This window comes from Xiphophorus hellerii, chromosome 6, assembly GCF_003331165.1.
Source record: "Xiphophorus hellerii strain 12219 chromosome 6, Xiphophorus_hellerii-4.1, whole genome shotgun sequence".
Taxonomy (NCBI): Eukaryota; Metazoa; Chordata; class Actinopteri; order Cyprinodontiformes; family Poeciliidae; genus Xiphophorus; species Xiphophorus hellerii.
In genome coordinates, this window is record NC_045677.1 from 23,772,102 (window position 1) to 23,994,846 (window position 222,745).

At 37.1% G+C, this 222,745-nt stretch overlaps 6 protein-coding genes, 2 long non-coding RNA genes and 32 other non-coding genes across 51 annotated transcripts; 38 read left to right on the forward strand and 2 right to left on the reverse strand.

The window, feature by feature from the left end:
- Positions 1-1,067: 1,067 nt before the first annotated feature.
- Positions 1,068-6,297, forward strand: slc25a24l (solute carrier family 25 member 24, like). Its single transcript, XM_032564971.1, has 10 exons — positions 1,068-1,370; positions 1,442-1,568; positions 2,272-2,359; positions 2,611-2,722; positions 2,810-2,968; positions 3,623-3,760; positions 3,832-3,942; positions 4,804-4,971; positions 5,047-5,185; positions 5,893-6,297. Exons 1-10 carry the CDS (start codon positions 1,248-1,250, stop codon positions 6,078-6,080), a joined length of 1,353 nt encoding a protein of 450 aa, XP_032420862.1. The 5' UTR covers positions 1,068-1,247; the 3' UTR covers positions 6,081-6,297.
- Positions 6,298-8,031: 1,734 nt separating this feature from the next.
- Positions 8,032-21,992, forward strand: fubp1 (far upstream element (FUSE) binding protein 1). 8 transcript variants are annotated; one of them, XR_004339576.1, is made up of 21 exons: positions 8,032-8,176; positions 8,585-8,708; positions 9,651-9,686; positions 9,767-9,803; positions 9,893-9,939; positions 10,019-10,090; positions 10,655-10,712; positions 10,802-10,964; positions 11,050-11,148; positions 11,790-11,888; positions 11,976-12,078; positions 13,065-13,304; positions 13,665-13,825; positions 13,924-14,075; positions 14,661-14,737; positions 15,376-15,432; positions 15,896-16,021; positions 16,250-16,324; positions 16,705-16,767; positions 18,774-20,868; positions 21,382-21,992. XR_004339576.1 is itself a non-coding variant. In XM_032564959.1 (21 exons), exons 1-21 carry the CDS (start codon positions 8,084-8,086, stop codon positions 19,195-19,197), a joined length of 2,055 nt encoding a protein of 684 aa, XP_032420850.1. In that variant the 5' UTR covers positions 8,032-8,083; the 3' UTR covers positions 19,198-21,992. The 8 variants fall into 8 exon arrangements, 7 of the variants coding, with proteins under 7 accessions (XP_032420850.1, XP_032420849.1, XP_032420851.1 ...); XM_032564959.1 differs by having other exon boundaries at positions 18,774-18,937; positions 19,189-21,992; XM_032564958.1 differs by having other exon boundaries at positions 18,774-21,992.
- A 2,856-nt stretch (positions 21,993-24,848) lies between these two features.
- miga1 (mitoguardin 1) lies at positions 24,849-39,741 on the reverse strand. 2 transcript variants are annotated; one of them, XM_032564965.1, is made up of 16 exons: positions 39,611-39,741; positions 38,161-38,323; positions 35,608-35,779; positions 34,766-34,890; positions 34,481-34,613; positions 33,271-33,410; positions 32,346-32,472; positions 31,248-31,348; positions 29,303-29,412; positions 27,566-27,638; positions 27,396-27,482; positions 27,210-27,308; positions 26,992-27,126; positions 26,855-26,908; positions 26,068-26,184; positions 24,849-25,390 (listed from the first exon to the last, which is right to left on the reverse strand). In XM_032564965.1, the coding sequence occupies exons 2-16, from the start codon at positions 38,257-38,259 to the stop codon at positions 25,172-25,174; spliced, it is 1,791 nt and encodes a 596-aa protein (XP_032420856.1). In that variant the 5' UTR covers positions 38,260-38,323; positions 39,611-39,741; the 3' UTR covers positions 24,849-25,171. The 2 variants fall into 2 exon arrangements, with proteins under 2 accessions (XP_032420856.1, XP_032420857.1); XM_032564966.1 differs by having other exon boundaries at positions 39,605-39,736.
- On the forward strand, positions 26,180-27,957 carry LOC116721332 (uncharacterized). The gene is made up of 2 exons (XR_004339578.1): positions 26,180-26,923; positions 27,005-27,957. It is a non-coding gene; the product is annotated as an uncharacterized LOC116721332 (long non-coding RNA).
- A 1,879-nt stretch (positions 39,742-41,620) lies between the features above and the next one.
- Positions 41,621-76,484, forward strand: usp33 (ubiquitin specific peptidase 33). 2 transcript variants are annotated; one of them, XM_032564955.1, is made up of 24 exons: positions 41,621-41,782; positions 48,533-48,631; positions 49,684-49,737; positions 50,646-50,708; positions 55,139-55,288; positions 55,455-55,563; positions 58,071-58,140; positions 59,252-59,365; positions 59,558-59,636; positions 62,443-62,884; positions 63,929-64,069; positions 64,228-64,343; positions 65,905-66,077; positions 66,163-66,233; positions 66,313-66,346; positions 66,438-66,483; positions 67,130-67,310; positions 67,402-67,528; positions 67,626-67,795; positions 70,826-70,907; positions 71,716-71,824; positions 72,371-72,473; positions 73,075-73,143; positions 75,323-75,480. In XM_032564955.1, the coding sequence occupies exons 2-24, from the start codon at positions 48,548-48,550 to the stop codon at positions 75,478-75,480; spliced, it is 2,745 nt and encodes a 914-aa protein (XP_032420846.1). In that variant the 5' UTR covers positions 41,621-41,782; positions 48,533-48,547. The 2 variants fall into 2 exon arrangements, with proteins under 2 accessions (XP_032420846.1, XP_032420847.1); XM_032564956.1 differs by lacking the exon at positions 41,621-41,782 and having other exon boundaries at positions 48,548-48,631; positions 75,323-76,484.
- Positions 76,485-76,585: 101 nt separating this feature from the next.
- Positions 76,586-107,179, forward strand: zzz3 (zinc finger, ZZ-type containing 3). 3 transcript variants are annotated; one of them, XM_032564950.1, is made up of 13 exons: positions 77,336-77,396; positions 84,265-84,577; positions 84,614-86,749; positions 92,367-92,505; positions 93,613-93,760; positions 93,844-93,956; positions 95,390-95,461; positions 97,684-97,785; positions 98,026-98,121; positions 100,459-100,608; positions 102,867-103,001; positions 104,505-104,605; positions 105,851-107,179. In XM_032564950.1, exons 1-13 carry the CDS (start codon positions 77,390-77,392, stop codon positions 105,993-105,995), a joined length of 3,657 nt encoding a protein of 1,218 aa, XP_032420841.1. In that variant the 5' UTR covers positions 77,336-77,389; the 3' UTR covers positions 105,996-107,179. The 3 variants fall into 3 exon arrangements, with proteins under 3 accessions (XP_032420842.1, XP_032420841.1, XP_032420840.1); XM_032564951.1 differs by lacking the exon at positions 77,336-77,396 and adding an exon at positions 76,586-76,717 and having other exon boundaries at positions 84,265-86,749; XM_032564949.1 differs by having other exon boundaries at positions 84,265-86,749.
- Positions 107,180-108,868: 1,689 nt separating this feature from the next.
- On the forward strand, positions 108,869-108,955 carry trnar-ccu (transfer RNA arginine (anticodon CCU)). Its single transcript is given in 2 exon segments — positions 108,869-108,905; positions 108,920-108,955. It is a non-coding gene; the product is annotated as a tRNA-Arg (tRNA).
- A 334-nt stretch (positions 108,956-109,289) lies between these two features.
- trnar-ucu (transfer RNA arginine (anticodon UCU)) lies at positions 109,290-109,376 on the forward strand. The gene is given in 2 exon segments: positions 109,290-109,326; positions 109,341-109,376. It is a non-coding gene; the product is annotated as a tRNA-Arg (tRNA).
- A 109-nt stretch (positions 109,377-109,485) lies between these two features.
- Positions 109,486-109,572, forward strand: trnar-ucu (transfer RNA arginine (anticodon UCU)). The gene is given in 2 exon segments: positions 109,486-109,522; positions 109,537-109,572. It is a non-coding gene; the product is annotated as a tRNA-Arg (tRNA).
- Positions 109,573-109,696: 124 nt separating this feature from the next.
- trnar-ucu (transfer RNA arginine (anticodon UCU)) lies at positions 109,697-109,783 on the forward strand. The gene is given in 2 exon segments: positions 109,697-109,733; positions 109,748-109,783. It is a non-coding gene; the product is annotated as a tRNA-Arg (tRNA).
- Positions 109,784-109,907: 124 nt separating this feature from the next.
- On the forward strand, positions 109,908-109,994 carry trnar-ccu (transfer RNA arginine (anticodon CCU)). The gene is given in 2 exon segments: positions 109,908-109,944; positions 109,959-109,994. It is a non-coding gene; the product is annotated as a tRNA-Arg (tRNA).
- A 105-nt stretch (positions 109,995-110,099) lies between these two features.
- Positions 110,100-110,186, forward strand: trnar-ccu (transfer RNA arginine (anticodon CCU)). Its single transcript is given in 2 exon segments — positions 110,100-110,136; positions 110,151-110,186. It is a non-coding gene; the product is annotated as a tRNA-Arg (tRNA).
- A 126-nt stretch (positions 110,187-110,312) lies between these two features.
- Positions 110,313-110,399, forward strand: trnar-ccu (transfer RNA arginine (anticodon CCU)). Its single transcript is given in 2 exon segments — positions 110,313-110,349; positions 110,364-110,399. It is a non-coding gene; the product is annotated as a tRNA-Arg (tRNA).
- A 124-nt stretch (positions 110,400-110,523) lies between these two features.
- On the forward strand, positions 110,524-110,610 carry trnar-ucu (transfer RNA arginine (anticodon UCU)). The gene is given in 2 exon segments: positions 110,524-110,560; positions 110,575-110,610. It is a non-coding gene; the product is annotated as a tRNA-Arg (tRNA).
- A 124-nt stretch (positions 110,611-110,734) lies between these two features.
- On the forward strand, positions 110,735-110,821 carry trnar-ccu (transfer RNA arginine (anticodon CCU)). The gene is given in 2 exon segments: positions 110,735-110,771; positions 110,786-110,821. It is a non-coding gene; the product is annotated as a tRNA-Arg (tRNA).
- A 124-nt stretch (positions 110,822-110,945) lies between these two features.
- Positions 110,946-111,032, forward strand: trnar-ccu (transfer RNA arginine (anticodon CCU)). The gene is given in 2 exon segments: positions 110,946-110,982; positions 110,997-111,032. It is a non-coding gene; the product is annotated as a tRNA-Arg (tRNA).
- Positions 111,033-111,158: 126 nt separating this feature from the next.
- Positions 111,159-111,245, forward strand: trnar-ucu (transfer RNA arginine (anticodon UCU)). Its single transcript is given in 2 exon segments — positions 111,159-111,195; positions 111,210-111,245. It is a non-coding gene; the product is annotated as a tRNA-Arg (tRNA).
- Positions 111,246-111,370: 125 nt separating this feature from the next.
- Positions 111,371-111,457, forward strand: trnar-ccu (transfer RNA arginine (anticodon CCU)). Its single transcript is given in 2 exon segments — positions 111,371-111,407; positions 111,422-111,457. It is a non-coding gene; the product is annotated as a tRNA-Arg (tRNA).
- Positions 111,458-111,581: 124 nt separating this feature from the next.
- Positions 111,582-111,668, forward strand: trnar-ucu (transfer RNA arginine (anticodon UCU)). The gene is given in 2 exon segments: positions 111,582-111,618; positions 111,633-111,668. It is a non-coding gene; the product is annotated as a tRNA-Arg (tRNA).
- Positions 111,669-111,792: 124 nt separating this feature from the next.
- trnar-ccu (transfer RNA arginine (anticodon CCU)) lies at positions 111,793-111,879 on the forward strand. The gene is given in 2 exon segments: positions 111,793-111,829; positions 111,844-111,879. It is a non-coding gene; the product is annotated as a tRNA-Arg (tRNA).
- Positions 111,880-112,002: 123 nt separating this feature from the next.
- Positions 112,003-112,089, forward strand: trnar-ucu (transfer RNA arginine (anticodon UCU)). Its single transcript is given in 2 exon segments — positions 112,003-112,039; positions 112,054-112,089. It is a non-coding gene; the product is annotated as a tRNA-Arg (tRNA).
- Positions 112,090-112,198: 109 nt separating this feature from the next.
- On the forward strand, positions 112,199-112,285 carry trnar-ucu (transfer RNA arginine (anticodon UCU)). Its single transcript is given in 2 exon segments — positions 112,199-112,235; positions 112,250-112,285. It is a non-coding gene; the product is annotated as a tRNA-Arg (tRNA).
- Positions 112,286-112,409: 124 nt separating this feature from the next.
- On the forward strand, positions 112,410-112,496 carry trnar-ucu (transfer RNA arginine (anticodon UCU)). The gene is given in 2 exon segments: positions 112,410-112,446; positions 112,461-112,496. It is a non-coding gene; the product is annotated as a tRNA-Arg (tRNA).
- A 125-nt stretch (positions 112,497-112,621) lies between these two features.
- trnar-ccu (transfer RNA arginine (anticodon CCU)) lies at positions 112,622-112,708 on the forward strand. The gene is given in 2 exon segments: positions 112,622-112,658; positions 112,673-112,708. It is a non-coding gene; the product is annotated as a tRNA-Arg (tRNA).
- A 129-nt stretch (positions 112,709-112,837) lies between these two features.
- On the forward strand, positions 112,838-112,924 carry trnar-ucu (transfer RNA arginine (anticodon UCU)). The gene is given in 2 exon segments: positions 112,838-112,874; positions 112,889-112,924. It is a non-coding gene; the product is annotated as a tRNA-Arg (tRNA).
- A 547-nt stretch (positions 112,925-113,471) lies between these two features.
- Positions 113,472-113,558, forward strand: trnar-ccu (transfer RNA arginine (anticodon CCU)). The gene is given in 2 exon segments: positions 113,472-113,508; positions 113,523-113,558. It is a non-coding gene; the product is annotated as a tRNA-Arg (tRNA).
- A 126-nt stretch (positions 113,559-113,684) lies between these two features.
- trnar-ccu (transfer RNA arginine (anticodon CCU)) lies at positions 113,685-113,771 on the forward strand. The gene is given in 2 exon segments: positions 113,685-113,721; positions 113,736-113,771. It is a non-coding gene; the product is annotated as a tRNA-Arg (tRNA).
- A 335-nt stretch (positions 113,772-114,106) lies between these two features.
- On the forward strand, positions 114,107-114,193 carry trnar-ccu (transfer RNA arginine (anticodon CCU)). Its single transcript is given in 2 exon segments — positions 114,107-114,143; positions 114,158-114,193. It is a non-coding gene; the product is annotated as a tRNA-Arg (tRNA).
- Positions 114,194-114,722: 529 nt separating this feature from the next.
- On the forward strand, positions 114,723-114,809 carry trnar-ccu (transfer RNA arginine (anticodon CCU)). Its single transcript is given in 2 exon segments — positions 114,723-114,759; positions 114,774-114,809. It is a non-coding gene; the product is annotated as a tRNA-Arg (tRNA).
- A 105-nt stretch (positions 114,810-114,914) lies between these two features.
- On the forward strand, positions 114,915-115,001 carry trnar-ucu (transfer RNA arginine (anticodon UCU)). Its single transcript is given in 2 exon segments — positions 114,915-114,951; positions 114,966-115,001. It is a non-coding gene; the product is annotated as a tRNA-Arg (tRNA).
- Positions 115,002-115,126: 125 nt separating this feature from the next.
- On the forward strand, positions 115,127-115,213 carry trnar-ccu (transfer RNA arginine (anticodon CCU)). The gene is given in 2 exon segments: positions 115,127-115,163; positions 115,178-115,213. It is a non-coding gene; the product is annotated as a tRNA-Arg (tRNA).
- Positions 115,214-115,342: 129 nt separating this feature from the next.
- trnar-ucu (transfer RNA arginine (anticodon UCU)) lies at positions 115,343-115,429 on the forward strand. The gene is given in 2 exon segments: positions 115,343-115,379; positions 115,394-115,429. It is a non-coding gene; the product is annotated as a tRNA-Arg (tRNA).
- Positions 115,430-115,976: 547 nt separating this feature from the next.
- Positions 115,977-116,063, forward strand: trnar-ccu (transfer RNA arginine (anticodon CCU)). The gene is given in 2 exon segments: positions 115,977-116,013; positions 116,028-116,063. It is a non-coding gene; the product is annotated as a tRNA-Arg (tRNA).
- A 126-nt stretch (positions 116,064-116,189) lies between these two features.
- trnar-ccu (transfer RNA arginine (anticodon CCU)) lies at positions 116,190-116,276 on the forward strand. The gene is given in 2 exon segments: positions 116,190-116,226; positions 116,241-116,276. It is a non-coding gene; the product is annotated as a tRNA-Arg (tRNA).
- Positions 116,277-116,611: 335 nt separating this feature from the next.
- Positions 116,612-116,698, forward strand: trnar-ccu (transfer RNA arginine (anticodon CCU)). Its single transcript is given in 2 exon segments — positions 116,612-116,648; positions 116,663-116,698. It is a non-coding gene; the product is annotated as a tRNA-Arg (tRNA).
- A 105-nt stretch (positions 116,699-116,803) lies between these two features.
- Positions 116,804-116,890, forward strand: trnar-ccu (transfer RNA arginine (anticodon CCU)). The gene is given in 2 exon segments: positions 116,804-116,840; positions 116,855-116,890. It is a non-coding gene; the product is annotated as a tRNA-Arg (tRNA).
- Positions 116,891-117,227: 337 nt separating this feature from the next.
- On the forward strand, positions 117,228-117,314 carry trnar-ccu (transfer RNA arginine (anticodon CCU)). Its single transcript is given in 2 exon segments — positions 117,228-117,264; positions 117,279-117,314. It is a non-coding gene; the product is annotated as a tRNA-Arg (tRNA).
- A 105-nt stretch (positions 117,315-117,419) lies between these two features.
- Positions 117,420-117,506, forward strand: trnar-ccu (transfer RNA arginine (anticodon CCU)). The gene is given in 2 exon segments: positions 117,420-117,456; positions 117,471-117,506. It is a non-coding gene; the product is annotated as a tRNA-Arg (tRNA).
- Positions 117,507-118,596: 1,090 nt separating this feature from the next.
- On the reverse strand, positions 118,597-221,679 carry ak5 (adenylate kinase 5). The gene is made up of 14 exons (XM_032564968.1): positions 221,273-221,679; positions 219,179-219,365; positions 214,201-214,368; positions 209,880-210,052; positions 203,488-203,601; positions 176,845-177,036; positions 166,044-166,134; positions 155,898-155,971; positions 144,330-144,369; positions 142,847-142,891; positions 133,137-133,300; positions 123,425-123,541; positions 122,988-123,170; positions 118,597-120,114 (listed from the first exon to the last, which is right to left on the reverse strand). The coding sequence occupies exons 1-14, from the start codon at positions 221,330-221,332 to the stop codon at positions 120,040-120,042; spliced, it is 1,683 nt and encodes a 560-aa protein (XP_032420859.1). The 5' UTR covers positions 221,333-221,679; the 3' UTR covers positions 118,597-120,039.
- Positions 123,548-126,827, forward strand: LOC116721335 (uncharacterized). Its single transcript, XR_004339581.1, has 2 exons — positions 123,548-124,037; positions 124,069-126,827. It is a non-coding gene; the product is annotated as an uncharacterized LOC116721335 (long non-coding RNA).
- Positions 221,680-222,745: the final 1,066 nt, after the last annotated feature.

Consider the following 222,745-nt stretch of genomic DNA (forward strand, 5'->3'; position numbering starts at 1 on the left):
CTGCAACGTAGACAACACACAGGACAAAAAACCATACAGATATTTAACAACCCCCCCCCCCCCCCAAAAAAAAACAGGAATATTTTGGAGAAACCAATAAATCTAACTGTCATGCTTTTGGACTGTAGGGGGAAGTAGGAGTACCCAGAGAGAATCAAAAAAATCACAAAGATAACATCCAAACTGCATGCAGAAAATCTATTATTACCATTAATGTCTTATACCGTATACACTGTAAAAACATAAATTTCCCAAGCATTTAGTAACCTACTTTAAGTTGTTACACAAACTTGAAGAAAAGCAGCCCAATTTTTACAACATCACAGTTCCAGAAGTGCTTGTGAATATTGGCTGAGTTAAAAGTTTTGTTTGACTTTTGAAACTCAGACGTTTCCAGTTTTTCTAGAAAATTTCTGATGCAAATCTCAAAATCTCTTTTTTTTTCCAAGAAAATGTTTGACTTCTGGAGTGCAAAAATGTTCTTGTTTTTCTAGAACATTTCTGAGGTTAATCTAAAACTTTCTGAATTTCTCTCAGCAAATTGACTTTTGGACTTCAGAAATTTCCATGGTTTTTCTAGAAATTTTTTTTTTTAGCTTAATCTCAAAATTTTGGAGTTTTCTTTTTTTAAATTTTGCTTTCTGAAGTTGTTAGATTTCCTTGATTTTTCTAGAATTTCAAAGTTTTTTCTAGAAAAATTTTTGGACTTTTGCAGTTCAGAAATTTTAACATTTAGTCTGGAAAATTTGTGAGATTAATTTAAAATTTATGAATTCTCAGATTAATCTAAAATTTTCTGATGTGGCAAATTTCTCCTTTTCATATCTGCAATGCCCTTAATATGTTGCTGTGGTATATATTTTTTTACTTTTAATTATTTTTTGTTATAAAATGTTGTAGAAATATTGCAGGTTCTGTACCATCAAACAAGTAAATCTAAACATGACTTGGCAAATATAAAATAAAAGTTAAGGTCGCTGTGTGTGAAGAGACAGAAAGGCCACAGTTGTGAAATCTGAAGGTCATGACGAACTCTGCTGCAGCTACAGCGCCCCCTGCTGGAGCTCAGTCTCCTCTCCTTCCCTGCATTGGCTCTTAGCTCGATGAGTCAGCAGAGGTGCCGCTCAATAATCTCTGATCAAAAAGCCATTTATGACCACGACTAAAACAGTCTGCGAATGAAGCACAGTCTGTTTCTGCATTTTATATTTTGACAGAGAAAAACAAGCATTTTTTGATGAAGCAACATGGACCGGTTCCGAGGATTGTTTGTGAAACTGGACCAGAACAAGGATGGGTTCATATCAATGGCAGAGCTCCATGAGGAGATGCGGAAGCATGGGATCATCTCAGGAGATGGAAAGGTCCAGGTAACGTGTCTTCAGGTGTGTAGAGTGTGCATGGAGATAAATTATCCATTTTAAGAGTTATTTCCTTGTAGAATATCATGGAGTCTTATGATAAAGATAAAGATGGGCTGCTGGATTATAAAGAGTTTCTCAGCTACATGATGGACAGAGAGAGGAAATGGAAAATTCACTTTCATGATCTTGACAAGAATAATTGCGGTGAGTCATATCTCCAATTGAAATTGTTTATTTAGGTGAATTCAATGCTTAGCATGGCATTTAATCAGCTTTTTAAAGACTTGTCTTTTCTGTTGGAATATAATAAACTTTCCTTTCTGGATTAAACATGTTTCATTTGCAGTAAAATATGTTTGTGAATGTCAAACAGGTAAACATAAGGTTGTGTTTATGGTGCACACACGGCAGCATAAAGTGATCTTTGCACTTATGCAGAAACTTCTGTCGTCACCTGAGGACTTGTAGGAAATACACTGCAAAAATACTAAATCTTACAATGTATTTTTGTCTAGTTTCTAGTTCAAGCATCTTACTACACTTAAAATATGACAAAACTAACTCATAAGTAATTTTAATAAGTTATAAGAGCTTGTTTAATGTCAATAATTCCTTGATATTGTTCCACTGGCAGATTATTTTACTCATAACATGGAAAAAATATCTTGTTATAAGTAAAATAATCTACTTTTTATATCAATATAAAGGAATTATTTACATAAAACAAGCTCCTATATCTTGCTGAAAAGTTACTTGTAAGTTAGTTTGGTCTTATTTCAAGTGTACTATGAAATTTGTACTAGATACTAGACAAAAATACTTGGTAAGATGTTGTGTTTTTGCAGTGTAAGGAGGACAAGTGGACTCAGTGTGTGTTTGTAACTCTCTGTATTTCTTCTTTGATCAGGAGTGATTGACCAGGAGGACATCATATGTTTGTTTAAGGAGTTAGGAGTGGTCATATCAAAGCCGAATGCAAAAAAAATTATTCAAATGTAAGATTTCTTCTGCCCACTATTTCCCTTAATGGATTAATCAGTTTGGTTAGTTAAATAAGGAACTATTGACGTAAAACAAACTCTTATATCTTGCTGAAGAGTTACTTGTAAGTTAGTTTTGTCTTATTTGAAGTCCACTAGAAACTAGACCAAAATACCGAAACATTTTGTGTTCTTGCAGTGTGGGAAAAAAATCTAACAGTAAATATGAACAGATGTGTTTCTGTTTCTCTGACTATCCTCACCAGGATGGACAAGGATAGGTCCATGACAGTTGACTGGGATGAATTCCTGCATTATATCATTCTAAACCCGGTGGACAACATCGGAGAGCTCGTTTCCTCGTGGAAACACAGTCTGGTAAAACCTTCAAACAGATTCTGGCATCAAAAACAAAACGTGTTTGAGGGAAATCCAGGGGAAATCTCTGTGTTGGTCTTTCTGCAGGTTTTCGATGTGGGCGAGAGCCGTGCGATGCCCATCGAGTTCCCAGACAACGTGTCTGGCTTTGGGGCTTGGAAAACGTTTGTTCTGTCAGCTGGTCTGGCAGATGCGGTTTCTCGAACTGCGACGGCGCCTATAGACCGACTGAAGACCCAACTTCAGGTCAAACATTTGTTTTGGAAGCTTTTGCAGCTTTGAAAACACTCCAACATTAACGTCTAAACCAAGGGTGTCCAAACTTTTTACTTACTTATCAATAAACTAATCATTGAATTCTTTAATTAAAAAGCAGTCAAGTTTGTTACCGGGAAGGGATGTGTAAATTATTCTAGATCAAAAACGTAACAAGAATTTTGCAGGCATGTCTTATTGTAAGAAGTTTAGCTAATTTTTTAGGTATCAATTGGGAAAAGAACCCAATTCAGTCAATTCTGATCAATAAAAACAGGATTTAAAAATGCTTGCTGTATTTAACCAAATTTAATAAATTAATTAAAAGCAGGTTTCAGTGCAGGAAAGTTTTCTTTTGAGTAAAAATCACTGTACAGATGTGGAAAAATCAAACCACTTAGTTATTTAAAGACAAATAATTGGTGATGTTGTCAACATTTTCTATTGTAAGATTAATTTAGTTTGTGATCATTTTTCAGATAGAAAGTCTCCATTTACAAATTTGTGTCATTCTTGAACTGAAGTCAGGGGCCACACACAATCAGCTCAGGGGCCACACTTTGGACACCTCTGGTCTAAACGTTGTAGTGACTTAAAAAGTTGAGTTTTTCTGTGTTACAGAAACCCTTCCGCTTTGCTCTGCAGGTCTTTGGGTCCAAGGCTTTTTCCCAAGGCTTTCAGGAGCTGAGAGAAGGAGGTTTGCGGTCGATGTGGCAAGGCAACGTTGTCAATGTGCTGAAAGGTACTCCGCAGTCCACACTGCAATGTCTTATCTATGCACAGGTGAGGCCCGTCTGAGCATCTGAATAAATCAGGAATGGCTTCTTGTTTCTAAGCTGCTCTGCTTCACCCAGATGAAAGTCTACACCCAAAACAGAAGCCAGGAGAATCTGACTGTGCAGCAGCGCTTCGGCTTGGGTTGCGTCTCTGGAACGGTGGCCCATGCTGCTTTCTATCCATTAGAGGTATCAGAGATTAGAGACAACTCCGAATGTTTTATTGTTTCTGTTTTGTTCGTTGGAAGGATGTTTATTTCATTGGCACCTGTGGAAAAGATGCGCAATTAGCTTTAAAATGAATTTATCTTGAATTAAAAAATAATTTGCGTACATTTATCCTGTACAAAAAAAAAAAAAAATCCCACATGAAAGGGGTCCAACTGTGAAAATTCACATTTTTCACCTATTTATGCTTCCATCTGGGTCTCTACTGTTTCTAAAAACAGAACAAGCGCTTAAAAAAACAATTAGCTGTTTTTGGCAACAAATTTATGTTTTTTGGTGTCTGGTTTTTAAAAAACCTCCCGATTAAGTCGCAATCAATGGGCACTGTGTTGTTACTTAGGAACCCAAGCAGAACTCCGGACCTGTTACGGAGCAACCCAAGCAGTTCCAGCAGGTTTGGTCGGCTGGTTTTAGCTCTGTACAATGGCTGCTGGAAAAGACAAGTGTTTTGTTGTTGACCCACTGTCTAGAGACCACTTGCTGGACTCTTGGTTGTGCAGGAAGCTCCACTTCTGCTTTTCAAAGCTGTATGGTTGTATAATTGCGAATCTGTTTACAGCTATTTTTACATAAGAGTGTAAGCAGCATCTTATTTGGATATAAAGTGACAAGACGCCCTAAAACAACTCATTCTGAAAGGAACTCAAAATAAGCAGAAGTGACTAGACTAAAAATCTAATTACCTAAGAATAATTTTGTGTAAAAAACGTGTTTTTTATAGACCAGAGATATCCTAAGCTGTTTGAAGAAGCATAATAGATCACCTTCAAATATTGGTGATTTTTTTTCTTGTACTCTCCACCTTCTCTATCCGCTCCACAGGTGTTGAAGGTGAGGCTGAACCTGCAGCAAACCGGCACGTATCATGGCGTTGTGGCGTGCGCCCGATCTATTTACAAACATGAGTCCATGTCGTCCTTTTACAGAGGCTTCAGGCCCAGCATCCTCTGCATGATCCCCTATGCAGGTGTGGAGTGTGCGGTTCATCAGGTGAGCCAAACTCAATCCCACAAAGATCAAACACATACATCCTGCTGAAATAAACTAATTTGCTTCTCACTGCAGTCTATCATGAGCTGGGCAAAAAGCAATCCAACCTACAGTAGCGACTCCAAGCTGTTTTTCTTCAGTTTTGTGGCTTTTGCTTCTGGGCAAATAAGCAGCTACCCGCTGGCGGTGATCCGGACACAGCAGCAAGCTCAGGGTAACCGCTGGCATCTCTGGCTGCGTTTCCATTACAAACGTGCGCAAAATGTTTGTTGATATTCCGCTAATGTGAAAAATAAAACAACAAGCAACTTCGCAACTGCGAAACATGAAACAAAATTACATGTGAAGAAGTTTGTCTTCTTCCTAATTTTTTTTGGTGGTTGGCAAAAAAAAAAGGGTCAGGTAATCATTACTGCCACCTACTGGTATGGAGTGTGGTTCACTCCAGAATGTGTCTATTGATTCTTGAGAATGTGTTCTTGCATTATTTATTTATTTATTAATATAAATAAATACATTTATTTAATATAAATTAAATAATTTATATTATTTAAAAATGGTCTCAAAACAACAATATTATCGTTTATCGTGATAACTTCTGGAACAATTTATCGGCCAGCAAAATTTGTTATCGCGACAAACCCAGTAGTAACATACGGTTGTTGATTAAGTGCAAAAACACTGTTTCCTTTGCAGTTTTGCGAAATACACTATTTTTGTTACAGCCGAAAAATCATCTCATCCTAGTACAAAACCTTTTTTTTTTTTTAAATAAAAGCAATCTTTTCTTTAAAACCGGCATATTTCCATTAAGCAAATTTCTTTTCAAATTTTAAGGTTAATGGAAATGCAGCTTCTGTAACACAACTATATTTTCTGAAAGCATGTGAACGTATGATCATACTTTGGTTTCTTTTCCAGCCTTCATCTCAGATTCGCATCCTGTCTCTGGCGTGTTATCAGGACTCACCCGGATATATGAAAGGAACGGATTTAGAGGATATTATAACGGCATGGGAGCCAGCTTCGTGAGAGCGATTCCATGCACGCTAATAAACTACAGCCTGACCAGGAAATTTGAAAATATGTTTTCTTCCATGGAATCTTGAGGAACTCAAACAATTGTTTTATTTTTATATTTCTGGTATGTTTTCTGAGTTTCAATGTACAACAGACTGGTTTCTGTTGATTAAGTTCAACTTTTAATATATCTGACCAAGAAAATAAAACCAGCATGAGGATTTGAAACCACTAAACCTGCTCAGGGCTGAAGCACGGTTGATCGAACACATATATTAACAGAAACTGTGATGATAAGTTCATTAAGGTCTGTTCTGAATGGAAATGTGCTCTGCTGGGGTTTGTTTAATAAAATTCTACCTTAAAGTGGGACACAGTCTTTGTTTACATATAGAGCTGGTTTATTTGAGTAACGTTTTGGAAAAAAATTACTTTTAAGATTTGTTTTACTACTCTATACTTTTTACTTTTACTTCAGTAATTTTATTATGAAGTATCACTCTTACTTGAGTAAAATGTCTGGATACTCTACCTTTTGTAAGGAACTTCACTGAATGCAGAACAAGCTTGTTTTAACCAAAACCTCACCAGACAAAGACCTGCAGTTTGCGTTAAAGTTTCATAAGTTTTATATTGAAAGAAACTGATTTGGAATTTTTTTTATTTTGTTTTGTAGCTATGATTTTTATCTGAATTATTTAAATTTTGGTCTTTAAAAGTTAAAAGTATAAATTCATACCAAAATTGCATTAGAGAGAGTAAAAATGAATCTGACTTTAATTTCAGAACTCTGAGATTAAACATGATTACTATAATATTATTACATTTTGTTTTAAAAACAATACACATGCGGTTTGAGTCGCAATTAATATTATTTTGATTTTAACTTCAGAATTCTGTTGATTAAGTTCAACTTTTAATATATCTGACCAAGAAAATAAAACCAGCATGAGGATTTGAAACCACTAAACCTGCTCAGGGCTGAAGCACGGTTGACCGAACACATATATTAACAGAAACTGTGATGATAAGTTCCTTAGGGTCTGACACAATACAATGACACATCATTATGATTTGTACGCAAAAGCTGAATGGCCTCCTTTAAGTGTACGGAGAAACAATCATTTAATGATCCTGATATATACTGTAAATCTCTACTCGGTCTAACCCCAGCATATTTATGCACTCTCCTAGAACTGTCAGTTCTCATTCTCTACGCTCCAATAACATTATTCTTCTGCATGTCCCACGCTTTCGAACTGAAAAGGGGAAGCATTCAGTGTGTTGGCCCCCACAGCTGGAATCAGTTGCAGTCTGAACTTAAGATGTCGGAAATGATTTCACTGGACTTATTTCGAGCAGTTCTTAAAGATAGGCAACAAGATTCTATGAAACAGTGTCATTGTTTTTAAATTGTTTTTATTGTTTTATACTTGTGCATATGTATTAATTGTTTTATCTTGTAACCAGGTTGCTATGTATTGCAAATTTTTTGCCCAGGTCCTTCTTGAAAATGAGATCTAGATCTCAACGGGGTTTACCTGGTTAAATAAATAAAGGAGCTAGAAAAATTCTGAGATTAAACATGGTTTTTAATTGTTTTCCAACTTACTTTGAAAACTATTAACATGAGTTTAAAGTCGAATTTCTGACTTTAATTCTAGAATTTTAACTTTAATCTAATCTAATCTAATGTAATTCCACCTTACATTTGAAACCATGCACTTGAGATTAAAGTCAGAGTTCTGACTTTGCCAGTCTTTCATCAAGATGGGAAACTTTTAGAAACCAGTCTCATTGAGAGAGATGAGTTGGGCTGGAGGAAAACAAAATTTCTGGAATATTTAAGAGATCTTTTAAGTTAAACTCAGGATTCTGAGATTAAAGTCAGATTTATTTCTAGTGCCCCAGATATTCTTTTAAATCTACTTTATCTGCAGACACGGGTTTTTCATTTGCCCCTTTCCTTTATTAATCTCGCGTTTCATTGTTCTTATCGCGAGACCAAGCCAGTTACCGCGAGTTCAGACGTCTGTCGGCAGTGAATGAGGCCCTCCATCTTGTGGCGCGGCAGAGGAGAACAGCAGCAGTGATGGCAGACTACAGCAGCGTGGCTCCACCGTCCTCTAACGCTGGTGGGGGGATGAACGATGCTTTTAAAGACGCTTTACAGCGAGCGAGACAGGTAAGAAGTACGATTTGGGCAAAAAATGGTACAAATATTATGAACTTCCTGGTGAAGTGACCGATTTTTGTTGACTTCCTACAGTTGGTAGCGCGACAGACTAAGCTAGGCTAGGCTAATTTAAGAGGATGACTAATGTTACGCCACTGCAAAAGTGAAAACAGGTATCTAAAACGATCACTGCTGCATAATTTGATAGGAAATAACAAAATTTCAATCAGTCTAATAAAATCAACCCCCTTTTAATGTACGATTGTATCAATAAGACATTTTAAGGGAAACTTAAAGCGGTCCTTTGTTGGTCCGACTTCCGGGCAGAAGTAGGCCGCAGGCCGCGTGCACCAACCACTACTTCTGGAGATGAAAGTACCCTAAAACTCCCGCTTTTCTTATGTTTTTGTCTTTCAGATCGCAGCCAAGATCGGCGGAGATGGCGTTGTGGCTCCACCAACGAACGAGTTTGGCTACGGAGGCCAGAAAAGGCCCCTGGAGGACGCTGGTGGGTATTTTCCCATGCCTAACCTGAATATCGGTCAGTGGCTCAAATCGATCTTAATGCAACTCTTCATGATTAATGCTTCCCTCTCTTTCTGTAGCCTCTACTGTGCATTGACCTCTTTTCAGCTGTCTGTAACCCAGCATTAATACTAACACAACCTACTAACCACTTTAGAAGTTGATTTTTCCCCCCCACGTTTTCAAATGAAGACTGTAACAGTTGCATGCTTCACCCCTTACTTTTGTCGTGAATATACAGAGCTGTTTTAGCAATGCCTAAATGTAATTTTTTTTAGTTGTTTAAAGAAATTTGTATAAAGAATGTAAATCTTGACTTTTAAGACAGTTTGTCTTGCAGTGTTACAATAACGTTAAAGTGAGTCCATGTATAAATGTCTTGGTGCCAACTCCTCTAACTAGATATTAGGTGTAATGCATGTAATGTTTATGTAAAGAAAGACATCTGTAACCAAGTTAGACCAAGTTTGAATTCAATTTTTAGACAGATATTTAACAGTAATTATCAAGAAGTTTATTAAATACACTATACAAACAAATGTATAAGAGGTTATATTTTAACGTTTATGAATAAATTATATACAGATTAACTTTTGATGTCATTACAGTTAATCAAACTGAACTTTTTATAAAAATGTAGTTCAAGAGTCTTTGTTTTTCATATTTTGTCAACAAAACTTTAAGATGTCCTAAAATGGCAGCTACAAGCTGTATGTTTTTAGATTGGCTTTATGAATTTATTGTATTTAGCCAAGAGTGTGCAAGACTTGTTACACAAGTTTAGTCGTAGTCTGAATGTTCTGCAGAAAGCAAAACCGGAAGTAAAATCTCATGTATCCTTAGCCTGTAAGGTTCTAACACATTTATAACATGTACAAGTTATTTCCAGGTTCAACAGCATCAATAAGTGTGTGTAAACAGATGTGATTATGTGGTTTATTTTGTGTTTTTATCACAGAACAACCAGAAACAAAGAAAGTAGCTACAAATGACGGTAAGTGTTTGTTGCTCTTTTCATGTCTTTTAAAAACTAGTTTAATTTCCCGTTAAATGGACTGTAACGTTTCCCCACAGCCTTCTCAGCCATGGGAGGGATGGGCGGCCCTCCAAGGTAAACTCAGCTCAAATTTACCAGGCAGATGTGTGGGTTCAGGCAGATGTGTGGGTTCTACACACTCATGGTTTTGTTTTCATTTCTAGATCAACATCAGAGGAATTCAAGGTTCCAGATGGAATGGTTGGATTTAGTAAGTCATTTTTTCTTGTGAGGTAAATTGCTATTTTTGTTCTTATTATGTGAAACTGAAATATTTCACTCTTATTTAGTTATTGGAAGAGGAGGTGAACAAATATCCCGCATCCAGCAGGAATCTGGGTGTAAAATACAGATTGCTCCTGGTAAGTCCGGTTTTCTGGCAATAAAATACTTTTTAAAAAACTACTATTGCATCTATACTTGGGTGTTGAAACTAGGGCTGAAATTATTATTTGTGATGAAACAGTTATTGAAATAGCTGCCAACTAATTTAGTAATCGATTAATTGGCAACTAGAGTATACCCACTCAAAAAAGACTTTGTTGAAAAAACTCCCAAATGTATTCAGAGCCGTAATTAAGCCGAAACTGTACAAAATATATACTCATTTTGCATTTAGAATAAAAAAACACACCTTTGTCTGTAAATGTTTTACCCAAAATCCCTGAAGTGGCCCAGTTTTAGCTTCACTCGGTTTTAATTCACTGAGTTTGAACCAGGTGAATAACATTTGCATTTTAAACAATAAAATGTTTTTCTTATGTTAAAAAGAAATTGACTAGTATATTATTTTTCAATTATTGTATTAAAAAAGACTCAAGTAGTTAAACTAATTTTTTAATCTAATTGATCGTTAGAATAATTGATTAATTAATAAATAAAATAGTTAGTTGCTGCCCTAGTTGAAATTTGTTTCTATCTTGTAGACAGTGGAGGGATGCCTGACAGGTCGGTGACATTAACGGGGGCACCAGAATCAATCCAGTAAGTATTAAAGAGAAACTTATTATAAATTTATAAAATGATACACATGATTACATCGTGAACATGTCGAATTAAATCCTTCCCTTCAGGGCCGCAAAGAGACTTCTTACTGAGATCGTGGAGAAGGGACGTCCGGCTCCTGCTTTCCACCACAACGACGGTCCGGGAATGACGGTCCAGGAAATTATGGTGCCTGCTTCCAAAGCTGGCCTCGTCATTGGGAAGGGAGGAGAGACCATCAAAAGCCTTCAGGTGTGTAATGGATACTGGATTGAAAAGCAGGAAGGTGTTAATTACTGGGAGAAACTCGACCTGATTGTGGTGCTGCAACATGCAGGAACGAGCCGGTGTGAAGATGGTCATGATCCAAGACGGACCTCAGAACACGGGTGCAGACAAGCCACTCCGCATTTCCGGAGACCCATTTAAAGTCCAGGTGAGTTTAATTGTGGTTTTTAAACTTCAGGATAAAGTTTTCTTGACCTGAGTGAAGTTGGTCTCTTTACGTTTTTCTAATCAAACAAAACTGGTGTCAAATGTATGTGCTACCGTTTTCATTTGTGCTGCTCACATTTTTAATAAAACTATAAAAGTTTCTGGAGGTCAAAGAAAATAAATCAGCCCCTCACATTTATGAAATCAAACAAATGCGGTGTCAGTCAACTGTGCTGTGTTTTTCTGCTAAAATTTCCATTTATGGTGCTTTTATTTTGAAGATATTAATGAAATTAACCCACATTATCCAAATCAAACTAAATCTATATTAAAAATTTGTGCTACATATATGTGAGAACATTTTAGCAGCAAATGTAGCATAGTTAATTGACACCAAATGTGTTTGATTAAAAAAAAAAAAGTGGGAGTCTTATTGCCTTTCTATGACCTCTGGAAACTCAAAATGATGAAATGATAGCAGCACAAACCAAAATCTCTGCTGCACAACTATTTGATGCCATTTTGTTTGAAATGAAGAAGGTTTTGTGGAACATCTTCATTCAGGTGTCTTCGTGATATGATTGTAATAAATCTGCATGTTTTTTGTCCAGATGTAGTGACATTTTATTCTCTGATTTTCAGCAAGCCAAAGAGATGGTGATGGAGCTGATCAGAGAGCAGGGCTTCAGGGAGCAGCGGGGCGAGTACGGGTCCAGGGTCGGAGGAGGAGACAGCTTAGATGTGAGTGTCTATTGTTACACTATTTGACTGTCAGCCAGCAACTTTTAATCCTGTGTTAAATTTTATTTATTTATTGCCACCACTTAGGTTCCAGTCCCGCGGTTTGCAGTTGGGATTGTCATCGGCAGAAATGGAGAGATGATAAAGAAAATACAGAACGACACAGGAGTCAGAATTCAGTTCAAACCAGGTGAGCTGGTTGAATGAATAACGAGCTGCTGTTTGGAGTTTGTTTGAAGTTGTTTTGGTCTATGATGAAAACTCATGCACCACGCTGACAAGCTGATGTATAACCCTAACCCAAACCAATCTGAGACCTAAACACAGATTAATGGTGAGTAGCTGCGTTTCCATTACAAACATGCGCAAAAACTTTGTCGATATTCCGCTAATGTCACAAAAACACAATTTTGCAATTGTGAGGTTTCAGTCAAATTAGAAACTCAATTAAAAATCACACGAAAGTTTGCTCACATAAGTCATTAAAAAACATGCCGTGCCATCGTCCTATAATTTTCTTCGTCTTTTCTGCCAGTAATAACATCTGGTCATTTATCATAACTGATGGGAAATGTATGTATGTCCATTCAGTTTTGTAAAATACAGCGCAAAAAACGGCTCATCAAAAAATTTGTTTTTTCCAAATTGACTAGTTTCCATTAGGGATGCATGAAGTTAATCAACATGCAATTAATAGTTTATTAGATTAAAATTGGTTCCAATCGATTAAAAATGTTTGCTTCAACCTTTTAGTGTTGTAATTTGGCTGCCATCCAACAGGGGGTGCCACTGGTCACCCTTAAGCCAGCCAGTTGATACAAAGATGGCGGGGCCATATCAGAACGGGAAAGAGAGACAGTCCAACAGAGTCCGATTTGGGATGCGAAACGGACTTTATGCGGTTCTGTATTCAGTATTCAATACAGCTGACACAAGATAATGTTAAAATGGCTTTTAAATTCAAACATTTAGCCCTTTGCTATAGAAAGACGGTTGGCCCTCTTGATAAAAGAGAAAACTCAGCTTTTTAAGAAAATGGCCGCGTAATCATTAGTCATTCGATATAAGGTCAATGGAAACGCAGCTACTGATGATGCGTTTAGTTGATGTGTTTAAACCATGTTGTTGACAGACTCAGTGCAGCTGCTGAAGCTAACGCCTGTACCTTTGTTCCAGATGACGGCACCACGCCTGACAGGATAGCACAGATCATGGGCCCTCCGGACCAGGCCCAGCATGCAGCAGAGATCATCTCGGACCTGCTGAGGAGCGTCCAGGCTGGAGGCCCTCCGGGGCACGGAGGGGGCAGGGGACGTGGTCGTGGGCAGGGCAACTGGAACATGGGGCCCCCTGGTGGCCTGCAGGAGTTCTCCTTTACAGTCCCAACCATGAAGACCGGGCTGATCATTGGAAAAGGTAATTAGTTCATCTTTTTTATTTGCTACATTTAATTGAAATAAGGGTTTGTACGGGTGCTTAAATCCTTAAATACTCAAACACTAGAAGGTGTTTGAAAAGTGTTTGATATTCTGTCTGCACTGCTGTGTAATAAAGTTGTAATAAAGTTGTAGGAGAAAAGACAGAAAATCAAATGATTTGAGCGGGAAGATTATTTACCTTAACTTACCTCGAAAATGTAGGAATTTTACTGTGGAAAAAGTGAACAAACTCTGAAAACTCCTGCTTTAACTAAAGTAAAATAAAACTTAAGTTCAAAATAGGTAAGTGTTGAAAACCAGAAAATTAAAATGTTGACTGTTTTTTGTCTTGATTCAGGGGGCGAGACGATCAAAGGCATCAGCCAGCAGTCAGGAGCCAGGATTGAGCTGCAGAGGAACCCTCCACCCAACGCCGACCCCAACATAAAGATGTTCACCGTCAGAGGAAACCCTCAGCAGATCGACTATGCCAGGCAGCTGGTGGAGGAGAAGATTGGGGTGAGATATTGGTTTTAGGGTTTATATAAAAACCTCCCTCTATCCATGAAGTTGCAGCTCATGTCTGACTTTTTCCCCCTCCTCCTTCCTTTCATCAGGGTCCAGTCACTCCGATGGGAGGCCCACATGGTCCCCCAGGTCCACATGGTGGGCCAGGTCCGCATGGTCCTCCGGGACCACCAGGACCCCCAGGCGCTCCAATGGGACCTTACAACCCTGGACCTTACAACCAAGGCCCTCCAGGACCACAGTAAGTTTGTTTAAAGGGGACATTTTATGCAAAATTGACTTTTTACACGTTTTTATATTTCAGTTTGGGTCTCGACTGCTGCTAAAAACAACCCAAGCGTTTGGAAAAAAAAAAAAAAAAAAAAGACACCCAGCCATTTTAGGTGTCTGGAAAAGGAGCCGTTTTAAAAAACCTCCTATTAAATCATAATTGACAGGCTCTGTGCCGTTACCTAGCAACCCAAGCTGAACCCCAGGATGTTTGGTCAGCTGGTTTTACTGTTGTACAATGGCTGCTGGAAAAGACAAGTCTTGTTATTGACTTACCACCCAGAAACTACTTGCGGCATTCTTTTTGGTTGTGTAGGAGGCTCCACTTATGCTTTTCAAAGGTGTATGGTTGTTTAATTGCACATCTGTTTGCAGCCATTTTCACGTGAGAGTGTAAATGTTGAGTTAGCAGACCTGACCAGAATGAAATCTTATTATCTAAGAATGATTTTGTATGGAAAAATGTACTAACCCAAATCCTAACATGAAGTATAATAGATCACCTTCAAGCTTCTGGTTAATGTGTTTTATTAAGTCATGTATGATTTCTCTTCAGTGGCCCTCCTGCTCCTTATCAGCCTCAAGGATGGGGGAACGGTTATCCTCACTGGCAGCAGGGCCAGCCGGATCCAAGTGAGTCACAGAAACCTTTACAAAGCAAAATTAAACAGTTACAGCTAACATTGTGTTTTTGTGTTATAATATAAAAATATCACTTTATTATATTTGGAAGGTTATTATATTTGATACTTTGGGATCAGAGTATTCTTGAATTTATACGGAGAAGATAAAAACACAAGCAGGCAGATTGGATAAACATTTTTTATTCTTGAGCAAACTTATGTGGATTAATTTTTAAATTATTTTAATAGATATATATTAATGCTATCTGTGCATCCCTGAAATTATACAAAGTCATATTTAAGTCTTTTAGGGCTGAAACAATTAATTGTGGTGAAAGAAATATTGAAATCAACTAATTTAGTAATTGATTAATCTTTAACTGGAGTAAACAAAAAAGGATATTTGTTGGAATAACTTTCAGAGCAATAATTATCCAAAACAGTACAAGATAATAAAAATGATCTTAAAATTAAAAAATTATCTTAAATCTGCATTTAAGATAAAAAAGAAAATCTTTGTAATTATGTTCTACACAGAACTTGTCATGTTGCAGTTTTAGCTTCATCTGGTTCAATTTCTATAAGAGAAAATCTATTAATCACTTTTTGCTGTCCAGTTATTAATCAATTAATTAAAATATTCAACAGATCTGCCTTGCACTGCATTGATAGATCAAGTAAGGAGGGCTGAACCTTTGTGTGACGGTAAATCATTTCAAATATCCAAAATAAATAAATAAAACAACAGAAAGTACAAATAAAATGAATTGTCGTTTAGAAACAGATACTTGGGACCAAAGCATCAGCGAAAAGAGAAAAACGATAAATCATGCAAATGGAAATTGTTTGTTTTGTTTTAATTTATCATGCGATTAATTTATTTACTTTGCGTTACGGGTCCAGTTGTTGGGAGTATTTTTTTTAGCTTTTGCTACAAATGAAGCAGCATACTCTAAAGTAATGATGCGCTACTTCTTTTCAGGAAATGTTTATTTTGTTATTTACTTGTTCCTTTGATGCATTTCTAATGTATAAAAAAGTTGAGGTGCATCAGTGAAAAATCTGCAGAATATGCCAATGTTTTTGAATTAGATTATTAGTTGCAGACCTAAAATCTTTTTGCCTGTCTAAATTCACCTAAATGTGACCAAACCCAATTTGTGCTCAGATAAAGCAGCAGCTGATGCCAACGCAGCAGCGTGGGCAGCGTACTACGCTCAGTACGGCCAGCAGCCCCAGGCCTCCATGACTCCAACCAGCGGGGCTCCAGGCACGGCTCAACCCAACGGTCAAGGTGAGCCCAGTGTCCGCCCAGCTCTACAGCAACATGCTTAGGTTCAGCTTAGTCGGATAGATATACTGGTGTATCTAACAGAACGCAGGCTGGATTGGCTTCACTTCGAAATAACCTCTTTCCCAGAGAGCGACAGAGTAGTTTTTCCTCCACCATCTCTAGGCTGACAGCGGGTGGAGAGGCCGCTGAGAAAGATTCACTAATTACAAGTACGGTTCTTTTTAACAGGTGACCCACAGGCTGCAGGTCAGAGTGGACAGACAGATTACACCAAGGCCTGGGAGGAATATTACAAGAAAATGGGTATATGATTGTAGTTTCAGTGTACACCTATTAACACCAGCCAGTCTAAACAGCCACTGGGCCTTGAATCCGCTTCTTTTTCAGGTCTGGGTTATTTTGTCGGGCTTGCTGGTTTTCAGTAAGCCTCCACCGCCTGTGCTGTTTAGACTGCAAGACTTTGAATTATCTGCAGGACTGAGCTGTTGACACAGAGTCGTTATTTTAGGGCTTTATCAGAGCTGATGCCAGAGATTTCCAACGTGTCATTATTTCCCCCCCCATTACTGAATTAAGTAATGAATGTTTGAATTGTGGCTAGAAATGTAGGATGTTTGTTTGTTCCCCTTTATTGTTTTGTACTTGTGTGTATTAACGCACTTTGTTTTTTCTGGTCGTTGCAGGTCAACAGAACCAGCCACCTCAGGACTACACAAAAGCCTGGGAGGAGTATTACAAGAAACAAGGTTGGTACTGAAGACATTACTATGATTTAGGGTGTTTTCACCGCAAACAGTACTTTTTTATTTTGTGTTTTAAATCAGAAAAGCTTGAAACGGCAGAATTGCTGTTAATCCAGATAATGACCGCAACATTCAGCCAGCATTACGATAAACTGATTTAGGTTGTTTCCCCACATGATAGTCCGTTAGATTCAGTTCGATTCGGGACCAAAGTTGTAACATTTGTTTCAGTTGGTGCGGTTCGCTTTTACGCCAAACTATTTACAAAAGCTGTTCCCCTCCTTGCCTGTGGTGGTGCTGCAGCAAGAACCACTGATGGAAATGACATGGAAATCTCAGAAGAAGACATCCTTCTTCATAAAATGTAACAGTGTCAGATTTTAGCAGGTGTAGGATTTGTCTTTTGTCGTCAAACTATGTTACACATGCATGTTTGTTTTGGTTGCATTTACCCAGAATTCCCTGTGCTGTAGTCCATTTCCTGCTTTTGTAGCAATCTCTGGTACGCTTGGCATTCACATATGCATTCGAATGACACCAAAGTTCACTTAAGCCACATTTTTGGTCCACATCCGCTTGATTGGGCATTCATACTTCCCCAAACGAACTGGACTTTCTAGTTAAACGAACTAGTTTGATTGAAGCGGACTAAACAGAGCTAATGTGAACACAGCCTTAACTTGTAGGGTTTATTTCCATATTTTCCAGATTATTTAAATCAAACTCCTCCTGCTGGTAAAAAGTAACAAAACCGTTTCAGATGTTTTAGGGTGGTTGGCTCTTCTAGCAGCTCTCTATCATAGAGATGCTGTAAAAACAACCACCCAATAGAAAAGTAGAAGGTTTCTGACCCGCAACCCAGAGATGTTGGTGGCGGGTTCGTTCCCCTTCTTACAGACTTTTCAACACTCTCACCCTCTAAGTGTATTTTTATCTCTTATTTTCCAAAGATTTCTGATATTACAACCACAAACTTCTCTATATTTCATCAAGATTTTATGTAATCCACCAAAATAAAGTTAAAATGGAAGGAAAGTTTGGCCCCCTTTACTCTGATGCCTCTACATAAAATGTAGTGCAAACGATTGCCATTAGAAGTAAGGAGGATGGTTGAAATCACAATCCTCAGGGTGACACACCTTCATACTGGAGGATTTATTTTTCTTCGGCAGGGTAAGGAGAGATGGTGGAGTTAAAAAAAAAAGGCAAAGTGAACATCTTAAAGGGGGAGTATTATGCATTTTCCAGGCCTATGATGCCATTTTACAGCACAGTCAAGTAGTTATGTTACTTTCAGTTATCAAAATGCTTGAAACGTCTTGTGGGCCTAGGTTTCTTTAAAAACTCATGCTCTTTCTTGAAACTCCTGACATGGTTCCTCTATTAACCCTTCAGTGTTTTCACTAGCGTTTCACTGAGTAGTTGTTTGTATAATAGGCTCAACAGATAAGCAGTTTCACCAGGTGTTTGCTAATTGCTGCTGGCTAGTCTGAAGGAGCTCAGTGGTGAAAAGGGCTGCTCTGTAATGTGGAAGTTTGGAAACTTTCATATCAATCAATATCAATTATTAGTTTGTTTTTTTTCTCAATAAAATATCTGAAAAATTGCCAACTGGTGGTGTAACTCTTTCTAATTTATCCAATTTTCACTCCATGCCATTGTTTTTTTTATTTTAAGTTGTTATGAGGCACAGTGAAGAAACCTCAAACTGCTGCTGTCAGTTACTTAACAGGTCGTTGCTAGGTAACCAAATAATGAGTGAGTTGCTAGGTAACCAGTGAGTGAGTCAGTTGATTCCACTAACTTTGCTTAGCTAGCTGTGAGAAGTGGAATGAATAAAGTCTTTCCTATGCCTACAACTCCCAGAATGCTGTGTGGTATGGAATATTCTATCAGATGCATTATCTATTGATTGATTGGTGTATATGTTATACACCATGTATATGTTATATATATATTTATTTCTATCGCTGGTTTTACTGATGGAGTGTTTGTTTTTGCTCCATCAGGTCAAGCTGCACCGCAGGCCGCTCCAGCGGCGGCGCCGGCGGCCGCTCAGCCTGGAGGCCAGCCGGACTACAGCGCCGCCTGGGCCGAATACTACCGTCAGCAGGCCGCCTACTACGGCACTGGAAACCCTCAGGCGATGGGTGCAGCGCCACAAGCCCCTCAGGTACACCGCGAATAAGAATCTGCTCTCTACGTTCACTGCAGCACTTCTCATTTGTACCTTAACTCCCCCCAGATTCCTTCCTCAGGTTTTTACAGGGCTCCAGTGAATGCAGCAGCAGCAAAAAACAGCCTAACCTCACTTTTTCTCTTTCCTCCCTACGCAGGTTTTTTAATCTTTTTATTTTGGGAAGCTGAGTCCACTGTTTCTGCTGTTAACATGCAATGTATCTTCTATGTATTTCTTCTGCACAGGGCCAGTAATGTGAAGTGGACATAAAGTAAATGCTACATTGTCGAAACAAAATCCTTTGTTAAATGTTTGGATGCAGACGCCTTGATGAAGATCTTAAATTTCCTTGGTTTGAAAGTGTTTCACATAGATGGCAGATTACCCGGCGAACACGTCCTCTTGGTTATTTTCTTGTTTTTGTTTTTTTTTTTGTTAGCTTTTTTTTTTTTCTCTGTTTTTCTTGTAAATGCTATGTTTTTAGTAAAGGTAATTATACATACAGTCATTCCAGCCCTGTATCTACATTAAATGTGGTTAGAACTGATGTTTATTAAACTGTAGACATTACCATGTAAATCATCTCAGTTTTAAGAAAAAAGAAAAAGAAAAAAATGCTATTGCCTGTTGTGTTTTTGCAATAAAACAAACTGAAACCTCCTGTGTTGGTAAGTTGGGGTGGTTCAAAACAAACATACATTAAAAAAAAGGGTTTAAATGATATTCTTTGTTTTGTATTACCTGTTTGAAACGTAGGCAATGTGTGGGTTTGTCCTATAAAAATTGACTTTGAAGTTGTGCTGTCCTGTCTCTCTCCAACTTGTCTATAAGGCTGAGAAACGCGATCCTGAATGATTCATTTGCTGATTAGAAATTGTTTCTTTTTTAATTTTTAAACATTGAAATTAATTGCTGACTGTAGCTGTAGATGCTCTTGAATTGACAGGTATGTGTGGTGTCGCTGTTGAGCTAGTTGTTGTTATGCACTACTGTTTTGCCCCTGATAGCCACTTCCTCTTCCACAGGAAAGTTTAGAAAAAAACAAAATAATGTGGTAAGCAGGTAATCTGAACACGTCCCTCAGAAAATGTGGTCTCAAGAAATGTTATATATTTTTAGTGTCATTTTTACTTTTCCTTTTTCCAGGACAGTCAGGTAAATTTGCCACTGTAACAAAAATGTGTTGAAGCTTCTATTTTTTTTTTTGTCTTGCCCAATCCCAATTTTGTATTTTTAACTTTCAATGAAGTTTATATATTATATAAAAACATTGCAAAGTGTTTATCCAATATAAAAGCATAGATGTTGTAGGGTGGCTAAGCAGCAGCTCCATCCATCAGTTGAGCCCTCCTGTAATGTAAGTACAAAACTAAGAAATGCACTTTTTTTATGCTTTCTAAACTGCTAAAAATGTAGATTTTGTGAGAAATTACCCCACTTTCCCTCTTTTTTTTATCTGGGTAAGTATGAAATGTTCTGAAAAGAGGCAAAAAGTTAAGTTTGATTCTTGTACCACATGTTTCTGAGACTTGTGACTTGCATAATTTAGATTTGTAGAACTGAAAGTATGACTTGTTTAGAATGTGTAGTGATGGATTTTCTGATATGAGGGTAGAAGTCTGGGTTTTGCGTTCTTTACATCTGACCTGTTGAGTGCTTTTGTTAGCTCATATTTATTATTTAACCAAAAAGAAATGCTGTTCAATGCCAGTACTTGTATAGAAAGTTCATAGCATGTCCCATTTAAGCATGTGGATGCTAGTTGTGGACGGATCAGTCCTGCCAGGCTGTTGAACTGAAGTCGGAACAATATTTGACTGCATTGTTCACTGATGGCAAACAGTGCAATATACATATATATATATATCTGATCTTTGCAGTGTCATTCCAGACCTTGCACCTTAGGTTCTGCCGCATTAACACAGGTAAGCGAAACCTAAGGGAACAAGTGTATTTTTGTCCTCTGAAAATGACGTGTACTCATGCAAAGAAATGCTTACCTGTGGTGTTAACATGCCTCAATGCGTTTATACTTAGTTGTAAAGAAATGTGCCTCATATTTACACCTGAGCGGTCCATTTTTTATTTTTTTAGCCCTTTTGATTCATGAACTGCATGATGAGTTATCACTTGTTTTGATGGTTGCCTTCCAAAAAAATAAGAAATGTTTGTCAATATGTGCTCCATATTTTCCTTCTGGTAAGTCTACTGTTTCTCACAGATACTTTTAGGTTGACACTGGGTTTTAATGAAATGCATGCTACGCTGTTGCCAGAAGTTAGCAATGTGCTCAAATGTCAGGTGGAATAATCGGTGAAATGCATTTTTATTATTATTTATTTGTTCTCTGAATTATTTTCTGTCGTGGTGTAAATCTGCCCTAAAGTGCAGTGCAAACCTTCTATTGAAACGTTGCTGCCTTCACTTCTTGCTCACAGTGTTGGAGGATGCTGCAGGCTTTAGGTCGTAAAATCAGGCCGTGTCGTAGTTTGTCTTCCCCCCCCTACCCCAAAAGGAGGAATCCTTTGAGTCAGTCCAGCTGCTGAACGTAGACCGTTCAAGAGCTCCAGTGATAAGGTAAAGCAGCAAACGCAATGAAATTTAAATTCTGTGATTGCAAATTGTTGCTCAGATTGATTTGATTTGTTTCTGCCAGCCTGGGTTGACTTTAACTCATTCATGATGCTATGGTGTGTTTAGAGGTTGTTTCTGAATGCCTTTATTTATAAATGTACCTCTTTTTTAAGTTTTAGAAAGTTGGATGAGAGCAGGAACTGAAACTTTAAATGACCCATACAGTGTTTTAGGCAGAAAAGTTGGAGGTTATCAGTTTTTATTTGTAGTAAATAAATAAATAAAAAGGTTTTTAATTGTTTTAGACTGAGATGCGATAAAGTGTTTGAACACAGGGGTTGTAGAGGACAAAACAAGAAGCATGCCTTAGAGGTAAAACAGGTTTTATGTGCTGTGTATATTACATTACTGGGTTGTCTTTTCAATTACCTTTAATATGTTGCCATGTTCACCAATAAAGTTGTTACAAACGGGATTTATCTACTTGAGTTTTAATTTTAAAATGGGAATTTGTTTGAATAAAAGAAAATTACTTTTTTTTTTTAAAGTCTTTATTCGCTTCATTTACACAAAATACAGTTTCTCCACAAATCTAACCTTAATCAGTCAACACCCCATTAATAAATTTCTATTAAGGTAATTTGGACAAATAAACAGGAAATATTTGACTTCTTGATCAAATTCCTGCAGACTGAAATAAAACATGAAGCTCAAATCCTTTGCAATGTTGCAAGTCAATCCAGTTTTTATTTTTTTTGTTTTAAACCTGTTTAAATGTGCAAAAAGTCTTTAAATTAATATTTTTTTGCAAATACTTGATTGCTGTAGAGAATTTTAATAAACTTTGTGAACATTCATGCTTCAAAATCGGGCTGTAAAAATTATGCGCACCGCAGTTTTTATGGGCCTTCTATCAGTTTTAAGCTCACGTTTGTCTTCACAAAGCAAAAACACAAAACCTTACCAAGTATTTTTGTCTAGTTTGTAATGCAAATATCTTAATACAACTGAAATAAGACAACTTAAAAGTAGCTTTACAACAAAAATGAATAATTCCTTAATATTGATTTAAAAAGCACTAAGTCCTCTGGCAGATTATTTTATTTACATGAGAAAAATGTCTTGCTGTAAGTAGATCAATCTGCCAATGGAACTGGAACTTTTTTGTCAATAATAAGGAATTATTGATTTTAAACAAGCTCCTATATATTTCTGAGACGTTAGTTGTAAGTTAGTTTTGTCTCATTTCATGAGTACTAAGATATTCACTCTAGAAACTAGACCAGGGGTCTACAACCTGTGGCTCCGGAGCCACAAATGGCTCTATGGATGATCTACAATGGCTCTTAACTCTGGCTAAAAATGATAATCAACTAATGTTTCTAAATACAAATGTTAATACCAAATGCCTGTTTAAGCAGTTTTTCATTTATTAAGTTGATTTTTCATGACAAAAAATACCAGTGATATTTTAAGTTGCATTTTATTTTGTAACATAGAACTGATGTTCCATTTTCATGTGCTTTATTCTTATTCTATTTTATTAATTTCCACAGAAAGAAAGATGTCAATCTTGTATATCTGTATTGTGAAACCAAAAATCATAACTAAAATGTGGATCTTTAAAGTTACAAATTTCCCAAAGTAAATAAAGAAAACCCAAAAAGTTATATTTACGGTTCTAACAAGTCCTAATTTGGTACACTGGAGGCAAATATGGCTCTTAGGATTGTAAAGGTTGCAGACCCCTAAACTAGACCAAAAATACTTTAAGATTTTACTTTTGCAGGGAATAAGGGAAGACAAAGTGCTGCCATATGTCTGGTCTTATGAATTATTAACACCCTAAGTGGCAAAAATTGTGTCACAATTATTTACATACACACATTGAAAGCTAAAGACTTTTTACACACATTTACCAGAAATTCCTTTACATTATGAATAATTTTGGCTTAAAGAAGCTGCTTCGTTACTCTACATACATGAGGTGTGGGATGTTTAAAGTCAGGTTTGTTAGAATAACATTTAATTTCCCCAAATAACGACTTACAGCAACTCTGAATACATTTCCAGGTGTTTCAGTGAAACTTCTCTGCACGCCACACTGTGAAAATACATTTAAGCCAACAGTGACGGATGATGAGTAATTGCTTTCATGTTAAGGCTTATTGTACTTGTATTAAAAAAGGAGTGGCACAAGTTGCTTAAAAGCTCACAGCTTCAAGTTAACACACGAAGGTTTTAGAGTTTCAGCGTCGGAAGGAAACGATTCCTTTTCAAGAGGCTCGCGTAAGCAGCAAATACGTCTAATATTATTGCATTGTTGGTGTTAAATAAATGTGATAAAGCCTACAATATGTTTTAAGCTCTTACAGACAACTGAAACATCTACAAAACAAACATTTTTGGCTTTCTACTGAAATAAATATGGCTATGTATCTCTTTAGTGTCAAATAAACCGCAATAAATATAACTTTATTTTACAAAGCGCAACATTTATCAGGTTAAAACTACACATTATTGCTAAGTGTAGCGGTGCACCGATAAATCAGACTGATTTCCTTGATTTTGGGAGATCAGTGATCGGCCGATACGTATATGAAGCTGATCTTATCGAAGGTTGCTGTTGCCAACTTTCTTTCTATATTTAGCAACATTACCCGAGTGAAGTTGCCTCCTGATCTTGTTCAAATCAAACAAAATCACCATCAAACTTTTGTGCTGCAACAACTTTCATTTGTGCCACTATCATTTTAAAGACCCCAATAAATGTTTCCAGAGGTCATCAAAGGTCAACCAGCCAGTCCACATTTACAAAATCAAACACATTTTTGTCAACTAACTGTGCTAATAAATTTTATATAGCAACGTTAATTTATAGAAATTTTGTTTGATCTCTGGTGGCTTTTGGAAACTTTCTTCTTTTTAATTCACCATCTTTTTTCATTGAATTTCACATATATAGTTTGACGTGTTGCATATTGACCAACAAAATGAGGAAAAAATAAAGTCTTACAAAAAAATAAGTTGGAAACTTTTTTTTTAATGCTATAAACAAAAAATATGCTGCAAAAACAGCCAAGTTGATTTAAAACATTTCATTTGATTTTATAAATGTAGACAGGCTGGTTGACCTTTCATAATCTCTGGCAACATTTATTAATATCTTCAAAATAATAGCACAAATAAAAAAAAATTGCTGCACAAACGTAGCTTAGTTGATTGCCACCACATTTTGTTTGATTTTGTAGATGTGGATTGGCTGGTAGACCTTTGATAATCGCTGGAAACATTAATGTCTTTAGAATGATAGCCGCACAAACGCAGTACAAACATTTGACACCAATTTTGTTTAATTTCAAGAAGGTGGAGGAGGAAAATTTCACTCAGATGCAACATTTCAGACCAAAAGAAAGTCTGTAGCGGTCCAATCGGGATCTTCAGGCAGAAAACTGCGATCGGTGCACCGCCAGCTAAGAGTCATATGGCACTGTGAACGTGGAGTAGGCCACATCAGACGACGACGAAGGCAGACCGATCCACAAAAGCAAACACTATGATTTCAGACGGTCCGTTTTACTCCTCATGGTTTGGAAAAGTCAGAGAAAATAACTTTCTTTGGTCCAACGGCTGGTGGATTGGGCGTGTGGCCGCTTACTGTACTTGTGCCTCCAGCAGCGCGCTGGGCACCAGCTGCACCGGCGGGCCGCTGCAGCTGCTGAGCGGCCGCAGGGCATCGGCTCCCAGGTAGGCCAGCAGCAGGTCGGAGCGGCGGTGGAGAAGGTGCAGCATGTCCTCCGCCAGCATCTCCATTGAGGAGTAACGAACTTTATCCAGGTCAAAGACGTCCTTCAGGAAGTGAAGCACCTGATCCTGCAGGAAAAACGAATGAAAATGAAACCCAAAGAAACCAGGTCAGGATTCAACGGCTGCTGCAGGATAACCAACGAGAACCTTAACTGAGATCATTTTAAACTTAAACTGGCAAATTACTAGAGTCGGATAGTAACTAGTTAGATTTAACTGAGCAACTTTTTTGAAAAAATTTACTTTTCTGAGTATTTTTACTACGCTGTACTTTGAGTAATTTCATTATGAAGTATCTCTACTCTTAGTTGAGTAAAATTTCTGGACTCTACCCACTGAATGAAAAACAAACATGTTTTAATCACAAATTCACCAGACAGACACAGACCTGCAGTTTTTGTTAAAGGTTCATAAGTTGCTGTGTTTTTTTTAAACAAACTGATTTGCAAACATTTTTAATTTGCCTATTTATGTTATTTTGTAATTATGTTATTTAAATTATTTTCATTTTAGTCTTTAAATGACCTAAATTTCCACTTAACTTTATACTTTGGTCGGTCTGAATCATTTTTAAATATAAAATGATTGATGTTTTACTCAGTTACTCAGAACTCAAGTAGCAATTAAATCAAGTTTTTTCCAAGAACTTTAATCTCCCGTAAGCCTTTGAAAGAAGAACTCATGATCTCTGTTTAAAAGTTCTGAATGAAATCAGATACCACAGATTAGTCTGATTTTCGGACCTTGAAGAAGCAGCAGAACTCGTGCAGGGAGCTCTTTGGGCCCAGGAAGCCCCAGGCCAGGACGGGGCTGATCTGTTCACACACGGCGTAGAAATGGGCAATGAAACCGTTGGACACCTGGAAAGGTGAAAATGTTCGCAACTAAGTATAATCCATTGAAATAACAGTTTTAGTATTGATGTGTTATGCATTAGGACACTGTTTTAAAACTAGCAGCCACCAAGGGGCGCTGTGGAGGATTCACAAGATGAGAAAAGGGAGGGAAGATGAGAAAAAAAAGCAAAAATAAAAAAATCTAAAATTTTCATCATATTTTTTGATTTCTGTTATTCAATTTTTTTTTAGATAAAATATAAGTTAATATAATTGATTCTCATTTTGTGATTACCAAAATGAGTAATCACAAATTAATCAAGCTAGCTTAGCAAGAAACTGGAAACTTTGCTGCTGTGGAGGAAACTGCTGCAAAAACCATGAGAACTGTGGGAATAAAATAAAATCTAATGTGATCAATATAAAATATTACATATTTTCAAATAATCAAGAGGAAATTGATTAAAATGTATATTATCTGGTAATAAAGTCATAATGTTTTGTCTGATAATATGTTTCAAATGGTATGAGACAGCATTTATGCTAAATGAATGAAGTAATTATTGAATAGTGAATAAAAAACATTCTAAAAGTTGATGCTTCTTTACATATTCTGTAGTATTGTCTGTAGGTTTTCAAAAGGGGCCATGAAATGGAAAAGTTTGGGAACCCATGCATTAGGAGACGGCTCTACCTTCATGTGCTGTCTCTTCTGTTTCAGTACTGACCAACAGCTTGACGCCACCGCCTGAGAAATAATAAGGTGATTCAACACAATGCCAGAAAGCAGTGGCGTAAAAATGTATTTACTTTACTGCAGTTTTTCCTCACCGTCTCTTTAAAGGAGCTGTTGAGCCAGCGGTTGTTGATCACGTTCTGGATTGAGATGGGAGGATTTTCCAGGTCCTCAAAGGAATCCATTAGGATGAAGTCCAGAACAACGTCGTAGAAGCTCAGATGCCTAACCTAGTGAGGAAGAGTGTGAAATATTAAACATACAAAGAAGAACTGTGGTACAACAATTTAATAATCTGGGTTTTCAAACAAACCCCTCGTGAAGCCAGTTCCAGCTCTGTGTCTTCCCAATGATCCGAATGCTCCAGGAAGACAATCAGCTCCTCAAACACTTCCTCAAATCGCTTTGGACTCTGGAAAAACAGAAAGTCGGCCATAACAGGAGAAAAACTCAACCATTAAATATAATTTAACACACAAAAGCCATGTTTCAGACCTACTTTTTGGGCTTTGACTATAATGGAAGACAAGATTTTCTTTCCAGTGTCAGCCAGAAACATCCTGGTAGCCCTGTCACTCAAAATGAGCTGAAGACAAAATACCGTTTTAATATATCTGATCAGTTTTCTGCAGATGAAACTGAGGTGATGATAATGAAGTTGGACTGTACCTCACATGCCTGCCGTACGCAGTGCAGCTTTGCCAGGAAATCCAAGTCACCAAGACATTCCAGTATCTCAGTTCTGAAAATTATTGAGAACAAAACTTCACCCAACACCAAAAACACTGAGAGCAGCTGAGATTTGTATGTACATAACAGTAACTTAATGCTGTTTTTCTGGTTCTGTAAGAGTTTAAGATTCTGTAAAAATATAAAATGGAAACTCATGAACACACAGTTTACTGCATTTTATAAACCCATTTACTTAAGGTTTGCACACTTCCCAATATCTCTGCATACCATCTTTATAATTTGATGTAGAAATGTTGTTATAGTGGTTGTACATGTGTTCTTGTGTCCCCCACATAATAAAATAAATTCCTAGTCTTTGTAACAAATAATTTGGCAATAAACTTAATTCTGATCCATTTCAAGGCAACTGGGACTACAAGCTCAACATTATTGAGCTGATTTTCTCTGAAAATTATTAAAATAATGCTTTTTCAAAAACAAAAAACAACAATATGATCAACTAACCAGAATATTAGGATTTTAATTTCTTTTTAAAAAAGCTATGTAAATCCAGGTTTAGGAGGAGAGATCTTTAAAAGCTTTGCATCGTCATGGCCTCTGCAACATTTTTCACAAAACACTATTAAATTTGACTTGAGGTGGTGAACTCTGAACATGAGTCCAGTTTTAATCAGATTGAACTTTAAACACAGAGGTGTGTCCGAATTCAGCACACAGAGATGCAACCAAGGCTTAAAGGGTCCTCCAAATGCGACCGAGAAATTCATTTAAATAATTAAAAAGGATTAAATAAGTACTAAAAAAAGCTAAGCTAGATTTTAAGCACCACTTTTACTAACTTGTGCAAGCTATATATGTCGAACTTGCACAAGGTTAAAGGCGGGAATAAATTTTACAGCCACTTCAGAGTCAACAAGGACCATGTTCTCTGATGTTTCTTTGAGTTTGGACTAGAGATTGATGTTATTGATTAATTAATTAATCTAAAATGGATTTGTTTTTACTAATTGACTAAATATTAATTGATATGTGACAATTTTCTTTAAAAAACGACTTTTCTCATAACATGAAGGGAAATTTTTTCATATGCTTAACTGAATAAAGGCGCACGTCATATTTGACCATTTTTTGTGCTAAATACTAACAGAATAAACAGATAATTGTTGTTTTCTCACATTATTACACTTAGTCAGCACTCAAAATCAACCGTGCTAAATGTCAGCATTTTACAATTTTTCCTCTGCGCCGCTTTCGTTGAAAATCAGAAGTTTTTGATTGATAAGTTGACGCTGCTTTCGTCATGCAGCTCGGCTGAATGAGCGCCATTAAGTTGAAATCTTTAGGAACTTATCTAGAGTTTGTATTTCAAAACAGAACCGCATAAAGAGCATTTTCAACCCACACGAACTCTGTTTGGACCGTTTCTCTTTCCTGTTAGCGAAGAGCCCTCCTCCATATGTTTCTCTTTACCAACGGCTCCGTTTAAGAAAGACCAGCGGCGCCCTCTGCTGGATGGCGGCTAAACTACAAGACTAAAATAATGTCTACAAGGACATTATTAGTTAATCGAATGGAACTAATTTTAATCTAATAAACCATTAATAGATAATTAGTAGTAAGTTGATTATTTTTTAGTTTTTCTCTGAAGTGCTGTAAAAGAACTACAACAGTCTCACGGATGTACCAAACAGGCTTTGGTATTAACTTTCTTACCGAAGAACCCTGCAGGAGATTTTGCCCTCCTCAGCCATCTGCAGCGCCTCCTCATAAAAAGGATGATGTCCGAGGGGAAAAGTGTTCCTCAGATCTCTGTGCTCCGACAGCTGAACCAAACACATGATCCCAGGTTAAATAAGTAGTATTTCAGTTTTACTTTTTTTTTTACTCTATGTGTGGTTTGTATAGTGAAAACAGAAGCTGAGCAGGACTTGTTTGAATATTGTGTGGCTGGATGTTATTCATTTAGTTTGTGTATGTGACCAGTTTCATTTCTATGTTAGTATTTGTAGACGTCAGGGTTTTCAAATCTTTTTCTAATATCCAGTTGGATTTGTAAGGCGTTCCAGCACAATAACATGTTTTCCATCAGTACATATGATCTCCAGTTTTGAGTAAATTTAAAGAAATGGACAATATGACCAAAATAAAATAAATGTAATTTATTTTTTCTAACTTAAATTCAATATTTTCCAGTAGTTCTTGAAACATTCTGGACATTTGAGTGTGAATGTGTCCAGAATAATGAGAGGACAGTCAAACTAGTTGGGGTTTATTATTTCCACAAATCTTAAAAACAACACTGAAGTTGGTCGAGGATGTAGAATAGAATAAAATTCAACTTTATTGTCATTGCACTGTCACAAGTACAAGCAACGAGATGTAGTTTGCATCTATCCAGAAGTGCTCTATGAGATATAAATATTTATTTACAGATGTACAAGACTATGTATGTATGGACTATAAGGGGTTATAGCAAGAGATATAGATATTGTGTATAAATATAAATATGGGAGCTATATGCACAGATTATACAGAATATACAAGAATGTTAGGGAATGGATTATAGATAAATAATGGTAATAATGATAATAATTTAGCAGTGTTAAACAGATTTTGTTGGGGTTTCTTGATTTTAAATCTGCTATGGATATACAGTACAGACCAAAAGTTTGGACACACCTTTTAATTCAATGAGTTTCCTTTATTTTCGTGACTATTGACATTGTAGATTCACACTGAAGGCATCAAAACTATGAATAACACATGTGGAAATATGCACTAAACAAAAAAGTGTAAAACAACTGAAAATACCCCTTATATTCTAGTTTCTTCAAAGTAGCAACCTTTTGCTGTGATTACTGCTTTGCACACACTCTGCATTTTCTTGATGAGCTTCAAGAGGTAGTCACCTGAAATGGTTTTCACTTCATAGGTGTGCCCTGTCAGGTTAATAAGTGGGATTTATTGCTTATAAATAGTCATGAAAATAAAGAAAACCCATTGAATTAGAAGGTGTGTCCAAACTTTTGGTCTGTACTGTATATGTATGTAAGCTGCATTAAATAAAGTAAATTTTCCACACTTAACTGAAGTTAAGTGACAGACATAACACATATATTATCTTGTGAATCATTTTTGCATCAAAATAGGATTAATTTTAAGAAACACAGGTTCAAAGATGGACTCAAACAGGGGAGATGAACAAACAAATCAGTTCAGTTTATTTTTGCACTTTGCAGGTCAAGATGACCAATAGTGCCGGATGCAAAGTTCAACCCCCTACAGAGAATTAAGGAGAGTTAATGAGTAAAGAAGATAAACCGAGTTCTGGTTACCTGCAGCTATTTGAGTCAACCTTAGACTTCAACACAAGGTTAAAGACGTTTCTACATGTTTACTGTTGCACCAAAGTCAAACTTTAATTTAAGTGTTGAGGTGCAAAAATAAAACCAAACTTTCTGATACCTGAAACGCCAAAAGTAAAAAATTGTAAGGATGAAATTTTGGTTTAATTGATCAAAAAAAAGCATGAAAATGTGCAATTACTTATGTTTTGGTAAAGAAAAAAGAAGAATTCAGTTAGTTGAATCAGGAATCTTAAGTCTTTACTTGAGATGATTCAGGAAGTCTCTAGAGAAAGGTTTGGTGTTTCTCCTACCTCAGCTGCCGACACGAAGGAGTCGTTGGAAGCGATGCTGATGCTGTCTCTGAGGCAGACGTCGTCCTGCTCCTCTCTGGCCAGAAGGTCCACCATTTGATCTGGGAGGCAGAATGAAAACATTCACAAACATTCGCCGAGTTTGTTCATAGAGTTTCCAAAAGCAGCAACGTGGGCGCTCTAAAGCTACGTAATGGAGTTTATCTATGTATAAACTCTGAAAATGAAAGGAAATATACCAAGAATAGAGGGGAGTTTTCAGCGATTGGCCAAAAAAATGGTCATACTTCATTTTGAATATGTCGTTGCTGGACTGAACTGATCAAAAAGTGAACAAAGTGATTCATTAAGTGATATGAATCGTGATATTCATTTGTGTAAATACACTAATTTACTTCATGATAGACATTTCTGTCAAAATCAAGCTTTAAATTCAAAATATCAACTAATTAGAGGAGGAATAGATGTACAAATAAACAGATGGAGGAACAAACAGTTGGACTGCTGGATGGATGGACAAATTATGGATAAACAAATGAATAGATGGATAAAGAAATGGAAGGATGGATGGATAAACAAACAGATTGATAAATAAATGGATAGATGAATAAACAGACGGATAGAGAATATAGGGAAATTAAATATTGTCTGGATTGAGGAAACACTGAACTGGGATGTTTTCCATTTTTTTATTGCATAAAAAGAAAGAAACCGAGTACAAACGAACCAACAGAACAAAAGGTAATGTGTGTCAAAATACTATCAGTTAGATCATATTGATTTAGTTGTTAATAGTCTGCCATAAAGGAGAGATAAGAATGCCATTTTGTCCCTCATTTTTCTCCAAAATCGATGTGTATACAGAGTGATGGAGAAAATAATCCCCTCTAATAGATGAAGATGACTGTTTAGGTTTAAAAACCCAGCTGTTGTTTTGGAGCCAACATTTTGTAAACTCATATTCTCTGGGATGAACTAGGATGTTTTGCAGTGCATATTTCAGAAATAATACCCCAGAGCTCAAACAACCTTTGGATTAGGTAGACCTGGATTATGTGCTGGCATAAAGAATTACATAAGAGCGCATGGGTGACTCACCTTGGCTGCTGCTGCTGCGGGACGAAGGCTCCGACATGCCGAGCACGCCCTCAAACTCCCCCTGCAGGCGGTAAGCCCGCTGCAGCAGAGACTTCAGTCTGTGGATAAACTCCGTGCTGATGACATCCTGAAAACAAACATGGCACAAACAGTCAATCTTTAACTCCATCATCATCATCATCATCAGTTCTCTATTAGACACAATGCATGACCTATTTTTTTATGTCCTCTGAATATATGTTTGATTATCAGCTTTAAAATCCATCCATTCATGCAGCCGCTTCTCTCAGGATATTTATTTAATTCCGTTCCAAAATAGGCCTGTCACAATAAGCAATAAATTAATTAATCACATGATTAACTGAAACGGGCTCAATAATTTCCACTTGCATAATTTATCATTTCTCTAGATGACAAAAGTCTTCAGTCTGGTGGTTTGATTTTGGTCTCCACAAGCAATATTTTTTTGAAGGACAATTTTGTTTACAGTGACTTTATAATTCATTTTACTTTTTGCTTATTTACTTGTTTTATTTATTCATTTTGGATTTTTACATGTCTTCCAGTTCCACTGTTAAATGTTCATTAGAATTTATCAAATGACTTGAAAATTGTCTATGTCTATGCTTTTATAAAACCTCCTTTTTAACACCTCTTGGATATTAGTTGAGCTTTTGAGACACTAGTCACCTACTCCCAGTTGTAAAAAAGGAAACTTGTTGCCACGGTTACGCATCATAACTGTTTGGAACTACAAAAGGAAAGGGAAAAAGAAAGACTTCCTGCAACAAAGCATCCAAAACCGGAAAGAATAATCGCCCAAACAGGAATAAAATGAAAACTGAAGAAAAGTCAAGAAAAAGAACAAATCAGAGCCAACATGACAGAGCTGCTCCAACATGCAGCCAACGAGTTCGTCTCTCACCTCCATGCTCTGCTCAGCGATTGCGTCTCCGGCTCCCGTTTTGACAGATTTGCAGCTCGCGTCGTCGTCGTCACCCTGTCTGCTCCTGAACGTCAGCGCTTCCTCCCAGTGCTGCAGCGCCTCCTCAAACAAATCCATGCCTGACAGAAAGACACGCACCGTGTTAATGTCTTAAAGCACAGCATTCCTCATTATAAATAAATAAATCAATTAATCGCATGATAAATTAAAACAAGCTCAATAATTTCCATTTGCATAATTTATCGTTTTTTTCTTTCTACGAAAAACTGGATGATAAAAGTCTTCAGTTTGGTGCTTTTGTCTCAACTATCTCCTTTTTCTTCATATTTAATTTTATTTGCTGTTTCTGTTTTGTTTATTTATTTTGGATATTCAAAATGTCTTCCAGTTCCAGTGTTACATATTTATTAGAATTTAAAATTTATTGATCTTTTAAAATTATGTTCTAGCATTTTTATACCATTACTAATCAATCAAGTTTATTTGTATAGCACGTTTCAGCAGCAAGAAAGTTTACATAATAAAAACACAAAGCTGTTATAAGGAAAACACCATGCAGTTGACAATTGCACAATTATTAAATTTTGATGAGTGCCATCACCAAACTCATACACTGGAAAAAATTGAGACCATTTAAAATGATCAGTTTCTCTGATTTTATTTTCTATAGGTCTATGTTTGAGTAAAATGAACATTGTTCTTTTATTTTATGAACTATTGACAACATGTCTCCAAAATTCCAAGCATAAATTTAGTTTTTATTTGCAGAAATGGTCAAAATAATGAAAAAGATGAAGGGCTTTCAGACCTCAAATAAAACAAGTTAATATTAATTTAGAAACAACAACACTAATGTTTTAACCCAGGAAGAGTTCAGAAATCAATATTTGGTGGAATAACCAGGAGGTTTTCAGTGGTGTTCAGTGCAGTGGGCTGTTAAGGTTTTCCAGAGATGTATGTTGGCCAATGTTTCATTTATTATGGTTCAAAAGCAACTATGAACAGGTGGGTTTATAGTCTTTATTATCGTATTTGAAAATTGTTTAAAAACAACAATACTATTGTTTATTTTAATAACTTCTGGGAGAATTTATCATGCAGAAACATTTGTTATTGTGACAGGCTTACTTCGGATTTTGTGCAGTTTTATCACGATTACAAAACCAATCAGGTTACAGGAAGTTCTCACCCATCAGGTAGAGATTTTCAGGTGTGGTAATAGACAGGTTGACGACGCTGCACACATCGGCGTCTGTCCCTCCATCCCAACCGATGGATTCGTTTGCACAGGTGCTGCTGCTGGACGAGTTCACACTTTTTACCTGCAGACACAAAACAGGAGGCTTCAAACTACTACATAAAGTAATGGGAAATATTGTTAGGAAAGAACATTTTACATTTAAAAATAGAAAATTTATTCTAACACTTCTGGTTTTGTAAGTTCATAGAAAATAGATAATGAGATTCGTTTTACCGAGGCAAGGCTCATCAGAGACCCGGACAGTTTTCTGTAATCTCTTGTGGTCAGAACCAGCCCAGATCCAGCTGAGCAGCTATTCTTGGAGCTGAAGGTGACACTGATGTTTTGGCTGGTGTTATCTAAGGAGATAAAGATTAAAAACGAGGATATAAGGTTCTAACACAGCAGGAAAACGTGCTTCTACACCAGGAAGGTCAAAAAAAGATACAAAAAGAAAAGTTTTAAGAGTCTGGAGAAGATTTGTTTAAAGTTCACACATTTCAGTTTGATTAAGTAATAGTGAGGTGGTAGTAAATTGAGAATATTTTATTTAAAACACTTTATTTACTCAGTTATTTTAGTTATTGATCATTCTGATAATCGATCATTTGGACAAAATTTTACAATAATTCATCAAGTTTTTCGTTCCTTTTTTAAATAGCAGAAACAGCATTTGTTTAGTGAACGCTTAAAAATATTATCTGCAGGGAAAAAATACTTCAACATCAACATGTGAAAAGCACAGCCTTTTCTGCTGATGTGTTGAGTATTTTTTGGATAAATCGATTGTATAGCAAATGGTGCTACATAGATTTTCTTTTAATCAAGTTAAGCTAAAACTCTGCAATTTGAGGAGTTTTGAGAAAAAACGATTTACAGACAAAGAGTTTTTCTTCTTCTTAAATACAAAATTAATACATTTTTTTCCAGTTTTGGCTTAGCTGCTGCTCTGAGTATATTGTTTTTTCAGCAAATTACCCTTTTTGAGTCTCTATATTACAGTTAACAATTAATTGATTACTAAAATTATTGGTTTCAGCTGTAGTCTGAATGTTAAGAGCGTCAGGAAATCTCACCATTTTCTGCGGCTGTCGGGGAGACGAACTCAAACTCAACCTGATCCCACTGAGGCGACTGGCCCTTCTTCCTGCCCTTCCTCCTTTGAAAGCGGCGAGCGAGGAAGAGGAGCGAGATGGTGCCAAAGGTTGTGGCGGCCACCAGTTTCTTGGTGCTGGTGCTGATGCTCACCTGGAGGACAGAAAATCCCAACGATTCAACACTTTTCTCCTAAAACGAAGTCTACACATTTTAGCTTCCAACCATGCTAATGTCTTCTTAGTTTATTCTACGAAGCATGGAGATTTTGTCCCAAAATCAAACGCTGCGTGCTAATATATCACATTAAAGTTGATTAAACTTCAAATGCACAGCAGAAAACTTGCTAAGCCCTTTGCTCTGGGTGTTAGGGCAGTCATCCAGCCGGCCAACATGTTTTTGATTTAAAATTGTTTTTAAAGTTGACAGGAAATTTGAAAATATTACTTGATAATTATGTGTTACTGGAAGACTGGAAGATTAATACCTAAACACCAACTATAAAGTATTAAAAAAGGCAATAATGAAAAAAACTAAGATAAAGTAACAATGCTAAGCCTGGTGGGGGCACAAGTAAAGTCTGGTGGCCCGCCAGGCTTATGATACACTGAGGGAAGCCCTGCAATGCAAAATTACACAATCTTACCAAGTAATTTTGGTCTACTTTCTAGTGCAAATATATTAGTATACTTGAAATAAGACAAAACTGACTTAGAAAAAACTTTTCAGCAAGAAATAGGAACTTGTTTTAAGTCAATATTACTTTAATTTTGGTGAAATTAATTAATTATTTTGATGAAAAAATAATTCTTGTTATAAGATAAATAATCTGCCAGTGGAACTAGAACTTTTTCATTAATATTAAGGAATTATTTAAAACAAGTTCTTATATGTTGCTGAAAAGTTATTTGTAAGTTAGTTTTGTCTTATTTCAAGTGTACTAAGATATTTGCACTAGAAACTAAACCAAAATTACTTGGTAAGATTTTGTGTTTTTGCAGTATGCAGATCGATTCTGTAACCTTTCTTTCAAACCAGTGGGCCACTGGAGCCTTTTTCTATCAGCTGAATCGTTTCTGATGTTAAATCCCACAGAATTGTGAAACTTTTATCACTTATGATAAGTGACTGATAATATTGTTGCACGCTGCAAACAATTTAAAAAAGAACCTGGGATTTAGTTTCAGTAAAACTGCAAAACTTCCTCAGAATGAGATGATTATGCACAAACGCTGCTGCTGAACATTACAAACGATAAAAGCTTTCAGAAAAAGCTCAAACATCAACAACATCCTTTAATATAACAACAAAGTAGCTTTATAGTTGCTGCTAGATATCAGGCGTCTTCCCACCAGGCAACCCTAATCATATCAGACAACCTTCAAGTCTCACATCAAACAAATGCTCACATCCTTTAGAGAAACACAGCAATATGTGGGTATCTAATGGAAAATACAGGACATTTCCTCCACCTAAGGACAAACAGAAGCAAATGTGAAAGTAAAACCATCTAAGCAGGAAAAACCCAGGAAGTTAGTTTGTTAAACTGCAGGATAACATTGGTAACACGGGACTTAATTTACACAATTTCTTGTCTACAGCAGGCAAAAGAAGAAACTGTTTTATATTTAAGATAAATATTGATTTTCAGTCCTATGCATCCAGTAAAATATGCTTTTCCATTTGCAAGAGAAAAGAAAAAATAAGTCACTTGCTGTTTATAATAAAAACTGTGAACTAATTTTTCTTTAAATCAAATTTTATTAAACATCTTGGACAACTTACTCTGCAGAGGTAGTAACTAATTACATTAAAATGAGTAACGTTTTGAGAAACAGTTAGCTTTACTATATCGTACTTTACACACTACTCTTAGTTGAGTAAAATGTCTGAAAACTCTACCCAGTGTGAGTAACTTCTCTGAATGAAATAAACATATTTTAACTGAAAATACATGAGACACAGAGACAAACTTACAGTTTATGTTGAAGTGAGACCTCTTGTTTGTACACAAGCTTTGTTGTTTAAATGTTATTTTCTATCTGTTGTGCCATTTATAGGTCAAAACGTTTCAGTAAACACTATATATTATCGCTGGATTTACTTGGATAAATATACATTTTCTACTGTCAGCATTAGTTTCACAAGTTTTATCTCGGAAATGTATTACTTCTTGCTTAATTTGTAATTAAGCAATTTATTAGTGTGTTTAATTTTAGTCTTTAAAATGCCTGACTAGTTTGCACATAACCTATTTTTTTCTCTCTGAAGCCACAGTAATAAAATATTAAATCAGATGTTCTGATCTGCTAATCAGTACTTACGTAGCCTTTTTACCAAATACTTTTTACTCTTACTTGATTAATTTCTTGGACAGTTACCTTTTTGAGTAAAAATATTTTGAAGTAGTGGCTACTCTTACTTGAGTACAGCGTTTGGCAGCTCTAAAAGTTGCCCCTTCTGTTTCCCTGATTGACAACAACTTATTTAAAGCCACATAAATCTTTATAAAATGGATAAAAACTCATGCTCACCTGTGTCAGGGAGCTGTAGACGGACAGCGGTAGGTCAACCATTCGCAAAGCTGCAGCCTTGAGAGACAACTGGGAGCTCGTCAGGGTCTCGTGTGTCATTTTGGCAGCGCTCTATCCATGACTTGGCAGCGGCTTGGCGCTCGCCGTTATTCCACCGGAGCGGCTGAGGACGACAGCAGAGGAGATTTAACCTCAAAGGGCTGAGGAGGGGATATAATGACGCCGTTATGTAAAGCCTCAGATGTTCAGTACGTGCAAATACCAAAAAAACCTTGAACCAACGGCAGCCCTGGTGTATACAGATATCACTCAATATTTTGAAAACCAATTTCCTTAAACAGGCTTTTGGACTTTATTTCTGTTAAAATATCTAGATAAAAATAAAAGACAGCAACATGTTCAGGACACTATGCCACATCCAGTTAGATGAAATTACTTTTTCTGTTCGTCGCAAGTTTAGCTGGATTGCCTCCTTCAGATTGCTGGGAAATTGTAATTACTTCTCTAGTGATTGAAAAATACTTTTACATATCTGTGCTTTGTAACATGAGGAATCAATAAGACAATATGTACTGGATTTTTAGAATCAAAGAGAAAAAACTTTTAAGAAAAAAAAAATTCACAAGATTTAGATCATTTGCTTTGGAAATCTGTATTGATCTTGATCTGTTTTTTAAAAACCAGAAATTTATTTATATAACTTTATTTATAATATTGGCTTGCACAGATATTCTTTTAAATAATAATGAATCATTTCATAACCTGATGAAATAATTCATTATCATCATTTTGTAATGTAAACTTACAAAATTATGTTATATTTTGTGATGTAAACTTAGCAATTTCATTATTTTTTACTTCGATTTTAACTTTTACTTCAATAACCAGCAAGCTCTGAAAAAAACGTGCCACTTGAAACGAACTATACTCTTTATTTAACATTACATACATTTAATAAATCCCTATATTTAGTTAAAAATATTGAAGTTTAATTATGCACATTTTTGTTAAGTGTTCTTACTATCACAAGTTTACCAAAAATAAATATAAACATTTTTATTAAAACACGTTTGGAAGGTGCTTAATATGAATACTGTCACTACTTTAACAAGAAAATAACAAATTACAGTAATTAAAAAGCAATGACATTCGCATTTGCGACATTCAAAACAACGAATATGCCACACGGTTCTTTTTAACCTTTTTTAAAATATATTTATGAAACTAAAGCTTGTTGGGTGACACTAATTCCGCAGCTAATAATGACATTAGCACATGGTTGAGAGATGATGGGAATGTACGGCCTGACAGCATAGCTAAAGGCTAACTTAGACAGCAGGCTGGCTAATTTAGTTAAATTAGCTAAAAACAAACAACCCCACGGATTAATTATCGGCCTATTTCCAGTATGAATGTTAAACGGTAAGAATAAAAGACATATCACCGGTACATTTTCAGGTTCTCTCACTGACTCCGCTCCAGCACCCGGTTGTTCGTCCACTCCTCCCGGTGACCTCGGTGGTTGTTAACTGACGAGTGAAGGACTCGAGCCTTGCTGCACGCGCTCAGCTCTCAACCAGCCTGGCCTTCAAAATAAAAGCACAACCTCAAGTCTGTGGTTATTTAGTGGTGTTTCTGCGCCCTCTTCTGGATTTGGACAGTATTGCAGTGCTTGATTCATATCTGTTTTAGTAAAGGGAAGTACTTCAAGCATTTCATTATACACATGAATATAATGATGAGTTGCTTACAATACAACGCCGCATAAAAAATAATTATAAAAATATAAAATAAATGCATAGTACAAAGTGCTTCTAAAGTGAAAATATGAGGTGTATACTTAAGAAGTGGTGTTGACAAAAATAATTTAAACGTGATCCAAACATAAAGTTTTTAAGAATACATTTTTTAAATTGCCTTCTCTGTTGTTAACAGAAGACATAAATATGACTTTTCCTCACTCTATTATTACTCCATTATTTTTTTTTATTTCACATTTTTTCCATTTTTGCATTGTCTGCAGATTTTGCTCATATTAACTATCTTTTTTCATTCTCAGTTCTTTCTTCTTTATATAAACTATTTTTGGTCCTGTGTTTCTTTTCTGGAATTGTCCATTAGCACATACAGAATTGCCTATAGCTTCATGTTTTCTTTTATAGATAAACACAGCAAATAGCCATATGAACTCTATTTTATGCCACAGATAAAGTAGCTACTCCTGCCTCAGGGCTTATCTGTTTCTCTCCTAAATGTTACCATTAACTTTGTTTATATTTTCTTATACATAGAAAGAACACCCTGTTGAATTTTATTTATTAAACAGAGTGGAAACAAAAGTCTAATTTTACTTAAGTAAAATTTCTACAAACTTGACACACTACGAGTAATTTTACTGAATGAAGAACAAACATGTTTTAACCAAAAAGGCACCTGAAACTCTTTTCATTTGTACACAAGCTTCATTGTTCTACTGCCATTTTCTATCTGCTTTGCTTTTTATGCCACTTGGAGGTAAAGTGAACATACAGTAAATGTTATCATTTGAAATACTTTTCCTTGCTCTAACATTCTAATATTCATAGATTGTAAGTAAGTTGTATGTTAAAAAATGTATTTGGAAAAATGTTGCTTCTTCCCTGAATTTGGACATTTTTAATTATGTGATTTGGATTCATTTTTTCATGTTAGTCCATAAAATCCCAGAATTTGAACATACCTATTTTTGTTTGATGATACGATTTTAAATATGAAATCAGATATTATGACTGGTGACTCAATACTTGAGTGCCCGTTTTACAAAATAGCTGAATTAATTAAACATGAGTAAAAATATATTGAAGTCATGCAACTCCTAAGCAAGTAAAATTTGGGGGTACTCCACCACCTCTGCCCATAACTGCTAAAAAAAAAGAAAAAAGAAAGAGAATAGCTCATTTAAAACTTTATCAAGTACATTGATGACGGTAAAGGAATATTCAGGGGAAATTTGGTTTGGTTGATATTCCAATTTTTTCACACTAGGTGGCACTTGGGTTGGGTTTGCTGCACAATATATTTAATTGTGTGAATACTCTTTACATGATACTGATTCTTAATCAAGAACTTATATATAATTTACTCTTATTGTAATTTATATTGTTTAATTATTTCTCTAAATTACATTTAGGTCATCGATGAGAGTATTTGTAAATGAGAATAATCATAGTACTTGATAATGCTGACTTGATAAAGGATAACACTACCGCTAAATTTGAAAAAAATGCAAACACACGAGACTGTACAGTAGGATAGGCAGGATTTGTTTTTTATTTTAGGTTTATTAAATAATTAATTTATTCATTTATTTAACGATTTATTTATGTATTTAACGCTTACTGCATTTCACACAACACCGGTGTTCCACTGAATCGTGTGACCATCGTATCCTGTGACGAAAAGGGGCGGGGACAGTTGTAACGTTAGCAACCACGCTGTGAGACGGGGAAGGGGGGAAGAGTTATCGTTTACAGTGAAGGATTGCCCTCTGAGAAAATGTCTCGAAATACAGACCAAATGTTCATCTGAGACGTCAAGAAGAGCTGAGTTTACTTGAGAAGCGGCGTGTCTTTATATCGAGCCGGTAAGGACCGCGGGTGGTTTTATTTTTGTTGATGGCAAAGACTCCTGTGTTGGTTCGTCACTGATCATCAGTAACCTTAGCTGGCTAATCAGTTAGCATGTCCGTAGCGAGATGGTTATCAGGGACGAAGCGTCACACGGAAACATTTCTGTTTGTGTTTCAGTGAGAGTACGTCTACGCCGTGTTTTAACGTTAATGGAGAAGCCATGGTTAAGTTGAAACCCAAATAACCGCTTTAAAATTGATCAGTCACTGCCAGCGGGCTAATGCTAACAGCGAAGTCAGCCTGTGACGCCTCGCCTGATTTTGACAGCTCACTCTGAGGAGCAGCGGACCAGGCCAAAACCACACACTTCTGCAATCTGATTTAAATCCAAAAACAAGTAACCCGTTTCCTTTTTTGATAACCACCGCATGAAGAGTCGATTTTTTCTTCTTCTTATAACATTAAATTCTTTAACTATTTCTTATTGGCTTCCAGGTAAACGACGCCGAGTCACGTTTTCTGCACAATGGTTTTTGTTAACCTGTTGTTGGTCTGCTCTTTTCTAACCCAAGATATTAATATATCTCGAGATATTGGCTTTTCCACCAATAGCACTTAATCATGCAATGAAAATGTTATTAAATTTTAGTCGAGCACGGGTTTCGTTTGCTATGCTTTGACTGTGTGAGCGCCCCACCCTGCATGTCAAAGCAGGATTAACACCCTCTGGGCCCCTTAGGCATCTCAGCACACGGGCCCCTCAGGGACCCTATTTTAATTAGAAGCTCTTTACATCATACATTACAAACGATAAAACCCAAATTTGGGGCAATTAAATGTATCTAAATGATGACTAATAGTTGGTAGAAATGAAAATCTTGTTGTTTATCCCCAAACTAACCTGCAAATAATGATAATTTGGCTGATTCTGAAGTTTCTTTATGAACTTTAACCTTAAATATTTGAAATATTTAAGTAGTTATGAATATTAGGAGCAGAGTATCTGTCTGTCTATATCCTTTTAGTAAAGTGCATTAATTTCTAAAACATCTTCTTATAACCTTATGGATCAGACACTGTCAATTTGAGTGTGTTACATGTTTTTATTTGGCAAATAAAACTGATCTTATATTAGTTCAAATGATTTATTTTGATTTACCAAACAAAATCCAATACCAATTTTTTTGTTTATTTTCTTAAAAATTAGTTTTAAAAACTGCTTTTAATTGATTGAGTATATTTTCTGACATTTCCTTAAAGCATTTTTTTACCCACCGCAATGAAACAATTAGCATAAAAAATAACAGTTTATTCAAAATCCAGTAATCATACTGTTTCAGTAATTTTTGATTAAACAAAACAAGGCTATACATCATAAGTATATAGGCGCACAAACGGAAATCCATAAGGATCAATAAATGTGTTTCATTAATAATATAATGCAAATATAAGTAAAGTGTATGATGAAACTTGCATGGCAATATTAATACTGCAGTAGCTTTTGAAATGTCTGACAGATCTGGGCAATTAAATTATTAATTTGATGAGAGAGAAGAAAAAGAAGCTCTGACAATGAGATGTTTGATCGCTTGGAGTTTTATGGAGAAATACAGAGAAAAACTGTTTTAATTTATAAATCTTATATGCGCTCCAAGCCTGGGTGCAGAATGTAGTAGTGGTGTGAAAAGGTATAATTTGAGATACGTGTGATGCATATTACCCAAAACATGTATAGAACACCCGTGATGTTAAACTGCTTGTTTGTTTGTAATGACACTGTCTGCACTGCAGAGTGAAACCAGCTTTCCAGGTGTGTTTCTTTTGTTGAGTTTATTGCTCTTAACCTTTCAGCCATGCTTCCAAAGTTCAGTGCAAGTTTAGACTGAAGGGTAAAGTGATCCAGAAATTAAGTTTTGCTTCACCACTTGTTAGTTTATTTGTATAAAAAGGAAGAGTCTGCATTTTGTAAACTATTCTCATAAGTCATTTTCATATTACTAATGAGCATATTGACTTGAACGTCATTATATTTATTACAAGTTTGTATTTACGATATTATCTCCCCGTTGAGATAAGCTATGCTTTCATGACTTCCTGTTTGCAAGAGAAGAACATTAATGTTCCCTTAATGCTGCGAATAACTCAAAAAGCCATCACCCTCCTAAATCACAACCATAAATGTATTAGAGGATTATAGCTTGTGTTTTATAGCATTTCGCTCAATAAACCTATCAGATGTTTTGTTAAAGAGCCGCCTTTAGTTTTAAATGATGCTTTGACGGTACAATATATTTTAAACATGTTAAGTAAATCGTAGCGCAGCTGACACTTTGCAGATGTGCTGCACAAAATATGGCTGCGTCTTTAGTTTGTTGCATTGCAAGTTTTCTAGTCTGCAGAGGTTACCTTTTCAATTTTTACCTCCATGTGTGTTTTATTTGTTAAGATTACACTACATGTAAATAGCTGAATAATGAATGATTTTCAGACTCTTGAAAAACAATAAATCAATTAATCGCATGATAAATTAACACAAGCTCACTTATTTCCATTTGCATGATTTATAATTTTTCTCCTTTGTCTCTCTCTTTCTAACAAAAACTCAATGACAAAACTCTCCAGTCTCAACTGGTTATTTTTTTGTTTTAGTTAATTTTGTCTACAGAGACTTCATAATTTAATTTATTTGCTGTTTCTGTTTTGTTTATTTGGGATATTTAAAATGTCTTCCAGTTCCTGGGTTAAATGATCATTACATTTTAAAGTTTATTCATCTTTGAGAATGTGTTCTTGCATTATTATGCCATTACCATTATATTACTTGAAAAATGGTTTCAGAACAACAATATTATCAATTATCGCAATAACTTCTAGGACAATTAATAGTCCAATAAAATTTCTTATTGTGAATTGATTTTATACAGTAAAGTAACTGTTTTTATCTTTTGTGCACATGCTTCTTTATTTGAGTGTTTCTGATTTATTCTCATTTCATTGCTCCTCTGTTTACTGTCCCTTTAAACTCTAACATCACTGCTTTATGTCACAACTTAATACAAGAACCATGATTTCTGCACACATGGAGACGATTGCCTGTTTAATGCAACTGTTCCTCAAACAAAACGTTTGATCTTCTCATCTCACATATTCTTTCTTTCTGTAGCTTTACAAATATTCATCTGTAGTGTTGTAAAGTTTTTGTAGAGGAGAAGAAATCCTGTGGAATGCTGCCTCTGTTTTTTTAATGTGTTGGTTTTGGATTTTTAGTTTTGGACAGTTTTTTGACCTGTAACCGTGGCAACGTGGCATAGTTTTTACATCTGCTAGCACCTAATTAGCATCTGAAAAGCTCAAATAGTCCCAGAGGAGTTGAAAAGGGGGCTTCGTGAATCTGGCTTTTTATCCACAAAACAAGACAGGAATTTAAAGAGGAGAAGAAAAAGCAAATGAGGTGGATTAGCAGTGCTTGCCAATGACTTATTGTATCATGCAGGACATGTTACCATGGAATATTGTCTCTCCTGCCTTGATATTGAGTTGTTAGCATGTCCTGCAGCAGCAATCTTCAGTCAGAGGCCTCTAGTTTGTTGGAAGACTGACTGCTACGATGAGTTACAGCAACATAAAGTATTATTTAATTGAATTGGAATAATTACATACTACTAAATAAACATGTAACCGTTTTAATCTGGACTACTGATCAACAAACAATAAGAAGATCAACAAACAATAAGAAGTTCTGATGAGCAAAATGAACATAAATCCTCACTGGAGGGGATGCAGTGGTGGCGCAGGGGCAAAGCACAACCCACGTATTGAGGCCTTAGGCTTCGTGGCGGTGGTCGCAGGTACGATTCCTGGCCTGGCGACATGTGCTGCATGTCTTCCCCCTCTCTGATTACCCAGTTTCCTGTCAAACTACTTTCAAATAAAGACCACTCGAGCCAACAAAACCTTAAAAAAATCCTCACTGGAATGAGTAAATAATTATTATTATTCAGATATTGTAGTTTGTTGTTAAAGTATTGAACTGTTTCACATTCTGTCACAGTTCAGCCACAAACTTCAATGTATTTAATTGTAATGCAAGTCTTTTGGGTCTGTCAACCAGCTTTGCACGTCTAGAGACTTTTATTAAAGGATTGCCCTGCACCATTGATCTTCCCGTCAACTCAGACCAGCTTCGCTGTCCCTTCACCATGATGCTGTTATTTCCGTGTTCCAAAGTGGGGATAGTATGTTAGTTTTTCTCACACACAGCATCTTGCATGTAGGCAAAGAAATTCAACTTTGGTCTCATCTCACTAGATCACAGTCTTTAGACATGTTTACTATAATACTTAGCATATACGTCTTACATCCTTATATTGGATTGTACCAAACTAAACTAGCGCTGCAAGTACTGATTACTTTAATAATTGATTATTTTGGCAATTAACTCTTTACTCTGACGATTAATCAATTATCCTCATGATTAATTGATTAATTGGATAGAGAAACTGCCACATTCTGCAGATTTTTCATTTAACCACTTAAGTATTTTTATACAACATTAGAAATACATTAAAAGTTTGTTTTTTAAATAAGAAAATAAACATTTCATTGCCTAAAATGCAATAACGTATCATTCCTTAAGTGAACGGTTGATTATTTGTAGCAAAGGATGCATCTGCAACTAAAAAATATTACTGACAAAGGAATGTTTGTTTTCTTTAACTTAATGGCAAACTATATGTTTTGTGCATTTTTTGATTAATTATTGCACTGAGCATGTTGGGGGTTTTTAGCAAATGGCCTGTTTTAAATCTATATACTCCAGTCAACGATTAATCGATTACTAAATTAGTTGACAATTATTTCAATAATCAATTCATCACAATTAATTGCAGCCCTAATTTAATGTAAAACAATCTACCATTTTCTTCTTCATAATTACACACTCTGCTTTATGTTGGTTTATCACATAAAATACATTAAAGTCTGTGGTTGTAATGTGATGAAATATAAATCGTTTAGCTTCAGAACCATGTTGCTTTGACTTTAACATTCCTTTTACTTTGAGTACAGCGTGTCTTATTGTCGGTGTTTCATTTATCTTTGTGATAACATTATAACCTCTCCCCTGTCACATGGCTGACAGTGATCAGGAACGTTGAGAAGGTATTTGCAGACTCCAGTCTCGCTGTTCCTGTTGCACCACTTCGGCTTGTAGTTTTGGATGCTTCAACAGCAAATAAGGTCTACTCCTGGAGTAGGAATATGATAAGATAAATTTCATATTACTAGGTGTGACCTGATGTTTTTTTTTTAATCGTTACTCAATATATCAGTGTGTTAAATGTTTTAGTACACACGGGCGTGGAAAAACTCGTCATGCATGGAGATGTCGGGTTGCAGTAAACCATGGGCGTAGGTTTGGGTATGGACGGTCGTGACATGTCACGACCAATATTCAAGGGATATAAAATAGTCCCGACCAATTTTTGCCATATTAATTAAAAAAACAAAAAAACATATGTATTTTTTTAACAAAAACAAAATAAATAAACGAAAATCTACATTGATTAGTTTAATATTTCAATATACTACGCAGTGGTAGCATTCATTTTAAAATTCACTGTTATGAACTATGACGACCCATGCCGCTGTTGGCTCAAAGAACGTGGATCTACGTTCTTTGATTAACTGCAACAGGCGGCGGCCAGCTGGCCACACGCGGAACGGAAGCTTGGTCCATGGTGCTGAAAGTGAACGCGTCTCCTTCTGAGTTTGACATTTATTATGAGTCTCCGAGACCATGTCGCCACCAAAAAAGAAAAGGACGACAGACATTAGAAGTTATTTCGCTACCTCGGCTGTAAGTACAGTGAGGGGACCCATAAGTTGGATATCTATCACGCAACGCATTTGTTGTAAAGTCCGGTGTTTAGTAAGGTCAGCACTGAATGTGAGGTAGAATAGGTCTGTTAATTATGTAATATTTTTTCACATAGGATGCTCAGACAGCAGAGCAAGGGGCAGAGCAGAACGATGGAGAGGTGGCTGGAGCTTCAGGGCTCCAGGTGAGGTGTTAGTTCTCAGATATGTAATATACTGTGAAATTATCTCAGTAAATATGGCATTTGAAGTGTTAGTCTTAAATTAAGTTAAGCTAGTGTGAATACAAACCAGGTTACGCTTTGTTTGCTCTATAGGAGGCAGTCAGTGTGAGTGCCAGTGACCAGGGAAGTCAAGGCAGCAGTGCCCTGGACATGGGGAGTGCGCCATACCAGCCTGATGTAAAATTCATTGCAGCACAGCAGCTGCCCAATAAAAGGTTGCTGTTTCAGGCCAAATGGTTTAGCCTCTTCCCATGGCTGCATTATAGCTTATGATCTTACTTGTAATGTTTGCTGAATTTTGAAAAGGAAAAAGTAAAGTGTTCTTGAACTGATCTGCTGAGTATGACTGTATCTGGTTGTATACACAAGATGTATGATCAAGTTATGGTTATGGTGGGGGGAGGGGGTTATTAAGCCAATGTGGTGCCGCCCCACCCCCACTGGTCAAAAATGGTGCGTGTGGGGGCGAGTGGGGTTGGTCAGTAAGTTGTAAGGTCCCACCAAAACTTAGACCAAACCTACGCCCTTGCAGTAAACTGATTAATGTTTCCTGTGTCGACTATCAGATGAAGGGTTTATGCGCAACCTTTTGAGAAAAACACAGGAAGTCACTGAACCTTTAAAGCTAATTTTACCAAACAGTGTTTTTCTTCTTGACTGCAGACTGGACAGTGAGGGATGCCGCCAGCGTCCAGCTGTGACTGCCCCCACCTGGACTGTGTGGGGGAAATTACCAAGGAGGAACTTATCCAGAAATCAAATGTGAGTAATTAAACTACTATAAACTGTAATTCATAGTTTTATTTCTGTTGTTTTGTTGTGCTAATTACTTAGCACAGTGGTGTCTACAGTCAGTCCTCAACGGGCCATGTACCGGTTCTCTTTCTGGTTCAGCACACCTGAGGCCCTGTTTACACGACAGCAATTTCTGAAAATGAAAGTTTTGTTGTGTTTGTTCTGTACATTTACATCAAACCACCGAATGTTTTCTCTGACAACGGCACAGTTTGAGAACGGGTTTCTGAAACGTACCGGTGTCCGTTGTCTTGAAAACAGAATAAATGGATATTTTGTCAGGGAATCCCTAGCTCATGCATAGTATGACGCAAAACATAGCTGCTTCCTACAATCCACAGAAGAAGAAGAAACTACTGACAATGCTGGTGTTACTACAGTTCGTGTTTCCCCATCAGATACGGTTCCCACAGCGTCTCTTCACCGCTCCGCACCGCCCAGGTGGCAAAATACACGTGTGCTTGTTCTGCGCACTTATCTAGAGAACTACGGACACCGTGAAAGCTCAAACAACGTGTTTCAGCGAAGTTATGCCACTTTTTCCCAACTGCACCCTAATCAGACGCACATAGTGCGTGTTTCCCCCACTATCTGGGGGAACGCTATCTGATGGAGAAACGCTAATCGACGTGCTTTCAAGTAGCACTTTTTTTTATTTTAAATACCGCACACTTAGTTTTAAAAAACCTAGCACCAACTAGTGGCGTGGCGAGGGCATTACACCTTTTGGATGTGTACCGTTACTGTGTAAACACAGATTGTAATTAGAATGTCTTCATGTGAATGTATTAACAGAAATGGAACAAAAATTCAAATTTTGTTGCATCATTGTCATGTAAACAGGATCTCAATCAGATCATGCTTCATTAGCATACCTCTGCAGAACTTTATGACATTCTATGAAGGTAGCTGCATCGTTTAAATCAGAGCAGAGGTGCATTTAAAACCAGCCAGGACACTAACTGTTGAGGACTGGAGCTGGACACCCATAACATAGCATCTTTACCTCTCATTTTTAGGGCCATTGTCAAGACTGTAAAGTTAGGGGACCAAACCTTTGGGCTTGTTTGGAGGTAAGGTGATGCCTGCTAGTAAACTGATTTGACTCTGTATACCGTGCCTTGCAAAAGAGTTCATCCCCCATGAAGATTTTTATGCTTCTGCGACGACTAACTTCAGTGTTTTTATTTAGATTGTATTAGGGCTGTAGATTATGATTATTTTAGTAATCGATTAATCTGACGATTAACTGATTAATCGTTTAAATAAAATGGTCGCATTCTGCAGATTTTTTAGTTAACCTCTTAGGTTTATTTTTCAATATTAGAAATGCATACGAAAATGCAAATCAACAAAATGATTTACTTTGTTTTTAAATTACAAAATAAAAATTTTATTGCCTAGAATGCAAAAATACAGCATTCCTTAAGTGTATGCTTGATAATTTGTAGCAAAGTTTGTACTGGAAGCTAAAAAAATACTTATAATGTCAACATATAAAAACCTCAACTTTTTTTGCTTGACTTAACATCAACACAGTGTATGACTGATCTGTTTATTATTATTTGATTTATAATTGAACAGCATCTCTAATGTATATATCAAAATGTATATCTTAGACCGAAGACTTTTATCATCCAGTTTTTGTTAGAAAGAAAGGACAGAGAAAACGATAAACCATGCAAATGGAAATTCTTGAGTTTGTTTTAATTTACTATGGAATTAATTGATTTATTCCTTATTGTGACAGGCTTAAACTTCCATTATTTTTACATTAGTGGAAAATGGTCTCAAAACGACAATATTATTGTTTATCACAATAATTTATGAGACAATTTATCGTCCAGTAGAATCTAAGAATGACTAAATGCTGAGAAGTTCTAAGTGTATGGATACTTTTGTAAGAAATTGTGAGTTTTCATAATTTAACTCTGTTTTTTTTACATTCTGCTGCATTCAACTTGGCGTTTTTCCTCTCTAGAACGGCTGTGCATATGTAGGCTGTGGAGAATCCCATGCTGACCACAGCACAGTCCATTCCCAGGTGAGAGATCTCCCAGCCTTTACGATGCATCTTAGCCAGAAAAAGATTCAAATCGAGACTATGGTGTTTAACTTGAAACTATTAAAAGAGGAGGATTGAGTGAGGAAGTAGAGGAGTTGCATGTTGAAGTCCCTGAAATACCACATCAGAGTCCCAGGAGCCATTACTTGCAATAAAACCACCTCCAGCACTGCATGTATTTTTAACCTCCTCTCCCTGTGATCACACACACACACACGCACACACACGCACACACACACACACACACACCCACACACGCACACACACACACCCACACACACACACACACATCCAGCACGTGCATCCTTTTAGCCCTTTGAAGTGCACTGAACTGACTCTCTGCCTAGATCTCCGCTTTCAGTTCGGTTTCAGCAGCGGATCATCCATTATTAATTTCCAATCCTCGGGGAAGTGGGGGAGATTCGCTAGCGCTCTCACCTCCATGGTTACAGTATCCACCACTCCTCTTTGCAGTCCTGCAGTTTACTCAGCCTCTTGTCTTCTTGATTGAAACTTTCCTCCCCAGAATATTGGGGTTAGGAGTAAAGGCCCATTTAAAAGGCAAACATGTAATTTGCTCTGCCTTGTTGTTTTTACATCACTGCAGTTAGACTGTGCAGGATTAAAATGGTATCTTCTTCTTTCTTTATTCGACGTCGTATTTAAAGCTTGTATGAAATGCGTTTTGTGTGCTGAATGCCCTGAAGGGAAAAATGGTTTAATCTTCTTCTCTTCGCCATTCATCCAGGAACCAGATCCTGTCTGGATCTAGCAGAGATTATTACTGAGATTACAGTTTGAAATTTACTCCTTATGCAGCTGAATTTGGAAGTCTTTTGTTTTATTTGTAAGGACGCTAGGGTTAAAGTATTTGTCCATCCATTGGTCAACCATCTAACTGGCCGCTCTATCCTTCAGTCTATCAACAATCCTGAGAGTTTTGGAAATCTGAGTGTAGAAAAGAGTGAACACTATTTGTAGAAAGGAACTCAAACAGTGGCTGCTTGTGTTATTAATATTTTATAGATGGGGTCAAGTCAAGTTTATTAGTATAACACATTTCAGCAACAAGGCAGTTTAAAGTGCTTTACATAATAAGAACATAATTTGGCCAACCAACTAAACAAAAAAAAAAACATTAAGTGGAACAATAAAGAGAAGAAACGAAAAGTTATAAACCAGACTAGAATTAATTTATTTTCTAATTGATCCTTGATTTAAAGAAACTCAGTGTTTCAACAGTTTAGCAGTTTTCTGGAAGTTTGTTCCAGATTTGTGGTGCTTAGAAGCTGAATGCTGCTTCTCCATGTTTGGTTCTGGTTCTGGGGATGCAGAGCAGAACCAGAATACCTGCGAGATCTGGAAGGTTGCTATGACAACAGCAGATTTTTAATGTATCATGGTGCTAAACCGTTCAGTAATTTATAAACTAACAGTATTTTAAAGTCTATTCTCTGAGCTACAGAGAGCCAGTGGAGGGACTTTAGAACTGGGGTGATGTGCTCCATCTTCCTGGTTTTAGTCAGAACGCCAGCAGCAGCGTTCTGGATCAGCTTAGGCAGACCTGTGGAACATTTTCCTTCATGTTGCAGTAATCGATGCGACTAAAGATAAACGCACGGATGAGTTTCTCTAGATCTTATTGAGACATTAGTCCTCTATTCCTGGAAATGTTCTTCAGGTGATAGAAGGCTGAATTTGTAAATGTCTTTATGTGGCTCTGAAGGTTCAGGTCTGAATCCATCACTACACCCAGAATTCAGGCCTGATCTCTATTTTCCAGCTGTAATAACTGAACCTGAGCGTTGACTCCAGATCGTTCCTTTTTAGGTCAAAAGATAACTTCAGTTTTGTTTCTATTCAGGTGGGAAAAGTTTTGGCACCTTCACACAGTGATTGAATCGGTTCAGAGTCTTCTGGTGATATTGTAATGTAGAGCTGTGTATCATCTGCACACTTATGAAATATAAACTTATTTCCTTTTATATTGTGAACTATTGGGAGCATATAGATATTGAACAAGAGGGTATCCTAGGATTGAGCCTTGGGGTACCCCACATGTGACTTCTATCCACTTTGATGAAAAGTTACATATTGAAACAAAGAAATCCCTATTATTTTTGTAAGACTCGAACCAGTTGAGTATAGACCAGAGAGTCACTAGTTGCTTTAATAATATGTCGTGGTCAACGGTGTCAAAAGCTGCACTGAGGTCCAACAGAACCAGCACTGTGGTTCTTCCACAGTCTATATTTATGGGGATATCATTGAACACTTTGACTAGAACGGTCTCTGTAACAGACTGAAAGATGTCAAAGCAATCGGTTATTGTTAGGAAAGTATTTAACTGTTGAAACGTTGCTTCTTCAATATCTCTGCTGATGAATATAAAGGGTCGTGAGAGCCGAAGGCTAAAGAGTTAACGAGGGAAAAGTTGTAGAAATATTTTGGTTTTTCTAATTGACAGCAATGTCAAAGCAGTTAACTGAAACACAAGGCATTATAAGGTTTGGTGAAGAGGCATATTTACAGCATTGTTATTCATGGATTGCCTTGTACATTTTCCTTCATGAATCTTTTAAATGGGTCGGGGGAGATTTGGATACCGTGTTCCATCTGGTGTGTCTCTTTTGCCAAATCGGTCCTGGCCCGCTGCGCAAAGGCTAATGGACTCCCTTATGAATAATACAGGATCTGCTGGTTGGCTGCTGCTCATGTTCAGTCAAACTGTTTCACTGCTGTTGTGTGTCAGGGCGGCAGTGGGTCAGCGGGTCTCAGACATTTTCCTCAACGGCACACAGCCGCCTCCACCTGTCATACCAGCAACCAGACACTAAAGACTCAGCCTGAATTTTGTTAAACCTTTTGTGTTAACGTCTGTGAATCCATTTGTCTTGATAAGTCAAAACGTCACACCCGTGTTCAAGTCCAAACATTTAAGCTATTTTTATATTCTCAATGAAAACAGGGCTTGAAAGCCATTTTAGGGTGAAACTTGTCATAAAAGAATAAAAGATGCAGATGAACAATTCTTGGATGGAAGACAGTTAGTCCAGTCATGTAGGATCGAATTCAGTCCAGATTAAATTACGGTTATTATTTTAGTAATCGATTATGTCTGCTGGTAAATATGATGAGAAATTGGATCTGCACATTCTGCTGATTTTTTATATTTTTTATTTAACCACATAAACCAGTTTTATACAATGTTACAAATATGTTAAAAGATGCAAATAATTTAATAAAATTTTTAGATAAGAAAATTGACAACTTATTACTTAAAATTCATTAACAGCATTCCTTTAGTGAACACTTGATCATTTATAGCAAAGGAAGCATCTGCAGCTAAAAAATACTTCTAGCATCAACATGTGAAAAGCTCAGTTCTGTCTGCTTGATTTAATATTAATACGGTGTAGAGCTAATCTGTTGCATATGTTTTGGATTAACCTATTAATAATTGGACAGCTTTGTTTTACAGAATTTGAACCAGGTGGAGCTAAAACTATTTCGCTTGAGGAGTTTTGTGTAGAATAAATGTATTTTTAAATTTTAATTCCGATATGTGTATATATATTTTGGACTATTTTGGCTTAATTACTACTCTCATTGTGTTTTTCTTTCGGCAAATTGCCTTTAAAAAAAAATCAGTTTAATCCAGTTAACAATTAATCAAATACTAAATTAGTTGAGTATCTCAAAAATCAATTAATCACGATTAATCTGATTAATCGTTTCAGCCCTACATTAAATTCAAACTACGGTAATCTCATTGCATAATGTGTTTCAGATCAAATGAAATATGAATTATGATTCAATCTAGCCAAAGTTAGTTGATCATTTAAAGCCAGTGTTTTGTGTTTGTATGCTTAAAATAAGAAACATATTAACTGATATTGGTCATATTTGTTACAACCAAAAACAGTTCTTCAACTAGAATACGTTCAGCTCAATTTGAATATCATTCTAAGGTTTAACCTTTGACTTCCAAGATAAATATCTTTGTCAGTGACTCCCTCTAGAGAAAACGCATATTAAACACAGAGCCACTTAAACAGGGATTGTTTCTATGAAAAGAAATACATTATAGTGCAAAAGATTTTACTGTTCTGAAATCATTCATCGTAATAAATGTTAATAGGATGTTCTGTTTTCCTCTGTGGACTGCACTGTGATAAATAGGCTTTGTGTCTCACCTGCAGTAAACTGCTGCATGAAACAAGGCCACCAGAGGAAAACCATCTAAAACTACACCAACCTCAAGCATTTCTGTGCATTTCCTTTATAGGGAATGTCATTTACTACAACTTTATAGTTTTATTTTAATTATTTGAGTTGGAACTCCTTCAGAATCACTGTTTGATTGTTTAGCAGGGATTATAATATTATTTTAATTGATTTTTGTGTAGGAGACGAGGCACAACCTGACGGTGAATCTGACGACGCTTCGAGTTTGGTGCTACGCTTGTGGCAAAGAGGTTTTCCTGGAGCGTAAATTAGGTCCTCACTCTCCAAACGCCATCGTCGAACCTCTTCCCTTACCGCAGAATGATGTTCAGGTACGAGCAGCCTTCACTTTTTCAACAAGGGTTAATGTTACAGAGCAGTTTGTATTGATTGCATGTGTTGCTGCACAAGATTCAGCGGTTGCAAAATGTTAAAATTGTGCTTATTTGTTTACTAAATAACATACAATGATTTTATCTGTGGACAATGTTGCTTTAGGATAACAGTAAGGCCCCTGGGAGCCCAAGTTCTCTGAAGCTGCCCTCTAATGTTGGTTACGAAGACTTGGACATGGAGACAGAAGAGGAGGACAACCTGCGGGCCAGAGGTGAGTTCACCAAATTGTGTTTTTATGTGAAAAAAACAAGGAAATGATTTAATAAAGTCTCATTCTTCTGTCTAGACAAGTGGTTTTAAGTAGAGATGCACAGGTCCAATATTGATATCCATATTGGTCCCAATATTGCAAAAAAAAAAAAAAAAAAAAATAATAATAATCTTGATCAGATATCGTGACAATGTTCCCAATATATAAGGGTGGATCTATTCAGTCTAATTCTGTGCTTTGTGCGCTGAGTGATGCTTTATTATTTGTTTTACGTTCTATCTAGATTTCCTATTTGCACTTCCTGAACCATTTGAAGGGATTGTTAGTTTATTTTCTACTTGTTTGATCAAAGTAGACAAAAACCTGTTGGTTTTGTCACTTTCAGTTTATTTATTTTACATTGGCTGTTATACTCATAATTGCTCTGGCTGATCATATCAAAGTTGTTTTTGCATGTTTGACCAAAATATTGGTGTATTATTTTTATTTTTTTAAGGATTTTTTGGCTCCTTTGGCCTTTATCCTACAGTCAATTAACAGGAAAGAGGGATTGTGGCGTCGAGGACTAAGGCGTCTGTATGAGTCGCCATTTTACCCCCTGCGCCACCGCTGCGCCCCCTGGTGGTTTATTTAAGTGTGCTGGTGGAGAGTTATCAAATAAATTTGTAATTCAATACATTAATGTCTGTGTTTAAAAATGAGAAGGGTTTTAAGTCATTTAAGCTCTGCTCTTCTGTATCGGCTGATAAATATCTGTGTTGGTATTCGAAGTGAAAATAGTGGATCGGTGCGTGCCTAGTTCCAAATTAATTTCTTCCTTCACTTTTTAATCCAAATTCAGATATAAACATGTCAAAAGCACTGACGTTAAAATCAGCAGTTAGGTTAGGTCAAAGGGTAGCCTGTAATTGGAAACGAAAGGAGATCTAATTTTCGTCTGACAACCTGAGCGAGAGTGTTGCCTCACCTCGTCTCAAGTCTTCCATCAGTTTTACCTCAGCAGAAATCCCACAGACAAGCAATAAAGGTTTGTGGATGAATTACTTACTGCTGTGAATATAAAACAGTCTCAGATTTTATTTCCATGTTCTACAGCGTTTCTGCCCAGCGACTGCAGCTAAAAATTTTAGTTCTACTCAACAGTGGATGTGCAGCAGCGTCCCTTAGCAGCTGCACATGTGGCTCAGAGCAGCAAAGCTGACAGCAGAATACACAGACTTGAATATATCTTGAATATGCAGACTTTACCTAACAGCATTCCTCACACTGCATCCTACACGGTTCTGCTGAGGAATAAGCTCTGATCACAATAAATATGTGGCGCAAATGAAATGATTTTGAGGTAGATTAGATGGAGTTTGGAGTTTTATCTTTTGATTGAGTTTGTCGTCTCGCCTAAAGGAATCAGCAAGGATTTTTGACATGCTGATGTTTTGAAATGAGGCAGGAAAAATGTCCATATATTTCCTAAAATTGTAACTTTTTGAGCAATATCTTTTGTTTCAAAGTAATTCCAGACATGGATCTAATGATATGAGTATTGTTTACAAATAAACACATTATGGTTTTTGCTAAAATATGCATTAATAAATGTGAACTGGAAATACAATGGAAACAATACCAATACAGTAAGATCCAAGAACTTCAATAATCTTATGTTTAAAATTATTTGTGACTGAGAATTGTTTAGTCACATTATGACACCAAAACATTGAGTGAATACACTGGGTTTCCTTCCACAAACTTTGCATAGTAATTTGCTGGAGTTCTGGTCCATTCCTCCTGATAGAACTCTGTACCTATGTGTCTTTAAAACACTTTTTTTTATAATTTGGCAAAATATAATGCAACTTATGGTGTTATGTTTTCTGTCTTATTTTATTATTTTATTGTATCCATTTTTGTAACTTGTCAAAAGACTGCAGATGCGATTTAGCTTCTGCTAATTGGAACAGTGGATCAAATTGTGACATGTATTTTGTGACATGTCTGAGTTGTACATTTAAATAAAGGTCATTATCAATAAATGCATTCATGTGATTCTATAGATCTTTCTGGGACATTGGTATTTTATTCTTGGAAATGTTCTTCAGCTGAAAGAAGGCTGATTTTGTAACTGTCTTTATGTGACTCAAAAGGTTCATGTCAGAGTTCATCACTACACCCAGATTTCAGACATGATTATTAGCTTAAAGGTGATATTATCACCTGGGCTTTTCTAACTTGCTTAAAGGCAGAGTAATCTTAGTTTGTGAAGTTTTTGAAAAAGTAATTCAAAAAAATCTAAAACTCCTAAATTACATAGAAGAGTAAAAGTTTAGTCCCCTGACTCCACCCTAAACGTGAAGAAAACTGTGAACGTTTTTACGTGCCTGCTATAAAACTTTAATCCCTGGAACCGAGTTGGTTTTGTGAACATTTCCACACTTCCTGTGAGCCACCACGCATTTCTAAAAATAATTCATGAGAAGCTTGTTCTAACTTCTGAGGTTTTCTGTGCTCTTCAGGTCTGACGGGGCTGAAGAACATTGGCAACACCTGCTACATGAACGCTGCCCTCCAAGCCCTTTCCAACTGGTGAGTCCCGTCCTCTGCGCCACATCAGCCTCTGAAATCGTCGCTTTCTGATGGTTTTTCTCAATCTTGCTGTCCTTTTATCACACTTTCAGCACTCTTTTTCTGTATCCATTTCTTTTTTTTTATTATGTTCCCGCTCGCTTCTTGCAGACGGTGAGAAATAACCACGACTGTGTTCATTTGGGAGATTGATGGCTGAGTGCGAGTTGGTGCACTGCACCATTTGAGAAGCCAGAAATGGCCTTTTGTAGTTCCCTGTGGGCTCCTGTGTTACACATCAGCTCCTGCTCTATTCACTTCTACATCTTTATTCTTTTCTATTGTTTCCTTTGACTCTTCTGAGATTCTCTTTGTTTAAGTGGCCATTTGGTTTGGGTAATTACAGCTCTGCAAAAAAAAATGAAGAGCCCACTGCAGTGAACCCCATTGAAAACCTCCTGGTTTTTCCACCAAATACGGATTTCTGAACTCCTCCTGAGATCGAACATTAGTATTGTTGTTTCTAACTGAATAGCAACTTGTTTTTATTGATGTCTGAAAGCTCTAAATCCTTTTCCTTATTTTGACCATTTTTCATTTTCTGCAAATAAATGCTAAATTTTTGCTTGGAATTTCAGAGACATGTTGTGAGTAGTTCATAGAATACAAGAACAAACATATACCTATTAAAAGTAAAATCAGAGAAACTGATCGTTTCCAAAGCTGTATGTTAACATTTTGACCCAAAGAAGAGGGTTAAAGTTATGTTTTAACAATGTAAAAGTCTGAGTCGCAAAGTCCCTGCTTTTACTATTTTGCAAATTCTTGTTCATCCTGTATCTGCTGAACGAAATCCCTTTGGCGTATTCTTTCGTTTGCTTTGATGTTCTTTAGCTCTCACTTACATGAAATGTCTTCCCCGCATGGGATAGTGACTGTAGGAATTTTTGATAACACTCTGCAAGTGAAATAAGGTTTTATTTATATTCATGTAAAAAATACAGAATAGAGCAAGTATGAAACAATTGCAGGGAACTAAACCACTGCAGAGCTCCCTTCAAATAAGAATCTATTTATCTTCTTGATAGTACGTGATAAATGAATTGATATTTATTCTTTCTTTTCACTGCAGCCCGCCTTTGACACAGTTTTTTCTTGAATGCGGTGGTTTGGTAAAAACGGACAAGAAGCCTGCTCTCTGTAAAAGCTACCAGAAGCTGGTGTCAGACCTGTGGCACAAGAACAGGTTGGACATTATCGTCTGTTTCTCCCCCTTTTAAACATGTTTTTACAAGCTACACTGAAAGAGCAGATGTCATTTTTAATACAACCTCACCACAATGTTCAGAGAAAACATTTTGGAGAAGCTGGAATATAAATTATTTGAGCATATCTCTGCTTTTCTTTTAAAGCTGACTGTTTTCCTTTCTCATTGCAGACCCTCCTACGTCGTTCCAACCAACTTGTTCCAGGGGATCAAAGCCATAAACCCGATGTTTAGAGGGTATTCTCAGCAGGTAGGACATACTTCATGATGAAACTGGTGTGCAACATACAGTCTCATACAAAACTTTTCCAAGTTTTACCACAAATATAAATTAATTTTTGGGGATTTTTGGTAATAAAGCTTTACAAAGTAGCAGATAGTTATGAAATTGAAGGCAGGTTATATATAGTGTTTAAAATAAAAAGGTAAAAATGTGAACTGTTTATAAAACACTTTATTTCCATGCAATGGATTATTCGAGTAAGACTAAGATATTTTTTAAATTATAGAATAGAATAGAATAGAATTCAACTTTATTGTCATTGCACTGTCACAAGTACAAGCAACGAGATGTAGTTTGCATCTATCCAGAAGTGCTCTACGAGATATAAATATTTATTTACAGATGTACAAGACTATGTATGTATGGACTATAAGGGGTTATAGCAAGAAATATACTGTAGATATTGTGTATAAATATAAATATGATATATTAGCAGAAAAAAGTCGCATTATTAATAGAAAAGCTTCGCTAGAGTTATCATGGTCTGTCGCGATCAGCTTGGTAAGTCTGTGTGGTTCATTAATAACAATAATAAAAAAATAAAATTCTAATTTAAAAATTTGATTCTTATCTTTTTTTGTCAAACCAATACCAAAGTATAACTTCTCAAAATGCTCAGTGTTTCTCATTTTGTGTTATTCTTTTGAGTTCTCATAAAATTGCTACTTTATTCTCCTATTATTTCGACTTTATTCTATTATTTCGACTTTATTCTCTCAATTAAAAAGAAAATCTCTTACCTTGGCCCTAATACTCCATTGTATTTAGTACTGCTTCACTCTGATGCCCCTAAATAAAATTCAGAAGTAACCAAATTAGTGAACAGTTAAAAAAATAACTAAAATTGCACATCCCCTTCAGCAGGAATTGTCTACTTTCAAGTTAATAACTCAGATTTATCATTCCTCTGCACCCAAATCCATACCTCAACGGACAATTACATGATTTGTGCTGATGCTATTTTTAAATGTAAAGCTGTGTCTTTTAGACACGCTAAGAATAATAATAAAAAAAAAATTAAACGAAAGCTCATCATGTCCTCAGCCAGTGTGTACAAGGATTTCACAGGCCTAATAAATCGTCTCTTTTCCTTCTGGCTTGCCAGAGTTTGTTTGGAAGAGTTAGGGGAGGAATATTCATTTGTCACGCCACGCTGAGCTGCAGGGCCTTGAATTTAGCATTGCTATGAATAAAGATAACATTCCAGCTCCTGGGAGAGGGAAGTTAATTTAGCTTGAAGGAGGCGATTGGATTTCTGAGGTTCGTTAAGTTTGATTACACGTTCAGTGGTGTTTGGTTTCGGATTTTGTGATCCAGAGTTGGCATGAACAAGGAGGAAAAGTGGCTTTAGTGTGTAATTTCAGAAGAGTGTCTCTGGGAAAGCTTCACTCTGTCGGCTATGAAGTAATGCTTTGGTGAGTTTTAACAGAGTGTGTGTGTTCTTAAAAATTCATGTACCTAAAATTAAGGTCTTAAATTCATCAAAATATGTATGATTGCCTTAAATACGTTAATCACAGGTCTTAAACGTTGTCTTGTCAGTACTGTTTAATCTTATGTTTTCTATGTTTTTTTTCTGTCACACAAAAGTCTTGAGTATTGTGACTAGAGGCAGTTGAGGCTACTGGTAACTATCTGCTTCTAAACCCATTCTAGCTAGCTGTTTCTTTTTTCTTTTACACCTGTCATGTGTTAGGAAACGTCTAAAATTTATTGCCAGTTGGCTGGACATCATTCGTTTTCGCCACTCCTGTTGCCAACCTGTATGATGATATGTGCATTTTGTTCAAAAAAGCTTGGAAAAACAAAGTTGCTGTCAAGACCCACAAACAAACCCCAGAAATGTTTTCACGTGGCGTGGCTAAAGGACACCAGGCGACATTTGACGCTGCTGCTACTGGTACTGATCTCAAAGCAGCATTTAGTGCGACACAAACTCTGAAGTGGAAGGTTTAGTGGACTTTAAAGGGGACGTATTATAAAACATGCAAAATTCACATTTTGCTTTTTTTTCTACTTTCATTTGGGTCTCTACTGCTTCTAAAAACAGCACATGAAAGCACCAATCAGACATATTTTGGCAATAAGTTAATGTTACTTAGTGTCTGAAAAATCAGCTGTTTCCTAATGTAATGTCTGAAATCAGCAGCCACAACCCTTCACCCAGCAACCCTAGTGAGCACATTTGGTCGGCTGGTTTTACCGCTGTATGTACCGTACAATGGCTCCTAGAAAAGATAAGTGCTTTTTATTTGTTAACTTATCATCCAGAAACAACTTGCTGCATTCTTGTTGGTTGTGCAAGAGGCTCCACTTCTGCTTTTCAAAGATGTATGGATGTATAAGTGTGCTTCTGTCTGCAGCCATTTTCATGTGGAGTGTAAACATTGCGTTTGGGGGAATGTGGCCAGCAGCAGCTTATTTGGATTTAAAGTGACAAGATGCCCTAAAACAGGTCAAAATAGGCTGAAGTGACCAGACTAAAATCTCATTATCTAAGAGCGATTTTTGGGAAATAAATGTAAAGAACATGTTTTGTACAGCCCATAAACTGTTCAAGGAAGCTTAATAGGTTGTCTTTAAACATGGAGGTCAAGTACTAGTCTTAGTAGGTCTTAAATTTAATTTGCATTGGTCTTAAAAAGTCTTAAATTTGATTGGTACCCAAAGGAACCCTGTGTAAGGTCTTATTTCTTTTGGTCAGAGTCAGGTGTCAGTTAAATGTATTACAAAGTTGACCGTCTTTTTGTTTTAATCTCTGCTGAACTATTAGGATTCCCAGGAATTTCTGCGCTGCTTGATGGATCAACTTCACGAGGAGCTGAAAGAGTCTGTGCCAGAGCCCTCCGACCTTTCCACCAGCATCGCCATGGACGACAGCCCCGAGGAGGACAACCACAGCCAGTCGGACAACGACTTCCAGTCCTGCGAGTCCTGCGGCAGCAGCGAGAGGGCCGACAATGAGGTGCAGGGTGGCAGCATCGTCATGGACAACACCAACGAGGCAGAGATGCTGATTCCTGAGCAGGATGAGATCCAGGCCAACAGGGAGTGGCAGAAGGAGAAGAACATGATTAATGATCTGTATCGCTCTGGGTTTAACGGCGTTATGGGGGGAAACAATGGAGACATCGACAAAGACGTTGACACCACCACGGAGACCATGCCTATTATCAGCAGCCAAGGAGCCCTCAAGGTTCAAGGCAGAACATCAGGTAATTTGTTTTATAACAGTGTTTCCCTCTCTACTGCTTTCCACATCACCTTATACTCACTGCACAGGTGACTTCTGAAGGTAATCAGTTGCACTGGACTTTGTTTATGGAAAAAAAAAAGTTGACATTCTTCACTATTATGCAATACCTAATGTTGGTGCTATCACACCTGCTGTTGTATCAATCTTCCAGACCTCTCAGGTCTTCTGGTTCTGATCTGCTCTGCATCCACAGAATCAGAACCAAACGTGAAGAAGCAGCCTTCAGCTTCTATGCACCACAAACCTGGAACAAACTTCCAGAAAACTGCAAAACAGCTGAAATACTGAGTTTCTTTGAATCTAACTAAAAGCCCATCTGTGATAAATGAAACATTTTGATGTGTAAATGATGGCACTTGGAAAAATGTAATGTCTCAATTATTCATTTTGTGTAAATCACTTTGCCTTGTTCAAATGTGCGATACAAATAAATTTAGATTTATTGATGGATAAAATCTCTAACTTTCAAGTTTGTGGTTGTAACATCACTAAATGTTATAATTAGTGGTGCAAAGATTGTTGTCTTCTGGATGAGCGTTGATTACAGATCTTTAAAAACCTTGAGGATTCAGATTTTGGCCGATACAGATGCAGTTAACAATAGTCACTCCACTGTTGCCAACTCAGCGACTTTCCTGCTATATTTAGCAACATTTCTGACAAAAAAAATTTATATCGGCCAAAATCGGAATGGGTAGATCAGGCTTTTTAAAGATCGTAGTCGACGATCGACCAGAAAACTGCAATTGGTGCACCCCTACTTCACATTTCGGCCGATTGCTGATTGTTTAATTTTATATAGTTATTTATTTCAAACAGACAAAAATAAAAACAATTTAAAAAAAAATTAAAACAAATTATTATGCCCAATTCACACGCAACTTTACATTCCCCAAATCTCCCAAAATTAAATAAATCAGGGAAAATTTATCGGTCCTCCCCTAGTTAAAATACCTCTGCAACTCACAGTAAATAATGTCTAATACTATTTATTTTCCTTCAGATTTCTTTTCGGATATCCAAATGTCCAACATCACACGACCACAAAGTCCAGTCGCTATAGAAGGACATATTCCCAAAATATCCAGCAGTCCTCCCAAAGCTACCTCCGGATGGCTGAGCTTAAACCCTGCACACAAGAAAGGTACGGCGCTTCTGTTGCCCGCAGCTCAGCTCACAGTCATGATTAGAGCCGAATCACGCTGAGAGTTAAAAAAAGGAAATATGAGTGGGACAGGATGGCAGGAATATCCTTGGCAAACTGACTGTAAATCGGTGTTCTCACATTTCTACTTCTCACAGCGGTCACCATGTTCTCCCCGCTGAAGAACAAGCGACAGAGGAAATACCGCAGCGTCATTTCAGACGTCTTCGATGGGACCATTGTCAGTTCAGTTCAGTGCCTCACCTGTGATCGGGTCAGTGGGGCTGTTCTCTAATTACTTATTCTCTAATACAGTGGTGTAAAAGGGCCGGTTGTTCCAGAATCTATTGATAAAACCCATTCACAAACTGATAAAATATCAATAAATACCTGTGTTTGTTAAAATTAAATATTGAGCATCTTTTAAAAGTGATCAGTCCCTCCTGGATTTTGCGATTGTTTTCGGGATTTTATTTCAATCAAAATCAGATTTCTTTTTGTGCTAACTTAAAAATATTTGCAATTTCGACATATTCAAAATATTTACTTCCTGGCATACAATTGCTGATGGGAAGTGAGACAATGTTGACCATTTTTGCAGAAAATTTGCAATAAACTCGTAAAAAAATGTAGGGTTGGGCGTGCCATGGTGGCGTAGCGGTTAGCGCGACCCGTATTTGGAGGCCTTGAGTCCTCGACGCGGCCATCGCGGGTTCGACTCCCGGACCCGACGACATTTGCCGCATGTCTTCCCCCCTCTCCTTTCCTGTCAGCCTACTATCATATAAGGGACACTAGAGCCCACAAAAAAGACCCCCTGGAGGGGTAAAAAAAAAAAAAGTAGGTTTGTTGATTTTGATTGAATTTTGGCAAAAAAAACCCTGGAGGAATTGATTGATGTAACTTTGAAGTATTCGGATACAAAACTGATTTGATTTGATAATATTTGAACACTCAACTGTGATCTTGAAGATTCTGGTTATGCATTCCTCTGGAGTCATGAGGGGCCACATAAAAAGCTCCCAGGCCTTGAGTTTGACACATATGCTTTAATACCTTTATATTCCAAAACTGATGAGAAATTATCAATGTTTTTAGATACGAGGAAACTAAAGGAGTTCTTTTGTTTTCATGAAATGTATACTTGAGATTTTTGCAACAGAGTGTCACAAATAATCACGAGCAGCCAGAAATCTTTTCTGTATCCTCTCTGGGCTCAAAAGAATACCATTGCAACATAAAATAATACAACTAGATGTTACAAAAAGAATGTTTAATGCACACTAAGCCTGCAACTAATGATTGTTTTAGTTATTGATTTTTCTATTGACTATTGTGACGATTAACTGGAGAAAAAAATTGGCTAATTTTTCAGATTTTTTATGTAAGTTTTAGAAATACATTAAAATACTCGAATAGACAAATAATTCAGTTCTTTTTTTAAATAAAAAAAAAGCATCCTATTGCCCAAAATGCAACAACATAGCATTTCCTTTGCAGCAAAAATAGCTAAAACTTTTCCACTTGAGAGTTTTGTGTAGAACATATTTACTGACATTTTTGTTTTTCATTTTAAATGAAAAATGTAAATATTTTTGTACAACTTTGGTTTAAATACATCTCTGAGTATGTTGTTCTTTCACCAATTGACCTATTTTTCAAACTCTACTACACTCTAGTTAGCAGTTAATTGATTACTAAATAAATTGATTAATCCAATTAATCATTTCAGCCCTAAAGCACACTTTTCTATAACTCAGTTAAATGTTTTTTGCAGTGTTTGCTGCTATGATGTTTCCATGGCTGAATGTTTAGTGTTTGGTCCATGGCTGCAGGTATCTGTGACCCTGGAGAACTTCCAGGATATCTCGTTGCCCATCCCGGGGAAGGAGGACCTGGCCAAGCTCCACTCAGCGTCCCACCAGACCTCCCTGGTGAAAGCCGGGTCCTGCGGGGAAGCTTATGCAGCTCAGGGCTGGATAGCGTTTGTCATGGAGTACATCAGAAGGTTTGTGTAAAACGTGTGCGCTGACTTTGCCGGCAGTTGTGTCCTGTAAGCTTGTACCAAATGAAGGTTTTTCTTTCTTGTCCAGCTGGTTCTGGGGTCCAGTGGTTACACTACAAGACTGCCTTGCTGCTTTCTTTGCTAGAGATGAACTAAAGGGTGAGTAAATTGGAGGAAAAACTGGCTTTTCATATGCAAATGATTCCTGTTTTAATAACAGTTTGTTCCTTGCTTGCAGGAGACAACATGTATAGCTGTGAAAAATGCAAAAAGTGAGTGAATAAAGTAGCTCTTCCTAAATTGAACTATTTTCCTGCAAAACAACTGCACCTATAATAATCACTGTTCATCTTTATTTCCTAGGTTAAGAAACGGAGTGAAATTCTGTAAGATGCAGAATTTACCAGAGGTACAGAAAATTCATTTAAAGGGGCAATATTATGTAAAACTGCCTTTATTTTGAAGTTCACATCGTGTCATAAGGTTATGGCGTGTTGCTTTGATTCTTTCATGCATTTTTGAGAAATCCATTAATCTCCATGGCAACCATTCACCTGTGCAAAAAGGCCTGGGTGGACCTAGCTTCTCCTTCGAGACACAGCTCCTCCTCTGAGCTGCAGTTTTCAAACTTCTGAGTTCTCACAGAGCACTCAGTTCCTCCAGACTAGCCAGCAGCAATTAGCAAACATGTGGTGGAACTGTGCATCACATTAGACGAGCTACTTCTCAATGTAATGCTGGTAAAAAAAAAAAAGTTATTAAAGGGTTAATTAGGGAGCAATGTTGTGATGACTTCCTGGAAGTGGAGTTTCAGAAAGAGCAGGAGTTTTTAAAGAGACAGAGGCCCAATTTCAAGGTGTTAAATTAGGAAGTAAAATTTCATTTAAGCATTTTTATAACTGAAGGTAACATAGATACTTGATTTTACTATAAAATGATTCTATGTGGCTGGAAAACACATAATACAGCCCCTTTAACCACCTTCCTCATCTATATTGTGAGTCTTTTTTTGTGTGTATGTGTGGATTAATCAAACTGAACTCCCTGTGCTCCAGATCCTCTGCATTCACCTGAAGCGCTTCAGACACGAGCTGATGTACTCCACTAAGATAGGCACGCACGTCTCATTCCCGCTCGAAGGCTTGGACCTGCAGCCGTTCCTGGCCAAAGACAGCTCAGCCCAGACCACCAGCTATGACCTGCTGTCCGTCATCTGTCACCACGGCACTGCCAGCAGTGAGTGGGCACAGTAGCTCTACCATCTATTGGCACGCAGAAAAAAACTCGCGCCAACTTGTTATGATTTGTGAACGCTGTCTCATTGTAGGTGGCCACTACATAGCGTACTGCAGGAACAGTGTGAATAATCTGTGGTATGAATTTGACGACCAAAGTGTGACCGAGGTGCCCGAGTTGTGCGTCCAGAATGCAGAAGCTTATGTTTTGTTTTATAAGTAAGACATCAGAGTTGAACCTTTTCTTCATTTTTTGTTTTTAATCAGTTCTGCTTTGACTCCTCGCTCACATCTGATTAATGTGTTTCTGTCACAGAAAGAGCAGCGAGGATGCAGTGAAAGAGCGTAGGAGGGTGTCGGGGTTGTTGAGCATGATGGAGCCCAGCCTTCTGCAGTTCTACGTCTCAAGGCAGTGGCTCAACAAATTCAAGACCTTTGCAGAGCCCGGCCCCATTTCCAACGATGACTTCCTTTGTGTGCATGGAGGTGCGTAAGTAATTTCCTCACTGAAAAACTCTGACAATTTCACTGCCAACTTGAAAAGCTTCTGTTTGTCCCCATCGTTTCCTAATTTTATCAAGATCACAACAGAACATTAATTGAGGTTATAAAGAAATTAATCTATACAGGATGTCCACTCATCCTTAAAAACTCTTAAATTGATGTATCTAAAATTAAGGCCTTAAAAATGTCTTAAATTTATAAAACAAAATCACTGCAAAATCACAAAATCTTACCAAGTATTTATGGTCTAGTTTCTAGTGCAAATATCTTAGTACACTTGGAATAAGACCAAATGTACTTAAAAGTAACTTTTCAGCACTACATAGAAGCTTGTTTCAAGTCAATAACTGTTAAATGTTGATTTAAAAAATTACTAGCTCCATTATTTCACTTACAGCATGGGAATTTTTTTTTCCTGTAAGTGAAAATGTCTGCCAATGCAGCATCAATATTAAGAAATTATTGACTTAAAACAAGCTCCTCTCTCTTGATGAAAAGTTATTTGTAAGTTAGTTTTCTTATTTCAAATATAAGATAAGACATTTTCACTAGAAACTAGACTAAAAATGCTTGGTAAGATTATGAGTTTTGCAGTGAAGTTGGTCTAAAGTACGTTAATCACGGATCTTACATTTTGCCAGAGCAGGAATAGTTAATCTTGTATATTCTGTATAGCTTTTTTTATTTTTCCTTTTCTGTCATCCAAAACCTTTGAGTCGGGTGCAGATATCTTCATTGAGTCAGTTGAGGTCATCAATATATATCAATAATTGAGGGCACCGGTAGCAAGTAGCTAATATACCCTTGCTAGCTTGCTAGGTAGTTTTTCCTTTTTATTATGGTTAAGTGCAAATTTATTGCCAGTTAGCTGGTCGCTCTTCATATTTGCCATTTGCTCTGTAGTTTTCAATTCTCACGGAAAAATATATAGAGAGCTAATATAAAATATGCAATTTTGTTTTGTACATTTCTGCTTCGATTCAGGTCTTAAATGTCATTCACAATGGTCTTAAAAAATCTTAAATTTGAGTTGATGAAACCTGCAGAAACCTTACAATAAAGAGAATGCAAAAACAGAAATACCAGCAGGTTGCTACATCATATCCGTTTGGTACAGAGATAATATCCGTGCAGTAAAACTAAGATCGTCTCTGGACAAAGCAACCAACTCTAGTATTTCTGACAGAGGATAACAGTTTCTCACCTTCAGAAATTTATTTTCAGGCATGCTGTGGCAGCATATGTACTCAGGAAATGGTTTTCTATAATAATACCTTCATATGGTTGGCTGTCTTTTTACTTCTTTTATTTGAAAATGTTCACTTGAATTTTAATCATCTTAGATAAAAGATGAGGATTCAAAAATTCGCTACCCTGAAAGCTAATGACTTATCCTGATTATTATAATTAGAGCCCTGTGCATCTTTCAAGTGCCTTTTAATCACACTGTTCATTGTCTTGACTTGTGACAATTAAATCTCCTGCTGTAAAGCTTTTCTGCAGAATATCTGCAGCCTTATAGCGTCAACCTTGTTTTCCGATGTTACACAAGTTTTAACTGCGTTTGCATAAAGGAACAAAGACAGAAAAATTTAATATTTTAATCAGTTTTAAATGCGCAAAGTTAAAATATACACTGTTGTCCTAATTTTTAATTCTAAAGTTATAGATAATTTTATATATGTTTAATAATGAAGGTTCAACTTTTGCTAAAAAAAAAAAAAATTCAGAGTTACAAGAAATAGCTTTTTTGTTGTTTTTATGAGATTGGCAAGTTGCTCCAGCTGTTTAAATTTGGATTATGGCTTCATAATATTAGTAAAACTGACATTGCATTTTTTTCTGCCAGCAGCAGTGAGTGGGCGCAATAGCTCATCTGCTGCTGTGAGACTCTGTCAAACTGACTAAATATTACAATACAGGTTCATAATACTTGGAATACATTAGCCAACAATTATTGCTTTCCAAAGAGTCATTTGCACACACTGACATTATGATGGTGACATATTTGTGCTATATTGTGTATTCATAATTTAGATTTCATTAGAGCAGGTTCAAAGAGCAAAACATTTTGAAACATTAGATGTAAAGATATTCTTAAGTTTTGTCATTCTTTGGGACTCTTATTGTGAACCAGAGAAAACAGTAAATGTCAGGCTTTAAAGGCTACTATAAACTATAAATACATTTTTAGCAAGATTGATTTGTTCCTTGTAAAAGATTATTGAGTTTTATTAATTGAAAATTGATATATTGCAAGTATTTCACCTGCAAAATTATGTTATGAAGCACACTCCAATGAATCATTTAAAAAATCGTCCTTATGTAACGTCCGTTACCTAGCAACCCCAGCGAAGTCCATCCCATTACCCGGCAACCCCATCTAAGTTCCAACGTGTTGGGTCAGCTGGTTTTATTACTGCATGCACTGTACAATGGCTGCTGGAAAAGACAAGTGTTTGTTGTTTACTTACCATCCAGAAACCACTTGCTGCATTCTTGTTGGTTCTGCTGGAGGCTCTACTAATGCTTTTCAAAGATGTACTGTTGTATAATTGTGCATCTGGTTGTAGCCATTTTCACATGCAACTGTAAACATTGAGTTGGGAGGCGTGGCCAAGGTCTCTGAAATTCAAAGCAAAACATTTTTATTTATTTGCAGAAAATGAGAAATGGTCAAAATAGCAAAAAGATGCAGTTCTTTCAGACCTCAAATAATGCAAAGAAAACAATTTCAGATTCATTTAGAAACAACAGTTTCCTGTTTTAACTCGGGAAGAGTTCAGAAATCAATATTTGGTGGAATAACCATGAAGTTTTCAACAGGGTTCAGTTCAATGGGCTCTTAGTTTTTTTTCAGAGCTGTATATGGACACACATATACACATAGCTATAAACACAAACATACACATATAACCACCAAATAATCAGTGCCTGTGAGAGTTCAGGGTGTTGATTGCTTTTGGGAAGAAGCTGTTTTTGAGTCTGTTTGTTTTGTTTTTGTCTCATCAGGCGTGCCACCCAACAAATCGTCGTACATCGACGATCTGGTGGTGATGCTGCCCCAGAATGTGTGGGACCACCTTTACAGCAGGTATGCCCTGTAAAAGTGCCATCTGGCTGCGGTCTTGTTTGCCTTGTGGGGTGCACTGCAAAAACACCAAATCTTACCAAGTATTTTTAGTCTAGTTTCTAGTCCAGTTATCTTGTTACACTTGAAATAAGACACAACTAACTTACAAGTATCTTTTCAGCAAGGTGTAGGGGCTTATTTTATCCCTTTGAGTCCTAAGTTTCAAATCTCCTCCTGGATATTTTTGCTTTTTTTATTGTACGCAGTTCTTTTAATGCCCTGCGAGTAAATATATTTAGCAACTGGAACTTTCAATATCTAGCAGTTATTTTCTCAATTTACTGTCTATTAAGAGTGCCCCTCAGATTAATTTCACTTCCTGCTACGGCGGGGAGGTGAGATTACCGTAATAACCCGATACTGGCTGGAAAGCACAATGTCTCCTCTGTCAGAAACTGTTGGAATTTTTCAGATAGTGCAAAGTGTGGTGGAAATATGGTACTGCAAATTTGGCTGGATCGTCGCCGACACATCCGGTCTAGAAGGGTTAAGTGAATAATTCTTTAGTATTGGTGAAAAGTACTAGTTTCTTTTTTCAGATATTTTCACTTATCACATGGGACAAATGTCTTGTTATAAGTCAAATAATCTGCCAATGGAATTAGTACTTTTTCAACAATATTTACTTAAAACAAGCCTCTATATTTTGCTGATAAGTTACTTTTAAATTACTTTATTTCAGGTTTCCTAAGATATGTGCACTAGAAACTAGACAAAGAATACTTGGTAGAATTGTGTGTGTTTACCTAATCAGAGTGTTTGCCTGCAGGTACGGAGGGGGCCCTGCTGTCAACCACCTGTACGTTTGCCACACGTGCCAGATTGAGATAGAAAAACTGGAAAAGCGGCTCAAATCGGAGCTGGACCTATTTGTCCGGGTGAGCCTTTCGCTCCATTTGTTTGAAATCATCTGATAGCGCCTAGCTAAGCGGCGAAGAAGCTGTTTTGGGTGTGAATGATAATGCATTGTGTGCCTCCGAGCAGCCAGGACTAATGGGTGTATGCAGGCCCATTCTCCAGTCTTTTGGTAACCAGTTGATGAGATGAGAAGGAGTGAGTCTGATAAAAGCCTCATCATTAATGGATGGAGACAGATGCAGCCGTTAGTGGCTCGCTCACACAGACGCTGCTCCAAGGAGAAATAAATGCATTATACGTGTGAATTGGAGGAAAAACAGGAAGATTGAAATAGCAGCGAGTTTATTTCTGTGAAACATTAAAATTGGCGCAGTGTGGTGTCAGGACTGTCTTCTAATTGGAGGAACTACCAGAGAGAATTAATTAGGTTTTTCATCTGTTCTCTTCTAAATCCTTTCATCCTCAAATATGCTTTACCCCCACCCTTCTTACATCCCCTTTCCTCCCTCTTGTCTCCATCACTCACTCCTCCCCCACTTCCTCTCTGCCGCCCCCCCTCCCTGTAGCTCAACAAGGCGTTCCAGGAGGAGGAGTCTCCGGTGGTCATATACTGCATCAGCATGCAGTGGTTTCGTGAGTGGGAGGGCTTTGTCAAAGGAAAAGACAATGGTAAATGGACTGAAGTCTTTCCTTTCCTCCCCCCTGTCCCGTTTAAATGTCTACTTAAAAGGTCATATGAACATTGAATAAAAACCGATGTGTGCTGATGATTAAAATGTGGAAAATATTTAATTCTGACGTAAGCAACTGGTGTAGATGTGGAAAAATTGCGAATAGAAGATTTTTTGTTTGTGGATATAATTAATTTAGCAGAAAAAAAGTCTTTTTCCCTCATGATGTTTCATCAGAGAACTTCCTTAGTCCCCTGAGTCAGGATTCTGTCATGCTGCAGCAAAATGAAGTGTCAGAATACATTTCATTTTGTTGGCTTCCCTCACTTTGTATTGTCATTTCTATTTATAACAACTTGAATCTGGAACGTTTGGGAAAGTCTTTTTTTTTCTTTGTTTTCTCTGACTTCTGCTCCTCTGATATTTGCGTTCTCTCAGTAACAATCGCTTTTCGTAGAACGACAGAAACGTTTGACATTTCAACACGTTTGCTCTTTGTGTCAGCTACAATTAAAATATGTCTTTAAAGACATCATGTGTGCGAATTACTGGTGCGGATACTAAACACTTGTTTCTCCTTTTTTTTCTGTCGTTTTAAGATCCTCCAGGACCGATTGATAATTCCAAAATAGCCGTTAACAAGAACGGACATTTTATCCTCAAACAAGGTATGAACAAGATGTACACTGCATAAAAAAACAACTTTTTTTTGTCTGGCATAAAATCAGATTAAACTTTTTTAGAGAGTTGTGATTTTTTTATTCTACTTATTTTTTTTATTTCTTTTTTCAGAGTCAGAGGTTTGAAGTGTTACTATGCCTCTAAGCAACATCTGAGCTAAATTTGAGTCGTACCTATTTTTCATGTATTTTTCATGGTATCACACCAGGAAACCTTGTGTTTCCTGGTGTATCATTGTGGAAAAATCACAAGAACTCAACCAAGATATCAGAAATTTGCTCTTCAAAACTCTAGTTCAACCACAAGTCAGGGGTGTAAAACTCATTTTCATTTTTGGGTCATATCAAAATCAGAAATGCCCTCAAAGGATTACTCAGAACTACATTATCAAACTATTAATGTGTTAACACATTAACAGTATTAATGTGTTAATAGTTTGATAAATACTTCTTAAAATTGAAAGTTACTGAAATTTTTTTCACATTTATGTAATTTGGCAGTGTATAGATAAAAACAATTTTGATTTGATTGATAGAATATATAAACACACCTGTTATCTTGAACATTTTCAGGAGTCTAGAGGGCCACATAAAAAGCTACAGCGAGCTGGATTTGGCCCCTGGACCTTGAGTTTGACTCCATGTTGTCATGTTCATATGTTCAGATAATTACATACAGGTGTCAGCAGTATGCTAATGTCCAGCCATGGATTCTGATGGATATGTTTTAGTGCGAAATGTGCCTATCAATTTGTGAGGATGATGCTGGCTGAAGCTGGTAAGAGTTTCATTCTCCTCAATTAAACAAATCCTATACTGACCGGTGCTAAAAGGACACTCAAAGAAGAAGAAATTACTCTGAACCAAAGTGAAAAAAAATAATAATCAAGATTACAGTGTTATGTTATGTGGTGTGATAAAACTAAAATTTAAATGTTTGCCGGTAATGACTTTTATGAAAAGACGGGAAGGTTGCAAGCTTGAAGACACCATCTCTACTTGTGACATATCAAGACATTAATAAGGAAGTTAAAGCTTAGGCAAAAATCAGTCTTCTGCATGTAAATGGACAAGGACGCTAAGCAGACAGTCACATTGGTTTTGAATTGGCTTAAAGCTGCAGTATGTAACTTTTATCCAAATTAGACTTTTTTATATCTTTGTTAAAATTGTCACTATGTTGTGACAATATGGTATAAAACAGATGATCAGTGAAATAACTGAGCTCCTCGGCCTTCTCCCAAAACAACAAATCAGAGTCGGGAGGCGGGTCTTAGCGCAGCTCATCCCAACCCCTGCCTTCGCTTCCTGCAATGAATGCTAGGCTAGTTAGCATAGCCATCAATAATGGCTCAGAAATGGTTTTCCTGTAACGGTAAGTTGTTTCTCCACCATGAGGTTGATTGACAGCGCTAAGACCCGCCTCCTGGCTCTGATTGGTTGTTTTTGGTCGGGAGCGGTGCATCTCTTCTTCAGACGGTAAAAGTAGCTCAGGAGGGAGGCGGATCGTTTCACAGATTATCTGTCTCAAAACTGTCAAAACTTGGTGACAATTTTATCAAATATGTTAAAAACTTATATATATTTTTTATAAAAGTTACATACTGCAGGGTTTCCCCCAGAAAACTTGCTAAGCCTGGTGGTTGGGCACTAGGGCAGTCATTCATCCAGCAGCCCGTCATGTTTTTGGGTTAAAAAATGTTTAAAATTGACAGGAAATTTTAAAATATCACTTGATAATCATGTGTTATTGAAAGATTAATACCTGAACACCTACTAAAAAGCCTTAAAAAAAAAAAAACTTAAATAAATAAGCAATGCTTAGACTGGTGGGGGCACAAGTAAAGCCTGGTGGCCCACCAGGCTTATGATACACTGGGGGAAACACAACATACTGAATCTTTAAGGACAACATAATCAATGTTTTGGCATGACATGGCAAATACTTTGACCCTAATAATACTATTTAAAAGATAATCCCACCAAATACTAAGAAATTATATATGAATGTTTAGATATAAAGTAAGTAATAAAGATTCTTTAAGTTTGATTTTATGTCAGTGAGAGAAAAAGAGGTACGTCTTTATATGGTTTGTTCAAACAGTTGTTTTTTTTTACTTTGAAAAGACTTTGAAATATGTTAATTACTCTGGCACTCACCTTGCAGGAGCCGACTCCGGTCAGATCTCTGAAGAGACGTGGAACTTTCTCCACTCCATCTACGGCGGCGGACCTCTGGTGATGGTCCGACCAAGCGTCAGCCACCAAGAAGCCGAATCCTCGCAGTCAGAAGAGAAAATCGAGGTGGAGACGCGCTCAGTTTAATACAGCACTTGAGACAAGACAAAGAAACATTCATGGATACAATAAAAATAAGCTTTTTATTTTGCACTTTTATTTCTGATGCATCCAATCAAAGGACCTCATCTTTACCGCTATGTGACAGCCTCTCGACGGAGGGATTTTACATGTCTTAAAAGGCTTGCCATGTTGTAAAAATATGTATAAAGCGCTCTTAAATTTCTATTAGCACTGTATATTTCACATGTTGGGATATTTTGTTTTTTCAGAAATACACATTTAAATTTACTGTATGTGCAGCTACAAATTCCTCTGAATGCCATATTTCTTTTCTGTTTGTCTTGACCAAATGAGCACATAATGTATGTCCATGTGTTGCTAATAATATCGATGAATCACATTATACTTTGCTGTAAATATATCACACATTATTCCTCTTGTAAGAATGGTAGGGAAAGGATAAAATGTGACAATATCTAAAGGTTATGAAGGGACTAATTGCTGAGTAGTCTCAGGAATGATTTTTGTGTTTTGCACTGTTCTGTAGACACACAAATTTGGCATGCTCTATGCGGTGTCTAGTTTGTATTTGAATGTATCAGTACTGATAGTTTGTTGGTCAGAATTGAGCACTTGATTATCACTAAAAAGAGTGATTCAGTATGATGTCAATCGTTTGTTTTTTTGTAGAAAATATTTGGCAGGCAGACTGTAACGCATGCTTATCTCTCAAGCACAGGTTAACTTAACAGTCACATGAAACTGCATGTAGATGCAACGCTTCTCGTATAACGTGGTCTGTCTTCACAGAATTGTACAGCTATAGGAAGCATCTTTTAGTATGAAATGAAAATCATCAGCAATCTAATTAAAGGCATTATTTTTGTGTATGGGCATGGTGTAGCTTTAAGTGCTGGCTGATAGGTCACCTAAATGCTGTATTCCAAGTTTATGCATTTGACTAAGATCTACCCTGATGTTTTATTTTGTTGGCTGACACTATTAAAACTTCATGCAAACATGCTGAACACCGTGCATATTTGATGTCATGCTCTTAGGATAGAGAATGAGAGGAAATGTGTTTTTATACAGTCTTTAGTTTAGTAATTTGATAGCCAGAATTACAGTTTGCAGAGGCAGAAAATCTTCAGGGTAAGTGTTGCTTTTTTAACCAGAGCGGCTGAGTCGGCTCACACACACCCCAGACTAGTTGGCTGGACTGAAAACATGGCTGCGACCGAGGCAAATTTAAGGAAGTGAGGTATGTGTAATTCTTCAGCTTCAAAAGCCTTTAAGGAGCGGACCTCCCGCGGGGCGCTCGTATTAGGAAAAGAAAATGTAAAAACTTGAATTCAGTCGCACACTAGATAAGGCGTGCGGCCTTAATTTGTGGCTGCACCTTAATTACATCGGCAAAGTTGTGCGCGGAACAATCAGCTAGCTGCGGCTAGCCTTAGCGGCTAACTGTGCTACTTGAGCCTGAACGCAGCAGCTGAATTATAAAAACACACTGTTGAGTATAATCACATTTGTCTGAATGTCGATTTAGTAAATATCTGAAGCAGCTATTATTAATTTTATTAGGTTTGCGACAACTAAAACAGACCCTCCCCATACTCAAAGTATCTGGAGATAAAGCTAAGCTAACGTTAGCCAACTCGGCTAACTAGTCGATCATAACAGACAGATTCGAGTTTATTTATCCGCCGACTGACATGGAAAGGGTGTAACTTTATTTCTTATTTCTCTTGTGCATTTTATGTGTAAGCGTCTGGGGGTAAAATGTGTCATTTTTAACTCGCACTGAGAGCTAATGGTAAGTAAGTTTGCTACGTTTACCCCGCTAAGCGACATGCTATAGATTAAGTGTGCTCTCCCTGGAAGTTGGACGGCGCTAACGTTTCAGGGGGACCAGTCCTCTGGCTTGGCGTTAATGTCAGGTTGTATTTTTAATATTCCGACTTTAACCTGCTTGCAGACTTTCTGTTAACGGGTCACACGTGTTTTGCGGCAACGCCGTCTAGTTTTTCTGGTTTTAACTGCATCCTCAGGTCTCCCAACTTTTATCGGCATCTGATTAGCTGGGATGTTGGGGATTTGAGCGATTCTCATCGGTACGTATGGCAGCTCCATTTCGCGGATTTCCCGTTGCCAGCAGGCCTTTTGGGAAGTATTGGAAGTTCAGGTCAGCAACAGAGGCGAACACTAGCTAAAACAAATTTCAGTCTACAAAACTCAAGGGCGCTTTCCATCAGTTACTATTTATAAAACTGTGTATTATTTCACTTAAATGAGAGCAGCGTTTATTCCGCCCCCCAAAATATGCCATACTTTAAACCAAATCTGTCATACTGGTAATGCAATCAGATCAACACGTGTTACCACAACTGACAGCCAAACAAGAGCTTTATAGAGGAACAGGAAGTATGTTTATTACAACCGCACGTGTCCTGGCTAGGTAACAATTTAATTTCGCTTTGACACTTCAAATTTTAGTTTAAACTAACCTCATGTGGCGTGAAGTGGATCATTTACAGGAAGGTTGGTTTTATTAGTTATACATTTTCGTGTTGCGTTTATTCTGTAAGGCATTAGTCATCCATCATTTATTACCACAAAGAGCATTCAAAAACACTTTATTGTTCTCAAAGGGAAATTAAATGTTGTTTTGTAGATCTTGATGGCTCTGTGTTGGAAGGATCTCCTGTAACAGTCTGTATTACAGTAGATATGAAGAAGCCTCTGACCAAAGGTTATGTTGTAAAGTAGTTTTGTGAAGAAGATTTTTACGGTTGTCCAATCTTCTTGATTTTTCAGAAAAATCCTGTTTTGATTCACCTACTCCAGGTTGTTTAGCAGTTTCCTGGCTCTGATGCTGTTATGCTAACAGTTTATGGCAATAGAGTTCACTCCCTCCACAACAGGCTTGTAGGCCAAATGCTGTAGCTAAATAGGACATGTTTTTTCTGCAACAAGACAATTTTGTTTACTTTGTTTCCTAATTATTGTCCTAATGGATTTTTTCTGTTGTAGGTTGTAAAAGACACACCAATAAGCATAATATTATGACCTCCTACTTAATATTGTGTTGCTCTTCCTTTGTTGTCAAGTTGTGGACTCTACTAGACTCCTGATGTTGTGCTCTGGTATCTGTCATCAAAATCTTTGCAAAATATCCATTTAGTCCTGCGAATTGTGAGGTGGAGCCTCTGTGGATTAGCCTTCTTTGTGCAGAACATCCCACAGATGCTAGATTTAATTTGAGATCTGGCTGAATGCAGAGGCCTGGTCAACCCTTAATATTTGTTGTTCTCCTCAATCCAGTCCTGAGCTGTTTTTGCTTTGTGGCGGGGTACAAACTTAGTTCAGGTTGCTTAAAACTTTAATTTCCTTTTGGGATTAGTAAAGTATTTTTGAAGTGAATTGAATTATCCTGCTGAAAGACACTCCAACCATCAGGGGAAACTATTATACTTGGCATTGAGCATGCTGTTGCAATGTCATCCTCAGAGGTCAGCATGTTCACCCTGATTGGTTTGCAGCAAACTGTGACGAATTATTTGACATAGATGCCAAAAGGTGCATTCACAAAAAAAGTTGTTGGTTCACTTTAATTTAACTCTAGTTTTCCTAGAAAGTCTGGTTCATTTATGGAAGTGTGAATGCTAATTGAACTTTGATATGGACCAAAAAACCGTACTGCAGTCCGCATAAAAACGTCGGTCTCAGTTCAGTTTAAGTGAACTCTGGTGCTGTTCGAATACATATGTGAACGCCAAGTGGACCGCCGACTGCTCCAAAAGGAGGAAGGGGACTATAGCGCAGGGCATTCTGGGTAAATGCAACTAAAACAAACACGTTAGTCTGGGAGAAATAATTCGTGATCTGTTACCAAAAAAAAAAAAAGAAATTCTACAACCACCAAAATCTGAGGCTACTCCATTTTTGTTTGTATTTTGTGCAGGAATTTGCCCTCATGTCTTCTTCAGAGGGTTTTGTGTTGTTTCTTTCAGTGGTTCTTGGTGCAGCGCCACCACAGGCGAAGACGGGAACAGGTTTTGGTAACACTTTATTTGTTATAAAAGTATTACTGATTAAACTTTAAAAATTATGTAGCTTTATGTTATTAAAGCTAAAGTTTAATCAGTAATACTTTTATAACAAATTTATGTCAGATCATGATTTCTTGGTTAATGTCAAGTTGTCATAACAAAGACATTTTGAATAATATCAACTTTATATTAAAAGTGTCATGATTTACCCAATGGCACTTTATGACAACAGTCATAAATATTCATGAAGACTTAGTCATGTTCATGACAGGTGTTATATCATGTTTATGACGGTGTCATATCCTGAATCTTATAGACAACCCGTCAAATAAAGTGTTACCCAGGCTTTTTACAGTGTTTAAGTGGCTTGCAGTGTAATCATTTTTAATAATTTTTGGTACAAATTGAACCAAATTGAACAAAGTCTACTCAACTATCAGATGTGAAAACATCCTATATCACGTCCACCTGTCAGTAGTTATAAGATTGTACATATTATTGTTACAATTTTGTAAATGTTTCGTTTTCCATGCAGTTCTGCAGCTCAGAATGTGTTTTTTTCAGTTTAAGATTGTTCTTCTGAAAAACCTATCAATCCCTGAAGTCTGCAGCAACACTGTGCAAGCCACTTGCTCTCCTGATTTTACGACTTTCCGGTCATTACACCTCTGTAAGGCGTGCTTGACATTAGATTGCACAAGAACTCAGGTCAGGCAGCCAAATCCACAATGAAATGATAACTTTGCTTTGGGCAGACCTGCATCGCATTTCCCACCGACAACTGGTTGCAGTGTTAAACAAATGTATTAACAACAAAGTATTTATCAAGACAAAGAAATGAGAGCAAATGCTCCATATAGTTACTCAATTAAACTGTAATGATTTTGATGAAGTGATTAGTTTTTGCCTTCTTTGGTGCTCGTCAAATGAAGTGACTTAATTGGTTTTGTGGTGTCGAGTCTAAGGGTGAACCTTCTGTCTGGCTTCCTTTATGCATGGACGAATCACATTAGCTTTGTCAGCTGGACTCTTTAGTGGAGTGTGAGTAATACGTGCATATGGTAATTCTGGGTCCAGGCCGCTTTTGTATTTACTTGTAGGAGTAATATTAAACGCATCTAGATTTGTTAATGGCATATTGTAGAAGGAAAAACCTGCCTAAAGTAGAAACAGAAAGAGGTTTATAAATATATTTGTTTTGACAGAGCATGCCCTTCAGATTGATGGATTGAGATGTAATGTAAATGAGCACTGCAGCCTAACAGCCAGTTTATCAAATATGAGTTATTTCTCTGTGGACTGAAAGAATGCCTGTACCGTCTGTAGAAGGACGCCCAGTGAGATCATCTCTCTGTAAAAGTCACTTCAATACGACCTTTACAGAGTAAGGTTTTTTTTCTTGTCCCCCTTTGTTAGATGTATTAGATGGAGCCTGATCTGGAGCATATTTCATTCTGTGTCTGACTGTGAATCCTTGAGGAAAAACAGTTGTGTAAAACAACAGAGTGGGGTTTTATATGTATATCTGTAAACATCTCTCTAATTTATTACACATTTGCATGCACAAAGCTAACTTGATTACAGATTACATCCTGCATAATAGTGCAAGACTTTCTGTTTGTGTATGTATTGTAAAGTTTGGTTTAGATGAGTACTTCAAAGCCTTTTAATTGTAGGGTCGGATATTTTAATCATTTTATTATGAAAGCCACCATGTTGTGTCTCTGTTTTCCCTCCGATCTTACTTTTGAGCTTTTAGTTTGATATTTGACGCTAGACGCTGGTTATGTCTTATTAAAAAAAAACCCAAGAAGGAAATTCACAACTATTCTTAGACACACTTGCATGTTAATTTGTATTTCTGTTCACATTATGAAGCAGTTTCTTGGCTTTCACACCCATACATTGTTCCCAGCAGGATATTGTAGCAAGACTGGGAGTGACCATTCAAGGGCTCTGCTTTTACTTGAATTGTGTCAGGAAATTCATTGTCATGCTTTGTGTACATTACTTTTTTTATTTTTGGGTACTCTGAAAGGTTATGTAAAGATTGAAGCTGTTTGGCCCCTCTGGCAGCAGAGATCAACAACCTTATGGCCAACCAAAGTCTACAGTGTTATCTCGTCTGAGTACGAAGGAATCATAGTTTGGCTTTCCTGACAGATATATCAGACTACTTATAAACCAAGTCTATATTACACAAGATGAGCAGTAATCTCAGCATGGCGTGTGGGAATGAATATATATATATATTTGCTGCCATGTTTTTATCTCCCTGAAAGAAACAGGAGGTGACCAATGAACAGAAGCTTTGAGGCAGGTTGTTTGCCAGGTATTAGTCTACTGAACTGGATGAAAATATTAGATATGACTGGGGCTGCACAATATTTGGAAAACAGGAAATATGTTCTATAATAAGTGTAGCTGTAATGTCTTGTAATAAATAAAATAAGCAAACTGTATTAATGTATTTTTAATTTTGGGTTTGTAGAGAATATAGAGCTCAGATAATGAGTAGTAAGTCTATTCAGCACCTGGAAACTGATTAAATTCAAGGTCTCCAGCTCTACAACAAGATTTTATTAAAAATATTTGGTTAAAATCTTATGTATTTAGCATTGAAAAAAGTTAGTTTTGTGCTGCATTGAACGACTAAGTGTCAACAATTAAATGTCAGGCAAAGAGAGTCTGAAAGCATGATACTAATTAGCAAATATTTATTGCATCAGTTATCAAGCTTTGCCAGAACCAGGTTTCTCTGCAGAATTTGAATTCAGACTAAAAGGTCTGAACTTGGTCTCCCACCTTTTATTGAATGTACAGTGGTGTAAAGAAAAATAAATTCTGCACAATAAAAAAATAATTCTGCTCAAAAAGCACTTTAACACGGGTTTCTTCAGGAGACCCGTTTCATAAAGAAGTGTGATTTTTTTTTTTTTTTTATCACCAAGCTCCGCACATGAACTGCATTTAATTATATTTTGAAATGAATTATTTATTCATGCTCTGATAGAGCCAACAGTGGTGAAAATAGTTTAGGTAACAATCATGACAATGCTTTAAGTGTTCAGGCGGTTTTCAGGCATGGTCATTTGGAATTTATTATTCTTACCACAGAATTTAAATTCTTTCTCATAATAAAGGAGGAATGCCTTTTGCCACTTAGAGGTTTCTTACTTAATCTGGCTGTTGAGTCAAAGCAATAATAAGAAAATTACAAAAAATTTAAAATGAGTTTTTATGCACTTATATTTTGTAAATTTAGGATTTAATCATTGTATAATATTCCTGTGCATGTTAAGACAACTCCCTAGGTTTCAGTTTTTATGCTTATTTAATTCTAGGGTAATTGTATAATTATCTTAATGAGGAAAATGTGCGAATTTTTTTTCCAGAACCACATTATTAATTTCACTTCTGAATTCTAAATAGGATTTTTATTGACTTGGTTTGGAAAATATAGTTTAGTTTCCCACCATTGGGAAAATAGAAGGCAAAATGTCAAGGTCTGTAGGTGTTGTCAAATTGTCAAATGTTTGATTCTGCCCAAGTGTGGTTTTAAATTTCACTAAAGCTTCACTAATCCTGACAGTTGCACGTGAATTTTATAATTTGCTAGGCGCTGGAATTAAAGAACTAGTATTTTTTTAAGTTTTGGATGTCATTTGCACATTACTAACATATATTTTCCACATATCCTCCTGTTTTAATATCTATTTAGACAGGTTTGTTGAATAAAAGTTCAATAAAAGTTTTATTCAACATGCATCAAGGCAGTAGTCCAATGACAATTGCAGGATGCCAACAAGGACTGCAATTGTGGATATCAAAGCAGGCGAGACATTTGTTGTTTTGATAATGGCTGTGTTTGTAACAATTTGGGTGTAATGTTATAGGCAAAATCACATCATTGTAAACCTGACATGCTCCTTATTAGAAGTGATGGGCATATTCGTTTCATTAGTAACAATAATGAGTGGAAAACATTTGTCCTTGGCTGTCACTGGTTAGCTCAGTTGGCAGAGTTTGAAGCTCTTTATATTAGGGTCATGGATAAGGCCCACATTGGGCGCCAATTTGTTGGGAATTGGACTGGTGACAAAATGTAACAACGAAATTACATTTTCGTTCAGGATTTTTCTCTTCCTACAGGAAGAGTTTATTAGTGCATCTGTGTAAATTACATTTTTTCATCAAACAAACCCAAAATTCCCAACATTTGGGTAGTTACAAGGATATTTATAGAGATCTACTTAAATTGGTGTCCTTAAATCTCAACCAATCCAGTTGTCTGACCTGCATCAATTTGTTCACTCAAACTACACTGGACTTTCCATGAATGTCTTGAAATTTTCACCTCAAGAGTTTCTCCTATCTAGGCTCCATTACTTTTTATAGCAATGTCTCTATTAATCTGTCTACATTTTGCTGAGTTCTAAGTTTTTCCTGGTAGCCGGTGACTGTCCTGGACAAAGCAATCCTTTTGATAAACACATGCTGCAACTAAAAACATATTTATTGTTCTACAGTAGCAGCTCACAGTTTTTTTCTTTGTAAAGCTTTTTTTATGGCACTAGTGGCCTTTATTCAACAGTAGCTTGACAGAAAGGACGACAGAGAGAGAACGGGCAAAGTTGCATAATTACAATATACATAGTGCTTTGTGAGACAGACTTTACAGAGACAAGAAAGGTTGCAGTGTTTTATTACGGTACATCTTACTTATGACAATAATGCATTGGTTTGTGTCTTTCAGATGCCCACGTTCTGCTGCAGAGGAGAGTGCACCAGGATGAGGAGACTGTAGGCACCCGCCGTAGTATGGCCGCACCCCGTTCTTCGCGTGTCACAAGGTCATCAGTGGGGCTCAATGGATTGGATGAGAAGTTTTGTGGTCGAACCCTCAGAAACCGCAGCATTGCCCAGCCAGGGGAGACCTCAGTATCTCCACAACCTAGGGCACGCTCCCCCAAAAAGAAGCAGGAGTCCAAGCAGGATACCAATAAGGACAACAGGCAGGAGTCCAAGCATGATGCCAGAAAAGAGTCAAAGCATGATACCAGTAAGGACTCCAAACAAGAGTCAAAGCAGGATTCCAGTAAAAACTCCAAACAAGACTCAAGTCAGCATGCCAATAAGGTTTCCAAGCAAGAGTCAAAGCCTGATACCAATAAGGTCTCAAAGCAAGAGACCAAGCAAGATACTAGTAAGAACTCCAAGCAAGAATCAAAGCAGGATAATAGGAAGGACTCCAAGCAAGAGTCAAAACAGGATACAAGTAAGGACTCCAAGCAAGAGTCAAAACAGGATACAAGTAAGGACTCCAAGCAAGAGTCAAATCTGGATACAAGTAAGGACTCCAAGCAAGAGTCCAAGAAGGATACAAGTAAGGACTCTACACAAGAATCAAAACAGAATAATAGCAAGGACTCTAAGCAAGACTTCAAGCGGGATACAAGTAAGGACTCCGTTAAGGAGTCGGAACAGGACACCGTTAAGGAGTCGAAGCAGGACGCCGTCAAGGAGTCGAAGCAGGACGCCGTCAAAGAGTCGATGCAGGACGCCGTCAAGGAGTCGAAGCAGGACGCCGTCAAGGAGTCGAAGCAGGACGTCGTCAAGGAGTCGAAGCAGGACGTCGTCAAGGAGTCGAAGCAGGATGCCGTCAAGGAGTCGGAGCAGGACACTGTCAAGGAGTCGGAGCACGACGCCGTCAAGGAGTCAAGGCAGGAGTCGAATGACAATAAACAAGACAACAAGCAGGACACTGGTGAGGAACTTAATCAAGACTTTGAGCCGGAGTCAAAGCATGCTGCTAAACATGACACAAAACCACAGGAAACCTCCTTGCAAGATAGCCAGCAACTGGACATCTTGCAGAGAAACATAGCTGACTCCAGTATTCCTGCAGGTGATGAGGATCATTCGACCGTCTCTAGGAAACGGGGCATGTCCCGTTTGGAAAAAGACCTTAAACAAGAGAAGTCCGAGAACTGTGACACAGGGAAAGAGTGGCGGAATACCTCGCCTCCAATCAAAAGGGCCAAGCAGTGCTCTCTCTCTGGAGACTTTCTGGGACACGAAAAGGACCAAGGGTTTCTGAATCCCCAAAGTCAAGTTTCTGTCTCAGAGCCTTGCAAAGACTTAATTTGTGAAGACTTACCCAGCCACAACTCTTGTAATGCACCACCTGCCTCCTCTATCCTCAGTGAGCAGGAAGGTGAGGTAATTGGGCGACAGGGGAAGGAAGATCATTGCCTGGATTGTGATGGGCCAGTTTTTCCACAAAATTCCCATAAGGCCTCTAATGGACTCCGAGAAACTGATGCAGAGGAAACTAGCACAGTCACTGAACATCCCAGTGAAACACCCACCTCTGCCACCAGCTTCCCTTCTCTGCTAAATGGCAGTCAAATGGAGGCTCCCTCATCCCCTGACTCATCTGTGCCTTTTAGAAACTCTGTAGCTGGGCAAATGGCGGTCTCTGGTTCAGGAGAATCACCAGCCTCATCTGCACTGACATTTATGGGTTCTGTAGAAGATCCTGTTCCTGAGTTGATAGTGGCCAAAGAGCAGGAGGTGGAGGAGGTGGAAGTCGATGTGGTGGGTGACCCCTTGGGTCTGGCTCACGAGGAGCAGGTGACTGTGAGCGAGGGCGATACAAATGGCCGGTCACCATCACCAGTACAGGAACCTGCTGCCTCCTCTTCGTCCTCTACTGCGAACGTAAACTGTAGTTCAGTCAACAGCAACTCAGGAGAAACTATGCCCACACCCACAACACCCCAATCCCCCACAGAGCCAGAGTGCAACCCTTCAATGTCCAGCATGACCCCTTCTTTCACAGAGCTCAACGAACACAGATATACCCTGCGGACTTCACCTAGGAGAGTTGTGTGTGGTGGGAAAGCATCTCCCTCCAAACCCTGCTCTCCTATGACAGACAATGGTCCCTTTAGGGAAGAAGGGGAGGTGGAGGACGACTGTCCAATGTTAGAGGAACCTTCTTGCTCAGACTCAGTTGGCCTCTCCAGTGAGCCAGGTTCTGTGAATCCTAGTTGTAGAGCAAGTGAGAAGGACAGTGACTTTATGGAGGACAAGGAGACAGAAAATGGCAAGGAGCTAACACGAAGCGAGGCCGTTGAAGAAGAAGAAGAAGAAGAGGAGGAGGAGGAGGAGGAAGAGGAGGAGCCAGATGTGTATTACTTTGAGTCAGACCACCTGGCTCTTAAACACAACAAAGAGTATGTGAGAGCTCTCAAGGGATATTGGATCATAGTACTTTAGCCCTTGTTTGACCTTATTTCATAAAGTAAAAACAGTCTCATGTTTAAATGTTACATGTGGTAAATATGCATAAAATTCAGTATGTTTTAGTTTAATGTGTAGTTAATAGAACTGAATATCACTCAATTGTTAAATATTGCGATGACTATATCAGTTACAACTTCCCTACATTTTCCTCACTCCTTTTGTTTTTTTACTGAGCTTTAAAATTTTGTCCATTAAGCCGAGATTATAAATAGTAAGATCTGTCACTTGTGGACATAAAGCTTGGCACACAGATCAATATTACAGTAACTCCTTTTACTTTGGGCCAAATCGCCCAATATGTTGCTGCAGCAAAATTGCATCAGACAAAGCCAACAGACATATCAGTCCATTAGTGAATGAACACAGTTATGGCTGGTCATGTGCTTATAATTATTACAGGAGAAAAAGGAAAGAGTAATATCACTTGATGCTGGGCAAAAGAAGGCACAATTTTCCTCCAACACCAGATTTTATTTTTATATAACAGTGAAAGATCAACAAACTTTGTAGCTATATTAATGCAAAGCAAGGTGGCGCTGTTAGTAGTAAGTAAATGAATGTGTATTAATGCAGTTCAGAGGTCTGGTGTGAATTCACACCTGTATGTAGTGATGTCAGTATGCGATTGGGTCACCCAGTAACAGGGGTTGTTTGTACCAGTTTCAAACTCGACTCATTGTTCCCTCTTCTTTTCCCAAAACACTTCTCTTTATTTAAGTGTTTTGCATAGAAAAACAAGAGAAACTTAAAAGCAACAGAACAAACAGTCAACATGAGAGGACATCATACATCTCCAGAACACTTTGTAGATGATTTATACATTTGCACCAAGATGTTCTATAAAAGATTGCCATTTTGAGTAAACAAAAGTTCAGATTTCACCTTCAAAAATGATTTTCTCTTTCCTAATTTTATGTCCTTCATTAATGCAAAGTGAGCAGGGGTTTCCTGTGCAGTTGTGGCATCAAAGTCACAAAACAGACCACACAGTCTGGAGTGTGGAGAGTCGTGTAGTATCTCCAAATAAAGCCCAGATTGGATCTGATACGACCTTTTTCTTCAGGATTCTGTAAATGATTTGAAATATTGTTCCAATATGTTGAGATATGGGGACGGTTCAAAAACATACAAACTATTGAGGCTGGACTCTGTGCACATCTATCATGAGATGCATCAACAGAAAAAAACCCATCTTTGATAGTTCCAGTTTGGATAAATACAATCTTTAAAGAAATACTAAACTGCAGATACATACAGTAGTAGAATGAACAGATTTTGGGGATTTGGGGGATATTTTGGGACATTGGATGTCTGTTCACTCCTAGATCTTCTGCTTGGCCCTTTTTGGATTGTCTAATGTAGCTGTTGAGTCCTCCAAGTTATGGAGTTAAGTCTTAAATGGAAATACACACTGTCTTGTAGAGCTAGGGGACCAATTAGGGAAGAATTTAAACATTGTCCAAACAAAGCTAGGTGTCTGAAGAAATCTTTACTTTCCAAAGTAAATTTGCTTTGGAATTGCGAAAATGCGGGAAAACAGTCTCATTCAATAAATCTTCTACGCAACAAATTAATTTATTATCCCACTGATAAAATGTCGTCTTAAATTTTGTTGCTTTTTTGTCATCAGTTCCTACAAGCTTCAGCATCTTGGTGATTTTAAAATCTACTCCAGGTTGGAGTAGATTTACTGTGTATCAAAACTAGAGTCTCCATCAATTAATATATACTACTTACTATGAATGCATCACAATAGAAATACGGTAACCAGCTTTGCAGTCGTAATATTGAACACCTAAATTCAAGATATCAAGGACTTTGAAGTATAGTGAAGTCTGTTTTGAGGTCATTATTCATAACACGTCCAAAAGTTTTTTCTTTAAGGAGTTTTGTCTCAATGTATGATGGTGAAAAGGCGTTTGCGCTATAAATCTTTGCTTGTTTTTGGTCTCTTAAATTGCAAACTAATTTTGACACCATATAAAAAATAATAGAGTAAATGCAACAAGCAGTTTTCAAATGATGAATTCATTAAAAAGTGCTACCAAAATCTAACTGGCACTTTGGGAGTCTATCCTTGTAGAAGTAATAACTGGTTGTTCTACCCAAACTTGGCATCCATAGTTTGCGATAGCTGGCAATGATCACTGATTAATTTCATCCCGGTTTTCAGAAACATGTCAATTCAGCCGCGTTAAAGGTGTTGAGTATCTGAAATCAAGACTTTAGCTAAACCACCCCCAAACTTGGGATTTAGTTTTTTTTAGTTATTCACAAGGCCTTGCTGCTGTTCTTTGGATCGTTGTCCTTTACTGAAGGCTGGACGCTCTGCAGGATTTCCAGTCCCAATCCCATCATTTATAACAAGTCGTCCAGCCCCAGACCATCACATTTCCACCACCATTAATGACTGTCAGTATGATGGTCTGTTTAAAATTTTTGGTCAAATGTAACCAGATGCACACATTTCAAATAGCATTCGCTTTAGTCCTGGTCAGAATATTTTCCCTAGACTCTTTGGGATCATCAGAACATCTTGATGATCTTGATGATCATCATCCTCCATGAGGTTTTAGCCACATGGAGCTCATTTCTCCCACTCTTTCTTTCTGATTCATGAATCATGAGCTCTGGTCTGAACTGAGGCATGAGAGTCCCGCAGAGATTTAGATGTTATTCTGGGTTGTTTTGTGGACTCCCTTTCCAAACCAAACTGACAGATGTGGACTTTTCGTACTGTTTTCTTGGATGATGTGTTGTTTTATGAAGTCTTTCAGCCATCAAAGATATTCTTTTTAAGTTATTTATTATATCTGCAGGTCAGGTAATAATTGGGGCGGGGGTTTGGCGCAGTTAATTCATGATTTAACAAGAGAGAGAATACTTACTTTTTCCTTCAAAGCCAGGTTGTTTTGGATAGCTTTTTTCTTTGATAAGTGAAATTATCGTTTGAAAACAGCTTTTTGGATTTATTAGGGTTATCTTCATCCAATATTAACATTTGTTTGATGATTTGAAACATTTAAGTTTGACAAAAAAGCAAAAACAAGAAATCTGTAAGGGAAAAAATTAGACTTCCAAATCATTCTTCAGTTCTGCTCTCTAAATCTGGCATCTTTCCAGATAATATTTGACATAATTAAGAAAACAAAACCAAGTTTGATACTTAAAGGGGAAAAATAGATTAAACAGACTGCAGTTTTAGTATGCCAATAACATGTAGGATTAAGTTCACAGTGCCATCATGTTAAATAATTACGTTTTTATAGTTATATCATTTTGTAAATAATTGCTTGTGAGATGTGAACTTTCATTTTTACCCTGATGTTTGTTTTTGATGTTCAAACCTTCTTTTATTTTCATTCTCTTGTTTTGATTGTGCAAATTGAATAACAAAGCCTCAGAAAATTGCATTTTAAATTGACTTTGTTGATTGTTTCGGTTATCTTACCTCTCAGAAAGCAGAGTTTAATATTTTGGGATGTATTTGTCGGTATTGTTGACAGTTTTTTATTAGTTGTCATACAACATGAGATGTTTACGCTGGCGCTCAGGTCCCACATTTTGATGGCTAACTGCTCTGATTTATGAGGTCCGTTTTGTCGTTTACGCTAGTAAATGTTAGAGATTTTAAAAGCAGTTATGGGATTTCAGTGCTCTCATATTGCTTGGTAATTTGATCACGCTTTAGTGTCATGGCAATGTTTGCCTTTGCTGAATGAGGAGGATTTTTAAAGCTTGGATCGATGCGGCCTGGAGTCATTTTTATGCAGGCATGATGTGGCATTTTTAGAGCTGCTGATTAAACAGAAATATCACAGATTGTAATTTGTTCACTGACAGAACATCCCATATTTATATCCGCTTTGCCATCATTTGCTGTCTTCAAATCGGTGATTAAACATTAAAATGGAAACATTCACGTCCAGGCCAGTTTTTCATCATGTGGCCTTGTTTGTTGTCGGACCACAGGCCCAGTAGGTGGCAATAAAACACCAGACTTGTCCCTGGACATTTGGACGGACTCCAGAGGGCTGAAAAGCACAGCCAAGTCCTCCTGCTTTTCCCAAAACAGCTTAACACACTGCAAAAACACAACATTTTCTCTAGTATTTTTGGTTTACTTTTTACTGCAAATATTTTAGTATTCTTGAAATAAGACAAACTGACTTACAAGTAACTTTTCAGCAAGAAATAAGAGCTTGTTTAAAGTCAGTAATTGATTAAAATAGATCAAAAAAGTACTAGTTTCACTGGCAGATCATTTCACTTATAACTTTTTACCAAATTAGGGACATATCTACTGAAAATAAGGTCCTGTGCCTTTCTGAAAAGTTACTTGTAAGTTAATTTTGTCTTATTTCATGTGTGCTAGGATATTTGCACTAGAAACTAGACTAAAAATACTTGATAAGATTTTGTGTTTTTGTTCAGTGTGTAAGCATAAATAATTAACTTAGTGGAAATTAAAAATGTACATATTTTAAGCATATTTGAAGAAATACTTGGTAAGATTTTGTGTTTTGGCAGTGCATCAATATCATGCACTCAGCAAAACAAGTTTGCTTTCTTCCTTTACTTTTAATCAGAATTACGTACCAATAGCCCTGTCGCATTAAACAATAAATTAATCGCATGATAAATTAAAATGAGCTTAATCGTTTCCATTTGCACAATTAATAGCTGTACTATTCTCTCTCTTTTTTTCTTTTTTTTTTTTTTTACCAAAAAATGGATGATAAACATCTTCAGTCTGGTGTTTTGATCTCAACTGGCCCTTTTTTTGAAGGACAATTATGTTCACAAACATTTTATTTGTTGTTTATTTAAAATTTTTAAAATATCTTCCAGTTCCAGTGTTAAATCTTTGTTAGAATTGAAAGTTTATTGACCTTTGATTATGTGTTCTTGCATTGTTATGCCATTATTGCCATCATATTACTTGAAAATGGTCTCAAAACAACATTATCATGTATTGTGGTAACTTCTGGTGACAGTTTATTATCCAGTAACATTTGCTATCACGACAGACCTACTCTCCAGCACATAGAGGCTGCTGTACTTTAAGCCTGCTTGGCTTAGAGTACATAAATGCGTCCTTTTGCACTGATTTGTTGCGTTCAGTGAGGTTGATGCCCTCTGGCCATTTGATCTCCTACATTAGCTTATAGCTTTGTACAGTAGGAAGCCTTTGGATCAGCGCCACTCAGTCTGTGCTGCTTCAGTTTGCAGTTGTTCAGTTACTCCAGAGACTGTGAGGAGAAAGGTCAAAAATGCAGTTCTGACGGCAAGAGCGATTGTGCAATTTCCTTTTTATTGTTGCAGTTTTTTAACTTTAATTTGTATGCTATTTACAGAAGCAGCATCTAGAAAGAGAATTTAACATTGACATCCCATATATTCCTTGTAGATAAGTGGAAAATGGCTGCATTGGAAACATCTTCAAGGTTCTGTGTTGATGCACTGCTATGTTGCAGACGTCCGGTTAAATAATGTAATCAGTCCTGACATTCCTCTCCGGTCTAACCTTGTTTCCCTCTCCTCCAGTTATCAGAGGCTGCTGCAGACCATCGTAGTACTGGAGGCGCAGCGAGCTCAGGCCATTCTGGACCTGGAGACGTTGGCACGTCAGCAGAGGGAGGCCCTCTCTGAACCCATCAGCTTTGTGGAGCAGCTGCAGAAACAGGTGAACAAAACACAGAGCCCTCTGCAGTACTGATACAACATCAACCACAAATACATCCGCATTTTATCTTGGATTTTGTTGGGCACAAACCAGTTCACGATTTTGGAGGGAAATGACAATCATAATGTGAAAGTTCAGCATGCATTTCTTCTCAAATCTGAACTTTGTAGAAGAGAAACTTGACAGGAAGCCATAAGATGCTCATTTTGTCATAAGCCATTTAGAGAAACCCGCAAACACATGGAAGAAGTTGCTCTCAACTTCCTTTGTTGTTTTTTTTCTTTCTTTCAATTAGATCAATTTTTGAATAAAATTGACACCGGCAGAAATTATTTGTTTAAATAGAAGAAAAATATGTAATGTGTGCATGTTGGAAAACCAGAGGAATGTGGTTCACTGTGTTTGTCCTGTTGTGCCAAAGATGAAGCCTATTTTTAATTAAAAGCTGCAACTAACAATTATTTTAGTTATTGATTGCTTGGATAATAAACCCTATTAGTTTAGAGAAAAATGGTCACATTTTGCAGATTTTTCACTTAACCTTTAAAGCCTATTTTACACAATGCTAGAAATACTGCAACTAAAAAACTTAATTTAAATTCTTTTTAAAACAAAAATTAACATTTTATTATCTAAAATGCAATAATATACCATTCCCTTAGTGTAAACTTGGTACCATCTGCAGCTAATAAACACTTCTAACATGTGAAAAGCTCAGCACTTTTTTATTGACTTATCAGTACAGTGCAGGGTTGATCTGTTGATTATTTTACGGATTAACCAATTAGTAACTGGATAGCAGAAGGTATTAATAGGAGATATTTTCTTCCCCCCAGATTTTGAACCAGTTGTTCTGGGTAGAACATATTTACATACAAATGTGGTTTTTTTTTTTTTATCTTAAATACAAAATGTATATATTTTATGTCCAGTTTTGTCTTAATTTCTCGTCTGAAACTTTTACCGACTCTGTCTACTTTGGTTAACAATTAATCGATTACTGAATTAGTTGACAATTATTTCAATTCATCATGGTTAATCTGATTAATCGCTTCAGCCCTATTTTAATTGTTTAACTTAATTTGTGGTTTTCTTTTTGACTCTCAGGCGACTTTGGGTCTGCCGCGTCCTCAGCGGGTCGTCCAGCTCCCGGACATCGCCTGGGAACAGTACACCTCCGGTCTGGGGGAGTTCGAGAGAGAGTTCTGCGACAAGAAGCGAAAAACCCGGCAGCTGAAGTTAATCTTTGATAAAGGCAAGTCTGAAGTTAGAATTTGTTTATCTAATTTTTATATTTTTAGAAAAGGACGTCGATTCGATTCTTTTTGTTTTCTACAGGTTTGCCTCTTAGACCAAAAAGTCCTGTTGAACCCAAGAAAGAAGGTGAATCGTCAGCCGTGTACTCCTCTCTTCCCACCAGTGACGCCCCTGAGAACGGCAGGCAAACACAGGTACAAAGTCCCACAATCTGTGGGAAATACCGAGGCTGATATCGGAGTTTCCAGGTCCGGATAACTACAGTAAAACAAAATAAGAGAACAGCAAAATATTAGTACTTTGAAATTTTATTCCCAACCCTGTTGTCTAAATGGAGCTTCTTTGCTTCTGTTCTTTCTCCTTCCCGTCTTTTCTTTCTTCTGTTCTTGTGTTTTTCCTTCTGTCCTTGTCCTCTGTCACTTTTTTGTCCTTTCCTTGTTTACTACCTTCTGTCTTTGTGACCTTCCTTTCTTTCTTCCTTGTACATTTTCTTTTTCTGCTCTTTCCTTCATACTTTTTGTCCTTTCTTTAATTGCTGTTTTTGTTTCTTTCTTTTCATTGGTTCTTTCATCTTTTCTTTCATTCTTCCTTTGGTCCTTTTTCTTTCTTTCTCTGTTTCTTTTTCCTTTGATCTTTTCTTTGTTTCAGTCTTTCTCTCCTTTGTCCTTTCTTTGTGTCTTTCTTTACTTCCATTCCTTTCTTTCTTGTAATCTATCTTTTTTTCTCATTTAATACGCTCCTTGGGTCTTCTCTTTTTTTCTTCGTAGTGTCCTTCATTCCTTCCCTCTCTCCTATTTTCCGTCATTTATCCTTCCACGTTCTTGTTTCTGCAGGTCCTGTATGTAAACCCAGAACACTGTAAAAACACCTGGCCATAAAATCTCAGTAGTTTCTATTTTAAAATAAACACAAATCACTGAAAACTCTGAGACGTTTACTCTGAAAGAATCAGGAATATTTAAGATCCATATGTGGGATTTATTAATGGAGTTTTTAATGTTGAATTCCTCCATCCGCTGCTGTCTGCAGCAGCAGCAGTTTCTAACTCTGGCTGATGAGTCACTTGTCTCCCACTAGTTGTCTCACAGATCAGCTGGTTTTTACCTTTCTACACCTCCTCCAACCTCTTCCCTTTCTGTCTTACTGCTTTACTCAGCTAAGTATTTAAAAATTACAAAGTATCTGTGGAAACAAGCCTCTTCTATCCTTTTTCCATGTGTGTGTATTCACTCTCCCACAATCACGCCAGCAGTCAGGTTTTACGTTTTAATTTGATTGTTTGGATTAGAAAGGTGCAGAGCATCCTGGTCCGAGCTAACAACTCTCAGTTATTCCTGCTGCTTTTTTTGTTTACTTTGTGCCGACACATTTGCTTTCTCCCAGCCGACATTCTCTGCATAGTGAAAGGATTTTGTTTGTCAGTCAAAAGGAGCTGCGTCTTTTTTCCGCACACTCCCAGCGACACGTTTCAAGCCACGTCTGACAGCCAGCCTTTCTCTGTCAAGCTGAAGGATTCATATTGCCTGGCAGTTTGCATGTTGAGATCCTTTCAAGATGTCGGCGGCGATGTGCTTTATTTTTGTCTTGTCAGTCTCTTAACATGCCTGTCAATGTGTGTTGTTGGCAGATGATCAGGGGGAGGATTTGTCACCCAAATAAGCCTGACACGTTTAACCAGCTGTGGACGGTGGAGGAACAGGTTGGTAGAAGGAGTTAAACACAAATCTGTACATTTATTGTTTTCATTTTTCTTGGGATTTGCTCAGCTATTTGTTTATATTTAGTGCCTTCTAGAATACCAGGTTCGTACGGGTTTTTAAGATCCATGTAGGTGTTTTCAAGGTTTGGAAAGTGCTTGAGTTCTGTATGAAATCCGTGATAGTGCTTGATCAGGTTTGTAATAAAAGCAGAATACAATGTTTGATCAAAAGTCTACATTTGGAAAGTGTTATTTACATTTGAAGCCAGATATTTTCATACACCTAATAAAAAGAATCAGATATCTCTTTTGTTCCTGTCTGAAGTTAAATCAGACTAAACTTTTCTTGTTTTAGGTCAGATGCAATTACCTGAAATATTTTATTTTACTAATTATTTTGTAACTTTCTTTGTATATAATGTTTAAACATTTAATTTGAGCAGGAATGTCATTTACCTTAACATGATTTGTTTGGATTGTTTCAGTGTAATGAATATTATTACTTCTCTGCAAAAAGCAAACATCTTACTGCACATAAAAAAGGACAAAACTAACTTTCAAGTAATTTTTCAGCAAGAAATAGGAGCTTGAATATAAATTAAAAGATAGTAGTTCCACTGGGAGATTGTTTCACTTATGATATATCTTGTTATAAGTGACATAAATCTACTTTTTTTTTTATTAATTGGATAAAATCATTAGCAGATCAGCCATACGTTGAATTGATGTTCAGTCAAGCAGAATTACTTGGACTTTTCACATGTTTCACATGATGTTGGAGGTATTTTTTTATCTGCAGATGAATCTTTTGCTACAAATAATCAAACGTTCACCAAAGGAAAGGGATGTTATTGCATTTTAGGCAATACCGTTTCTACCGTTTTTTCTTATTTAAAAATGTAATTAAATTATTTGTTTATTTGCATCTTTTCATGTATTTCTAATATTGTTTAAAAAAGGCATAAATAAAAAATCTGCAGAATGTGACCTTTTTTTTAATCAAATTAATCATCAGAATAATTGATAGATTAATTAAGTTAGTTACTGCCTGACACATTAAACCTTTTAATGTAATACAAAAATTTCAAAATCATGTCCTACTTTATAATTATGCTGTGCTTTGGTCCATCACATAAAATCCTTAGGAAGTGCATTGAAGCCTGTGGTTATAATGTGGAAAAATTTTTAAAAAGGTCAAACGCTATTGCCATTTTTGCATATTTTTTGGTATATTTGGCTTTTTTATTATAAGACAAAACTTAACCCAAAAACAAACCCTGATCCATAAAACCAACTAAAAAATGCAGAATATATTCCAGCTGCTCTTACTTTGTCTGAACAGAATAAAGGCAGAGAGATGTGTTGTCATGATGGAGGAGTAAAATCTAAGTCTAGCTGTGCAGAACAGGCACCACCCAAATATGTTAAGTGCTTTCACACTGTGGGAACCTTTTTATAGCTCTTTAAATTATTTCTATGCACTGCCTACACTTCTTATAGGATTTTTGCTTTCCACCCTCGCTTCATAGTTGGAATGTAATTGGAACAAAAACTTGCACATGGTAATCAGCCTGGACAATAAAAATTCACTCAAAAGAATCAAACTGAACAGCAAAACCACAGGGTATGAAAAAAGTACCCAGAAAAACAAGAAAAAGAAACATTAGATGAATTTTTTCCCATTTTGTCTTAATCTTTGTTAAATAAAATCTCTGATGTGTTTCTGATTAATTTCTAGTTAGATTTAAATAACTTTGTAAATTCAATGCAAACCAGATCAAGTTTCTATTATATCCTGATCCATAAAACCTTCTATTTCCCTGGTGACTAAAATGTTTTGAAAGATTATTGTACAGTTTTATCTGGGAGTGGGAGAAAAAAAATCAAAATTTTCATTGCATCAAGATGCGAACATTCATAATTCTGACCCAAATAACCCCATTAACATAAATCACTTGGAAAAGATTCATGCTTTATGCATGATGTGTGAAGTTGGAAGAAAATCTTTTGAAACAAGGGGTGCTATGTTACAGTTTTCAACTGGAACGTGAAAATAAAAAAGCTGATATATCCTCCGATCATAAACCGCAAAGCTAGTGATGCAATTACATCATTAATCGATTTAGAGTCGCACCTTGTCTTTCTGAATTGTAATCGAATCAATTTGCCAAGTGCCCAAATATTCCCAGCTCCAAATTTACCTGAATGTTTTGTTTTCATAGAAAAAACTGGAGCAGCTTCTTGTTAAGTTCCCGCCTGAAGAAGTGGAGTCCAAAAGGTGGCAGAAGATCGCTGATGAGCTCGGCAATCGAACGGCCAAACAGGTGACACCCACGTTAGAAAGCAGAAAAACATCAAAATAATTGTAAAACTGTTAGTAACTGCCTTACCACTGGTAGTATTTGTGTTTTTTTATCTTTTCTAATGGACAACAAGTCCTAGGGTGAAACTTGTTAATAGGCGGAGCTGCTGATACCTGCAGGTGTTTGAGCTCCGTTATTTCAAGCAGCTGTTCCTCTGCTGGAAGTGATTAATGAATCAGATTTCCTCCTGAAACATCCCAGGTCGCCAGCAGGGTTCAAAAGTATTTCATCAAACTGACAAAAGCTGGTATCCCTGTGCCTGGAAGAACCCCCAACCTCTGCATGTACACTAAAAAGGTAACTGCCACTCATCTGCCAAACCCTTCAACTATATAAAGTAACACTGATACTCAAATAAAAGCTAAGAAATGTTTTCAATTGTACTGGCTGGGAGCCCAACTCTTTGTTTTCTAATTTCCAGTGTTTCTTTCCTCCTTTTTTCATTTGCTTTTATTGTGTTTTCTCTTTTTATCCAAGTAAGCACATTTTTGCTGCCTTCATTTGCTATAAATGTTCTAACAATGCAGGAAGACTGAATCCTTCTCAGTTCAGGGTGCAATTTTTATGGTTTTGGGCACAAGATCAATAAAACCTGATCAATCTGTGTCCAAACAATCTAATGAAACTATTTTATTATCTGACACACTAATCCTAACTTATAATTATGTCTGTAAATAGGAAAAACAAAGCAGAAAACTGTAAAACTAAACTGAGTAGGAGATAGCAAACATGTTTGTCCAGCATTTAACATTTTTCGTAACTTTTTTCGCACTAGAAAGATTTTCTCATTCTGTGATTTCTCTTTATTTTGGACTTTTTCTGTGTTGTGGTAATTTTAAGCACATTTTTTCAAAACATTTTCCCACATTTTCAAAGTAAGTCATGCAGTAAATACAGATGAATAGAGAGGATGCCTTTAATTATTACATTTATTTGAATGGAAACCCTCTTTATCTTTGAAGGGCTTTTTTTGAGAGTTAATTTATAATCGGTTCAATCTGCTGTGGAGGAAAATCCCGGGGCATTAACGGAGGTCCAACTTTGAATTAATCTGAGGAAATACAGCAGCTAATCCAATGAAAGATAATCCGTTTTCCACTTGCAGTTGTGCTCACAACTAAATAACAAGACTATGTAAATATTGGTGATCTGCCTTAAACTATAATATAAATACCAGATGTTGTTATTTCAGTGCATCCTTAGAAATGGAGTAACAGTTTCTGCACAGATGAAAGCAAAATTTTCAACCCTCAAACAATGAATTCAAGCCCCAGAACTCCGTGAAGCACAGTGGTGTAAGCATCATGATATGGGATGTCTCATACTATGATGATGGGCCTATTTGTCACATGTAGGGGATTATAGATCAGTTTAAAAAGGAAATTCCCTTGAAATGGCTGTTTTTAAATAAGATTTTAAAACCCCAAATACTCCTGAAAATGAGCTTTTTTGTTGGATTTATTTAAAATATTCCGTTTCTGATGTAAAACAAAGAAATGCAGAGCAATAGAGAAATGTAATCCAATTGTCTTGGACTGAAATAGCTGTTCAAAGGTGCATAAAGCTATTCGACTTGATGAGGCTGTACATTTTTTAAATTTATACAATAACAGTTGGAATTTAAGACTTTTTTAATCATATTTTGTCTTGGGATACAGCATGCAGTGTTCTCAGTGCATTTGCCTGCATGCTAACTAAATCTGTCGCAAGAATTTACTCACTTTTGTAAACACACTGGTTACCTTAAACACAAGTATATAACTTAAATATATGTATTTAAGTTTGAGCTTAAAAGTTATAGATATTAAAGGGTTTTCTTAAAGCTTCATATTTGGATACCAGAGCCATTTTTTCCCCTCTTGTCGCTAACTGTTATAAACTATTAACATTTAACATGCAAACTTTGGTTTGTAGAGTCTTTGACTGGCAATATAGAGTGTTAGTCTTACTGAGCTAAATTTAACTGTAAATTTAAAAAAAATCAAATGTTTGTTCTTCTATGTATAAAATTGTAAAATAAAATATTAGAAATTAAAGCCAAATCTTGTTTAACAGAGTGGTTTACTTTCAGTCTTTCAGTTAGGTCTGTATAATATTGTAATTTCCAGATTTGTTTGTACAACAGCTTGTTTTCTAAGCTCAAAGGGAAGTATTATACAAAAATAACAACATTTCTGCTGCTTCTAAAAATTAATTGCTTAAAAATAAAACACCCAGCCGTTTTTGGCATTAAGTTAATGTATATTGTGTCTTGAAAATGACAAAAAACTCAAGAACTTCTGGAATGTAACTGGTGCTGCACCGTTACCTAGCAACCCCAGAGAGGCCCTGCCCGCTACCTAGCAACCCAAGCTGAATTCCAGGACATTTGGCCAGCTGGTTTCAAATTCAAATTCAAAAAACTTTATTAATCCCAAAGGGAAGTTAAATTCAATTCAATTAAATGAAATTTCTTTGCTTATCATCCAGAAACCTGATGATTATTCTGTGTTTTAATTTTGCTATCCCCTCATTTTGACTCATCACTATCGATCCCTGTCAAAGGCAAAACACTGCAGTGTGTGAAAGCGAGCGTGTTTTGCTGAGGCTCAGAAAGCTTTCCTTTGTTTGTAACCGTCTCTGGTTTCCCTGCAGGCCTCCAGTAAGAGACAGCATCACCTAAACAAGCATCTGTACCGGCCGTCCACCTTCCTGACCTCCTACGAGCCTCCAGTCTACATGGAGGATGAGGACGAGCGCGCGGCGTTTTACCACAGCGTGCAGGACCCTTCTGCTGATGATTCGGTCAGTCAGAGCAACTTTCTTAAGGAGTTATTGACTGTCGTTTTATATTCCGATATTTTAGTTTAAAAATGAATGTGTGTAGACTGGCGTACGTAGCGTATACCACCATATGGCAGGAAAAAAACAATAAAAATAAGTAATACATAAAATATTAATAGGTACTCCAATTAATTACTTGTATGCTATTTATTAATATTTAAATCAATATTTGATATTGAATCAAATGGTGACCCAAAGAATCAAAATTCTCTAAGATTATTTGATTGAAACTAATTAAATAGCTTTAAATGTCATCTGCAAACACACTTTGATCTTTCCTACTTTCTCAAGAAATACATATTTTATTATGGGGAAAATATCTCTTTAAAATGTTAAAAATACCTCCAAGAAAAGGGTAAAAAGTCAGTTTCCATGCTTTTGGAGCCCTGGAACCTTTCTTTTTTTTGCAGATCAATTTAAAATTGAGCGAAATTGCATCAATTTTCTTCCACTTCCTTATTCTTTCTCCACTTTGACACCATTGCAATCAGCGAAACATTCGATTCTTTCTCATTTTGCTTCCAATCACGACTTTTTGCTGTTGACAATAACCGAGAGCAGTGCAGGGAAGCTGAGCCAGCTCTGCGTTTCTCCTCTGTTTGAACTACATGGCTCCTGATGCTCGATGTTATCAAAGCTCTGACATTTCCTCTGGCCCTTTGATGGCTCTAACCTTTAAGAAAAACTGGTTCCCCAAGGCCTGCTGGTAACACAGATGGTTTTCTCCCATCTCCATGTTAAAGAAGGGAATTATTTCATATTAAAGGCAGATATGGTGGCAGCAGAGATCGGCAAGGAATAATAATAAAGATTGGATTTTGTCTACAACAGAGTATTAGGGCCAGGTGAAGAAAAAAACATTAAACTACAAGAGCAAAGTCAAAATATTGCGAGAAAAAAGTCATAAAAGAAGTCAAAATACTACCAGAAGAAAGCCGTAATATTATCAGAGTAAAGACATAACATTACCTGAAAAAAGATGCAATATAATGACAATAAATTTGTAATATTACAAGAAAAAAAGTTGTACAAGAAGCAAGTAATATTATTGCCAGAATAAAGTTATATTATAACAGAATTAAGTCGGAATATTATTAGAATAAAGTTGTAGTATTATGATAATAAAGCCGTAATATTACCAGAATAATTGTATGACAATTAAGTTGAAATAATACGAGAATAAACTCAATACGTAATGAAAATAAACTCATAACAACAGAAAAAAATCAGCATATCACGAGAATAAATAATATCAGAATAAAGTCGTAACAATACCAAAAAAAATACAGCTTTTTGTTGTATAATTACCTTATTTTTAGGTTATTATAAACTCATAATTATCTAAATAAAGTTGCAATAATACAAGACTAAAGTCATAATTTTACCAGAATAAAGTAGTAATTTTAAGTATAAAGTCTTAACGTCTTAAAGTCTTAACAAAAAAAAGTCATTACAGTCCAAGAATAAACTTATAATATCATCAAAGTAGAAATGATATAATCAAAAGTCGTAATATTAGGAAAATTAAGTAGTAATTTTATGAGAACTTGTACATAAAAAATAATAAAGGAAAATTAGAAATGTTGAGCATCTTGTGAAGTTATGCTTTGGTAAAAGTTTTACAAATAAGAAAATAGTTCATCTTTTAACACATCAACATCAAATTATTAAGATACTAAATATTTTCATTTTAACTGTATTGAAGCCTCGTTAAAATAAATTTAATCACTTTCTTCTGGTAATATTACGTCTTTATTCTACTAATGTGACCTTATTGTCATAATATTGTGGAAAAGATACAAGCACTTTGAACTGCTATGTTCCTGAAAATGTACTATATACGTAAATACATTATCTTACTTTAGTCTTGTAATTTTCAAAAATAAAAAATAAAAACCTTTTGTCCAATACTCGTACTTGCTTGATGCTTATTCAGGCCAAATCTTCTCATCGTAAACATTTTCTTTGTTTACCTTTGGCTCAAGGACAATCTGTGCGTGACGCAGCTCTGCTGCCTTAACAATAAAAATATCTGCTCCTATTTATGTTGCTCATGTTCAGCAAAAATCAGAGCCGTCAATACTTACTGTAGAAAAAACGAGGAGAACATAACCATCGTACTGCGGTTTCTGTGTCATCTGGAGGTCTTTTGTTTGTGCTTTACCAGCTCCGACTCCACCCAGCTCTTATTTTTGTTTTGTTTACATCGACAATCTCAGGATGAGGAGAGCGTTCCTGTGGAGCTGAGGAACCTACAAGAGTACAAAGAGCTTTTACAGCTGAAGAGATTGAAAAAACAGAAACTCCAGGAGATTCGAGAGGATAACGCCGGGGTGCAGCACATGGGTTACAAGGTGACGCATTTCTGCACATACAACAACTTCCTGCTGCATGCTGCACAGCGTGCCGGCACTGCCTGGCCCTCTTCCACATTTTGTCACATTTTAAACACAAACCTGCGTGAGTTTTATTAGGACTTTTTGTAATAAACCTACAGAAATTGCATAAGTTGAAAATTAGGGGGAAGAAAACATGGTTGTAAAATCTGATATGTTTGAAGACTTATTTATGATGGCGTATTAGAGCAATTGTAGATGGGGAAAAAAGGAGCAAATTTCTGCCAAAAAACTAAGAAATTTTGAGATCAATCTCAGAAATTTTCTAGAAAAAAATATGAAAGTTTCTGAGCTTTGAAAGTTGAAATATTTCTAGAAAAAAAAACTCAGAAATTTTTACATTAATCTCAGAAATTTTCTAGAACAAGATGTGGAAATTTTTTAACTGGAAAATCAACTTTTGACACTGAAGAAATTTTCGTAAGTTGAACATTTTTAACTTTTGAAACCTCAGAAATTTCCCCGTTTTTTTCCAGAACATTTCTGAGATTAATTTCTGAGGTATTTTTCTCACATTGGCGACTATTTATATTAATAAATAGCACATATTTTTCAAGGAGTGTGATTAACTTTTAAGGCAGATGTTGAAAACCTCCCAAAAATATGTGCACTTGCTGCAGATCAATAGGAAAAAAAAAAATCCAGATTATGTTTTTATATGAGACATTTTCAAGCATAAATTCTGCAGCAGAGCAGAATATTCAGCTTACTAACATCTGCAGTTAGTAGTTCTTTCATAGACATATGTGAAGTAATGCAGAGGAAACATGAAACATCCAAACCTGTTTGTGGTAAATTTGTGACTTTTGATTACAAATTTTGGTCTCTTGAACGCCTTTGCTTTGGGACTGATGTAAAATGGAGTCTTATAATGTTTATAATTTAGTTTAACTCCAAAATGTTTCACTATGTACAGAGTTTTTAAGGCAGAATGATATAAATAATGCAAAAGGAGGAGCAGCTAACTCGATAATTAACAAAATAGGCAGACGACGACAAATACACAGCTTTTGATTTGCATTGGGAGGAAAACTGGTGCATCACGCAGCTAATCGCTTAATAAACTACTGATTATGGACTCGTATGCAGAGTAGTCTAGTCTGAAAACACAACGGAAAATGGCTGCTTTTCAAAATTACTTGGATTGTTAGCAGGAAACACAGAAGGGAGACTTTTGCACACTTATTAGAAATTAGCACACTTAAAAATATCGTGTTGAATCAACTCCATTTTACATCAAGAACTGTAAATGGAAATTTAAAGAACTGGTCCTTTATTATAAAATAACTGTTTCTTTTTATTATTTTTTATAAATTGAAACAACATATTTAAGATGGAGGATTTTTGTGGGGAAAAGGGAAAAACTGTTTGTGTGAGTAACGCACGTTAGGGGGAATTTTGTTAAGCTGTGGTTGGTTTCATCCTGATGGTTTTGCATCTTTTTTGTCTCGTGCTGTGCAGTGCGACGTGTGCGGCATGGACCCCATCCAGGGGGTCCGTTGGCACTGTCAGGACTGTCCTCCAGAAAACTCGGTCGATTTCTGCTCCAACTGCTCAGACTGGTGAGAACCTTTTTAGCTAAATATACCTCAGAGAGGATTCTGGGGGTTTTGTCAGTTTATTTGTATAGCACATTTCAGCAACAAGGCAATTCAAAGTGCTTTACATCATAAAAACACAAAAATATAAAGTCATAAAAGACAGCACACAGTTAACAATTTAGAAAACGTTACATTTTTGTGTATCAGATTAACTACAGAGTTGCAAGAAAAGCTTAAAAAACTGAGTTGATAAGAAAATATATTTTCTTTATTTATATTCTATTTATATTTTTGAAGAACGTCTATAAACAAACTAAAAGGAAATTTAAAAAATAAGATTTTTTAGTCATCAAACGGTTTTATTTTTTTTAAAAAGTAGTTGAACAGTTGCAAAATGCTGTTTCCTTACACAGAATTTAATGATAATCTGTCAAACCGTCCAAATATTTAAAGAGCACTCACCCTAAGTTTAGCAAAACTCTCATATGGAAATGTGACTGCATTGTATAAAAGCCTTAATATTGTCCACTTTAAGATATGTCAATATCAATTTATTCTATGGCATTTAGATTTTTTATTTAATTGTAACATATTTTTTTCTAGATAATTAATTTTGTCTTTTATTGTTTTAGAATATTTTTAAATTTATACTATTTATGTTATTTTTGTTTGGTATTTTTATTTTATTTATTTTACCTTACTTTTTTTGGTAGTATTTATATTAAATGCAGCACCGCTTCAAAGATCCTGCAGAAATACAACCCGTCACTTTGTTTTGGATCTACTGGATTTTCTTTTGATTTGCTGTTGAAAAGTGACAAATATTTACAAGTTGTAGAAGAATTAGTCAACTTTCTTGTGTTAATCAAGCAGAAAAATAAACATGTCTTAAAAAATTGTTGTAACTTTTATTTAACCAGGAAATGAAAAACTCATTGATATTAAAAATCTCATTTACAAAAGTGTCCTGGGCTATACATCAGCAAAACAAGATAAAAACAAGACAGTTTTGACCTTTTTAAGTCATTTAATTTATAACAAGACGTTTTCCCATGTCCGGAGTGAAATAATCTGCCAGTGGAACTAGAACAATTTCACCAATACTAAGGAATTATTTACTGAAAACAAGCCCCCACAGGCAAGGAGGGGAACAGTTTTTTTAAATTAGTTTGATTCTTTTGACATAGTACAGTGTGAAAGAGCAGCTCAAATCGCGTTCGGTGTGAACGCAGCATTAGATTCATACTATCATCTTTTGTCTTCCAGCTTATTCAAGACAGAGACCCATAAACCTGACCACCACCTGGAAGCGGTGTATCAGCCAGACACCTTTCTGGACAGGGACTATTGCCTGCCGCAGAGCGCGGGCTACAACTACCTGGACCCTAATTACTTCCCCGCCAACAGATGACAGAGTCCCAGGCGCCGCTAGCTCCAAGTTGTCTCTCTCTCTCTCTCGCCACAAGTCCTGCAGGCTACTCTGTGCATGGCTCCATCCTGTAAGCCCAAGATTACCGCTGAGCCGGGGCGGCGGGGTTAGAGTTAGAGCAGACCTCGGCTCTGATGCTGGTTGCCCAGCAACGTCTCAGCCAGGTTATTCAGAAACTGTATTTTTAAAAAACAAACAAACAAAAGCGAGAAGGCACACGACATTCCTGAGCTCCTCCCCTGACGTTTCCAGTTTTCTCCTCCATGCTGCTTTCATACTGGAAAATTGAGTGATTGGTCTGGCGAAGCGCCACCTAGTGGAGACACTTGGGGGTTGTTTTCGTGTGCATGTGGTTTCCCCAAGAATGAAGAATACTTAAAAAAAAGAAAAAGAAAAAAAGGTTGAAAACTTGGAGCATTTCTGCAGACCTCACTGGGTTTCCCAACACACACACAGACACACACCCCTTCATCCGTTTCCTTTTGCTCTCTTCACTAAAACTAACTAGGAAACACTACAACACGGAGAGCGACTTCATTATTTTTCTTTGAAGGCAGGCGAATGATGTTGAAAACCACACAAAGCTGTGTTTTATTTTTCTTTTGCCTCCTCCTCCCTCATCGTGTGCCGTTGTTGATCATGTTGAGTGTTCAAGTATATGGTAAAAAGTGAAAAGTAGCCACCGCTAGTTGCTGTGTGCCATTAAAAAATAAAAACAGACAAAAAAGATGTTTTTTTTTTTTTTTCTTGTTTATCTTTTTTTTTTCTTCCCCTCGCGCTTCGGGCAGATGGAGAAACCCTGAAAGCTGACCACATTTTCTCCATCGCCCTGTTATCGAATCCCATCGGTAAGCCTCTAGATCTCTTAATTTCACCACCCACTTTAAAAGGTCCATTTAAAAAGATTGTATTTTTATTAATCTATTTAAAATATGAATAATTGAGGTAGTGGTTGGTGCCTCTGCGACCCACAGAGTTTTATATACATAGATTTCGTTGTGCTTGAGTAGATGCCATTTTGTATGGTTTTTTTGTCTTCTTTCCCTCACCACCTTTCCCCCTGCTTCAGTATCTGTGTATAACAGTCTGTTCTTATGTAAAAAAAAATTAATAATGTAAAAAAAATGCTAGAGGAGAACCGTGGAAATAAAAGTAAGTGAAAAATGCTTCTATGTCTGTGGCATTTATTTTATTATTTGATTGACAGAAATCAACGACGGAGCGTTGGGTCATGCTAAGAAAAATAAATAAATAAAATCACGAGAAAAAAGTGATGTTATGAGAAGAAAGTCCTAAAACTACAAGAATAAAGTTGTAAAATGATGAGAATAAAATATTTAATTGTTCTATAATTATTTAAAAATAAAACAAAAATACTTTATTCTTAATTAATTATATGATATTTATGACATATTGTATAATAGATAATATGAATAATATTCACATCATGAATAATATATGTATGAAGTCACAATATTATAATGTCATATTGTGATGTCTCGAAAATGCCATTCTTGTAAAATTGACTTTATTCTCATACTATGACTTTATTCTTAACAAAATTGGACTTTTCTCGTTATTCTTGTAAAATTGATTTTATTCTTGAAATATTCATTTATTCTCATTTTGACTTTATTGTATTATTTTGACTTGGTTCTTTTACAACTTTAGTCTTACAAAGTGATTTTATTCTTGTAACAGCTCTGTTACTTCAGTTTTGATTTATTCTCAGAAAAATTTAATACATATTTTTTGCTTTATCGTAAGATGGAAGCATTAAATCCCTAAATGCCCAGCTTTCAATCTAGACCAGACAGATTTACAAAAGCAAATGAGTTGGATTAGGAGTGCTTGCTTGCATCTGATTGTGTCATCCAAGACATGTTACTGTAGAATATCATTTCTGTATCTGGATATTTAGCTGTTAACATGTGATAGCAGGCATACAGCAACAGTCATAAGTCAGAGGCCTCTTTAGATTTGCTGCATCATTGACTGCTACTGGAGCTCTTTCCTGCTCAAAGCATCATTATCCACAATGACCCTTTGAAGATACTTGGATGAAATGGATTACAATGTTTGATTTCTCAAACAGAAATTAGTCAGTACTTTTGAACAGACTTGAATTACTAACTAGTAAAATGTTAATATACATTAAAATGACAACAAATTTGTTTTCTATCAAATTTTGCAGTAGTACCAAGCATGTTAGGGTAGATTTCCAGACAAGATGAGGACATTCAAAGGTTGTGGGATTGATTCCCACCAGAGTTGTAGCATTATGCCTTTCTTAAACAAAGTGAATCACACATACAGGGAATATTATAGTATTGGCACACAGGGATCTGTTGTGCAATGAATACAACGTTGGACATCTGGAAAGAATGCAGGACTCTGTTTCTTCAAAACCCCGGCATAGTGAAAAGCTTCTAAGTATTTCCCAGTTTCAACTACCTGAAAAAAGTCAGTAGCCTTATTGAAGCTTAAAATCAATATCTAACAATATTTAAAAATTTCACAGTGTCAACTAGTAATATCCTAATAAAATCCTCAAGTGTCACATACTTAGTCAATAAATTCTGCTTATTCTACTAACCTAATAAGAGAAAGTCTGTAGTGGTATTGAAACTCTCCCATGACCAAGGGCTCTGTGGCGCAATGGATAGCACATTGGACTCCTAGTCAGAATGAAGTCATTCGAAGGTTCTGGGTTCAAGTCCCACTGGAGTCGTTGCATTATGCAATTCTCACATATTAATAAAATCCCCACCTGTGGCACACATTTTCAGGAAATTTATTCTGCTGACCAAATTAAAGAAAGTCTATAGTGGTATTGAAACTCTCTCATTACCAAGGGCTCTGTGGCGCAATGGATAGCGCATTGGACTCCTAATCAGAATGAAGTGATTCAAAGGTTGTGGGTTCAAGTCCCACCAGAGTCGTTGCATTATGCAATTCTCACATATTAATAAAATCCTCACCTGTGGCACACATTTTCAGGAAGTTTATTCTGCTGACCAAATTAAAGAAAGCTTATAGTGGTATTGAAACTCTTCAATTACCAAGGGCTCTGTGGTGCAATGGATAGTGCATTGCACTCCTAGTCAGAATGAAGTGATTCAAAGGTTGTGGGTTCAAGTCCCACCAGAGTCGTTGCATTATGCAATTCTCATATTAAAATCCTCACCTGTTGCACAGGTGTTATGGAAATTCTATTTGTTCTTCTTAACTAATAAAAAAAGTCTGTAGTTGTATTGGAACTCTCCCATTACCAAGGGCTCTGTGGCGCAATGGATAGCGCATTGGACTTCTAGACAGGTTGAAGTCATTCAAAGGTTGTGGGTTCGAGTCCCACTAGAGTCATACCATTATGCAATTCTAACATATTAATAAAATCCTCACCTGTCGCACACATTTCCGGAAATTCATTCTACTGACCTAATTAAGGTCTTGAAACTCTCCCTTTAACAAGGGCTCTGTGGCGCAATGGATAGCGCATTGGACTTCTAGACAGGTTGAAGTGATTCAAAGGTTGTGGGTTCAAGTCCCACTGGAGTCATTGCATTATGCAATTCTCACATATTAATAAAATCCCCACCTGTGGCACACATTTTCAGGAGATTTATTCTGCTGACCAAATTAAAGAAAGCTTATAGTGGTATTGAAACTCTACAATTACCAAGGGCTCTGTGGCGCAATGGATAGCGCATTGGACTTCTAGACAGGTTGAAGTGATTCAAAGGTTGTGGGTTCGAGTCCCACTAGAGTCATACCATTTTGCAATTCTCACATATTAATAAAATCCCCACCTGTGGCACACATTTTCAGGAAATTTATTCTGCTGACCAAATTATAGAAAGTCTATAGTGGTATTGAAACTCTATGACCACCTAGGGCTCTGTGGCGCAATGGATAGCGCATTGGACTCCTCGTCAGAATGAAGTGATTCAAAGGTTGTGGGTTCAAGTCCCACCAAAGTCGTTGCATTATGCAATCCTCACCTGTGGCACACATTTTCAGGAAATTTGTTCTGCTGACCAAATTAAAGAAAGTCTATAGTGGTGTTGAAACTCTATCATGATCAAGGGCTCTGTGGCGCAATGGATAGCACATTGGACTCCTAGGCAGAATGAAGTGATTCAAAGGTTGTGGGTTCAAGTCCCACCAGAGTCGTTGCATTATGCAATTCTCACATATTAAAATCCTCACCTGTAGCACAGGTGTTCCGGAAATTCTATTTGTTCTTCTTAACTAATAAAAGAAAGTCTGTAGTAGTATTGAAACTCTCCCATTAACAAGGGCTCTGTGGCGCAATGGATAGCGCATTGGACTCCTAGTCAGAATGAAGTGATTCAAAGGTTGTGGGTTCAAGTCCCACCAGAGTCGTTGCATTATGCAATTCTCATATTAAAATCCTCACATGTTGCACAGGTGTTCCGGAAATTCTATTTGTTCTTCTTAACTAATAAAAAAAAGTCTGTAGTAGTATTGGAACTCTCCCATTACCAAGGGGTCTGTGGCGCAATGGATAGCGCATTGGACTTCTAGACAGGTTGAAGTGATTCAAAGGTTGTGGGTTCGAGTCCCGCTAGAGTCGTAGCATTATGCATTTCCAACATATTAATAAAATCCTAACCTGTCGCACACATTTTCAGGAAGTTTATTCTGCTGACCATATTAAAAAAAGTCTATAGTGGTATTGAAATTCTATCATGACCAAGGGCTCTGTGGCGCAATGGATAGTGCATTGGACTCCTAGTCAGAATGAAGTGATTCAAAGGTTGTGGGTTCAAGTCCCACCAGAGTTGTTGCATTATGCAATTCTCACATATTAATAAAATCCTCACCTGTGGCACACATTTTCAGGAAATTTATTCTGCTGACCAAATTAAAGAAAGTCTATAGTGGTATTGAAACTCTACAATTACCAAGGGCTCTGTGGCGCAATGGATAGCGCATTGGACTCCTAGTCAGAATGAAGTGATTCAAAGGTTGTGAGTTCAAGTCCCACCAGAGTCGCTGCATTATGCAATTCTCACATATTAAAATCCTCACCTGTCTCACAGGTGTTCCGGAAATTCTATTTGTTCTTCTTAACTAATAAAAGAAAGTCTGTAGTAGTATTGAAACTCTCTCATTACCCAGGGCTCTGTGGCGCAATGGATAGCGCATTGGACTTCTAGACAGGTTGAAGTGATTCAAAGGTTGTGGGTTCGAGTCCCACTAGGGTAGTTGCATTATGCAAATCTAACATATTAATAAAATCCTCACCTGTCGCACAGGTGTTCCGGAAATTCTGTTCTTCTTAACTACTAGAAGAAACTCTGTAGTAGTATTGAAACTCTTCCATTAACAAGGGCTCTGTGGCGCAATGGATAGCGCATTGGACTCCTAGTCAGAATGAAGTGATTCAAAGGTTGTGGGTTCAAGTCCCACCAGAGTCGTTGCATTATGCAATTCTCATATTAAAATCCTCACATGTTGCACATGTATTATGGAAATTCTATTTGTTCTTCTTAACTAATAAAAAAAAGTCTGTAGTAGTATTGGAACTCTCCCATTACCAAGGGCTCTGTGGCGCAATGGATAGCGCATTGGACTTCTAGACAGGTTGAAGTGATTCAAAGGTTGTGGGTTCGAGTCCCACTAGAGTCATACCATTTTGCAATTCTCACATATTAATAAAATCCCCACCTGTGGCACACATTTTCAGGAAATTTATTGTGCTGACCAAATTATAGAAAGTCTATAGTGGTATTGAAACTCTATCAGCACCAAGGGCTCTGTGGCGCAATGGATAGCGCATTGGACTCCTAGTCAGAATGAAGTGATTCGAAGGTTGTGGGTTCAAGTCCCACCAAAGTCGTTGCATTATGCAATTCTCATATTAAAATCCTCACCTGTTGCACAGGTGTTATGGAAATTCTATTTGTTCTTCTTAACTAATAAAAAAAGTCTGTAGTAGTATCGGAACTCTCCCATTACCAAGGGCTCTGTGGCGCAATGGATAGCGCATTGGACTTCTAGACAGGTTGAAGTGATTCAAAGGTTGTGGGTTCGAGTCCCACTAGAGTCATACCATTATGCAATTCTAACATATTAATAAAATCCTCACCTGTCGCACACATTTCCGGAAATTCATTCTACTGACCTAATTAAGGTCTTGAAACTCTCCCTTTAACAAGGGCTCTGTGGCGCAATGGATAGCGCATTGGACTTCTAGACAGGTTGAAGTGATTCAAAGGTTGTGGGTTCAAGTCCCACTGGAGTCATTGCATTATGCAATTCTCACATATTAATAAAATCCCCACCTGTGGCACACATTTTCAGGAGATTTATTCTGCTGACCAAATTAAAGAAAGCTTATAGTGGTATTGAAACTCTACGATTACCAAGGGCTCTGTGGCGCAATGGATAGCGCATTGGACTTCTAGACAGGTTGAAGTGATTCAAAGGTTGTGGGTTCGAGTCCCACTAGGGTCGTTGCATTATGCAAATCTAACATATTAATAAAATCCTCATCTGTTGCACAGGTCTTCCGGAAATTCTTTTCTTCTTAACTACTAAAAGAAACTCTGTAGTAGTATTGAAACTCTTCATTTAACAAGGGCTCTGTGGCGCAATGGATAGCGCATTGGACTCCTAGTCAGAATGAAGTGATTCAAAGGTTGTGGGTTCCAGTCCCACCAGATTCATTGCATTACGCAATTCTAACATATCAATAAAATCCTCACCTGTCGCACAGGTGTTCTGGAAATTGTATTATTTCTTCTTAACTAATAAAAGAAAGTCTGTAGTAGTATTGAAACTCTCTCATTACCAAGGGCTCTGTGGCGCAATGGATAGCGTATTGGACTTCTAGACATGTTGAAGTGATTCAAAGGTTGTGGGTTCGAGTCCCACTAGAGTCATACACTTATGCAATTCTAACATATCAATAAAATCCTCACCTGTCGCACACATTTTCCGGAAAGTCCTTCCACTGACCTAATTAAAGAAAGTCTGTAGTAGTATTGAAACTCTCCCATTAACAAGTGCTGTGTGGCGCAATGGATAGGGCATCGGACTCCTAGTCCGAATGAAGTCATTCAGAGGTTGTGGGTTCAAGTCCCACCAGAGTCGTTGCTTTATGCAATACTCACATATTAAAATCCTCACCTGTAGCACAGGTGTTCCGGAAATTCTATTTGTTCTGCTTAACTATTAAAAAAAGTCTGTAATAGTATTGAAACTCTATCAGGACCAAGGGCTCTGTGGCGCAATGGATAGCGCGTTGGACATCAAGACAGGTTCAAGTGATTTAAAGGTTGTGGGTTCAAGTCCCACTACTGTTGTAGCATTATGTAATTCTAACATATTAATAAAATCCTCACCTGTGGCACACATTTTCATGAAATTTATTCTGCTGACCAAATTAAAGAAAGTCTATAGTGGTATTGAAACTCTATAATGACCAAGGGCTCTGTGGCGCAATGGATGGCGCATTGGACTCCTAGTCAGAATGAAGTGATTCAAAGGTTGTGGGTTCAAGTCCCACCAGAGTCGCTGCATTATGCAATTCTCACATATTAAAATCTTCACCTCTAGCACAGGTGTTCCGGAAATTCTATTTGTTCTACTTAACTAATAAAAGAAAGTCTGTAGTAGTATTGAAACTCTCCAATTAACAAGGGCTCTGTGGCGCAATGGATAGCGCATTGGACTCCTAGTCAGAATGAAGTGATTCAAAGGTTGTGGGTTCAAGTCCCACCAGAGTCGTTGCATTATGCAATTCTCACATATTAATAAAATCCTCACCTGTGGCACACATTTTCAGGAAGTTTATTCTGCTGACCAAATTAAAGAAAGCTTATAGTGGTATTGAAACTCTTCAATTACCAAGGGCTCTGTGGCGCAATGGATAGCGCATTCGACTCCTAGTCAGAATGAAGTCATTCAAAGGTAGTGGGTTCAAGTCCCACCAGAGTGTTTGCATTGTGCAATTCTCACATATTAATAAAATCCTCACCTGTGGCACACATTTTCAGGAAGTTTATTCTGCTGACCAAATTAAAGAAAGTCTATAGTGGTATTGAAACTCTACCATTACCAAGGGCTCTGTGGCGCAATGGATAGCGCATTGGACTCCTAGTCAGAATGAAGTGATTCAAAGGTTGTGGGTTCAAGTCCCACCAGAGTCGTTGCATTATGCAATCCTCACCTGTGGCACACATTTTCAGGAAATTTATTCTGCTGACCAAATTAAAGAAAGTCTATAGTGGTATTGAAACTCTACAATTACCAAGGGCTCTGTGGCGCAATGGATGGCGCATTGGACTCCTAGTCAGAATGAAGTGATTCAAAGGTTTTGGGTTCAAGTCCCACCAGAGTCGCTGCATTATGCAATTCTCACATATTAAAATCTTCACCTCTAGCACAGGTGTTCCGGAAATTCTATTTGTTCTACTTAACTAATAAAAGAAAGTCTGTAGTAGTATTGAAACTCTCCAATTACCAAGGGCTCTGTGGCGCAATGGATAGCGCATTGGACTCCTAGTCAGAATGAAGTGATTCAAAGGTTGTGAGTTCAAGTCCCACCAGAGTGTTTGCATTGTGCAATTCTCACATATTAATAAAATCCTCACCTGTGGCACACATTTTCAGGAAATTTATTCTGCTGACCAAATTAAAGAAAGTCTATAGTGGTATTGAAACTCTACCATTACCAAGGGCTCTGTGGCGCAATGGATAGCGCATTGGACTCCTAGTCAGAATGAAGTGATTCAAAGGTTGTGGGTTCAAGTCCCACCAGAGTCGTTGCATTATGCAATCCCCACCTGTGGCACACATTTTCAGGAGATTTATTCTGCTGACCAAATTAAAGAAAGCTTATAGTGGTATTGAAACTCTACAATTACCAAGGGCTCTGTGGCGCAATGGATAGTGCATTGGACTTCTAGACAGGTTGAAGTGATTCAAAGGTTGTGGGTTCGAGTCCCACTAGGGTCGTTGCATTATGCAAATCTAACATATTAATAAAATCCTCATCTGTTGCACAGGTCTTCCGGAAATTCTTTTCTTCTTAACATCTAAAAGAAACACTGTAGTAGTATTGAAACTCTTCATTTAACAAGGGCTCTGTGGCGCAATGGATAGCGCATTGGACTCCTAGTCAGAATGAAGTGATTCAAAGGTTGTGGGTTCCAGTCCCACCAGATTCATTGCATTACGCAATTCTAACATATCAATAAAATCCTCACCTGTCGCACACGTGTTCTGGAAATTGTATTATTTCTTCTTAACTAATAAAAGAAAGTCTGTAGTAGTATTGAAACTCTCTCATTACCAAGGGCTCTGTGGCGCAATGGATAGCGTATTGGACTTCTAGACATGTTGAAGTGATTCAAAGGTTGTGGGTTCGAGTCCCACTAGAGTCATACACTTATGCAATTCTAACATATCAATAAAATCCTCACCTGTCGCACACATTTTCCGGAAATTCCTTCCACTGACCTAATTAAAGAAAGTCTGTAGTAGTATTGAAACTCTCCCATTAACAAGTGCTGTGTGGCGCAATGGATAGGGCAACGGACTCCTAGTCCGAATGAAGTCATTCAGAGGTTGTGGGTTCAAGTCCCACCAGAGTCGTTGCTTTATGCAATACTCACATATTAAAATCCTCACCTGTAGCACAGGTGTTCCGGAAATTCTATTTGTTCTGCTTAACTATTAAAAAAAGTCTGTAATAGTATTGAAACTCTATCAAAACCATGGGCTCTGTGGCGCAATGGATAGCGCGTTGGACATCAAGACAGGTTCAAGTGATTTAAAGGTTGTGGGTTCGAGTCCCACTACTGTTGTAGCATTATGCAATTCTAACATATTAATAAAATCCTCACCTGTGGCACACATTTTCATGAAATTTATTCTGCTGACCAAATTAAAGAAAGTCTATAGTGGTATTGAAACTCTATAATGACCAAGGGCTCTGTGGCGCAATGGATAGCGCATTGGACTCCTAGTCAGAATGAAGTGATTCAAAGGTTGTGGGTTCAAGTCCCACCAGAGTCGCTGCATTATGCAATTCTCACATATTAAAATCTTCACCTCTAGCACAGGTGTTCCGGAAATTCTATTTGTTCTACTTAACTAATAAAAGAAAGTCTGTAGTAGTATTGAAACTCTCCAATTAACAAGGGCTCTGTGGCGCAATGGATAGCGCATTGGACTCCTAGTCAGAATGAAGTGATTCAAAGGTTGTGGGTTCAAGTCCCACCAGAGTCGTTGCATTAAGCAATTCTCACATATTAATAAAATCCTCACCTGTGGCACACATTTTCAGGAAGTTTATTCTGCTGACCAAATTAAAGAAAGCTTATAGTGGTATTGAAACTCTTCAATTACCAAGGGCTCTGTGGCGCAATGGATAGCGCATTCGACTCCTAGTCAGAATGAAGTCATTCAAAGGTAGTGGGTTCAAGTCCCACCAGAGTGTTTGCATTGTGCAATTCTCACATATTAATAAAATCCTCACCTGTGGCACACATTTTCAGGAAATTTATTCTGCTGACCAAATTAAAGAAAGTCTATAGTGGTATTGAAACTCTACCATTACCAAGGGCTCTGTGGCGCAATGGATAGCGCATTGGACTCCTAGTCAGAATGAAGTGATTCAAAGGTTGTGGGTTCAAGTCCCACCAGAGTCGTTGCATTATGCAATCCTCACCTGTGGCACACATTTTCAGGAAATTTATTCTGCTGACCAAATTAAAGAAAGTCTATAGTGGTATTGAAACTCTACAATTACCAAGGGCTCTGTGGCGCAATGGATAGCGCATTGGACTCCTAGTCAGAATGAAGTGATTCAAAGGTTGTGGGTTCAAGTCCCACCAGAGTCGCTGCATTATGCAATTCTCACATATTAAAATCTTCACCTCTAGCACAGGTGTTCCGGAAATTCTATTTGTTCTACTTAACTAATAAAAGAAAGTCTGTAGTAGTATTGAAACTCTCCAATTAACAAGGGCTCTGTGGCGCAATGGATAGTGCATTCGACTCCTAGTCAGAATGAAGTCATTCAAAGGTAGTGGGTTCAAGTCCCACCAGAGTGTTTGCATTGTGCAATTCTCACATATTAATAAAATCCTCACCTGTGGCACACATTTTCAGGAAATTTATTCTGCTGACCAAATTAAAGAAAGTCTATAGTGGTATTGAAACTCTACCATTACCAAGGGCTCTGTGGCGCAATGGATAGCGCATTGGACTCCTAGTCAGAATGAAGTGATTCAAAGGTTGTGGGTTCAAGTCCCACCAGAGTCGTTGCATTATGCAATCCTCACCTGTGGCACACATTTTCAGGAAATTTATTCTGCTGACCAAATTAAAGAAAGTCTATAGTGGTATTGAAACTCTACAATTACCAAGGGCTCTGTGGCGCAATGGATAGCGCATTGGACTCCTAGTCAGAATGAAGTGATTCAAAGGTTGTGGGTTCAAGTCCCACCAGAGTCGTTGCATTATGCAATTCTCACATATTAAAATCTTCACCTGTAGCACAGGTGTTCCGGAAATTCTATTTGTTCTTCTTAACTAATAAAAAAAGTCTGTAGTAGTATTGCAACTCTTCCATTACCAAGGGCTCTGTGGCGCAATGGATAGCGCGTTGGACATTAAGACAGGTTAAAGTGATTTAAAGGTTGTGGGTTCAAGTCCCGACAGGTTCCTTGCAAATCGCTCACTTAAAAAGAAATGTTTACTTAAAAGATGCATTATATATCTGTCAATTACTTAAGAGATTGTATACAGAAAATAGGTATATTCCAGCAGTCTTTGACTATTTGTAACACCTAGCAATACTATTTTTTGTCAAGATAGTTATAGTGAAAACAAAGACTATGGAGCCTTAATGAGACCCCCCAACTTCTGAAAGAGCTCTGTGGTGCAGTGGATAGCGCATTGGACTCCTAGACAGGATGAAGTGATTAAAAGTTTGTGGATTTGAGTCCTACGAAAGTCATAGCATTATGTTATTTGAAGTTTTTTTTGTGACTAATTAGGTTGTTAGCTAGACTTTGATTTTTTAGTGATTTTGTATTGAGTTGTCATGTGAAAAACCTAAAGACTGATAGATGTAATGTCAAAAATCATCATGTAAAAAAACATATTGAATTAAATAAAGAAGGAATTTAGATGATGTAAACAATGACTTATTTGCCAAAAAGTGTCAAAAATGAATGAGTTGTTTTACTGTATTACTGCAGAAATATTTAAAATCTTTATCCTTCTTCATGGAATCAGAGGTGTTTACGATTTACTGTTCAGACTTTTTGTAACGCCATTAAAGACGGAGTCGTATGAGTGATTTTAGATTTGTGTATGTGGTATTTCCTTAGGAGTATTATGACATTAATTATATAATGTTCTTCCTTTTTTATTTTATTGTTTATACTGTTTACATGTATCGCTGTGAGTCGTATTCATGTCTCTACTGTGAGTTGCAGGGAACTTTCTGACATTGACACCATGTGTTGCTTTTTTTGCTCCAGCAGATGGCGCTGCCGGATCACTGGGTGAGCGACACAACAAACAACACTATGAAATACTCGATTTAACAAATGCACAGGCTTTATTAGAATGTCAGATTACCAGACTCAAACAAGAACCCGTATATGGAGCTTGTAAAACACACAAATGCAGTAATCCTAATACTTTTAATACTCCGCTGCTTTTTTATTTAATGCACAAAAGGCAGTTTTAAGCTTTAACTGTTAGATCTGCATGCTTGTTACGATACAAAGCAAAGTGCTGAGCACAAGAATGAACACACACCGACGTCCCCAATCTCTGGTGGAAACGATCAGCGTGCACCCAGTGGCAGCAGGGGTCGCGGTTTTTTCTGTACAGTTATGAGCCTCGGTCCGGCAGTTGGCAGCATTATACTGAAGTTGATGTGAGGAACAGGAAGTGGGAGAAGCAAAATGAAGAGGAGGGAGCAACTGATTGCAGGTGAGGCATGCATACCACAAAAGTTCATTAAGCTGGTGCAGGTGTGAGTGAGGTGGAGGAGAGAGAAGAAGAAGAAGGTCTTCAATCGGCTGAACATCAGGGTGTAAACCAGGAGTGTCCAAACTTTTTGTCAAATGGGTCAAAATTGTAAAGACAGATTTACTTGTGGGCTAAACAAATATGCAATTTCTAAAATAATAAATTAAGCACACAATAATTAAAACACTACAAAAATACAAAATCTTACTAGTTTCTTATGCAAATATTTCACACTTGAAATAAGACAAAACTAACTAATAAGTAACTTTTCAACAAAATATAGGAGGTTGTTTTGGTCAGTAATTTCTTAATTGTGATTATTTCACATATAACATAGGAAAAATGTCTTATAAGTGACATAGTCTGCCAGTGGAATTAGTACTTTTTCCATTGATATTAATAAATTATTTACTTAAAACAAGCTACATCTCCGAGAAGTTACATGAAAGTGAGTTTTGTCTTATTTGAGACAAAACTCAAAAATGTTCTAAGATATCTGCACAAGAAACTAGACACGAAATATTTGGCCATATTTTGTATTTTTGCAGTAAAAAACAAATAAAGTATACATTTTTAAAGAATAGGGTGTGTAAATCATTGTATACCCACAAGTTAAAAAAGATTTGCCTTATAATGGCTTGTTTGGGGGCAAAGAAGTCTCAGTTATAAAAATAGGATTTAGGTCAGGTTTGGGATCAAACTTTAACCAGGTGTAATACATTAAAAGCAAATTTTAAATAAAAATTATTAAATAGATTTGTTCTTATTTACTATAAAATTAAAGAGAATACAGAAAGCATGGTAATAAAAAGATGAATACGTTGTATTGCATCAAACATTTTCCATACAAGAAGATTTTAACTTGTTTGTAATAATTTTACCCTGATTTAAAACAAAAGGTCTCCATCTGCATCAAAACTTGTGTACTTTTCGAATTGTGACTGGTGGCCACACAATATCAGTCCTGGACAATGGACACGCCTGGTGTAAACGGTGGAAATCAGAAGGTGGCAGAAGACTCTATGGCTTGGCAGAGCTGGACAAAAACCTCAGGTGGCGACCGCTCGGCGTCAATCTGCAGACAGAGACAAACAAAAGACTTTCAGAAACTATTTAGCATTTCTACAGAGGGCTCATAGCCCAGCCTGGACTAGAAGCTGTTTATTTTATTTTTTATTTGTTTGTTTTATCTTGCAGTCGCCAACTTTCTATTATTCCACGGAAGAAGATTAGGGCCACCGAAAAAAGAAAAAAAATAATTCTGAGATTAAAGTCAGAATTCTGACTTTAATCTCAGAATTATTATTTTTTTCTCGGTGGCCCTAATCCTCTTCCGTAATTATTCCTATATCTCCTATGGAAAATGCAAGAGCAAGAAAGACATGGGAAATGTGGTGTGTCTGCTTCAACATATCTGAATTAAAAATTAGGTAATTAGCAGGTGTGTCAGAAGAGGAACACATCAGACTACTTAAAATATTTCTCCTAAAAGAGCCAGCTTTGTTTATTTTGTATTAATTTGATGCAGTAGGGACTCCCACACCTCTTGTATCAGTGTCCTCTGTCTCCCCAACTTTTTTTCAGCCATTAAACTGTTTGATGGAGAGGAGGTTCTTTGCAGACTAAAGTGGGCGTTTCTACATTTTCCACATGGTGCTAGCTGCGTTTCAGTTTCAAATGTGCATAAAATGTTGTCAATATTCCACTAATGTCGAAGAGACACAATTCTGAAATTGTGGTGCTTAAATTAAATTAAAAAAGCAATAAAAATCACACGTGAATAAGTTTGTTTAAGATAAATCATTAAAATCATGCTCCTACTACTTCCTGTGTTTTTCTTCTTCTTCGTGGTTTACGCCAGTGTCAACATCCGGTTGTTGATCATGTGACTCCAGTGACACGAACACTTCCTACCATAACAGAGTTTTTTGTTTTTCCAAAATTGCCAATTTTATTTTCAAAACGTGAAATTGCGTAATTATATGTTTATTCTGCCTTTTACATGTTAAATTGGATCACGTTTTTTTTTTGTAAACCACATTAGAACTCCCCCTGGTGGATGTTTTCATACATCGTTTGGTTACGCTGAAAAAGGTAAACAGAGATCCAAGATGGCGGAACGTAATACCGAAGAGTTCCTAAATTAAACTGACATCACCTTGATACGTTGTTGTTTTGGACGAGATTTGTTCGTAAGTATTGGTTAGCTTGCAGTAAACATGGCTAGTTTGCAATGTTAGCTAATACATTGAATTAGCTAACATTGCTAATTCGATGTATATTTCAGTTTTACGATGGTCACAGTGAAGGCAGTGGTCAGACGCCATTCTTCGACAAACAAGCAAAAAGAAAGAAAGAGAAGTCTGGTTATTGGAACGTCATTATCTTGCTGCCTCGCCGGTGAAAACTTAAATCTCAGGAAGAGGACAGCTCAACGATCAATGGAAATGTAGCTACCATTTACACAATTATTGTTTACTTTCTATTAGTAATTAATGTTTTATTTGAAAGGTTACATAAATCTTTATTTGTGTATTTATGTTAAATGAAAAACCCGTTTAGCCAGGTCTGGGCTTGCCTCAGTACCTGTCTTGGCATTTAAGCACTCTCTCACCCCCCCCACACACACACTCACACACTCACACACACCGACTCACCCATGCATACAGCTGATGTGGCATTTCAAACGTTCAGACAGCTTATTTTTAAAGAAGCGGGTCATCTCCAAATAGAAGGTCTGTGGTTTTTGACTTGCCCCCGTGTTAGTGGGAACATCAGTGAGGTGTGTGAAGCCCACAGTGAGTCAGATGTTGCCTTTAAGGTCACAGCTGACCTTTTAAAGCAGCAATAATATTCCCAATTATCCGGCTGTGGTGTGTAGATGATAGAAAGCTGCTTACAGTTTATAGACTGGAGAAGAAGATTGGACACCTGTGCTGTTGTAATTATTTCTCTTTACTCTTTAAATTAAAAAAGTTGGGGTTTAAAGTTTGAAGTTAGGTGGAAGTTGCACTGAGATAAGGAAAGGTGCTATTAGCAGATAATTAAAGGTGAAATAAATAACTTTAGGTGAAAAGAGTCAACTGTTGTTTTTACTATTAACCAGCGAGTGGCGACAGCTCCGACAACACAAAAATTCAGATTTCCCTAATGTTTGCAATTAATAAATATTCAAAATTAATAAAAATTCAATCATTTATTAACCAAGGAAATGCTCTACTTTCACAAACTATAATCCATGAACTCACTACCTTAAGTCCTTTGCATTTATGGCCAGTTCTGTAGTAAAATTGTTCCAATTACTTTCAAAACAAAAGGCTTCTGTTAAATCCTAAAATATGGATTCTCAATTATACTAGGCTCTATTTTCAGAATAAAGTCTCATTTAAAGATTCCCACCATACACATCAAATAATTAGGTCAAACACATAATTAGGTGTGTTCGACCACAGACGCATCAAATTATTCAAATTACATAAAATATTTCTGCGTTGTTTATTTTTTTCTTTATGTAAGTAAAATCCTTAAAAATATAATTCAAAGGTTCAAAGGAGGGGAAAAATATAAAATGCAAAGTGGTGTTCACTGCAAAAACACAAAATCTTACCAAATATTTTGTGTTTAGTTTCTAGAAGTTTCTAAAGTTAACTTCCAGCTAACTTTTCAGCTAAATATAACTTGTTTTATGTAAATAATTCATTAAAATTGATGAAAAACTTCTGGTTCCACTGGAAGATTATTTAACTCATGTAACTAGCAGTTTTAACATATATTCAAGAATTATTGACTTAAAACAAGCTGAAAAGTTACTTGGAAGTTGTTTTTTTTCTTAATTCAGGTGTGCTAAGATATTTGCACCTGAAACTAGACAGATTTGCTGTTTTTGAGTTTAGAGTTGAGTGGATTTACAGTGGATCGGTAGGGAATTGAACCCTCGCCCTGTCTTACGGTGTGCAGCAGCATTTTGCGTTCATAGTGAGCGATGACGGCCTGGGCATCGCTGCAGAAGCTCTCGGCTCTCCTCTGCAGGGCGTTCTCTGAGGACAAGGAGGATCTGCTGCGGCTCTGGACCCTGCTGGTCATCGTCTCTGGAGAACAGCTCAGCAGAACCACGGCACTCGGTTCCCCCATCTGATCCCACAGAGGAGAAAACGTCTCAGTGGATCCGTATGTGACAAATCCCGACTCTGAACATCTCATTTCTTTCTGTTTGCCTCATCTCTTCTTGCAAATATCACCTTTAACACCTATTTATGGCTCTGACTGTCTGTGCTGCATGACTGACTCATTCGCTTCCCTCCTCTTTGGATGAACTTTTCTGACTTTTCCATCTTTTATTCATGTTTCTGACCAGATGTGGGGTCAGTGTCAGTGCGCTGCCTTGCCTTGGCTTCGTACTCCTCTGCCTGCTTCAGGTCTCTGGGGAAGCCGCTCACCACCAGACCCTTTCCCTGTCGGACCGCAGACGCCACGGCGTCACACAGCAGCTCCAGCAGCGTCTCCTAGAGATTCAACACAAATAATTCATCATGTTATGAATTGAAGGTGACCTACTATGCTTTTTTTGCACAAAATCATTCTTAGATCATGAGATTTTTTTGTCTGGTCAGTTCTGATTATGAGCTTCGTTTAGAATGAGCTGCTTTAGGGCCTTTTGTCACTTTAACATCCACCAACTCAACGTTTACACTTGCACTTGAAAATGGCTGCAAACAGATAAATTATTATACAACCTTACATCTTTGAAAAGCAGAAGTAGGGCCTCATGCACAACCAACAAGAATGTGGTTTCTGGATGGTAAGTGAACAACAGAACACTTGTCTTTTCTAGCAGCCCTTGTGCAGCGCATACAGCGGGAAATCCAGTTGACCAAACATGCTGGAATTCTGCATGGGCTGCTAGGTAACGGGCCTGGGCTCAGCTTGAGTTGCTAGGTAATGGGCAGAACTCTGTTTGGGTTGCTAGGTAACGGGCCTGGGCTCAGCTTGAGTTGCTAGGTAACGGGCAGAACTCTGTTTGGGTTGCTAGGTAACTGTGCAGTGCCTGTTGAATGTGACTCAGAATCGGCAGGTTTTTTGAAATGGTTCATTTTCCAGACACCAAAAAAACATGAACTATTGCCAAATAATGGTTCTATGTGTCTGTTTTTAGAAGCAGTAGAGGCACAAATGGAAGTATAAAAATGTGCAAAATGTGAATTTTGCATAATAGATCTCCTTTAAATCTTGATGTATGACTAAAAAAAACAAATTATTATTAGAAAACTGCCAGGGATTCACATCCATATGTTTATTCCCATAGTTAGATTTTTTAAAAGAAATGTATTTTAACATAATTACTGAATATTATCTTACATTTTTAATAAAATAATAATAATAGAAGGCTGTCAATCACACATTCATTAAGTCAAGTGTGTGGCAACAGGGAAACATCTGTGTTGCACGTTGTTTTAGTTGTTAGAAATACATTAAGAACTTTTTTTAGACAATAAAATTTATATTGCCGTGATCCATTGATGTTTGAGTTTTAGGTTTCATTTGTGTTCTTTTTTTAAATAATTTCTTGTTTTTCCTCATTAGGTTTCTTTGTTAGTGTTATCTTTTCTGCTAATTGTTTGTGTGCCAGGTTTAGCTCCATGGTTTTCCTTCCTCCATTTTCTCTGCTCTGCTTATCTTTCACCTTCCCTTTCAGTCTGCTTCCTTCTCAGATGTTTTCCATCTCCTGATTTCCTTCCGCCTGTTCTCCCCCCAGCTGTTTTTACTTGCTTCTGATTAGCTCATCTTCTCCAGTCTATAGCGCATGTATTGCTCCCTGGTTTCATTGTTCTCTACTGGCTCCATTAGTTTCTTTTCCTGTAAATATTTTTTTCTTCCCCCCATTAAATGATATACTTTATGACAATTTTCAGTTCTTGTGTGCATTTTGGTCTAACAATGTGACCTAAATAAAAAGTTTGGAAACTGCACAACTTTTCTTTAAGGCAAATGTCTGAGACGCTTTTTGAGACCTACAGTAATTTAGTTCTTTTCTGCGATGCTACATTAAATATTGCATGTTTAATTTATTGGCAAGCAGGTGGGAAGATAATAATTCACAATTAACTGTGAGGAAAATGATGTTACTTTCAACTTGGTGATTTTCGTAGTCCAATGTGATAATTTCTATATGCCACTGCCTGACATTGAGCTCAACCACCTGACGGATGAAGCTCATTTATCTTGTTTGCATCTGGGATTTATGATGCGTTTAAGTTACCTGGGAAATGAGAACTTGGAGCTGGGTTTGACATTAGACCCAAGGTAACAGCATTTTAGTTAAGAAGTCAGAATTTCAATAGACACTGTTCGCATTACCTCTTACAAACATAATTTTAAGCTTTACTTTCTTTAAGCAAAAACAACTTTTAATTTTCAATTTAAAATTCCAGGCGCTACAAGTAACATTAATATTAGATGCATTCTTACTTAAGTTTCTTGTAAAACACACATTTCCACCAAAGGTTGATACAAGGAGCGGCCATTTTGAAATGCAAAGTCGGCCTTACAAGTCGTAGCTGTGGACAGTCGGGGTTGCTCCCAGTTTCCCAGTGGGAAATCCGACTTTGTAGGGCGTTCCAGTTTTCTTTTTTCCCCAACAAAATCTGAATTTCCCAGTTCTGAGTACAACTGGAAAGCAGCGTAAGTTGGGATACTTTCAGTGCTGTGGAAGCTGATCAGTAGCTTCCTGAGGAACGTTTAATGTTCCTCAGGAAGAACAATCTCTCCTGGGCTTTTAAATGACTCATAAAGTGTTTCAGTTCCAGGTCAATTTATTAGTAAGAGTTGAATTTTGGGACTCTTTCCACCTTCTCTCCTTTAAAGTGGACCTATCATGCAAAATTCATATTTTGTATGTTTTATATTTCCATTTGAGTCAACTGCTTCTACAAACATCCCAGGTGTTTAAAAATCCCACATGGATGATTTTTGTAAATAAGTTAATGTTTTTGGTGTTTGGAAAATGAGCCTATTCAAAACCTCTATTGTTGAGCCACACTGCATCGTTACCTAGCAACCCACGCTGAGTTCCAGCACGTTTGATTGGCTGGTTTTACCTCTGTATGCTTTGTACATTGACTGCTGGAAAAAACAAGTGTTTTTGTTGCTGACTTACTATCCAGAAACCACTTGCTGCATTCTTGTTGGTTGTGCAGGAGGCTCCACTTCTGCTTTTCAAAGATGTATAGTTGTATAATTGGGCATCTGTTTGCTGGTATTTTCAGGTGCGAGTGTAAACGATGAGTGGGGCTCATTCTGAAGTGATCTGAAAATAGGCAAACCTCAGAAGACTAAAACCTCATTATCTAAGAATTATTTTGTGCTAAAAATGTAATAAGCATGTTTTGTTTCGCCCATAGACATTTGCTAACTTGTTCAAGGAAGCATAATAAATTACCTTTAATGCACAAACCATTATTATGATTCCTGTTGCTCTTTTGTTACTATTTATGCTGGTAAAAATAAAGTACATTCTGAATGATATTTATTAAGGAATGTAGCTTAATATATCTTGTAATCAACAGAAAGTTGATGCAATTTTAAGGTTTTAGTTTGGTTCCTTTCAGTCCAAAAGCAAGGCTAGAAGGTGGATTTAGATTTTGTTTTTTTTTAACCTTTATAGATGGTAGTGTTGAGGGAAGCTGTGTGCACTAAAAGCTCTGCAATTTGTACTTTACTTAATGCTTGCTTGATGTTTTTCTTTCAAAAAGTCAGAACTGTCATCCCTGAATAAAAGTTTGGTGTGTAAAAGCTTTTCAGCTGAATCTGACCTCCAGGAGAAAAACTGCTCAGATTGGAAGAGGACGGGATCAGATAGTTGTGATTTATGTTACAATTTCACCTCGCCAGCAGCAGAAAATATATTGCAGCATAAGCATTTGTGTCCAGGTCTATGATCAAAAATGCATCAAATCAGTAGCAGCATGTCAACAAATCAACTCTCCTGGTGCTGTTAGTTTTCACATGACTGCAGTTTATCTCGCTGTGACATAAAAAAAAACCCTTTAACTTCTGCAGAGAGAGCTTTCTGCAAATGATTCTGCTTTAAAACCTTGAGAGGAGCACTTTGGTAATCCCACTGTGGGGTTATTAATCCTCCTCTTAAATCTCAGTCTTCCTCTATTCTCTCTCTGTGTGTATATATTAAAAAAAGCATAGTGCAGTTCTCATGTTGGAAAACACAGGACGCAGCCCTAATGTGCAGTAAGAGGCTTAAGCGTGAGCTGAGCTCGAAACGTTCGGGATTTTCCTGCTAGTCGATAAAAGTCGAAGCAAATCTGTGTGTGGGAGTTTTTATGCAGCCTGTAACTCGGTTCTGCGCTTGTTTATGTTCTCAAGCCTGATTGTTCCTAAAACTTCCAGAGAAATTATGAAATGAAGACATAAAGAGTTATTTTACTGCACATGCAGTTATATTTTATTGCTTGCTTATTATATTTTTTATATTTATCATAAAGTGACCATTATTTTTGAAAATTGCTGATTTAGTACTTCTATGAAGAATGGTCAGTGTGGAGGGACTTCAGAACATTTTGCCTAATCTTTAACCCTTTTTTATTTTATTTTCAGCTGCATCTCAATAAAAAAGAATAGCATTAGTAAAGTTCATCATCTCCTGAACCAGTACAAGTCCTGGAAGGAGGGAAGATCAGCCATGATGATCCTCTCCTGTTCCACCAGTTTGGACATGTCTTGTTTTGTGGATGCCATATAATTATATATATATATATATGCCATATAATTGCGCAATTTGACATTTTGAAAATAAAGAAGCTTAATGCAAACACGCCAATTAAAAAGTTTTTTTCAATTAAAAAGGTTTTTCAATTAAAAAGTTTTTTTTCACTTAGGTGCTAGGATGAGGTGGCCGGAAATTGGTTTATTTCACAAAACTGTAATGGAAATACTTTTTTTTTTTTTTGCATCACAAGATCAACAACCGGAAGAAGAAGATGAGAAGTAGAGGAATTTTTTTTTTTCTCCCCTTCAGGGGGTCTTTTGTGGGCTCTAGTGTCCCTTATATGAAAGTAGGCTGACAGGAAAGGGTGGAAGACATGCAGCAAATGTCGCCGGGTCCGGGAATCGAACCCGTGACGAGGACTCAAGCCCTCCAAACATGGGTCGCGCTACCCCCTACGCCACCACAGCACGCCCACGGAATGATTTTTAATTACTTCTCTTGTGAACAAGCTTATTCATATTAGAGTTTTCGTTGCGGTTATTATTTAATGGAAACGCAGCAATTGCGAAATTTGTTCTTAGCTGAATAGTGACAGCATTTTACACGTGTAATAGAAACGCAGCTAATGATGGACGACGACTGGATAGAATGATTAGTGGCTGTGCAGAAGATGAGCAAAAGGCAAACCTCAATTTTATATCCATTTGCCGCATTTACAAGAAAACATTAGCTGCTATGTGTTCCATTTCAACACTGTCAATATTCCAATTTTGTGATTGCATTTCTTATTTCACTAAATAAGAAATTAAACTAAAATTGTACGTGAATAAGCTTGCTCACACATTAAGTAATTAAAAACCATGGCGTACTTATTCATAATTCAGCCACGATCTCTTCTTTAGTCTTCTTTAGGCATTGGAGAGAAAATCCCGTTATACTTAAAATATGCGACATTTTGGGGAAATCGTAGCCAGCAACGTTAGAATGACACACACCTTTTTATGAGCCGTGAGAGCTCTGGTGGTGGAGCCATCTGCACAGTATGTGAATAAAAACAAAAACACACCATCATCCTCCTACCACTTCCTGTTTTCTCTGTTGTTTTCACCAGTAGTAACATCCGATCGTTAGTCATGTGACTTGAAAAAAGTGTTTCCATTGCAGTTTTGCAAAATATACCCATTTTGATACAGCTGAAAAACCACCTCTTACTAGAACAGAAACTTTTTATCTGAAAACTTGAGTTTTTTTTCTGAAATTGGCGAGAATTTATTTTCTGAATTTCAATTTGTGCAATTCTGTTTAATGGAAATGCAGCTAGTGTGAGGTGTATTATTATTAGTAAATCCTGGAGCAGTAAATGCACCTCATACCAGGTTGTAGTGCTTCCCCTCATTGGCTTCAACTGTGCATGAAAAGATGGAGACACAAAATCAGAAACTCAGGACTTCGTTAGATGTGGAGACGGAGAGGTGGACCAGAATAGGGACTGGAGTAATGCCAGGGGAGGCAGTTTGGATTTGAAAGCTGTTGCTGTGATTGGACCAAAGCAGCTCTCCCTGGGAGAGAAATTGTCATCCGTCGACCGCAAATACAAAACAAATCCATCAGATGGAGGCAGGGAACATCACAAGTGGAGGAATCAATAGTTTTCTACACTTGGAGGATGAAAGGACACTCTGGAGGCCTGGATGAAGAAAACAGCTTGTTTTTGTTCTTTTTTTAAAAAAAACAAACTAAATCTGAACTGTTGTTGTAGCTTAAATCCGGATGCACCTCTATTCAGGTTGGCAGTGAAACATAAAATCAAACTGGTTCATGAGCAGGTCCTAATTATTGTCCTCTTTAAGTTTTTCCAACCCACAGTCCAGCGTGACCATAAACTGAGTCAATGCCTGTTAATCAACATCCAATCAACCCCCTGGGGAAAACATTTTAAACCTTCTGGGATTTTTAATGGCTCAAAATATTTCTGATTTTATGAAATTTCTTCCTTTATCCTAATCGAACCAAGTCGATGTTTTCCATCATAACAGCAAATTGTCACAAGGCAAGTTGTCCTTAACGTGGTTTAGGTCCTTTGGTGTTGATGGAGAGTTCTGTTTCTATTGGAGTACCAGCATCAAATAAAGTGGCTCAAAAAAAGAGGAAGCCACTAAAGAAGTTTAGCTCTCTTCTGGTGATTTTGGAACCTTTGGAGATGATCTTGCAAAGAAGAATGCAGCGATTCAACAAATGTGTCTTCAGTCAGAGGCTTTTTAAGATGTGCTATGACCGTCCCATGACAGGGCAAAATCTAATCTCCATTTGAGATTTAAGATATCATTACTAGGGAATGGTACGATGGTGTATTAGAAGTGTTGTAGTTGCGCGCCCCACCCCCCCCAAAAAAAACCCCCCTTCAAATTCTGAGATTAATCTCAGAAACTTTTTTCAACAGTTTTGGTAGAAATTTACTTATTTTTTCTATCTGCAGTGTCTCTAAAACGCCTTCGTACACTGCGACTTTAACATGTTCATTTTGATTTATATAATTACATAGATCTAAATGTGTAAATTTATTATGCAATTAATCACTTTTAAAAGCGAGCCGGAACCGTTTGTATTGTATTTCCGGTACGCCCCCAACTCTGACGCACAAGCTGCATCCACATACAACAACGATGGACAAAGCCGCTTCTCTTGACCTACTCGGGTAAATTTTTTGCTTTTAAGAACCGATCGGATGAGACGCTGAAAAAGATTACTGTTGTGTACAAGTTGTGCTAAAAGGAGTTAGCTTATTAGTGAAGCTAGTCAAACCTAAATTAGCATCTCAATGCTAAGCATGTAGCAGCAAACAGACGCTGCCAACGCCCACATTTCTACATAAAACACTTGAAAGGTCGATGGGTATAATAACACTTAAAGCAAATATGATGGTTGAATAACCTAAAGAACAGATTAAAAGCAATAAATATTCTTATTGTTGAGATCATATGCATGTTTATTCAATAATTTAGCAGCAAAACTGCTTTTTAATCAAAAATGGTGCTTATTTTGTTCATATGGTTTACAATTTGAGAATTAATTAAATATTTAAATCGAGCCTCACCACATATTAGTAAATGGAACCAAGTGGTTTATAAACTTTTGGAAACTGGACTCATTTAGGAGCCTTGAAATACCAGAGAAACCTGTAGCAATGAGAAATATTACTCCTTTTAGGGCTGCGCTATTTGTCAAACTGATAAAAATCTACATATGTGCACAATGTTTATCAGTTTGGATGTAAGATTTAGTGCACAATAACACTGCGCACCGTAGTAGGTTACCTGGAAGACAGGAATAGTGAAGGAAGAAATGGCTGCTTCTAAACTCAGAGAACTGAAGCTGCAGAACCTCACAGATGGTTTCAGTTCGTGGGATCAATGTTATGTAACGCTTGGCCACTTTGAACTGCAGCAAGGCAGTTTAAAGTGCTTTACAATTTATTAAAAACACAAAAATCCAAAGCCTTAGACAGAGTGGGGTAGTAATTACCCAAGTAACTTTTTTTTTTTTGAAAAAGGTACTTTTATGAGTATTTTTACTACACTTTACTTTTACTTGAGTAATTTTATTATAAAGTATTGCTACTCTTGAGTAAAATTTCTGGATTCTCTTGTGAATGAAGAACAAACATGTTTTAACCAAAAATTCACCAGACACACCTGTGTGTGAAAACTTTTGTTGAAGTTTCATAAGTTTTTTATGGAAAGAAAGTGATTTGGAAACGCTTTGTTTTTTGTTATTTACATGAATTATTGTCATGTTGGTCCTTAAAATACCAAAATTTCCACTTAACTTTATATTTTGGTCCAACTGATGTTGTAATTTTTAAATATTAAACCATTGATAATTTGACCAGTTATTCGGTACCTGAGTAGACTTTTCACCAAATTCTTTTTATTCTTGGACGGCTACTTTTTACTTTTACTTGAATAAAAATATGTCAACTCTAAACAGGTGGGTTTTTAGTCTAGATTTATAGGAACTCAGTGTTTCAGCTGTTCTGCAGTTTTTTGGAAGTTTGTCCAGATTCTTTTTTTTATTCCTTTTAGGAAGAGCGGAGTTCACACCGTTACCACCCCAGTAATGAAATCACCTTTATTGGTTGCCTGATTGGATTCTAGGAACAAAAACAGTTTTTTTTGGATTGGATTTTAATCTCATCATATCGCATGTGGTTTCACAGCGTGTATCTCCAGTAAACACACAACCAGCTCCGACTGTACGCTGCATAGCCGATCTATCTCTGTGTAAACCACTTTAAGCCGTCTTGAGCGTGTAATGTTCCCCCCTCAGACCTCCCTCCTTCATTTCCAAAATTAATCTTTGGCAGGAAAACATGTTATCAGCAAGGAGAGAAATCTTTTAATACTGAATCAACAATCTTTTATCTCACAGCTTTATGCCTTAATAATCTTTCGTGTCTTGGTTTGTTGACTCCGTTCTCCATTCATCGGTCTGTTTTAGTGCAACATGTTTAAGCTTTGATTCTTCTGTTTAGTCGGCGAATCGTTTGCTCTCATATCTGCTCCAGATGTGCCTTTTGGTGATCTAATCCTCAGATGACATTTCTATGAAATCACAACATTTTTCAAGTTTTTTTTTCTATAAAAAAGTTCTGTTAGCTGAATTGGCTTTTGTTTTGCACAGTGTGTAGAATCCAGCTCGAGTAAAAGAATGTAATGCAGCTTCCTGTGCCTTTCGGTTTTGATTTTTTCTTTTTTTATTTAAAAAAGTCTGTTTTTTTTTAAAGGTATAAATGGTCGCTACATTACTAATGGTTGCAGTTGCAGGTGTTTTAATCCAGACAAAAACCTAAAGATGAACAACAAAAATTAGCTTAATGTTAGCCTAATCTCCCTGCTATCAATTAAAATGTTTAATTGAGTTAATTGCAGGATAAAATTAATTACATTTTAATCAAAAGCCATATATCGACAAAATAAGCAACATTTTTAGTCAAAAACAAAGATGTTTATTGTTTTTGATCTGTTGTTCAGGTTATTGGTCATCAGGTTATATGTTACGTTTTTCTAGAAAATTCAAGAGATTTCAAAATTTGCGTTTTCTTGCAATTTTGACTTTTGGAGATGAGAAATTTACTTGTTTTTTCTGGAAAAGGTTTTGGTTGAAATTAAATTTTTAAAATTTTTCTATTTATATTAGTGTTAATACGCCGTCATGGCTTTTGCATGCCTTCATTGGTTTAGAAAAAAAAACTCTGGGGAGGTTAAATATAAATGCACACCACACTTTTCAGATTCTTTAAAAATATTTTTTGTTTCCTTCTATATTATTACTTATGTTAGTCTGTCACATTAAATCTCAGTGCAAAGTCAAAGACTGACCTCTGGCAGTTTCTCTCCTCTCTCCAGAACGTCCTGTAGGTGGCGCCCCCTTTCGCTGTGACACTGCATCTCGCTACACAACAGTTCGCCCAGGGTGACGCGGCGCAGGCCGAACCGCTCCTCCAGCCGTTCGCACTGCAGAGCCTTCCCCGAACCCGGCCCGCCTGAGACACAGACGGAGATCAGTCAATACCCTCAGCAGCCGCGGGGAACGACCCGCAGCGCAGACAGGATGTAGTGGAGGAAATTGGAAGGTGAGAGAAGAGCGTGGAGGAGGCAGTAAGAGGATGAGGATGGTGAGTGAGTGAGCTCGGTTTGTGTTTGGGCACTTACGTTTTATTTTAGGAGTGAAAACACAGAGGGAATAACAATACAGAAGCAACATAATGGGGGAAAACAAATAATTATCAGTATGTCTAACAAAACATACCTGTCTAAAATGGCAAAATTATCTATTTATTTTGCTGTAATTAAGTAAAAAGTCTAACCAACTTGTATATTTGCAATGATCACATGTTGTTTAAACCCAGAGTTACATTTACTCGGTTAATCTTTTGGCAAAAATGTACTTTACGAAGTATTTTTTCTGTGCTGTAGTTACTTTTACTTGAGTAATTTTATTATGAAGTATCGCTACTCTTAGTTGAGTAAAATGTCTGGATTCTATACCCAGTGAATGAAAATCAAACATGTTTTAATCAAAAATTCACCAGACACACACACGCAGTTTTTATTAAAGTTTCGTAAGGGTTTTTTTATTGAAAGAAACTGATTTGGAAAAATTTCTTCTGCCTCATTTTGTAATTATTTATATAAATTATTTAAATTTTGATATGTAAAATACCAACATTTCCACTTAACTTTGTACTTTAGTCTAATTGTGTAATTTTTAAAAATCTTTAATAATTGATATTTTTGATCAGTTACTCAGTGACTGATTGAGTAGACTTTTTACCAAATACCAAGTCCATTTCGCACACCGATACGGTCCAGCACTGACCTCCAAATCCAAAATGGCTGCCCTGCATAATACAAGGTGTTGAAAGCTACTGTGAAAAAGTTATTCTCACTTGTGTCAGCTTTAATTTTCATGGATTCATGGTTCACAACATTATTATGAATATTAAATAACCTGCATGTCTTGAATGACCAGAAGCCTTCAGTTTGCAGCTGGTCAGATGTGGCATATTTTGCATTTTACCATCTTAACTTCTAGTTTTAAACACATCTTTCCCGCTCAGATGGATCTCACCATCCTCTCAGCGCCTGAATTTATATGGAGCTCATATTTTACAGATTACAAAACCAAGGAGGAAAACAAAGACGGCGACATTTACATACAAATACGCACAATAAGCCGTTTCCATTTGCTAATTGCATTCTAGTTTGGGTTTAAGGTCAGAGGAAACCCCTGCAGGCTGATTTTAACGCTTGCAGGTGAAAGGCAGAAGCTTGGTGATTTATCAAAAGCAGCCTGGAGCCAAGTAATAAAAGCTGGTGCTTTATATTCATCGATATCCTCCTGGAGTTCGACTGTCACTGCTCTCTGCTCACATGCAGAAACAAAACGTCCTCGCCTCCGTTTCCTCAGAGAGAGCAGACCGACGTAAGCTCGCCTCAGAGGCCCAAAGGAAACGAGAGATTATAGATTTATCTTGCACTTTTATCAAAAAGCACCGATTGAACGTTTTAACAGCTAGCAGGATGCATTTAGACTGGATAAAAGCAGTTAATTTATATTCTTTATACAATGTTGAGCACCCAGAGGAAATGGATGGGTTACAGCTTAAAAATAAATTCTTTTCCAATTTTAATCTCTCTTTTCTTTGGCTCTTTTTAAAAAAGAAATAAAAATATATATATTTAAGTAGCTTTCTTTTCAATTTTCTGACAGCTGTGAGTTATTATTGGAGAAAAACTTCAGAAAAAAGGAAGTAAGCTTAAAATAAAATTACTGATTGAGCCTCAAACATGCTTCAAAACTAGAAACCAGATTACACTAGATTATTTGTATAATTTTGACATCATAATAATAATTTGAGAAAATCCACCAGAAAAATCAAACCACTGCATCCAGATATTACATGTAACATTTATATGATAAAAAAAAATTGTATTTCCTGCAGTCGATAATTTTATGTACCAATTTGAAATTTAAAAAATATACCAAAATTAATACTTATTTCATGTGACTGAGGTCAAACTGCTGTGTTCACAGCAAGATAGACTATAAAAAGAAGCTGGAGGAAGAGATAAATGGGAATAAACGATGTAAATAAAATCTAAGAAATAAGTGGCAACAATTTATCCAGAAGTTAAAATAAATGAACCATTATAACAAAGTAAATGTCACATCCAAAAATTAGAATAACTAGAAAAACTAAAAATATGATAAAGTTTAACAATAACATTACCGAAATCACTATTATTCCTGTTTTATCAGATTTATACAGTTCGGTTTCTACTTAGAGGTAGAAACTAACAGAGTTGCAAATTTTTAAAGCATTTTTTCCAGTCCGAAGCATTTTATGTTGACTTTGATGTGAGTTTTTAGGTTTACAAAAGCTACAGTAAAAGGGGGGGAACAAAAGAAAGCGATTGCATCAATTCTGCTAAAATCGACTCTGTTCTGCAAAAAACTGATTGACTTTCAGCAAAAAAATCCAGTTATGAAAGACCAAAACTTGCAAATGTACTTTTTTTCCCAGATTTATTTCATCCAGCATCTATTTTCTCAGATTTGATGAACTGACAGTGACAGGAAATAAATGAGAGGGGGGAAGAAGAGTCGTGTTACACGAGGCAAGGAAGGTGGAAAAATGAAGAAAAATCACAGATCTAATTCAGTTTCCTAATTCTGCTCTGTTGCGTAATCATTTCCTTCATGTTTTAGTGGCTAATATTTAAACCTAAATGATAAATGGGTAGAAGCAGAGACAGGCTGATTGCCACCACTAATTAAGATGCCTCAGTTGTTCACACAGGGGCTGATCATTGGCAGTGAATACACACACACACGCCCACTCACACACACACCCCCACCCCCACACGCTCACACACATGTTTGCGCAGCTATCTTTGCGGGGACTTTCCATTGACTTCCATTCATTTGTACAGCCTAAACCTTACCGTTTCCCTAACCCTATCCATTATATATCTAACCCTAACCAAAACTCAATTCACACCTTAGTCCTAAATCTGACCCCTGACCCTGAACAGCATTTCCAATTGTGGGGACCAGGATTCGGTCCCCACAAGGAGCAGTGTGTCCCCACAACGTAGTACCTGCCAGGAAAATGGTCCCCACAAGGTATTAGAAACAAACACTCACACACACATACACACACACTGAAGGAGGAGAGACGACCGCCTTCTTCATCTTTATTAAATTTACATTTATTAATATTTTTGTTGGTGTAAAAGTAAATTTTCTTTAATGTTTGTGCTGTCGGCTTTAATCTGTAATAAACAGATTTAGTTTCCGATTCCCTCAGGTGTAAAACACTTTTATTCTGAGGGAAAGTTTCAAAATCATGACCCCTCTACAGTATATCCCTTTTTTGTTTTTGTTTCTTCAGTTTTTATTAATATTCACCCATAATCTAATCAGGTAAATATGTTGCTTAATGAAAACGGAAATAAGCTATTAAACTCCAAAAAATAGTCAAACTGGAGTCAGTTTGACATCTTTTAGCAAGATTTCATGATTATTGGGAGGCGAGTAAAACCCTGATTAGTTGTCGATTTTCTGATCTTTATCTGCTTTAAATTATATTTAAATTAACCCCAAAAATGCAAAATGCACCACTGATTCCACAATGTCATTGCTTAAACTAAAATAAAGTCAAAAATTGGGAAATTTTGTGGAAAACTACAGATTTTAAAGCTTACAGGATTCATTTTATCAGCAATTAGTTATTTTCAGTATGACTTAATTTTTTCTCTCGGGGTTTGTACACTTCTTCCATTTCAAAATGAGAAAAATCTAAAAATTTGAGTCTGAAAAAGTATCATTTTTTCTGTTTTGAATATTTAAGTTGAAGAAATGTAACTTGACAAAACTTTCAGATTTATATACATATCTATTTAGTTTATTTTTTTGGCTTGGATCATCTCCATTTCAGAATCTGTTACAAGTAAAAACAAATAGGGGCTAAATATAGTTTATTTAAAGTAAAGTTTGTGATCGTTGTGTTTTTGTTTCTACATGATAAAAATCAGTGTTTTTGTTCTGTTTACTGATATCTAAATAAGACCTTAAGATGTAATTCATTAATTAATTCATTCATTTTTAGGCGAATCTTAATTTCGCCTAAAAATGGTGAATTTACTCTTGAGCTTTTTCATGTTTCATGCAGGAATTAAAAAACCAAAATATTGACGGTTAAAATGTTTATCGTTTTGACAAATATACTAATATATGAAAAGTGTAGTTTTTTTTTCAGAAATGTTGTAGCTTGATGTTCAAGAAGATTGAAATAAAATAAACTCAGTTTTCTATATTTAGTCAGGGAATGCTAGACTTTGACTATACCTTTGGACCAACTCCATTATTTTCTGTTGTGGCTCTTCAGTGTGGATGTATGACTGAGTGAAGAAGATGTAAAATTAGTTTATTGCTTTAAACAGTTTGCGAACAGAAGCACAAATAGTGTAAACCAACAAAAAGGAAAATGGCTGTAAATACCTGCTACTACAATAAAAATACTTTTGGTTTTCTCCCAGCTGTCATGTTGCACAATCCTGCAATATATTTTAAATTAAATGCTTACGGAATACCATCTGATATATTTTTTCTTTTCTTATTGTAGTTTTCCAACAACTTGCAGGATTTAATTTCTTTGTATATCCTGCGTTGGTTCGGAGAAAACCGAAAACATTCACCATCAACTTTTAGATTTTTAATTTACCCAAAATCTACTGATCTTATTTAACTTGAGCAATTTTTGTTTTAAAGAAATTGAATCAGTTGCTGCAAGGTCAGTGTTACAATATTCAGAACATTAATCGGTCCATCTTCTACTTTAAATTTAGTTTTACCAAACTTTCCACTCAACATAATCAAACTTGTTCAGTGTAAGTGGTTTTTTTATGCCACAGTTTGTGATTTTAATCACTTTTGATAAACCTACAATAGGATTAAACAATTTTAACTTCTTACATTTATAATCTGTGGTTGATTCATCAATTAATCCTTTAAATCCTAACAAGATCAAAGTATTTCTGTGGAAAATAGGACTGATAACACAGAGGATTCTGCTTGCAAATTGCATCTTTTCACATGACAAAATATTTCCCAGCAGCAGGGATTTCACTCTTTAAATGTAAGGCAATTAAGGGAATAAAATGGTAATTTCTTTGCAGACAGAGGAGACTATAATGAGAGGAATGAAAGCAAGAGCAGCAGACAGGATAAGAGACAGAAATGAAGAGAAATTTGCATAAAATCCTTATAATTTCACATTAGTATTTTCTCAAAAGCCATAATCTCTCCTTTTACTATATAAAAAACTTTTCCACCAGCTGGAAGTATGTGAGCAAAATTTAAATGGAAGAAAACTTTATGCACAACTTTTAATGGAAAGCAGCTCTTTTTATTTCTTCTTGGCACTACTGTTTTTTTATTGTTGGAGAGGAAATGGGCAGAGAAAGTCTAAAAATCAAAAACTGAACCCAGAACAGCGGCGATGAGGACTGCAGCGTCTATAAACGCTCTACTGCTGCACAATTCAATCAGGAAATAACGCGTAGGTGACACTAATACCATACCATCTCAGGGTAACGAAGCGTTTTTATGTGGATCTAAAGAGTAATTCTGATTGGTCAATATCAGGTTCTTCTCTGTTCAAAGGCTTATTGATTAGTTAATTGATTTAACCTTCAGACAATGATTATTAATAATCTTGGTTAATTTATGAGCATTGCACCATGACTGGGACATGTTCTTTGTCTGAGTTGGTTTTAGGTTGTTTATGTACCAATTGGATTAAGTAGAATGTATTGAATAGAGGCGACTGTTGTTATTTTTTTAGTGGCATGAAACGATTACTGTAATCGTGATTAATCAATTACTGAACTAATCAACAACTAATTTAGTGATCAAGTAATCATTAACTGGAGTACAGAGACTCAAAAAATGCCTTTTGCTGAAAGAATAATATTCTTAGATGAGTAAATACGCCAAAATATATACAACAAAATACACATTTTGCATTTAAGATATAAAAAAACTTATGTCTTTAAATCTGTTCTATCCAGAACTTCTCAAGTATCATAGTTCTTGCTCCTGTAAAAAAGATCTTATTAAACACTTTTTGCTCTACAATTTTTAGTTAATCCAAAAACAATAATCAACAGATCAGCTCTACACTATATAGATGTTAAAAGCAGAAAGGGCTGAGATTTTCACGTTGTTGATAGAAGTATTTCTTAGATGCAGATGCATAATAATGCTGTTAGTGTCCTAATCTAGTGTGTTTGACAGACATTTTATTAATAAATCTCTTCTTTAAGCTAATGATGCTACACACTGTTTTTGCTCTCTAACATTAACTGTGTTTCCATTGACCATAAAATTGCCCAAATTGAAATTACAAAAATAAATTTGCTTTATGGAAACGTGGCAATTTCTAAAAAATCCTCACGTTTTATGATAGAAAATTTTTGTTTTTTTTCCAGCTGTAGCAGAACGAATGTATTTTTGCAAAACTGCAATAGAAACTTTCTTTTCGCATCACATGATCAACATGTTGATGTTGCTATTGGCGATAACGAGATGAAGGCTAGCACTATGGCTGAATTATGAATGTCTCATGTTTACATGCATCGCTGCCATGATTTTAATGACTTGCAGCGAGAACAAGCTTACTCTCGTGTGATTTTAATTTCATTTCCTATTTAATGGAAACATTGCAGTTGTGAAAAAGCTTTTTTTCCCCCAACATTAGCAGATTATAAACAAAGATTTGCACACATTTGTAATGGAAAAGCAGCTACTGTTCAACAGATTGTTAATTTTTGTTCAAAGCTTGATCACTGCTTAGTTTTTAATTAAGTTAGATTTTATTTAACAGCTTTTAGACCATTTATAGTCAATATTTTTTATAGCAATGAATATTAGTTTTAGAACTATTTTGATTCTGCTTTTCTAGAATAACAGTTTAATAGCATGTAAGTATCTGTTTATTTTATTTTTCTACAAATTATTTAATGAACTGTTTTCTTTAAGTGTCCAGCCTTGATTGGGTGTTGGTAAAAAAACATCAGAATTTGTCAGTTAATAAGCATCCATGTGAGGAATTGGTGTCGCACTGGAGTGTTTCAACCCCTTTTCACAAAAACTAACAAGCTAAATCCTTTCTGATCTTAATTAACGGCAGTTTGTCTGAATATTTCAGAAGCTGATGCAAAGCCAGACAGGAAAAGCTTTTCCTTTGCAGCAGCAGATAATTGGAGGGAAATGTCAGCATGGGCATCGAGGAAGAGTCGCCCAGCAGACTCGGATGTGTCTCTGAGCAGTTTTTAAAACGGTTAATGAGTGGATGACCACTTCTGCTAACATTTTCCTCATTTTATGACTATTTGTGGTCATGCAGAAAGTATGATGAGAAATACAGCACATACGTTTCTCCTGCTCAGTCTATTTTCTTTATTTAAAGCTTTTGCATTCAGTAAACTGCCCTTCCTGGTTACTAAATCACTCGGTAATATAAGCCAACTGGACTTTATTGGTTCCGTTTTTGAAAAGAAACTACTGAGAAAGGAAGTCATTTGGAAAATAAACTCCTTTTAATTATCTCAAATTGATTAGAAACGACTATATTCCAAGACTACTGCCCCTCTAATCTGGTTATATGTCTGAATTTTAGTGTAATGTCCTTTCGCCTAGTGGTGATTGTCGAACATCTTGATTTAACCGACTTGGAATAAATTATTTAGACTCTTAAGTCTATCTGTCTGATATTGGAAACTCCCTCCACCTCTGAAGTTTAAGGGGAAGTCTGGCTACGTTACGGAGAAAGCTGATTTCAGTAAACTGGTATTTAGGATTTCATCATTTTCTTCATCTCGTGACTACAGGTGATGGTCTTTATAAACGTAAATTGAGAGCTTTTATTTATGGTTTATCTTGTTCTTCAACACCAAATATTAGAACAGAACCCATATTTCTCCAGATTATGGCCCCTGATTGGTTCATCAGGGGCCATAATCATCCATCCTGTTATCACTTCACTGCAAAAACACAAAATCTTACCAAGTATTTTTGATTTACTTTCTAGTGCAAATATCTTAGTTTGTCTTATTTCAAGTTTGCTAACTTGCAAGTAACTTTTTGGCAAGCTATAGCAGATTGTTTTAAGCCGCTAATTCTTTAATCTTGATTGAAAAGTTCCAGTTCCACCGGCAGATTATTTAACTTATAAGATATTTTTTCAATAAGTTATTTTATCTACCAATAGAACAAGAACTTTTTCACAAATATTAAGGAATTATCGACTTAGAAGGTTTGGAAATATGCATTTCCAAACTAACGAAGCATCAAAATAATACCTGTCATTTGCTCAAATAAAAAACTTTAACCTAATGTATGGCTTAACTAAGCCTGGTCTGGAGCAGGCAGATATCTGGCTTAATCCGCTCTCCTGGTTTTGTGAAACTCCTCTCGTGTTTGCTCTTGTTTACAAAAGATGACACTGGATGAGCTGCAGAACAGATGACCGCTGCACAGATTTATATTTTTCATATCTCACTAAAATAAATGTGGTCTTGACGGTGATGTGGAGCATCTCAATCTGAAAGGACCAAAAGATAAAAATGTTTCTATTCTCACCAAGAGAGACAATAAATGTCTCACCAAGGTAAAGTTGTTTCTGTCATGAAGAAAGTCATTTATGGAACAGACAAAATGCACTTTTACTCGAATAAGTTTTTATATTAGAGCTATTATATAGTTTATTATTGTTTCTCTTGCATTAAATCCCTAATTTCAAGGTGCTGTACGGACAAACAATTGTGCACTTATGCAAACATAAATAAAGTGCAGTAAAAAATAGAAAAATATACTGGAGAATACAAATTTAGACACTAAAATAAAAAGGTAGGACCCACTAATGGACTGCAGGATGTCTAGGTGTCCTGAGTAGTCTGTGATTCTGTGTGAAAGTTTGAATAATGTTGGTTGTGTTTGCGGGGAGGAATATGTTTAGTGGTTATTTGCAGCCCAGGGCAGAATCTGCTGTTGGTAAATGTGATGAAGCTCCATCCAGTGGACAGCCAGTCAGACAGGTGATGGGTGGGATATGAAAGGTCTCCTGGGAGGACTCTGTGTTTTCCTGAGGCTACAGGAAATGGATATGACATCCAGAGAGGGGAGAGGGCATCTTATGGTGTATTTATATATATATTGGACAATATTTCTCAAAAGCTTTTGCATCCCACATGGGGACAGTATGTCAGCAAACTCTCCTCAGAGGAATGATGGCGTTTCTTGACTAGATTGCTTTTTACCAAGGTGTTAAGAGATTGAACAAGATGTGAGTAATCAGGAAGACGGAAACTGTTTCCATTTGTTCTTTTATGAGAAGACGGTTGTGGCCTCGTCTGATATTCCTGAAATCCACATTCTTTTGTCACTCCTGACCCTCCATACATTACATCCTTTCTATAATCATATAAGGCGTTGGTTTACGAGTGTTTTAAAGTTTACGTACCAATCATAAAGATGACCTTTGGTTTCTTCTTTTCTGTGCAGCGACCTGCCGAAGGGACAAAAAAAAATGTGTTCAAACATTTGATCCAGACCAAGATATAAATCTTTGTTGCCTTTTTGATCACACTTTTTTTCTGTGACCTGAAAACCAGATTTTTATTTTAAAAGGTGACGACCTGAAAATCAAACCTGGACCGTGAACAGTTCACTTAAAAATGTCAAAGTAAGAACGAGTCACAACTCAAACACTCATTTCAGAAGAAGCACAGAAATTTTGTCCTTTTCAGTCTTTTTTTTTTTAATGCAACAATAAAAATGTCAAACTGGATATTTAAAGACTCCTTTAGATAGAAATCCCATTCAACACTTTTTATTTTTGTGCTGAATTTAAAAAAAATCCTTATAAAACTAAGATTCAGTGGAAAACAGAAATAATTTTTTTTTTTTTTTTAACCAAAAAGACAGTTTTTGTTGAAACTTGCTGATTAGATGTGCAGTTGCTTAATATTCTTAAAGTAAAGATAGTTTAAGCTCATACTTTCACCAAATGTTTAACGATATGTGAGAATAAACCGATACTAACCTGTTCAAGGAGGCATAATAACTAAGTTCTCACCTGACTTAACAGGAAAGTTAAAAAAAAAGTTACAATAAGCAATAAATCAATTAAAAATGAGATTAATAATTTCCATGTGGACAGCAGTCGTCAAAGAGTTGCTCCCCTTTAAAATGCAGCAAAAATTTGTCACCCAGTACAAAGCAGTTAGTTTGCACTACCTGCCACTTTTGCCTGTTTTCCCTGTCAAAGGTTAATGGTAAATATTTTTTGTGAGTAATTTTGGTCACAGAGACTTTATAATACATTTTACTTACTATTGCTTTGTTTGTTTATTTTGGATATTTAAAATATTTTCCAGTGCCAGTGTTAAATGTTCTTTAGAAATTAGTGTCTTTATATTTGAGAGAGTGTACTTGCATTAATGTTTTTATTGAAAACGGTCTCAAATGGATATTATAGTTTATCGCAATAATTTCTGGAACAATGTGTCATGCAGGAAATTTTTTTTTGTGACAGCCGTAAAGGTATTTTAATTTAAACTTTTATGAGCATGAATAATAAAACTGACCAATATTAAAGCCTCGCTGCATGACATTCGTGCAGATCTTTAAGTATCATGAATGCAGAGTTTGTTTTCAAGGCCGTCTGCTGGAGATGAGCGGAGATCGGACCTGAATCTACTGACTGGCCTCCCCAGATATTAGCCGGTCAATACTGTTGATGCAGAGCGACAAACCCAAACTCACTCTGGCCGTAGAGGGAAGTTTATTCATGCATCTGGTCAATAATGCTAATAATGCTGCGACACTTTTGGCATTTCCAGATAAAAGGCTGTTTCTAATTAAATCAGCAGCTGGGACAGAAAGTATGGCGTAGAAGTTATTTTTTCTTGCTCATTTTTAATTAGTATATCTAGTAAACTTACTTTCTGTGGCTCCTTCAGCATACTCCTCCTCTTCATCGGCCTGGAGAAAGAGAGATGCTAAGATGTTAACTGTTGTGTTTTAATCTGATTATTTTTTTTTTTTTTTTAGAAATTCAGTCAGCTTTGAAATAATTCACAAGTTGCCACAAGTTTAAATATTGTTTATTGTGTCCAACGTCAAATGTGAATTGTTTTATTCATCTTCATTATGGTTATTTACTTCTTTTTTTAGTTTGCATGGAGAAACTCTTGTTGGTTTACTTGACAACCCAGAACAAGTGCTAAACTAAGCAGCAGTTTAGCACTTTGTTTTATTTGATGAAATTAGATTACATGTTCAAATTTCATGAGTTAAATGTCTGTAGAGCATAGTTTTGGTCAGGCTGAATAAAAAAATATGTTTTTATTCTTTTAAGTACATTTTCTAGTCCTCATATCCAGATTTTTTTTACAAGGGTGTTTATTTTTTTTGCTTTAAAAGAAGCAAATTGAAACCTACTATTTAGCATTTCCATTAGTTTTTATTTGCTGTGCTACCATGTCAAACAGTCGAAGCAGCAACTATTTAAAAAAGGAAATCAAAACCTACCAAACTGTGACTTGTGTCCCATTGCACTGCATATAAATATGAATTTATTCATATTTATTTCTCACTGATAAACAATCTTCTTGGTCTCAGCAGTTGAAGAACCTTGATGACAAATGTTGCATTTGCAGAAACAAAGATATTTAATTAATAATTTAAGGCTCTCCATGAAAAACTGTTTACAAAATTCGACAAACCTGGGAATTAGAGTTGAGTTTTTGGCTGGCAATCAATGTGAACCACATCAAAAACACTGAGTCATTTCTATTCAGTTGAATAAAAATAAAAGAAGAAATGCATCCAAAGTAGTGGGTTAATGTAGCAGTGAGTCTGTTGGCATTTTAAACAGTGCAGATTGTGCAACGCATTCAGAAAAATCTGAAACAAACAACTATTGTCTTCCCTCCTAACAATCCAGCGTGAGCTTTCATCACCTCCTGCTTTTCTTTCACGTCCCACTGAAATGCGTTTGGATCTGCAAAGTCCTCTCTTATCGTCTAAAGAATGGCTTTCATTATGCACTGAATGCTCAGTAAGGTGACTGTCTGGCAGCTACGTGCAGAAAGAAACGCATAACTGCTAAATGTGTTCTCATTCCAGTCCGAGGCGGCTCCAGACAATAAGTTTTGTGCTTTTTTTGTCAAAGCAAAATCAAAGCGAGCAGCACGGCAAACATAATAGATCTTTTGATGTGATGCTTCATGAAGCGGCCGTATGAGTTTTAATTCGATTCGATCCGCCGTTCTAACACAACTCCCAGAAGATTTATCAGCATTTCTGTAAACAGGAGGTAATTAAAAACCGCTCTCACATCACGAATGACTCAGGTTGCTCCGACACCTACAGTGTTTTCATCTAACTGGGTCCTCCAACAGCGATACTCATTTTATTAGGGCGAAAGTTAATAGTTGTTTGACGTTTAGAAATCGAATCCATGAGATGAGATCAGGGTGAAGTAATTAACAATGTTACACACAAGACTTTTTAAATGTTTTGGAAGTTAAATATGTAAATGTTAAATAATTTCTTGTAACTGGGCAAATCTGTACTCCTTGTTGCAATAAAACTGCAACTTTGTGTATTTTTTTTCTGCTTCTGTTTGCTTTTCACTGGATAAATATTGGAGATAAATCCCAAAAGCACAATTACAGAGATAGGAAGCACTATCTGACATCCTCTAACTGCTGCTAATGGCTAATGGATGAATGTGAGAAAATAAATTGCATCATAAAAATGAAACTTTGGTCAAGCAACAAATGCAAAGCAAATATGACAGTAGAGCTCTTTTCAGATTTATTCTGCATGTATAAAGTGGTGGAGGAGAAAAATGGACAAGAGTTTATCAGGAAGAGAACAGAATATTGCAAATAAAACTGGATATCCTTTCCTTTATGATTTTAAACAAGACAAATTTAATATTCAGGATTACAAATAAGAGCATTGCAATACCAGTGGCTCTCCAGTAGGTGGTGACGATGTCAACATTAAAGACAAAAATACCAAAAGAATTCTGAGCAGATGAAAAAAATGACGACCTCCTTAAACAGAAAATGTAATCAAGATGCACATTTGTCAAGTTTTAACGTCTCACAAACAATGTTTAGGTTAAGAGGGAAATCAACATATTTACACCAACATGTTCAGCTAGTCGTGGATCTTCTTAACAACCGCAATGATGAGTGTCAGGGTATTCTATTGATTATTCTGATGATTAATTGAGTAATTGAATAAAGATTTTATAAAATAAAGTATTGGTAAATTCTACCATAAGAGCAGTATTACTACTGCAGTATTACTACTGCTCTTATCACCTGTGGATTTATCAATCCGCAGGTGATAAATCAAGTTTTTATCACCTGCGGATTTTAGCAAAAGTTAAATCTTATTTTGGTTTTAAGGACTTTGAAGGACTTATCCATGCCTTCATTACATCTCGTTTGGATTATTGCAATTCATTATATAGAGGCCTGGATAAATCACAGATGCAGCGACTTCAAATCATCCAGAACGCAGCAGCACGACTTCTTACAGGAACCAGGAAGCGTGACCATATAAGGCCCATACTGGCCTCTTTACACTGGCTGCCTGTTTTTTATCGAATAGATTTTAAGATTCTTTTATTAACTTATAAAGTTTTAAATGGATTAGATCCCCCTTATCTTCGGGACCTTTTAAAATTTCAGTCTGTGTCCAGAACCCTACGTTCAAATAATCAGCTTTTACTGACAGTTCCTCGGACCCGACTTAAGAGGAAAGGAGATCGGGCTTTTTCTGTTGTTGGTCCTCTTCTATGGAACAATCTTCCTTTCCAAATTAGATCTGCCCACAGCCTGGATCATTTTAAATAGCTTCTTAAAACTCATTTTTATTCCTTAGCATTTAATTAAACTAGTGTTTTGATACTCTGTTTTTATTTATTTGTGTTATTGTCATTCTTGTACAGCACTTTGGTGCAGTTTTATGCCTGTTTTTAAAGTGCTATATAAATAAATTTGACATTGACATTACTAACATTGGGACAAATTTTTACATTTGTGCATCAATATAATTACTTTTCTGTAGTTTATGACCCTGTAACAATAATAGCTCACTTTTTAAATAAGCAAAAATTACACAAAAATCTGAAAATATATTCAATTTAATAATAAAGCAGGAGGCTCACAGACACTTCTGAAGAATGCATACTACAGTTTTAGTTTCTGTATTCATCAGTCAGTGTAACAGATGAACTCTCACCTTATCCAGCTATTTACAGCTTTTATGTTCATGTGAACGACTGGATTTGGTTCCTTCGTCACACAGAAACATCTACCAGCTCTGTACCGCCACGATGCGCTCCGCCACCCAGTTGTTGCAGTCGGGATAATGATTAATTTATTTTCCAGTTCGTCCGAAAAGCTACACTTTCGTTAATGATCAACTACTACAGCACAGCCGCCTGCAGTGTTCAGTTTATCCGCTCACCTGTATAAACACACCAGCCGTTCACTTCCGGCCACCAGGCAGCAGCTCCGGCAAGAGAAAGGATTCCTACTCCAGGCATCGTGTTACTTATTTTAAGGATGCTTACTGTTTCCCCGAAAAACGATATACAGTAAACATTGTCATCAATTAATTAAATAATTGATAATCGAACTTAAAAATTGGACGTTCCTCATTCGAAGAATCGCTACATTATGCTGCTAGCACTTAGCTTTCGTCAACAACTCATAGGCGGAAGTGAGAGCATTGGACAACAAAATTACCCGACTGCAACAAGGTGTGCTAATTAATAAAACGCAATTTAGGAAAGCCTTGAGGCAGGTAATTTTCCTTGAGGAATTTTAATAATCAAGGTACTCTAATCATTCGAGGAATAGTTGCAGCCCTAATATGAAGCCTGCTGATGTCTGGTAACCCAATTGAGAAGTCTGGGTTTGGAATTGCTACCAAAACACTTCAGCTCAACTCTGTGGCTTTGGGATGAATTGCAGCGGAGTCTGCAAGTCAGGTCTTCCCATCCAACATCAGTGTCTGACCTCAGAAATGGACTTATGGAAGAATTGGGGAATTTTTCCCATAAAAACACTCCTGAATATTATAGACAGGCTTCATAGAGGAGATGTTGTTGGGTCAGCGTTATAATAAAGCCCTTCAGTAAAAAACGGGATGTCAAAGTTCATGAGCGTGAATACTTCTGGTGTTATTTGTTTTTATTGTGGTATAATAAAACCAAAGTCAGGGCTTTGACTGCAGAGGTGATTACAACATTTGGATGCCTGTTACTGTGAAGCCCAAGCATAGCTGGAGTTTGGGGATCAGTGGAGCCTCTCGGGTAAAAGCGAAGCCCAGCGCTGTTATTGGTGATAAATAAAAGGTGCCAGTGTGGAGGAGTGGGTGCCAGTAACAAGCCAGCTTGTCATGTGGGTACACCAACTGGTGTGATGACTCAGAGGCAGAAACACATGCACGGCACACAGCTCTCCCACGCGATGGGTATAAAATATTCATGCACGAACGCCAAAACCGTCAGTAAGATGCACTGATCAGTTCATTTCTAGGGATACAGTAGAGACGATGCACTCAGGCTTACACAAATATCCAAAAATAACTCCCTCTGTTATAGATATTTACTCCTTTTATTCACTTGGCATTTATTGGATTCTGATTTTGTGCGTTAAACCCATTTTCTGTTGTGCATGTTAACATAAATCTTTAGTTGTTTATAAATTTAATTTCATGATACACCAGACAGTCTGTTAGACTTGGTTTGATTGAGGACCAAACTTGCAACATTTGTTATATTTCCAGCTGCTGTGGTTCACTTTCACACTGCACTGAGTCAAACAAACCAAATTAATCAAATCCTGTTCCCCTCCTCGCCTGTGGTGGCACTGCACTAGGAACTACCAAAGGAAATGACATAAAAACCTCTGAAGAAGACAATAATGTGAACAAACTTGGTGAACAAGCATCATCCTCCAACCGCTTCCTGTCGTCGTCTTCATCTTTTTCTGTCAATAGTAACATCCTCTTGTTGATCACGTGTCTCACATGACGTGGAAAAAATGTTTTTTTTTATATATATCATGACTTGATGTCATGATATATATATTTTTTACCTGCTCCAGTCCTCTACAGTAGAAGGAAGGTCTGGATGTTCCTGAGTTGATTTTTCGTCTGTTGACCATATTGGATTTAACAAAAATTTTCTTGCGCTTGCAGTGAATGGCCAGTAGTTGGCAGTGTGTTGTATGATGCACTAGTGTCCACTTTGGTGGTCTGTGTGCATTTATAACATAAAAATCCACAAGAAACACAAGAAAATGGGTTTTAGATGGCTGTCCACTGCAGCGACCGCTAAGCATGAGAGGCATAAAGTCCTTTTCTTCTTTTTTTTTTTTTAAGAGAAAAACAATTGTTGGTTTGGAACAAGGAGAAACTGCAGAGAGACTAAAAGAATTATGTTTTCCACCCGGTCTGATGGCTTTGAACCTATTTTTCAAAAGGAGTTGGAATTATGATTTAATCAAGGTGAAAGAAAACAGTGAAGAAACCTTTCCTTTGCTTTTAAAACTGTAGAGTTAAAAGAAAATTATTTGAACTCTGGAGAGTTTTCCAAATCCTCCTGCTCTAAAGGATTGCTGTTACGAAGCGACCCACCGTTCTGGATTTTCCAGACATGAAAGAAGATGCTTCTGTGTAGCGGATGCAGTTTTTTTATTTTTTATTTTTGCTCATTAATCGCCTCATGAGGCTGAGCAGTGACAGGAAACAGCCGCTGGCAGAAAGCAGAGCTGCAGCTGCTCAGCTTGGATGTGATGCTGACAGAAACTCTGGCTGCGAACTCGCTGGCGCTTCAGCTTTGGGTCCATTTGTGAATGAAACCTTGGTGTTAATGATGCGGTGTAGCCGCTGCTTCATTAGCCAAGGGAAGACCGAACCTTTTGGGATCTATTCTCTAATGAGATATGACACAAATACAGTCGCTTCAGCACAGACGCAACCCTGCAGCTTCCCCGAAAACATGAATAAAAATATGACACCAGCTATAAACTGTGCCACAGCCTTTGTTTAAGGCAAGGCTGGCAAACTAGTTTCCCCTCTGTGTTACGTAAAAGTTGTTTTGATGAAAAATTAGGTCAGAAAGAGTCTCACTACTTTAATTATTATTCACTGCGACTGCAGAATAGGTATAAAGGAAATAAAAGCTAATTTAATTTGTCTAGCAGAATCTTAAAGATGCAAAAGCATGCAGACATCTTGAAATGTTTTTGTTTTTTTCAGGTTGTGTTTCGTTTATGATTTTTATGTGACAGACTTTCATAAGGCAGCTCATAATTGTGAAGTAAAAGAAAAAACTGCATGTTTTCTTTTCAGTCCATCAGAAAAAGGAGCATAGCTGGAGAGGGGAAATTTTAAAAATAAATTCTCCGATTTGTTTTATACCACTTCAGATTTCTGATTTCTTGTTTTCTCTGATGTTCTTTTCTAAAAAAGAATTTAGAAAGACAGAAAATATTGACAAAAAGTGGCTGTGAGTTGCACGATGGAGTATGAGGGCCAGGATATGATAACTATTGTTTAATTATGAGAATATAATCATAATATTTGCAAAATAAAGGAGCAATATTATCAGAAAAACATCTTAAAATGAGGAGAAAAGTAATTTTAACGAAAAAAAGCTAACAGATCAAGATGTGACGTGGCCACATTGGTCCATGTCGTTCTCTTTAAAATAGACATTGTTGTTTGTGCAAAGGTTTCAAAGTCCCGCTATTCATAATAATTTGATGCTGATCTGTTAATATATGAAGTATTTCCTTATAAACCAATACCAAAGTATAACTTAAGATTCTCAACCTTTCTAATTCAAATTAGAAAGGTTTTTCTGTAACATTTCTCATAAAATTACTACTTAATGTTTCTAATATTACCCCTGTATTCTTGTAATATTATGACATTATTCTCGCAATAAAAACAAAGAAAGAAATTGTAGCCTGGCTCTAATGTTCAAAGTCCAAATAAGTAGAAGGTGTCAAACAAGATGGTGGCGCTTGGTGCACTGACATCACTTTGAACTAAAGAAACCCAAGGAATGCATTGGTAAAAAAAACAACCTGATTCTCCAAAAAGTTAAACATTCAAAAACCAAAAATTTGGTTAATTGGTAAAAATCTTTACTTAGATGCTGGTCGAGACCCGAAGAAGAACTGACATACTAAAGTATGAATACTTTAGCATGTCAGCCTTGGCGCCGCTCTTTCATTAGGAATTAATCAGAGCAGGTGGATAGTTTGGGAATAATTGAAAAAAACTTCCTAGAAATTGGACAGCACACGTCAAAACCTCCTGCTGCAATCCTCTTTGAGCAGCACGATTACTCAACCCATCTCCTCTTCACATCAGACGCTGCAAATACAGGGCGACGGGGCGTTGCTGCGTCTTTGTTCCACTTCGCAGGATGCACCGCGTCCCCCTTCGGCGTGGCGAGAGGTTGTGCAGGACATGGCCGTCTTCAGTGAGTCGTTCTCGCTTGGTTTGCTTGCACGCCGCTCACCCTCCAGCCTCTCTGCGTTTCACCTCTGCATGGATTAATGACTTACAGTATGAATAGAGCGGCCTCTGCCCAGGCTTTGAACGTGTCTGAATAATGAGTGGATGACATCATTTGGTCATTGATCAGCCTCATTCAAAGGTCAACGTATTCTGGCTCCACAAAGAGCGTCAGCCGGTTGTGAAGCCCTGAGAGAGGAGGGACAGTCAGGACTCGGGTAAGGAAGCTCTGCGATCAACTTAAAGACAAAACGTCAGACTGCTTGGTTTGGTTTTCCTGTAAAAGTGGAGCAGATTCAGGGTTTATTTCACCTCATGTAGCCACTTCATGCAGATGAATGAGCAGGCTCTTAAAGGACTCTCATTAAACTCCAGATCATAGTTCCCCCTATTGAGCAGGTGAAATAATGACTATGAAGGGCTTTCTGAGCATTTCCTGTAGATTGAATGTGTTTCAAAGTCAAAATACCCCTGAGAGATGCTAAAAATGTTTAAACTTACAATTAATTGTCGATTAATGGTTTATTAGACAGAAATAAGTTCAATTCGATTAACTTATAAGGTCCGCTTATACCTTCTTCGTTGTAGTTTGGCCGCCGTACAGCAGAGGGCGTCGCTGGTCATTTTTAAGCGGCGATAGCGGGGTGTCACATAACAGGGAAGAGAGTCCGGTTTGGGGTGAAAAATTCACTTTTTTGGTTTCGTTTCAAAATGTAAACACTCGACAAGCTCCTTAACTTTGACGGAGGAACTTCAGCTGATGGGCCGGAGTACCTTAGAGCGGTTATTAATTAATTTAGTTCATGGAATGACGTGTTAATATTCCTTCAACAGCAATACAACAATAAGTGCTCAAAAGATGTATGTAAGGCTAGCATTACCTTAATATATTTTTACTCAAGTAAAAGTAGCCGTCCAAGAAATTACTCAAGTAAGAGTAAAAAGGTATTTGGTACAAAGCTACTCAAGTATTGAGTAGCTGATCAAATCATTAATCATTTGATATTTAAAAATTACATAATTTGTATTTCAAGTATAAAATGACAATAATTCATATAAGTAACAAAAATGATCAGGCAAAATAAAATTTTTCAAATCCGTTTCTTTCAATGTAAAGCATATTAAAGTTTAATAAAAACTGCAGGTGTGCGTCTGGTGAATTTTAGTTTAAAACCTGTTTGTTTTTAATTCAGTGGGTAGAAAATTCAGAAATTTTACTTAAGAGTAGCAAAACTCCATAATAAAATTACTCAAGTAAAACTAAAAATACTCCTAAAAGTAAAATTTTTCAATAAAGTTACTCAAATAAAAGTAATTAAGTAAATGTAACCAGTTACTAATAAACTGGCAACAAGACAATGCTACTGTTTGAAAGCTTCTCTGTTCATGGGAAATTAAGTCTTTTACTTTTCTATTCAGCAACTTAAGATGTTCCTGTCTTGTTATATTTTATAAATATGTGTAAGTTTAACAATGTGAGAACCACAATTTTATCTGTATGCAGTCTGTACTTAATGCCACTGACACAAAATAATGTTTTTTTATTCAACATATTGTGAAAAATGTAGGTCTTTATGTTATAGAAAGACATCTGTCCCTCTTTATACAAGACAAAAATGGCCGCTTATCAATAACTTTCACCCCCTGACACTCATATTTTCCTTTATATATTATCTCTCAGTCTTCTTACCTAACTCAGGACTTGGTAGAATCGGCCGCGGTTTTTTGTATTTGGGTTTTCTTGGGCTGCGTTCTTCCCGACAGTTGCAGTCGAGCGTCGTCTGACTGGATTTGAACTGCCAGTGAACTCCTCCTCTGCAGATGTTCGCTGAGTTTTAAGCCTGTGTTTTGCCAGATGGATTCAGGTCACTGATGTGTTGAAAGGTGAACGTCGGTCACCTCCATCCGGAGATGTTTTTGTCTATTTCCGGCTACATTCATCCATTCCTTCACTTCCTATCAGGGTTTTTTTTGGGTCCCTGCTGCTAAGAGCTTCAGGAGTTTGATGCTGTCACAGTAAGAAGAGAGCGCAACAAAACATTTTACTGGGAGGTCATCAAAACAAGCATTAATATCTTATAGATGGAGAGTGATCTAAAAAAAAATAAACCGGGTGCCCGCTTCTGAAGAACTAAAAAAGGGGAATAACCATAAATAAGTATATAAAGGTCTTAATGTGAGCAAAAAAAGAACCAATTTCAGCTACATGCTATCAAGCTTAGTTTGTCGGCCCCCAAAATGAGACATCTGTGATAAATTAGCATAATCAGAGACAGAGAAACATATACAACATTATATAAAATTTAAACACATAAATTTTATGAAAGCCCTTTATAAGTTTTTCACTGTCACCTCTTCTTTTAAGAGCAGGCACAAATGCCAAAAAGTGAACTCCGGTCCGCCTAAAAACCTCGGTCTCAGTTTGGTTGAAAGTGAACTCTGGTGCAGCATGAATGCTAAACTTAATAGAGAGGGCTCCAAAAGCAGGAGGTGGACTGCAGGGCATTCTGGGTAAAAACAACCTAAACAAATGAGCTAGATAGTCTACCACTAGTGGGAGAAATGGCTTATAGTCTTGTACCAAAGACAAAAATGAAATGCTAAAAACGGTAAAATACGATGGTAATCTATTTTTGATTACATTTTGTGAAGAAGGAAGTTGCACTCATGTCTTCTTCAAAGGTTTTTGTGTTGTTTGCTTCAGTTCGTGGTGCAGCGCCACCACAGGCGAGGAGGGGAACAGGTTTTCAAATAGTTTGACAGTGCAGTGTGAAAGCAAAAATGTAACAAATGTTGCAACCTTGGTCCCCGATCAAACCAAGAAAAACTCCCTTAAAGGTACACAGTTAGTATTTGGGGCAAACGGATGTTTTTCACTAACAGCTCCCTGATCTGAAATCATTAAATTGAAGACATGGAGAGAAAAACAGGAGGCACAGAGAGTGTGTATACGTGAAAAAAAGCCTGCCTGGTTAGAAAACAGCCTTAGAGAATCAAAAGTGGAAAAGGGCTCAGAAAGATGTTTTGAGTCGTTTAGTTGGATGAGAGATCAGACAGAGGTTGGAGTTGTTGCTCCACCGACAGCAGCTCCAGATTGTGTGGAGGAATGGAGCTGATTTGAAACGCTGCCAAACGTTGCACAACAATGCCTGCTATCTCAGGACATTTGCAGCGCTGAATCATCTGGCCTTTGAGACGAGCTCACCGACACCTTTTTATTTTTTAAAGCTGCTTTGAAGCTGTCGCTCATGTTTGAAACCAAGGAGGAAGCGAGGAGAAAAGAAGAGCGCCGGATGTGGAAATCAAAGTTTATCTGGTTGGTGATCTTCATTTAAAATGCAATCAAAGAGAAATATTTAAATATTAATAAGTGAGGTTAAAAAGGCTAAAGAGGAACCTTCTGGATTTGGATAAACATAAGAACACTACAGGATTTTCTACACTTTTATCTTTATGGAGTTTTTGTGAAGTTTTTATGAGTTAAAGGTAAAAGCTTCAAAAATAAGTTCTACCAACTTTTGGTCTAGTTTCTAGATATCTTAGTACACTTGAATTAAGACAAAACTAACTTACAAGCGAGTTTTCAGCAATTTATAAACGCTTGTTTTAAGTAAATAATTCCTTAATATTGATGAAAAAGTACCAGTTTTGTTAGCAAATTATTTCACTTATAGCAAGACTTTTTCCCAAGTTATAAATCAAATTATCTGCCAGTGGAACTAGTACTTTTTCATCGATATCAATGTATTATTTGCTTAAAACAAGCTCCTGTTTCTTGCTGAAAAGTTACTTGTGTATAAGTGTTTCTCTTTTCAAGTATACGAAGATACCTGTCCTAGAAACTAGACCAAAATACTTGGTAAGGTTTTGTTTTTGCAGTGCAGTTTGAATAATTACTGCATTTATCAGCGCATGTCTTCATGCACAGCGCTGGGAAATCATCTCACCTGATTTTCTTTGTGGGTTTCCTCTGCCAGGCTGCCGATTTCCCCCAGCAGATTGAGATCCAGTTCGCTTGGACCTGAACACAGACAAACCCAGTCGTTAACTCATAACCGGATCACTGTAACAGCTTGGTATTTTAGGAACAGAGAGAAAAAAGTACACCCCCTTTCAATCAGTTTAATGTATCAGGACATAATAAAATGTTCTGCTATTTACTAGGTTAAATAAATAATTTAAATTCACTTTAATGTGTAAAAAAAACATAATACACACACTCTTCAGATGAGAAAAGATGTGCATGAAGAAGTAAGTACACCCCTCCTGTTTCAATAAAATTTAAGATCTGATAAACTTTATTTACTAGCAGCTACTTGCTCTTATTTATTAAGAATTTTACAGCATAGCCTGGCAAGGTTATGTCTAAGTAAACACAAAATTAGTGGAACAATTGTCTTTCAAACAGATGAGGTAAAGCAGATTACCAAAAACTCAAACTAACTGTAAAGCACGGTGTTGGTGGGGTGATGATGTAGGCCTAATTTACAGCTTTTCTGTAAACAAATGAGTCAAACATAAGGCCGTCTATTCGACAGCTGAAAACAGGACACAGCAGTGAATCTACAGAACGGTGAAATATGGAGGTGGCAGAATCATGCTCTGGGGTTTCTTTAATTAACATAGTACCAATGTTTTTGTCAAATTATGAAGTTTTTACTAAATGCCACTCAGTTTTGACCCAAAACCTGCTTGAAAACTAAAGATGTTTATTTTTCTGCATCACTGTGAGGTGAAACACAAATCAGCAAAAATGTCTTCACTGCACAAAAATCCAAAACATAATCCAACAGAAATCTGTGGACAACATTTGTTGCCACAATCTGATTCATTTAAGGAACATTTTCAATGTTGAAGGGAGTAAATACAACATACAAGTCTGGAAAAAATTGAGACCACTTAAAATGACCAGCTTATCTGATTTTACTTTTTATAGGTATAGTTTTGAGTAAAATGAACATTGTTCTTTTATGCTATGAACTACTGACAACATGTCTCTGAAATCCCAAGCAAAGATTGTGCTTTTATTTGCAGAAAATGAGAAATTATCATAATAATGAAAAAGAAGCAGTGCTTTCAGATCTTAAATAATAAAACAAGTTAATATTAATTTAGAAACAATACTAATGTTTTAACTCAGGAAAAGTTAAGAAATCAATATTTGTTGGAATAACCAGGAGGTTTTCAACGGGGTTCAGTGCAGCGGCTCTTCATTTTTACCAGAGCTGTATGTGGGATGGGGATAAGCTGAAGTGATGACATATTCACATTCCCTCTGCAAAATCCTTTCCTTTTCTTTTCATGATTTAAAACATCTAGAATCCAAAAACATGAATCATTTTCATTTTATCCGGACCTGCCTTTTCGAGCTGTAGAAACCTTGTGAGGCTGTGACAGCTGAATGAGAAACAACATCTGGAGGCAGTAGAGCGTAAATCAATCATAGCTTCCACCTGTTTTAAGAACTCCTGAACCTGTCTGCCTCCAACTTTTTCTCAGAGCCGGAGCTTCGTTATCCTAATTGGCTTCAGTTGATAGTCTGTTTTCTGAGACACACCTACTGAGACCCGCATGGGATCAGAAACATTCAGCGTCAGGTAGAAACTAGTTACATTTACACAATTACATTAGAAAAATTTACTTTTAGGAGTATTTTCCTACATTGCACTTTTTAGTTTTATTTGTGTGATTTTATTATGAAGTATCGCTACTTCTGTATTCAGTTAAATTTTCTGGATTTTCTACCCACTGAATGAAAAACAAACATGTTTTTACCAAAAATCCACCAAACACACACACACACACACCCACACCCACCCCCCCCCCCACACACACACACACACCTGCAGTTTTGGTTAAAGATTCATAAGTTTTTAATTGAAAGAAACTGATTTGGAAAAAAATTCTTTTGCCGGATTTTTTTTATTTAATTTTTTTTTACTTGTATGAATTATTATCATTTTGGTCCTTAAACTAATTTGATCAGTTACTCAGTTCTTGAGTAGACTTTTTACTTGATACTTTTTTACTCTTACTTGAGTAAAATATGTTGAAGTAGTGTTACTCTTACTTTAGTACAATTTTTGGGTACTCTACCCACCTCATAATTTACTTCCACAAAACAAAGAGGAAAGAAATAAGGAATTTTATTGGCTCTAGTGGCCTTTATTTAGTTAATTGACAGGAAAGTAGGTAATGAGAGAAGACATGGGGCAAAGGTCGAAAGGCCGGGACTCGAACCTGTGACAGCCACGTCGAGGACGTATATATATATGTGTATATACACCCTTACACACACACACACACTGGAACTGGAAGACTTTTTAAATATCCAAATTAAATAAATAAAGCAACAAATAAAATGTATTTTGAAGTCTTTGCAAACAAAATTGTCCTTCAGAAAAAGGGCCAGTTGAAACCAAAGCACCAGACTGAAGATTTTTATCATCCAATGTTTGGTAGAAACAAAGAAAAAAACAGAAACGATAAATCATGCCAATGGAATACATTGAGTTTGTTTCAATTTATCATGCGATTAACTGATTTATTGATTATTGTGACAGGTCTTGGTATGCATCTCTTTGAGCTACTGAGACAAATTGCTGCACCTTAGAAACCCAGACAGCTGCTCTGGTTTCTAATTGGCAGAAATTCATCATCTGTGAATTTAGTAAAACTTCTCCGCCTGCAGTCTAACATTTCAAATTTATTCAAGATGCAGCTTCAGATATTCAGACGAAAACTAAGCCAGAAACGTTTTCCCTTTTGGTTTTTGATGTATAATAATAATAAAGAGCTTTGTGATGCAGTGAAGTAAGGAGTCAGCAGCCTGTCAGGGTTCATCTGGCTCCGTCAGTGTGGAGACGTCTCTCCTTTTACCGGGTGGTGTCAGGTGGCGGGGGCTCGTCAGCGCCACCTCGGCCCAGAACTCCTGCTGCTGCTGCCATAATCAGAGAGGACAACGGCCTTATTTCTTCTGGGAAACTGCTATGAAAATACTACAGGACGATTTGTCCTTTTAGAGTCTATTTTAATATTTGGTCATCAACTCATCATTGAAACATGTGAAGCTGATTCTCATTCTCCCTGAATTTAAGCTTATCATGCTGCACAATATTCCACTTCTTTATTTTTACTTCTGCATCCCTACTGCGAGCGTTTTAATCTTCAACATGAAGCCAAACGAAACTAAACGCTAAATTTCTTATTGTTTTTAGCAAACATCCAAACCTGCAAGCTTTGGCGTCGCTGGCAGACGGCGGCTAATTACCTCCCGCCTGAGGTGGAAATCTGCTTTTAACGAGGCATTTTTAATTTGCGGAGAGTAACCTGTTTGTTTTGAAGACATAACAAAATGAGGTGAAGATATTTGGAAACAACCAGAGAAAAATTAAAGCCCAAGATCAAACAAAATTGTCAAATATTCAGCATAAATTACCAAAAACGTATAAACTTACAAAGCTTTGACATAATCAAAGCTTTGCTGTTGCAATTCTGCTATTATTAATATTATTGTGAGTATTTAATGAAGTTGTCCATTATTACTGGATTAATTTAACATGTTAAAAATGATTGATGCTTGATTATAATGGCATGTAAATATGAATTCATTATACCAGTTATAGATATGGATAAAAATGTAATCAAGTTAACAGTAATTTATTGGATGAAGGTGAAAAAAGGGTGGATATAAAAATAAGTTTATACTTCTACCCTCTCCTTTGAACATGTAAATATACTTTACTGTTGTTTTTCTGGCTTTTAAACTTATTGTCTCGGTATGTAACATTATTCTTTTATTACACTACATTTAGTAAAGTAGTGTAGAGTCAACGCTCAGCTTCAGTTATTACAACTAAAAACCAACGTTCTACTGCAAATAATGTAATAGACTTGAAATAAGACAAAACTAACTATCAAGTAACTTTTCAGCAAGATATGAGAGCTTGTTTTAAATCAATAATTTCTTAATCTTGATGAAAATGTTCTGGCTAAGTGAAATAATCTGCCAGTGGAACTAGTTTTTCATCAATAGTAACAATTTATTGACTTACTACTAACTTCTCAGCAAGAAGTGGGAGCTTCTAAGTTAGTTTCTGTCTTATTTCAAGTGTACGAAGTTATCTGCACTAGAAACTTAACCAAAAATATCTGCTAAGATTTTTTTTAAGTGCGCTCGTTTGAAACACTGAGATACTGCCCTCTTCAAGTGCAGCAAAGATAATGTAATGAAGTTTCATGTGCAATTATGACACATTTGAGCCGCATTTTGTTTATGGAACTACTTTTATGTAGTTTAAAATATGTGCAAATGTTACTGCATCTGTTTAGTTTTTAAAATTTGCATCATGTAGCCGACTGCTCTCATTTTGGGGGGAATAGAGCGTCAGTTTGCTGTCAAGTAGCTTGAGGGATTGTCAAGGATTGAAATGAGAATGGGCTCCGAGTCTCATTATGTGCTCAAACCAAACGATCTGACACACAGATCATTCAGAGAAGCAGACATGTGGGCGGTTTGTGGGTCAGTCTAATTCTGAAACTGAAATCCTGAAAAAGCAGACAATTTTGCAGGGTTTTTCTCTCTAGCTCGGATCCTATTCTAAACATTTATCTTAAGATTACTCTAAATAGATTCACCATCCACCAGCATTGCTGTCAATACCAAAACTCTGAACATGTTTTTGTCACAAGCTGCTTTTAGGTGCAATGTGTCACCTTCATGGTGACTTTTCATTTCCTAATGAGAATCTGCCTCCTTTTGAGCAGTAACTGTTCCTCACTAAATTGCAGAAGCTGCCCATGAAGGACATTTTGCTCAGCTTTTAAAACAAAGAGGAGCGGCAGCGTCATTGTTTCTTACAGTAACAGAAGCATTGTGGCTGCGATGGAGTGGATTTAAAAGTTACAGATCGTATTTTTAATCATTCATGTGGAGATTTCAGAAGGTTTTCCCATCTATGACATCAGCAGCAGAATTAGCTTCAAATGTTTCTCTATTAGACTCAAATCTGGCTGCTGCAGTTTTACTTAATGTCAGTCAAACACCAAAGAGCCAATAGACTCAGGATGAAGACTAATGAATGGATCGAATGATGTATGGATGGATGGATGGATGGATGGACAGTTGGATGGATGGATGGATGGACAGTTGGATGGATGGATGGACAGTCGGATGGATGGATGGATGGATGGACAGTAGGATGGATGGATGGACAGACAGTCGGATGGACGGATGGATGGATGGATGGATGGACAGTCGGATGGATGGATGGACAGTCGGATGGATGGATGGACAGTCGGATGGATGGATGGATGGATGGATGGACAGTTGGATGGATGGATGGATGGATGGACAGTCGGATGGATGGATGGATGGATGGATGGATGGATGGATGGATGGATGGACAGTCGGATGGATGGATGGATGGGTAGACAGTCGGATGGATGGACAGACAGTCGGATGGATGGATGGATGGATGGATGGATGGATGGGTAAATGAACATGTATTGATGGAAACCAACTAAATAAATATTACAGATTGTTAGTTTGTAACAAAATGATCCACCTAACAAACAAAACAACTTCCAGAACTCATAAATAAATAGTCATATAATAAAAATAATAATAATAATAATCAACCATTTTAAAATTTTTGATCTGAACCATAAAGATTGTTTAGTGAAATGATCTGTTATAAACCCCCAGCGATGGTCAACAATATCCTGCCAACTCATCCCAAAGGTCTCATCCGTTTCCGTTAGCTAACCGTCTTATGAAACGCATCAGAAACACCTTCAGAGCGCAGACTGAGCGCCGACTGGCCGCACCTTTCGGATCAGCTCTGTAAGCAGCTGTTCATCAGTTTTACATAACAACCTGCAGGGTGTGAAGTTTCAACCTTCAGTCTCTGTTTCTCACAGAGCTGCTAACTCTCTCAATCTGGCTGCTTGTGTGTTAACCAGGAAGTGTGTGGGCGATGACGCCTTTTCTTTCCTCGACTGATTGTGGGCCACTATGGTGGAGCTTACTTACAGACGACACTTTCTGGAAATTAAGCTGAAGAATACAGCTCTGTAAAAATGAAGAGCCCACTGCACTGAACCTCCTGGTTATTCCACCAAATATTGATTCCTGAACTCTTCCTGAGTTAAAACATCAGTATTGTTGTTTCTGAATGAATATTAACTTGTTTTCTTTCCATTATTTGAGGTCTGAACGCCCTGCATCTTTTTCCTTATTTTGACCATTTCTCATTTTTTGCAAGTAAATGCAAAATTATTTCTTGGGAATTTGTTGACAATTCCTCAATTTATTTTTATTTTCTCTCCAAGCTCCAAGATTTTTTCTTTAAGTGGGATATTTTTATAGTTCCATCTGGATCTCTAGTAAATATTTAAAGATTTTATTAAAATGTATTAAATGTAAGTCAGACTTCTGTGTGAACGGTTTACAGAGAATTACACTGCAAAAGTATATTTTTGGTCTGTTTTCTAGTGCAAATATCTTAGTAGACTTGACATAGGAAAAAACTAACTAATAGATTACCTTTCAGCAAGATATATATATACACTGTAACAAATTGTTGTATAAAAACGGCCAAAACTGAACAGTATCATACTGTTTCTATTGAAAACGGTACTGCACCGTGAAAAACAATGCATTCTGGGCAATTATTACTGTTTTTAATAAAATACTGTAATATACTGTGAGTAGCATTGCATTTTGGGAATGATGTTAGATTCAACGGCAAGGAGGCTCTTTAAACAGAACGCTACTGTATTTCTCAAGAAGGCACGTCGTTGTGACATGTGGAAGCAACCTCTAGAATTTTCTTTACAAGGACTATCCATTTGAATCCTGCATTTTATGAGCCAATCCGGTAAGTTGGAGCATAATTTATTTGTCAGATGTTGTCATGCAGTTGTCATTTTTAAGCAGACTGTAGCTGTTTGAAAGTTAGCTTAGTTAATCTGTCATGCTGTAATAAGGAAGCTAGCATAACATTATTTGATATATCTTGACCCTGACTCCTTAAGCATCATATGCTAATCTGAAATTACTGCATTTTCAGGCACTTTCTTGATATCAACCCTGAAAGAGGGACCAAGGCCAGCTGTGGCAAGATCGTCTCCAAGAGGACAGGAAAAACTGTTCAAAAGAAGTCGGTCACTGTCAACCCCTGTGTTTCAACTCTGCTAAAAAACCTCATGGACTTTGAGTGGAATTTCATATAGGTTAGTGAGAACTTTCTAACCAGGCTATAGATATTGTTGCCCCTCTGCGCAAAAACAAACAAACAAAAAACTATACAGGCATGAAGGCAACTTATCCCTGAACAGGAGTGTTCTTGAGAGATTTATTTTGGTTTCAAGGTCAGCATAATCTTAGACATCTCTTTTAATTTATAGCATAAATTTTGTTAAGGCTCCCACTTTCTGTTCTTCAGATGTAATTTGTAATTTTGACTGTACAGGCACAATGTTTAACTTATCTTGGCAGTGTGTTGTCAAATATTGTTTCATTGTTTTATCATTTGAAGTTGGAGCTCTGATTTTGCCCTAAAGGAAATTCAAGTCTAAATGTTTCATTTAAATTTTTATCAAACTAAAATTTGCAATTTTTTTCTATGCTTTAGATTGAAAGTTAAATGTTTCATTTGTTTTATGTTGCATCATATTGTTCCTCACTTCCACTAAAAGTAGTATTTTGTATTGAAAAAGTAGTGTGCTGAGTTGTACAATGGATTATTTCATAATTTCTTTCATACTTATTTTATTTCAGACTAATCAAAAGGCCACAATTCATGCTTTATTCAAAAACTCTTTAAATCAGTTAAGAAATTTATTTTACAAAATAGATGGTGATTTTCTTACTGTTTTTCCAGAATACGACTTACTTTGGGCAGTTTACCCTCAACATTCTTGTAGAAAAGGTTTAGGTTTAAGGCACACATACGTTGTCGTTTCAAAACCTTCTTCTTTATTATGTGGCCACTAAAGACTGTATATGAGTCAATGTTTGAGTTGGTTCTTTTTTTTTCCCAAATAAATGTTGGTTGACATGATGGAACTTACATTTTCTAAGTGTTTTTTTTATGTTTCTATTTTGTATTGGAAATTTACAGTAGTAAGCTGTATGTGAATTCAACAGTAATGATACCATAGAAAAACTGTAATATACTGGCAACACAGCTGCCAGTAGTCTACTGTAAATCTGATAAAAACAGCAATGTGCTGTAATCAAAAGATTTCTTTTGTGACAGTAATATACTGTAAAGTTGATTACAGTAAGGGTACTGTATAATTAACAGTAAAATGCTGGCAACCCTGCTGCCAGCATTTTACTGTAAAAATACAGGGCAATTTGTTACAGTGTAATAATTCCTTAATATTGATTAAAAAATACCTCTTCCATTGGTAGATTATTTCATTTGTAACATGGGAAAAAATGTCTTGTTATAAGTTAGCTTATCTGCCAATGGAACTAGAACTTTTTAATCAATATTAAGAAATTATTGACTTAAAACAAGCTCCTATATCTTGCTGAAAAGTTACTTGTAAGTTAGTTTTCTTTTATTTTAAGTGTAACAAGATATTTGCACTAAAAACTAGATCAAATCTACTTTGGTAAGATTTTGTGTTTTTGCAGTGTACTTCTGTAAAAAGCAGTGCACTGTTTCCAGAAGTAATAATGGACGCCGCCACCATCTATGGATCAATTTGAAGTTACTCAGCAATGAGAGCCGGAAAGATCATAACACAGCAAAGGAAGCGAATAAAAAGAAAGAGCAACTAAAAGCAACGGCCTTTTGTGGCGCATTGATTGCAGCTTCTGTAGAGAAGATTGGATGTGAAGTCAGAGCGAAGAAGAAATGTAGTACAATTTGAAGAGTACCCAAAATTGTACTCCAGTAATAGTAGCACTACTTCAACATATTTTTACTCAAGCAGAAGTAAAAAATAGCCGTCCAAAAAATTGCTCGAGAGTAAAAAAGCATTTGATTAAAAACGTATTAACCAAATACTGAGTAACTGATCAAATGATCAATCATTTAATATTTTTAAATTACATCATCAGATGGACCAAAATGTAAAGTTAAGTGGAAATGTTGGTATTTTAAGGACAAAAATGACAAGAATTCATATAAGTAACAAAAAATAACAATCAGGCAAAATAATTTTTTTTTTTCCAAATCAGTTTCTTTCATTAAAAAACGTCCAAAACTTTAACAAAACTGCAGGAGTGTGTCTGAGTCTGGTGAATGTTTGGTAGAAACATGTTTGTTTTTTATTCAGAGGGTAGAAAATCCAGAAGTTTTACTCAAGTAAGAGTAGAAATATTTTGTAATAAAATTACTCAAGTAAAAGTAAAAAGTACAGTGTAGTAAAAATATTCCTATAAGTAAATTTAAAAAAAAAAGTTACTCAAGTAAATGTAATTGAGTAAATGTAACTAGTTACCACTCATCTCTGCCTAGCAGTGATTGTTTGGGACTGTGGAGAAAACCCACACAACATTATTTCCTGCTGCATCTTCTCTGGTTAATGTTTTTCCATGTTTTTGCAGTTTGCATCCATTTTTGGATGATTGACTGAACAACGTTCAAACTCTGCTTTTAACTCCTAACTTGTCTTAATATAGTTGTTGTTATGCATTATGTTTTCTAAAAAAATCAATGAAGTCTTTCCACATTATGCTGACTATTTAGATTTTGCTTTTGAACCATAAGAAATGGAACGTTGACCAACATATCTGATGTGCGTTGATGATTTTAATGATGGCATTTGACAAAATGAAACAAAATGTAACTGGTTTTCACAATTGTTGACTCTATAATGTATTTTTTTCTAAAACATTTTCATTTTCTCCAACATCAGTTATTTTCACTGTAACATGACTAAAAAGAAGAAGAATATATGGCAGTAATAAGTTCTTGCAGCTTTACCAGCCACTTTCTGCCATGAAAATGGTGACTTAATACTTTAAATGCACCAATGCCTTTATTTCAGTTTGAACAGAGCGTTTTACAGGTCCTCACAAGTCCTTTATAATTACCGCATGTTACTGCTAATGAATAAAAAGCTGGTCTTACCGGCGACAGGCTCTTCAGAGGGAAACAGCTTGTTATCCAAAGTCATGCTGATGTTGCAGAAAACCTCCTCCTCATCTCGATCAGCATCCAGCTGAAACAGATGAAAGGAAAATAATATTAACTGTGGTGTTTAAAACTTTCTTGACGTTACCTTTTGTTGCTTCTCCCTTTGTTCCTGGCGGAGTTTGACAGATGAATAAGGCTTGAAATGAGCCGAGGGGCTCTGGGGTCGTTCTGCATTCAGAGCACACCGGAAGCTTTATGAACACTACATTAATTAGCTTCTCCTGGGTGTCGATCGGCCCCTTTCAGAGCCTTTAGAAGCCGGCTCGCTTCCTCTACATGATCAGGAAGAAAGAGGGCCGTGACGAATAAGGTTTCTGACTGAACTTGAGACTTCACTTGGCTAATCTGCTTCCAGGAGACCCTTGTATGCCATTCAGAAGAAATTACAGCAGCTGAAAGGCAAAAAGTGACCGCAGACTGTAGAAGGTGCCACAGTAAGACGGCAGTTTCATCTAAATGCACTGCAGTCTTTGATTACAACGAAATATTTAACCAAACAATTCACATGGATCTGTTTATCATGTCTATGCAGAAGATTTTGTTATAGTGGCTTAGAGAACAGGATCATTTACTCACAATTAGCCTGTTTATCTTAGCGTAGCTTAATCATATACAACTGTATTTTTAGCGCCGTTAAGCTAACTCTTCTACTACTTATCAACTTAAAGTGGAAATTATTTTACCATTATATTCTACAAATGGCAAACAGCTGTTTATTTATTCCCCTTTCAACTCACAGTTAGCCTGCTAAATTAGCGTAGCTTAACTACATACAACATTATTTTTAGCGCCGTTAAGCTAACTCTATTGAACTATCAACTTAAAGTGAAAATTATTCAACCATTATAGACTAAAAATTGCAAACATTGACTCCCTTTTCTACTCACAATTTAAGTGTTTATCTTAGAGTGGCTTAATTGTATACAACACTATTAGTATATTCACAATTAGCCTTTTTAGCATGGCTTAGTTTTATACAACTGTATTTTTAGTGCCGTAACGCTAACTCTATTCAAGTTATCAACTTAAAATGAAAATTGCTGAACCATTATAAACTACAAATATCAAACAACTGTTTTAATTACTTCCTTTTCTAGTCAAAATTACCCTGTTTAGCTTAACTGTGCATTTTAGCGAAGTTAAGCTGACTCTATTCAACTTAACTTAAAGTGAAAATAATTGAACGATTATAAACTATAAATTGCAAAGAACTGTCTACCCGCTTTTCTGCATTATGAAGCATTTTTTGTGCAGCAGTTTGAGGCTGCTATTTCTTCTTCTTATTATTATTATTAAACATCATATACATCAGCCTGCCGATGGGACTAAAGATGGAAATTAGCCATTTAGCTATAATCACATGTATATGCTTGTAAATGTTACTTAATACATAATGTTCCATTAAAAATAATATAAACTTGAAACAATCAACAACAACAAAAAAATATTAATGGCACTTATGAAACAACAAAAGGACCAGTCCTGTCACCTACTGACTTGAACTAATACTGAACTTCCTGCTGAATCTTCGTCAGGAGAGAAACTGGCTGCACACTCCAAACTTAAAGTAAGTGGTGACAGTGGGAGTCAGCAGAAATGTACAAAAAGGATAGAGCTTTACAGATGACAAGCTTCCTCTGGAGGTCACCATGGTAACAACAACCCCCCCACCAAAGGATGAGAGCCTGCATCTAAGTGTGAGATGCGTGGGAGACTCCCTGGAGTCTACCTGCAGAGGAGGAGGAGAGGGGATCAGGCTGAGCGTTACTCAGACAGGTCTGTGCCACCGGAGAACAACTCGCCGCGTTTCCCTTCACAGCCACAACCATCACCCTCAAAAAGGCCGATCCACGCAAATATACACCAGAGTCAAACATCATTCAACTTAGAGGTTTTTTAAATGTTTTCTTTCATTTTAATGTGTAAATGCCTGATTGTGAGAACAGAGGTGAAAATGTTCCCTGAGGTGCATCATTTTCATTAGCTGTGAATTCTTTGTTTATTAAACCGTTTAATCATTAATATTTTTCAGACTATACAGAACAAAATTAGCCTGAAAATAGTTTAAATTTTAAAAAATACCAAAATAACCAAATGCATACAAAACTCCCAGACATTTTTGAAGATGAATACAAAAAAAGTAAAGATTTAAATGTGACCTATTATGCTTCCTTGAACAGGTTAGCTAAGGTCTATGAGCTACAAAAAACTTGTTCATTACTTTTTTTGCACAACATCATTTTTAGATAAGATTTTATTTTGGCCTATTTTGAGCTGTTTTAGGGCATCTTGTCTCTTTAAATCCAAATAATCTCCTGGCCACATCCCCTAACTCAACGTTTGTACTCGCATGTTAAAATGGCTGCAAACAGATGCACAATTATACAACCGTGCATCTTTGAAAAGCAGAAGTAGAGCCTCGTGCACAGCCAATAAAAATGCAGCAAGTGGTTTCTGAATAGTTAGACGATGACAAAACACTTGTCTTTTCCAGCAGCCATTGTACTGCATATAAACTTCAAATGTAGTTTTACATTTGATCAGTAAAACTAACTGATCAAATGTGCTGGAGCTCCACTTGGGTTGCTAGGTGACGGGCTCTCAATACCAGCCCAGTTTTACTCATCAGACTGATGTCTATGTGTTAAAAAATAACTAATATTGAACTATACCGATATTGATGCAAATATATTGTGCATACCTGTTTTAAACAGTACTGTAGCATCTTTAAGCTTACTAAAAATCTATTATTAGCAAATAAAAAGTCAGCATTATAATATTTTTACTTTTACACATAGTTCAGATTAACATTTGTAATCGCAAACATCTCGAAACAAGAAGAAGATTTGAGGAAAACAGTCGAGTATTTCACACAGAGCTTTAAGCAGCATCTCCTTCTGTACTGTAAAGCTATTCCTGTTCTTTCAGTGCAATCTGTTTGATCATACAGCTATTTTTACTTTTTGGGAGGTTCTCAAACAGTTGAAGTTAAATATAAATGAGAAGCTGTCAAGGATTTATATTTGACTCAAACGTTTGTTTAGGATGTTTAGAAATGGATTTAACGATTGAACGATATTGTTAGTTTATCTCCAGAACAGGATTTCATAATAAAATGCTTCACAGACATCTGAAAACAAACCAGAAATGCCTCCTGTGTTTGTTTACATCTGCCTGGATTCTGACGTCATGCAGGCAGGGAAGCGTTGAGCTCACTCGGGGAATATTTAATTAGCTCAGCCAGATTTCCTAGAATGACACGACGGCTTCAATCCTGGCCTCAACAAACAATTATCTCCACTCTCTGCAATTTGCAGTTGGTGCCTTCAGAGATCAATAGATGCTTGTGTGAGCAACTATTGTTGGTATAAAAAAACAACAACAAACCCCCCCAGCTGCTTAAATGTAACGTTTGAGGTGGGAAACTTTGTGAAAACAGAATATTTCAAACACTGTTGAACATGTTGTTTTAAGTGGAAAAGAGACGAACAATTAATGGACTTGTTTTAATCCAGCAGTGATTTACATCCAGTGTTTATAAGAGAAGTCGAAGCTCCACACACCAGAGTCTGACATTGAAATAAAACAAGCTACTCTAATAACGAAGGCCTCCACTGGGCAGAACAATTAAGACTCACACATTAGTTCATGCATGAGTTTAGGAGCCATTAGGACTCGCAGCTGAGATTTTTCCAATTATATCCTCTGGTTATTACGATACAGAGGAGGATTAGGGCCACTGGGAAAACAATCAGACTCTTTTTCCCTCCGAATCCTGAATTTAATCTGAGAATTCTGACTTTAATCTGTCAATCCGGATTTAATCCATATATTCAGATTTTAATCTGTGAATTCTGACTTTTCTCAAAATACATACTTTTTCCTCATAATTTTGACTTTAATCTGAGAATTCTCGTAATTTTGACTTTAATCTGAGAATTCTGACTGTAATCTGAGAATTCTGACTTTAATCTGAGAATTCTGACTTTAATCTGAGAATTCTGACTGTAATCTGAGAATTCTGACTTTAATCTGAGAATTCTGACTTTAATCTGTGAAATCTGACTTTAATATGTGAAATCTGACTTTGTTCAGAATTCCCTTTTTTTTCTCATAATTTTGAATTGAACAAAAAAAAAAGATTTCTCCTGTCTTAAGTCTCACTGAAATATGCTCAGAATCAATCAATCAATCAATCAATCAATCAATCAATCAATCAATCAATCAATCAATCAATCAATCATGTTTTATTAATAAGTAAAGATAAGGTTGAGCTGTTAATCCAACACATAATATTTTGAGATTTCTTTATTGTTTATATAGCAACTGTCATGGCTTTGGCCTTAAAATTTGAGGGATTATTGGTAAAATTTGAACAGTTTTATTGGGTCGAAGACGAAGGAAGATTTAAATCAACAAACTGGAAGACTGTTTCCTTATGATTTACTTTAAAGTAAAATAAATCAAAAACCAAGTTGTTCAGGAGCTGAAAAGCTAAAAATAATTAAGAGACAAACCATTTCTTTGACCAAAAAGTGAATCCATTTTTCAGAGTTTTCAGAAGTACAGATGTATATTTGGAAGAGAAGGCTTCACTTCGGATTTTGAACAACCTCACAGATAACGCCGAACGTAATTATTACTATTATTACTTTAAGAGCGCTTCTGTTTCTGACAGCCTTTTGATTTCTGAGGCGTAAAACGAAGTGATTGCAGGGGAGATTTGATGAACCAGACAGACTCTGAGAGCGAAGACGAGTGATGCTGTTTGTTCCACGGTCGCCTGACAGAAAGTGGCAACAGCAATTTACAGCAGGTTCATGCCATCGATAAGGCCTCAAAATGTTCAAATCACAGAGCGAGGACTGCAGACGTGCTTTCATTTACAGCTGTAAAAGGAGAGGAAATTGGGTTTACGCCAGGTGTTTCTACAGAAATACAGCGTTTGGGAGAAAAGAAGAAGAAGAAAACTTATTGGAAAGGACTTTTAAGATAAAACAAGTTGCCCATCAACTGATCAAATATTTGAAACTATGAACCCAAAACCCCCCAAAAGGAATAGCTTAGACATGTTTTATCTGAGTGACATTGGAAGATCTCAGGACAGTCCAGATTGTTTCCTCCCTCGTTATAAAATTAAAAGTTCTTCCAGTTTGGTTGGTTCTCCTCCCTTTCAAAGTCTGTGATGAAGATGTTTTTTACTCTACTAGATACCACATTATGGTTATTGTGTTGCAGTTGGCTTCAGAAAAGGTTTTATTTTGGGTTGAGGATCTGTCTGGACAGCCCACTAGATGCTCCAGTTCAACATGGCGGACATTTTTTTTTGTCCTACAAAGACCAGGATCTTTAAATTGACCTGTTATGCTTCTTTGGAGCGGTTAAGATGGGTCTATGAGTTACATAAAACAAGTTTCTTACATTTTCTTTAAATACAATCATTCTTAGATGATGAGATTTTACTCTGAGCAGTTCTGCCTATTTTGAGCTCCTTTCACGTTGAGCCGTTTTAGGGCGTCTTTTCACTTTAAATCCATATAATCTGCTGCTGGCCACGACCTCAATTCAGTGTTTACAGTCGCATCTGAAAATGGCTGAAAAAAGATGGGGAATTATACAACGGTACATCTTTGAAAAGCAGAAGCAAAGCCTCCTGCACAACCAACAGCAGGTGGTTTCTGAATAGTAAGTCAACAACATAACAATTGTCTTTTCCAGCAGCCATTGTACAGTGCATACAGCGGTAAAAATCAAAACACGCAGTAGTTGCCTTTAAAGTTCTGCGTTGGATATTTAAACCAGACGTTTCACTGAAATGAAAACGGTTGACGACACAAAGCAGATTCAGTCGCTGTGCCTTCATTCTCCATTTAATATTTTATTTCCCAGTTTTTCTTGAGAACAAGGTGGTAGTACTTTTATTTTTTCTCTGCTGTTTTTATGCCGCCTTCTCGCTTACTACACGAGTCAGTTTCGAATGTTGCCTTAACAAACAGTTACAGTTTAAACTTTCAGTGTGTCTTTATGTTTACCGTATCACGAATGATTTACGTGAATGGTCTGTGAAGTCAGTGTGTGAATGGTAACACACGTCGACTTCACAGAAAGATGAGGTTTAAAGTGAATCAAGAAGTTGTTTGTGTTGTAGCCTTGGGGAAAACAACAGTTTTTAATTCATGTTTTGTTGCTAAAAGGTTTATCAGAATTCTTTTGACACTAAATTGATTTTCTTTTATCAAGGTTGATTCAGACTTCACTAAATACTCAAAAACATCACAAAAAACTAGCCAACATGTCAAAGAATATAAACCATTTAGTAATTTAACCACTAAATGAAGCAACTTTTATTATTTGAGCCTGTCACATATTTTATTATTGTTAGAACTGTTTCATTACCTTGACAGGATTCTTATGTTTTAACAAGCTTTAAAGGATTTACTTTTCCTTTATAGATTTTGAATTTAATGAAATGTAGAAATTCTGAAGCGTAAATGATATGTATATAACTCATATTGCCTGGAACAATTGCAAGAATAAAAGAGATAAAACGGTGAGTAATTTGTGAGAGGTAAATTTTTTATGGGACAGATTAAGAAGAATGTTTCATTATTAAAGAGATGCAACCCTGCAGAATAAGTGATTTAGTGTCTTAATTAGGCAGACTCCGTTGGCAACTGCACAAAGGATTTGGAGAGATGTGAAGCAGAAAATTATTTCCCACTTCAGTTTAACTTCTAAAAAAATTATTATATGTGCTAAAATGAGAAACTGTATTTCTTTTGGATTCTGAAGTCTTGAGTCAAAATTTATTAGTTGCAAATTTACAAAGTGACTCTTGCATGTTTACAAAAAAGCCTGCTGCAAATAACAGCTATTTATTCCTGAAGTATTGTTTATAACATGAAATATAATTATAATAGTAAAAAAATAATCTCTGCTTTTACCTTTAAACGATTGACATCAGGCTTTGGTAAGGTTTCAAAACGTTTGATTTATGGAGCTCGGATTACAGACATGTTTATCACAAAACGTCTGCATTTAAAGTACTGCAGGATCAGGGCCTCTGTTTCTTTTTTGCACAATCTGTGCAGGTTCTGGTTCTGCTGGAGCTTTCTTCCTGTTACAGGGGAGGTTTTTCTCTCCACTGTCGCTACATGCATGCTCAGTCTGAGGAATTGCTACAAAAATCGACAAAACGCAAACAATTATCTACTGTCACCAAGTCCAGGGGAAATGAATGTTGCAATTCTTTTGCTCTGTTTCCATTGACCATAAAACTGAAGAAATCGAAATTACAAAAACAAATTTGCTTCGGCCATATTGAAATAGTATTTCGCAAAATTGCAATGGAAACACTTTTTTTTTGCATCAAACGAGTCACATGATCAACAACCAGCTGTTACTTCTGACGGAAATGACAAAGAAGACGACAGGAAGTGGTTGGAGGATGATGGTTTATTTTAGTTTTTTTTTTTGCACAATGTGCAGCTGGCTCATAAAAAGTTGTAATTCAAATACGTCAAATCCATAGTTCTTCTGTAAAATCACTGACTACAATTTCCCCAAACGCAGCTTCATGTAGCCGCTCTGAAGTAAAAGAGGTTTGTTGCTCCAACGCCTGAATCAAACACTAACATCTCCTTTGATGGCTGATAGATGATGAACGCTGGCGCCATGATTTTTTATGATTTGGATCGAAAACAGATTAAACTAATTTGAACTATGAACTGAACTTGATGTTTGATAACTAGATGGATTGTCTGTGTCTGAATTGAAATGACTTTCTTGTAAAATGACAATATTTGTTGTGAATTGGCGCTATATAAATTAAACTTTAAGTTTAATTAGGGTTTGTAGGTTTTTAATGTTGAGTTTTATGTTTTTGTTCTGATTTCTTGTTTTCCCCACTCTGACCTGTGGTTTGTCCTAATTAGTTGCTCTCTCCTCACACCTGCTCCTTACTGTGTTAATCGTGCCACCTGCTAAGAGCCCCTCTCGATCCTCACCCGGTGTAAATATGACAGCAAGAGAAAAACAGCGAGAATCTCGTTGTTTTAGTCTGTGACTTCAACTTCTTTGCTGCTTGAATAACAATTTTCATCATCACGCCTGTGTCACCACATGCCTCCATTCAGGTTCCACAATTTTATGATAATCTGAAAATGTGAGATTCAGTGCAAACACCAACACATCCAGTTATCTAAATCTCACATCCTGTGACATCTTAAGGTTTTTCTCCTGGGTCACACAGGCATTTCCAGCCCTCTGTTCTCTGCACACATAGCGGGGATCTCAAGAAGCAAATACAACTTTTCATGAATACTAAAACCAAAGTCCAGAGAAATGCCGTACAGGTGAAGGAAATGGCTTCATGACAAACATGGATATTGCACAGGTGCAGGTTGTTGGAAACAAAGTGAGTTCACGAGAGGCTGGAAGAATAGAAATATGAAAAAGCAATGAAGAAACAAAAGACTTTCTGTAGATTTGAAGAAGAAATTGTCTAATTTATGTTAGTTTCAAAGTGAATTCTTTGAAACTAACATAAATAAAAAACTATCCTTTCACAACAGAGGGATAACACGGGTTGGAAATGATATCTATCCATCATTTCCAAGCCATTTCTTCCAAACATACAAACAAAACAGTTTTTATGAGAATTGGGATTTTTTCTCTTTGCCTCTTCATTGACTCTTGCTTACATTTAATTTAGCAAGGCATAAAAGTATTGTTTTTATTCCTATCAAGTTATTTTGTTGGTTCCAAAGATGTGCACTTTTCTTGTACCTATTTTTCACAAATGACTTCAGTTTTCAGTTGGAGATATTATTTAGTTAACATTTTTTTATTAGGGTTATGGTTAGATGCAAACTTTTCCACCTGACATTTTTGACAAATAAGAGCTTCGTCCCTCGTTTTACATGCTAATATGTATCTTTTATTTTCTTTTTTTCAGCTAAGAAGAGCTTGATTTAAAAGTTTTTTAAAAGTATCTTTAATAATTTAAATAGGTATTTCAAACAGTGTTGTTTTTAAAATGTAAATATATCAATTTTTTTTCTTTTGTATCTCTCTCTCTCTCTCTCTCTCATATATATACAGTATATCCTGGTTGTATTACTGTGCAGACAATTTAGTCTGCACAGTTTAGTCACCAGAATGTGTTGAACTCGTATTGATATGTTGTATGAATTCAGTCAACTATGCGCTGCAGACAAGATATTGACAACCTATTCCTGCACCACATAACCCCCATTTTTAAAAAAAAAATCTGAGCTATTACCTTAGCATAACCAGAATGAGCTACACTTGTGTGTCTACGATAGACTTAACCATTGAAAACATTTGTTATCACCAACAGAACAAGAATATTTAGACTTCCTTGTGTCAAACAAATTTCAGATTTTTAGTCGTTGCAGACAGAAATCAACACTAATGTGTTATCCACTGTAGATTGTGATGAACTTTTCAAACTCAACCATGCAAACTGAATCTGTTTGAGTTGGAGGAGTTGTTCGGTATTCTTGGAGTATGGAGGGAAAGGAGGCCGCCCTGAGACGCAGACAGATCGATGAGCCTCCCACCACAGGACGCGCCTCAGTGTTGCACAAGCTAACTTCTCCTATTTGCGCTCAGCAGGCGCAGATTGAGATTTGGTCGATGTGCTTCTGCACCAAACCTCGAACGGCGACGGGGATCCCAGAGGCGTCCAGCCCAGGCGACCTTCTCACGCGTCCCTTCTGTTATTTATCTTGTCGTGTGTAAGTAATGTTTTTTGTTATGCTACCAAAATATAGCGATCTGTAAGTGTCACCCTTCTCCTCATGCAGGATGACAATGCTGACCTATTCTACAAACTGTCGCATATCTGATAAACAATTAAATTAATTTCTTATTTCCAGCTGGCATTTATGCTCAGGCTGTTCCTCTAATGTCGATGACGTTTTTATCAGATTGGCGTCAAATGAGTCTAAATTTGCCTGAAGATGAGATACAGACATTTATATTCTACCGAGGCTGATTCATTACTGGCGTCATTATCAGCTTCATGGATGTAGAATTTGTCTGAAATAACTGATTCATTGCGAATTAAACTCAAAAATATAGATTTTAGATTGACTGAGTCGCCACTATTGAGGTCACGGACACAATTTGTTCACATTAAAACATACATTTCATGCGTCGTATTAAAGCTTTCAAGTTTAGTTAGTAAAAAGATCGATGTTCGTTTCTAGCTGAGGTAGTAATTAAGCCAAAACGATATGAAATAAATATCCATTTTGCATTTAAGATAAAGGCACCTGTATCTGTCAATATGTTTAAGCTTCATCCAGATCAAATTTACTAAAATAATGAAATGTTATTGCATTTTGGGCAATAAAATGTTTATTTTCTCATCTAAAAAAGGACTTGAATGACATTTCTAATGTATTTCTAATATTGTATAAAAAAGCTTGAGGTTAAATGAAAAATCTTTAGAACATTCCAATTATTCCCCTGGATTAATAGTTGGAATAATCGATTAATCATAGGAACATTTAATTAATTGTCTAAATAATCAATTGTTTAGTTAATCGTTGGGATAATTGATTAATAAGAATAAACGATTAATCATCGGAATAGTTGATAGAATTATCGATTCCTAAAATAATCGTTAGTTTCAGCCCTATTTATTTGCTCATCCGTTCCCGTTTTATTAGTTTAAATCCAGAGATGAAGTAAACCGCAGCCTCACCGTGACGATCAGGCCTCTCTCCTGGAAGTACTTGACCAGAGGAATGGTGTTCTGCTTGAAGTTGGTCAGGCGACGGTCGATGGCCTTCGGGTTGTCGTCGGGTCGCCCCTGCTGCTCCGCCCTTTTCTGCAGCCGCTCCTTCAGGCGGCTGTTGGTGCAGGCCAGGAAAACCACCAGGTCTGGAGTGCAGATCTGCAGAGAGAAAACTCATGTGTGAAGCTGTTAACAGCTTGGAAGAGGCTCTGTTCATGCATGATGGCTATAATCTGACTGTGAGCTGAACACTTCACCGAAGTGAAGCAGAGAGCAGCTGCAGGGGTTGATATCATTCAGAAATGTGGTCACCATGTTTCAGATAATAAAGAGCTCATCTCAGGCAGGATTTCAGAGGATGAAGATATAAACTACATCCATTCCCTTTGTTTTAAATACCTGAAAGACAGCAGGCATTATCTTTGAAAATGACCTGCAGCTTTTCATAAAAAATATTGATGTTTTTGCTTGACAAACAGCAACATAGGAGTGTGGACACTCAGGAAGTTATTGAACACAATTTTCTTGAAATTGCAAAAAACTGCATTGACTGTCATAGTTTTAAAAAATAGTGAAAGAATGGCAATTTGCTAAAATTAGCTAAAAATGAAAGAATATGAAAGAATTGTTGTATTTTTAGGCTAATATAAAATTACCTCATTCTGGGACTGGGTGATAAATCCATTTTATTTGTTTTTGAAGATTAAATTGATTGAAAAATAGATTTTTTTTCACCACTGCATCCCTTGGGTTTACATTATGTTTTTTTTTTTTTTTTGAATGAAGTCATAATAATAATAAAGTTGTACTGGTATAAAAATAAATTCATACGACAAAAAAAATCTAAATAATAAGAGAATAAATTCTTAATATTGTCAGAATAAAATCGAATAAAATTAAATGCAGTTTTATGAGAAAATAATATTCTTCTACAAAAACAAACAGTTTTTCTAATATTTTAAGACTTTTTTCTGGTAAAATTGCATCTTTATTCTTCTTATATTATGACTATATTCTTGTAAAACTAACCTAAAATTCGTGTAGCCTGGACCTAATGCTCCCTCGACTGAAATAAACTTCCAGAATATATTTATAATCTATTAATAATTAATGTTTTTAGAAAAGAAAGTGAGGGGAGAAAATCTGTTAAAATGGAAATATTTTTTACAGTGTTAAGCCACATCTCCCAGTCCTGCCTCCTACTGGTCTGGCAAAGGTATTGCAGGAAGGTTCTTGGTACTTCTATGTACAGTAAGGTGTTGCTTTTCGGACAGGAAAGATTTTTAACAAAAACAGAAACAAATATGGTGTAAAATAAATTACTTCTCTGGCCTTCAGTAAAAATCCCGGGGAAAAGTTGCTCTATTATGACTGGGACCGGTTCTGCAGTGTTGGGCCAGTAAGTCTAAGGCACGATGAGAGCAGGAATGATTTACGATTCATCCCAGAAACCTGGGAGCTGAGATCCCACTAAGAAGGTCTGTCCCCCAGAGAGCCTTGAAATTAATCAGCTGGTTTAAAATTAAACTACAACCTGAACGGGGAGCCAGTGCGAAGAGTTCAGTGTAAAACAGCCAGCCTCCCTGTAACGTCTCCTTTTGTGGGTGAATTATTGACATTTTGTAATCCAGGTCTGAAGACACCAGAAAAGTGAAAAAAACAACTTAACTTTATAAATGATTCCTAAATGACAGCAAAAAAAAAGAGGCATAAATTAAAATGGAAAAATAGCAGTTTATTTTCTTATAAAATCAGTTATTGGATAAAGGAGATGAGAATATTATATAATTTTTTAATCAGGCATCCGTAGGACGGAAACAAACCCTCTGGTGTTTTCTTTGATGTAAAACACAAAACCAGACCATCCAGAATTATACAAGTGAGTTGTGACAAAGGGAAATGAAGACAAACTCGTTGGTATTTAATGTACATTTTATGTGCCATAGTCTGAAACTAAAGTAGTTTAAATGGTTTGGTACATTGGTCTGTTTGTGACAAACAAAAAAAGGTCAACACTATAAAACTGGCTAAAGATTTGGTTTGATTGTTTTTTATTAGTAAAGGATAAGGTGAGAGATTAAATTATTGGATTGATAAAATATGGATTACATGTGACTAAACGCACTTGGAAATGTTTGATATTGTTGTTTAGTAATTGTTTATAAGACTGCAGACATCTGAAAGAAAACAAAAAGCTTGCGTAACTGGACTTTTTTCATATTTGAATAATCTGAGATGCACTTGAATGCACCACAAAACCGCAAACTGTTGTGATATTGTGCAGCATTTTGGGCTGGTTGAATCCTCCATGCAGCTGGATTTGGACTTCAGATGATTCTTTTTTTTTTTTTATCTATGATGTTTACATTAAGTTAGACAATATTTCACGTGAGTAATTCAGTACTGTGGTTGCATGAGAAGGCTTAATGTTCCCAAATAGCAGGGTTTAGTGATTGTTGGAGGTCCCTCTGTTTTGTTTTGGTGTCGTTTTTAAAAGTTGCCCAACAGAACGTTGCATTGCACAATTAATTCCTCACATGAACATTTGTTTGGAAGCGAACAGAAATGGCTGCACCAGATATTTTTGATCAGAAAAGTATTTCCATTTTACCCTTCAACATTAGATCATAGTCTTGAACACTTCAAATCGCTCCTTAAAACTCACTTTTATTCTTTCGCATTTACATAAGTAGTATTGTAATCTACCTGCCCTGTTTGTTTCATTTATTGTGTTTTATTCTTAGACGTTTTTAATCTGTGATTTTAAGAGTACAGTACAGCATTTCGATGCAGTTTATAGCCGTTTTTAAAGTGCTTTATAAATAAATTGACATTGACATGAGCGTTACTCTGATTCCTACCATTGCAACTAAAGGTGACACTTTATTTGAAGGGTTGTGCATAAGACTGACATGACAGTGTCATAAACATAACAACCGTCATGAACAGAAAGGAGGCTTTATGGATGTTTACGACGGCTACAATGAAGCATCATTTGGTAAATAATGACACTTTTAATGATCTTTTTATGCAAATTCTAACTTTGCATTAAAAGGGTCATTACTGACCAAATAATGCAAAGTTTACACTTTTAATGGCCTTTTAGTGGAACTTTGCATCAAAAGTGTCATTATTTACCAAATAACGCTTCGTGACAAATCCTTCATGTTCATGTTGTGTCAGTCTTATTCACACAACTTCAAATAAAGTGTTACTCAACTAAATTATCAGAAAATACCATTCCATTACAAATATGAGCACAATTTTGTCAATATTCTGCTAATGTAAAAACCCCACAATTTTGCATTTTCTATTACATGAGAAATGCAATTAAATCACACGTAAATAAGTTTTATCACACGATAAGTTGTTAAAAACATGCCGCGCCATCATCCTCCAACGACTTCTTGTCGTCTTCTTTTTCGAGATTTCCACCAGTTGTAACATCTAGTTATTGATCATGTGACGCGTATATTATATATATATATATATATATATATATATATATATATATATATATATATAAAGTGTTTTTGTTGCAGTTTTGCAAATAAACCAATTTACATACGGTTGGATAAATACCACCTCATTCTAGCACAAAAACCTTTTAGTAAATAAGAGTTTTTTTTTCTGAAACTGGTGAGTTTCCATTAAGCAAATTCATTCTCAAAATGTCAAATTGTGCAAGTATACCTTGAGTGAAAACGCAGCTGCTGACACCTGTCCATCCAGTTCACTGGAACAGGAAGTTATCCTTTCTAGAGTCATTATTCAAACTGTCTCACTTTTTTTAAATTTCCTACTGTTTCCTGTATTTACATGAAATGCATGCGATGAGCTTTCCACGGTCTGCATCTGATCTGGCACACTGCCATGGATAAAAATAACCCGAATGGCGTCTACGGAGGTGCATGCCACTGTTTCCAGTTAAAGTTTCAGTTTCCATGGAAACCATGCACACATGCATGTATTTCTCTCACATTTGGCTGTTGATGTTGAGAGTAGGACACTGCCAGCGTTTGTTTGGAGAAGTTATTACTCGTTGATCTTTTCCTCACGTCACATGAGAGGAAGAAGATAAACGACAGACTTGGTTAATTTTTGCACCGCCTGTCGAGTCAGACAGGTGTTTTGTAAAAAAAACCCAAAAAACAACAACTTAGGAATTCTTAAAAAGGCTTCGTTTAAATTTTTTTATAAATAAAATAAGCAAAATCAATAAGGTGACGTTCTGTTGAATGCACTGGCTCAAATCAAAATATCAAAGACATTTTAATGGTAGTATTTCTGTCTCCTCCTGACTGTTTTAAAAAAAATATATTATTATTTTAACTGGGGAATTTTCACACCTTTGAAGAAAATAACAGATAAGATTTCACTTAGTAAAGCAGTAAAGTTAAAATTGGCATCAAGGCTGCTGCAAACAAAGCAGAGAGAAAAGAGTGGTACAAAGGCGGCACTATCTGGCGTTTTAATTTTTTCTTTATTAAATTTTGTTTTGCTCCTTTTGCTTCTAATAAATCTGTATCTGCAGACCATCAGGCGCCTCCGTCTGTCACCATAAACAATCCCAGTTTTTCTCCTTCAGGATTCAGCGTGCCGTTTTGTGATCTCGGGTGTGTCAGCTGGCTTTATAGGAACGTAGTGTGACTTTTTCAAATAAACGAGAGAAATATCTACAAATGTGAATTCTTGGGGTAATTATCTAAATGTACAGCTGTTTCTTTTAGTCCATACACAGCAAAAACACAGAATCTACCCAGTGTTTGGTTTCTAGTGCAAATATTGTCATGATTAAGGGAATAAAGTACATTTGAATTAAGACGAAACTAATAAGTAATTTTTCATCAACCTCTAGAAGCTTAATTTAAGTAAATAATTTCTTACTATTGATGAAAAAGTTCTAGTTACACTGGCAGGTTATCTCAGTTTTAACCAGTGATGTCATAGTTACTTTGAAAAAGTAACTTTAATCGGATTACTTATTACTCCTTGAAAAAGTAACTTAGTTAGATTACTGATTACTTGATATGGAAAGTAACTAAGTTACATTAAAAGTAACTTTTTTAGTTACTTTCAGCAGCCGCTAACGACAACTCTCTGCCACCTGTGAAAATTACATTGATCTTTGCCAAAACTTAATTGCAAGTTATTTTAAAATGGTAACATCAACAATATATCTCCACTTATATGGTTGAACTGAAGGGGAGATAGTTTAATGGTTACAACAGTACAAAAAAAACTTTAGTAATTTGTGTGTTCCAGTATTGTCTGGAAAACTATAAGTAGGATTTTAAAGTTGACACTTTTAATGGACTTTTAATACAAGTTTTAATGCAACTTTGCATTAAACTTCATGGCCACAGACGTAAACATTTATGAAGACAGTTTTTGACAGTGTCATGTCAGTCTTATGCACGTCCTGTCAAATGAAGTGTTACCAAATTCTTTTTCTTTTATATCTACGATGCTCCTAATATGCTGTCATAAAAATCAGCGCTGTGCTCTCACATTATCCTGTAATTAGTTTCTGCCAGAACAGGATGTTTTATTCCTTTTCTGAAGTGTGACAGAAAAGTGTTGAAGAGTTACAACATCATCACCAAAATTACTCCAGTCCAAGGTTGTTTTATATATCAACATGATGAAAAACATCTCATTTTATTGGTTTCAGACTTTATGTTTGCTAAGATGAGAATGTGTGACCTATAAATGTACATTTCAGAGTGTCAGCTGAGCATTTTTGCTTCCACACAGGCAGATTGACAGGAATGATGACGACAGAGCGTTGCCAACCTGCGGGTCGGTTTGTGAAAAGCCTGGAAGCGAGGACCGAGGGTGGACGGTCTCTCTGGGCGGCCATAAAGGGAGCTCATGAATGGCCGCTCTGATGCTTTAAAGGGCAAAGTGCCGGCATGGGGTGCGTAATGAAAATGGATGCTGCCGGTCCTCAGAGGACCAAACGGTTTTCCCCCAAGCCGAGAACTTAAAGAAAAGAAGTGAACCTTTCAGGAAAAGAGCTGGATGATGCATAAAGTAACGCTTAATGTGAGGGTCAGTGAATCGTTTCTTAACCCTTTAAAGGTCAAAGTATGATGGTTCAACGACATTGAAGGAGTTTCCGTTTTCAGGTTTTCACACTGATTTGTGTTTCTCACTGAGATTTGTGTTGTCAGTTCTGAAAGTTATACTTCAACGTAATCCACCTCAGTATCAATATTGTTAACCCTTTTAATTAGGATTACAGACCCATTCAATAAGCTAGGATATTATTGAAAAGTCAATATATTTCTCTAACTCCAGAAACTCAGAACTCAGAAAGACAATTAATATATACAGTATTCTATATTGAAACCAAAGACAGGTAGAGGAGAAGCGCGGAGATTGTTTAGCCAATCAGGACGCAGAACACAATGCACTGTGAAAAACAATTGCAAAAAAAAAAAACATCCGCGAAGCAGCGAGACGGTGAAAGGTGAACCGCATTATAACGAGGGTTCACTCACTGTATGTATATATATATAGATATACTGTATATATCTATAGATATCTATCTATCTATCTATCTCTCTCTATATATATAGAGAGATAGATAGATAGATAGATATATCTATATATATATATCGGTATATGTATATAGAGAGGAGAGGTAGAGGTAGATATATATAGATAGACTGATTGATATATATATATACTTATATATACATATAATTATATATTATATAATATAATATAATATATAATATATAATATATATATATTATATATTCCACTTATATATATATATATATATATATATATATATATATATATATATATATATATATATTTATAGAGAGAGAGACAGATATAGATAGATATCTATGTCTATATATATAATTAAATTTAGATATAGATATATATATCTTCCCCAGAAAGATAAATAGTTTTCAAAGTTTTTCCAATTTGAGGTTTAGACTTCTAAAAGCCTCTTTTTGTTCCATGCTGTTTACATTTTCTTTCCCAAATCTCCCTTTAATTAATAAATTGTGTTTGTCTTATTTTCTGTTTAGAATTAGAAATAAAAATCTTACAATGGATGAACATGAGTACGGATGTTGTTGAACGTGGGGGAAGCCGGAGCACCCGGAGTGAACCCACAGCTACACGGAGAGACGTTTCCCACCGTGCAGTCCTGGCTTTTTAATATTAAAATGTCCAATTAACAACAACAGTAGCTCTTTATCCAATTACCACCAATCACCCAACCCACACAGGGCCCCACCCCCCTTTTAAATCTAATGTACTGGAGACATAAATTGATGTCTACGCTGGATGGACGTCACTTCTGCCTTTGAACTGGCGCAGACATGATGGAGTTACAGCCTTTTTGATTCGCCTCCACAGAGAAATCTTTTTAATGGGGCTCTCTTCTGGTTCAGAGACGTTGTTCTGCTGAGCCGGCTCTTTGGCTGCTTGAGTCTCTGATTCCTCGGGTGTTGTTTGGATTACATCTTTGTTTAATGTAACCTCTACCTGTGGAGGCGATGTTCTCTGGTTTTTCATCAGACCACTCTCCCCTTCTGTGGAAACGACAGGAACCTTACCTGTTACATCTACTGAAACTTTGCAATGTTTTGTCTCTGTTTGCTCAGACGCTGCCTGTGGGATCTCTGGTATTATTTCTAAATCAGTTTTTGGCGTCTCCGTGTTCTGGATCAAGTTTTGATCCGTCTCTTTTGGGTTTAAAATGGTTTCCAGTTTAGCTTTCTTTGCCTTCTTTTTCTTACATTTTGATTCAGTCAGTGGCCTTTTGTTATCTGGCTGATCCCCATTTTGTTGTATTTCAGGGCCCATCTGGTCTTCAGTCGCCGGCTGTCGTTTACCAATCACTGTTTCATTTTTATGAATCTCAATTATGATGGTGCCTGTCTGATCCCCGACTGTTTCTGATATTGAAACTTCTTGTTCTGTGTTTTCTACAGAAACTTTATCATTGTTGAGGTTTTCAGAGGCAACTTTCATTTCTACCTTTCTCTTGTTCTTGCGTTTATATTTCTTTGGTGGTTTTCTCTCTTTCTGGTCTCCATTTTGTTGGGTTTCACAGACCGTTTCTTCTTCAGTGGTCTGTTGTTCTTTAGCGATGACTGTTTCTTTTGTATGAATCTCAGTTTTAACAGAGGCTGTCTGATCCTCAACTCTTTCTACTGTAGAAACTACTTCATGATCAGTTTTTTCTCCATAAAGGTTTTCATTTTTGAGGGTCTCCAGCTCACAATCAGCTTTTATTGCTGCCTTTCTCTTGTTCTTGCATTTATATTTCTTTGGTGTTTTTTTCTCATCTTGCTGGTCCCCATTGTGTTGGATTTCAGAGACCATTTCTTCTTCAATGATCTGCTCTATGTTAGCGATCTCTGTTTCTATCATATGAATGTAATTTTTAATGGACACTATCTGATTCCCATCTGTTCCTACTATAGGAACTTCTTCTAGTTCACTGTTTTCATTATTGAAGGTCTCCAGCTCACAGGAAGCTTTCATTGCTGACTTTCTCTTGTTGTTGCGTTCATATTTCTTCGAAGGTTTTTTCTCATCTTGATGGTCCTGGCATCTGGATTCCAGCACATCTATCTCGGTTTGCGTGGAAATGGATTGAAGGACTGGTTTTAGTGGATAGCTGGTTTCCAGCATATCCATCTCAGTTTGCGCGGAAATGGTTTGAAGGACTGGTTTTAGTGGATAGCTGGTTTCCAGCATATCCATCTCAGTTTGCGTGGAAATGGTTTGACAGACTGGTTTTGGTGGATAGCTGGTTTCCAGCATATCCATCTCCGTTTGCGTTGAAATGGTTTGAAGGACTGGTTTTGGTGGATAGCTGGTTTCCAGCATATCCATCTCGGTTTGCGTTGAAATGGTTTGACAGACTGGTTTTGGTGGATAGCTGGTTTCCAGCATATCCATCTCCGTTTGCGTTGAAATGGTTTGAAGGACTGGTTTTAGTGGATAGCTGGTTTCCAGCATATCCATCTCCGTTTGTGTTGAAGCAGATTGATAATTGGCTGCTTTCTGCTTTGGGCTTTCTTGTGAATCTGTCTGAATTTGTACGGAAACCATTAACTTTTTGCTTTGTCTTCTCTCTGAGAGTACTTTCCTCATCATATCTTTCTCCTGTCTAAGTCTAGCATTTAGTTTTTTGTTTGTGTCAAACATCTCATCAAGCTGTTTCATTAGGTATTTCTCTACTTCTTTGAATCTCAATTCAGTTTCCTTAAATTTGGCAAGACATGTACACTTTGCTTGACTTGTCCTTTCAGAAGAGTGGGGCAAGTTTTGAATTTCATTTATACTCTCTCCTTGGACATTTTCTGCTGTTTGATTATGAGGAACCTCTGTTAAATTCTCTGTTTGGATCTTGTCCTTTTTCAAGGAAGCTGCCTCATCCCGTTCTTGTGCCGGCATTGAAACATTTGGGGATTCAATATTCTCAGCAATAAAACTTATATCTATGCGCGGTTCTGACTTGGGGAGCGTTTTCCAAATTGTCTTCTTTCCTCTGATGGGCAAAGCTGCCTGAAAACTTTGGTTTTCCTTCACAGGACCGTTATTGACGTCACTGTTTTCAGAAAAAAACGCAAGATCTATGACAGCATCAGGCTCGGGGAAAGATTTCCATAACAGTGGCGTCTTCTTGATGCGCTTCGTCTTTAATGTTTGTTTATCCTCTTTCTGATCCACTTTCTTCTGTGATTTTGAGATGTTTTTCTTTTCGGTGGCCAGTTCTGTTGTAGAAATCACAGGTTCCTCTCTGCAAATTTCCTTCTTTAAGGAATTTTCCTGACCACCTTCTTCTTCAGGCAGAGAAGTGTCCTGCTTTTTAACATTTTCAACGCCAGACTTAAAGGACTGTTCCTTCTCTGGTGTCTCCTGCAGTACGGAGATCGATTCCTGTTTGGTATCCAGTGAAGCGTCTTCCGCTCCAGTACTTTCAGCTGAAATCCTTTGATCAGCAGGGGCATGTGTCTCCAACCAGATTTGAAATGGTATCCTTTTCTTCTTGTTGCGCCTGGTTGTTGGTGGCTGTTCCTTAGACATAGAGGGCTGTTCCTTCTCTGCTATGTCGATTGTCTCCTGCACTCCAGCGATGGACTCCTCCTCGCTGACCAGTGAATCGTTCTGCTTTTCATTATTTCCTGCAGAAATCTCTTGGTCAATGGGTACGTGTTCCTCCGAACAAGTTTTAATTGGTACCTGGTTCTTCTCATTGGACTCACTCTCAGGTGTCGGTCTGTCCCCTTTTTGATCCACTGTCTCCAGATCTTTGGGGATCGATTCATTTTCAAAAACCAGTGAAGCGTCCTGCTGTTCGATATTTTTAGCAGAAATCTTAAGCTCTTGCTGCTCCAACCAGACTGCAAATGGCACCTTCTTCTTCTTGTGCTTGGGTGGCTGTAATTCCCTTTCGGCGATGTTGTTGGATGCAACCTCTTCGACTCTTGGTTGGCTGGACTCCATTGTATCCTTTGCTTGTTTCAGCTTCTAAAATCACTTTTCTAAAAACTCGGTAAAGATTTCACGATATGTTTGATGTCAATCTCCAAAAGAAATGTCCACCAAACAAAGTTGAAAGTTTTACTGTGAACTGCTAAATAAATTCTCGAGAGAAATGTATCAACAACGGCTGCTAAACGGCTGTGATGAAAGTAGATGATGTGAGGCGTTTATATAATCGCTGGTGATGTCAGAATTCTGCCTTTGGAGTTATATTGTGATGTCACCTTGTGATGTCACAGTGTCGTTAAATATTCAGAGCGGGCTTGTCTGATGGATTTTTTATTAACATGACGTATGCGCGCGCAACCTGACTGCAGAAAGAGTCAGTGGGCTTTTAAACTGTCACTGGTTGCCATAGTTACCAGTGACGTGCGGTCAGGGGACGCAAGTGAGCCAGAGCCACACCTGTCATAATGGAAAAATATAATGATAAAATAATTTATATTGCTATTTTGTACTGTAAAGTAATTATTTTTTATTTAGCTTAACCATCCATCCATCCATCCATCCATCTTCTTCCGCTTATCCGAGGTCGGGTCGCGGGGGTAGCAGCTTCAGAAGGGAGGCCCAGACTTCCCTCTCCCCAGCCACTTCTTCTAGCTCCTCCGGGGGAATCCCGAGGCGTTCCCAGGCCAGCCGAGAGACATAGTCCCTCCAGCGTGTCCTGGGTCTTCCCCGGGGCCTCCTCCCGGTGGGACGTGCCCGGAACACCTCACCAGGGAGGCGTCTAGGAGGCATCCTGACCAGATGCCCGAGCCACCTCAACTGGCTCCTCTCGATGTGAAGGAGCAGCGGCTCTACTCTGAGTCCCTCCCGGATGACTGAGCTTCTCACCCTATCTCTAAGGGAGAGCCCAGCCACCCTACGGAGAAAACCCATTTCGGCCGCTTGTATCCGCGATCTCGTTCTTTCGGTCATGACCCAAAGCTCATGACCATAGATGAGGGTGGGAACGTAGATCGACCGGTAAATCGAGAGCTTCGCTTTTTGGCTCAGCTCTCTCTTCACCACGACGGACCGGTACAGCGCCCGCTTGACAGCAGACGCTGCGCCAATCCGCCTGTCGATCTCCCGCTCCCTTCTTCCCCCATTCGTGAACAAGATCCCGAGATACTTAAACTCCTCCACTTGGGGCAGGACACCCCCCCTGACCCGGAGAAGGCACTCTACCCTTTTCCGGCTCAAGACCATGGCCTCGGATTTGGAGGCACTGATCCTCATCCCGGCTGCGTCACACTCGGCTGCGAACCGCTCCAGCGAGAGCTGCAGATCACGATCTGATGAAGCCAAAAGGACCACATCGTCTGCAAAAAGCAGAGATGAGATCCTAAGGCCACCAAATCGGATCCCCTCAACACCTTGGCTGCGCCTAGAAATTCTGTCCATGAAAGTGATGAACAGAATCGGTGACAAAGGGCAGCCCTGGCGGAGTCCAACTCTCACCGGAAACGAGCCCGACTTACTGCCGGCAATGCGGACCAGACTCTGACACCGGTCATACAGGGACCTGACAGCCCGTATCAAAGGGCCCGGTACCCCATACTCCCGGAGAACCCCCCACAGGGCTCCCCGAGGGACACGGTCGAACGCCTTCTCCAGGTCCACAAAACACATGTAGACTGGTTGGGCGAACTCCCATGCACCCTCCAGGACCCTGCCGAGGGTGTAGAGCTGGTCCAGCGTTCCACGACCAGGACGAAAACCACACTGCTCTTCCTGAATCCGAGGTTCGACTATCCGACGGACCCTCCTCTCCAGGACCCCTGAATAGACCTTGCCAGGGAGGCTTAAGAGTGTGACCCCTCTATAATTGGAGCACACCCTCCGGTCCCCCTTTTTGAACAGGGGGACCACCACCCCAGTCTGCCAATCCAGGGGAACTGCCCCCGATGTCCATGCGACATTGCAGAGTCGCGTCAACCAACACAACCCTACAACATCCAGAGCCTTAAGAAACTCCGGGCGGATCTCATCCACCCCCGGGGCCCTGCCACCGAGGAGCTTTTTAACCACCTCGGCGACCTCATCCCCAGAGATTGGAGAGCCTAACCCAGAGTCCCCAGGCTCCGCTTCCTCAGTGGAAGGCATGTTGGTGGGATTGAGGAGGTCTTCGAAGTACTCTGCCCACCGGCCCACAACGTCCCGAGTAGAGGTCAGCAGCACACCATCCCCACTATAAACAGTGTTGGTGCTGCACCGCTTCCCCCCCCTGAGACGCCGGATGGTGGACCAGAATCGCCTCGAAGCCGTACGGAAGTCTTTCTCCATGGCCTCTCCAAACTCCTCCCACGCCCGGGTTTTTGCCTCAGCAACCGCCCGAGCCGCATGCCGCTTCGCCCGCCGGTACCCATCAGCTGCTTCCGGAGTCCCACAGGCCAAAAAGGCCCGATAGGACTCCTTCTTCAGCCTGACGGCATCCCTCACCGAAGGTGTCCACCAGCGGGTTCGAGGGTTGCCGCCGCGACAGGCACCGACAACCTTGCGGCCACAGCTCCGATCGGCCGCCTCGACAATGGAGGCACGGAACACGGTCCACTCAGACTCCATGTCCCCCACCTCCCCCGGGACGTGTTCGAAGTTTTGCCGGAGATGGGAGTTAAAGCTCCGTCTCACAGGGGATTCCGCCAGACGTTCCCAGCAGACCCTCACAACACGTTTGGGCCTGCCAGGTCTGACCGGCTTTCGCCCCCACCACCGGAGCCAACTCACCACCAGGTAGTGGTCAGTGGACAGCTCCGCACCTCTCTTCACCCGAGTGTCCAAGACATACGGCCGCAGATCCGATGAAACGATGACAAAGTCGATCATCGAACTGCGGCCTAGGGTGTCCTGGTGCCAAGTGCACATATGGACACCCTTATGCTTGAACATGGTGTTCGTTATGGACAATCCATGGCGAGCACAGAAGTCCAGCAACAGAACACCGCTCGAGTTCAGGTCGGGCGGGCCGTTCCTCCCAACCACGCCCCTCCAGGTCTCACTGTCATTGCCCACGTGAGCGTTGAAGTCCCCCAGCAGAACAAGGGAGTCCCCAGGAGGAGCACTCTCCAGTACCCCCTCTAAGGACTCCAAAAAGGGTGGGTAATCTGAACTGTCGTTCGGCCCGTAAGCACAAACGACAGTCAGAACCCGTCCCCCCACCCGTAGGCGGAGGGATGCTACCCTCTCGTTCACCGGGGTAAACCCCAACGTACAGGCGCCGAGATGGGGAGCAACAAGTATGCCCACTCCTGCCCGACGCCTCTCACCTTGGGCAACTCCAGAGTGGAAGTATGTCCAGCCCCTCTCAAGGAGACTGGTTCCAGAACCAGAGCCGTGCGTCGAGGTGAGACCGACTATTTCTAGCCGGAACCTCTCGACCTCACGCACTAGCTCCGGCTCCTTCCCCACCAGAGAGGTGACATTCCACGTCCCAAGAGCCAGTTTCTGCAACCGAGGATCGGACCGCCAGGGTCCCCTCCCTCTGCTGCCACCCATCCCACACTGCACCCGACCCCTTTGGCCCCTCCCACGGGTGGTGGGCCCATGGGAGGGGGGGCCCATGTTTCCTCTTCGGGCTGAGCCCGGCCGGGCTCCATGGGTAAAAGCCCGGCCACCAGACGCTCGCCATCGTGCCCCCCCTCCAGGCCTGGCTCCAGAGTGGGGCCCCGGTGACCCGCGTCCGGGCGAGGGAACACCAAGTCCAAAGTTTTCCTTCATCATTGGGGTCTTTGGGCTGCTCTTTGTCTGGTCTCTCACCTAGGACCTGTCTGCCTTGGGTGACCCTACCAGGGGCATGAAGCCCCAGACAGCATAGCTCCTAGGATCATTGGGACACTCAAACCCCTCCACCACGATAAGGTGGCAGCCCATGGAGGAGTTAGCTTAACCAATTTTTATTATTTTATTCTTCAAAATTGCTAAATTTTCGCATTTTCCCATTCAAATGCTCGGAAGCCCAGCAGGTGAGGCAGCAGCCAGGTGAGCCTCACCTGAGATTGCGCAACCTCCCGCTAACTGCCATTCGATGACAGCAAGTTCCTCCTGTCTGTACGTCGCCAATAAAATGGTTATAAAAACATTTCATATATGAACTGCTTTTCCATAATTTAGCTTATGTATTTAATGTACAGTGTTTCTTGTCACCAACTGTGTGTGTAACGTGCTTCGTGGGCTGAAGAGCGATCAGAAACGGCAGAGAACAGATTAGAGGTGAGGCAGGCAGTTCTCCTGCCTCATGGCAGGGGGCGCTCATGATCCCAGACATTGTGACTCCACAACTGCAGAGTAAGAGACAGTAACAGCGAGCTAGCCATGGAGCTAGCCATATAGTAAAGTAAAGTGCAGCGATATATTCATGGTTTTCTCCTCCTTCCACAGCAATCTATGGAAGCCCGTTTCCGCCACTCTGTTAAAAAAATTAAAATAAATGATCTCATTATAATGAGATAGTAACTCAAAATAAATACAAAATAAATAAATAGCAGCTGGATAAATACGCGAGAGCCTCCTGCACAACCAGCAAGAATGTAGCAAGTGGTTTCTGAACAGTGAGTCAACAACAAAACACTTGTCTTTTCCAGCAGCCATTGTATAGTGCACCGCTGATGTTTTGTGTGTTTTAAAGTATTTTTTGATGTTTGTTTTGTTTTTATTTGTATTTTTGTGTTTTGATCTTGTGTGTTTGTATTTAAAATTGCTTCTAGTGTGGCAAAGACTAATGGGGATCCTTCAGTAAACAAGTAAAAAAGAATAAAAATAACAACTGTGCTGGAGTTCCGCTGGGATTGCTAGGTAACAGGCTGGGCTACCATGAGGTTGCTAGGTAACGGGCAGTGCCTGCTGATTTGTGATGTCACATTCTTAAGGTTTTATGTTGCACCTGAATTTCTCCACTGTAGGACAGTAAAGAATATTTCTATTCTATTTCTATTTTATGATAATAAAAACCTTTCAAAACATGTAAAATTATAAAAAAGGTTGCATTGCCTTAATGTACATAAATATTTTCCCACAAATTATTAATGCAATTCAATTAAAAAATACTTTATTGAACCCAAAGGCACCATAAAGTAATTTTTATATTCCATTTGATAATAAAATAGAAAATTATACATATTTTTTCCAAAACTGGTACTCCTTGTGTTGATCTAAAATATTTTGAGATCACTACTCTTATTCTGGAGTAAATCTGCTTTTTGTAGCAAGGCAAGAAGGCATAACACTGCAAAAACACTAAATCCTACCAAGTATTTTTATCTAGTTTCTAGTGCAAATTCCTTAGTACACTTGAAGTAATACAAACTTAAGTTTTTTTCAGCAAGATATAGTAGATTGTTTTAAGTCACAGATTATTTCACTTGTGAGACATTGTTCCCATGTTTTATTGAAATAATCTCACTTTTTCATCAATATTAATTTATTCTGGACTTAAAACAAGCTCCTATTAATTACTTAGAAGTTAAAAGTTGCTTGTTATTCTGACCGATTCTGGTCCTGATTCTGTTCATTACTTTCATGGACAGAATTTCTAGGCGCAGCCAAAGTGTTGAGGGGATCCGTTTTGGTGGCCTTAGGATCGCGCCCTAAGTGGAGGAGTTCAAGTATCTCGGGATCTTGTTCACGAATGGGGGAAGAAGGGAGCAGGAGACCGACAGGCGGATTGGCGCAGCGTCTGCCGTCAAGCGGGCGCTGTACCGGTCCGTCGTGGTGAAGAGAGAGCTGAGCCATAAAGCAAAGCCCTCGATTTACCAGTCGATCTACGTTCCCACCCTCATCTATGGTCATGAGCTTTGGGTTGTGACCGAAAGAACGAGATCGCGGATACAAGCGGCCGAAATGGGTTTTCTCCGTAGGGTGGCTGGGCTCTCCCTTAGAGATAGGGTGAGAAGCTCAGTCATCCGGGAGGGACTCAGAGTAGAGCCGCTGCTCCTTCACATCGAGAGGAGCCAGTTGAGGCTCGGGCATCTGGTCAGGATGCCTCCTGGACGCCTCCTTGGTGAGGTGTCCCACCGGGAGGAGGCCCCGGGGAAGACCCAGGACACGCTGGAGGGACTATGTCTCTCAGCTGGCCTGGGAACGCCTCGGGATTCCCCCAGAGGAGCTGGAAGAAGTGGCCGGGGAGAGGGAAGTCTGGGCCTCCCTTCTGAAGCTGCTACCCCCGCGACCCGACCTCAGATAAGCCGAAGAAAATGGATGGATGGATGAAGTTGCTTGTTAATTAGTTCTGTCTTAATTAAAGTGTACTAAGATATTTGCAGTAGAAACAAGACCAAAGATACTTGGTAAGATTTTGTGTTTTTGCAGTGTGTAAGGTTTCCAGACAGTCTAACTTTGTTACTTTCTGTGGCTGTGTTGGTATTTTAATCCCAGCAGACAGTCTTCCAGGCTTTCTCCCTCTGTCTGAGCCATTAAGAGCCGTGGAGCTGCTGCTGACAAGTAGAGGAGTTTCCACATGAGTTCTCAGCAGATCCTTCAGGACCTTTACCAGCAATAGTGAGTTCACTTAAACTCTGATTTATTTTTCAGTCTATATCTGGTTGAGTGAGTTAAAATCTATGAAATATTTAGTTTCGCACTGATTATCTGTGATTTAAATTGTTATATATAATAAATATAACGTAATCAGTTCCTTCAGACATGCTTCACAACCTTCCTCTCTATTTAGAGAAACACTCTACATCAGTTACTGCCTATGATTTGATTACATGTGAAAAATACTTGGAATCACACACAACCTGCGTATTATCGCTTCCCATCTCTGTTCTGCATTATCTGCTGCTGATTAGAAGGTCATATTTACCGTTTGGACGGCAGAGATTTGCAGGAGGTTTAATTCGAGCTGAATATATCAGATATCAAGCTGGATCCTGAATCGACACAAAGATGTTTCTTAGCAACAGAGAGCTACGGCAACAATCGTGTTAGAGCTGGAAAATTAGACTTTTATTTCTTTGTTTTAATGTCAGCAATAATAAAAAGCTGAAAAGTGACAGAATAATTAAGGCTAAAGCAGAGAAGACCTGAAATTCCCCAAATGTTTGATCAGAAATAAAACTGCCATCCTAAGTCTTTGCAGGTATTTTGGATTCTCTCATCGGACCCAATAAAACCTACTTACTTCAATATAAAATCTTTACTGCAGTTCTTTTGAAAACCATAATAAAGCAAGAAAATATTTCATATTTACTTGACAATTTGCAACAAACAGATTTTATACCATCATAATTGACTTATTGTAATATTTAGTGTCAGTAAAGTTGCATTAAAGGTGAATGTAACTATAGAAACAAAGGCCACCATTCACTACTTCTCTTTAGCCTCCAGGAACTCTATTTGAATCTGTTTAGATTTTAATCCAGGTTGTTTTCTGCGTGTCAGTCATCCATTCCTTTTGTTGAGTACTTTCATTTTTAAAGATATGTTTCTTGCAGCTTTCAGTGCTACATCTTTGCCCTTCTTTTATATTTTCTTTTAAAAACTCAAATACTCAGTTATGCTTTTTGGAACCGAAATGTTTCTCATCTGTTCCTCCACTCCTACACTTTTTTCTCAGTGCCTCATGTTGTCTCAGGACAGCACTGTTTGTTTTCTCCTCTGCTCCCGAGCTTCACAGACCCCCGTTTAATAACCAGTTGTCACTTTTATTCGATTGTGAATACGAGGCCTGCTGCTTGTGCGCATGAACGACAGAGTGGGCATCAGCTCTTGTCTAGTCATCAGTGACTGTAAGAGCTGTTTTTGCGTGGTCGCCTGGACACCGCTGCAAACAAAAGTGCAAGCTTGTATTATCTGTGTGTTTTCATCTCCATTGAATGTCCTCTGGCACCTTATCTAACCTCAGGGTCCATCTTCAGACCATCACTCTCCCTTTTAAAAAGAGATTTAAACAGCAATTCCAATAAACCTGCATCCACAAAAACAACCTCGCAAGCTAAACTACATCTGGAGGTTATTTGTGAAGTTGACTTAGCAATTTATGATATGAGGAATTAAATATTAGGACTGTCAACTGTAATGCGTTAATCTAAACAGCTTAAAAGTGACCAATTATGCTTCCTTGACCAGGTTTGGATCGGTTTTTGGGCGACAAAACAAAATGTTTTGTGAGATTAAAGTCAGAATTCTGTGATGGCGTATTAGAACCAATGTAGACAGAAAAAGGAGCAAATTTCCACCAAACACCTCAGAATTTTTTTATAGAAAAAACAAGAAAGTTTCTGAGCTCCAGAAACCAACAATTTGGAAGAAAATACTCAAATATTTTGACATTAATTTCAAAATATTCCTAGAAAACATGTACATTTCTGAATTTGATCAAGTAAAAATTTGCTAGGACAGGGACATTTTCTGATTAATCTCAGAAATTTTCCAGAAAAAACATGGAAATTTCTTAGTTTGAAAAATTTTGAATTTAAAAGAGTTTACTGGAAAAAGCTCAAATATTCTAGGAAAAACACAGAAATTTTCAAAGTCTGAAAAGTCCAAAAAAATTGCTAGAAAAAACAGAAATTTTGAGATTAATCCTATAAATATTCTGGAAAAAAGAGTTTCAAAAGTAAAAAATTAAGTAGGAAAAAAATACTGTGAAACTTCTAAAATTAATCATTTAATTTCAAAAGTTTCTTATTAACAAATTGGAAATTTTTATATTAATCTGAGAATTTTCTATAAAAAACTGGAAATTTTGAAATGATTAAGAAATTTTCAATAGAAAAACACAGAAGTCAAAAATTTTCAAGAAAAATACTCCAACATTTTTTACATTAATCTTCAAACGTTTTTGACTTTTGCAACTCTGAAATTTTTGTATTTCTTCTAGACAAATTCTGAGATTATTCTCAAAATTTCAGTTTCTTTTCCATCTACAACGGCCTTAATATGCCATTATATAACTCTGAGAATAAAAGTCATAATTCTTTTTTCCCCAGTGGTCCTAATCCTTTTCCATAAGAATGTGTTTAATCTGATTAAATTTCTTAATCAATTCACAGCACTACTAAATTTGACTTCCAGGCTCCCTGAATGTGCCAAATGAGGAGGAGGATGTTCGCCTCTAACCATGTGCTTATCTCCATTGTTTTCACTCTCAGATGTGGAGGTGAGGAGATAAAACTATGTTTAATCACAACCAATCTGCTTTATGCCTTACACAGCTGGAGTTGCTTATTATAACCATGATTACAGCTAATTTATAACCTCCACCTCCGAGCCAGTAGTGGCTAATTGCAGAGGAATTGTCGTTGTTGTGTTGTACGTGTTCCAGCCTCATACTATGCCATCCAGTTTATTTGTTTTGTTGCCTCGGGGCAGCTTCCACGCAGGGCGCTTATTCTGAGAGGAATCTGCTGTCACGTAACGCGGAGCGGTGGAGACAACAGCACAGGAGCTTTCAGTAAGCCAAGATGTTCCCTTCTCACGGTAACAGCGAGGAGAGGTCCAGTCACCACACAGACGGGGGGGAAACAACACAGAGATGCTGTCCAGAGAGGTAAATACGACTTCTGCAGGAAGAGAAGCTTTTAATCTCATCAGAACGCTGCGAATAACCAGCTGACCTACATCCTAAATAAGCAAGTTATGTTAATAACATGTAAAAGTTAGGAAAATAAGTGTTGACGCAATGCAAAAACACAACGTCTTTTTGTTTTGTTGTGTCACATAATCAATAAAAATACAGTTTGGGACAAAATATGTAAAATTACAGGGCATTTCCCTGCTTTTGTGGATAAATTCATGTTAAAAGAAACCAAGGCTGCCGATGAACAAATCTGCACTGCAAAAACACAAAATCTTTTCTGGTCTAGTTTCTACTGCAAATATCTTAAAATGCTTGAAATAAGACAAAGCCAATAGTAAGATTTTTAAGTTTTAAGTCAATAAAATATAAAAAGTACTAGTTCCACTGGCAGATTGTTTCACCTATCATATCAGAAAAATGACTTGTTGTAAGCAGAGGTGGGTAGAGAGTACTACTAAAAGTTTTTTTTTTTTTTTTTTTTTAAAGCGTTACTCAAGTAAATATAATTAGATAAAGTTTGATGGTAAAGATTCATGTGAGGTTCATGAACTGCTAGACTGGATTTTATTGCTATAATAAGTACAAATGGGTGACATTAAATTCATGTTTGAATTTACCACTGAATCTAATATTTATTTAAGTTATTGGTTTTTCTGACAGTTAAGTGATTAAGCAAATAAAAAAGGCCCTTTCTTTACTATTTCACCTATAACCAGAGTTCTGCAGTAACTAATTACATTTGCTCATAAATCTGACTGAGAAAAAGAAAGTTCTGTGTTTGAATCTTCCTCATGTGCATGCATAGATTATTCACACGTACTCCATCTTCCTCCTACAGAGTCAGGTTTCCCCGTTTCCTGCTCTTCTTCCTCATCCTCAGGTTTCTGTTCCGTTATTATGCAATTATAAAGCAAATCAAAAGCCTCATATCACACCTGCTACTGAGATAAATAAAGTTGTGGGGCACACAACAGTTTGAATACGGTAGATATGTTATGTAAAAAGAGTTAATCTGTTATAAAAATGGGCTGAAAAACAAATTCCTGCAAGCTAAAATCTTGACTACAGTGAAAACATTTCCATGTGATCCAACAGTTACTAACAGCAGGAGGGCAAACATTATATAAATACCTCCTTTAGGATTTTTCAATTTGTTTACTCCTCTTCTCCTCAGGGCGGTTTCTCTGTCATGTCACTTTTTTATATCTTGGCACTGCATGCTCCAGAAATATATTTTCCATCCACATTTGCATCGATATAAACTACTTTTCCTGTTTTATTTTGGGTTACTCAGTAGGAAGCAAAAAGACATACAGTAGGGACAAAAAATGTCTAATATAGCCCATTAAAATGAGATGAAGTAATGAGTCATGAATGATGTTCACTCATTTTAAAGAGCAGAACACGTAGCAAGAACAAACATGATTAACTAACTCTTTAATTTTCATTTAATTGTATAATACCAGTATTTGTATCTTCATTGAAATGCTTCAACGATGAAACACAGCTGTTTGGTTTCGGTTCAGTAAAGCAGATTCTGCTAGTTTGTTTTACCGAAAGTGTTAAGATGTGTGTGCCCAGTTGATTTTGTTTTTTTCTTTTTTGGGGGGGGATTTTATTGTAATCCATAGGTGGGCCCAGAAGAAAATCTCTGGGAACCACTGGTTTAATGTCTGGTTGGGTTCCTCTAACCATGAAGGACAGGCCGGTAAAATTCAACATGGCATATATGTTGCTAAAATGATTCATTTATACTGCAAAGAAATGATCCTTTCCCACAAAAGAATAAAAAACCCTCTCTAGCGCTGTATGGCTCTATCTGGTCAGAAGCTTAAAACATTTCACATGCAAAAAAATGAAAGAATGTAAACTAAAGAAAGAGAAAGCTACAATGTCGTATTAGGGTCATATTAGATGTAGAAAAGATTAGGAGTAAATTTCTGCCAAAAACGCTCTGAAATTTTCTAGAAAAAACATGGAAATTTTCTGAACATTTGTTGACTTTTGAAACTCAGAAATGTTCTTGGTTTTTCTAGAAAATTTCTGAGACTAATCTCAAAATTTCTGAGTTTTCTCTCACTTTTGGAGCTCAGACATTTCCTTGTTTCTTCTAGAACAATTCTGAGTTTAATCTCAAAATATCTGAGTTTTTCCAACACATTTTCAACTTTTGGAGGTCAGAAATTTCCCTGTTTTTTTTCTAGAAAATTTCTGAGTTTCTTTTCTGTTTACATTGGCCCCAATACACTGCTGTAGGATCCATTAATTGGTCACAAGTAATCAAATTAAGCTTATCCAAGTTAATTTATTAAGTTGTCATGATAAACAAATGTCAACAAAATTAGTTCAATGAAATAAATTCAATTACTTGATCGATCTCAGAGTTGCATTCTCTTTTTTCAGTTTTACTGTTGACTTTTTACAGTTCTATCTTTGTTGCACTGAATCTTACATGACATTATCCTGTTCGTATTTTCCTGCTTTCGCTTCATGAAAGGTGAGGAACATCACAGACCGACTGACAGTTCATTATGAAACCCGGGAGTTATACTTAACACACGCCGCTGGAAGTGCAACCCTCCATGTTATAGATGTTTGACAGAAGAGCACAAAAAGCCCTTTTCACAAACTCCAACCATATTGAGTCTGATAAAGGAATATACTTTCTTATTTCAGCCGGTTTCTGAGCATTGAAGACAATTTGTCACAGGCACAAATTATGCTTTAAAAGAGGAGACGGTGTCTGCAGGAGCGAATGCAGTGTGAAGAGCGATAGTGAACCAAAATGGCACCATTGTGAGTGAGACAGCTAAATAAAGATCTGAAACCTCCTGGGAAGCTCTACAGTATAATGAGTGCAAATAGAGACTTTAGCTTATAGTTGACGGCTGAAGTGAAGGCACATTTTACAGTCAGCAGCTCCTGAAACACGGCAAATCTTGTAAAAACTACAAAAAAATGTCTGACTATGTTAACTTTCAGCATCAATAATTCGTCTGTGCTTGTTTTTTAATTGTGGAGTTCAATCTGTAATGTTTGCTTTGTGGTGCTCTAGTTTGGACTGTGTAAATATATATATTCATAATATAAGTTATGATGGGTTTAGGACTTCCATATCGTAGCAGACACATATTTTTATGCATTTTTACTTCCATTTGTGTGCCTGCACGCTATCTGGTGTCACAGAAGGAATATGTAATGTAGTCCCTGAAAAGAAATGGCTTTTTGCGTCGCCCATCAGCTGACATAAGCAGATCATATATACCTAATTGATTAACTAAGGCAGCCCACTTTAACCGGCTCTTTTTACATGCAAAGATGAGATACAGAACAACACAAACGTTTAGTAGGCAGCTTCTCTCTGAGCCAAACCTGCTTTATCCCTGAAATTCATTTTAAGCAACAGAAAAGTTATATAATTTTTTTCAAAAAAAATTATTCAAGTAAATGTAATTGAGTAAATGTAACTAGTTACTACCAAGTCCAACAAAGCTGAACTCATAGTTGTTGGCTCTGTTAACTAGTGATGTTAGCTCAAATTAATCGTTGTAAATCTCCCAACAAAAACATCTATAAAATGCTATTGTACTGACATTTTTACTGAATTAGATGGTGATTTATCAAATCACCTGAGTGAAACATTCAGAGTGACAGCTAATGGGTATTTCTAAGTTAACTGTGGGGGAATTTTTCTGCCATAATCCGAGAGCACACATTTTTAGTCTAACAGCAGGATTACATGTCTTTTGTTCTCAAAACGTTTAATACTTTTGCTTACATTTGTATTTTTGAAAGCCGGACTTCCTGTCTTTCTTGTCAAAACTTGTAATGTTTACTCAAACCTTTCTCCTTGCGCTCTTGCAGAACTCTCTGCTAGCTTACAAAACATTTCTGCTTGCTTTTGGAACTGCCTTTTTGGCACTGTCGCTTGGCAACCTCCCAGCCAATATAATGAAGGTGTTATACTGGGTGCATTTGTTTCCTTCTAGCGGGTGTGCCTGTGTGGCTACTATTGATTGTAGCAACCTGCGCCAGCCACTGGATGTAGGGAGTTGGTTGGTGAACAAACTCCTGCCTAAGATCAGTGGCTGTTAGCAATCAGTAGCACACTGCTGGCTGGTGTTTAGTGTAACATCCGAGCAGAAAGCTAAGGCCGTTGTTTCTCCCTACATCCAGTGGCTGGTGCAGGTTGCTACAATCGATAGTAACCACACAGGCACACCTGCAAGAAAGGAAACAAATGCACCCAGTACAACACTTTCATTCTATTGGCTGAGAGGTTGCCAGGCGACGGTGCATTTCTGTTCCAGAAGCAAGCAGAGAATGTTTCGTAAGCGAGCAGAGAGTCCGAGCAGAGACTACGTCTGAGCGCGAGGAGAAGTTTAGAGTACAAGCATTACAAGTTTTGAGAAGAAAGACATGAAGTTTTGCTTTCAGACTGAAAATGTGTGCTCTTGGATTATGGCAGAAAAAGCCCCCCGTAGTTAACGGGTCAGATACTTGAAAAGGCTAAACGAATACCTGTTCGTTAACTGATAATTATTGGACAGTCTGGTAAGGGGATAAGAAAGCAGCAGCAGATGTAACATGCTGACATAAAGCACAATGAGTGAACTCATGCCAACGCTGATACGGGACGTGACGCACACGCAGTGATAAAACAGCCAAAGTGATGATGAAGGCACGACACACTTCAGACATAAATAAATGAAACTCCAGGATGTACAGAAGAAAAATACTGCATCTCAATTTGATGCCACAGACAGATAAACCTGAACAAATTAACTATTTGGATGTTGTCCTTAGAAATGTGTCCTGTTTCTCAGCAACAAAAATAAACACTGGGTCAAAAATTAAAGCACTTAAATGATCCTCCTGTAAATCAGAACTGCCACTTATCAGAATCTGTAATCAAATAAGAGATTTCTGAAATGAAAATGTGATTTTTATGTCTACTCAGCCAAGCAGGACTTTATCTACAGCGCCAAGAAAGTGTTTTTTATTTTATTTTTTTATCCTTGTGGTGCTCAGGGCCGTTTCTGAGAGTAGTCAGACAGGAAACAGGCAAAGAGAGAAGGGGAGAAAACATGCTGGTCTCAAAACCAAGGATTTCAACTCAGCATGAGGATCAATGCCCTCTGCTCCACTTTCTACGCCTTTATAAACTTTATACACCTCAGAAAATGGTGCTAGTGGTTAATACAAGTTGTCAAACTGATTTTTAAAAAGTCTCCATTTGATTCTTAGTTAGGGATTGGCAGAACGTTTCTTAATCAGATGGTGTAACTTTGACTTCATTACATTTTTTACACAAAGTCATATTTAGATAATGAAATGTTAGTCTGAACTCCTTTTGAGCTCCTTTCAGAATGAGTTGTTTTAGGACCTTCTGTCCCTTTAAATTAAAATAAACAACCGCAGACCATTCCCCCGAAACTCAATCTTTACACTCACGTGTGAAAATGGGTGCAAACTAATACACAGTTATACAACTGTACAGCTTTGAAAAGCAGAAGTAGAGCCTCCTATACAACCAACAAGAATGAAGTAAGTGGTTTCTGGATGGTAAAGCAACAAGAAAACGCTTGTCTTTTCCAGCAGTCATTGTACAACACATAGCACGGAAAAATTGTTTAATTTCCTTTGGTTAAGTATTTTTGAATTGAATTAAAAACAAGCTGACTAACAGACCCTTGAAATTTTGGCTGAATAGTGGTTCCATTAACAATGGTTTTTATATTGTCTTAATTTTTATTTTATTTGCTACATACATGTCATACTTGTAGGCGACAGTATTTATGGGGATGTTGTTTTTTTGTTGGGTGGGATTTTTTTTCTTTCTTCTTTCTTGTTGAAAATGTGACTTTTTTGGGGGGGAGGGGAGCATATAATGTGAAAACAAACATAAAAACCTAAAAATCAGCTGACCAAACATACTGGAACTCTGCTTGGGTTGCCAGGTAACAGGCTGGCCTTCACTGGGGTTGCTAAGTAACGGGCAGCATCTGAATGTAGCCAATTTGCTACATTCAGAAGGTTTTTGAAACGGACACCAAAAAACATTAACTTATTGCCAAGAAACGGCTGGATGTTTGTATTTAAAATCAGTTAAGATCCAAAAAATGTGCAAAATTCACATTTTGCACAATCGTTCCCTTTTAAACTTTTAAAGTACCTTTATTGGCATTACTGCGTGGATATCAGGGCGTCTAAATGCCTTTACAGTGATGCTGTGATGTTGCTCAGCTCCTGATATCAAACGCATTAAATAACCTGTGGGGTTACACAACCCACAGAGCAGCTGATGATGCCGATCTCACATCTGAGGCAGAAAACTGGACTGGGTCTGCCTCATTTGCATACTTTATTAAGCTTGCAGCTCATGCCTACAAGTACGACTTTCTGGTTATTTCTGAACGTTTCCACAGCAACATGTTGTCTTGTGGTCGAGAGCAAGACGGCTTCCATGAAATCCTTGAGTGATAATAAACCTGCAGAGACTATTTTTCCTTTAAGTGATTGAAAAAGTAAACGTGGGAATATCATCCTAGAGACAGATGGGTCCAATAACAGACACTCACCTGGTCTTCAAAGGACAGGGCCTGTCCAACGTCTCGAGGGAAGCCGTCTATGACGATACCGTTGGCGTCTGGGATCTTCATAATCTTCTGCTTGATCTCAGTTATTGTGGTTTCCTGAAAGAAATAACAAAAGCAACATGATTCATATGCGCCTTCATCCAGTGCCTAAGCTGTTGATGTTTTATTTATTTATTTTTAATAAAAAGCAATAAAAGAGATTCTGCCATATCTGCAGGGCGGTCATTAGTTTCTGGACCAATACAAATAACAGAACTGGTAGGTGTTTTCCTTAGGGAGAATCATTTCAGCAACAGATTATAAAAAATAATTTACAGTGCTTAACAAAAAAATATTCAGATTCAGAGAATAGAATTTAAAATACTGTATTTTTCGGACTATAAGCCGCTACGTTTTTGCCACTCTTGAGCTATGCGGCTTGCAGCCCGGTGCGGCTTTTCTGTGGATTTTTCTTCAACTGCCAGGGGGCGCTTTAGCAGAAAGTGAATCATTGGAAGTCAAAATTGGAAATCAAAGACGGAAGCGCTAATTTTCATTTAGCACATGCTAGGAGCAGGCACGACGGAGAAATGTTTTCAAACTTATGCCCCCCATCATAGAAACCACACAAAACAGTTTTTATAATGCAGCTTTTACATTGAAGGCTATCGATCTGGTAGAACAGGAAGGAAATAGAGCCGCTGCACGTAAGCTCAGTGTGAACAAATCCATGGTTCGGCGTTGGAGACGGAGGGCTGCGTCCTTGATAGATTTATTTATTTATTTTACTTGTGAAAAACCAAGAGCGGTCGTTTCCAGTTTTTTTGTTTTTTTTTTAAACTTTGTAGGTGCAGCTTATTGTGAGGTGCACTGTATAGTCTGGAAAATATGGTACTGTTGTTTTATGGTGTGTTCACAATAAACGCGTTTTGAATGTTAGTCTGGTTAACTTTCATAGTCTGCGTGGAGGCGCGTCGAGGGTCCATTGCTGCTCATTTTGAGTGTCTAGCGGTCCAAATCACGCCGCGGTTTGAACAGTTTTCAACAGTTTTAAACTGTAGGACAATTTAAAACTGTTGATCTGATGTACTGGCAAATTAATCAGTGAAAACAATAATTTGCATTTGCATTGTTTTGAGTATTTGACTTGTCGAGCGCGTCCAATGCGCGTCAGACGCTCCACACAAACTTTGAATGTAAGCCAGACGCGCCTCACGCTCAAAACGCGTTTGGTGTGAACGCACCAAAAGTGCACAGTCGTCGAACTTGAAGCGTCAGAGGTGTTTCTGATGCGCGTAACGCCTCTGGTGTGAAAGCGCCGTTATAAATCAATGAACGGCTAAGCACCATAATACATTAAAGATCTGCTGTCGTCATAGCAACCTTTCAGACCTCTCAAGTCTTCTGGTTCTGGTTCTGTGTCCCCAGAACCAACATGGAAAAGCAGCGTTCAGCTCCTATGCACCACAAATCTGGAACAAACTTAAAGAAAACTGCAAAACAGCCGAAAAACTGAGATTCTTTAAATCTAGACTAAAATCCCACCTGTTTAGAGTCGCTTTTTTTCATTATAAATAAAACATTAATCAACATTTTGATGTGTGATGACGGCACTTGACGATTGTTGCTGAAATGTACTATACAAATAAACTTAATTGATGAAAACTAGTAAAGTTTGTTGCAGTAACGTGACAATAGCTGACTGAAGAGGAAGTTGTTCAACTTGTGCAATTTCCACTGATGTGTTCATCTTTATCTAATGGTTTCTTTAATGGTTGTAACTGCGGCAGAGCGACGACCTCCTCAAGCCACAGGATGTTAACTTCTTTTAGCATCACTTACTTCCCCATGGCTGGAGGAGGTCAACATGTTCGAACGCATCTCTCTGGGCAGAAAGTAATTTGCAGTATGGCAGAGATGCATGATGCAATGCTCTGGTCTAAAAATAACCCGACTAACTGAAGCGTTTAGTTTCTGAATGCAAGCTGCCATCCATGCAGGGATTCAAACTAATCTAAAGGTCAAAATGGTTTTATTAAGATAGACTGTAAATGGCTGGAAATGTGAGGAAAACCAACTCAGAATAATGCAACACTGGTTCTAAAACTGCCCTTTTCTCTGCTGAAGCTCTCTTAAGATGAAGATACTTCACAGACTAAGAGAATAAAAGCAATTGTGCTTTCTGTGTTTAATTTTAGAGCTGGCTGTCGACAGTCCAAGAGCTTCCTTTCAGAGGACAGGTGGGATTGCTGAGAAAAAGGCTCAGAGAGACAAACAGCTTTTGGCTGAGTGAAGTGCTGCTTCATCTGCGCTTTCAGCCTTATTGGATCATTTGCAACTTCAGCGCTATTACAGCTTTAATTACATTTAGAAAAATGTGTTTATGTGATGAACATAACTGAAGTTTTTTCAATCGAGCCTGAATAGTGCCATGTAGAAGTCGCCTCTATTCACATTTTGTCACCTTACGACCACAAACATTCATGATTCATGAATTTAGAAATAAAAATCTGAAAAGTTCATTTGAGTTCATCCCTCCTAAGTCAACACTGTTTAGAAAAACATTTTCATTCAAATCCAAGCCTTCTAGGACATTTTGATTAATCATCATTGTAAAATAACTCAATCTCAGTAAAGCTTGAGCATCTTGACGCATTTCAGCAAAAATATCTGTATATTCAACGGTAATTAACAGTAAAATTGTGACAGGAAAAATCTATAAACTGTAAGACAATTTAAAACAGTTGATTTGATGTACCGGTAAATTAATCAGTGAAAACAATCATTTGCATATTTTACATTTGTACATTAATTTTATAGGTTGTGTTCATGTCTATTTTGTGGATAAACGCATTTAAAACATTTTCTTTTATGGTAAAATATTGACTCCAGCACCATTTTTCACTGCAAAATTAACAAGAAAGACATTTAACTGTGAAGGGAAAAAAAAGTTTTACCTGGAATTTTATGGTGGATTCTGGCAACTACAGCTGATGGTATTTTACTGTAAAAAATTATGTTTTTGTTTGTTTGTTTGTTTTTAACGGTGCAGTATGATGCTGCCACCTCATATTCAGAGAAGAAGAGTTGTGTTCAGGGTGATGTTGATCATTAGTTGTACATCATGTAGGCGGAAAATTTTGTTTTATGTAGGGCTGGGTGTTAAATCAATTTAATTGATCCATTTAAGTTTTAGTTTTTGAATATTTCATTTTTGGAAAATCTGGATTTTTTTTTTTCACCACGCTCATCTTGCTTTACAAGCACTTTGTTTTGTTTATTAAACAACTTCTGTTTATTTGGACTTTGAGTTCAAGCCAAGTCTATGACAAAATTTAAGGGCTAGGCTGTGACTTTTGTAAACATTTTTACAAGAATAAAGTCACGATGTTATAAAAACACGAGAATTAAGTATTATTATTACCAGAACAAAGTTGTGATAATAGGAGAATAAAGTAGTAATTTTATGAGAACGCCAACAGAAAAATAGCAAAAGTAGTTATGCAAGTTTTTTCTCCATAAAACAATTTTTTTCTTGTTATTTTAAGACCTACTTTTGATAAAATTGTGTCTGTCTAGTAACATTATGACTATATCTTCATAATTACTCCATCAAAAGAGATGATTGAAACAAAGGCTACTTTTTAAAAATATTTTCTCTCATTTGCAATTTCTTAGAGCTACCATCTGCTTCTTTTCTGCTTTTTTGATGCAGTCAGTTTAGGTGATCAGCCAATTTTTGGTTGATTTGCAGTCGTTCTACGCGTTTCCATATTGAGATGAGGTATTGCACATCTCTCTCTGAGATGTTTAAAGCTTTCAACATTATTTTAGAAGCAAATCTTGTTTTTAGGAGCAAAATTTCCTCACAACTTCATCTCTGACCTGTCTGTTGCTCAGCCAAAAACCTCAAACATTTAAAAGACATCTGTGGTGTTTTCAGAACAGCTGGATTTTTACCGAGAATAAACTACACACAGATGGACTCCATTAACTAATTAGTTGCACTGGGTTTTATCTAGACTTATCAGAGTAAGTAGGATGGAAAATAGATGCACAACACACTTCACTGATTTCTGCAAAACAAAATTAGAAATCTATGTCTCAATTTTCTGTTTACTTCACTAATGAATGATTTTCTGCTGGTCTATCAGATAAAAAGCCAATAATGAAGAAATTTCTGGTGAAAATTTCGATTTTTTTTTCATATAAGGCACGTTCAATCTTAGCTAACTCCCTATGAAACAGCAAGAACAATGTAGGAATAACTAAAGTCACAACTTAGTAATTTAATTCATAAACAAACCAAAACTTACAGTATGAACCGATGCCAAGAAGCCACTTTTTGATTTATGATTGCTGGTTGGCCTACTTTGCTGTTTGCCTCATCTCGACTGAACCGCTGCAAGGGCAAACTAATGTCTTAGACATGTCAGGAGAAGGAAGATGAACGATGACTAAGGCGGTTAGTGCGGATAATTTATGAGAATCCTCAAGCTAAAACGGGCTCTTTATGACGAGGTCCAAGGCTTACGTCTGTGTCACGACCTCGCAGCGACGGCAACACATCACTAGGTCGTAAAAACCATCCTCTGGAGATGTTTTCAATGAAAAACGAGTGGAGTTACTCCACCTGTTTGGTATTATAACACATGGAGTAGAATATTTTACAATAAGAGCAAACATGATTGATCACTCAGGTGGTTTTGAGTATTACTTACATATACTCTCTAATATCTATAATCCATCAGTCTAGGGCTGAAAAATGATATAAGCATGTCACATCAGTTGAAATAAATAATTATTGATTAATTTTTTTGTTTTAAATGTCTGAGATATTGCCAAACTGGTGACGTGATCTATGCTGTTTTATCCACAGTTTTCACTCCACTGGTGAGGATTTAACAGTTATTATCTGACAGCTTAAAGCAGCATTATGTAACTTTTTTTAATAAAAAAAATTACATATATTTTCCATATTTGTTTAAACTGTCACTTTGTCGTGAAAGTACAGTATGACATGGATACTTTTTGAAAAAACTGAGCTCCTCTGCTTTATCCCAGTGCTAACTAGAAACAACCAATCAGAGCCAGGGGTTGGCCTTAGCGCTGCCAATCATCTTCCTGTGTTTCTCTTTGCTATGGTAGAGCTTCTTCCTGATAGCATATCCTCAAGCTAGCATAGCCACTGAAAAATGGTTTTCCTGTAACTGTAAGTTGTTTCTCCACCATTAGCACATTTAGCAGCAAGTACATGATATCGATTGACTAAGACCAACCTCCTGGCTCTGATTGGCTGTTTTTGACCGGGAGCTGTGCATTACTTCAGACTGCATTAGCAGCTCAGGGAGGATATTGTGATATTGTCACAACATGGTTAGTTTTAACAAATGTGGAAAAAACATTTTTGTAAAAGCTCCATACTGCAGCATTAAGGATGAAGAGAAATCTAAAGAGAGACTCTGAACTGAAAACTAGACTTTAATTCATTGCGCGTAACGGAAACCCTGTAAATTCTAGACACTAACAGGTACCATAGAATTGCACAAAAATCCGTGAGGGACGACGGAGTCCCTGCTCGAAATTCTGTGAAAGAGGTGTACGGAGCCTCGTGCCAGAAGCCCATTAAAAGGCTGTTTACATCATTTTAAACTGCGTGATTGTGAGCGTGAGTGGGAATAAAAATACCAACAGGTATTTCGTTCCATATAACACAGTAGGAGTGTAACAGGTAAACCATCTATGGATGCAAGAGCAAGAACTCCCCACTTGATGACTTTGTGTTTCTGTGTTTGATATGCTGTAAAGCACTTTGAAATGCCTTGCTGCTGAAATGTGCTATACAAATAAAATTTGATTAATTGATTGATTGATTTAAGACGTAAAGAAAATGTCTGTTGTGTTTTGCTGAGCATTTGCCGGTTTAATCTCAGCTGCAGCTGTTTTTATCGAAAGTTCCTGCTCTCTATTGTTTGAGATGTTGCTCTGAGTTTGTTTTTAATAACAGGTAGAAGCTGTGCAGGGGAAAAAAACCCCTCTGAGGTGAATCCAGTTAATGTCAGACGCTGAACTGGGGATATGTTATTGTGTTATAATTATGCTAGGTACTCTGTTAGAAAGAGTGAAGCGTAAACAGTCACGGGAGGGGGTCAGCGCTCATTTTCTTCCAAGCGGAGTAATTACCTTAGAAAGATGGATGCTAATAAGACAGATAAACATCCTCTCTCTCCAGCATGCTTGTCATGCGCCTTCTGCCAATTAGTTCCTCGCTGCATTCATGCTGTGATAACAACCTGACCCGAGTGTCTGGACATGCCGCTTATTTCTCCCAAAATATTTAGTCCATCTCACCCGCCCCCCCTGCCAACACGTCTGTGTCTCTGTGTCTCGGCTACCTGCGGCGCCAGCTCGCCGTTGGTGATGATTTTGGCGATCAGGCTCCACTTCCTGTTGCTGGTGGCATTGTGGATCATCTTCTTCCTCAGCAGCTCGCCCACAGACATGTACTGGAAGCCGTAGCGCTCGGCGATTTTCAGGCTCTGTGTTCCTTTGCCGCTGCCAGGGCCACCTGAGCGCAGAGGGAGAAAGAGAGAGCTGTTGATGTTTTTGGGGAGGTTTGTTGTCGTGTGTGTGGGTGAGAGAAATCAGGCCTGTGTGTGATTAAGTGTGTGTGTTTGTGGAGGAGGAGGAGGAGAACATAAAGAAATCATATTTTCTCACCGAATATCTTTGGATTAATGGTGTCAAAATTTTTTATCAACCTAAAGCAGAATTGCAAACATAAAGTGATTATATTTCAGCAAAATGAACAGTGACAGACCCTTATAAAGGTCATATTTTGAGTAAAACTGCCTGAAGGTTGATGAAGGAAAACAGAAACTTGAGTAAGATAATTTTACACGCTGAGGGAAACCTTGTGGAAATCTGAATGCTCTTTTTTCTGAGAGTTTTGCTTCATTTCCAGGTTTCTGGAAATCTCTGCTAGAGTTTTTCCAGGTTGGTGTGTCAGAAATAAAATAACATTCAGACGATTTAGGTTCCATGGATTGATTTATCCATAATAAAATTATGTTTGCTCTGGTGCATTCTCATGCAGAAGCACTTTTGATTTCCAACACTTTCCAGGATCTTAATGGAGTCAGTTCTGTTTTATCCCAGTTACACCAGCGTGTTAAAGCGGAACTGTTATGAAAGATTAACATTTTGCATGTTTTTATATTTCCATCTCTGCTGTTTCTAACAGCAGCCCAAGTGTTTAAAAAAAAAAGACTCAGCCGTTTTTTTGGCAATCTGGAAAATTGACCTTTTCAAAAAAAAAACATCCAACTAAGTCACATTCAACGGGGAACTTCACTGTTACCTGGCAGCCCCAGTCAAGCTCAGCCTGTTACCTAGCAACCTCAGTGAAACTCCAACATGATTGGTCAGCTGGTTTTACCCTGCATGTGCTGTACAATGGCTGCTGGAAAAAACAAATGTTTTGTTGCTGATTTACCATCCAGAAACCATGTGTTGGCTGTGCAGGAGTCTCTACTAATGCTTTTCAAAGATGTGCAATTGTACTATTGACCCATATAACTTTTAAAAACTAAAATCATCAAAAATTTTGCTTTTATTTTTAACTACTAAACAATGAACTTAGCAAAACTATTTTAATTAAGCAAATAAAATAATCAGTTTCTTCCTTCTTTTTTTGGTAGGAATCTGACTGATCCAAAACTTCAAATGGATTTTCCTTGTTAAATGACAGGTATGCAGTTTGCTTTTTATTTTGGCCTCGATTTAAGAAAACAGAAAAAATATTTTGTTCGTTTAAGAAAACAGAAAAAATATTTTGTTCGTTCTCAGCAATAAAAACAAGCACTAGCTCTTCATTTGAAAACAGTAACTGTATTTAGCCAACTTTTAATACAGAAATTAAAAGCAGATTTATGTGCTTTAGATTATAAAGTCAATGAATAGATGTGGTCCTAGTTACCATGACAACAGAAGGAAACCAGAAAGTTTTTTAAAAACAATCACTTTATGTTGCATCGAACCTTTTCAGTAAGATATTTGTTTAAATTGTAGTTTTGTCCCAATTTATTTAATTTATTTGTGAATTGTGTTTGGATGGGCCGCACAAAAGGAGTGCAGGGGCTACAAATGGCCCCTGGACCATCCTTTGAACGCCCTTGGTCTAAAGAGATTGTGCAAAGATCCCTGATAAAAGATCTTCTCTCTGTAAAAGCAAATATTCAACTGGAACGTAAATTGTGTTCAGATTAAATTTCTATTGTTTTTCTTTTTTCGGTGAGAGTTTTTTAAATAAAAGATGAATTTACTTTGTGTTTTTGCACATTTTTACTAATAAGAGTGGCAGAAAATGTTGATCTGATAATTTTGGGAATTTCACATGAGTCTGGACTGTGAAGGTATTTATTTTTATTTTTCCTCATACGGATTCAGACAAACATGTTTTGTTTATAGTTACTTGGAAAATAAAAGTCTGTTTGAAAGCCACAAAAACCAGTTAATCAATTAATAGCGAGATAAATTAAAACAACTAATTTCCATTTGCATGATTGATTTTTTTTTTCTCTTGTCTCTCTTTCTACCAAAGACTGGATGACAAAAAGCTTCAGTCATTTTTAAAGGACAGTTATGTTTACAGGGACTTTAGTATCTATTTTATTTGTTTTGATTATTTATTTTGGATATTTAAAATGTCCTCCAGTTCCAGTGTTAATGTTCATTAGTACTTAAAGTTTGTTAATCTTTGACATCGTGTTCTTGCATTATTACCATTTCACTAATTGAAAATGGTCTCAAAACAGCAATATTATCATTTATTGCAATAACTTCTGGGACAATTTGTTATCATGCCAGGTGCTTTGTATTTGCATTTTGTAATTCTTCTTCACATCCTAACATCCTCCTCGCAGCCAACAGCTTTCTGCAACACCTGACACACAAAACATTCACCATGATCTTCTGTGGAGGTGACAGCAGCTGCCATGCTGCTTTTCCCTTCAAAACCAGGGCACAGCATGCTCTTAAAGCGACGGACAGGCACTGACTTTGTGCTGCGAGGACAAACACCCATCAGCCACTCCACAGAGAGCCATTCAAATGAAAGACCTCAAGAAGAGACCGAAGTCGTTTTCTTGCTTCTTCTCAACCTTTTATAAACTGTCTTGAAGCTGCGTTTGAGCTCAGATAGGTTCAGGACTTGTTGTGGAAATGATTAACAAGATAAATGAGATTATTTGACAGCTTAAAGCAAGCAAGCCAAGGAAATCAGATTAACACTGAGGAACATGAAGCGAACATGAAGCGAGATCAGCTCTGATGATACAAGAGAGCTCGGATACCAGGAAATGGACTTAGATTCCTATCCAGACCACAAAGTTTTACTTCATCAGCATCTTTGCATTTCTAAATCCTTTAATATGAAAGCACTGAGCATCGTTTGCAAGAGAGGAAATCCTATCTCATTATCGATGGGGGGGACCATGAACAGAGAAATTTCTTAAGATCAATTTTGGTTATAGTGAAATGTCATGTAAAATGTGGATTAAAATTTTTTGATGTGTTAAAGCTGCAAGACCAGAAATGACTAGCAAGTGGTATTGCACATCAAACGTGTTTTTCTCAGTAAACAAACTATTGAAAACCGTAAAAGTCAAACTAATATTGAAATGTTTCGATATTTGGTTTGGTTCAGTGTCACTTTACAAAAACTTAAGGCTTGAAATAAAAACAAGTTTTAATGAGTAACTCCATTTAATAAAATTTCTCATTGATTTGTCCATGTCCTGGATGCCTAAGAACCTATTAGTAGGCAGAAATGCATATCTGGGAAGTATCATAACTTAAACTTAACGCTCAAAGCACCAGGGTTTTTATTGAAAAATATCAGCATGTTTTTTTGTGGTTGTAAAGACTCTCTCTACACTGATGGTAAGAAATAAAGGTATAATTTTCTGTTTTTCTACCTGCTCTTTTTCTCCTCTGCAGCTCCCATACAACGAGCTGTCGGCTAGTTTTAACACTCAGCCACTTCCTCCTATTTCAAACTCTTCTCATTAACATAAGCGTTAAAGGGCTAAATATGATTGAAATATTTGCTACCTTTGACAAAAAATGCTTAAGTCTATCAGAACAATGTAGCCAGTTATGCTAGTTTGGATTTCCAAGGCCAAAGTAATGAAACAACAAACTGCAGTCTGATTTTTATTGTTAATGTGTTTCTTCCTATTGACCAATGAGAGTAAATAAAATTAGTTCCACTTCTTTTGCTTTAACTTTTTACTTATTGGAGAGTGTTTTTTGTGCTGCCTAGCCAAAGCTAGCTCCTCATTTCAGAGGCTCTAACGGAGCCTGTGCTGTTAGCAGCGCTGTTGTTGCTCCTCCTACACTTTGGACTGAACCATGGCTTTAAAAATGGCGGGGGGATCTAAAAATGTATTATTTGTTTTCTTTGATGAATGGCGGATTTATTTTGTTCTTTGTTTCTTTCGCCTTTTCATATTGATATTGTTTAAATTCAAATATTTCTTTTATGATTTCTTTGTGGAGACAATTGTAGACTTTTCCAATATTTTTTCCGACTTCTCCGGGTTTTCCGCCTATGACCGTTTGTGACGCAACACACACTCGCACACACGCATTTTCTGCGTCTCATCTGACGTAAAACACACTCTAAATGCTGGCGTTTTGGCAGCGCTCCTTTACCGATGACGAGGATGACTTTGGGTCGCGGCCTGGACGGGTCGAACACCTCGTACTCCTCGATGAGCTCGGCCGTCTCTGACAGGTCCGAGTCGCTCTCGATGGAGAACTGGCTGATGGGAGGGAGGCGGTCATACCGTCTGTAGGGGAAGTTGGGGCTTTCGGGCAAAACTGTGGCACAAAGACAACAACAAGATTATATAAATTTAGATTTCTGAAACAAAGTTATATTTATACATCGATAAAAGACTATTCCTGAAACGTCTCGGTCGTTTTATTAATTGATGAGTTGTCTTTACCGTAAATTAGAGAGAACAACATGTTAGCTACATATGCTAACAGAGCTACTTCAGTACGGTTGCTAATCGTTCTGTGTAGCATATCTGTATGTTTTAACAGTTTACTGCATTCATAAATCAATGTAATCGGTAGTCGACCTACAACAAAGTAAATGGGCAAATTTATCAGAAGACTAGATTATGACTGCCAGAGGGAGCAGACAGAGACATCACTGTAAAAAAAGTATTTAAAAATAAATACAGTAAAATCTGTATTTATATGATAAAATTCTGGCATCCACAGCTGCCAGTGTTTTACCGTAAATTAGATATGTTTTTTTTTGTTTTGTTTATACAGTGTGGAAGTTTACTGCTTGCTAGTGCCATATATTTATAGTGAACATTGTTCACAACCAGTATTTACACTAACAGTGAAAATTGTCTGAATGGCCAATCAAGTAAAACTTGCATGACAAAACAAAACAAAATAATTCAGTTCCTGGTGATTAAAGTATCGATTATATATCTGTCACAACATTAATCCTATTAATAAATTTACAAATTACTGATACAATCTGCTACCTTCTACTTTTATGTTCTACTATACAATAATATGACTAACGTTAGAACTTTTGTAAATTTTTCCACATTATAACCACAATCCTCAACACATTTTAATGAGATTTTTAGTGACACAACACAAATAATCTGCCAGTGGAACTAGTACTTTTTCATCAATATTATAAATAATTGACTTATAACAAACTTTTATATTTTGCTGAAAAGTTATTTGTAAGTTAGTACTCTAGAAATATGACAAAACTATGATATTTGTAGAAAGTAACATTAAACCAAACATTCTTGGTAAGATTTTGTGTTTTTGCAGTGGCATAAATCAGTTGGGAGGCAGGAATGAAATCAAGACATCAGAGCAGATTTTCCTTTTGACAGGGTTTTGAAACATGGCAGATATGAGCTTCAGCCACAAGCTCCAATTATCAACAACGCTCATCAGCCGGCCGCTCAGCTCAGCAAAACACTGCCGCTTTCAGGCTTTCTTCAACACACTTTCTTGAAATCGTAAACCTGCCGGTCACTGCTTTTTTTATTTGTACGATCTCTACCTCTCTGTGAAGTTTTGTGGCACAACCAGAATAACTGCAGGTATTTGTTTTTCCCTTGCTCAGACACACACAGGATGTTGCAGATCTTTGTTTTCAAAGCAGCCAAAACCCCGTACTTCAGAAAATAAGAGAGGAAGCTTTGAAGTTTAAATAAAAACACAAGCATGCCGATTTTGACTGTGTAACTGAATTTGATTTTGCCTTGCAAATTTCGACCAGGTTTTGCATAAACGGGGCTTTTCCGCAATGCATCCACCTGCACAGGGTTGTAACTGTAATTGATAACCGCTGAAAAGACAGCAAAGATTACTGATTAACTGCACAAGTTTATCTCCAGTGAAGAGAGTTCATTCATGTTGGTAATTAAATGCACACTGGACACACAGGAATCTTATCTGGAAAAAAAGAACAAACAAACAAAAAAAAAACATCAATTTTGCAGCGAGAGCTCAGGTGTCTCACTTTTGGCACTTTTCAGAGAGTGAGAGTGGGTGACGCACATGGATACACATCACATTAGAGCCAGCGGAAGAGACCTCTTATTCTCCTTCCTGTACTTCAAAGGAAAACACAAGAGCCTAAACAGAGGATCTGCGAATGAACTCCTCAAGGTGCTCTGCAAATGTCAGCACCCTTCACTGTTAAAACACGGAGCAGAATGGGATGCTTTTAGCTTTCTTCAAAAGAAAAACATTTTATTTCTTTTACATACATTTTATGACAATTTTTCGCTATTAAATTATATATAAGCTGTAAAAAATGTTACTTCTTTTGTCAGAACTATAAAGCATTCATGTCCCTTGTATTTAATTACATTTTTTCATATTAGAATAATAAATGTTAATGTTATTTATAAGAGACCTAACAGTAGCACATAAATGTGAAGTGGAAAAAATAATGATGCATGACTGTCCTTGCTGCATCACATTGAGTTTTTATTTTTTTTTTTACAAATAAAAAATTGAGAAGCGTGGTATTCATCTTACTTTATGATGATAAACTTAAATAAAATCCAGTTCAGCCTACAGTATGGATTAATGTTTTATCACAATATTTTGTGGTATTATTGACGATAAGAACTATTTATTACTTTTTTTAAATGTAAGTGTATGTCTGCATGACACAGCATTTTTAGCAGTATTTGTTTATTAAGAACAAATACTGTTCTTAATAAACATTCCCGTTTCTGATGTTTTCTTTAGGACACAAGTCACATAAAGAAGTGTGATTTATATCACCAAACTGCACACAGTAACTGGAGTTTGGGTTGTTTGTTTTTATTGATCTGTACAGCACTTTCAGCTGCTTTTAGTATGAAGGGTGCTTTATAAATAAAATTGATTGATTTAATCATATTTTCAAGTTTGACATTTATTAATGTCCTTTATTACACAAACAGTGGAGAAAAATATTAAAAACAATCCTGACCTGGACAGCTTTAGAAGTTTTTAAACATTAATTGGGATTTATTGTGACAAGAATGAATGAAAATCTTCCCATGATAAGAAATTGATCATGATAAATGATAAACAACAAATGCCCACCCAAAGTTCAACCTTTTTTCCATTAGTAATCTAATTAGTAATCAGAGTGTCAGTATAAATCATCAGGGCTGACTTGTACAAATCTAGGGTCACAAAAAGGGCAGCTAGCATCTCTGCAGACCCCACACATCCTGGACACAAACTGTTTAGACTTTTTTTTATCTTCAGATCGGCGATACAGAGTATTATTTACAAAAAGCAGAAACAGTTTCTTCCTCCAGATTGTCTCTCTGATGAGCACCTTACAGTCAGATACTCTGCTGAGACATGAAAAGCATTTTTGCACTGTCACATCAAACCTTTTTTTAATGGCTGCAACTATATTTACATAAGGTTCCCAATTTCTACAAAAGAGCTACAATTAAATGGTTAAAATCAAAGAGTATGCATGTGTTAAAATGCCGTAGTCAAACATAATGAAGAATCTACAGTAAGACTTAAACATTGAAGTTCACGTGACCTCTCCAGCTCTCCCTTCAGTCTGAGCTTCAGAATACAAACACTAAGGAATAATTAGACCTAATGAAATGAAAACTGATTAAACTAGAGTAACAATAACTAACTATATGAAATAAACATAACTAGAAACACTATGAGGAGCTAACAAGACTGACCTAATCAAAGAGGAACAAAACCCAAAGTGTCAAACAGATATGAAGAACTCGTTGAGGCATTTCAGCAAAGTTTTTACTCATTGTGGTAGAATATGAATGCATATACTACACAAACTTAACACAAGATCTTACCAGTATTGTGGTCTAGTTTCTGCTGCAAATTTCTTAATACACTTGAAATGAGACAAAACTAATTTACAAGCTATATATAGGAGCTGGTTTCAAGTAAATGTAATACAATAATACATTTTCACATGCTGTTGGTTAAATAATCTGTAAGTAGAACTTGTACTTTTTCTAATCAATATTAAAGAATTATTGACTTAAAACAAGCTCCTATATGTTGCTCAAAAGTTACATGCAAGTTAGTTTTGTCTTATTTTAAGTTAACTAAAATATTTGCACTAGAAAGTAAAACAAAAATACTTGGTAAGATTTTGTGTTGGTAATCATACTAATAACTATAATTACCAGCTTCTTGGTAATTATACAGTTTCTATGACTGTATAATTAGGCGCTATTTTGTGTTGTTGTATCACATAATCAACAAAATACAGTTTGTGACCAAATACACTGTAACAAATGGCTGTAAACACTACATCATGGTAATACGGTAAGGTGGCTGGGTTTTGAACTGAAATGCATATGGAACGTATAAGGGATGTGATTGGATCATGTGCACAGCTGTCCTGTAAAGTTTAAATGTACAGGTGCATTGTGGGATATTTACTGGCCGGAGGCGAACGTTCACGGGTTAGAGAGCGGGGCCAACAAGGACTTTGACCGGGTAACTACTTTTTCATCATTTTTATTGCAGTTTTGTGTTTGCTAGTGGACAAAAATATATTTTATGTGGTTCTAATTTAGGCATTTGCCTAGTTTTGTGGATAAATTCACATTAAACGGCCTTGAACTGCTCAGTTTAAACTGCTAATAAAAAAATCTACTCTACAAAACACAAAATCTTATCAAGTATTTTGGTCTAGTTTCTAGTCAGTTTGTAATTATTTGGTTTTAATGGTATATAACTTATTTGTTGGTTCTTTAGCAAACTGAATAGACATATGGATACCACAACATGTTTTTATTCATAAATGTCTGAGAAGTACTGAGTTAGTATTTAATACATTTGATTAAATTGAGATAAGAGGCAGGATCGAATAAGTGTTTGTTTCTTCCTACTCCTTTTCAAAAGGAAAAGTAGGTGGAAAACTAATTATTTTGTTTTTGGCTTTCTTTGTTTTTAAAAACCAGTTTGAAATAAATATATATTTCTTCATATTTCATCACTCTTTTGTGATGGTGTACCACATAATCAGTGAAACACTGATAATACAGTTTGTGATAAAACATTTCCCTACTTTTATGGACAAGTACTTCACATTTAACGACCTTGAACTCGTGTCTTTCTGCAGCCTCACCGTTTCTGAAGAGGGACCGGCGCGACTGGCCGCCGTTGAGCGGAGGAAGGGACTTCCTCTCCTGGCCCACAAAAGTGTCCCACCGCACCTTTTCGGTGCCGCCGAGCTCCCGGACCTTCTTCAGACAGCCTTCCAAGTAGTCTATGGGGTCATCGGGCCGGTAGTACATCAAACCAGTCAGCAGACTCTGTGGGGAGCGGAGAGGATGAGGTGTAGTTAGAGAAGAGAGTCGTTGTTGTTCTGTGGGAGTAAAGTGGAGCTGAGCAACTAATGAGATCTAAAGTTCAAAACCTGCCTGCTGTCTGGTCTCCAGCTGGGGAACCAATCATCTCATTTTGTCCATGACCCTGTCTGGCAAAACAGGGCAGCACTGCAAAAACACAAAATCTTACCAAGTATTTTTGGTCTAGTTTTTAGTGCAAATATCTTATTACATTTGAAATAAGGGAAAACTAAATTATAAGTAACTTTTCAGCAACACACAGGATCTTTAGAGTTAATAATTCCTTCACTTTGATGAAAAAGCACTATTATTTCATTTATAACCAGAATCTAGTACATTTACTCAATTCATTTACCTGAGTAACATTTTGGAAAAAGAATACTTTTAGGAATATTTTTACTCCTAAAAGTAAAAATAAGTATTCCTAATACTCTTATTTTACTCAAATAAGAGTATTTCTACTCTCATTTGAGTAACATTTCTGGATTTTCTACCTACTGAATGAAGAGCAAACATATTTTAACCAAACATTTAACAGACACACAGCTGCAGTTTTTGTTAAAGTTTCAAAAGTTTTTTTATTGAAAGAAACTGATTTGGAAACATTTTATTTTGCATGATTTTGTTATTTTTTGTTACTTATATGAATTATTGTCACCTTCATCCTTAAAATACAAAAATGTCCACTTAACTTTATGTTTTGGTCCGTCTGATGATGTGATTTTTAAATATTAAATGATTGATAATTTAAAAGTTACTCAGTAATTGAGTAAACGTTTTACCAAATACTTTTTTAGTCTTTCTTGAGTAATTTCTTGGACGGCTGCTTTTTGCTTTTACTTGAGTACAAATATGTTGAAGTATCTCATACTTGAGTACAGTTTTTGCTTACAAAATTGCTTACAAAATTGGAAAAATGTCTTGTCAAAAATGAAATATTCTGGCAGTGGAACTAATATTTTTTAACCATTATTAAGGAATTATTTTCCTAAAAGAAGCTAGTATATTGTGCTGAAAAGTTACTTATAAGTTAGTTTCTGTCTCATTTCAAGTCTACTAAGATATTTCCACAAGAAACTAGACCAAAAATGCTTGTTAAGATTTTGTCCTTTCGCTGTGAGGACCCTGATGACCTTTTCTTTCTATTGCTGCCATTAAAAAAGGAAAAACCTCTGCCCTAACTGTTCCAAAACAACACTTTCCTCAGGGACTTCCTTCTTGATTTCCACCCTTCCTCCACCTCTAATACATCATGAAAAGCCTCCAGAAGTTTCACTTACTTTCTGGTCAGACAGATGACGAAAACAGCATCAGAGCCTCAGTTGCTGTTTGAACGCACCAAAATAGTAGCTATGATGATGTGCCTCTTTGCTGCTTAACGTAATTTAAGCTGACTGCAAACAAGCAGCAGTGATTGCACTGATTGCTTGCATACATTTGCTACACAACACAGTGGGGATTGACTGTAATTAAGTGGAGGAGATAATTTACTGTCCTCTGAGCAGAAGTAATCTTATATCAATAATCCTGCAAACTCAGAACGTAATTATGTGAGAAGTAAGAGAAACGTGAGAAGATTGCCACTTATATTGTTTAAATATGCGTGCATTCTTGCAGAAACAGTCATTATTTTCACATTTATCTGCTAAACATCTGCAATAACTTAAAATGCATTATATACTTGTTAAACTGCAGTTTTTAAAACGGCTTCTGGATCATTAAACCAGCATGATGCGCTTGTTTTTAAGCTTTCAGCTGTAATATTTTCTGCTTCACTGGTAAAAGATGACACATAAGACCCTCTCCAGCGCACATTGCAACGCTTCAGATTGAAATGATGTAGTAAACATCATGTCAGCTCCATCTCTCACCTCAAACAGCTGAGGTATCTCCCTCCGTGCCAGATACTCCTTGGCATCGTTGGTATTCATCTCCAGCTGGATTTCCTCTTTATTTTTGAATGAGAAACTTATCGGAGGCGGATTTTTCCCACCTGTTTTCCCTCTGATTTATCTTTGGTTAATGAGCGAGTTCGTGACAGATCTCCTTTCAGCGCATTTTCCCCGCTCCTGTCCTTGCGGACTTCTCAAGTGGATTCCTGCAGGTGATGCCACCGCGCCGCCCTGCTCCTCCTCCTCTTCCTCCGCCTGCTCCTTCTCAGTGGTGCGGATGCGTGGATCGGTTGGACTCTTTTTCTCGCCTCCCGCAGCGCTTCGCTTGCAGCGCGCTGCTCCGGTTTGGACAGCCTGTGCTCTGCTGACAGCGGCTTGCGGGTTCTGTATGCAGAAGAGCGCACGCCACGCCTCCTGGTGGCGTTTGCGGTCAGAACTGAAACTTCATGTTTACGCACAGCGCATCCACACGAAAGAGGATGAGGGCCACTGAAGACACCCTCTGCCCTTAAACTCAGAATTACGACTTTTTTTCTCAGAATCATGCAAATTGTTTATGCATTAGGCAAATCTATACAACGGCATATTAAGGTCATTGTACATAGAGGAAAAAAATAGTACATTTCAGCCAAAAAGGGCATTCATGAGCTACAAAAGTCGAAAATTTGCTTGAAAAATCTAAGAAAATTTCATTTTTTCTAGCAAAGTTTTGACTTTTGGAGCTCGTTTTTATTTTTTCGAACATTTCTAAGATTAAATCTAATTTTAAAAAATAATTTTATTGGCCCTAAACTCGAATTCTGTTTTTTCCCTCAGAATTGTGACTTTTTCCTTCAAAATTCAGACTTTTTATTAAAATCTGAAATGTTTGAATATGCACCATCACATTTTAAAACTCAAATCTACCTAAGAAAATTGGGACAAGCTTATAAAGTGCATATTTATAAATGATGTCGAAAGACATGGACTTACAACTTATTAATTTAAGACGAGCGTACAGAGTAAATTTCCTCCTAAGAAAAAGGTTTTTGTTTAGAAAATTTCTGAGATTAATCTAAAATTTTCTGATTTTTTTCTAACACATTTTTGACTTTTCAAAATCAGAAATTTCAAATTTTTCTTCAGAAACTTTCTGGTATTGTCTCGGCATTTGAGTGTTTTGATTATCTGGTTTTTGTTCAGGGGTCCATTGGCAAACTGTAATCTGGTTTCTGCTTTTTTACTGTCTTCTTCCTCTCTGAGTGGCATTTAAGGCCAAGTTGATAGAAGGCTCCTTTCAAAATGTGCCTGGGTTAAATTCATATTTACAAAATAAATATGAGTAGCCTATTCATAAAAAGTAACTGTGTAGTTTGGTATATTATTATGTTGATGCAGTTTACTTACTTCTGTGTAAATATTATAAGCTAAGTAACATTTATTTGCGTGGTGCGTGCTGTGGTGGTGCAGGAG

What these genes read in the sequence shown, in the direction of transcription:
- slc25a24l (XM_032564971.1), top strand. Translation starts at nt 1,248, where the DNA reads ATGGACCGGTTCCGAGGATTGTTTGTGAAACTGGACCAGAACAAGGAT. An exon ending in AATGTCTTATCTATGCACAG is followed by an intron (nt 3,761 to 3,831) that starts GTGAGGCCCGTC and finishes TGCTTCACCCAG; the next exon opens with ATGAAAGTCTACACCCAAAA. An exon ending in CTGCTTTCTATCCATTAGAG is followed by an intron (nt 3,943 to 4,803) that starts GTATCAGAGATT and finishes TCCGCTCCACAG; the next exon opens with GTGTTGAAGGTGAGGCTGAA.
- fubp1 (XM_032564958.1), top strand. Translation starts at nt 8,084, where the DNA reads ATGGCAGACTACAGCAGCGTGGCTCCACCGTCCTCTAACGCTGGTGGG. An exon ending in GGGATGGGCGGCCCTCCAAG is followed by an intron (nt 9,804 to 9,892) that starts GTAAACTCAGCT and finishes TTTCATTTCTAG; the next exon opens with ATCAACATCAGAGGAATTCA. An exon ending in AGACCATCAAAAGCCTTCAG is followed by an intron (nt 10,965 to 11,049) that starts GTGTGTAATGGA and finishes TGCAACATGCAG; the next exon opens with GAACGAGCCGGTGTGAAGAT.
- miga1 (XM_032564965.1), bottom strand. Translation starts at nt 38,259, where the DNA reads ATGACACACGAGACCCTGACGAGCTCCCAGTTGTCTCTCAAGGCTGCA. An exon ending in TCTACAGCTCCCTGACACAG is followed by an intron (nt 35,780 to 38,160) that starts GTGAGCATGAGT and finishes TCTGTCCTCCAG; the next exon opens with GTGAGCATCAGCACCAGCAC. An exon ending in ATCTCCTGCAGGGTTCTTCG is followed by an intron (nt 27,639 to 29,302) that starts GTAAGAAAGTTA and finishes AATAATTTTCAG; the next exon opens with AACTGAGATACTGGAATGTC.
- usp33 (XM_032564955.1), top strand. Translation starts at nt 48,548, where the DNA reads ATGCCGCCAGCGTCCAGCTGTGACTGCCCCCACCTGGACTGTGTGGGG. An exon ending in AACTTATCCAGAAATCAAAT is followed by an intron (nt 48,632 to 49,683) that starts GTGAGTAATTAA and finishes TCTCATTTTTAG; the next exon opens with GGCCATTGTCAAGACTGTAA. An exon ending in GGACAACCTGCGGGCCAGAG is followed by an intron (nt 55,564 to 58,070) that starts GTGAGTTCACCA and finishes TGTGCTCTTCAG; the next exon opens with GTCTGACGGGGCTGAAGAAC.
- zzz3 (XM_032564949.1), top strand. An exon ending in GAAGTTAATCTTTGATAAAG is followed by an intron (nt 93,761 to 93,843) that starts GCAAGTCTGAAG and finishes TGTTTTCTACAG; the next exon opens with GTTTGCCTCTTAGACCAAAA. An exon ending in ACCCTTCTGCTGATGATTCG is followed by an intron (nt 100,609 to 102,866) that starts GTCAGTCAGAGC and finishes CGACAATCTCAG; the next exon opens with GATGAGGAGAGCGTTCCTGT.
- ak5 (XM_032564968.1), bottom strand. Translation starts at nt 221,332, where the DNA reads ATGAATACCAACGATGCCAAGGAGTATCTGGCACGGAGGGAGATACCT. An exon ending in AGATACCTCAGCTGTTTGAG is followed by an intron (nt 219,366 to 221,272) that starts GTGAGAGATGGA and finishes CGCTCCCCACAG; the next exon opens with AGTCTGCTGACTGGTTTGAT. An exon ending in AAACCCACAAAGAAAATCAG is followed by an intron (nt 144,370 to 155,897) that starts GTGAGATGATTT and finishes CTCTTTCTCCAG; the next exon opens with GCCGATGAAGAGGAGGAGTA.